The 288,358-nt window shown below is 37.1% G+C and overlaps 7 protein-coding genes and 3 long non-coding RNA genes across 37 annotated transcripts; 5 read left to right on the top strand and 5 right to left on the bottom strand.

Moving 5' to 3' along the window:
• Window positions 1-17,869: 17,869 nt before the first annotated feature.
• Window positions 17,870-48,336, top strand: MYOZ2 (myozenin 2). Of its 2 annotated transcripts, none has more exons than XM_007433929.4 (6): window positions 17,870-18,010; window positions 18,599-18,700; window positions 21,209-21,378; window positions 26,286-26,415; window positions 32,010-32,193; window positions 48,102-48,336. In XM_007433929.4, exons 2-6 carry the CDS (start codon window positions 18,625-18,627, stop codon window positions 48,334-48,336), a joined length of 795 nt encoding a protein of 264 aa, XP_007433991.1. In that variant the 5' UTR covers window positions 17,870-18,010; window positions 18,599-18,624. The 2 variants fall into 2 exon arrangements, with proteins under 2 accessions (XP_007433991.1, XP_087989027.1); XM_088132901.1 differs by lacking the exon at window positions 48,102-48,336 and adding an exon at window positions 33,560-33,723.
• On the bottom strand, window positions 21,227-43,694 carry LOC103065905 (uncharacterized). The gene is made up of 2 exons (XR_003085343.2): window positions 35,037-43,694; window positions 21,227-27,665 (listed from the first exon to the last, which is right to left on the bottom strand). It is a non-coding gene; the product is annotated as an uncharacterized LOC103065905 (long non-coding RNA).
• Window positions 48,337-55,501: 7,165 nt separating the features above from the next.
• Window positions 55,502-91,739, top strand: USP53 (ubiquitin specific peptidase 53). Its single transcript, XM_088132900.1, has 16 exons — window positions 55,502-55,588; window positions 63,451-64,086; window positions 67,452-67,544; window positions 68,989-69,123; window positions 69,749-69,862; window positions 69,942-70,024; window positions 71,593-71,698; window positions 72,623-72,769; window positions 74,636-74,785; window positions 75,172-75,343; window positions 76,380-76,526; window positions 77,375-77,521; window positions 77,690-78,416; window positions 79,159-79,235; window positions 82,403-82,484; window positions 87,363-91,739. Exons 2-16 carry the CDS (start codon window positions 63,943-63,945, stop codon window positions 88,357-88,359), a joined length of 3,321 nt encoding a protein of 1,106 aa, XP_087989026.1. The 5' UTR covers window positions 55,502-55,588; window positions 63,451-63,942; the 3' UTR covers window positions 88,360-91,739.
• Window positions 91,740-94,544: 2,805 nt separating this feature from the next.
• LOC107326122 (uncharacterized) lies at window positions 94,545-99,457 on the bottom strand. The gene is made up of 2 exons (XR_001559867.3): window positions 99,207-99,457; window positions 94,545-96,698 (listed from the first exon to the last, which is right to left on the bottom strand). It is a non-coding gene; the product is annotated as an uncharacterized LOC107326122 (long non-coding RNA).
• LOC148216870 (uncharacterized) lies at window positions 99,325-129,071 on the top strand. 23 transcript variants are annotated; one of them, XM_088132916.1, is made up of 16 exons: window positions 102,900-102,963; window positions 108,558-108,632; window positions 108,871-108,908; window positions 111,561-111,667; window positions 113,612-114,500; window positions 114,708-114,955; window positions 116,962-117,029; window positions 117,950-118,135; window positions 118,812-118,838; window positions 119,724-119,804; window positions 120,970-120,996; window positions 121,390-121,419; window positions 122,860-122,880; window positions 123,822-123,860; window positions 124,052-124,133; window positions 125,058-129,071. In XM_088132916.1, the coding sequence occupies exons 8-15, from the start codon at window positions 118,094-118,096 to the stop codon at window positions 124,130-124,132; spliced, it is 348 nt and encodes a 115-aa protein (XP_087989042.1). In that variant the 5' UTR covers window positions 102,900-102,963; window positions 108,558-108,632; window positions 108,871-108,908; window positions 111,561-111,667; window positions 113,612-114,500; window positions 114,708-114,955; window positions 116,962-117,029; window positions 117,950-118,093; the 3' UTR covers window position 124,133; window positions 125,058-129,071. The 23 variants fall into 23 exon arrangements, 17 of the variants coding, with proteins under 17 accessions (XP_087989042.1, XP_087989043.1, XP_087989029.1 ...); XR_015794587.1 differs by lacking the exon at window positions 102,900-102,963 and having other exon boundaries at window positions 108,551-108,632; window positions 126,181-126,233; window positions 128,872-129,071; XR_015794588.1 differs by lacking the exon at window positions 102,900-102,963 and having other exon boundaries at window positions 108,551-108,632; window positions 126,181-126,238; window positions 128,872-129,071.
• On the bottom strand, window positions 103,239-108,610 carry FABP2 (fatty acid binding protein 2). The gene is made up of 4 exons (XM_007428013.4): window positions 108,508-108,610; window positions 106,739-106,911; window positions 105,936-106,043; window positions 103,239-103,511 (listed from the first exon to the last, which is right to left on the bottom strand). The coding sequence occupies exons 1-4, from the start codon at window positions 108,572-108,574 to the stop codon at window positions 103,461-103,463; spliced, it is 399 nt and encodes a 132-aa protein (XP_007428075.1). The 5' UTR covers window positions 108,575-108,610; the 3' UTR covers window positions 103,239-103,460.
• Window positions 129,072-131,137: 2,066 nt separating the features above from the next.
• Window positions 131,138-233,625, bottom strand: PDE5A (phosphodiesterase 5A). 4 transcript variants are annotated; one of them, XM_025166525.2, is made up of 21 exons: window positions 233,363-233,625; window positions 193,836-194,424; window positions 189,375-189,464; window positions 175,802-175,873; window positions 173,637-173,726; window positions 165,732-165,869; window positions 164,731-164,798; window positions 162,525-162,633; window positions 158,343-158,427; window positions 152,197-152,372; window positions 150,191-150,250; window positions 145,512-145,658; window positions 143,898-144,023; window positions 140,908-141,002; window positions 138,278-138,365; window positions 136,999-137,099; window positions 136,782-136,859; window positions 135,043-135,106; window positions 134,110-134,184; window positions 132,857-132,940; window positions 131,138-132,539 (listed from the first exon to the last, which is right to left on the bottom strand). In XM_025166525.2, the coding sequence occupies exons 2-21, from the start codon at window positions 194,418-194,420 to the stop codon at window positions 132,402-132,404; spliced, it is 2,469 nt and encodes an 822-aa protein (XP_025022293.1). In that variant the 5' UTR covers window positions 194,421-194,424; window positions 233,363-233,625; the 3' UTR covers window positions 131,138-132,401. The 4 variants fall into 4 exon arrangements, with proteins under 4 accessions (XP_025022293.1, XP_007428071.1, XP_007428069.1 ...); XM_007428009.4 differs by lacking the exon at window positions 233,363-233,625 and adding an exon at window positions 208,518-209,714 and having other exon boundaries at window positions 150,200-150,250; XM_007428007.4 differs by lacking the exon at window positions 233,363-233,625 and adding an exon at window positions 208,518-209,713.
• LOC148216869 (uncharacterized) lies at window positions 207,833-247,004 on the top strand. 2 transcript variants are annotated; one of them, XR_015794593.1, is made up of 3 exons: window positions 207,833-207,968; window positions 216,926-217,256; window positions 246,929-247,004. It is a non-coding gene; the product is annotated as an uncharacterized LOC148216869 (long non-coding RNA). The 2 variants fall into 2 exon arrangements; XR_015794592.1 differs by lacking the exon at window positions 246,929-247,004 and adding an exon at window positions 217,431-218,023.
• Window positions 247,005-268,256: 21,252 nt separating this feature from the next.
• On the top strand, window positions 268,257-277,720 carry RPL7L1 (ribosomal protein L7 like 1). The gene is made up of 7 exons (XM_007428010.4): window positions 268,257-268,411; window positions 269,018-269,126; window positions 271,603-271,766; window positions 272,760-272,897; window positions 273,664-273,773; window positions 273,866-274,080; window positions 275,392-277,720. Exons 1-6 carry the CDS (start codon window positions 268,398-268,400, stop codon window positions 274,072-274,074), a joined length of 744 nt encoding a protein of 247 aa, XP_007428072.2. The 5' UTR covers window positions 268,257-268,397; the 3' UTR covers window positions 274,075-274,080; window positions 275,392-277,720.
• A 28-nt stretch (window positions 277,721-277,748) lies between these two features.
• MAD2L1 (mitotic arrest deficient 2 like 1) lies at window positions 277,749-286,230 on the bottom strand. Its single transcript, XM_007428011.4, has 5 exons — window positions 286,016-286,230; window positions 283,403-283,549; window positions 279,064-279,184; window positions 278,326-278,429; window positions 277,749-277,921 (listed from the first exon to the last, which is right to left on the bottom strand). The coding sequence occupies exons 1-5, from the start codon at window positions 286,086-286,088 to the stop codon at window positions 277,749-277,751; spliced, it is 618 nt and encodes a 205-aa protein (XP_007428073.1). The 5' UTR covers window positions 286,089-286,230.
• Between the last annotated feature and the right edge of the window lie 2,128 nt (window positions 286,231-288,358).

The following is a 288,358-nucleotide window of genomic DNA, read 5'->3' as shown; positions in this document are numbered from 1 at the left end:
GGAAAATCTGAGTGTTACTGAAAGAATTTTACCAGTTGTGACCACCACTGCCCCCCAAAATTGTGGAAACATTTTTTTTAGTGTTTAATGAAACTTCAGCTATTCCCAAGAATCTTACATCTACTCTTCCTTTTTCAAGAAATTAGGAAATGACACACAGTTGTAAACAATAAAGCATTTTTTTTTTTTACATTTGAGGAAAGGATCTACTATCAGAACATAAAGGATGTTTCAGCTGTTGTACTCTATGTAACTGTACCAATAGAAGCGAATAACTGTGTAACTGTGGTGTAGATATTGCATGAAAAGCCTACACTAAATGGATGAATGGATGGAACACTGTTTACAATATTAAAATTGAATAATCAGGGGACCATATTCGTTTGGCTAGAAAATGAAGGAGTTAAGCATTTTAAGGTCCTATTAATTTCAAAGAAAAAAAAAACCCAGTCAATGTTGCTTACTGTTTTTTTATGTCCAAAGGTATTTTTATCATGTAGTGAAGGACAGACACCAAGACTCAAGGAAGCCTTTCAAAAGATGATTTGGCAGGCATTTATTTGTGAAGGTAAACTGCAGATTTATTTAGTTGTAGCCTACTACTTGGTTTAGTTTGCATTCATTACTCTCTCCCCAAAGATTAACAGAGACTAGACAACCTGTGATCCATTGGGTCATCATTTCAGAGATATTTCCTTACCTAAGCAGAGAAACAGAATGACCAAGGGCAAAAAAGCAGTGGGGATGTAAGTGACCTGAGACATGCTTGTGGGAAGCTGGTAGGGAGCATCAGAAATCCATCCTCCCTCCCTCTCTTCCTCCCTCCCTACTTATAATATAGGCTTGCACCATTGGCCCTCCCTCAGGACCTCTAGAAGAGCCCCAGTGAAGCTTCCTCCTCCTCAGCTGACCAGCAGAACTGCCTGCCACTTTGCTGGGGGGAGGTAGAACAAAGGGAGCTATGGACAATGAGGAAAACTGCACCCCTGCTCCCCATTCTGGGGTGTCCCCAAGGGCCCCCTCTCTCATGGAAGGAAAAGGGCTCACCCATTGACTGCTGGCACCCCCCAGCCAGCCCTACCTCTCCAGCAGGCACTCAGGCTGCTCCCTCGTCCTTCCCTCAACACCGATAGCCATTAAGAGATTTCAAATTTCAGCCTCAGTTCCAAAGTAGCCAATTGCCACTTGCCCATCGGGCCTTGCCGCCAGCAGATTGGGCGCAAGGGACAGAGGGTGGTGGGAAAGAGGTCAGGGATATGCCCATGATGATCACGTGACCTGGGCTGACCACAGTGGGGCGGCAGCACAGCAGTGCTAAAGCAGCCACAAATGTCCCAAATTTCAATCCCACGGGAATCATGGGTCCCGGATTTTGGACACATTCTGTAAGTTAGCCCATTTGAGGTACCTTGATTCAAAAATTGTCGTCTTATGACACACCATGTCACCCAGTTGAAGGTTACAGGCACAAGAGTTTTAGATAGAATGTAGACCCTTCAGTGAGATATGAATTGGTTCTACACCTTTGCTAAATACTGAGAACTATTTATATATCAATCAGCATTTCCAGTCAAAATCCGTTTCAAGGCATTACTCAGAGCTACTGAGAAGTGAATACATATTTCAGTAAATTAGCCCTTCTGACAGCACTGCAGTCCAATGTGGCTCCATATCCCACAGAAACCCTGCCAGTCCATTCTATTCTTATTCTTCAACTTTTCCTTTCCTGTATTAACCATTATATTTATTTGTTTCCTTTTAAATCCCACTTGGAAAATATTGCAGAGTAAATTGTTCACCAGAGAAAGGGGAGATAGAAAGATCAGCATGATGAATGAGCAAGTCTTTCTAAAAACCATTCATACCCAGCAACAATGTGACAATTCTAAAAGGAGAAGGCATCTCTTGTTCACTTCTTGGTGGTACAATGGGTACACCCTTCACACAGTGGGGAAATTGAAACATATGATGTAAGATCTTTCTTTGTTAACTTAAAGGGAATAAACATTAACAATATACCGTATGTGTTTAAAAATAAGATTGTGTTTCAGCTACCTCATTGCCCTTCCACTGTAACCTTGTAACCTTGTCCAAGTGGTTTTGCCAAAGCAGCAGTGAGCATTCTGTCCAGGGACTGGCTATTCACTGAGGTCACAGCCCAACATAGAAAGGATTGAAGTTGCTCCCCAGTGCTTTGCATGTTCGGTTCTACAAGTAAAGGTATCTCCTGATTAGTGCTTGTTCCAAATTGGGATGAATAAAGTAAAACCACACCTATGTTGCTTCATCAATACTGAAGTCACTTATTGAGTAACCATTAAAATACATTCATTTATATGTATGTGTATGTATACACACACACACACACACACGTGTGTGTGTATGAATTATATCAAGCGTACGACACATGGAAGTAAAATAGTTGCAGAACTTAGTTTATGAATCACTTCATAGTATTGTGTAATACAGAAGTTTTATTGCATTCTGAAGAAGTTTTCCCATTTTATCCTAACCTTAGTATTGTTGCTACTAAAAATATTTTTAAAGTAAAGATAGGTAAAGAATTGGTATGGGAACCCCCAGGCATTGACCTCAAAGTTGAAACACAAAGAAGTCAGCAGATGTAGCCTAGATGCTAAACACGTCAACAGTGCAATATGGTAGATAAAAAGGCAATTCAAGATGCACTGAAAAAGCATCTAGATAGCAACAAAATAACAACATACCATTCTGCTTTGATCAGACTTAACCTGGAATACAGTTCTGGGCAATGTAGTTAACAGCAGTGGCAACAAATGGGAAAATGTCCAGAAAAGGATGTCAAAGACTCTGAAGGGACTGTAAGCAAGCCTATGAGGGGAAGGTTAAAGGTCTTGGGTATGTTTAGCCTGAGAAATAGGCAGTTAGTTAATAAGATCACTAACTTCAGGTCTCTGAAGTGCACGGGTACAATGTGTATCAATGTCTCCAAAATTAGACAGTTCCATATATGGAAACGTAAATTCCCAGAATTTTCAGAAGCTAGGGAAGACTGGCATACATGATACCACAAATTTAGTTTATGTTATTCCAGAGAATAAAAGAATAGGGATGTTGTAACAATAAATTTCCTTTGGAAACTTTTTCAACGACTCTAGTTTATAATTTCAAGATAGTTGACCTTGCTGTTTTGCTCTTACAACAGCTTCTGTAAAATAAATTAGATGTGAAATGATGACAGTTCATCTTTCCTATCTTATCTATATGATCTTATACAAATCCTTTAAGTATTTGGAGCTGCACAGCAGCACACCTTGACAGACTGAAGCTTTCTGGATCTATTTTTTATAATATTTTAAGTTATTTTTTATAACTTCTAGTTATGAAAAGCAAGTGACTAGATGGTTTTCTCTAAAGCCAAACTACCCTATTTTGGTTTGTTTTCTGAACACTGCACACCCTTGATCTTCTGAACTCAGTAACACACCCCATGCTCATCAAAAGCCCCACCCCATGCTTTGGCAGCCCAACAAAATATAAAACTGAGTTGCAGGCCACCAATGAAACCTTTGGAGAACTCTCAAATCTTAAACAAAATGTTTTAACATATGAAATCATTGATATCTATCAACAGGATCTGCATCTGCTGGGATTCCTGGAATATCATCCAGATCTCATCCTGCCTAGTTAAGAATGGCACTTCCCCCACCTTCCCTTGCTCTCAAAAATTAGTACCTCTTCTGTGGGATAATATAGTTGTTCTCTGGGGTGATGACTATTCAAATGCTAAGTTTGTTTCAAGGCATTTTGTAAACTTCTAAAAACCCATCTGTGGCCGACCCAGAAATTATGGGAAATAAATGTGCAAAATAAAACAAGAAGTAGGTCTGTTGGTAAACACTACGGAATGCAAGCTGGAGACTTCTGAAGCTGATCTGCTGAGCGGATAGCTGCATACCTTCTTCTGAAGCAGATTTGATGATGGGAATGAGATGGAGCTTGCCCTGTCTACAGAGGACTCACTGGAGAAGATAACTCTTTTTCTAGGCTAGAGAGGTTATTGTTTTAATGGCTACATTAATCCATCCAGCTAAATATTTCTTGGTTTTGGTTTAGTAAGATGCCTACCCGCTCATTACATGTGGCATTACGTGTGAGCCCAGCTGCTGTGAGTTATTCAAAAGCCACAGTTTAAAAACTGTGGCTTAACATAATGTGTCAAGGAACTGACTTACATACAGACTAAAACATTTCTGTAAAATACAGATAACATCAAATCACTAGCAACAATCTAAAACTCATTGTAGTCTACCACAGTAATGGTAGTTCAACAATCCAAAGAAACATAGACAAGAAAAGATTTCAGACGGTGTTTTTAATTCACAATAAAAATCCTTTCATGTTGTTTTTAAAAGCTCATAAAGAAACCTGTAGGATCCTTGATCATGAATTTTTATCATGTGTACTACATGCGCACTACACACAATGGGCAATATAAGAACTCATTAAGATAAAGGACAACACAGAGCCAGCTCACGTGGCTTGGTCCACCCTTCCATGTATTTTTTTTTTTTTAATATGTATCTGAAAGGGTAAAGCAATAATGATGCAAACATTTCTGTAGAAAATGTAAATGCCAGAAAAAAACACACAATGTAAGTTTATTTTCCATTCCAGTAGTTTTAATTACATTCTTCACAAAAATGATTCATCCTCTGTTCTTCAAAACAATCTCTCCAAGGGTCAGAAAACAACCTACAGTTAATAGTGCCCTTAAAAGCACATTTCAAACACAATCTCTTCCTGTGAAATTTTACCTCCACTGAAATCACAGACAGAGACTTTGCCAAGTTGAGTTATTTGGCTTTTCTTTCTGAAGAAAAGCACGAACACTTGGCAGAACATGCTGACTCTGAAAAACTTTCCTTTGAACTTCGACTTCCTTGGGGAATGAGAACTTGGAAAAACTAACATGAAACGGAAACAATTTTAAAAAACACCACAAAAAGATGGAATATCAAAAGCTGTTGCATATTAACCAGATATTTGATTCCTTCAAAACTGCATTCTTTTCTTTTTCTTTGGAACAGATTTAAAAGAGTCAGTGTTAAAGGCAAAACCAAAGAGGCATTTCAAAATGTAAAATTTCTTCCAGTGGTGGATTTCAACAGAGAGCTTTTTTGCAGAAGACAAGGCATCAGATTTTCATTTATTCCTTCTGCTTATTACAGTCCTGGAAGCAAAAGTGCTTCCCATTATCATTTGGCTTCTCTAAATTTTTAGTATATATAAGTCAAGGTATTCATAAAATCCACTTATTGCCAGCTTTTTCTCATACCAATGCATTACAGGCCTAAAATGTTTCATAAAATCTCAATTGAAATCAAAAGCAATTTAATTAATTAATTAATTCATTCATTCATTCAATTTAAATCCATGTATAACATATAACAAAAACTATTATTTCTGGGGTGTTCAGGTAATATCATCCAGCAATATGTGATATCAAAATATTACAATTACAGCAGGTTTGTTTTTAAGTGCACAACTGTTCTTAAGGGCCTGGTGATTCTAATTTTTTATTAGGATTGAATGTTCCTGAATATTTGTCAGAAAAGAATATTATTATTGTGAAGTTAATCCTTATATGCCCTGCTTCATTTAATCAGTAAAAAAGCAAATAAATGAAAATTTCCTCTGTCTGCATGTCAACAACCATTAAAGTATCATCATAATTCTAACATTTAAGAAAAAGGGAATATACAGCAATAGCAAAATTAACAGTATACATCCAGAACAGAAGGTTGTCTAAATTTAAGCAAGAATGGCTCCCCTATGTCTAATATATGTCACACAACAAGGCAAACTAAAACACTTAAGAGTATGTTTTTTAAAGGGGATAATAATTGATGCAAAGAGAGTACAGGTAGTCCTTATTGAATGACCACTTGTTTAGTGACTGTTTGAAGTTATAATGGTGATGAATGAGGGGGACTTACAACGGCTTCTCATAGTTGTGGCCATTGCAGCGCCCCTGCAGTCACATGATTGCCATTTGGGCACTTGGCAACGGCTCGCAATTCCTACGGTCGCAGCATCCTGTGGTCATGTGATTGCCATTTGCGACTTTAACTACCAGCTTCCGACAAGCAAAGTCAATGGGGAAGCTGGCAGGAGGTCACAAATGGCGATCACATGACTGTGGGGTGCTGCAACCATGCAGCCTAATGACTGAGATTGCTGCAACTGCCATTATAAGTTAGTGCAGTCATGTGATGTCACATTTACGACCACGTTGCTTAGTGACAGGGTTGCCAGCCCCAATTACCATAGTTAAGTGAGGACTATCTTTAATTAGAAGCAATTTTAGTGTTTCTAAATATTTTAATGCAATCACCAGCTGGGTACAACAGGAGGGAATTTAGAATTTAATATTGTTTTTACTTATTGTTCTACTTTTTAAATAATCATTTGTTTTATTTATTTTAATGTTTTTCTCATTTTTTCCTCTTTTTCCTTTACTTTCCCTTTACATGTTTATGAACATTTATTTTTGGACAATGATAAACAGCAGTGGTGTCAATATTAATATTAATGTTTAGAGTTTCATGGAGTTTTTAAGGTATCATTTAAAATGATATGATTAACCTAGTTCTATGCACTGAATTGATTTAATCAATGAAATCACAAATTTTAAATGTGATGATACTGTCAATCCTTTGTTTATTTACTAATATTTTATTCTTCATCACCATGTCCTTGTTAAAGACAATAACAATAACCTTGAGGAACAGGAGGAAAAGCCACAACCAAGACAAAAGTCAGACAAAAGAAATTTGAGTCTGAGGCAGAAATGTAGTTGGAGAAAGTGTCTCAGACTTGACCCTCCCTAGTTCTCTTGAAGATAAAGGGGGGGGGGGGAGGCGCACTCAGAGTCGCAAGATTCTGTTACTGTAACCTTATAATAAAAGTAGTATTAGCATGTATAACTTGAGTTTCCTAGTCTGGCCTACAGCCCTTTTCTATCTTTTTTTCCCTTTTATATAGCTATTTGTGCTGTTTTTTAAATGTTTTAAATAAATTATTATTTTTCAAAAAAGAAAGGAAAAAGTAAATCATTATTTCACCAGTGATGTTTATTCCCCAACTTCCTCTGAGAAATTCAAAACAAGTTACACATAGTTTCTCAGAAATTCCTATCCAAATTCTGGACTTCACCAGAACGATGTGTAGAATAGCATCTTGTACCAAATATTTGGGCACAGGGTTATCCCTTTTAAAACAAGGCTAGTCAAAAGGCCATTAATGGACACTGATTGCTTACAGGTGTTTCCTTTGGTACCTGCCAGGCTTCTTGCCCCGCTGGCCTTGCTTTTAACTTTTTTTTTTTTAATAAAAAAGTAAATGAATGGGATGCTGGGATGCTGCAAAGTCAACTGACCTGCATCTATCATTAACCTACATGCAGAAAAAAAGAGAAAAAAATTGAGAGCAACAGGGGGGTTTTTGGTATGTTGAAGACATAAGGTAGGCAGGAATGCCTGGGTAAAATTAAAAAGGGCAAAAATATCCTAATTACAAATGAATATATGACAACAATGACCAAATACCCAAACATTTCAAGACTTTGCTGATAAAAAGAAAAAACCTGGCTAGTAATTGCAGAATGGCTGTATGTGAAAGGCTGGTATACCCAGGGCACCACTGCACTGTTGCTGACTGAGTTGGGAAATCCTCTTAACCACAAAAATGACCATACAGTACGATATAGTGAACGGGAGAGAAGGGAAACCTATTTCCCTGGGGTTTTTACAAGTGAAATTACATAAACAAGGGAGCTATGGATTACTTCTCATGTACTTCTCTGTGTTATGTAGACCTATCATAGCACTATGGTTGATTAAATGTCTATCTCTGGAACCTGCACTTTATGAATAGAGAATTGAAGATGAAATACAATAATCTACCCTAAGCAAACATGTATATCCATGATTGTAATAGAGTTAGAATCTGGCCTCTAAAATCTACCCAGAATTATAGGACTATAATTTTAATAACCACATCTGATAAGTCAACAATCCCCAGAACTGCTAGGTATTAGTATCTCTACATATATATTTATTTGTGCCTGACAAGCTCTCTGCCCCCTTTACTTTCAAATATTTTAAATATTATTTTAACTTTATTCAAAATTTAAAAGAAAACTAGCATGATGCAAAGCAAGGCTCCGACTCCCAAAATTATCTCTCTTTTCCAGAATGGCTTTGAATTTTATATCTACTGTATTTATTTTATTTATTGATTCAATTTATATGGCCCTTTATACAACCGAGGCAATAAAAATGATATATGGCTGAGAACTAGATAATCCGCTTCATCCAGAGTCCTCCGAAGCTGCTGCATGACCACCTTCTCAAACACCTTCCCCAAAAACAGGAGGTTAGAGACTGGATGAAAATGGTCCAGTATGGTGCGGTCCAACGATGGTTTCTTGAGGAGGGGGAGAACCAAGGTCTCTTTAAGAAGCAAAGGAACAATCCCCTTCCTCAAGAAAGAATTCACCAATGCTAGAATCCACTCACATGACACCCCCCAGGCTGCTTTAACCAGCCAAGAGGGGCATGGGTCTAAACAGCAGGTGGCAAAGCCACAGCCATAAGGACCCTGTCCACTTCCTCAACTCCAACAGGTTCAAACTGTTCCCAGATAACAGGGCAAGGCTCCTCCCCAGGTATCTTCCTGCACCTGCAATAAGGTTGATGTCCAGCTGCAAGCAAATTCGAGTGGCTTTGTCTGAGAGATGCTGAGCTAATTCTTCTGCATGGCCCTTCAAAGGGATCTCTGGGCCCCTTCTACCCAAGAGGGCACATGTCACTCAAAACAGGGCTGCAGGACACCTATCCTCAGACACAATATGAGCGTAGAACTATTATCGCTTTGCTGTCCTTACCACCACAAGGTAGGCCTTGATAATGGCTCTAACCCATGTCCAGTCAAGTTCATCCTCAGCTGAATGCCAGTGACACTCTAGATGTCTCTTCTCCTATTTCATCTCTCTCAACTCCTCTGTAAACCATGGGGAATGATGGGATCCAGTAGAGGGGAGAGGTTGCATAGGTGTGATCTGATCCAAAGACTCAGCAGCTCTCTTATTCCAAGTGGCAACTAAGGTTCCAACTGGACTGTGTAGCAGACCAGCAGGAACAACCCCCAGCTTCCTCTGAAACACATCTGGGTCCATTAGTCACCAAGGGTGGACTGATCTAATAGGTCCTACCTCCCTGCAGTGGATGTTGATGCAAGAAAATCCCATGGTAATCAAGGCATGATCTGACCATGACAAAGGGGACACTGAAAGCTCCCCCAATTCCAGATCACATTGCCACTCCTCCAACAGGAAAACTAGATCAGGTATATGACCACTGTCCTGTGTCAGGGTCTTGATGACCTGGGGTAGGCCCATGGCTATCATGGTAGCCATGAACTCCTGAGCCACCTCAGAACCCACTCCCAGAGAAGGCAGATTGAAGTCCCCAAGACCATAAGCCTAGAGAACTCCACTACCAACCCAGCCACAGAGTCATGGAGCTCAGGCAGGAAGGTGCTATGCAGCAGGGAGGTTGGTACAGTAGCAACAATCCCAAATGATCCCTAGAATCCAACTTAATGTACAGGGTCTCACATCTGGCAACCTGTGGAGCAGTGCCCCTGAAAGCCTCAAGGGACTCCAGGATGACAATCACCACACCTCCATCCTTGTGTGATGGAATGTGAGGATGACCTTGGAAGATGTGGGAAAAGATGCCACCTAGGGAAATCAGATAAAAGAGAAAGGAGTCCACAGCAGAGTAACGGCCAGAGAAAGAAACTTAGGAAGGGCCTGCCGTAACTACTCTGGTGGAAAACAGGGAGGGTGGGAGATTTGCATTTCCAGATTTGCAAGATTCTGTTAATGTAGCCTTATAATAAATTAAAATTAGGTTGTCTAGTTGTGTTTCCTGTCTGGTTTACCCTGCCATGGAGTCTCAGCTGATTCCACACATGAAACCCCTCTGGGCACATTTCCAAAAGGGCTACCCCCTCTTCTGGACCCAGCCAGGTCTTAGTAATTCATGATTAAATCACAGATGAGGAAGGCCTTATTACAAGCCAACTTGGCATTTAATAGCAGCAGCCAAAAGCCAGGGCCTTTGAAGGTTTGCTGAATGGGTATAGGGGTTGAGATCAGGAAACTGGAACATGAAACCAGTATAACACATTGGGATCAAATTCCCTGAAAACGGCCTGCTCCCCGTCTCCCACCATGCCTTCTCATGCCTGTCATCACCATAATATTTTTGAAAATAACTAGACAGCCCGTGAGCCATTGGGTCATTGTTTCAGAGATATTTCCTTGCTTCAACAGAGAAACAGAATGACCAAGGGCAAAAAAAGGAGTGGGAGTGCGAGCAACTTACGATTTGCTGCTGGCTTCCCCATTGATTTTGCTGTGGGAAGCTGTCAGGGAATGTCAGAAATCTTCCTCCCTCCCTCTCTCCCTCCCTCCATTTCCACATATAATATAGGCTTGCACCATTTGCCCTCCCCTCACGAACCTCAGGAGAGCGCCGGTGAAGCCTCCTCCTCCTGCTCCTCCTCCTCCTCAGTTGACCCACAGAACTGTCACTTTGCTGGCGGGAGGTGAAACAGAGCTGTGGACCATGAGGAAAACTGTACCCACGCGCCCCATTCTGGCATGTCCCCAAGGGCCCCCTCCCTCAAGGAAGGAAGAGGGCTCATCCATCAACCACTGGTGTCCCCCAGCCAGCTCTACCTTGCCAGCAGGCATCCAAGTTGCTCCCTCATCTTTCCCTCAATGCCAACCACTGTTAAGAGATTTCAGATTTCTGCCTCATTTCCAAAGCAGCCAATAGCTGCTCACCCATCAGGCCTTGCCACCAGCTGATTGGGCACAGGGGACAGAGGGAGGAAGGAAAGAGGTTGGGGATACACCCAAGATGATCATGTGACCTGGGCTGACTGTGGTGGAATGGCAGCACAGTAGTGCTGAAGCAGTCACAAATTTCCCAAATTTCAATCTCAGGGAGTCATAGGTCCTGGATTTTGGACGCATTCTGTGCATTAGCCCATTTGAGGCACCTTGGTTCAAAAACTGTTGCCCTATGACGCACTGTTTTGCCCAGATGAAGATTACGGACATGAGAGTTTTAGTAGTATATACTGTAGATTTTCAAAGTATTTGAATTTAATAGTAGATAAGATTAGAGGTTTTGAGTGTTCATAGAAACCAAAAGGCAAATTATAAAATCACTTTTTTCTTGCTTTATTCTCATTGTTGATTCATTGATTTCATTTATAACCTGCCAGAATCAAAATCAAGTCTCTGCATTTTACATGGTATAAAGAAATAAAAAACATTCATGGTAAAAAACTAAAACAAAAATCAGAAACAATTAAAATGAAATCAATCCCCCTCCCCCATTCAAGTAATCAATAAGAAATAAAAAAAATTAAAGATGGCCAAGTTTAACTAGAATGCTGTGCAAGCCAGATTGATCTTCAGCATCTTCCTGAAGGCCATCAGGTAAGGGACTTAACTGCCTTAAGAGTTAGAATGTACATGCATTATTTTCCCTTTGAATCAACCCTGTGGTCTCCTGAATTGCAATCAACATGCAACTATTGTTGAAAAGTCAAATAAGCACTGAATCTGAAAGGTGTGGATCACAATAGCCCTTGCAATATAAAACCAAATAATGCCAAACAGATTTGCTTTAAGGCTGGCAGCTAGGATTAATGGCTATTGTAGTCTTACAGAAAGCGCAAGGTTAGGATAATTCTAGGAAGTTCCACATATGTTTGCAAAAAGGAATGTAGTGGAAAAACGCCAAAAGGAAACGCTTCATCTTGTTGATTGAAAGTCTGTAATATCAGCCTAATATTGTTGCATTTACTTAGATAGTGTCTAGTACTAAATGAATCAGTTTTTAAACTCTTGCCTTCAAGAGTTATTTCATGAAATATTGAGGTGGGGGTGGGGATTAAGGCTAAGCTTAAAGTCACATTGCACTCGTGTTTATTTTTATCCCTGTGTTAAATGTTTATTGTTTTACTAAAACAAGGATGAAGGGGGTGGGGGGAGAACAAAACAAGAAAAAAAACCTTGATTATTGTCCTTATGTTTGCCTCTCGCCACGCTTGTTTTTCCTTTCTGACTAATTCTGCAAACTGGGCAATGAAAATCATCCCTAAGAGCAGATGTGGAAAGTGTTGGCTCACTCAGGCCATAACTCTTCAGAGGAAGAACTGAGGTCAGTATTGCCCTGGCCTCCAGATAGACAGATGTCTGCCATCTAGAAAAGTATTTCCTTTCACAGCAATCCAATTCATTTATGGTTTTTCCTGCTGTGCCAAAAAAACAAAGCTTTCGTAGAGCATGTTAATATGCAACCAAGTCTTGTTAGCATGTGGAACAAATTGGCAACTTTTAAAAAGTCAGAATAAAGTTCGAAATTTGTTCAATTGGTTAAGTATTTAAACTGTCATTTTCGTTGCAACACACTAATGTGCACCCAGCCCGTAACTATTTTCTATTGTGATCAAAACAATAGCGTTTAGAGCAATTTGCTTTTAATAGATTATTGTAAGCATCTTTGACTGCTTTTTTTTTAAAAAAGGAAACATGAAATATATTTTCATTAAAGAAATGTTTGTTGTCAATAATTTATAATGGACACATCTCTCTGATTGTAATGGAAGCAAAAGAAGCCTTGATTATTCAGAAGATCAGAAGGTAGAATGGTGCGTGGAATATACAGAGCAGGTAGAAGATCTACATAGAGTTGCAAAAGATGTCCAAGAATGTCCAATTCCCTATACTTTTATATTAGCAAATAAGACTGTTAAGAAATCTCTGCCATAGCTGGTTTGCACTGACTACTCAGCTTTCAGTTTTAGTATCATTTGTCTGTATATCTTCTCTACACAGCAATTAATAAAAACTTGGATATTGGAGTTAAAATTTTTAAGTCCCTTCTCTGCTTCTTTTCTATTTGCAGAGTCAGTCTCGCTCTCTCTTTCTCCCCCCCGCCCCCAAGCTCCATTCTGAACTGGGATAGTCAATTCAGGCATCTCTTTCTGTGGCTTTTGAAGACTAGTGCAAAAATTGGTAGAGTTCGGCTCTTGGTGAACAGACATTTTGATTAGGTTTCATTGGATTCATGAGAGCTTTGGTAGAAAATACCTGGCTGAACTAATCTCATTCTTATTTAAATATGGCTATGTTCCCAAGGTAAAAAAAAAAAAAAAAAAAAAAAAAGTATGTTTCTAGAGGCAATTCACAAGAGATTGTTTAATGATTAACATTTATACTGTTAAGCCTATAGGTAAAAGTTCTCTGTGCCTACTGGATATCCCTTTCTTTTTTTGAATTAATGCATGCCAGCGTAGGTAAACAAGGTAGAAAAGGTATGCAGAACAGGGCTTCTGAAATTCTTTCCAATACCTTAGGGTCACATGCTTTGGAGGGGGAGGCTTAAGAGTAAAGCAGGTAGCAGCATTCTGCTCACATGCAAGGGGGGAATTTTTCTGGATTGTTTCCCCCCTGCACAGCTCAGTTGGATCCACCCCATCTTTGAACTTAGTGTTCCAGTTTCTTCTGTCACACCAAATTGGGCCCCATTCTCTTTTGTTTTTGGAATGTTATACTGCTGATGGACAGAAAGAATTCTGAGCCCCTGAACAAAATTTATTTCCAGCATTTTATTGAGTTGGAAGGAATAAAAAGAAAGTGAGATAAATAGGTTGAGATTTTGAAGAAGAAACCTATTTTCAAGAAGAGAGGTCAAGCCCTAGGCCCCTGCAATGTGGGGTGTCCCAGGGCTTGAGTCTTTTCTTTAACATCTACACGAAACCGCTGGGTGAGATCATCTGACAGCATGGAGTACAGTATTATCAGTACACTGATGATACCCAGCTATACATCTCCACCTCTAGCTAGACGGGTGATGCTGTTGCGGTGCTGACTGAGTGCCTGGAGGCTGTAAGGGTGTAGAATGGGAGGAACTGGTTTTGACTCAACTCTGACAACAGGCAGTGGCTTTGGGTTTTTGGCCCCCCAGGCTTGGGTGATATGTCATCTTTAAATCTAGATGGGGTGGTACTCCCCATGACTGAGCTAGTGTGCAATTTGGGGGTTCTCCTAGACTCATGGCTCGAGGAGTAGGTGGCAACTGTGGCAAGGGGGGCCTTTGCACAGATTCATTTTGTGCAGCAACTGCACCCATTCCTGGACCGGGAGGCCTTGCTGACAGTGCCTTGGTCACTGCTTGCTTGGATTACTGTGATGCACTCCACATGGGGCTGCCTTGAAGATTACCCAGAAATTACAACTGGTCCCCTAGGTTCGCCCACATTACACCCCTGTTGAGTGAGCTGCACTAGCTCCTAGCTTCCTTCCAGGTACAATTCAAAGTGCTAGTTATTATCTTTAAAGCCCTACATTGTATGGGACCAGGTTATTTCCAGGACCACCTCTCCCTGAGGACATCTGCCCACCCTACCAGAGTAGGTTAGCAAAATATGATTTAGAGTAGGCACACTCTGGGTCCCTTCCCTTAGATCCTGCCATCTTTTGGGACCAAGGAAGTGTGCCTGTTTGGCTGCAGCCCCTGCCCTATGGAACATACTTCCCACTGAGATCTGACAAGTCCCTACCCTCTTAACCTTCTGAAAAGCACTTAAGATCTAGCTTTTCCCCCAAGTGAGATTGGGATGGGAGGAGACTGTTGTAGATTGCACTGGAAAGTTTAGCTGTGGTGCCAGGTCTTTCGGTTTTACAGACAGTCCCCAGGTGAAGAAATTCCGACTTACGAACTCATACTTACGAACGGGCTGCCTATTACTAAAAACGTTTTCATGAACTGCTGAAGCTGCATGTTTCTAATATACAGCCTGTTTTCAGCACTTTTCAGCAGTTCATGAAAACATTGTGCGGTTCAGCAGTTCATTAGCTTGAGGAAGGAGAATGCCGTCTACCATTTTTAGTAATAGGTAGACCATTCATAAGTATGAGTTCCGACTTACATATACATTCGAATTAAAGACAGACTTGGGAACGGATCTCGTTCTTAACCTGAGGACTGCCTGTACTGCTTTTATTTCATTGTTGTATATACTGTTTTTATCCTTGGGTTGTGAGCCACCCAGAGATTGGTTTAAGATGGGTGGCCATATAAATGTTTTAAATAAATACATAAGTAAAATACATCATTAAACAATATACTTTTCAACTGTAATTTTTTATTTACTTTTATAGAACATGTTGACTGGCTATACAACAAATTACAACATTCTTCATATATAAGAATTCACTGACTTTAAAAGAATGTATGTGTGGATTGTAATACTGTAACACTGCAATTGATGGGCAGGCAATCTTTGAGTTGAGAGAATGGATTGAGATCAAAAAAGATTAAATGCATACAGCAATTAGGTTTTGTTTTTGTTTTGTTTTGCTACTGTTACTCCTTATGATCTTTTCAGATGACTGGCAAAGTCCAGAGCGCAGTAGGAAGTGCTCCGTAAACAAGCATGGTACCCTGATCTTACACAGTGAATTGAATGAAGCATTGCTGCCGGGTGGAATAAAGTGCTCTGATTGGATAGTTATGTTTCAGTTGGAGAATTAAGAACAAGAGGTATTTAATTTCCAGTGGAGAGGAACAAATGCATTACCCTTTTTTAAAGGGGGTAATAATAGGTCTTTGTTTTGAAAATGGTATAACCTTAAAGTGCTAAACAGATGCAACATAATTTCGTTTCCAGTTCAATTACTTAATTACATTTCTCTTTATCTTACCAAACAGTCTTCCTCCCGAAATAATGTTGTCCTTTGACCCTGCTGGCCTCCAGAGAGGCAGTCAAAATCTGGCTCTTTCTCTGGGCCTTTGGGTCAGGTTGATCTGGAGCACAATTAGCTGATGGTGTTATCGCTGTTTGGAAGCCATTTTATTGTATTGTTCTGTTATTGTCTATAAGTACACAGTATGTATTGTGGTTCTCTATTCTTTTTGTTAGGTCAAGAGTCACCTTGGTTGAACTGGATGGTCATATTAACATTTTAAATAAAGATAATACTAATACTAACAATATAAAAATATGTAATAATTTATTACATGTATAAGGCCACCAGACTCAGTATGGTAAACAGAATTCAAAACCTCATAAGTACACACAGCCAAATACAGAAACACACTGGGAGAATATATAAACAAGAAAATTCCAACCCTTCATCATCAGCCAAAAGAGATCACAAATTACCTTGGCCATCGAGCTGTTTGAAAAGACATTTTTAAAAAACATTCCTAAAGGACAGATGCGTCAGGCCAAATGGACCTTGGGGGATAAAGGGAATGGTATTCCAGAGGGCAGGAACAGAAATTATACGGTGATAGCATGTTGATCCCAGTATTTCATTATCTATAAACCCTAAACCAACTGGCTACATTTCATCTGTGCTGTTTCTGTATGAGCTTGAGCCAACACATTGTGACTGTTATCTTTAGCTGTAACATCATGTTCACTGTACCACTGAACATCTATGATTGTTAAGGATTATAGCATACTCAGGAGGAAAAAATGTAAGTGGCATATTGGAGAGTTCAGTCAACTATAATTAGCTTACTTTTTAAAATGGGACTGGCATGTCACAGGCAGAGAAGGAAAATGTTTATTTTAGGTTTCTATAGCTTTTCAAACAGTAAAATTCATCTGATTTGTTCTGGAACTACTAAGATCTTGGCAGCAATACATATGGCTAGCCCAAATAAAGTTATACAGCATAAGGCAAGAAGCAATCTCTAAATTATACATGGCTTCATAAGTTAATGCAGCAAGTTGGAATTATGTTTACAGGAAGAGGGAATACCAAGAATCTGTATAATGGTGCTGCAGTAGACATGACGATGAATGGTGGTTAGCTAAGCCTAAAGGTTTTGGGCAAATTTCCTGAAAGGTCAAGAAAAAAATTAACAGGTTATTGAATGAAGCTTAGTAGAGCTGTTTTAGAAAAATATGTAGCAATGTGCACTATTTATATACTAAATTACATACTGCCCCTCTCTGTAGGCAATGGTTATATAGCCATTGTAGCATTATTGTAATATTCTTTCAGCTATGAGCGTATCACTCTGGATCAGTTCATTGTTTACAGACCAGATGCTGATCTGTTAATTTTGAAAACCAGAACTGCATGATATCTGGACACTATTACATTTCCAGGATTAACTATTTCCCTTTTTCCACCTAAAATGAACATGAAAATATGCCAAATATAGTTCAATAACAAAGCTACGAAAGTAGAGCAACATGGAAAGTGTGGTAGAGCTAGCATTAAGAAAGGTCAAGGATGCTATGTCAAATGCTACCAACATTCCAGTGGCCTGTATTAAAAAGTGGGGTCTTCTTTTAGGTATGATTTTTTTTTTTCAATACAGGCAACACTGAGTAATTTTTAGCTAAGTTTTTGTCCAGGTGCTAACTTTAGCTATTAGTACAGAAGCATGTCTGTATCTGTCAATTAAGGAATACTCCATTCCATTTCATTTTGCTATACGTTTAGTTGACCTTATTTTTATGTGTCTTTCCCCCTAGTTACAACAGAGAATAGCATTCTCAAAGGTGATGACAGGATGAGCTGCCCAAGTATAAGTGCTCCATCAAATATTTCAATGAGCTGTGGAAGAGATGCATATGCTTTTGTGGTGCATGGAGTGAAATCATTTCTGTTCTCTTCTTTCGCCAGGAAGATATGAGTGGCTGGATGTTTGCATCTATAAATAGCTACTTTATGTCAGCTAGATGCCAATCTTTTTGAAGAGGGTCAGTCCCCAGTTTGTCTTGGTACTAGGCATCATGCAAACCCTAGAAGAAGCATAGAAACCTCCCAGGACTGGATAGGTCATCCCCATTCATAACAAATTCCATAAACCCTGCTCAAAGCATCAAGATCACTGTTTTCCCGAACAATAAGGTAAGTGAGTATATTGTTTCCTGAAATAAATGACATTGATTGTCCTATGAGTTTGAATGCTTCAGCTTGCAGCAATAAACAGGCAATTTACTGTAGAGAGGTACTGCAGCATTTCCAAGATGGTTCTCTATCTAGATTGTTGCTTAGTAGTAGGTGCTGATTCAAAGATTGATGTCTTCATTGATTTTTAGTGGCCCTGTAACAGAAACTGCAAATACTTTATTTTTTAAAGGTTGCAAACAGAAAAATAACATTGAAGTTAATTAAGGATATATTTATTGCATTGATGCAACAAATACAGACACTCACTCTTTTGTAACAACAACAACAAAGTTGCCCACATTACTCCGAAGATGAACATCTACAGAAGGAAGTTAAGAAGGCCAATCCTCACCTTGCACATAATTAGTTTAACAAAACCAAGCAACAGTTGATGCTCTGAGATGTATATGCAATGTGGTAGAATATGCCTCCTATATTGGTCAAGAAATGAGATTAAAATATAGCATTTGTAAACTGGATCCTTGATTAAAATGCAAGCTAAATGCACTTGACAATACTGAATTTGACTATCCTGTCTTTTCCTAGTAAGAAAATTTTTGCTGATCACGGCAATGCTCTCATATTCTGACTTGGTCAAAGAGAGAAAGCAGCAAGCATCAGCCATCATGAAGGAGATCCAGCAATATGGTACATAGTTAAATACCTACTATTATGGCTGGTGTCACATCTAATCTTTCTTTTTAATCTTACAGCAATATGTCTCCTATGGCTTGGCCTCTGTGTATGTTGCCATAAATAATCTCATGCAGCTTTTGAGCTGCCTATGGTAATGAATCCTTTTGTAGTGTCTTCTTTTCCTTTGAAAGCTATTTTCAGATGAACAACTGTTGTGGAGGAATGAAGTAACCCAACAGCTGATGCCTATTCTGCCTAGAATTGACTTTTGGAATATTTTTTGAGGAGAGGGCTAATGTCTGGACACTGTATAATAGAATTCCTGGAAAAAAAATGTTTCCATCTTTGACTTGAAGCTATCTTTAAGAGTGGATATATATGTAATTTCAAAAAGCAGGATATATGCAATGTAAATTATCTTTCAGTCTCTACCTCATCCACTCAAAGATAGGTATAGTCATATCCAACCTTTCAAGATATACTTCCCAGATAATTTCTTTTAAGAAATATTTTGCAACAGAATCTCATGTTTGCCATCACTAGGATGGAATTCTGAAAGCCTTTGTTTGGTTGATCAAGACCAGCCTTCTTTCCCCACAAAGCAAAGAATTATATAACCTTCCACTGAACCTCAAAGAAATAATTCAAACATTACTCCTTCCCTCTGAAATTAAAAACCAGCCCTGAGATCTGATTTTGGAACTTTTTCTAATACATATCCACATGTGTTCAAGTAGAAGTGAATAGTACCTATCCATTCAAACTTAGAAAATTCCTTACCTTTCTTCAAGACAGCCCAACTTACTTTAGTTGTTAAAAACAAAACAAAAACTCCCAACTGCACTGCAAGTAAACTGAATGTTACAATCTGAAATTGTATAATTTATAAGCTGAAAATAGTTTATCAATATTATACTAATTATTGTAGCTTCCCCTAAAGAATTGTACTGATTTGTCATCTGCAAGCTATGAATTTTATTCTAGGGCTGCCAGTATCAGTTCTAGCTGCTAAAAAGATCTAGGGTCCATTCTAGATGTGATATAGAAAATCTGGAATCAAATCCCTTGATTCAATATAGTAAGGTAAAATTATCCTGGGAGTGTGATTTTCCACCTTCCCAAATTCTATATAATTTTACATTACGGTATTTTAATCCAAGAATTCCATTTACGCTTGTAAGGTTTAAGACAGGTGGATGGATATATTATAAATATTTCCCCTGCATCAGATATAATACATTATATGTTCATTATAATTTGATTTTATAAACAACACTCTTGCCCTGTTCATTTCATCTCATAGGTGAGTTTTTTAAGTTGATGAGAAAAATTATGTTTCATCACATCCACATTTTAATGCAAACTTTTATTTATTTTTAATATTTCAATTAAAATTATTGGCCAAGTTCACCCTGCCAATCTATTCAGTACAGAGCAGAAACACTACAATAGGCCTAGAAGGCAGACAAATCCATATACTTCCTATTAATGCTCTCTGGATACAAAATTGTTTTTAAGCCTAATGTAAGAACAATAGTGGCCATTTAATAGATTTTGGCCAAATTTTTACCCAGGAAACCAGTTTACCCGGAGTGAAATCAAGATGTAGTCATTTTATACATTTTGAATCGTGAGGAAAACAAGAATGCAAGACATATTAGTATCACTTATTCTCTTAGTATCATCTCTTAGTTGGAGTTCGCATGCAAACCCTGGTTAGGTCTGAGTGCATATTCTGCAAACTGAGGCTCATCATGATTTCTTATTATAAATCCTGAACATTCCTAAAGGGTTTATATTGTGCAATATAGTACACTATATTGGAGAATAGGCCAATCCATCACAGTATAGAAACTGCACATTTTTGCCTTAGAATATTAGACATGATAGTGAAATGAAATGCTTTTAAAAATTCATTCATTTCAATATCCATAACTACCCTTGTAGGAATGGGTGGATATTCAAATAGTCCACTATCCTGCTCCCCACAGTGATGAAACAGATGTCTCTGGAAACACACAACTGTCCTCTTACACAGTTGGCCCTAGGAACTAGTTATATACGTTTGAATATGAAGTTCCACAGAACACATAATTTCTATAGCCAGTGATGGACCTTTCCACCATGAAATTCTTGTATTTCCTATCCCTCAATCCCTGTCAGCATGGACATATGTGACTATAATCTCCATGCATATTAACAACAAAAACTTTTGATGTCACCTGCAAAGAATGGATTTCATGACTGTAGGAAGCAGTGTTGTTATTATTTTCCTTTCTCAGATCACAGATGCTGAGCCTTGCCATAATTATACTCTGTACATTTAGCATGATATATAATCTCAGCAAGTCTTATTTTCTCATCTATGTAAAGATAGTCTTTTGCACTGGAATTCATGTGAAAGTGATAAATCACCTTTATTAGTGGCAAAAATACTCTGCCATTGAAATGGACATATTGCCATATTAGTCATAGCAATGATTTAGGAGAATTCTCTTAGAAATGTGTTTTATTTTGTAGAATCCCCTCAAATGGATCTTGGAAAAAAGGTTAGCATCCCCAGAGATATCATGCTGGAAGAACTGTCACTACTCAGTAATCGAGGAGCAAGGCTATTCAAAATGCGGCAAAGGAGATCTGACAAATATACATATGAAAATCTTCATTTTTTATCTAGCAAACCAAGAAATGTGAGTACTTTATTTTTTGGTTGTAATGCAGCATGAGAGACCTAGGGAAAGTCATGAGTTCCCAAACTCAGTAAAGCTGATCAATTATGTACTTAATTTGCAAGCTGCCCAAATACTACTGAGTACCTGGTAAATTTCCAGATTTGATTTGATTTAGCTCTGAGGGTCAAAATGTAGATATGCTTTGGCTTAAAGATATCACTTACTTTGAAAGGATTGCCTATAGTTTTAGGACAATTTAATTCTAAATAGTGGTCAGCGGCAAAAAAGAGTGTTCCAACCGCAGAGAAAGAAAGCACTTTGGATGTGATTGGGAATGGGAGATAGAAGTAGCACCTGCTAAGGATTCACCATCACCAGACCTGGGGTTGGGACTGGGGAGAGAACAAGAGTACAGTTACTTGCCAAGTAAACATCTAGTTTGGCCCTTTGATCCCACAGTGAGTCCTTGGAACCCTGTAGATGAATCACAAAAATGCTAGCACGTCTTTCTGTATGCATTTGTGCTCATATATCAGGGAAGATCAGCATGGCTGATCTTTCTGTCTGAAGAAAAAAAATACCATTTTTCCCCTGTTACAAAATATTATTCTTTGCATACTTAGAAATTCAATCCCACTAAGCAGAAGCAAACACTGAAGCAAAATAACCACAAATGAGAAACAGATGCACTTTGTTTTCATAATAAACTGTAGATAGGCATATATCTCTGAACTTCTTTTCAAGCCTGTTCTAGGACCCAATTCTGTATTTTCCTGGGATAATCCCTAGAATCTAGCGTTTCCTTTTTTAATAGTAAATTTATTAAAAATTACAATTACAAAGATAAAAACTAATACAAACTAAAAAGAGTAAAAGAATAAAAAGGAAAAATAGAAAGTGCAGAAAAGAAGGAAAAAACAGATACATAGAAAAGGAAGGAAAAATAAGAATATAGTAAAGAAAATATATAAAGAAGTGACTTCCCCCTTCATCACAACAAGTATAAACGATTTCAGTAACTTAGCACCTTCTCTTAGAATACAACAAATGATCTCTTCTTCCCATATCCCATCTCTTATCTATAAACACATCCTTAAAACATTGTCATTTCATCCTGATCAGCAAAAGTCCATTAAGGGTTACCAGAGATAACAACAGATCTATGTTAACCTTGATCAAAGAAACCAACTTTATATTCCTTTCTTTTACTTTTAACAATCTTGATCTTTAGTCCCTTCAAATAATATCCTAAAACTTGATTTCTTTTCATGTTTTCTTTGTCCTTTCGCACAAAATTCTTCAAAGTTTTAACAAGTCTCTTTTGTAAATCCAGTATAGGAAAATTATCCAGGACACTCTCTTAGTTTGTTATTTGCACATCCCTTTTAATTATTAAGATATCAGCCGCTTTCTTTTATATGTCCAGTGTAGCAGCTTTTCCATATCATTCTTGTAGCCTGTTATTTTTAAATTCACTTTCAGATCAGTCTGTCTTGTCTGATAAAACTTGTTCCTCTTCTATAACATCTTTTAAACACAATCTGTCTATAGAGGCAGACACTCTTAATATTAACTTCTGGGTCCATTGTTCAAAAATATCCTTCAGTGTGTCCAATGTTAAAATATTTTGCTCCATTCTGTATTAGTAAGTAAAATTTAAGTGTTTTTCTAATAGTAATCATTAGTTACTTCTTTTCCCTCTAGTGTCCAACCTTCAAAGTCTCATCTTATTATGTTTTTTTTTAAGGAGAATTCAAAACAAAAGTATTTTCTCATGGGAAGGATCCTTATAATTAATTCCAAAATCTTATTTCAAATCCATCTAGACCCTTAGCCCATTTTTAACTTTCCAAAATCAAAGTTATAATTATCCTTTTGCTGTTCATTCCAAAAGAAAAAAAAAGAAAAAGCAGTTAACGAGCAATTTCTGAAAGTGATTAAAAAAGGAAGTATGTGAACCCAGTGTCCTTTTTAAAGGTGTCAACATGGTTTGAGCAAGATGGCTATTCCCTCATCTCCCAGAGCTCTAAACCTGCTGGAAATTGCTGTCTTGCGAGGAGCAACTTCCTGGAGCATTTGTGGGCAATCTCAAGTTCTTTCTTTTTCCAGAGAGTAATTACGAAGAGATGGTCTACACCGGCTCTTCATTCCTCTACGGCTGACCCAGAATAGAGATTTACCTGCTATTTTAAACTAAAGTTATTCATATTGAGATAAACAAAGGAATCAGAACAGAATCTAGAATTCCATTTCCTAAATCTATCAAGTGTATTACTGAGATCAATGGCATCAAATTGGCTTTGAACCATATTAAAGAATAATCTGGGTGATGCTGGAGTCAGGCAGCATATTATTATTAATAATAATTAGACAGCATACTGGACTCTCATGTTAATAAAATCCAATCAGTAAAGAAAGTTTCTGACATCTATAAAACATATCATATGCATATAGCAGAATTCTATAATCCCTTTGCAATCTCTTTAATATTTTCAGAATGTCAGAAGCAAGAAATTCTAAAACTAAATTCAAAATAAAGGGGGCATCTTTGATGTATGCCACGACACAACTTAAAAGAAAAAAGAAACTATTAAAGGTCATACACAATCAAGGGACTGACTAGAACATATATTTCCAAAATTCAGAACTCAGATGACAATTTAAGGGAAAAACAAAACAAAACAAAACTGTAGCCCTGACCATCTAAAATCATCTGACCTTGGTACAGAAGGAATCAAGAGAATGGGGGAACAGGGGATCATTCTGCAGTTGATTTCAATTATCTCCTGAGTTTAATGATGCTTATTCCAAAGTAATGACACATATGATTGCAATAATGCTAATCCTAATACAGTGGTGGTTGTGTGGTTGCCGCTGCTGAGTGTGTGTGCTTTGTATATACACACTTTCCCAGTGAGCTGCTGAACTTCAACATCTGCAATCATACCACTGAAGAAGCAAGATTAAATCTTTCACTGAAAGTTGAAAAGCATTATCAGATTTATGAGGAACGATCATCTCTCATAAATGACAAAAAATCAAATTATTCAGGACCTTCATACATTCTACATTTTCCTTACTTTTTAAAAATCTGATACCCATATCATAATAATTTGTCCTAGACTAGTAATTCCAAAGAATGACATAGTGGAACCTGCTTCAGCCTTTTTCTAGAGGATTCTTGTTTTCAAACTCTCTGTTGTTTCATGTTTCAATTTTTCCTTTATCCATGGAAAATTGTACTTTAACAGAGCCTGTACTTAACAATCTTTTCATTTCAATGTCATAGCTAAAATTAGCTTCTGACGTTTTAGAGAGCTCTAATTCTATGTTAACAAAACAGTGATTAAGGCTTGGGATGCACTGTTGGAACTAATGAGCCAGTAGAACGGGTGGATAATCCCAGCCTGTCTTTAATCTTCATGCAGTAGCCAGAACTAAGGTTATTATTATGATTGCCAATTGAGATAATGTTGGGAAAATTCTTTATGGATAAGATATAGAAATTCAGCAAGCAAAATCAATAGAAGTTTAAGTGTACTGATTTTTAAAACCAGATGTAAATCTCCAAATGCATTGGAAGTATAATTCCTGAAGGCTATGCTGGCTGGGAATACTGGAAACCCAACACATCTGCCCAGCAGCACACTGGGAAAGCTGTTTTAATACTTATGGAAGAGAGGAAAATTCAGCTGCTTTGTGTTTGTAGGGAAACAGACATTTTTAACACTCAGATTCTAATCTGAAAGCCAGCCTCCATCTTGGTTCCTAAAGACAACACAGTGACATTACCCCCACTTTGTTTCAATCATTCACAAATACTTTTTGTTTTCTATAAGGCTCTTTGGAAGATAACTAACAAACTTTTTTCAGTTCCCATAACTGTTAGGCACTTCCTTGCTTAGACCTTCTCATAAATGTGATGTGTGAGATGTCAAAATGAAATTTCCCAGTATCTTTTTCTTGTGCCAGAAGCAAACTTTGGGGACTAATTTTAGATCAGGACCTAAAAATATGAAAGTGGGGCAGTACATGTATGTTTTTGCTTTTATAGGAAGAGTTAACTTCAGGAGATCGATTTAGATCAGGTCCGTGGTGTATAGAAAACAGAGCTCCCATTCCCAAATAACCTGGCTGCAAATTAAATCAGACCACTTATCTGATTTAAATCAGACAGCTTTTAGCAGAATAGTATTTTAAGAATCTATGTATCCTTTGCATTATACTTAGTCTAGCCTTCAACTGTTAGAAAATTAAAATTCCCTTCGGTATATAACAGCTAAAGACTTCTGATCAGACTAGCGTGAATTGTCTAGAATCCAAATACCATGCTGAAACCACTGTGTGGTTCTCCCACTTCTAGTAGTGATCTTGATCTCCAGGAACTCCTTCTCTCTTCCCAAAACCAACTCCTGGTAGTTCCGAGTTATGGGTAGCAGCAGTCAGATTTCTCAGCTCTTTCTTGGGTAACTTCAAAATCAAGGGCACTGCAGCAACCTTGTGGTTTTTCTCTCTCTACAAAGAAGCTACTAAAATAAAGGCTATTGATTAGGCTTTTATGATATTTTATAACAAACTTGTTTGCTTAGAGCAGTAGAACCCTATTATTCTCAGCATGCCAGATAGTTTCCATTGTAGTTTTGAAAGCCAATTAAATCCCTGTGGCATCCCCCCACCCCACCCCCAGCATCCCTTAAGCAAGAATAGTAATTATCCAGTTTATCCAGATGCTATGCAGCTTATGAGTATTTGATACCCAGGTACCAGAGAAAAAAGGCAAAAATGGCCAGAAAGCAATTAAACTGAGCAGCTATGCTGTCTTTTTCCCAGTTAGGGAAAGCTGAATAGCCAGGACACACTAAGGCACCTTTCTTAATTAATATTTTCAGTTAATAGATGTGATTTTTATTTCTATTCAACTGTAGCGTAATGAGATCATACAGTTTGTCCAGTTGGATGCTCATGGCATGGAACCTAGCCATCTAAATGCACCAATGACACCTCCTAATACACCTGATCCAAGGGGTCCACCCAACCCTGAAACTATTGCCCCAGGTAAGCCATTGCACAGCTTTTGTACTAAACAACTTTAAAAAACAGCAAAGAATTGATAAAGTCCTTAAGGTAACATAGAACTAATCTTAAGTACCATTCCAAAAAGATGATGAAACATCTCTGTTCACATCAAAATAATGTAGATGAATCACGGTAGCTACTGTGAGGAGAGTGGAACTTTCATATCCAATGTTTAAGGATTATTCCACAGTTGAGATAAATAAAGCTCCCAGATTTTGTTTATAGGGGTAGTCCCACTAGCCTTTTCAGTAGTGTAATAACCAATACAGCCATATAATAGACAGAATTGCTAACCTAAAATGTAACTGTGTAGAAACACTCCAGATAGGGCATTTTACAGGGGAAATATTGTAAGTAAAACATTTGCACTGGCATTTAAACAAGCAAGTACAGTGCTAGAAACTCTGGGAAGAATTATAATTCAGCATGGAATACAAATCTTACATTTAACTTCCAGTGAATAAGATCAGGTAGTAAGTTATACTAATTACTATTAGTAAGTTGAAGTTTCTAACTCAATAAAAGACAGCTTCATATTGATTGGGTATGTCGAAACAAAGAAAAAGAGAATTTTACAGAATTATGTAAGTTTCTTGGCATTAGATGGGGAAGAGGAGGCAAGTTTTGTTGTCATTACTTTAGTACAATGAACTTATAGCCAGGCATATGTATTGTGATTCATACATTGCAACACTCATAAAGAAATCAGAACTGTAGAAATCCAGTATTGTTAGAATACATTACCCACTGAATATGCTGCCAGATCCTCAGGTTGAAGATGAGCAAGCGTGAAACTGATCCAAACCTGGATAGAAATCATCATAAATGTACTAACTGAACATACGAGGAAATGTATTTCCAAAAATATACATACAGATGAAACGGGTTGTATTCCCAAAAGGAAGCTAATGGACATTAGATTCCCAATAAATGCATTAGAATATATTAACAACAAGAAAAAGAAGGCAGTTGTAGTAATTTTTTGGATGCAGAAAAAGCCTTTGACAATTTGGAGTGGACTTTCTTGTTAGAGGTCCTCAGCAAAATGAATCCAGGAGAAGAATTTAAATCTTTGGTGGAGAACATATATCAATGGTAAACAACAAAGATTACAGCAGATGCAATACTCTCTTCAAGTTTGTTAATAAGTAAAGAAACGAGGCAAGGGTGTCTGCTCTCCACTTTACTACAGTATTTGTAATTGCTTTAGAAGTCTTGGCAGATAAGATCTGAAAAGACAAACAAATAACTGGGATCAAAATTCAAGGATAGGAATATAAAATGAAATGCTATGCAGATGATGTCATACTAACAATTATGCAACCACAAGCTCTATAAGGCAGTTGATGAAAACAAAGAAAGACTTGGCTGATTCTCTGGATACAAAATTAATGAAAAGAAAACAAAGATAATAACAAGTATCTAACTTTTGAAGAGGAAGTTTTTGTAAAAAAAAAAAAAAATAGACTAGCTATGAGATAACAAAAGATCCTGTGAAATATTTAGGATTTTACTTGATAGGATGTAACAAAGACATGTTTCAAAACAATTATAATAAATTATAAAAAGAAAACAAGACCTTGAGATATGGAAAACTGAAAATTTTCTTGGCTGGGACGTATTATGACAACAAAAATGAATGCACGCCTAAAATGAACTTTCTATTTCAAAAGCACCAATTCCAATCTCAAACAAAAGCTTGCAGGACTGGCAAAGCACCATCAACAGATTCATATGGACTGGGAAAAAACTGAGAGTAACATTCAAAATTTTGCAAGACTTAAAAGAAATAGGTGGACTTGCATTTCTAAACTTTAAATTATATTATCAAGTAAGCTGTCTCATGGATAACAGTACAGAGACAATCTCCAAATGGCAGAATATAAATTATAGGAGATGGCTTGGCCAAAGGTATTAACCGTACAAAGAAACAAAAGAAGAAGAGAATTTGAAGGGATATATTAACATTAACATATAAGCATTAGCAGAGAAAGTTTGTTAAACATTTGGAATCTTCTAAAAATAGGGATAAATCTGGCAATTTCACCATTAGCATCATTGTCAAGTGCTTTTTTACTTCAAGGATAACTACAGTAATAAATATTTAATTACATATGCTACATCTAGATTCAGAAAACAGACTAAAGGCTTAGCAAGAATTGCTTAATGAAGAAAGAAATTTACCATAGTTAATGTATTTACAAATAACTAGAAGATAAAAAGGGACTTAAAGAAAGAAGGATGAACCTTGAGAAAGACAACAGAATTTGAAATGCAAGATCACACAGTCAAGATCATCTACTGGGAGGCATTTACAATTTGTTATTGAAACATAATACAGAGCTGGAACAAATTAAAAATTTCATGATAAGATAGATGTAAGATTTCAAAGAAGTAATTACAGTGGAATAATAAGAAGAGCTATAGAAAAAAATCAGTAAAATGGTTTACAGGTGGTATTTATTGTAGCATTTTATCATGTCATGCAAAAAACAAAAACAAAAAAACCAACCTCAAAAGTATTGGAAGGAAATGCATCGCAATATTCAGAAAATCTTAAAAATATATATATATTTTATTTTTAAGCATAAATGAAAAGTATGTATGATATAAGCTGACAATGGTAAAAAATAAACCTGGAACAACATTGGAAAAATGAAACTCTGCCGATGATACAGGATTGGTAGCCCAAAAGTGGTGAATGTGCAGCAGTGGCATATCTGACGGTATATATACATAACAGAAATACAGTATAACAACATTTAAGCAGGACTGGCTGCCTTATATATGATACAAAATACAGTAAGGCAGATTTAGATATTTGAAATACAGCTTCTAGGAAAGAGTCAAGAGACTAATTAAAAACAGCAGATGAAGTGACTTAACAAGATATAAGCAAAATTTTCCAATGTTTAATATTACATATTAAAGGCATAGCATAAATACTTAAATAGTAGTTAGTGGTTGGGGAAAAATAGTAGAAGGGAAGGGGAAAATATGCCACCAAATTCTCCTTTACAATATTTTTAATCTGTTATAGTTTGTATTCTGCCTTTTGTATTTTAATTCTTCACTCTTTTGGACTTTTTAAGTTTATGCAATATAATTTAAAAAAGAAATCAATGGAAATGCAGGATGTCAGTATAACAAAAGAGTAATTTGGCATTTCTATAGCACATAATGTTGATAATACTTATAACCATGCAGTTCTTACCAATAGGCATTGCTTATTTAAATTCATCTGGTAGATTTGTGACATGCTCTATGTCAGATTTAAATCCAAGATTCTAACTCCCCAGTTCATAATATAACTTTTTATACCTTATGCTACCTCAGCTCCTACCAGATAAAACGGAATGATAGCTCCGGAATTTCCAACCACTAGGAATACTGGCTAATAATTTTGGGAGATATGTTCCCAAAAATTTTAGATTTACAGAATACTTAGGACTTTATGTTTGCTTCTGAGGCTTCTAAAGCAAACATGACTTTGTTTTTTAAACATGTTTCTCAGTATTTTGTTGTGTAAGTCTTTCCCACATCTCTGATTCATAAATCTAGAATTAAATTATGCAAAACAAGCAGTGGATGCTCATTTGTTAACCCATAGAGTGAGCCTCACACTTACTGTATGCATTCATCTACTATGAAGTCTTCGCAGTAGCAATGGTTATTCTGTGTGGATAGGACACAATAATACTTTTGAATACAATATTATGCATATTATAAAGACAATACCTCCAAAACAGCAATGTGATTTCAGGAAAGAGTTCTGACTCTTCCCTTGTATATTTATTGTGGATTGTCTGGAAGGATTTAATTCAGATGGATATTTATTTTAAGCATGTTTGGATTAGAACTTGGTATTATGACACTTTATGCAACTTCCTTGCGTTGATAAATGTCAGACATTGTTATATTCAATTTTTTTAAAAAAAATTTAAGGTCACAGAGTCTTCTTTCATGAATAAGCAAGCTATATAAATCTATCATTTTGTTGTTCTTGCTGCTGTTACTGATAGAATCTAACATTTTCTAGACGGGCGCAACGTCAATTATATCATGTTTAGCTGGAATACACAGGTTTTGAGTCAAATAAAAATATTTGAAGGAAACCTTCATATGGGAGTTACTGAGAGGACAATTTGGTTTTCTGGCTGCAAGAACACTTTCTGCTGTTGTATAAACCCCTTGCTGTAAAAAGACTTGTTTTATTTATTTGGAGGCATCAGGATACAAAGAAGCTTTCTCTTACCTTGTTGAAAACATGAGCTGTCTAATTTGTAAGAAATAATTTATAAATTGATCATAGCCTTTTTCCTCTTATGAGTGCCACATAATGGATTTGACTCAACCTTTAAAAAGGAGATTTAATTAAAGCTGGAATTGTCATCACAATTTCCTGAAACTGAGCACTACTGAACACAGCATGACTTACTGCTGAATAAATATTGATAGTGTATGTATATGCTTTAAAGCATGGGACCAAGTGTATTCTCATGTCTGTTACAACTTATTGTTCTTAAATGGTAAAATTCCCATTAAATAGCCAGCATGCACTTGCTTTAAATAAATGGAAGCTACATAATACATGTTGCCTTGAATCATTGAAGCAAACCAGTTCAAGAGTGTCTTCTTGACCAAAAAAAAAAAAAAGAGTTGTGCCACTCCAAGATGAATCAATCCAGTCAGCTGTTTCATTCCACTTAGCCATCCTAATCCAACACTTGGAAGCACATTTTTGATCCATGGTATTGCTTCACTGAAGCAAAGTGCCCCCAAATATCTCTTCAGCCCTAGTTTTTACTATTGTGCACCAAATTTGTCTATCCTCATGGTTTTACTCTTCACACATATTTTATTAAAATAATCATCTAACAATGGTTTTCCTGATCTTCATTGCTTCAGGTGGATTATCTTTTATTAAATTTGCTTGTCACTTTATTATTTTTAAAATCCTGTCATTTCTTAACTACTTTAAAAATCATGGGGGAGAAGGTGACAGTGATGTTGCAAAGGCAGCTAATTAGTGCATGCCTGGCTTCTGCTGGAAATTAGCCAAGCTGGTTTCTCCTGATCTGGATTCTTCTGGGTAGGTTTGACTGACCTTGATCGCTCAAATTACATATGTCCATCCATATCTATATTACTGTAGATGTTTAGATCGTTTTATATTTTTATATTATAGGAAGGGCATGGCTAAATCTTGGCGGGGGGAGGTTCATGTATACAAATTTTGAATCTGACATCCTAATGTTAGTCTTTTCCCATCCATCCTTTCCAAATATGCTTTTTTTTCATAATACCGTCAACATGAAAATTCTGGTAAAACCAAGAATTTTGGTGTTGCTGTTTCCAGAGCAAACCCACTGTTATTCAATAGGAATACTTCAGAAGTACAGAACACAGAATATGACTTAAAACTACAAATTTTTTAATAATCATTAAAAGGTAATTATAATGTTTTATCTGATTCACAGGAGATGTAGTAAGAATGATTTGTCTAAATATATTGGAAGACTGCTATCATCAAATTCAAATGTGTCTCTATCCTCCTAACCCTAACCCTAAAGGTTACTCTGGACCTTTGAAGACAATTCCTCCTGAGAAGTTCAATACTACATCTGTGCCAAAATACTATCAATCACCTTGGATTGAAGCCATCCGTAATGACCCTGAGCTGCTGGAAGCTTTGTATCCTAAATTGTTTAAGCCAGAAGCAATACCAGAACTACCTAACTTTAAGAGCTTTAACAGGTAATTTTAAACAATCATCAGATTTTATCAAAAGTGGAAAAGAATAACATAAAGAAGATTATTGTGGGTTTTAAGACATGAATATAAGAAAATTTACAAAAGGATTGCAATTGTCTGTGTTCCTTTAGATAGATTCATCAGAAACTTTGAGCCATATGAACAGTGGTTTCTAGTGAACCTAAGAAGAGCCCTGCTGGATCACTAGGGGCTGTTCCATGCCATACCATGGCCAAGCAACTGCTTGTAGGGACCTGACAAGCATGGCTAGGAGGGCAACAGAGATGGGAAAAAAGGAATTTAACTCAACCACCCAGAGTCATTGGGAATTGGGCAGCATATAAATTTACTTACTTCTAATTCACATTTGAATGCAAACTGATCTAATTTTGTGTTTTCAACCCAGCACATGAACTGAAACTTAGTTTCCATTCAAAACTTTATTTCAAAGCTTGCAATATAGTTAACTGTATTTTTTAAAAAAAACATAAAGTACAGAAATGCTTCTCAAGTATTCATGAAAATAATTATAAAAGATATTAAGGAATTATTGCAAAAACTATTAATATAAGGTAAGATTGCGCCTGAAATATGTGTATTTGGAGAAATAGGCATCAAAGTACCGTATTTTTCTGACTATAAGACGATACTTTTTTCTAAAATCCTTACCCTAAAAATTGAAGGGCATCTTATTCAAGGAAGTCAGCCAAGGAGAGAACCGCGCGGTTGCAAAACTGCCCATACTTTGTGTCTGCAAACAGGCTTCCTCCTATTGCTAGCCTCCAATCACGAGTGAAATAGCTTGTCTCCCAAACAGACTTCCTCCAATCACAAGCCTTATGTAACTGATGTCAGCTGATGCTGAACAAACCAATTAGAGGAAGTCTGTTTGCAGAGACAAGCTATCGGCAGTTTCACTCATGATTGAATGTAATCAGTTTTGCAAAAGAGCCTGGAAATAGAGCTGCAGAGAGACGGTTTGGACCTCCTCCCACAGAGTGTATCAGGTAAATGTTAACTAATTACTAAATAAAAATGTGTTCTGCACTATCTTTAAAATATTGATTTCTTAATTTTGGGTTGGAAAAGTGGGGGTAGTCTTGTACATGGGGGCGTCTTATTGACGGAAAAATATGGTATATATAAGTTTCAATACAAGGAGAAATTGAGAGAACTCGAAACTGACATATATAGTACACCCTTTTTTAGGTATATAGGGAATCCTCACTAACTGACCACCTGTTCAAAGTTACAATAGTGCTGAAAAAGGAGGTTTGCAACCAATCCTCAAAGTTGCAGCTGTCGCAGCATCCCCACAGTCATATGATCATGATTCAGGCATTTGGCAACTGGTGTCCATTTACGACAGTTGCAGCATCCCACAGTCATGTGATCACCATTTGCGACCTTCACAACTGGCTTCCAACAAACAAGATCAATGGGGAAACTGGCAGGAAGTTGCAAGTCATGGTCACGTGACATCGCCCTTAACAACTGCAGGTGATTTGCTTCATGATGACAGCTGGAACTAATGTAAGTTGGCGTGGTCACGTGATGTTTCACTTTATTACCATGTTGCTTAGCGACAGAGTTGCTGGTCCCAACTGTGGTTGGTAAATGAGGATTACCTGTAATGCCTTATATACATATCTCAAGTGCCAAATGCTAGGGAGCAACAATGGAAAAGAGAAATAGACTTCTTCCACTATTTCTCCCTAGAAGTTATTATTTATGATGCTGCCTGTGATTTATGAGGTAGTTTACTGCTGTCAAGACTACTAACTAGTAAATGACCTCATCTTGCAGGATTTTTTTCAGTTTTTTAAAGCTGTCTAAATTGGTGATCTTCATCACATCTGATGTCAGTTAATTCTATACTTAAATTATTTCCTATTTATTGTGTAAAAAAATATTTCCTTTACAAACAACCCCAGGAAGAAACACAACATTTCAGTCTTGCCCATATGACATGATCCCCTTTTGACTTTATATCACTACCATGATTCCCACCGCAGCCTTCACCATCCACATGTTAATCTCCACACATTTCGTTTCAATGAATGATCCAAATTCTAATCATATCCCCATTTTCTGTACTTGGGTAATTTTATATACTTCTATCACATCATTGCTTATCCAATTCGCCTATGAACCAAATCCTTCAATTGCTGTAGTAATGAACTGCTGCTCATAACTATTTTGGTCACATCCTTTTTTCATATTTTCCCATTCTGTAGTGGGAATGTTTCTCCATGATATGAACAGAAATGTACACAGTGTTATAACTGAAGCCTCACTATATATTTATATAAAGGTATTCCTATATTCCACAGTTGGCCCTAACATAGGCTAAACATACCCTTTGCTTTTTTTAAAAAAAAAAAATCACCCCCCATCATTTTAATGGAATAGTTAATCCATTGATGGTGAACCTATGACACATGTGTCAAAGGTGACACGCTATGATGTTCTGGGTGAGTGTTCACCTATATCTGACAACAACTGTTCTCCCTGTTTGAGTTACCAAAGAAACTGAGTTTGTTTTACTCATATTTCATTTTTGTAATTATTTGATGTTTCTTTATATAATACATAGCACCACACATGATTGGACTGTATTTTTAAAAACTAAATGAAAATGTAAACAATTGTTTCTCTTTTGTTTGGGGAGGGAGGTGACATGCCAGCAGAATCAAGTTAAGACATTTTCCGAATTTTTGACACACCGAGCCCAAAAGATTCACCATCACTGGGTTAATCTGTTGGAATAGGAAGTGTTGAGACTCAGGTTCTAGTCCACCCTCGGCCATGGAAACTCCCTGGCTAGCTTTGAGCCAGTCACTCACCTCAAAATACTGCACAGGACTGATTTTGTGGGAAAATATAAGGGGAAGGCATGCATTGTACACCATCTTGAGCTCCTGGAGGGAAAAAATAATGCAGAGTTGTTGGTGCTCTCTGATGATGTTACCCAGTTAGGTAATAAAATGTACATTTCAAACAAACAACCAAGCTCAGAGAGCACTCAGATTCCCATAGTTCAACCCTTAGCTACAGATATTCTCTTCTATTTAAAAAATGAACTTCTCACAAACAAAACAAACAGCCCCTGGAAGAAACACAAAATCTGTCTTGCCCATGTGTATGACATGATCCCCTTCTGACTTTACATCACTACTGTGATTCCCATTGCTGCCTTCACCCATCCATATGTTAAATATTTGCTCAACCACCAAATGATTGCCCAGGCTCTTCCTTAATGTATATAGGTCACTATTTCCTCTCTCCCATTAGTTTTATAGATGTATAGGTTCCATATTAAGCCATTTTCAAGCTTAGGGATTGGTATCTGCAAAGGCCTGTAACATAATTAATTCCACACATTTTCATATGAACTGAAGATTCAGGATGTTGCAATCAGTCCTATTTAGCAGGAGACTGAACTTTGTGTGCTCTTTTGTAATTCTTTTAAGCAGATGATTAGGATTTTTAAACAATCAAAACAGATAAATGCATACAAAATAAAATGAAAGTATCATATAAAAGGAACACATATACTATGTTAAAGAGATTGACCAAGAAAAATACTATTCACCAGTGAAATTCTAATCTGTAGCTTTTAGCAGACGTTCTAAACATGTTGACATTGACTGGAAATATTTTGGGAGTGTTTTTTATGAAATATCCAGGTTGTGGCTCATGCTTATTCATACTCAATACAGTAATCTCATTTATTGAGACACTGTGTCTGTCTGTTTTTTAATAGCTTGTAGTTAATGCCAAGTGACTAATACATCACACACACAAATGCACACACATTTGTGCACAAAACTAACAAAAGGTAGCAGTTCACTGCTACAGAAAACAGGAAACAGATACTACATGCTTCTAGCAGCTGGTCAAGACCAGCGTTTCTGCTCTGCAAAATAAGGCAAAGCAAATATCTCTTAAGAAAACTAACCAACAATTGCAGTTGACTACTAAAGGCCTGATAATACATCATACTAGGGTTCGTGCATCACACTAGGATGTAGTTTGCTTAATAATGGTTTTCTTAATAAACCTCTTGCCTGGACTCATACAACATACTAAATCTTGTTTTAAAAGCACAGTGGCTAGGCTCATTCAACATATTAAACCTGAACTAAAAAACCCAATTATAGTCCAGGGTGCTGTATGTATGAATCTAGCTAGCATGGACACATTAAACATCTGTACTATCAATAGGGAATCTCTTACTGTTCCTTCAGTTGCCACCAGAAGCCATATATATATATATATATATATATATATATATTTATATATATATATATATAGTTTTAAGAACAATAAGAACTACAACACACTAGAACCAAAAAAGTGAAAAAGAAAGAACAGAAAAAACTAAAAGTGCAATAAGAAAAGAAAATAGAAGAAAATAGGAAAAAAAGAGCAGGGTATAAAGAAAGACATAAAGACGTAAAGAAGTGGCTTCCGATATTTTTCACAGCAGTTATAAGTACAATTATATTTTAACCCCTCTCTCTAAAGTTACATCATGACTCTCTTCTTTCTATAATCTATCCTGTCTAATCATCAAAACCATAAATCACAAATTCATTTTTTTTCATTTTTATGCAAAAAGTCCATAAGGGGTTTCCAGTCACCAATAAATGTAGATATTGTCCTTTCTCTAATCAAAGAAATCAGTTTGTCCAGCTCAGCAAGATTTGTCAGTTTTACCAACCATTCCTCCATAGTGAGTAGGGCCAAATCTTTCCAACTTTGTACAGATAATAATCTTACTGCAGTAATCATATACTGAAATAATCTCCCATGACTCTTTTCTAACTGTGTATCCATCAATTTTAAAAGGAAAAGTTCTGGCTTCAATTGAATATTAATCTTCAAAATCCTCTGTATCAATGCATGTACTTGAATCTAAAATTTTTAAACTTTTTTATATGTACACAAGTATGGCAGAATGTCCCTTCATATTGTTCACATTTCTAACTTACATTTGAAGTGCCTTTATACATTCTAGGTAATTTATCTGGCATCATGTACCAATGATATATCATTTTATAAAAATTCTCTTTAAGATCATAATATAATGTAAATTTCAACCCTTTTAGCCCTATATTTTCCCATTGCTCCATCTGTATGTTATAACCAAAATTCTTAGCCCACTTTATCATACATTCTTTAACCTGTTCTTCCTCTGTCTCAAATTTCGACAAAAGTTTGTACACTTTAGCAATTAAATGTTCATCATCAGTGCACAAATTCTGTCTTACTTTGCTTCATACCATAAGTCTTTTTGTCCATTTTGAATCTTTCTGATAACTGTAAGTGAGAAAGCCATTGACAATTATATCTTTCTGCTATTAGTTGCTCTCTTGATTTAATCTTATATTTCCCTTCATGATTTTCCAATAATTCCTGCTTTGTCAACCCGGTACATCTTTGCCTGCTGTTTCCCTTCTGTGGAATGCTTCTTGAGCTGAGATCCCCAATGGTATTTTCGGGCACAACCTGGGTTTATATTTATTCCATATCCTTACTATGGCACAACTAATAACATGATTTTAAAAATCCACATTCATTTTAACTTTATTGTACCGTAAGTATCCATGCCATCCAAACCTTAGGTCATGGATTTCTAACTCTAAAAGTCTCTTGTTTCTCAGCAACATCCATTCTTTCATCCAGACCAAACAACAAGCTGCAAAATACAACTACAAATCTGGTAAATCCAGTCCACCAGAAGTTATAAGGAGCCTCTTCTAGGTTAACCAGAATTGGCAGGATAGTCTGAGCAGATGTTCATACTGTACCTATTAGGTTTGGGCATGATCCTCCTCTCAAGGACTTGCCCATCTTCGGAAAATGCAAAATGAAATTGACTGATGTAATTTCATGATTATTATACATCATAAATTAAAAAAATCAAAGATTGTATTCAAATATTTAAAACATACAATTTCATGTGGAGAATCTTAGGTTCACACACTTCAGCTCTGTTTTTTTCTCACAAAACTAGAAAGGCAAGGAAGAAAATAAGATGACATAATTGATTGTTGTTGTGTCATTCTCTTAAGAACAAACCATTGTTTTACTACATCCATGCAGTCATAAATCTTCTTACATTTACAACTATGAGCATAATCCAGCTAATGGTAGGAACGTCAATATCCTATAGGCCCTAATAAAAATAACTAGGAATGAAAAGTACTTTTGGGAGGCTGTGTGCAAGATGGTATCTTAATTAAATTACAATAGTATGATGCGTTTTTGCTTTTAAATCATAGAAACAGAGGAAATAAAGAACCCAATCATGGCCTTCTGCTGGGATGGGTAGGTGCTAGTGAGTCATGAGTCATCACACATTTGATATCATCATGGCTCACTAGAACCCAATTCAGAACTTAAAGTTAACTTGGTGGGAAAAAAATACACAGTTCAGAAAACTCTGTATATGAGGTCATTGCAGGAACATCAAGGAAATGTAACTCTGAATTTAATACTGCAGTTGCATGCTTATTGCTATCAAGGAAACATGAAGGTTGACTCTCCTCCATGCTCCTCATTCAGATTTGGAAATTATCTAAACCCACAAAGCTTGGTGTTTTCTAATTCATTTTTGTTTGCAACTGTAACAGAACAAGCTCAGAAAAAAAGACTGAATACAGCTGCAACATCCGCTCAGTTATCAGGCATAACCACATTGGAATATTTTTATGTCTAGCTGTGACAATTCAAAAGGAGCTGGAATAGATTCAGAAGGCAGCTAAAAGGGTTTAAGGGGCATAAAAGAAAAGTGCTGTTTGTTTTTATTTCATTACATTATTTTTTTAATGTATGAGTCATTTGCTGCCAGAATAAGTCTCACAGCACATTACTAATAACAGTAAAATTCATTAAACTGACATACTACCCTGTAATTTTTTTAAAAAAATGTAGTGAAACAGTAGTTGATAAACAATATCTGCCATCTTAGATTTAGTCCAATCAGCAGCAGCAGCAAATTAAACTAAACTAAGTAATAAAAAAGACTGCAAACATTTTCCTACCATAATCCTGATGGTGGCCATGAAATCAGCAGCTACCCTGACAGGATACTGAATATACTGGATACTGAAATCATAGTGGGAGTCCTACGTACCAAATCCAAGACCATCTCCATTGCTTCTAATAATAAGGCAGCTAAGCACTGGGGTGAGTCCTAGTCCAAAGGATCCCTAATCTGTCCCAAATGAGTCACACAAGATGCCAACACTGAAGACTGGTACTGAAACAGGCAAGAAGCCTGAAATTCCTGTAGAGAGTCTCCTGCTCTCCCAAGTGACTTTCTTTTCCAAACTGCCTTTAACATTGTGTTTCCACCACCCCCTTTTTTTTTTTTCCTTCTTGACTCACTGAATTCTTTGATTTGGGGAGCGAGACTCTTCTGGTAAGAAAAAGATAGAGACCAGAAAAGCCTCTACCCACCCAGGATTTGGGAAAAAAATGGGGGGGGGGAATGGGGGGGAACAAAGCCAGCATTTATTTATATTTTATTTTATTTTTATTTTAACAAATCTGTATGGCCACTCTTCTTAAAACAACTCTGGGCAGCTCACAATAAAATTATAAAAACATAAAAACATATAAAAAGCTAAAAATACCTAAACATCCTTCCAGTTACTGTGTTGTCTGATCCTAGTGATACATTTTACCTTTACTAGTTATGACCCATAACATTTCTAAAACATACTGTATGACTCAACTTCCCAAAAGACAATGTAAGGGATACAGTATTTGGAACGACTAATACCTTCTGCAGAAAGCCACTCCCCAAGTCTTTAAGACAGTTGTGTTAATTGATCTCAGACTTTCTGTGTAGTTTGGGTATATGTGTAGTACTCTACTGTACCTTGGATTTTTTGCTAGATCTCAACAAAGCTGCTAGAGACCTTTAATTTTTAAATTAAGTCCACAGGTTAAAATTAAGTTCCGAAGACAGATCTCTTCATCCCATATCCCATCCCTTATCTATAAGCAAATCCATAAGACATCAACTTTTCAATCCTGGTCTCAGCAAAAAGCCCGTAAAGGGTTACCAGAATTTCATAAAAACATGTTTATTTTCATCTTGATCAAATAAACCAACTTTATATTCCTTCCTTTTACTTCTGAAAATCTTAATCTTTAATTCATTCAAATATTATCATGGGATTTGATCTCTTTTCAATTCTTCTTTGTCCCGTCGCGAACAAGGCTTTAAGAAACCTCTTTTGTAAATCCAATGAAAAGACATTATCCAAGTCATTCTCTTGGTTTATCATTTGCATTTCCCCTTTAATTTTGAAAATTTCAGCCAGCTTCTTTTGCATATCCCGTAAAGAGTCCTTATCTGGGTCATTCTCTTGGCCTGTTATTTGTATTTCCGCTTTGAATAACGTCTCTGTTTTGTAATCCACACTTTTTAAAAATCCAATATTTCTGATTCCATTATTTCTGCATCAAGCAAGATTTGTTTCACATCTGTCATTCCTTCTTTAACATCCTTTAAACATAGTCTATCTATAGAAGCAGACGTTACTGATATTGTTGATATTTCTGCCCCCATTCTTTGAAGATCTCCTTTAATATTTCAAATGTTATATTGTTTTGTGTCATTTTGTAAATCCCAATCCTAATCAAAACCAAAGACTTTTTTTTCTTTTTGCCTGGAATCTTTAGTCCCCTCTAGTGTCCAATTTAAATCATAAGGTCTCTAATCTCTGTTATGACTTACAGTAGACAAAATAATACTGGTTCCCATGAAAAGCTATTTATTTTATATAGCTAGTTCCAAAATCTTAAGTAAAAGTTTCAATATTCTGAATTTGTCTGGATCCTTAATTCATTTATAACTTTGTTTCAAGATCTTATTTAACTTTTTGCCATTTATCTCAAATTCTTTAAGATCTTAAATTTATAGTTAATTTTTATTTCGTTGAGACTCACCAGGAGATTTTTCAAAGATGTTGTTTCAAAGATCTCCAATAGCTTTAAGATGGTTACATAAGCAATTTCTGAAAGTGATTAGAAGTCAGGCTAGTGAACGTAGTGTCTTTTAAAAGGCTCTGCAATGATTGTGAGCTTGATGATTAATCCTTATATCTCCCGTCACTCAAACCTGCAGGAGACCCGCTGTCCTGCAGTCTCCTCATAAGGAGCAGCCATACAGAGCACATGTGGCATCTCCTGTCCTCTCGTCTTTTGCCACAGTTGTCATCTCTGCTCTCCACAGAGATGTCTTTAGCTCACCATGCTTCCACCAGAAGTCCCAGGAAAGATCCGTATATGTTGATGGGATCAGTCTATTGCCTTTTCTTAACTGGTTTGTTGGATAGAAAATCCAGTAAGGGTGCATGAAAGTATCAGGGGCATCCATAGGGGTGTCAAAAAAGTCAAGCTGGCAACTGCAATCACACAATTGAAATTTCAGCTCTTTTTTCTGTCCGTCATGACCTTCATCTTGACTCTTCTGATCTCCTCCCCAAAACATGATCCCAGATGAATCCAGCAAATGCTATCAAAAAGAATGAACAAACAAATGTGGCTCTGCAAATTATGGGTTTTCATTGAATATATGACTAAATGAAGATCATTTAGTCAAGAAATCTAGTTGAATTGAATTAAATGCCATGTAAATAGCATTCACACTGTAATTTGTAAATAAAAATCTTGACAACTTGAAAAACAGACATTTTTCTTCATGGAAAAGAATCATTTTAGTAACATTGTCCTTCCTTGAAAACTAATGCTTAATGTCCTTAGAAAGCAAGGGAAATATATCACAATAGGAGACCTCTGAGCTTTCTTTGACCAGTTTCGGACTGTAATTGTAAAATATCAGCTGCATGGTTTTTCACCTTTTAGAGATAGGAAAATAAATGAAAACTGTAAAATAAGCTTAATTTATTCAGGAAAAGGAAAAAAGGAAAGGAAAAACAACCCCAAATAAGGCTACAATGTGTTTTCATCGACTTTGCATCTTCAGTCTGACTACTGCACTCTCTCGCTTCCCCTTAAAAGGTAACTGTGTGCTCCTGGCCGTGGAAATGTCCTAGGATTTCATAATTCATCTGAGTCATCTTAGAAGAATATCATGATACACCTATGTAATTAAGATATCTCAGAACTAACCTATTTATTTAGGTGGTGATGATGAAATTAACTGCAAAACTATTTTCTCCGCCCTGTTTTTCCCCAGTGTTAAGCCATTTTTTTCCCTAGTTAAGGAAATATCCAAAATAGAACCCTAACTTAGTAGTAAAGCACTGCAGAATACCTAGATGTAACAATAAACTGGATTGACTGGTTATGCTTCCTACCTTGTTAAAGAAGCCAAATTCCCTTCCTGAAATGGATTGTTTTCAAAGCAGTAAAGGAATCCAGCCCATCTGGATATAGTTCTGTATTACTAATCTACATTTAGCAAGCCTAATCCTGTAACACATGAAGCATCTCTTGTTGACTGCCAGTACCACATTTGAACAATTATTAAATGACTGACAGTACAATAATTCCCTAACAGCCCAAAAATGTTAGCCAAAATCCCAGCTATTCAGCATCCATTTAAGCAGGGCAAGCTGCCTTTAGGGGCTGATGGGCACCTCTGGCATTCTGAGAACATACTACAGGCTCCCATAAAATGGCTACAATACTGTATTCATGAAACACTTTCTTTAAAAGGTAGCTTGTCCTTTAAGTTGAACTTGACACCTGGTGACTTCATGAACATGCCCATATAGCCTTGTCAATAGCAGTAAGAGATATGCCACTGCTTTCTTCTAGTATATCCATCTAGGCCTGATGCTGCTTAATTTCCAAATCCAGATGAGGTTCACCAGGTACTGCCTCTTTTTCTAAATGGAAAACTGAGTATGTTCTTCTGCTGTTCCTTTTAAACTCTCATTGCCCCAGGATGCTCTCTACCAGCTCAGCTCAGCTTGTTTGTTTTTCTGGGGAGGTGACATTTCTAAACAAAGCTCTGGACTGCAGCCATGGCCATTTATACATCCTAAGACTCCTATGGCGCCTCTGTGGGGTCTAGAGACATTCTTGGAAGTAAAGATAATAGTACAGGCTATCATGTTGCTTTGCAGCATGGCAATTTCACCACTATTTAATTTTAAACAATTAAAATATTGTATCTTTAGTTACTGTACCTTTTACCTTAAATACTTTCTATTAAGAGGATCTATGGGTACATATAGGTACCCAAAGCATTAGACTGGCTTTCTCCTTGAAAATTCTAGGACAACAAACTAAAGTAGATATAGAAAGTGTTTAAAAGGAATGAATATATATTTAATATGTAAACAAAGTAGTTTTCTTGCATGCAATTTCTTAATGAGAACAAGAGAACAAAAAAATAATAGGCCTTTATTCAGAAGATTATTTAATCCCACTTTCCCTGTACTTTAATGATTGAAGCACAATTCTTATTCCCCAAATATCTCTTCCTTCCAACAGAGTCATTTTTCCCATTGGCTATATCTGCATTTCCTGTTAAACCATGGTTTGTATAATGGTGATCACTGTTTCATACGAGGATCCCACTTATTCTTAAAGTGGCATGGGGGAGGCAATCCAAGAAGTGGGTAAGGCTTAAGAAAGAACAGGGCCAAAACTAAATTTATTTTAATTTAAATATTAATTAACATTAATTAAGTCATTGTAGCATATTTTCTATTTTTTTCCTTTCTTCCAAATTAAAAATTATGGTTTCTGATTTTAATTAACCACAATCTCTACATAATTCAGATCTGGAAATTATGGTGGGTTTCACATGGAAACAAACTTCAAAATCCATGATTTCAAGTGGTTTCTTTGATACTGGCCCACAGTTACTGTTTACCACAGCTGATTGTGCCAACCTGGCATAAGTTATCTTTAGCTAAGACTAAAAGATTTGTCAAATGCACAGAAGGAACAGAAGGGCAAACATCAGCTCAAGTTGCATTGGGGGTTGTTTCTATTCATTCACAGCTTATGCTAAACCATTTAGCATCATTTGCAAATAAAAAGTTTAGATCAGGGTTCCTCAACCTCAGTAACTTTAAGATGCTGGCTAGGGAATTCTGGGAGTTGAAGTCCATCCATCTTAAAGTTGCTGAGGTTGAGGAACCCTGGTTTAGATAGTCAATGTGCTTTCCAAATCAATTATGTACTGTAAGTGGGGAGAGAAGGTGGGGATATGTAAGCCTGCAATTAAAGTACATGTTGCCTCTGGGTTGTCAATATCATTAATATTTATAGTGGGGTCCTACTTACCCTAGACAGCATTGCCGACTTTCTTTAAATAACATAACCATTTTTCTGATGGATCCAGCTATTCTGAAGCTGATCTGGTAGTTTTTCAGAGACACTTGCTTCTGGAAAACTGCCAGACCACTCCTAGAACAACAAAATCAGCATGGTCTGGAAGAACGAAATGTTCCAGAATTACTCAGAATCGTCCAGCTCTAAAATGAATCTTTTTGCACATATGTACTGATTACCAATCCCTGAATACATTAATCCTCTGAACAGATAGTCCATCACTATCACAAGCCACAAAACTAGTAAAAAAATCAAGGCCTAGGATATGTTTATGCTGCATAAAATACCTGTACTTCCTTGAACTCAGTTAAGGAGATATTATTGTCATTGGGATTTGATTATACACAGTGAGTCAGACCTCAAATTACATGTTTAGGTTACATGAAATATAGAGCATTACAACTCCTTGACATCATCTGTATGTCACTTCAAGGCATTTACTCTTGTCCTATTGAACCATGTATTCGTTAATTACTCCTTTCTTTGGCTGATCTAGCATTCAAATATGTATTATTAATATATTCAATAATATTACTTTAATATATTAAAATACAATGTACTGACTTTTCATAAATCTGCCAAATCCATTTATTATATCAGAGATTGGAGATTTTGTTCATACTCAAATTATTGGGAGCCAGACAGCTCATATAGGTAGTCCTTGACCTACGACCATTCGTTCAGAGACTGTTCAAAGTTACAATGGCACTGAACGAATGGTGATTATGACTGGTTGTTAGAGTTCTGGTCGTCCCAGCACCCCTGCAGTCATGTGATTGCTATCTTGGTGCTTGGCAACCGGTTCATACTTAAGAGTGATTGCAGCACCCCATGATCACACGTCACCAATTGCTTTTTTTTAATAGTAATTTTATTAAAGATTATAATTACAACAGTAAAAACTAATATAAACTAAAAAAGTAGAATAAAAAGAAAGAAGGTGCAGAAAAGAAAGAAAAAATAGAAAGAAATAGAAAAGAAAGAAAAATAAGAATATAGTAAAGAAAAAGAAAATAAATATATAAATGATCACCATTTGCAACCTTCCCTGCTGGCTTCCCTAGAAAGTCAATGGGGAAACTAGCAGGGAAGGTCGCAAATGACTGGGGTAAGTGTCCCCCACCCATACACCCTTCCCCAGTCCCTCTACGCTCGCACTGTGCCAGCCAATTGCGCACTCCCATGCACCCTCCCTGACCTTCCCTCACACCTGTGCACCCTCCCCAACCTGCACCATGCCTCTCACACCCTTGCACACCCTCCCTGACCCGCGCCTCTTATATACCCCCTCACACCCTTACGCATCCTTCCTGATCCACACTTCTAGTGTACCCCACACACCCTTGCATACCCTCCCTGATGCACGCCTCTCACGTACACCCTCACACCCTTCCCAAGCCAGGGCTTTTGCGCACTCTTCCCGATCCATGCCACACCTCTCGTGCACCTCCATGCACCCTCCCCAACCCACCAGCAGCCACTTACCTGCCTGCCAGCCTGGGACTTGCAACTTCCTGACAGCTTCCTCATTGACTGTGGTTGTGGGAATGTGGCAGGAAGTTGCCTCACCTAACTGTGGGATTCAGTTAATTATGGCAACCAGGACTGCAAGGACTGCCGTCACTAAGCAATGCAGTTGCACTTTACGACCGCATTGCTTAGTGACAGAAATTCTGGTCCCAATTGCCGTCATAAGTTGAGGGCTACCTGTATGTCTATTTGCAGCAATGTCATTGACAAACTATGACTATTCTTTTATAGTAATTTTATTAAAGATTATAATTACAACAGTAAAAACTAATACAAACTAAAAAAACATGCAAAAAAGGAAGAAAAAATAGAAATAGAAATAGAAATGAAAAGTAAGAATATAGTAAAGAAAAAGAAAAGAAATATATAAAGTAATAACTTCCTGGCTTCATCACAAGTATAAACAATTTTAGTAACCTATCACCTCTTCTTAAAATATAACAGATGACCTCTTTTTCCCATATCCCATCTCTTATCTATAAACAAATCCACAATGCATCACCATAGTAGAAGGGTTCTAAAGTACTCTCTCCTATACACACGACATCCTGTACAGTGTATGGTGAATTTCAGTTAAATGCTTTATTGAAGCCAACTTAAATTATACATGTTTTTCTATAACTTTAGGTACCCTTTTGATTTCTGTTCAATTAACTATATGACTTAAGGAATGGAAAAGCAAACCCCAACCTAACATTTTATTTCCTGAAGTGATTTACAGCAGGATTTCAGTATCATTAGTTTTCATGAAAGATCACAATTGCTTTACCAAACCAATTGTATGTTAGGAATTATAATAATTTATCACAAATAATTGTTATGAAACCAGTCACCTCTCCCATACATATCTGTTAATGTACAGTTTGTGTGGTTTGTTATAGAAATTTTTAATGGATTATCCAGGCAACGTCACCATCCTTTAGTCAACAATTTTACTTCCATTCTGTTTCTCTTCTAACCCCTAGCCACTTTAACAAGGAAAACCTATTTAGACAGAATGCCTTGAAATGGAAATATAATAGCTTAATGTGTGGATATTTCATAGCATGTTGTTCTCACAGATTTGAATTAAGAAGGTTTGATGTCAGACATAGTTTTCATCCTTGTTCCTCTTACATCTCCCCCATGTATGCAAGTGCACTGTACACTAATGCAAGGATGTTTATTATATTTGTGCACTGGAATGACAAGCTACCAAATATCATTTTGTAATCGGCTCCATCATGCCTCACTGTTACCAACAAACAAGCTTCATGTGATCTACCAGCAAAAACAAACATTTTGATTTTTAAAAATTCTGCATGACAGCCTCATTTTAAATAAAGTGATAGCAAAGCTTCTAGCAGGTAACAACAAATAATTGCTTGTAGGAAAAATTCTTACTCTCCCACAATTATCTTACTGGTTCTTGGTATAAAAAGCTAGCTCACGATGATGATGATGATGATGATGATGATGATGATGATGATGATGATGATGATAATTTAATAAGAGCTTCCTTTATTGGTCAAAAACCTTGGAACAACAGTATTCTGATATTCATGTAGGTAGACAATGTTACAAAATAAATGAATATGGATATAGAAGGCAAGAAGGCAGCAACCAGTATTAACTATAGAATTTGGCTGTTAAAAAATTAAAGCTATATGTACAGAATCCAGAATACATGGTCCCCATTATCACAGGAGCTGAAGTTGGCAATCAGGAAGTCTGTACAGTGTGTCTCAGATATGATGAGCTTCTTTGTTATATGGTGGATGGGATGTTACAGTTTCACAAACTACAAAAAATGAAAAAAAATCACAAAGTAGATTATTTCTGTCTAGATACAGTAAGAGAGACTAAGCCTGCATACTAAGGTTGCAGTTCTATACCACTTACCTAGTACAGGTAGATGTATTTCAAACTGCACTGAAGTCATTCTAAATAGGATGACAAAGGTTTTACAACACAAGGAAAATATTTTGAAAATACTTATTTCAGCTGTAAATTGTAAGGAAGAATAAGCATTTGTCTTATTTGTGTTTTGTCCCCATCATTTACAGAGTTGCCACTCCTTTTGGTGGTTTTGAAAGAGCATCAAAACTTATCAAGTACAAAGTCCCAGATTTTAATTTTCTGCTGCTAAATGATCCACGATTTATGCTCCTTGCCAATCCACTTTCCACCAGGAGGTCATTCAACAGGACTCCTAAAGGTTGGACCAGTGATAATATTCCCATAACGATAACTATACAGGCTACAGAAGTCAATGGTGTTCCAGAAACAGATGATTTGTGAAAAGTACATCACACATCAGATTCAGCCTGGTAGTGTTTTATTCTTTTAATATGCTCTACATCTGTTCCAACATCCAATTTTATGTTGAAATGCAATATGATCTGATGATGTAGTTGTATTCTGGGAGTAACTAATATTGTTATTCAGATCTAATACCAATAAAACAATGTGGCTAATATGTTTAAAAAAAACCCCTACATTTGACTCATTCATCCTTTACATTTTACATATTAAATATAGTCTGGATTGAGTTCACACTGGTCAATTTTTATATTAAGAGGTGAGATGATGATCAAAATTACAATATCCTGGTTACCTATCAATCCTGGTTTGATTAGACTTGCATACAGAAATATAGCAGCAAAAGTTTAGGCACTCTTAGTTAAACTATACATTTCAATGAACCCATAATTGACCCAACCTGGTGTACATGGTTGTACCTGGTGTACCTGGGTGTACATGGTATACAATTAAACATGACACCATTTTGTGAATCTGAATGCATGCTTACTATTTATGTGCAGATGTGAACTGACCAAAGTAAGGAGACAGTGTCTATACTTTTATATGTAAGTATACTACCAGGAACCTGAAAAAAATCCTCTCTGGAAACAATAAAATGTTTGCATGTTGTATTTTCTAGGACAGCATAAGGAATGTGCAATTTAACATAAGCTTTATTAAACTGATGTTAAGTAGTTCTGATAATGTTATGCATCTAATTTCAGTTCTGAAAGTGTACATAAGGCACAATGTCATGTATTTTTTAAAACGAAATGCTTTCAAGTGTTACGGTCACATGTTGCATAACTACCTATGAATCTATGCATAGAACTTTATTTGCAGTTGTCCAAGGTGAGGATCCATTATGTCTTCCATGGCTGCACAGTTACACAAGAAATATCCATGTAGCCACATGAATGTATCAAATGTAAGATAGCAGTAATTAAGGACATTTTTCACAGCCAGCTTTGCTCTGGTTAATGCACATTCATTTATCCACAAGAATCAATCACTGAGGATTTGATGTGATGGAGATAACGTATTATGTTGCATATATTGTTTCATCAAATGTATTTCTGACATGAGCTCTCACTGTTTCACTGATTCATAAACTGCTTATAAACTGCCCTTTCCCTGCAAACATGCCCTGGGAACCCCTTTTTAATGTCATGTCTCTAGGACAGCACCTTCATCTCATCCACAGCCCATGAAACAAGCTTGAATTCTCCTTAGCTGTACTGGTGTTAAAATATTGTTTTCTCCCTTATTCTGATACTGTCAAAGGCCTCAACCTGTTAACTTTGTCCTGTTAACTTTGTCATCCATTATCCTGCAGTGACTTGCAACAGGAGTAAGATAGAGGTCAACAACCTGAACACAGAATGTCATGCTGCTTTAGTTTTCTCCCAAATGACGGATGGGTGGATAGTACTCAACAGCAGTAGGATGTTGTGTGATGCTCATGTGTAAAACAGAATGTGAAATGAGAACACCTTTGAAAGGGAAAGAATGCAAAACAGATTGCATATATCGTAAGGCCTACTTTTTCACTAAGTTCATTTCAACTGCTGGTACTGGCCATATTTTAATAACTATGCTGCAAGGCATGGGAATCAACATCATAAAGAATTAAACCTAATGTATTTGTGCAAGAACTAAAACTACTTTGATTAGTCCTAAGGAACGCAACAGACTATACTTTAAAAGGTTTTCATTTGGGGAATGAAAGCAAGTCATACACCAGGAAGAGAGGAACAGAGCACTCAAGTTAAGACAACTTACCCAAGGCCTTTGTACTCCATGAGAAGCTGTCATGTGGCTGCCTGCTTTTGGCAAAGCTTGTTATCATCTCGTAACTACACCTGATTGCCAGGGAATCAACAGAGCTGCTCTACTGGTTTCCATCAATTCTTTTGATCCCTTCTCTAGGGAACAAGTCACTCTGTTCCTTGTAGACCAAGCTACACAAGGCCTTTCCTGCTACCTTCCAAATTTGTGTTTGCTTCTTGCTATTATTTCATATAAATAACTTTTCGTCTAACACTTGGCCTGATATTCAGCCCTAAAGAAATATTTCTGACATTTTGAAGATGACTGTTCACATTTTTTTGTCTAATCCACAAACACTGCATTTTTCTGGTTTGTTATACTGTCAGTTTTATGTTATATGTTCACCAGGTTATTATGGCTTTTTCAACATACCACTGTGACTCTAGCAACTGATTTATAGAATAAGCCATAGCTGACTGGGGTGATACAGAACACTAAGCTACAAATCATAGATTACAAATCAATATGACAAAAATGATACATTACACTAAGCTAAAATTAAGTTTAATGTTATTGGTTTAGTGCAATGTATGAATCCAGCTGCTAAGTTACAGGACAGGGTGGGTGGGGAAGGGTGATTTCCAAGCAGCATTTAAATGAGACTCACTTTCTAAAATAATAAAGATACAATTATGTGCATATTTGTTAGACAGCAAATCTAATGCTGTAAGTCCTAGAAAACTTGTCTAAGATTTGGTTATAAAGGATGCACTTAAATATGTTTATCATTTTTGCAAATGATAGATATTATAGAAAATTTTGAATACAGAACTTGACGTTAAATTTAGTAAACTTGTTTTATGAGAAAAAGGCAGATCTGTTGATGAAGCCAAATGATGAAACAGCTAAGACTTTTAAAAATGTGATAAAATGACTAAAATACCATCTTTAAAATTATTTTAAATCTTGCATACCTAATGTAACTTATATAGATAATCCAAATACTTACCTGAGAATGAAACCTATTGATCTCAATGAGTGTATTGCTTGAGTAGGAACCTCACTATTAAACTTCACATGTATTTTTTTTCAAACAAAAAGTTCTGAAAATGGAAATACGTGTAATGAAAGGGGACTTTAGTTTAATGAAAACTAGAGTCTCCTATATGTCTGCAAAACAAAATTGGTGACATGCTTTCTTTTAACAAAATAATATCTTTTCTGCATAATGATAGCTAGTAATACTTTCCAAAGCATCTCAGTACAATCTTCAATAGTTGGATAAAGAGGGTAGCTTCATTATTTTGCAGTCTCTACATTCTTCAATAAGATTACCTGCAGTGTTGTACACTGGGTAAATTTTCCACTCTATTATTTATAATTTCAATAACCGCATGCACATTGTGCTTATGTCCCAGTTATTTCTGTATAACTATTTCTTCTAATCATCCTTGGTGTTTGGTTACGAAAATAAATTAAGATTTTTCCCATTCTGTACACATGCTTATTTCATTCAAATTTGCTAAAACTAAACTCAGATATTGAAACAGGAAGAAAAAAAACCCTGAGTATCCCTCCAAAATAAGAGGTATTCCAAACGGATGACATAGATACTTCCAGTCTTTTCTTTGTCAAAAAATGCTTTTAAAATCTTAAATGTTATAGAAACAGAAAGTTAATCTGATTGAATGGGAGCCCCTCTTTGTAGAAGATATTTTGGGACTCATCCATAAGATAACAGTGATCAACAGAATCTCCATTGTGACACACTTATTTTAAGTAAGAATTTTGGGTTGCTTCTTCTACATTAGACAACTGACTGAAATTGCCATGATTTGTTCATTCACTATAATGCAATATAAAATACAATACAAATACATATACACTATTCTTCTGTCTTTTTCAACACAGAGGGTATATAGTGAAAAGTAACTAACACAATTCAGTACTCACCTATTATAATTTGTAGTGGTTATCATTTATGACCCAATGTAATACAGTTTAAAATGTTTTTAGTATGATATATATACAGAGAGAGAATGCTATAGAACTGTAACACAATGCTATGTAATTTTTCATATGACTTAAAAATTGCTTTCTGATTGCCATTCATCTTGTTGCTAAAATCTTTGCTATAGGATTATGTAGTCTAGAGCAGTATATCATCATACAATAATTTATAGCATAATGGTATTAAATTACTTTTCCTGTTTCCTGTTTAAATAAAATTATAGCTGGAAAAATCATTGTTGTTCTAATTTTAAAAGTATTTAAAAGTCCATTGTTGCCCACTGTAAAGGTTATGCCAAACATGTGCCAAACTGAAATTGGTCTCACTCACATAAGTGCATAACTACTGATGTTAATGAAACAGAGCAAGGTGAACATAAAGAAAGAGTAATATTCCCAATAAAGAAGAAAATCAAACACACTTCTACTTAAAGTTTGCAGCAAAATAAATAAATAAACAATTATTTTATTATAGTTGTTAAGTTGCCACTGAACTATAAACTTTAAAGTTCAATATGTGAAAATACTAAATATTTTCCTCATAATACAATTTTAAAGTTTACAGTTATTAATGTATTTACAGATATTAAATACATAAGGAGTAATCACAGTAACTATTGTGATTGTGTTTACATTTGATCTAAACATAGTCATAGCATATGCCCACTTGCATCTTTTTTTTGTCTTGCCCATTTTTTGGAATGCAGCCTATTGGCATGCCAAGTCATAGGTCAAGTGTAGCCCTCAGCATTATGAGCTTCCTGTATTTCCCTTTCTCAGATATCTCTCCTTTAAATACCTTATTAATTTATCTGCCTCATTCTAATGGCTGCTATCTTCTACACATGCCTTTCCTCAGGTTTCTGATTCACAACTACATGGATACTGTTCCCTCTCCTATAACAAACACACTGTATCTGAGTTCTCTGTGCCTTGATTTTTTTATCTCCTTGGACTTTTTCCAACTCAGCATTCTTTCCACAGGTCTAGAATTTTTGGCTAAGTCAATCTTTTGTTTTCTTCACAGTAGCTTAATTTTTTTTAACTCTGTTTCATTTACACAGCCATTGGAATGTTCATCAAATTTCCATGACGAAATCTGTATTTACTTCACAGTGAGTACACACATCTAGACTTGAACCAGTATTTACAAATGAGAAAAGCAAGTTTCCTGAGTTGACTTGTTCCATGTTTTGTAAGAGAAGGAAAAGATATGCAATTAGAAGGCACTGAGACACATAGGAAAATGAGTGAAGGAGTAGGGAGGATATGGTTATCCTATCTGATCTGCAAAAATCCAGATGACCACTATATAGCGCCAGATGCATAAATCTATCTCTTTCCTTCAAACTAATAGTCATCTGTACTTTTGCAACCTTGATATACTAGCTCTAGAGGAGATGGGGAAAGCTGAAGTTATTAGGTGAAATAAATAGAGGAAACTACAGACAGTACAGTTTTAGGATGGATAAGCTGTTACTGAAGTCTCATACTCATTTTCCATGAGGATCAAATTCTGTCCACGCTATCCAGAAGGAAAGGAAGGATCATCAACTGCCTCCAGGACTTACTCACCTAACAGGCAATGGATAATGTAACACCAGGAGGAGCAGTCTCTATCTCAGCATTTTGGATGGCATAACAGTGAGTCCCCTTCTGTCTGTTGTATCTTTCAAAGAGAGAGCTACTTTCTAATGATGCTGCAGGTATGTATTCATATCACCTAATGGTGGAGGTAAGGGGGCAGAACTAAATCCTCCATACTTCCCAGAAAACAATAGTGAAGTAAAGGCCATGTCTGCTATCTGACACCATAACGTACCTGTCCACTTCTGGAAACAATGCTGGGCCAATCCTGTCCCCATCTGAAACAGGTGACAGGGCCACCATGACTACAATTCGAAATTGGCACTTGCTCCTCTGAACTCCCACCATGCATTCAGCTGGATCTGTATGTGCTGTTGTTCACTGTCATGACACATGGACTCATATCCTCTTACCAGTGAAGACAGCTGCTGCTCCTTTGTAGCAGCTTGTCAGGGATTGCTGTCTATTATGGTTTGGCTTTTCCGAATGGAATGGTCTACACTGCTGAAGCTTGACAAGTTCGTAAGTACAAGCAGCAGTAAAGATATTAGAACGAAATACTGTTGGGGCACAAGAAAAAGCTTTATCTACATACTCAGTTTTGGCTGGATTGCAAAACATGAATGAGATGGTGTCTGGTGGACAGTTTTTCCTCACACCCCCTCCCCTCCAAAAAGCAGTTTTGATGTATTCAAACAACACACTGAGGCCAAACTAGCTAACCTCATTGTGTGAATCCAGACCATACAGATAAATTTTGGTACAATGTGTCAAAACTCAGAAAATTGGTTTGAATAAACCATAATTAGCCATAGGTCAATAACAGGTCCATGCAAAGCATGTTAGCTGAAGCAAAACACCTCAAAACATTACAGCAGTTACATGCTTTGGAAGATTCACGAAATTGTTTCAAAAGCTGCTTCTAGCTGCACAACTGTTTCACTAGATTCCAGTGGAAGTTTTGTCTGCATGCCCCTGCGATCAATCAGGAGCTGCCTATTTTAATGCTTCACTGATGCTAACTTATTTTGTGAGGCGCCTCTTTCCAATGTTTTGCAACCATAAGCAAATCGTGCAAACACAGCCTGTAAGCATACATCTAAATCAGGGAAGGAAGGAAGGAACAGATAGTTTAGGCTAAGTTTATGCAGCACTCAGAGCTAACCAGAGGATAGCTTGTTCCTGGCTTTGCATGTGTTTCTTATGTTATAAGCGAGTGTCTTGCTTATAACCATGATGTTTAGGCCCACTGTGGGAAGCCAATCCGTTGTGATTCATTTCGGTAAACCATTCTTAAGCAGAGCAACCACATTCATATGTGAACACAATCCTAATCTGATTCTCCCTATCTTGCACGTTCTCCTTCAAACACGCCACGCGCCAGCAGCCGCGCGCACCAACCTGTCAGCCCAGCCTCAACTTCCGCACGTCCCCGCCGGGCCAGACGCCGCATTCACAAGGCAGAAGCCGGAGGCAGGAGCCAGAGCTTCGAATTGGCTCTTCCGGCAGTGTCCTCCCAGCTCCGCACTGCCAATCACTTCCCGCGTACCTTCCTTGTGGTTTCCCTCTCCCTCCAATCGGAAGCCGCCCTCTCTCTGGCGTCTGAAGGAGGCCTGACCCCTCCCGCGAGAGTCAGCTGCTTCTCCGGCCCGCGCGCGCCTCCAGAGCGCTCCGGGACGGTTGTTCCTCCGCCCCGCCCCCTCCAGCCGTGGGCGCGCGTGCTTCGCTGGAAGCAGGAGGAAGAAAGTTACTGAGGCAGGAGGGGGGCGGGGGCAGGGGCAGGGGCAGGGCGATGGGGGCGGGGGAAGGAGCCTGCCCGCTTCAGGCGCAGCCGGATCGCCCGCTGGAGTCGCGGTCGGGATGGGGAAGAGAGGCCGCCGAGGTGAGTCCCCGCGGGAGAGCAGGGATTGGAGTTTATCTCGAGGCGGGTGCCGGGTACTTCCCCGCGGGACGCGGGCGCCTGCTTCTGAAGCGAGGAGGAAGAGCGAGGGCGTAGAGCCCGGCCAGGAAAGAGGGCCCCGGTGCCGCTTCGGCCGGCCGCTACGTCGAGAACTGGGGGCGAGGGAGGCGAAGGGGCCTCAGTGCCCTGCTGCCTGCGTCCGCACGCACACCTTCCCACCAGAAAGTTCCCGGCGCCAAAAGGTTTCCCTTGGGGCGGCAGGTGCGAAAACCTCGGGGGTGGGGAGAGTCCAGGGTGCTTGCTGTAAGGGCGGCTTTTCCCTTCCTTTCCTTCTCTCTCGGTTGGACGCAGCTTGGTGGAAGGGTCCGCGGGGCGAGTGGGCTGAGTGTGAGAATGACGAGGGTCGAGCCAAGAGTGGGCTTTCGATCTTCATGCCGCCCCTTGACATTGCTTGATGGAAGTCCCTTGATCACTGTGATGTGAAAAGATGAATGGCAACGAAGAAGCTTTTTTTTTTTTATAATCCCCCCCCCCTTCCCCGTTTCTCCGTTGTGGTTGCTGCGCCTTACAGCTGCCTTCATAACTCTACTCCTTCTTGTTTACCTACCTACGCATCTTCTCCCATGCGGTTCAACAATTAGTGTGTTGACTGTTAGCAACATGGAAAATGACCTCCATTCTGCCTCTTGCGCTTTAACCTGGAGCCCCTTGTAAGTGTGGACTGTGGGATACCACAGGATTATCCCCCCTCATGCCCCTCTCCAAACATTGGTGGTTAACTGGCTATCGCAGTAGGGTAAAGAGTAGGGAAAGCATGCGACACCAGTGCCAGAAACTGCAGTGTTTGTTTACAGTAAGGAATTGAGGTCTGTCAAAGCTGAGGATTGTTAAAATGATCTGGTGCTCCATTATTTGTGATACCCTCATATTTGCAGTGCTTAAGCCAATGCAGAGATCCTGTAGAATATTCAGGCACTTAACTGTATGAAAGTTTTCAAGTAGATACTTACCACTTTTTTAGTTTTATGTCTTAGTGGATTATTAAATGTACTCAAAGAGGTGCACTGAAAAATAAGAATAAATACAATTTGTATAAAGAATATTTAGGATATTGTATCTATTAGTATTCACATTAAAGGTTTATAATGTTCAGTTCCAAAATTAATTAAATTGTAAGCAATTCAGTTACATTTTAACCATGAATGTCTACATTCAGGTTCATGGGAAGTATATGAAATCTGTTCTAGATATTTCTTGAAAACTGTACATATTAGTACAGGTAGGTATAGATGTGTCAGATATCCACTCCTTAAAATGTTATTGCTTATAACATAGGATGCAGGAACAGATTTTGGTGCAGTTTAAAAATGTTTTGGTAATTTAAGAACTACAAATGTATTTTTAAGGTTAGAAGCTAATACAGATTTAATTAAAGTTGGTATTTTAATTTAATTATCATTATATGATAGAAATACCTTAGCAAAAGTATATCTTTCTCTTAAGAATACTTAACTGAGATTGTTAGTTGCATTATATTGATGCCTTGTAAAATTTACATTAGATGTATGATTGCCACCTTTGCATTTAAATTTGACACATAGGTTATCGGTGCTTGTTTCTATTTTTATAACCCCCACCCCTCCAATTATTAAAGAAATTTTACAAATTACTAAATAAGACTATTCATCTGCTTCTCAGTTATGGATCAGTTTCCCCTAGAAACCTGCGAGAGTTGAAATTGGAGGGGGGGTTGTTAAATTAACTTAAATAATAATTATCATTATTATTTGAAAGATAGATGCACAATCCCTTATTGAATACAGACATTCACTGTATAGCATACAGATACAAATTATTTTAGCCATAACTCCTGCTCATTTTCATTCTCTATATATGGATAAGGTTAAGATTTATATGCAGAATCTTAACATATATATATATATATATATATATATATATATATATATACATGTTAAGATTCTGCATATAAATCTTAACCTTATCTGTGTGTGTGTGTGTGTGTGTGTTCAGGGTATCAGTGTGTTGTGCCCATGTAAAAAAACTAATTTTACAAATAAAAAAAGCACTTTCAAGATGTTAGTAAAATAACGAAGATTTTTCTTAAAATATTAAGAAACATAATAATGTATGGTTTTAGATATTCTACTATAGTATAGTAATTAAAATAGTGGCTGAAGATAGCCAAATGGCAGTACCTAAAATTAAAAAGCAGATTACAATAATAAATATGAATATGATTTTAATTAATATGATTTGAATATGATTTTATTTCAATTGTTATTTCAGTGGAAATTGCTAAGATGGTACCTGATACATTTCATACTAGGCAAGATGATTACTCACAATATGGACTGCTTTTATTATTGATAATGGAATGATGACTGACACAACAGAGAATACGTCAGGGATAGCTTACTCAGACGGCTTGTTAATACTATCTAAGAACATAAGTTACATTAATCACAAAAAGGGTTCTATGTAGACATGCTGTTTTCCAACATAATTACCAGCTTTTTCCTGGAAGTTTATACAGTAAAAGGGTATATATGCAGTAGCTCTTCCACATTGTTCTGCTCCTATTTACAGCTATGCTATTATACTCCACTCGTTTTCTGAAGGCTAAGCATACCCACCTCTTCAGTCTCTCTTAATAAGTTTTATTTGGTAGTCCCCGAACATTCTCTTTTTTTCCTTCTCTGAACCAGTTACAGTTTCTCTGAATCCTTCTTAAAAGGTGATGCCCAGAACTGGACTCAAGACTTAATATAGTGTCTGACCAAAAAAAATGTCTGATTTGAAATTATACTCCTGCTATGTAGCTTCAAACTCATTTGCTTTTTTTCTAAACGTCATTCTGCTAACTCATAGTCACGCAATAGTTTGACACTCAACTATTATTCCAATATTTTTTTCACAAGTACTGTTACCAAGTTAAGTATTCTACATCTTGAATTTTGTTTTCTAAACTTTTGCATTTGTCTCTATCAGATGCCACTGTTATTTTCAGCCATCTTGCTCATCAAGATAGTTTTGAATTTTATTTCTATCTTCTAGGGTGTTAGCTGTCCCATTCAATTTTGCATCATTTCCAAATTTCATAAGCATACACTTTTGCTCATAATCAACTAAGTACTGACTAGTATCAAGTTAAGGCTAGCTGATTACCTTGTGCCTTCCTCCCTCTAAAGGAGAAAGTTATCAGAAACACAGTTCCTAAATTCCTAGAAGGATCGTGCTTGACACTTTGTCTTCCAACAGATGATAGCTTCCTGTAACTACAACTTTATTAATTTTTTTATTGTATCTATATAGATGCTTTATGCTTCTTTGAAAGATCCACAGTTTGCTTTTTGAAGGTTTCAGCCATATCGAGTAATAGTAGATACCAACAGTATTTCTTTTATTTCATTCAGATGATTTATACAGTATTGCCAAGTTCATTAATTTGGACTCCTGAGAAGCAATGGATATATTTAACATATAGTGCAATTCCTTCTCTATTTCTATTCTTTCTGTCCTCCTGAATAAGTTGTGTCTTTTAGTTGTTATAATCCAGTCATGGGAAACATTCCACCAGGTCTCCATTATTATATTTACTGTTCTGTAATAAAACTTAAACTCATCATATTTCTCATATTATAAACATTAGTGTATGGACAATAAAGGCTATGTATTTTATGTATCAGTATTCATACCACATGTGTATTTTTCACTGAGTAGTTTAAGAACCTCCATTTCAATATACTCTCTTTCTACAGTAAACTCTTCTTTATCTGAGATCCTCATTTGAGGAATTCTGTTTCTGACTTTTCAAGCCTCTAATGAAGATTACCATGCTCTGACAAAACATATTCCTTCCAGTCTTTGTGAGTTGCAGTCTGTTTCATACCAATAATCTATCTGAATAATTCCAACCATAATCCTAGGACCCAGATCTCTCCCGTTGACACCATTTGTGTAACCAGTTCTTTCATTTTTTTTTTACTTGAAATATTCTTTCCCTTTCCAGTCCTCCATGGAATAAAAGGATGGATGAAAACACCACCAAAAACTCAAAGATCTTGAGCTTCTTTCCAAAACCATAATGATGCAGTTGTAGCTGTTCTTTGCAATCTAAAATCATTCTTTGCAGTTTATATTAGCTCAGGTTAGAAACCTTTATACCTCACAGTTTAGAAAGAGTTAAATGTAGCAAAACCAAATAGTGCCTGGTAAGGATTTAGTTTTTTGTTTTTGTTTTAATATTGCATGTAAAAAACACTGGCCTGACTGTAGTTCAGCCATAATCATATCATATTTAGAAGATTACCATAGGAATTATCACTGAATCCTGAAATAACGTGAAATATGAATATTTAGGAATAAGCTTTTTGCATAAACATACAGAACAAGTGACAATATGAATAGATTTCTGTATGACTTTGTTCTGGGAGTTAATTCAGAGTATTTTAAAAATTGAAATGCATCGTTTATAAACTGAAGAATACATTCTCTCTAAATAAGGACTTCATGACTAGAATGTCTGAAAAGTTTTTATTAGTTCTGTAATAAATTACATGCAGTAAACACACACAAACCTTCCTTCCCTTTACCTCTCATTAGCTCTTACACTTGAATTAAGTGTGGCATACCCAACTGTCAGCCTTTTGAAATAGATCATGGTAGATGATGTGAACTACTGGAACTCTGTTGTTATAGGATATTAAAAATATATATCTTGAAAGCTTGATAGAGATTCTCCACCCCCTTTATACTAATCAAGGTGGTGGGACAATCTTGAGTTTTTTCCTTACCCCCTTCTGCCTATCTGGGCTAAGCTGATGTTTACTTAACAGTCATTGGAATCTTTCTCTAAGGCCATCTCCGCAATCCTCTACACTGACCAGACTGCCCATCCCTTTCTCTTTCTAGTGTCTTCCTTTACCTTAGCTACTGTACTTGACTTGAAGCACTATACCTGACCAACTCCCAATTTAGTCTCTTTAAATAGGTTACAAATGGCTTTAAATTGATTTTCTGTAAACTACAAGCCTCTCTGAATATGAAAAATTCACACATTCAGTTCTAAAAGTTGACCAGCATTTTTAGTTAACTTATCATTGTTGCTCTTATTTAAAAGGAAATAGAAAGCAATTATTTATATTTTGAATAGTTTTGCTGATTGTAAAAAAAAATTCTTAGTATACTACTCCATTCATGAACTGTCATGCAGCAATAAGAAACACAAATGTTTTAAAGATTTCTTAAATACTAAGAGATTGTGCCAGAAATATCTATGGAGTACATGTTATCCAGAGGATAGTCAAAGTTGCGCTGGTTCTTTGAATAATTTCATCATTTTGTAGACAGTAAACAAAACTATGAATAAATATTGGCATACCTGTGTATAGGTAAAAAACATATATAGTTTAAATACTTCTCTGAATTTTAAATTATACCAAATGTTAAAACTATTTTCAAAAAAGTTAATTTTTTTTCATTAGCTTTTCTTCTCCATATCGTCATATCTTAAGGAACAAAAATATGCAGGTCATATAGAAGACTTCATTTGGAAGCTACAAGTGTATTTACATATTCTGTGTCTTCTATATTCATCTTTTCACATTTGCTTTATATTAGGGTTACCATATTTTAACTTTTTAAACCCAAGGATGGGATTATTATATAATAAGCCACACTATTTATTTTATTTATTTAGAAAATTTATACAGCCACCCATCTTAAATACATAACTATGGGTGATGAACAATAAATACAAAGACAATATAAAAACTCACAATCCATTAAAATAATACAGTCTACTTTCCTGAATGTATTTAGTTTTGTTCCTTTAAAATGTGAACTGCAGATACCTCAATAAATCTTTTACAGTTTTTTTTAGTTACTACCAATAGGGCTAACTGGAACTGAAGAAGTTTCAAATCAATACCCTTTGCCCTTTACAGACCACTGTCTGTTATAATTCAGATGTTTCTCCTTTTTAGAAGCATTACTTCTTACAAGCATTACTTGTAAGAAAATCAAAAGTCTCTGCCACTTGTCAACCAGTATTTATGGATACAAAGTTTCCTACCATTTGGAAACAGTTGTTTGTCACACAGCTCAAAGAACACTCAGTATTACTGACACTGAAAATTCTTTTAATTGATTGCAGATTAGTAGCATCATTTCTTAAGTATCTGGTCCTGCCTTAATCTCAAGAATTAAAATAGTGATGTCACACTGATTTTGCATATCGCTCATTAATTGATTAGAAGTCCATATAGCAAGCATGCAGCTTCCTATTTTTCTCAACCTCATCAACTTAGGTTTGTCGTCATCTTAATAGAATAAAATTCAAATATTAAATTCGTCAGATAATGAAAGCTGACTTCCTGAAGTTTCAAATGTTTTCTGAAAGAAAACGTTATTAGGGAAATTTCTTCCCCTTATAAGTTATCTCTGCCTTGATACAGTTATGAAATTGTAAGCCCATGATCTAGTACACCAATGTTTGTTAAATAATCTCTTTCACATACACTTTTTCTCTTTCTTTGCAACAGATCCTCAGAAATTGAAATCACAATGTTCTGACCTGATATACTACTGTTTGTGGCACAAAAGTATGAGATTCTAGTCCAATAATACCATAATGTTTTTCGTATGGTATGAAATTATAAGGCTATGCCTTGGTAAAATAGTATTTCTAGCTGAATTACCCCACCCCAATAAACCAGTATTAAGTGATCTGTCTCTAACAAATTTCCCTGAAGAAAAATAAAGATTATATCAAATGACAAACAAGGACTTTTCCAAAACTGCAAACCTCTCCCAATAAACCAGTATTTGTTAAATGATCCACCTATATGGAAAAAGGGAGAGGAAGCCACACATCTTTGGCAAATAAATCAGTGTATGTGATATGAAATCATATGTCTCTGGCAATTCAGTTAGTGTTTCTTGTCTCTTGTTAAGTCTCTGGTACTTAAGTCATGAAAACACAAGGCTCTGCCTGATAAAACTATATTTGTTAAAAGCTGACAGCTTTCTTCTCTGAAGCACAAAAAAAAAAAAAGTATAAAATCAAACTCTTGCCCCAGTGATGCTTTTGAAAAATAGTGGCTTCCTATGCCTATTAAACTAGCATTTAAGTAATCTCTCTCTCTGAAACAAAAATAAGTATGAAATCACCACTCTGTTGCTAAAACCAATATTCGCTATTATATCAGAAGTTTTTCCGAGCTAAGCCAAGTGTGGTATGAAATCACGGTGACACTTAAATCAAATGTTTGTGATATTAAATTAGAAGTCTCTATCCCAATAAACCAGCATTCCTAATAAATCACAAGTCTCTGAGTAAACAAGGAGGTCTGAAATCAAAAGACTCCCCAAGGTAAAATTGTGTGTGTGGGTGGTGTGAAACCATAAGTTTCTATAACTAAGCCATAATTTGTGATAGGAAATCTTAAGTATGAGAAGTAAACCAGTGTTGGATTCAAAAAAAATCTACTTGTGTTTACGTGATATCCTGTCCTCCCTGAAACGAACAGCAACACAAAGCCTGAAGCATGCTTTTGGACATCTCATTACCGGCAGTACCTTTATTTATATGCTTACCGGCCACTCCCTTTCTTCTTTTGCTCACTAAGTAGGAGGTATCAAGCAAAGTGTCAGTCCCAGAGGCTATAACTGGGAAGCACTGTTCGTGTGCTTTTTTACTTTGACAGAGGCCTCCTTATGCCGTTTCAGTCTTGGATATTTTTATTCTCTGCCTTATAGATCGTGACTGGTGAAGAAAGTATGTGTATACAATCGTAACTCCCTCTCTCCTTTTCTTTTTTCAGACTTTGAAAAATAATATGAAGTATATATAGAATTATTTCTGCAAACCAAAAGAAGAAATGTGATATATTTTGCTGATATTGAGAAAGAAGAATCAGCATAAAATCCCTGCATACAATACTAGCTAAGAACTCCTGGGTTTTGATAGTTGCTATTATATTTTAAAAACCTTTCCCCAAATGATATTGCATTCAAAGTTAAAAGGGAGATGAATATTACAAAGATGATCAATCAGTATTTTCACAGTTCTTCAGATTACATTAACTTTATTCACTGGAGTTTCTGATATTTTTATGCTCTATTTTGACTTCAGATTTTAAAAAACTATTTTCATAAACCAAATAGAGCATAACAACGTTATCTAAGTGCAAGCTCAAGACTTGGAAGCATGATCACAGTGCCATACTTTTTTTAAAGTCGATTGTCTGAATCTGCCTTGTTCTGCTCAGCTTCCTTACATTTTACTTTATAAATCTGTATTTATTTCCTAAATAATGGCATGGGCAAAATTCTTGAGAAAACCTGGAGGAAATCTTGGAAAAGTATATCAGCCTGGAAGTGTGATGTCCCTGGCTCCCACGAAAGGCTTATTAAATGAACCAGGACAAAACAGTTGTTTTCTTAACAGTGCTGTACAGGTAAGGAAGAGCTACATCAATCCTTGTACTGAATGTTGAAAGCATTATATTGAACATATGTTTTATTGCAGATATGTTAATCTAAATTCCTGTTATTGTGTGTCAAGGGTTTTCCATTTCATAATTTTGATTAGTTCTATATCCGTTGTAAGAGAAAAGTCTTACAAAAGTGGCAACAGAGAGTAAATGATTACTCTGATTATTCATAAACTACAGTGTAATTTTTATTTGGTTGTTTATATAAGATGAGATGATAAACAAGAAAAAAATATTGTAGACCAAAGAAACCAAAACAGGAAGTACCAGAATGAAAGGATAAATTCCATAGGATGCTAAAAAGATACTTATTTTGAAAAAAAATATATAGTACAATGGATTTCAGAGTTCTTCATCGGGGCAATGCTTAATATATATATAGAGAGAGAGATTATATAAAACTCAAAATGCTATTTAAAACAAAATATAAATGCATATATAAAAGCTGCTAAAATTATATTAGAGTAATTGAAATCAGGCTTTATTCTATACTTTTATTAGTTAAAACTAAATTTACAATATAAAATACTCTGTACCACCTGCACAACCCTCAGGCAAGCAGCATTGTGCAGCCTGTTGGCGTTTTTAAAAAAGTAATAAATTTGCCACTTCCCTGAAAGTGCACTGTCAAACACTTCCATGCCTTGCTGCCACTGCCAGCTCCAGCACTGCTGCTGCTCCGCTATCTGGTGAACAGCTGATTGGCACACCAGGTATTCCTTTGTGGTGTGCAGTGATTTTTAATTTATCAATGTAGCCCTTTCCCCTCTATAACTGTGCAAGCCTGCTCTATATCATAATAATATTCCCATATTCTACAAACATAGAGTTTGCGAAGTATTTCATAACATAAACATTCAAAGATAAACTTTGACTTCTGTGAAAGGTTTCTGTGACTTCATAGTGACTGATTGAGGAAGCAGCCAGATTTTTTTAAAGCTATATGTTTAAATTCTTCCAACAAAAGAATCCACGTTTGGGCATTTTACTGTTTCTTCAAACACAATTTTTGCCATACGTGTGACATTTTATTTCTCTTTTAATAAAGGCTACAAACTGATCAACTAGAAGCTCACAAGGAGGACCTAGATAAGACATTCGGTATAAAAATACTGAAAACAGATGCAACATTTATGCATGTCTTGACACATGGAATTAACAAATGCCTATTGATTACATAGTGCAAAGGCCGGCTAACAAAATAGGCATTTCACATAATTGTAGTTGAAGTAAATATTGCTTATGTATGGTAATGAGCTCCTTCTTTCAGAAATCTTAGTCCAGAATAAGATTGTAGAATATTGTTAATTCAGTACAGAATTCCAAAGATAAATTGTAATAAGAACAATTTAGCCAAGTTACTAATACTTCACAAAAACTAATAATTTTTACAATATAAATAGTAGAAACCTAAGAGTGTTAAAACTTCCCAAATGTGAAACTTAGATGTACTATACATAATGTCATTAAAGTGCCAGAAGATTTCTCCCAAATTCACGTTTATATAGTTTATGTGGCCCTTATACTGTAAAACTGAATTTATATGTCAGTTTATGTTGGTTATCTTTGAATCTTGGAGAATATATAAAGTTGAATGGAATTTTAATTATTGTTGATAGGAGATGTTATAATTTTAAAATTATGCTTTGATATGCATATATTATAGATATTTTTCATATAACATTTTTATTGCAAGGCCTGTATGGTTGTCATAACATCCCGTAATATACAGTATCCTTTCCAGGGAAATATTTGTACTTAGAATAATAATATTTTGAATTACAGCCAACATCACAAGGACTTCAGTTACTGCATTTGGAATTTCTTGTACTTTACTACTACCCACATGTTTTCCAGATCTCTTCTTGGAAAGTTCCAAAGCTTTTGGAGCAGATTAGATTCTCTCTCTGTCCCTTCCTCTTCAATTCCCCCTCCATTTTGCTAGTTAGTGGGGAACAAAGTTGGTTACAATGATTGATCCAGTAATGGTGCTTATCTTTCTTAACAGAATACTGTTATTTTACAACAATCTAACTATAGTTGCAATCTTAATTAGTCAAATAGTAATAAGAATTGTGTGGATCAGAATTTCATAAACTTTACTAGTAGGGATTATTTATTTATTTATCTGTCTATAGTTAATATTTTTAAAGCTGTCAAACTTCTCTTTCTTCGTTAAAGCCTTTTAATATTATGGATGCTGAATATTCTTTAGAGTTTTTTGCTGTTCTGTCCAAACTTAAATGTTAAGTTGAGAATATTATAGTTCATAAATCCAAAGTGGAATTTCACTGAATATATGTAAATGAAGTACATGGGTACATATTGCTCTAAAAGCTTTTGTATCTAACTAAGCTGACAAGAGTTTCCTTAACTGTTTTAAATGTGTTTCTTCTTTCACGTACCTTTCTTCTGCACTGGATTAAAAAAAAAATAAGGAAAATTTGAGATTTGTACATGGGAAGAGTTACATGGTCTGGCAGACCCTTATGCTTAATAATTGGAATTGGTTGTGAAACAATCCACAGTTAAAATTAAACTGCATCTTCTCTTAAAAATTGAAATGACTGTGTATATGGTTCTTTGATGTGCATTATAATTTAGTGTTAGCATTCCCTCATGTACTTCATATTTGTTCCTAGCAGGAAGTAACACCAAGTTTTGTTAAATGGAATCTCTGGCTTGTTTTTGTCCTAAAATCTGTAATGTGTTCTTAGTTTAAAAGCCTGCTTAACTGCTGTTTCTACTTCACAAACAATATAAAATACGGTATAGAACTATTGGTTTAATCATTTGGAGATATATGGAGTGATCAAGTAAAGTCCATTCTTCTTTAAATCACAGTTTGGAAGAATGTTGGTCCAATGTGACATATGAATGTGACAACATCTATTGTAATGTTTGTATTCATTATATTTTATGTTCAATGAAATGATTACAGTTAACTAAATTTATGGGTACTATTATATGTGAAATTACATATACACACACATACATATAATAGATATATCTAACTATGTCCTGTATGAATAAATATAACTACCCAAGAAAATTATTAAGTAAAATATTGTGTAAACTTATATGTTGATTTAAACAGTGAGTGAAAAAAGGTTGAATAAGAAAAATTGATTATCGCTTAATGTTTGTTAAGAATTATTGCAGATTTCACTAAAGTAAAGCAAGACCTCAAAAGCAATGTAATTGTAGCATTTCATGTTGTCATGGAGTATTTGGAGTAAAAAATAGCAGTTAATTGTAGACATTGACCTTTTAGAATGAAAACAAATCTTTGTTGGCAAAAATGAAGGGTAGTTTTCTCTTCTTTTTAGGTTTTATGGCAACTTGATATATTCCGTCGAAGTTTAAGAGGTCTCACAGGACATGTTTGTCAAGGTGATGCCTGCATATTTTGTGCTTTGAAGGTAACTCAGAATTTTCTTATCTGCCTTGTATAAATGAGGACTAATTTTGGCAGTGTAATTTTCATGAATTCTTTGATATAACACATATCTAATAAATTTTAAAATTGTAAATAACTTCTAAAAGTAGCATTTATTAATAGTTTCAATTGCTTTTAATCAAATATTCTGTATATAAGTCCTGAAGCAGAGAGAGGCATTTTTTTTCTTTCAAAGGATATGTTTCTTCTGGTGTAATTTGTTGATTACCATATAATAATGGTAGCATTGTAACATTCATCAGAAAACCTTTTTTTCTGATACCCTTTATTTCCCAAAAACTGGTGGCTCCAGCTAAAAGATAAATAATCCATGGCAGATACCTGGACTCATTACTTGTACAGGTGTTTTGAAAATAGGTTGAGAGGTGCATGAATCATCTTAAGGGATACAGATTGTCTACCTTTTGTCTAAAACAGATGTAGATTAGTAAAGGAAAAGAACTGGAAAAGAAAAACAAGTAAGTGCCATTGCTGGATATCAGTTCGTACTTCGTTCATGACTAGGAATATTATGTTGACTCATTTTTTTGCTGTTCTTGCTTGACTGCATATAGAACCCATGCTCAGAGTGAGTATACCAGTTGCTTAAGGAGAGAGTGAAGATACAGCTTTCATGCCATGGTTATAAGAAAATATAGTTAGCCACTGTGGGAATTGAGTTGCTGCAGTATACTGAGTGTTGATCAGTTGGCCTTTTATGATTTCCTCACACTGCAACAGGAGCAAACTCTGTTGCCACTGTGGCTCAACCTCTCTGATCTCTTGTTGAAAGTTCTATTTTCAGTGAGCTCAAGATGTCAAAAAAATCTTTGATGGAGAAAAAAATAATTAAATTTTATATATTTCTAGTGATGATAAAAAACGTAATAGGCTATTTCACGTATAATTCTTTCTTATTGGAAGGAGTAAGCACAAATATGTTTGAGTATGCCACACAAATTGCCCCAGATTTGTTCTTGGCTTATTAATGTGATTTGATAGCAGAGGAAGCAGCAGGATTCCTATTCAAACATATTGTAAACAGCCATGGATGCAGATTTTGGGCTCGTTAACCTCTCAACTTGCAGGAGGAACAAAACAGAAGTAGATTATGGCTTATAATGAGTGAACATGTTCAGTATTATGTGTTGGATACATGTGCTATGTTCAAAATAGCCATCATTGCAGAACTTTGGTCTGTATTAGATAGGGAACAAGTTGCCTTTTAGCTGTTGAATGTGAACTTCCAGAAGCCATAGTCAGCTAATAGTAAAGGATTTTAGTTCTAGTTCAGCAGCATCTGGAGAATCACAGGTTCCCAATACCACCTCTAGGTGCTGGAGCCTCTGTTATGACGTATTCAGATATACTGTACTGTTCCCAATCAGTTAATAGATAAAAGTATAAATATTGCTGTTGAATTCCAGACAATATTTTCCCAATTCCAACACAGTCGAGAAAAAGCTCTCCCATCAAATAACATGAGACATGCCTTGGCTGAAAGTTTTAAAGAAGAACAGCGATTTCAGCTTGGTTTAATGGATGATGCAGCAGAATGTTTTGTAAGTATCATAATATTAAAGTATTTTTAGATACAGTTTTGATTGTTGAAATGGCTGTAGAAGAGCCATATTTGATATTTCAGTGAAAAGTCTAATAAACTTTAGGAAAGAATGAGTCAGTTTAGGCCCATACGCTGTTAGACTCTAAAAAGTGCTGTATCAACAATGATAATCCTTTTTTGAAAGATTATAAATAAAGGTAATTTGCAATATGAAAAAAAATACTTGTTTGAGCTATTGTATACACCCAGTTAGATAGAATTGGGTCATTATTTCACTTGACACAAAGATTATAATTCTGGATGCAATAGGGGATCCTTTAGTTTGTTTCCAATGGCTACTGTTCCTTCATCCTAAGCGTAGGAGCCTAGAGCAAAGGAGTGTGGTTTATTTTAGAGTGAAACAAAGGTTGTTCTTGCTGAGATAAAAATGGCTATATTCAAACATATATGCAAGCCATCTGAAGGCTTAATTGGTGAAATGTTTGACAACCTGAAGGGCCAGGTTGGGGACAGATAACATTTGCATATGTCTCCCTATGAGGCCTCTTAGAGTCAACACCAACTTGATGGCATGTCGTCATCATCATCATCATCAAAATAAATCAAAACATTTACTTGTTTAGGAGAATATCCTTGAGAGGATTCACTATCACATAGTACCAAGCAATGGAACAGATATGTGTACTTCTAAATCCTGCATAACACATCAAAAGTTTGCTATGACATTATATGAACAGGTAAGATTTTTGTTCATATTTATTTAATTCCTTTGACATTTTAAAATCTCTAAAAATTAAGACTTTCTTTTATTTACAGTGTGTATGTTGTACTTGTGGGGCATCTTCAGACCCTTTGCCTTTTACAGAATTTGTGCGTTACATTTCAACAACAGCATTATGGTAAGAAAATGTCTTTGTGCTTTGTCTTTTTCTCTCCATTGTTCTCATAAGTTGACAATTTTAAATTCTAGTGAGAAGTAGAGCTTAGAGCAAAGATACTAGCTTTGATGAATGACCCAATTACCTCTTTATCATGTTAAAGCTGAGGAACATTCACATCCAAATGTGTCATCAGTTAGTAGGGGAGGGATATATTTATGTTCCAAAATTGCCATAATATTTGTTGTCAAATGAGAATGAAATATCTACTAAAAGTAAACTTGGATGATGTTGATTGGTAAAGTCACTAATGCATTGAGCACAATAGCATGTATCACATGCTCAACGTCTGGTGATTTGATGGACAAGTCTACATAAATTTCTTCACAACTGTGCAGAACTGGTTTGCGCTTGTTTTCTTAGATGTTTTTCCAACTGTCTAGCTTTACAGCATTAGGATTTTCTGGTGCTCCCTCACTGAAGTAGTAACAAATTCTGCTTACCTTTTTAAGGTTCAGTAGTTGTGTATGGTGGCAGCTTCTTCTGACCTTGTCTGGGCATGATCAAATCTTGTTTAAGGTTACTAGATCAGCCTTTATTTCCATTCTTCAGGAACGAAGATAACAGCTTGAACTAATAGGAAGTTGCTTCCTCCCAGATGATGGAAATCAGAATTTAACTAAACTATATCACAAGGCACAGCAAAGAAAATTTTGGAATAAGCTATCCTATTGTCGTACATGGAGTGACTTCCCATCAGTCCAAGCTGTCATCCTGTTTCTAATAGAATGGACATTTAGAGGTAAGCTAAATGTATCCTTTCAACCAGTATAATCTTATCATTTTGATGGAATGGGCTAGTAAACATAGTTTTTAGACATCATCACATTTGCCAAATGTTAAGCCCATAAATAATGCTTTCTTCAAATGAAATGTCTAGGGAATGTTGAAGTATAGCATTTAAATGTTTTACTTTGTCAATGTAATCCAGCCATTTTTAAGCATAATGGGGATGTTTACTTTGCAGTACATTTGCATCATAATGATCAGAATTGTTCAAACCATATTTTGATTTCCAGAAGCATTTTTTAAAAAATTACAGTCATAATAATAATAGCAAACTGTTGCAGTTTTGAACAGAGCTCAGTTCATAGGCTGCTAAAGTGCTCTGTGTGGTTTTAAGCTCCAAGCACCTGATTTGCTTGAAAATATATACATTCATATTTACATAATACATTTTCTTTTCTTGTACCTTTCTGTATTTGTAATATCCTGTAAGATTTGCAGAGCTCTAAATAGATGTAAATTTGTAAAAGAAATACACTTTTTTCTAATGTTGCTCACCTTCTTTAATGTAAACAGTAAAATGTCCACCCTCAACCATGGAGGTTCACTGAGCAAATTCCAGTCATGATCTCATCCCAACCAACCACACAGGGTTGTTGTGTGAAAGAATAGGAGGAACAAGTGCTGCATATGCTACCTTGAGCTCCTTCGTGAAAATCAGAATATAAATCTAACAAATATAAATATAACATTTTGTTTACTGCAGTAACAGTATGGGTTAAATCAAAATATTTCATTTACAGCAATGAAATTGATAGAATGGTGGAAAGGAATGAACGATTCAAACCAGAAATGTTTGCTGAACTGCTTCAGACTGCAAATACTACAGATGACTTCAGGAATTGTCCTGTAAGTTTACCAAAGAAATATTGTTTTTCTATTTTGATGTGAGGTTTTTTTTTTTCCCCCTGATAGTGATAAATCCAAACTTTTCATGTTAAGTACAAAAGTTTTTTGTTTTTTTTTTAAATTTGGCTTGATAGATCAATGTAGCATACTATAATCTGCCTTTAAACACATAAACTGTAAATCAAATTAGTACATTTGTTGACATATAAAATTAGGACAAAATCCTGGGAAAAATAACTCCTTGAAACAATATATGAGGACCATTAATTATTTGTTCTTGGCTCTCAGAAAAAATAGTTGTTTGAAAAAGGTAGGATATAATTGTTTTTTAAACTAATGATTATCTCAAAATTCATTGTGCAGATAGTCTTTATATTACTGAGTATAAAAACGATCATTTTGGAGAATTTGACATTAAAATAACAATTGTCATTTATACATTTCTGGTAAAAATCTTATAGCTTATTGATATACATAACAATTAATTGAAATTAAATAATTTAGTTTTATAAAACACAGTGGTATACCTTAATAGTTATTAAATTAGATTATCTTACAATTTGTTTTTATAATAGTTTTTTTCTTGAGTAGTTTTTCCATTATGCCTATTTGAGAGTTGCAGAAATATCTGTCGCTGTGCCATAGCAGTGATCAAAAACCAAATTACAGTAATTTATTTTAGTCTCTACAGAAACTTACTTTAGAGAAAAGCAGCAGGAAGCTCAGATGAATTGCTGCATAATTGCCAACATATTTAAGTTTAGTAACTGACCATTTAGATTAGAAATAATGGAACATGATGTGGATAAGCTGGAGATCTTGTCTATAATAAAACATACTCTAAATGAATTTTATGTGGTTTATAAAGATCTTGATATTCAAAAGCATCAAACCTTACTATTTATCTCCTCTTCTCTTTTGTAGAGCAACTGTGGCCAAAAAATTAAAATCCGTCGTGTTCTAATGAATTGTCCAGAAATTGTTACAATTGGATTAGTCTGGGATTCTGAACATTCTGATCTGCCAGAAGATGTCATCCGGAATCTGGCCACACAACTTTATCTTCCAGGGGTATTGAACATAATAATCAATACAATAATTTCTTTGCCCTCTCATATGTATTAAAAGAACTTTGAAATTTCTGAGAACAGGGTTCTCTGTCTTGTCTAATAGTACAGTCCTATACTCAGAAGAAACCCAATCAAATGAAGTTGGGATTTCTCCCAGAAAACCATGCATAGGATTGCAACTTGAAATAAAAAGGATTTTTAAAAAACTTTATAAATAGCTTGCACTTGAAATGGCCTCTGTTCATTCATTTACCACAATTTTTAATAGGGCTACAGTTTTTTTTAATTTAAAATATGTTTCATCTTGTGTTGGATGTTTAAAAAAAGTCAGAATACAACTTTTAAAATATGTGCTGCAGCTAATAAGAACAAAATAATAAAAATGTATAAATGAATACATAAGAATGTGTATGTCTACTTATTATAGAATGTATAAAACACTTCAATAATAAAATAGCAGAAACAGAGATTTAAAAAACTTAAAATTCAAGTTTTAAGTAAAATTCAACTTAAAACCACAAAATGGTTAACACATAATCAAAAGGTACATTCTGAAAAGTCCAGCCAAATAGTAGCATGTTTCCCTAGCTTATCATCAACAGTATCATCAACTCAAAGTATGAATCTTTGAGAAGGACATTCCAGAAATAAGATTCTTCCAGGTAAAGTTAATAGACTAGATAAGTATAGTCCTTTTTACAATCTGCTTTTAGGGACTGATTTTCAGTGCAATACTGAAAAATATTGCTCCAGTTTTTATAATTAGAAATCTGTAGAGATTTTTGAATAAATGGGATTATATTTACTCTATAAGCTTTACAAAGAGAATACAGTATTCCTTTTACCTTACTTGATGTCTAAAAAATGTGACACCGCAGCCTCAAGCTCTCTGAAGAGTTATATGGCCATTCTAGGTGCTCTAACATAAAGATCTGTATTTTTCAAACGGCCAGATGCTATTATATATGCATGGTAGCTCTTTAAATATTAAAAAGAGAGAGAAATGGGCTCTCAACACCAGCTGTTTATGACGGAGTTGGAGAGGTCAGCATCCTAGCCAAAATTATTCTGACTACTTTCTATCTTGCCTAGGATCTACTGGAAGATAAATACATAATATAGACCTATCAGGATTCCAGGCAGAATTTGTTTTAACTTCTAGAAGCTATTCATTGGTCATTCCTGCTTATAGGCTGGAAGACTCAGACCATCAATCTAAGTGATGAGAGCTGAATCAAACAGAACATAACATTTCTAATGAATAAATCAGTTTAAAACCATCTTTTTAAAGGAATCAAGTTTGAACCTGGGAAAATAACCTGCTCAACTAGAACCAGAGGGGTAATGCAGAGTGCCAAATGACATGTCCTGGGAAAATACTTGGCAGTGAGTGCTGCCTGATTAATTGTTTAGTTTATTAATTAACCCGCTAATTGTTTAATTACTAATGGATTTTAAAATAATTTTATTTAAAATACTTCCAATTAAGTGGAAAACTTTGGCAAACTGTATATTGGTTTGTTTACAGATAAAATTCCTATATGTATATTAAAAGTTAATAATTTAGAATATAAAAAGTACAACATTTGATAAATATTATAGCGTATTGTCACCAGTTAAGATTAAAAGTACAATTCTATAGCCAATTACACAGAAATAAGTTCACTGAAAATAACAGGATTTATTCTAAATAGGCATCTCTAAGATTACAGTATGCTGATGTCAAAGAATAATTGAAATGCTTTAGTTTCTATGCTTTGCTAAATGCAGTTATAAACTGGATAAAATCTTTCAATTTGGTTATGTAAATTTGTTATTTATCCTCAGCTCTACTTCTTATTAGCTTACCTATCTATCATTTTTACAGTTGTTTTATAGGGTTACTGATGAACATGCCAAAAACAGTGAGCTTTTTCTTGTGGGGATGATATGCTATGCAAGCAGACACTATTGTGCCTTTGCCTTTCATACCAAGAGTTGTAAATGGGTGTTATTTGATGATGCTAATGTTAAAGAGGTAAGTTAGTTATGATATTGTATTTTATATGGAGGCATTCAGATATTTCCTAAAGATAATAAGAGATAAAAATTTAATATAACATTCTGACAGTCTTAATTTTGATATGAAGATAATACTTCACGTTTCTAAGCATGTACATTTTCTGACCTGAAATGAAAGATTTAGTTTTTGTTCTAAGTCATGCAGGGAATTTGCTGCCTCACTGACATGCATTACAAAAAAGGACCATTATAGTTCTTATTTTTCACATGTCTAAACTATTTAAGGAAATTTTAATTTGTTTGAATGTATACATTCACGTCCAGTTTATTTTTAATTGTATTATGACTTTTTCTTACCTGAATTAAGTGATTACTTCTGCATTTGGGGGAAATCTTTTTTAGGTTGGAACAAAATGGAAAGATGTGGTGTCCAAGTGCATTCGGTGTCACTTTCAGCCATTACTACTATTTTATGCAAACCCAGATGGTACACCAGTATCAACAGAAGATGCACTTCGGCATATAATTCACTGGTCACATTATAAAGCCTCTACAGGCAATGGAGAAGAACTTGGTAATAGAAACTTGAATCTTTACAAATTCATACTTATTTAGTAATATGAGGAGGTGCTTAATGTAGTGGTGTTGATATATGGAAAGGTGGCCTACCAACATTATATTCCCACTCATTGGGTTGTACCTAGAAGTCTTCCCTGGTTTTATCCTCAGACTGACTATGTGGCAGGTGGGGCTAGAGACAGTCAGTGGCCCAGAATTTTCCAGCGAACCACATGATTTGTTTTATTTTACTTTATTTTTGTAATTTAGCAAATTTATATACCCACCCATCTCACAAACATGACTTTTGGCAGCATGCAATAAACAAACACTTAAAAACAAGTATAAACAACCATTAAAAATAATTAAGCATCAATATAACTAAGACCGCAGAGAATGGACCAACATCCTAAACACAGTATAAGCACTTTGCAGCTGCCTGTTCCATTGGATCCTCAAGGCTACTGGAAAAAACATGTTTTAAGAGCTTTCCAAAAGGCTAATAGGATCGGGGCTATTGGTTGAATGAGTGCTTGAACCTTGGTGATGTTACATTAATGTATTAATGCACAATTTCTTGAGGTCGTGCTAGGGATAGATAAGTTGCAGGACCTTTAGTTATCAGGAAATTAATAAGCTGGGTCTGAGGGCTATTTAATTTTTCAAATGGAATGGAGTTCAGATATTAAATGGCAAAATGAATACATGATTTTTCAAAATGCATTTTTAATTTCAATCAAATGTAGTTTTTAAAAAAGACTAGATTTCTCAAATAATAACTAAATTAATATTTTTGAAATCTAGATTTTGTTAGTCTGAAATGGAATCCTACTTTAGATTTATTTGTAAAGGATGAGCCTTGATCATTCTTCAAATATTTTTCCTATTGTATTTAAACTATGTAGTGTGCCCAGTATAACTTTTATTCAGGCATTTATTTTTAATTTGTTAGGCAAAGTATTCATTAGAAAATCAATTTTAGAGCTAAAATACTGTAAGTAAACTTTTTCTTCTTAAAAGTAGTTATCTTTTTTAACATTCATTTTTCCTAGGGTTTGAGAAATCTACTTTTTTTAAATCAGATTGTGTAAAGGAGAATGGATTTGAAGAAACTGTTAACCAGAAGAGTAAAAAAAGTCAGCTAGAAAACTCTGCCTTTGCTCGGAACTCTACTCAACCTACTGGTGTCAGAGGGTCAGGTACATATACACATTTTTTAAAATTACTAGGTTGAATTATAGTTGGGTTAATTACAAGGTTGATCATACATAATTTTTGGTTGGGTCTTAAAAATGTATCTACTACAAGTCATTATACATTATATAAACTAGTCTACATAAAAAGTCCAGCTAACTACCATCTACAGTGATGCTTAAAAGTTTATAAACCCTTTTGAATTTTCAATATTTCTGCATAAATATGACCTAAAGCATGATCTGTTCTCCACACAAGTCTTAAATCTAGATAAAGAGTATCCAATGAAACAAATGAATCAAAAACAATATTTGGAATTAGTTTCTAGTGGTCTGACTATTCCAAATCTGGTTGAGTGTGGAGAGTATAATATTTAAAAACCTAGATTGTTTTGGGAATTAATGGGTTCTTACCACAGAATTTAGAATATAGTTTCCACTTTCTCCTGGTAATAGTCTTGTTCCTTCATCCCTGGTCTGATTAAGCTTTTGAAAGTGGGAAGATATGAGAATGAACCCATATATGCTGCTGCTTAGGTTTATCGTTTTCACTAGGTTCTTTGGGAAAAAAAAGAAACCTCAGAAATCTTCTCCAAAGTCTCTGAAGAAAAATGAGAAAACTCCCGCCCCCCCCCCCAAAAAATACAGGCTACTCACCCACTGCTATTTTTTTAATAATATGATTGGAATCTGCTAAACATTTTATCTTGCAGGAAGTAAACTTCTATATATTTGCTGAAGTTCTTTCCTTTTGTTGGACTATCAAAAAAGTTTAGAGAAGTCTGAATTAGGTTGCCTTTTTCTCTGTTCCAGTACTGTAAATGTATAAAGCATAGTAGCATTTATTGCTGCAGGTAAATTGGGACATAATGAGCATAGGGAAAAAGCAAAAGACATTTCCAGAGAGTGTGCTCAGAAGGCAGCTGAGATGAAAAGCTATCCATCATCATTGAGAAAGGATCCTGACAGAGGATCAAGGAGAGAATCTGGAAAACAAAAAGGTAACAGAAATTTCCTGTGGCTAATTCCTCCCGTATACCCTAACCCTATCTAAGTTTGCTTTGAAATTCTAAGGAACGTGAAAGAATTTTTTAAAAATGAATAAACTTTAAATTTGAATATGTTAATACTGTAAATAATTTGTACTCTGTTCTGGTAATTTGTTTAAGATCTATCTGGAGAAACACACACTAATTTTAAGCCAGGATCACCACCTTCTGGAACTGGATTTAGGCATCATTCTAATGAACGTCTATATGGTAGTCATGGGAGAGGACATTATAGACATGAAAAGATGCACAATCAAATTAGACCTACTGTACAGATGTTCAGCTCAAATAAAACAGAAAGTGTTTCTGATGGAGAGAAGATGAACCGCATAAAAACTGACAGCACGGCTGGTTATGAAACAGATAGTAGCCAAGATTCCAAAGACAAAGGAAGTGTCAGTAGCAGCAGAAGTCGAAGCAGAGGTTGGAAACCCATGCGAGAAACACTGAATGTAGATAGCATCTTTATTGAGTCTGAGAAAAAAGAGTATAGCTCAAAATCCAAGCTAAATGCAAGCAATAAACCCAAACATGAAAAGGAGCAGAGTTCAGTCAACTGCCCCAAAGAAAATCAGAGTCAGAAAGGTCTGATGACTATCTATGAAGATGAAGCAAAACAAGCAGGAAGCCAGAATTCATTGGATTTGGAAAGGAAAGGAAATAGAGAAAAAACCACAGGATTTATAGAGAGAAAGGTTCATAGTGATAATTGGCAAGTACAAAGGACTGAATCTGGCTATGAAAGCAGCGATCATATTAGCAATGCATCTGCTAACTTGGATTCACCAGTTACTGAAGGAACCAGCCCTGTTGATACCAACACTCTGAAAGAAAATATTTCCTGCAGGTAATGATATCAAAAGTATATATGTGTTTATATAAAATATATGTATACTGTAGTGTAACAATACCAAAACTCTCTACCAGAAATCTTAACTTTTAAAATGAAATTCAGTATTTCCTTTCATCATAATAGACTTTGTAGTATTCCAATTCCACTGGTAATTGAAAGCTTGGGAGAAGAGAAATACAAAACTGATTGACTAATAAGTAGAGTTGCTTGCATTGATTTTCTATTTATATTTGATTATCAAAATATAAATTATCAAATAGAAAATATTTGCTTATTAAGTTATCTATGTAGATTTCCTGTACTAAAGGGAAAAGAAACTTTTAACACTTTTTATTAAGATCCAGGTTTAATATTATTTTTATTTAAATGGCAGTATTTGAGGATATTCCAAATAGAATCAGGAGGCTGAGTTTTGTAAAAATACTAAGACTATAATCATGTAAATCTTGTTGCTTCCCTTTTTTCTATTTAACTTTCCAGGGTTGTATGTGTTCTCTTGATGCTTCTGCTTTATATTGCCAGTTGTAATACTGGGAGGAGTGAGAGAAAAGAGGAACAGGTTTTTTGGAGTTATTTTGTTCTATTTTTTAAATATGCTTCTTTGTTGAATTTGTAGATTCCTGTGTAACAAACATTTAGGTGTTTTGTAAAAATTTCAGTGGAATGTTTCAGGGTTAGTGAACTCTGTTACACTATTTGTACAGTCTGCTGATAATTACTGTATCATGTTTCATAGTGATCAAAACTTATCAGTCAGATATTCTGGAAATATCTTGCAGTCTTCCTCCCACCAGAACAAAAACTCTTTGGAAGGTAAGGTTGCTATCTGTGTTACATAAGTATATTGAACTGTTAAATGATATTTGACTTCTAAGACATTAATGCTTCATTAATAGTGGCAATAAAGGTGCAGTCCTAATGTCAGACATATTTAGTTTGACTAGAACATAGAGTTAGAATTCCTGCTGAGCTGTGTCTGATTTTAACCATGCATGGATCTTCATGTCAGCAGAAGAGAAAAATAACACATCTATTTTTATATTAGTTGGAATTCTGAAGGCACAGCAGTGAGCTGCTCTCATTGAATGTTTGCCACAATGATACTATATTGGGAGTGTTCAATCACAAGCTTGCACTGCCACCTCCTGTTCAGTATATATAATACCTTAGTAACAAATTAATAGTACTTTCATGGAGTTTCAAGATATTTTGTTAGAGAACCTAGACTGTTACACTTTTATCTGATTTAAATTAGTTCCATACTGTCAAAAATGTATTTATGTTGGCTTGAAAATTTAGAAAATGTTTTCAAAACAATATCTTGCAGAATGACTTAATTATATTTGGCACTTTAATTTTAAACATTTACTCATGTGTGTCTACTTTAATTACCATTATGCTTGGCTGGGAACACAAATAGCAGAATTACCCTTTCAGATCACATATCTGTAAATGTAGCAGATTTTAGGATTAGGCTGTCATATGGCTTTTTCTCTTAATGTTAATTTTACATGTTGTTTGTTCATAATATGTTCATGTTGATGCTTATGCAAGTAGTCCTCATTTAGCAACCACAACTGGGACTGGCAACTTGGCTGTTAAGTGAAGCGGTCACTAAATGAAACCATGACTGTGCTTACAATCTTACTTCAGCTTTCCTTTGCTTTACAGACCTCCAAAGTTCATAAATGTGAGGATTGATCATAAAGTTATTTTTTCATCACTGTTGTAACTATGAACAGTCAGTAAATGAGGCAGTTGCTAAATGAGGACTATCTGTAGCTAGAGTTGGAAGAGGCCATTAACCTCTGCAGTATAATTCCTGCTTAGTTCAGGAAATCAAATTAAAGCATCCTAATAGATAAGTGTCTGGTCTCCACTTGAGCATATCAAGTAAAGATGATTTATTTAGATGCTGTTATATCCCCTTTTCTCAAAATTAAACATTCCCAATGTCTTCATATCTCTTTCAAGGATTTAGTTTCCAGTTTTTTGAACATTCTTGTAGTCATTCTCTGATCTGTTCCAGTTTCTCTGAAACCTTCTTAAAATGTGCACTGAACTGAACACACTGTTGATGTAGCCTAAAATTGCATGTGGCTTTTTTTTTTTTTTGGCAATCACATTACAACTGCTAATTTATATGCAGTCTATAATCATCTTCACTATTCCAATATCCTTTTCACAAGTACTATTATTATGCCAAGTATGCCAAATATCCCCTATCATTTACCTGTGCATTTGTATTTTGTATTCTATGGGAACAACTTTGAATTCATTCTATTATTTTCAGTCTGTTTCTCTAAACTATCAAACTTCTTAAGAATTTTATTTCTATCTTCTTAAATTCCTTCCATCTTAAATTTGATAAGCACTCTGTTCACCTCTTCATCTAAGTCATTAATAAAAGTGTTGAAGAGCAGAGGGCCCAGGACTGATTTGCATGGTGCACCCTTGATAACTTCAGTCCAGTTAACTCAATAGCGATTGATGAGCACTCTGAGCACATTTTTCACACTAGCTCAGTATCCGTTTAAAGATCATGCAATTGAACCCACAGTTAACTTGCTTGCTAAACGATAGTGTCATGGGAAACTTAATCAGATGTTTTGCTGAAATTTACAAAATTCCCACAATCTACTAAGGAAGTTAACCAATTAAACAGGTTAGTTGGCTAAGACTTGTTCTTTTAGTAATTACCACATTGCTCCAAAGGGGCTTACGGCTCATTTTTTTTCTGATCTGCTATAGAATCTTTCCAGGTATTGATGCCAGACTTATTGGCCTATACAGGTAGCCCTCACTTAACAACCATTCGTTTAACGACAATTCAAAGTTATGACTGCCTTGGAAAAAGTGCTTTACAACCTGTACTCATACTTACAACCATTGCAAACTGTTTCACCCCCCCAGTGGTCATGTGATCATGATTTGCAACCTTTTTATGATGGTCATTAACCAAATCACCATGACTGTTAAGCAAATCGTGGTCATTAAGTGAATCATGTGGTCATTAAGTGAATTCTGGCAAAAAGGTCCATTGAGGAAATTGGATTCACTTAATGACCAGTGATTCACTTAATGACTATTTTAAAATGGTCATAAAATTGGGTCTGGCCACATGGTGACTCACTTAACAACCAATTTTCAGGTCTCTATTGTGGTCATTAAGCCAGGACTACCTTTAGTTCCTTTTGCTTTTCCTTGGAGATTAGGCAATATCAGCTCTATTTCAGTTGTCTAGTACTTCTTATTGGTAAAGATTGAGCCAAAATAGAAGTTTAGTAACTATGTCTTTTCTTTAAGTCTAAGTTACACATTGCAGTATACATTTGAAATCAAGAACTCCAGCTTTTCATTGTCTTTCTTCTAGTATTCCAGTTTCTCTGCTTCCTTCAAATCTTGCTCTGTGTTTACAGTAATAATCTAAGAATGTTGAATTCATAGCCTTGCAGGTGTTGGTGACCTAAACTCTTAGCAGTTCCAGCCAACATTGCTAAATAATAAGGAATGCTAATATTGTAGTTTGGCAGGATCTTTTTGTGAGGATTCTCCACTTCAGTTGTAATTCACCAGCAGAAAAACCAGTGACCAGTGGCAAAAAAACCTGTTTATTCTGAAGAGTTTCATAAAACATGGAATTGAAAATGTTCAGTGAGCTAAATACTATTGTTGGCCTACATCTGTATCAAATGCATATATATTTTTTCCTGTTGAAATCACTGGGTTTAAAAGAGTTTATGTTGATTTTCCTGGGATCTGAAAAGATCTGTTGAATATCTTGTACCTTATTCACTATTAATCAAGGAATTTCAAAGGATAATTTTAGAAAACAAATGTGAAAAAGTGTTGATACTTTCTCCTTGAATTTCAAAAATATGAGTGTTAAACTGAAAGGTTCTGTCTGTACCAATCTTAACTTAAATAAATCTTTAAAAGTATAAAGAAATGTTTTGAAATAACAAAATACTATTTTTCAGCACTGAAGAAAGGTCAGGTTAACACACATATTAACTACAAGCCACATAACTTATCATCAACTTCTCATCTGCAGATAAACAGGTAATTTTTAACTATGCACCATTTGATGTGTAGCAGGGATATGTAACTTTTGGGAAGTTATTACATTAAAAAAGGTAAACTCATTAATATATTTAAAATGTTTGTATATTTAATGGAGCATCTTTGCTGCTGCATTTTATACTCACCATCTTCACTTCTACTCATTAAGTGTAATAATTGTAAGTATTCAGACAGAATATTAAAATTCTTTAAATGCTTTTTCATGTTTGGAAATTTTAATATAAACTTGCACAGGTTAGATTACAAGTTTTGGATGGTGGATATTTGACAAACATGACAATTTATTCGACAAAGTTTTTAATTGGCATTCAGAACTCTGAACACCTTAATCTAGTGTATTAATGTATATCTGTATAGGTGCCTAGATACACTTTGAAGTTCTGAAATTACCCTCCATAATTCTAAATAGCACCTCCTCTCCTCTCCTCTCCTCTCCTCTCCTCTCCTCTCCTCTCCTCTCCTCTCCTCTCCTCTCCTCTCCTCTCCTCTCCTCTCCTCTCCTCTCCTCCATATGCTATGATGCCTTGCTTTCAATTTAGATTGGTAGCAAGCTTTCACATTGGTGATGCTTATGTTTGGAAATGACTTCTATAAAAGTATTATGTGGAGTCCTCTATCTTTCCAATGCCAGATAAAATCAGTATTACATATCTGAATATTTGAACAAAAGAAGAAAATGACATACTGTAACTTACCATTTTAGAGATGTTAAATACATAGCCAGAAAGAGAGGAATGCTTTTACCTACATCATCTTTTCAGGAACCATGAAAAAAATCAAAGTAAGTTATTGTGGTCATGTAGGTAAAAGTGTTAAGTAATGCTCACATGTTGCACTCCTCTGTTGCTGTCCAGGCCATTCAGTATCACAGATACAGGGCAGCCTGTGTTCATAAGTGTTCTTAGATCGGTTACATTCTATTGCTTTCCTCCATAAATACATTTTTTTATTTGTTCAGAAAAAAAGAGGATTATACTAAAGCACTATATTAGGATGGGATTTATATCTATATAAGAACAGCCCCTTTGGATTAGACTTTTATTAGTCCAGCATTTTGTTTTTCATAGTGGCCAAACTGTGTCCATGCTCAGAAGCAGACAATGGAGATATATCCTTCTTCTGCTGTTGTTCTTCTGCAATTAGTATTTAGAAACATGCTACCCCCATTCTGGAAGTAACATTGATTCTTTAAGACCACTTGATAGATCTCCATGAATTTATCTAATCCCTTTTAGGAATCATCAAAATTAGTGCCCATCTTCATGTCTTGTGGTAATGAATTCCACAAGTTAATTATGTTCTAGGGGAAGACTTGCTTCCGTTTCTATATTTTAAATCTCCTTCCAGTTAGTTTGATTGGATAACCCCTGGTTGTAGTATTTTGAGAGAGGAAGACAAATACCTGTCCACTTTTTCCATGTCATGCATGATTTTATAGACCTCTATCATGTCCCCTCTCTTTTTTCCAAGCTAAAGAGTAGCCTTACATCACAGGAAAGATGTTTGAACTCCTGATTATTTTGGTTCTCCACTTCTGCAGCTTTTCCTGCTCTATCATATCCTTTTTCAAGAGGTGCAACCAGAACTGTACATAGAACTTCAAATACAGGAATACATAGATTTGTACAGGGGAATTACAATGTTGGCATTTTTACTTTTAGTCCTTAATGATTTGTAGTGTCAATTTTGTGCTGTTCATAGCCACCACACATGAAGTTGAAATCTTCATTGTATTATCCACTATAACCTCAAGATGTTTTTCCTGGTTTGTTACAGACTGGTCAGATCCATTGATGTGTTAATGAAGTTAGGTTTTTTTGCCTGAGGGTCCATCACTTCGCACTTCTTAAATATGAATTGTGTTCAGTCAGTTTAAAATCAATCCTTCCAATGGCTTTTGATTTTGTCCACTCTCAGTTGATTAATATAATCTGCAAACTTTGTCAGCTCACGGCTTACCCCTAAGTCAAATTCATATAACATAAAACCACTGGTTCTAATAGAAATCCTTAAGGGACTTCCTTTCTTGCCTCCCTTCATTTAAAAATTGCCTATTAACTCTTACTTTGCTTTCTGTTTTTTAGCCAGTTAGCTATTTGCAAAAGCACAGGTCCTCACATCCCTTGGCTGCAACATTTACTCAAAAGCATTTGTTTAGAGCTTAAATCTTTAAAAAGGCTTTCTAAAGACTTGTTGGCATTATCAGAAAACTCTAAAAGTGGGTGAGGCAAGATTTATCTGCAAATTTTTCTTCAGCAAGTCTTCCTCTTTGTTTTTAGTTCCTTTTTCTTTGATTACTCCTTCAACCAATTTGCCTGAAACAGGTGTTAAGATGACTGACTTATAATTCCTTTTTGAAAATGTCTACCTTCTACTCCTTTGTGACTGAGTTTGACTTGAGTATTGGTAAGCTAATGAAGCTATTATGAAAGAATTACAGCAACAGCTGTTTATCAAATACAGTGGGGCAAAAAAGTATTTAGTCAGCCACCAATTGTGCAAGTTCTCCCACTTAAAAAGATGAGAGAGGCCTGTAATTTTCATCATAGGTATACCTCAACTATGAGAGACAAAATGGGGGGGAAAATCCAGAAAATCACATTGTCTGATTTTTAAAGAATTTATTTGCAAATCATGGTGGAAAATAAGTATTTGGTCACCTACAAACAAGCAAGATGTCTGGCTCTCACAGACCTGTAACTACTTCTTTAAGAGGCTCCTCTGTCCTCCACTCGTTACCTGTAGTAATGGCACCTGTTTGACCTTGTTATCAGTATAAAAGACACCTGTCCACAACCTCAAACAGTCACACTCCAAACTGCACTATGGCCAAGACCAAAGAGCTGTTGAAGGACACCAGAAACAAAATTGTAGACCTGCACCAGGCTGGGAAGACTGAATCTGCAATAGGCAAGCAGCTTGGTGTGAAGAAATCAACTGTGGGAGCAATAATTAGAAAATGGAAGACATACAAGACCACTGATAATCTCCCTTGATCTAGGGCTCCATGCAAGATCTCACCCCGTTGGGTCAAAATGATCACAAGAACGGTGAGCAAAAATCCCAGAACCACACGGGGGGACCTAGTGAATGACCTGCAGAGAGCTGGGACCAAAGTAACAAAGGCTACCATCAGTAACACACTACGCCGCCAGGGACTCAAATCTTGCAGTGCCAGACGTGTCCCCCTGCTTAAGCCAGTACATGTCCGGGCCCGTCTGAAGTTTGCTAGAGAGCATTTGGATGATCCAGAAGAGGATTGGGAGAATGTCATATGGTCAGATGAAACCAAAGTAGAACATTTTGGTCTAAACTCAACTCGTTGTGTTTGGAGGAGAGAGAATGCTGAGTTGCATCCAAAGAACACCATACCTACTGTGAAGTACGGGGGTGGAAACATCATGCTTTGGGGCTGTTTTTCTGCAAAGGGACCAGGATGACTGATCCGTGTAAAGGAAAGAATGAATGGGGCCATGTATCGTGAGATTTTGAGTGAACACCTCCTTCCATCAGCAAGGGCATTGAAGATGAAACGTGGCTGGGTCTTTCAGCATGACAATGATCCCAAACACACCGCCCAGGCAATGAAGGAGTGGCTTCATAAGAAGCATTTCAAGGTCCTGGAGTGGCCTAGCCAGTCTCCAGATCTCAACCCCATGGAAAACCTTTGGAGGGAGTTGAAAGTCCGTGTTGCCCAGCGACAGCCCCAAAATATCACTGCTCTAGAGGAGATCTGCATGGAGGAATGGGCCAAAATACCAGCAACAGTGTGTGAAGACTTACAGAAAACGTTTGACCTCTGTCATTGCCAACAAAGGATATATAACAAAGTATTGAGATGAACTTTTGATATTGACCAAATACTTATTTTCCACCATGATTTGCAAATAAATTCTTTAAAAATCAGACAATGTGATTTTCTGGATTTTTTCCCCCATTTTGTCTCTCATAGTTGAGGTATACCTATGATGAAAATTACAGGTCTCTCTCATCTTTTTAAGTGGGAGAACTTGCACAATTGGTGGCTGACTAAATACTTTTTTGCCCCACTGTATAATCCCTGCTTATAATAAAAACAATGTTCACATTCTTGCATTTTCTTCTGTCTGTGCATGTAATGGGCCTGAAGCCACTCTTTTTGGGGCATAACAGACAGTTTCCACCTATCTTTTGTTTTTGAAACCAGGCTAGTCTGGTTTCAGACTGTTTGCCTCTGGCTTTCTCAGAAGGGCTGTCTCATTATCACCCTTCACACTTTCAGAAATAACACAAGTGACAGATTGCTGGTAGTGGGCACCTATCAACAACAACCTTTCATTCAGGCAACTTTAAAAAAGGCAAAATCCTCTGACTCAGTTACTCACCCAAGGTTACCCAAGCCCATCCCACTTCACAATAAGTAGAACAACTGTTGATGTTTGTCCTGCTTAGCTGGTGACCCTGGATGGAAGGGAATATGAACACAGGAAAATCCACCAATCACTGTCCTTATATTGTCCCACAGTTAAATCTGTACGGGTAGGATCACTCTCAAACCTTGTTATTTAAGCAGATTAGAGCTTGGCTGTCGGGACAGTGCAGATTATATCCGTTGGCTAAAGACATACAATAAACATGAGGCATGAAAAAGAGACCAGCAAAGAATCTGTTATTTTGGGAGTAGGAATAAGCTATATTTGACACTACAATAAACTGGAAAGCACTCCATCTTCTGATGACTTTCTGTTTTTAGGCTACCGCTCCCCCATGAAATAACAAAAATTATTTTATTTTAGTGATTTTAATTAGAACTGGATTGCAGTTACTATTTTCCAGTAGTTATTTAATACTTACATCCTTAAATACTTTGCTTTCTAGGACTGATGTACCAGATTGCAATAAGAAGTCTTTACCTTCATTAACAGTGCAAACAGCTTTAAAAGATCACATTGAAAAAGAAATGAAAAACAGTACAATAAGTGAGCAATGCTCTATGCCAGGGTCCAGTGAAGATGTACCTACTGAGACAAACATCTGTAGTGCTGACAGTTCAGTTTCTTCTTATATTGGAGAGAATGGAACCACGTCTGAAAGAGTTCAAAATAACTGTGAATCTTTATCTACCCATTTGCAAGTCCTCTGTCCAGTATCTCATACAAGGACAGTTAGATCCATGCCTACTCTTGCATTTTTTTTACAACAGAATAAACCGAAGCCTTGCTATTCTGAATCTCCTCCATCCACTGGACATAAAGTTAGCACATACAGTAACAAGTATGATGATGCAACAGAAGCAATTTACCAAAATCTACCACCACCTTTACCACCAAAGAAATATGCTCTGGCTCATTTGCATGGTATAGAACAAGAATCCACTGTGGATTTAAACTCAACAGAAGTAATGTGCACAAATCCTCCAAAAATTGAAAGGCATGTTGCAGGTACTACTTCAAAAAGTATACCAGAAGCAAGTTCATTTGCGGATGAAGAAAGACTTAAAGCATTTCATTTGAATGAGTCCTCTAAGACAAGCTTTTCACCAAGTTTATTAGGAAGTGATTTATGGGCTGTATCCAGTAATCCTTCAAACAAAAGGACTTGTCTTATAGAACCAAATGCTAGTTCCCTGGATGCCAATGCAAATGATGTTGTATCGCTTACTACTTATTTCTCAGTTGATAACTGTATGACCGATACTTATAGGATTAAATACCACCAGAGACCAAAACTGTATTTTGCAGATACTTGTGGGTTAAACAAAGAGAGATCTTTGTCACCCACTGGAATGCAGTTGGACACTGTATACCACCACACTTCTGAATCAAAGCATCCCATAGGACAGCAGAAACATAAATCTAGTACTGGAAATGTGTAATGTAATAGGAAAAATGAGTGATTTGGGAATGAATATAAATCCTTAGAACTCCAACCCAATGTGTTGTTTACATATCTCAGAGATACTTCATTTGGAAATTACACATTACTGAACTGTGTTTTGCATGTGCATGCATGATCAAGAAATATCAAAGAGGGTCTTATGCGTGTGGAAATGCCAATTTTGCATAAGTTAATGCATTATTCAACCAAAGTGGTTATTCTTTTAAATGGTGATTTATAAAATATTTGAACTTGCTTTCATATGATAAATAGGCACAGCTTTTTAAATAGAAAAATTAATATCATTCCTTTTTAACATGACTTGATCTGAAACATTTCAAAACACCACACATTGATTTGAAAGTAGTTTTTGGATCTGATCTCACAGTTGGTTAAATTTATTACAAACTGTAGCACTTTTATAGATTACAAAAACCTAAATCATGTATCCTTCCACTTTCAACTCCCATATTGTTTATACAATAGAACATTTTTAAGCATCATTGCTGAAATTTATTTTGAATGTTGAAGAACTCTCACGAGGAAAATCTTTCACAGATTTGAAATGGGGAGGATTTATTTTATTACAATATATACTTGCAGATAAGCCCATTCATATATAAGATGACCCTTGCGAGTGTATACGAGTACAGTAATTTATACTGCTTTGGATTAAAGAAACATGATTGAAATATAAGGATTATTCTTATGCACCAAAGGATACATGCAATAACAAGGTAGTATAATCTTTGTAATAGCCTTGGGAATTTTTGCGCCCTTATGAAAACTGTGTTCTGTAAAGTTTGTCACAAGAAGAAATTTTCAGTGACATGAATTGTTTACATGCACTATTTTTTTTTCCATATAAAGGCACTTTCAAGCTTGCTATGTAAAAATTGAATATAGTCTACATACACTGTACTACCTCAGTATGGCAATGTATGGATTTTTTTTTCTTAGTGTATATATCAGAGGTGTAACAAACACTTCAATTTTGAAATGTCCCCTTTCAAGAGAAAGATATATATAGCAGTTTATGGGTTGACATAGATGGGCTACATGTTGTAGCTCTTTTCCAGGCTTTTATGTCTGATGTCATTCTGTAGTTATGACTTCCCTGTGAACTGATTAGCTCCAGGGCAGAACCTTTCACAGTGTGAAATACTGCATTTTCTACACAGTTGTGAGTGTATAAAATTGGCTCTCTAGGGAGAGTGGTTCTTGCTAAGGAACTGTGAGCAGCCAGAGAGTAACAAGAAAAGTATTTTTAAGGTACTTGAAAATTCTGGCTCTGAATTATCTAGAACCTTTGCAAGATAGTGAAAAAGTGCATTTAGTGGGTATTCACTTCCCCTTCTATTCAGGTACTCTTAATTAGAAGTTTAATAATCACACAACTGTTTTGCCATGTTAAACTGGCAAGATAGGAAATTTTATGACAGACTTATTTTAAAACTCATGTGTTAGACTAATCTAGAATCTATTAAATGCTGGAAGCATATGCTGACATTAGAACTATGCACAGAATGATATATATAATCATTAAAAACATACATTTTGTAGTAGACAAAAAATAATCATTTTTCTGTTTTTCTTGAATCAGTTATCCAGGATCTCATTATCATCTTTTAAATATTTGAAATAATGCCTTAATAAAGTCTTAGATTTTATTGTAATATATATTACAGTAGCTAGAGTTTTAAATAGCAAGTTTCTTGCATCATACAGTACTTTAAATACAAAAATTATGCATAGCAGTTGTTTGTAATAAAAATTATTTAAGTATATTGTTGGGCTGCAAAAAATTGTCATAGATGAATTGTATAAATATATTTTTATATTAAAGTTGCTGTGGAGAATAATATTTAAATCATTGCATGTATAGAAAGTACTCTGATTTTCCTAAAGTCTTATTTGATACTACCAGCAGAGGCACAAACATGGATTCAGATCAATTGGGCCCTGAAGATTTTCCTTTTTAAAGATTTAAATAGAATTCACATGCAGTTGTTAGGTAAAAATGCATTGTATGGCACAGTAGTTTTTAAAATTCTTTGGACAAGCATTTTATATTAAAATAATGGTTACAAAGATGGTCCAGAAAAAAAATGTAAATGTCTTTTAGTTTTCAGTATGATAGCTGTTATATTTTGAAACACTCCATCATAAGTTAGCACTGCAGTTCGATTAAATACAAATGCAAATTTGTGACTTTAATCAAATGGGGGAAATCCTATTACAGTTGATGGTTTTGTAAAGACTTGGGCCTATTTAGAACATTATTAGTTGTGTAGTACCTAGTGTAAAATAGGGATGCTTGCATGCTTCCCTACAATAAGGAATATGACTGCATTGAACTTCCACATTTATGTTAATGAGAGAGTCTTTCTACCCTTCTGATTATACCCTCTAAACTTTCAGAGAACAGATAATGTCTGAATGAAAGCCAGATAGGTCTAGTGATTAAGATGCAGGAGCAGGAAGACCTGAGTTCTAGCCCTGCCTTTGACACAAAAGCCAACTGATTGACTTTGAGCCAATTATTTCCTCAGCCCTAGAAAGAAGGCACTGGTAAACCATTTCAGAAACTATTCCCTAGAAAATTGCAGTCAAGACTAAGTTGAAGGGGGCACGGGGGAGGATGAAATACCTTTTGTTTACACTTATGGTATCTTATTTTTTTCTCCATGTCTTCAAATTAGTCTTGACTCCTGGCAACTGCCTGGATAAATCCTTGCTGATTTCTTGACATTTTTTAAAATAGTTTGCCATTACCTTCTTCCTAGGGCTGAGAGAGAGTAAGCTGGCCGAAGGTCACCCAGCTGGCTTCGTGCCTAAGGTGGTAGAAGAACTCAAGAGTCTCCTGCTTTCTAGTCTGGTGCTTTAACCACCACACCAAACTGACTCTCAGTCTTAACTATGAATGTAACCTCTACATTGAGGATTTCTTGTTATGCAGCTGACTTAGCTTTTGATCTTGTTGGTATCTATCATGCTACAGAGTGCTTTTTCAGAAGATACTGCTTTATTTAAAACATGTATATTTAATACATTCATGATTACAAGTGACACTGAAAGAAAACTTCATCTCAAAGTAAGTGTAAAATTACTGATTTCTGATAACTTTTTTAAATTGAAAAAATTCTCATTTCATTCCTGATATGCAGGTTAATATGTAATAATGTAACACCTTCATAGGTAAAAATGGAGCTACATAAGTACTGGAATCAAAGTGTACAGTTGAAAGCTGTTACTGAAATTATTTGAATTTGGAATATTTATGTAAACACAAATGTGAATTACCTCTGTTAAGAGCATTACTATATTTTAAAAATGTAAAGCTAATGTTAATTTCCTGTATAAATGAGAAATGTTGGATTTGTGAGTACATGTCTTTTTTTTTTCTTTTTAATCTGTTCAATTGTGTCTGATTCTTGGAGACTGCCTGGACAAATCCCTGCAGTTTTCTTGGCAAGGTTTTTCAGAAGTGGTTTGCCATTGATTGCCTCCTTCCTAGGGCTGAGAGAAAGTGACTGGCCCATGGTCATCCAGCTGGCTTTGTGCCTAGTCAGGACTAGAACTCATGGTCTCCCAATTTTTCTAGCCTGATGCCTTAACCACTATGCCAAACATGTCTTTTAAAGCAATATATAAGTCTTAATAGACATTATTTTGCAAAAATGTATTGCTGTCAAATAATGGCACCTTTGTCATAGCTTCTCATTTTTTATAACTGACTGTACTCTTGATATTTGCTTGCAGTATTTGATTTTTTTTTAACTTCTTTGGGGTGTCTATTTTTATAATAGTTCCCTTTAGACTATAGATTTGTATGGCTTTTGTAATGTTAAATGCATTTAACATTTCTTATAGAGGAATATATTTTTAACACTTTAATCCAATTGCATTTTTCTGCTGGTACCTGCTGATAAAATGAAAATACACTATACAATATCTTTCTGCTTAGTTTACAGATATGTATTTTTCCCTGAAACAGGAGCAACCTAATTGGTATTTGTTAGTTTTATGTTTAAGAATGCAGTACTCCTTGGTTTGAGATTGTAAATATTTGCTATCAAATAACAGTGACCAAACATCTGGTAAAGACTCAATACTTGCATTCTGCTCCATATCATATTCATTATCACCTCTGAACTGCAGTTGATTTGTATTTCTGTAAAAGCCAATGAAATGTCCAATTCTATCATATGAATACTTGTTGAATACTATGTCTTGTTTAATCAGATTGGTAAGATTTAAGAGGTAACACTGTCCTTGGTTGCATCTTTAAGCACTTAAATAAGCCAGTTTTCATTTGACTATGCTAAGTTTACCAAGAATCCAAATTTAAAATAGGTAGGGGTGGACATACTGCCACTATAACGCAGAATTGAAAATATAGGTCAACATACATAACACATTCTTCAGTACTGTGCAAAAGTTTTAGGCAGGTATGAAAAAATGCTGTAAGAATGCTTTCAAAAATATATATTGTAATTGTTTATGTTGATCAATTTACAAAATGCAAAGTGAGCAAACAGAAGAAAAATCTAAATCAAATCAATATTTGGTGTGACTACCCTTTGCCTTCAAACTAACACCAATTCTTACACTTGCAGTGTTTGTACACTTGCACAAAGTCAGGGATTTTGTAGGATTAGAGTCAGGTGTATGATTTAACCAATTATACCAAGCAGGTGCTAATGATCAATTTCATATGTAGGCTGAAACACAGTCATTAACTGAAACAGAAGCAGCTGTGTAGGAGGCTTAAAACTGGGCGAGGAACATCCAAACTGCTACTAAGGTGGGGTTGTGGAAGACAGTTTCATGTCACAGGTCATACACCATGGCAAGACTGAGCACAGCAACAAGACACAAGGTAGTTATACTGCATCAGCAAGGTCTCTCCCAGGCAAAAATTTCAAAGCAGACTGGGGTTTCAAGATGTGCTGTTCAAGCTCTTTTGAAGCAGCACAACGAAATGGGCAACATTGAGGACTGTAGATGCAGTGGTTGGCCAAGGAAACTTAATGCAGCAGATGAAAGACACATCATGCTTACTTCCCTTTGACATTGGAAGATGTCCAGCAGTGCCATCAGCACAGAACTGGTGGAAACCAGTGGGACCCAGGTACACCCATCTACTGTCTGGAGATGTCTGGCCAGAAGTGGTCTTCATGGAAGAATTGCAGCCAAAAAGCCATACCTCCGATGTGAAAACAAGGCTAAGTGACTCAACTATGCACCAAAACATAGGAGCTGGGGTGCAGAAAAATGGCAGCAGGTGCTCTGGACTGATGAGTCAAAATTTGAAATATTTGGCTGTAGCAGGAGGCAGTTTGTTCACCGAAGGGCTGGAGAGCAGCACAATAATGAGTGTCTGCAGGCAACAGTGAAGCATGGTGGAGGTTCCTTGCAAGTTTGGGGCTGCATTTCTGCAAATGGAGTTGGAGATTTGGTCAGGATCAATGGTGACCTCAATGCTGAGAAATACAGGCAGATACTTATCCATCATGCCATACCATCAGGGAGGTGTGTGATTGGACCCAAATTTATTCTGCAGCAGGACACTGACCCCAAGCATACAGCCAATGTCATTAAGAACTATCTTCAGTGTAAAGAAGAACAAGGAGTCTTGGAAGTGATGGTTTTGCCCCCACAGAGCCCTGATCTCAACATCGTAGAGTCTGTTTGGGATTACATAAAGAGACAGGAGGATTTGAGGCAGCCTACATCCACGGGAGATCTGTGGTTAGTTCTCCAAGATGTTTGGAACAACCTACCTGCTGAGTTCCTTCAAAAACTGTGTGCAAGTGTACCTAGAAGAATTGATGCTGTTTTGAAAGCAAAGGGTGATCACACCAAATATTGATTTGATTTAGGTTTTTCTTCTGTTTGCTCACTTTGCATTTTGTAAATTGATAAACAATTACAATATATATTTTTGAAAGCATTCTTACTTTACAGCATTTTTTCCACACCTGCCTAAAACCTTTGCACAGTACTGTATGTTACAAGATATATTCAATAAAGATGGAAAGATAGGTAAATCATAATGGGGCACAGATTGTTTTACCTGTATTCACATGTGATAGCCTTTTCGTTCAGAGCACGGATATGAACCTACAATCCTGTAAATGCTGTTTCTTTACAATTCTGATGAATCGTGTTGGACCCAAATAAAGTAAGTGAAAGTGAATTTAATTCTCTTCATAGTACTTACAACTTTCATATATATTGCATTACAATAAGTTGGCTTTCTCAACTAAGACAATTAAGAGAACCTTGTATTTTAGGGCATACTCCCATTCTTTGCTTATTGAGACTTTAGAAAATTTTTTTCCCCTTCTCAAATATTCAGCTTCTCAGAGAAAAAAATGTATTGATACCATCATTGTATTTTGTAAATGCAGACCAGGTTTCACATTTACATAATTGAAGATTTGCTTATTTCATTATTAGCTGAGGGAAGAACAATTTTAGAGCATTAATTTAGGATTAAGGACACAAATTATTAAATTTATTAATACATTTGATTCAATCACTCCAGCCCTTTTTACTGCTTGGCTACATAGTAAATTATTTGGGAGTGGGAGACACATCTACTTACCATATTTTTCCGACTACAAGACGATACTTTTTTCTAAAATCCTTACCCTAAAAATTGAAGGGCATCTTATTCAAGGAAGTCAGCTGAGAATCGCACAGTTGCAAAACTGCCCATACTTTGTTTCTGCAGAGAGGCTTCCTCCTATTGCTAGCCTCCAATCACGAGTGAAATAGCTTGTCTCCCAAACAGACTTCCTCCAATCACGAGCCTGATGTAACTGATGTCAGCTGATGCTGAACAAACCAATTGGAGGAAGGCTGTTTGCAGAGACAAGCAGTTTCACTCGTGCTTGAATGTAATCAGTTATGCAAAAGAGCCTGGAAATAGAGCTGCAGAGAGACGGTTTGGACCCCCTCCCACCGAGTGTATCAGGTAAATGTTAACTAATTACTAAATAAAAATGTGTTCTGCCCTATCTTTAAAATATTGATTTCTTAATTTTGGGTTGGAAAAGTGGGGGTCGTCTTGTACATGGGGGCGTCTTATTGTCGGAAAAATACGGTATACTGGTTGAATAGCACAGTAATACTGAATTTACTTTAAATATAGGGCCACCCAAATTTCTGACAATTTTAGTTCAAGCACACACACAAAAAGGGTTCTGGAGGAAAAGGTGGGGTTTTCTTTCCCCAGTTCAATACCACATGAACCAGTGGCAGAACTCTAATTAGAGTAGAACCTCTCCCCCCAAACCCCCACCAATGTTTCAGATCTTGTGCTCAACACAACATGCAAATATATACAGCCCAAATAGAATGTAATAAATTTAACACATAAATGCCCTTTGTCCCAGTCTGACAAAATGGGGAGAGTCCATTTACTCTATGATCTAAATGTAATAAATTGTTCAGTTGATACACAGAAAGTAGGGCACAGAACTGATACATGGAAAGAAAAACACCTATATTTAAATTAGGAAAATTAACATGAATGTCTATAGGCTTACTCCTCAATCTACTTTTATAACATGAAAATCCTTAAAGATCTATTTTCTTGTCTAGCTGCAGATACTTTCAACAGAAGGGCAAATCCGAAGTACAGTGTGGATTAGGACCAGATTAGACACAGTGAAAACTGTTCAGGTATTTGGTCTCTTTACATTTACATACTATAAAAAGGATCATAAAAACACCACCTACATAGTCCAAGTCCATCCTGCTTCTGAGAGGCCAAGGCTCAGCACAAAGTTCTTTAAAACTCCAGACAGGACAAATGATATTCCTTGCATATGAAAAGAACATATATAAATTCTTTACATAAAAGCAACTAAAACACAGCCCTTAGAATTGATCAGTTTACATTCTCTATTATTTCATGCTAGAAGCTCATCCATACCTATAAATTATTGTTACAAAGATACTTGTCTTCAGTCCACCTGAATGGTGACACCCACAGTTAATTGCTGAAAATAAACAACTTCAAACTTAATTGAAATTGTTCTGTCACTTCAATAACAGATTTATATTTAATATAAGGCACAATCTGCACTTCATGTTGAAAATAATGTGAAACATCATAGTTCATCATAGTTCAAGTTCATTAAACAAAATATCACATCCAATAGGTCAGCAAAAATATGTCAATAGTTCAAATACAGTAAGAGGAGTTGGTATTTCTTGAGCTGTTGTTATATTAGTTTTGCAGTGTCCTTTTATTTTGGTTCTGAAGCGAAAGCAGCTGAAGGAGTAACATTGGCTGGTTATTCTTGATGGCAATCTGGTTGTCTGTTGGATAAAGAAAACAGAAATTAGACCCATCAGTGAAAAAAACTGTATCCAATATAATCCTGTAGGATCAGACTTAGGGCGTACCTAGTATAGCATCATCAGTTGCCTGACAAACCTAAAAGTAGGACATACCTTATTCTGTAGTTCCTTGGCAATTGATTATTCATAGATATTGTGCTTCTGCAACTGGCACTAGTATATAGCTGTTCCAGTTTTTAGCCACTGAAAACTCTCCATACCATGAATGTCGGTCCCCTTTTAAAGCTATTTAAGTAGCTACTGACACTTCTGGTTGTACCATATTATAAACTACAGTATAACTCATCCTTTTGTCTTTGATTTTTCCAGCACTGTATAATGCTAAGGAGCCATAATCTGAGCAGTTCAACTGCTTTTAACATTTAATAAGTGACACTGCCTCTAGAGTCACTTATAAAGCCCAAAACAGACGCCAATATTATTTCCTCTGTGGCATAAAGTGATTTACATTTTTGTTTAGCCTGTCTTGATTGCAGCATGTAAAAAGCAATCATATCCATTCACATATAAATGGTATTCATTTTTTTTTAATTGCAAAGAGTTTTATCATCTTGTTTTCTGAATTAGTCCAACATTCTCAACCACTACTCCAAAATGGAATTTTGAGTGAGACCATATAAGTTGATTAGCATGGTTACAATATCTTGCTCCAAAAGAATTGCTCCAAAAGAATTACAAGCTGTAATTCTGAAGTAAACTATTTTAGTCATTAATCCAGTGATAGATAAGTAAGTAGCATAAACAAACTTTCAAACAATTCAAAACTATGAATTTTCACAAGAAATAGTTTTGAAAACCTGCTACCTTATAAATACAATTGTCCAAAAGTTTTAATCATACAGTATCACTTCCTCAGAATTAGACAGGATTAGTAAAATATTTATCTCCCACATATTCTCACAATGTTTACTATTGCTTGTTGTTATATTACTTCCCGAAATGCACAGCAATAACATTTGGAGATCATACCTTTATACTAAATCTTTGTCTCAGCATTTTTAGGTGCCATCTAAGACTTCCTAGTAGATGCAACTTCAGATAGCTGCAATCCTAAATTCTTGCCTTTCTTACAATTTAAAAGTGGAGTTCTCTGACCTTGGTTGTTTGTAGACATTCCACTACTCAATCAGGCAACATTATCAATGTAACTAAGTGTGAAGTTTGCTGCCTGTGTGTGGGTGTGGTGATAGAAACACCTTAATTTCACAACACATGGACAAACCACAGATTCAACTGAGAAACTATTAGGATCTTAGACCAAGCCAAATCCAAAAATGCTAGGGAATTCCTGGAAACGTGGCATTCTTACAAATCAGCAATCAATAGACACATGGAGATAAACCACATTCATGCACCATTCAAAAGAGACAAAACTAGGAAGGAAACAACAACAACAACAAAACCACATCTGCTCCAGCAGCCAACATTCAGATAAGCAGGGATTAACACTAGGGAAACAATCAGGCAAAAAACAATCAAGAAACCACCAAGGAAACCCCACACTCACTCCCACCAGTAAAGTTACCTAGTCTGGTAATGAAACATCTGCAAGCAAACAACCAAGCTCAGAGAGCACCAAGGACTCCACAGTTCAATCTTGAGCTACACATATTCTCTCCCACTTAACTTAAAGGACTAGCTATTTAGTAGCAAAATGCTACTTAAGAATTAAATTGCTCCTTGGCAAGAAGAGAAAGCAAACGAAGGTTCCAAAGACAAGCAACTGGGTCCTGGGTTGAAGGAGCAGAGAAAGCACATCAAAGGAAAGGGAATTTACCTGCTCCAGCTGAGAAAAGGGGAATACCTGGACTTAGGTAGATGTATTAGTTGTATTTCTTTGGTTAAGGTTACACAATGTGTTCCTCAAATTCACAGTTTCTTGTTTGGTCTTTTTCCTAATAAAACTATCTGGCGAATTCCTTTTCTTTTTTTCTTTTTTTCTGGCCCCCTTGCATTAAACTGTTTTGACAATTGAAGGCCTATTAGGCTTTTTCGTCTTAATACCTATCCTTTAATTACAGAACCAGGTGGGATTTCTGCTTTGCTCGATCATCTCCCAAAAACCGAGCAAGAAACTGCTGCTTTTATTTCAAGATACCTAAGGTGTCGCCCGTCATGGAAAACTGACTAGGTTTGGATTATTGCGTAGCAAAGGGAAAGGCCTGATGTGACTAAGGGAGGACAGGATTCACCCCGTCCCGCTGCAGTTCAGTGATCGTGTACTCACAACCGAAGAGATACACCGCATTCACAAAGCCCCAACCGTCGGCTTCACACTAACTGCGAAGCTCAAAGCGATCAGTATCCTGATTTTTCCTCCCAATCTTGAATTCGTGCTCGGGGCCCGGTGTCACTCTGGCTGGGCATAATAAAGGCCCTGCCAGCCTTGGGGATGTTCCCATTCGTTTCCCCGGTCTCAGGAAGAGCCCCTTCGTCCCCCTGCGTCGCTCAGCCCCCTTGACTCACCCTCTGACGCTCCCGTCATGGCAACATATAAATGAAGACGAAGAGCGCGAGGTCAAAGAGGATCATCAGCCAGACGTCCAGCCAGTAGGATGTCCCGGTCAGAGTGGGCCCGCGGGCGATGTTTCCCGCCGACCCCGCCGCTTCGGCGGCGAGCCGGTCCGTCTTTCGGCGGCCCCGTACCTCAGCGCCCTCCGGAGCCTCCATCATCCGTCGCAAAGGATTCACTCCGATGCGAAGGGCGCCCGAGGGACGTAAGGCAGTTCTGACGATAGAGACGAAAAGGACAGGCCCGGGAGCGGCGTTTCCGGTAACGACTCACTTGGGCGCGGTCTGTTTAACAAAGAAAGAGATCTGTGGTTGCTTGACCGTGAAGGTAAATAGGGGGTAGAAACTCTGTAATTGACATAAAAAGCTGGGGTGGGTGCCCGTGGCTGTGCACAGAGATAAAAAAAGAAACGGAGCAAAAGAAAGGCATTTAAGGTGTTTACATTGCAATTCCCTGCAATGTTGTGTTATTTTCACTAAGGCTAAAACAAGCAATCGTTTCTTGTCGCGGTAGAGGTTAATTTATAGCAGTGCTTTTCAAATTTGGCAACTGTAAGATGCATGGACTTCAACTCCCAGAATTCCCCAGCCAGCATTCCCAATTCTGGGAGTTGAAGTCCATACATCTTACAGTTGCCAAGTTTGAAAAGCACTGACTTATAGGAAAAACTGTTGAGTCAGCAAGCAAGAGACCAACAGCCTATCTCTAAGAAATATAATAAAGTTGCTTATCCTTAAGATATCAAAAAGGTATTGTAGCTTCTTAAGAATACAGTTTTATTATGCAAGACTCTTCGTGCTGATTAAGAGATAGAGACTTCATTTCAGTTAATTATTTTGCTATCTTTCTTAGGGCAGTTGTTGAAACTCTTCGTACCCTAAAGACCATGCAGCACAGTAAAAAGCTGTGGTAGTTTCGTAACATGCATTGTTGGCTAACCACCTGGATCAAAGGTGCAACATTTTTCACAATCACTTTGTCAACCTTTAACCATTGCTTCACTACCAATGGATAACATCTTCTAGCACCACCCAGCCATTGTTGTGGCAGAATAAAGCCTGCCTTCACAAGTAATGTCTGGATGTCACTAAGGGTGCTATAAATCATGAAGGGAGAAATGGTCTTAGCTTTGTCTCTCAATTAGCAAAATAGGTTTAATACCACCGGACTACCTGAATTTTCCATTTTGAAGTTTATTACATTCCACTTCTCATCAGTTTTTAAAAATAATTAATTTTAGTGGATTTGGAAGATTACCCAACTCCCAAATTACTCTGGTATAATTAAAAAGATAAAAAATAAAAATCATTTGTACACCCAGACAAAATCACCCATCTAAAAAAAACAAACAAACTGCCAGGTGCTCAGCAAACATCTTAACCCCAGACTGGGAACAAAGCCACGTTTTCTTAGATAACCCTTTTAGAGTGGAGAAGTATGAATCTCTAAGGGGCTGCTGTTCCAGAGGACATGCCTGCTTTCAGAGCCCCACCAGATGACATTGTTTAATTGAGGGGACTTGGAGTACCCCCACTCTGCTCAACCTTACTGGACAGGTAGAAACCACTGAAAACAGGCAGTACCTCAAATAACCAGGCCTTATGCCATGAAGGACTTTACAGGTGACAACCAGCAGCTTGAATTGCACCAGGAAGCCAACTGACAACCAGTGCAGCCCGTGAAGCAGTGATGACATATAGGTGTATTGAGATGTGCCTATTACTGCCCAGGCCACTGCATTTTGGACCAGCTGTATATTCCAGGTGTTCAGGGGCAGTCCCATGTAGAGCACATTGTAATACTTCAGTTGTGAGATGATTAGGGCATGAATGACTGACTAAAGAGCCACCCTTTCTAGGAATAGGCACAACTAGTGCACAAAATAGACTTGTGCAACGGGGCTCCTGCATAGCTGTAGTTGCGAATCCAGGAGAACCCCCAAGTAGCTCATGAGACTCAAATGGGGAAGTGCACTTCCACAGGAAAAATTCCTAGATCCAGAGGGCCTGAACAGCCACAGCCAGTTGGTCTTGGCAGTATTGAGCCTGAATCTATTCCTCCCCATCCAGACTGGACAGCTTTCAAACACTGGCTCAGGACATTGACAGCATCACCTGGACAGCCTTGGGTTGAGGTGTACAATTAGGTATCATCTGCTTACCAATAATAGTGAGGAATGACCTCATCTAGTGGTTTCATATAGATGTCAAAGTAGGGGAAGTGAAAGCATTGAGCCCTGAACCACCTGACAAGTGAAGGACTGTGGATACGATCTCCCTGCCCTCTGTCAACACCAACTGAAACTGGCCACAGAGAAGGGCCACCAGAGAAACTGGCCACTATAGTACAGTGCCTCCTTCTCTCAAACTCTGTAGTTGGTTCAGAAGGATAACCTGTTTGATGGTATCAAAAACCAGTGAGAGATCCAGGAGGATAAGAATGGATATACTACTTCCATCCCAGCTCTAGCAAAGGTCATCAACAAGTACAACCAATGCTGTTTCCATACTGTACCCTGGCCTGAAACCTGACTGAAACTTTTTTAAAGTCCAAACAAAAATATATATTTTAGTACAGTTTTCAAATATACATACTTGGTGCATAATTTTCACTAAGATGGCTTCATAAAATCAGTTTTCCTTAATAAGATCTGTTTTCTTTTTTATTGATATGAGCAGTTTTGTATGTATTTCTCTGTTTGGAGAAGAGCACTGACAATATTGTATAAAGTATGGAATCTGAAAGACAGTAGTATTCTAGTACACATATTTAAGGAAAAATAATAATAAATGTTTGAGATTCTTTGAGAAGTCCTTAATGCTGAGAAAAGTGGAAGAAAAGAGCAGAGGATGGCCAGCAGCAAGGTGGATAGACTCAATTATAGCAGCAGTAGGTGTACTGTGGGAAGAACTGAAGGGCCACGTTGAGCACAGATCATCCTATAGAAGGTCTATCTATGTAATCATTAAGAGTTGACACTAACATAACAACAAAATTAATCAAGAGTTCTTGAAAAAGTGTGCCCCAAGCAAAATTCTCCATCCTCTCTAATCTGCATCTGTATTGTGATCTGCCCTGGCAAATATCGAAAATCACACATGAAACGAAATTTCTATTGCGGTCTAAATTGGATATGATTTGTTAAATGATATGGGGAGAATAAGCATTGGTGTATTCGATCTGTGTATTAATAGATGCACAATTTTAAACTATCAATAAAGCTGTAGTAACTTACTTTCAAAAGAAGGGAAACTTGGCCTACTGTTGGAATTCAGGAATTTCTCATTGCTCAGAGACATATGGTGGGTATGATTTTTAAAAGCACTTCACAGACAGATTAACTGAAATGAACTGATTGGATATACTTTCTTATTAAATGAGGCCATTAATGTGAATATTGCCTTTTTTTGAACAATGAGTAGTTAGACCAAGATTGACTGACTTATCACAATTGAAACTGAAAAAGTTGTCTGGGTTTGCTTTTCATTTTAAAGCCAGATTAATTTGAATACAGATGAGGCAGAATTTCCTGTAGTTTTATTTAATGTGTAATTTCCAAATTTGTACTTCTTGAACCTGGAATTGATTCTTATGTGGAAATCTGTATTTTTCTTAGTTTGGCAATACCAACTCAAGGGGAAAGAAGAGTACAAGACAGAAATTAGAATACATTATATTACGTGACATGCTAGCAAACATGTCCATGTAAAGGTATGTACAAAAATTGTTCTATTAAAATGTACATGAAAGTAACATTTGTGTTAACATTTTTAAGAAATCACAAAATGAAAACTGATGGGGAAATGTGCCAAACTGGAAAATCTTAGAAATAGGTGAACTTGAACCAAGCTAATATATTTGCATGGTACTTGGATCAGACTAGCTAGTCCTTATAAGTGATTTATTGTATAAAGGAGCAATTATTTATTTTAAGTTTATCCACACTTAGTCACAACAGCAACGAAAGACAACAGCATCTTCTAGAATAGGAGTAGAAATCGTGTTTATTTTTTCCCATTTATAAAAAGCAAATTTTATATTTAGACTCAGCAACACCATTTAGTTAAACATTCATGGAGCATAAAAGATAAATACATCTTAACTGAATATTAGAACTTAGTTACTTTGCATTCAGTTAAGAAAACGTTGTTGCTGTAAACAAAGTACAAGTGCTCTTCTATTGGATTTCAGTCTCCAGTAGTAGCTGTTTATGCTTTCTTGAAGATCCTTTTGGCTGTTACTCCTTCGTAGGTGTAAGTCTGAAATGATTTAATTATTAAAAAGCAGGTCAGAATATCAGCAATATTTTCAGGGTTTACAGTGCTGAATTTCCCAGGTATAATTTCAGTCTATATTCCAGAAATAAGCCCTTTTCAAGGGGGCATAAATAGATCAAAATCAAATGTTTATTTTTAAATAATACCTCATCAATAGAGGACACAGTACTGCTTGAACAGTTTTGATTAATCCTAGTATTTACTCAATAGTACAGAGGCTGCTCTCAGATAGACAAGGGCTCCTGGAATTATTAACTAAATAGTGTTAGAAGTTTAGTTCATTCCCAAGCCAGGCTACAATAAAAGGCAGGAAGACACTTGTGGAGGGATCCAGAAATTGTGTATTGCAATAAAGCCGAAATCAGTAAGCAGGAAGAGATGAGCTGGGGACACCCCAGGCCATTCCTCACCACCTCTCTTATAGATTGCTAATTCAAACGTTTAAGCCAATCATTAACCCTGAGAGTCTAAGGCATTGACCAATCATATGCTTTCTCCACTTATTTATGCTTTTCCCTTCCCTCTCATCTATGGTTAGCCACAACGGCTACAGAGGCAGTGCCTGCAGTAAACTACAATGCCTAAGTCCTTCATCTTTCTTTCACACAACTTTTGCAACATGCTCATTCACCCATGACAGATCTAGCTCTCCCCTGCAAAATGGCCTCACTGCTGCTCATTATAACCTTTTAGCTTCTTACCAATTCTTATGCTAGTTTAGATATTATTGTAAGAAAATATTCCAACACTAGTATTATCGAACAGTCTCACTGGTTCCTTAATTGATTTGTTACATAAAAGGTACAACATGTGAGACAGGATATAATTTAAGTTTCCAAGTGGAGGAAAGCCTCATCTGTCTTTCTCGTGTAATTCTGTTTTTGAAGTAAAATAAAACCTTCACCTGTAAGTCTTCCAGTTGTCACTTCCTCTTGCAAAACCCAAGCCCATGCTATTAGGGTTTGATCTTATACAATGATAGGCATTACTTGGGACTGAGTTCAATGCTTACTTTTGTCAGTCATACTGTACCACAAGATTCTTGGGATAGCTTATCTTTGAGGTGTCAGCTTTCCGAGGATAGCACAATATTAGGAGATGGCAAGAAGGAGAAACTTTGCCATGTAAATTGTATGAATTCCTTTTCACTCATATTTGCCATGTAAATTGTATGAATTCCTTTTCACTCATATTTGCCCATCCTTAACTTAACATTGATTTGATACCACATGTGTTTTATACCAGCCAACTTTAATTCCTTCACTAGATCTTAAGAAGAAATTTCATTACCCACAATTTCAGACATTATTCATTATATTAAACCACACATTTCATTCCTAAGTCTTCAGCTGGGAAACGTGATCACACACATAATTTCCAAAGCATGAACAGGGTGCATGCTTTCTAGGAATAGCTAGTTCAGAATAGCTAGATGATATAGATAGCCCTTGCCAAAGAAACTTTATATTCCTGAATGCAATATCTGTATTAGGCCATTTAAGTTGTACAAATATCACTGCAACTTTTTGAGTTTCAAGAACTTTAATCAAATAGACTGTTTAGAGGGACAAAATGGAAGTGATGGATTTAAAAAGGGCTGATCAAATTTCTGCACACACTTTTATGGCTAGATGTGGGAGGAGCCTTCAGACATGCAAACTGGCTATTAAGTGCAGAGTGACATTAGATCGCGATAGGAGATGATCCAAAGTTTGCTAAGAAGAAAAAGGAACTAAATATTTTCATTTCAGAAAAAATACACATTTCAGCTGATAAGTTTAAGTTTGATAGCTTCCTCCTATCAAAACACAAATATCCTGGGGAGTAGAAATGGCTATCAACGATTGCTTTTTATATTCATAGAGTGTCACTGAGCATTACAGCCTAACTCTCTCTACTAGTAGCAATCCCCTGCTATTGTTCATTAAATAATTAAAAAACAAAACACATATAAATGGGGGCAGAGAAAGATCAGAGGCAATTGGGAAAGGCAAAAATAGGCAAAAATAGATCATGGAATGGAATTCTGCAAGGAGCACTGCATGTGGCCAGGGTTCTTGAGAAGGCTTCACTTATGGTTCATACATTTTCAAACATTTTAAAGTTGGTTTTTCATGTTTTGAATTGGTAGAAGAGATTGCTTTCTCAGGTTGTAATCTGAATTTTTTTCGCTTCACCCCAGAACTGGCTTTTCAGCTATTTCTTTTCTTTTAATTGCAAGTAAATGTTTAAAAATAGTTTTAATAAAGTTCTTGTTCGTCCTCCCTCCCTCCCTCCCTCCCTCTCTCTCTCTCTCTCTCTCGTTAAATCTCCTCAGTTCCTTGTTAAAAAGCTAACATGATTTCCTATTGTTGTTGCTAATAAACCTATATAAATAATTAAAAATAATATCCATGATACACTTACCTGAATCATTTCTTCTCCTACAATTTCCCGCAATGCTTCAAGTTTCTTCCCATTATCCTTCCGGTTGAATGTGCCTGTCAGTTGGGTGCCTTGCAGCTCCCAGGCACCCTACAGTACACAGAATGCATGCATGAAAGAGAGAGAAAGAGAGGAGGAGGGAGGAAGGAGGAAAGGAAGGAGGGAGGGAGGGAGGGAAGGAAGGAAGGAAGGAAGGAAGGAAGGAAGGAAGGAAGGAAGGAAGGAAGGAAGGAAGGAAGGAAGGAAGGAAGGAAGGAAGGAAGGAAGGAAGGAAACAACTGTTGATGTGGTTGAACATATTTGTAATTGACCATAACTAACATGGATGTGTATTGGAATACTTTGCTATATAGCCTCTCAACAATCTTGCCAGCTAACACAGGCGATCAGAAACTAACTCCTGTGAGAAAAGACTGAGGAAACTGGGAGTGCTTAGCCTTGAAAACAGTAATTGATGTGAGTTATAGTAGCACCCATCAAAAGCCTGAAAAGATAGCATACCAAATAATGCTATGATAGATTTCCTCTCATTCCAGAGTTCAGACATAGAACAAATTACAGGAAAGCAGATTTTAGACTAATGTTGGGAAAAAATAATAGAGTATTTCAGTTATAGATATAATGTTTCAGAGAGGCAATGACATATTCAAACAGAAGCTGAGCAGATGTCTGTTGGAAATGTTCTAAATTAGACTCCTGTACAGAATATGTGAGTCAGGAGAGTTTGTGTACTCAGTGACACCTTCTAACTCTATGATTCTTTTTTTTAAAAAAAGTTTTCTTACATTGAGTTCAGTTCCATCAGCTAAGCTGTAGTCAAACTTCTCTCCCAAAATGAACACTATATCTATGGTGCGGAAATTGCTGGATTCATGGATGGTGAACTTGTTTCCTTCTTGTTTGATTGTGAGCTTCAGGTTGTCATGGGCTCCAAGCTTCCTCTTCACTAAATTAATACCTATGAAGGTTAAGATGATTAAGAGTCAATTACACAGCAGGATTCTTTCTCTCCCAACTTATTTTTAAACAAATTGTCTAAATAGGTTGGCTAGAGCTGGACAATTTGGAGCCAGTCCTCTGTAATTCTTGTTTGTTTAGGTTTTGGTTTTCAGGGTTAATGCAGCCAGTTTACAAGGATCGGTTTATAGTTTCTTAGGAATCTTTAATCAATGTCCAAATTATACATGATGTATGTCTCAGACTACTAATGTGATATCTCTTCTCTTTTCTATATCTCCCAGTGGTTGAGTTCACAAACCAAACCAAATACATTATATCTTAGTGTGATGTGTAAGCACAGTCTTTGACCAAATACTCTCTAGCCCCCCCCACCTAACAATTGTCAAATGCTTTTTTTATGCAATCTGAAGAGAATCCAGAACATTGTCAAAGGTTTAAATTGCTTAGATCAGCTAAATATTTGTGATCTAATTCTTCTGAACTAGAAAACCATGTTATTACAAAAAAAGGAAGCTCTGGGTGCAAAATTAATTAAAACTGCATAGCGTTATAAAGTATTTAGACTAGTTTTGTAATGAAAAGCCTAAGGAAAGAACCAAAGGAAAACTGGGCATCAGTACAAGCACGGAGATGACAAGTACTGCTTAGTAAGAACCGAAAACAATCATTCTAGGGTCAGCAACTTATGGGAAAATACATAAGCATAAATTCCATTGAAAAAGGAAGTATGTACTTAGAGGCGAACCTCTGAAACAGTGTATGTCAATGTTTGAGACAACAGTAATGTGAATGTTACAAATGGAGGATGGAATCAAAAATCTTGCTGGAAGACTTCTGACCCTGATGTCCGTCTGCTGCATACCACCTTCCCCAGACTCCAGAACAGAGTCTGTCCAGACTGGTTGTGAGATGGTATGTGACAGGAATTAATTATTGAAACTAGTTAAAAAAAACTAAATACTTTCACTGTTCGATATTTGTGTCCATGGTCTACTGTTGCCCAGGATCCTAAATCTTTTAGCATTGATCCCTGAGTGTAACTGATCTTACATCTGGATGTAGAAAGGTTAGATCCCTGAGAGTCTCTGACAGTTTCAGGAAGCCAGTTTTCAAGAAAGTAGGAATCTATTAAGAAAGTCAGCAATGACTTCCTACCTATAACAGCAGGATGACAATATAAATTAGGGAGAAAAAGGAAGAAAGAAAATTCTTACAGAGTAGATCTGTACAAGAAAGTAAAGAACGGGGATGGATATATTTGGAAGCAAGAAAATCAAGTCCCTAAGAATTGCAGAGGCAACATGCAAAAAACAGCTTTGGAGACTTTAGTTTAAGCCCTTCTTCAGTCATGAAGAAAAAGTCATTTGTCAAACTTGTACATTTCTGTTTCTGACAAGAAGGAATATACGATCCTAAAATCATGCAGGTTTATCAGCAAGTCTTTGAAGGAAGGAGAATAAGAAAAAGTTGGAATGAAAGACCAATGGTTAATAGTGAACAATAAAGAAGTATACCAGGGATTAGCAACAAGCTTTTTGAATTGCATCAGTAAAGTTTTTTTTTTTCACAAGAAGCAAGGAAATGCATCTCTTACCCATTACTTCCATGAATTTTTCATAATTTTCACTCTTCTCTACTTTCCAGGTGCCATCAAATGCCATGGCTGTTAGCTGTTACAAGGAAGCTTAGAACTAAAGAGGCTTTTCTATCCAAACTAAAGTAAGGCTTTCTGAAGGGGTAATTTATATCATTACTTATCTTGAAAGCAATTCATACACTGATGTGGCTGACTAAAGTGCAATTAGTCACGTGACCCTATAAGATCCAACTACTAGAATGTATTCTAATCCTTCATAATTAGAATAAATCTATTATATATAATTCTAAATGTTGAAAGTATTGCCTGTATTCTTTGCTAGAGTTGTGGTTACTAAGTACTCTTTTTCTCTCTGAATAGGATGAACAACTCAGAAAAATAAGCTAAGAAGACTGCTGGTAAGGAGAAAGAATAAAAATCAAGATGCTGCTTTCTTTAAACAAAGCAAATCTACTGTACTGTTGCATTTTGTCATGTTTTTATTCCTGATATATACTCGAGCAAAGAGAACAACTCTGCACTCCCTTTCAAATATGTGTTCACTTTGGAAACTGTTCCACTGAGTAAGACAAAGATACAAACAACGGGAGACAGATGATTTACCCTGGGAATCATTGATTATGGCTTTCCTGCACCCTAATCATGTAATGAAACTGCTTTTTCTGTTCTGAAATGTAGGAGATAGAGCTAAGGCAGAAAGTGATTTTAATGTAGAAAGCCAATCAAACCAAATCACACTGAGCTGAGTAATGATGTGCTATTTGCACGTACATGTGTGTTCATAACTCCCCCAGCCCCTCTCCCATTTTAATACAAGACTGATTTCACAGTAACTGCATAATAATCCTATTTCCTAAATGTTCTATCTGACCTTTTAATCTAAACAGCAATGTAATATTCATCATGTTTGAGGAAGTAACGTATTTCAAGAATTTTAGGAGTTAGAGCTAGACACAAAATAAGAAGCATAAGAAATGCAAACCACCATATCCATGTACAATATAGACTGTTGGGGAAGAGTGGGAACAGAGGCTCTAATTCCTCTTAATTCCCTGTCACTGCTGCAAGATGAATATTGCTCCACAAATCTGAGATGAACGCTGGCCTATATTTACTTGGCTAGATAAATTTTGGCCCTGGTCTGTTTAGATGTCTGTTCAGATTGCCTGACTGGACTTTGGCACCTTTCAGCTACAATTCTCAACCTATATTCTCACAGATAAGATAAGGACTTCACTACGTTGCAATCAACTAAGTGAGATAAGAAGTTTGGGGACCATGATACAAATGATGGACAATCATTCTTTCTGCAAAGTCTCTTGATGGACCTGTTGTTATGGCCAGAACTGTCAATGCCACCCTTGAGAGAATATCAATAATCTGTAATGATTTTGCAATTGTGCATTATATCAGCAGGTAATTTTATGATTAGTTCAAGCAAAAAAAAAAAAAACACCCTTCCATTCACTTCAACTGTTTCAGAGCAGTAAGAGAAAGTTTCCTGGAGAATAAAATGCAAAGTGACTGATGATTTCTGGATAAAAAGGAAGTAATGCCTTAGATATTTTTGAATGACCAGGTATAAAGTCCCTCAGAAAATCCAAAAGTGAGTTTGCCAGATGACTGTGAAGTGCTCCGATTTTGTTTCCACTGTTGAGGTTTGCTCCAGGATTTTAATAAGTACTCTGAATATAGAGGGAATTCAAATTTAGTAGGGTGCACTTATACACAAGGATAGGCTTTGTTTTAACACATCTCTTACAGATTCTTTAAACACTTTAAAATGTTAAAATTGATAGCCAGTATTAGACCAGGTCCTGTAGTATAGGTGGTCCTCGTTTAGCGACCACAATTGGGACCAGCAACTTGGTCGTTAAGCAAAGTGGTCGCTAAGTGAAACTGCAGCTGTGCTTGCTTCAGTTTTCCTTTGCTATATAGACCTGCAAAGGTTGTAAATGCGAGGATTGGTCATAAAGTTACTTTTTCATCACTGTCATAACTGCAAAGAGTTATGCAAAGAGAAACTGCAAAGGGAAAACTCCAGAGTTAGATTTATTTAAAGCTATGTAAGGAAATAGAGGAAATGCAAAGCTGCAATGAATTAAATTACAACTTGTATTAACTAAATGAGAGAGATATAAGGCAGATTTAACAACTTGCAAAAGAACTTCTGGTGATGTGAAAAAAAACCCCTAAAGGTCATATAAATGTTTATAGAAATCATCCCTGAGACAGATAAAACCATGATTATTTTTTTTATAATATATGGAGAAATGTGAGCAGATAATTGATGCTTAGTACACAGATTAGCTCAAATTTCTTTAAGCTTTTTAAAGTGTTGGTCACATTTGGAATTTGTGAAATGACACGGATACCAGCACAAAATGCCTTTCTTGGATGAATCCTTTATTAAATGGCTGCCATCACAAAATACCTATTTATAGGAATACATATATTCTAAGAATGTTTATAGGAATCAGAACATATGTTTCACTGTCAAATCCAAACCTTTGAACTTACTAATTCAGGATCACATTCCTTCCATCTTTCTTCTCTAACTCCCAGTGCATAAGATTCACTGACCATACATTCCCAGCACAGATGACATGCCACAAAGCAAAATGCAACATGCTGCGAACTCTTTCTCAATTTGTGTTCTTTTATTTTCAGGATTTTCTTAAATTATTAACTTCTCTCTGGATCACCACTAAATGTTGTCTTGCATATTAACATTGCAACACATCCACACAAACACATGATTTGGTGTAGTGGTTAAGGTGCTGGCCTAGAAACCAGGAGACTGTGAGTTCTAGGCCTGCCTTAGGTATGAAAGCCAGCTGGGTGACTTTGGGACAGTGGCTCTCTCTCAGCGCAACCCACCTCACAGGGTGCTTGTTGTGGGAAAAATAGGAGGAGGAGGGAGTATTAGGTATGTTCACCACTGAGAGAGAGAGAGAGAGAGAATATACATTCACAGGCAAAATGTTAGCCTGTTCTAAAGCTGTCTGCCATCTTTCTTTTCTAAGACTGTTTTCTCTTTCTCAATCCAGGCTCAGAGGAATTCTCCAGAACTAAAGATAGCACCTAGAGCTTTGCTTTGAAGTCATTCCAATTGCCAGAAAAGAGAAAAAGTTAATTCAAATAAGCACCTCAACAGGTACCAAGAAAGATTGGGTTGTAATCCCAAGTTTAGTACATGGACATGGCTTAGAGATCAGTGAACAGGAACCACCCATTTCTTGTTTTTGTATCATAAAGGTGGAGGAACTTCCTCTGTAGATTTAAGGATAATTCTTAGAGACTTACTCTCTCTAAAATAATATTACAGAGAGTTTTAAGGTTCAAACAAGTTATGTTAAGAGACAGAAAGAAAGGACCTGCAACTTTTACATTCTTAGGCTATAGCAATTCAATCCAGCAAGAATTGCATAATCATATTCTTTTGGAATCTGTGTTACTGTCACTGTGTCCATTCAGATAATGTTTTGTTTAAGGTCCACATATTCATTGAGATAATGATCGCATGTCCTTGATTGCCCAGTAATAATTTGCAGATGAAATGTTTCATGTAGCGCAGTTACTACCTTCTTAAGGCACTAGGAAATAAAATATTAACCAACAGAGACATCTAATCAGCTAATCACTGATAGTTAAATGTATAAAACATAAAAGTTGCACCACAAAAATGAAATGATATTCCAAAGATCAGAGATCAGATTCCCTTTCAGGGCCTGAAGTATACATAATTTGTTGCAGAAAAAAGGCTTGACATAACTAAAGTGAATGGGATCAAACCCAGAATTTGGTTTAGAATTTTAAATAATGCATCCTTCTTCTAATCATATACCAGTGTATATATAATACTAGCCTTTGTCTCCGTAAAGAAACAGTGAAGTGTGGAATACAGATGTTATTATCAAAAGAATCTACTTTTTGATGATGAATAATTTAGCTATCAGAGGAATAGCCATGTTAGTCTACTGCAGCACAATCAACATTATCAAGAACTTTTCTAAGAGAAGTAGAAATCTTCAATTTGATGCAAGTCCCCACTTCTAACCCATCTGCCTTTTTCTTGGGTATACCTGGCTGGATTACTGGGTGTTTTGGCCTTAGGCTCCTGTTGCTAAATGCCAGGAGACTCCTGGGACTAACATAGGATTGAAAAACAAAGCAAGATAGATAATGAATATTAAATCACAACAGCATAATATAAAACCTCACAAACTGATGCCAAAAGCACAGTCCTGCGAGTAACTGAGCCCTGTGCCATGAAGGGCTTTATCTTCAGCATTTTAAATTGCATCCAGAATCCAACAGGAAAGCAACACAGCTGACAAAGTACCATCACCCATCTATAACTACCTGTGCCACCATAATCTGGGCCAGTTATAGCTTTTGTGCTCCACGTAGAATACATTTCAACAGTCCAGTTGGGAGGTCACCAAGGCATGAGTTATCGTGAGCAGCGCCTTCTGATCCAGGGACAGCTGCAGTTAGCATGCAAAACGGAGTTATGCAAAAAGCCCTCTTCACCTTGAGTACCATCTGATGTTCAAGCAGGAGATGAGAGTGCAAGAGGACTCCAAATTACATACCAGTTCTGTCTGGGGGAATGAAACCCATAATCTCCAGAAACACCCAGTCTCCAGAACTGGGGTCCCCTAAAACCCACAATCACTTAGTCTTGGTTGGGTTCAGCTGAAGCCTGTTCTTTCCTATTCAGGCCCCCACAGCCTCCAAACACAGGGAAAGAACCTTGACATATCACTTGGTTGGCTTGAGGTAGAAATGTAAAGCTGTATTTCATCAGTGTATTAATGATACTTAGCCCCATGTTGACAGCTGACATTGTCCAGCAGCTTCATGTAGATGTTAAATAGGAGTGGAGAGAGGGTGTAGCCCAGAGGAGTCTGTGAGCCTTGTGAGGTAGACCAGACAGGAAACATGGCCAAATGAGCTAATTCTACTTAACTGTAAGGTAACATTAACAGAATCTTGCAAGTCTGAAAGTATATCTCTCCCCCCATCCACTTTACAGCCCAATAAACTAGAGAGGGTTTCTTCTGAGCCTCTTGTCCCACCCACATTCCTTTTGCAGGCTAAGTTGCCTTTTATCTGATCGTTCCCTTGGCTGCATCTCTTCACCCTGTCTCCCAAGGTCATTCCCACATACCATCACAGAATTCCACAATGCAAAAATCTAAGGCAAGATCTCATCCCAGATCTGGAGATGGATTCTTTAGGAGGAGGCAGATCGCTGGATTTTTAAGAACTGTGGGAACCATCTCCTCCCTCAAGGTTGCATGCATCACTACCTGGACCCAACCACCATCATCTACCATGAGGCCTTACCCAGCCAAAATGGACATAGATATAATGTACAGGTGGCTGCACTTACAGCCACAAGGATCTTGTCCACTTCCTCAGTGGGACCAACGGGATCAAACTCTTCCAGATAAGCATGCTAGACCATGCCTCAGCCAATTCAAAAGGACCTGCACAATTGGAGTCCAACTTAGTGGATCCAAGTGACTTTATTTGACAGAAGCTTCAAATAATCTTTACAGTGGCTTTGCAGATGTTTCTCAGGCCCATCTCTATAAGAGACTGTCATCCTGAAGAAGGCTGCTGGACAACTATCTGCAGACATGATAACATGATAATAGATATGATAATGGCCATAAGGTAATCCTTAATAAAGGCTCTTTTTTTTTTTGTCTGCGCTCAGTCATTACTGACCCTGCAGTGACTGCTTTGGATGAGTCCTTTGCAGTTTTCAAGGCAATTGTTTTCGGAAGTGGTTTGCCAGAGCCTCCTTCCTAGAGCAGAGCCCAGCTGGCGAGCGCAGGAGGCGGGGTTTCCGTTGCTTCGCGCCCTTTTCGGGCGAGCGCGGTTTCGCGCTTACCGGCAGCTGCTCCCGACTCCCGTGCAAGCGCCGCCAGCATTTTTCGTCCCACCGGAGTGAGAGTACCCATTTATCTACTCACGTGAGTTTTCAGACTGTTGGGTTGACAGGAGCTGGGGAGGAAACAGGAGCTCACCCGGTTTAGCGCGAAGGCTGGACTCGAACCGCCGGAGCGTCAGCCATTTCTGGTCGGCAACTTTCAGCGTCATTAAGCCGCTGCACCACTGCGTCCCCAATAAAGGCTCTTACCCATCCTTGATTGAATTCTCTCTTTGTTTTCTTCCAGCAGCACTCTAGGTGCCTTTTCTGCCATTTCATTTCCTGGAGCTCCTCTGAAAAGCAGGGAACGTTTTGGGATGCATAAACAGAGAGATAGTCTGCATAGGCATGATCCAATCCAAGACTGTTGCCACTCCTTCATTCCAGGCAGCAACCAAGGCCTCAGTCAAACCATGCATTAAAGCCTCAGGAACAACCCCATGTTTCTTCTGGGCCCCACTGGATTCATCAGGTGCCTAGCACAAGCTGCTTTAACAGGTCTTTCCTCTCTTTTTTACACATCCACAAAACATGATAAAATGACCCCTTCTGGTTGTTCACATTTCCAACATAAATTGGAAGTGCCTTTATACATTCTAGACAATTTCTCTGGTGACATATACCAACGGTGAAACCAAGGGGACCCAGTATTATTCAGATAATTGAGACATATTGTATATATTGTCTTTAGCAAAACTAATAAATATGATACTTCCTGCATATTTTGTACCTTCTAAAAGCCTGAATATCAATGAACAGAATATTATCTTAAGTGGGAAAAACGATTTATGTACCAATAATGCAGTACAAATAAAAAATATCTTTTCAGATCTTCCATTCTTTTCTGGCTCTCATTTTTTTTAAGTTGAATGTTTCCTTTTTAATATATTATTGGTATATATATACGTACACACACACACACAAAACAGATGCTTTAGCCATAAATATGGCAGGATGACAATCCAGTAAATAGATCAAGATTTTAAAAGAATTTATTGAAAGACGATGTAGATGCTATCTTTAAACCCCATGTTGGAACCAAGAAAAACAAAAAGTTATTTACAATTCTGGAAAATTGCTTCCCTGTATAGGAGACGCAGTCACTGACCTTATATTGTCCAGAAGATTTCCAAATCCTGGAAATCTTGGGGAAAGTATTTTTCCTTCCATGAACTTCCTTGAAGCCCATCTCTCTAAAGCAAAGTCATAAAGTTAGCTTTTGAATATACATTTATGATAACATTCAGAACATTCTTTCTTGTATTGTAAACCCTCTCCTAGCCCATTTAGATGCCTCTTAAAAGGTAATTGTTTTTCTTTGATGGATCTCTCTCTCTCTCTCTCTCTCTCTCTCTCTCGTCCCAAGCTTCTGTAGTATAAAATTCATTGATGCTTATTCCCAAATAAGTATCTATAGTGTTGTTGTGCCTTCAAGTCAATGTTGACTTCTGGCAATTGCCTTGAGAAGTCCCTGCAGTTTCCTTGGCAATTTTTTTCGGAAGTGGTTTGCCATTGCCTGCTTCCTAGGGCTGAGAGAGAGTGACTGGCCCAAGGTCACCCAGCTGGTGTTGTGCCTAAGGTGGGACTAGAAATCACAGTCTCCCAGTTTCTAGCCTGGTGTCTTAACCACTACAACAAACTGGCTCTCTAGTACATACAATATCAGATCCTTAATATACCTGTTAAACTTATCCAAGATCTTATCTTCTAAATTATGTGAGTTTTCTCCTGTTTGGTCTGACTGTAAACAATGTAATTTGGTGTTGCTTGTCAGCTTTTCTAAATTGATCTTGGTTTCCAGTTGTTTCCAATAAGTGTATGTTCGAAATGCTCACATACAGTCTAATTACATTATTATCTGAACTGCCCTTATTATCGATAGCAATAATACAGTGGTACCTCGTTACGAACGCCTCTGTTAACGAACTTTTCGGGTTACGACCAGCTCCGGCCGCAAAAATTTACCTCGGTTTGCGAACTCCGCCTCGGGGTACAAACAGGATACGCAGCCATTTTCCCTCCCATGACACGGTCCGCGGCCATTTTTCCGCCCCTGACACGTGGACCGCGGCCATTTTTCTGCCCCTGACAGGTGGTCATAGGGAGGGGGACTCTCCCTCCAAGCAATAGCCGCCTCCCTGTCCTCCACGCCAGAACGGATTAACGGTAATTACATTGAACCTTATGGGGAAATTTCCTTCGGGTTGCGACCAATTCGGGGTGCGACCAGAGTCACGGAACAAATTAAGTTCGTAAACTGAGGTTCCACTGTATATTGAACTTTGACTGTGGCCCCAAAAGCAGCGTTAGCAATTTTTTAAAAAGATCATTGGGAATTATATAATACATAGCAATATATCAATAGTTTAACTGAAACAACCTTCTTAATATCTTTTCCCACTCATTGTCACTGATAGGCCTTGCAATCCAAAGGCCAAACTTCTGTCCTACATGAGTGGGAATCAAGCAACAATTTCTCTGCTTCTTTCTATTTCTCTCTGCAGTGATCTTTGTGCTTCATGAAAAAGAGAGATTGGTGAATAGAAGAGAAGCAGGAGATGCACATCAAAAGGTGTATACTGTATGTGTGTGTGTGTATGTATATGCACAGTATCAGTCCAAGGATCTTAACAGATGCAGTGGGGGAGAAACATGTTGATAAGTAGCAAGGACAATCATTGGTTGTTGGCTTGATCAGCAGCCCTTCCGATGTTCCCTACTACTGAAATAAATGGAACATAAATAAAAAATTGCTAAGGTGCCTGCTATCACTAATGGCAAAATAGCAGTGAGAACGTTCAAAGTTTAGGTAACAAATGAACTGGTAATCTAGATGTTCTAAGCATATGATGAGGTTTTATATAGAATTCACCCCAAGTCTCATCTTCCAAATCTTGCAAGAGTGGGAAATTCTGTTTGTCAAGAAATTTCCTGATTCCTGCTTTAATCACATGATGACTCATGAAGTCATTTAAATGACTTTCTGGAGCCTTAACACCTGGCTAACTTCCCAGATCCTTCATATTTTGGCCATTCTTCAAGGGTCAAGTGAATGACATTTTCTCCTGGCTCCACAGTCCTTTTCCTTGTCATAGATACTATTACAAATTGGAGGACCACATTTCACTGAGAAATAGGGTCACCTCAATGCCTTCTATGACCTTGCCCTTGTAGTATATTCTTCCTTGTCTGGCTTTTATCTCTTTCTATCTCTGGTGCAAAGCTTGTTTTCCTAATGCATTTTTTAGTATTAGTCATTATTTTAGAATTTGTTATTTCTAAGTATTAGATGTGTAGAAACATTGGGACTCCAGAAGGACTTCAAGCTTTTCTCTGGGGGGCGGTCCTATGGAGTGAGGTGCTTTGTCTAGGGAGTCTTTCTGATTCTTTCTGGGAACATTTTGTATGTTATATGGGGCAAAGAGGCTGGAGTAGATTCCATAATATCATCATAATACTTCTGCTATTTCTGTGTTTCTGTTGGACTTTCAGTGATGATAATATGAAGGAGTCAGAAACCCTCATGATTAGCAACTTGCAGCAAAATTACCAGATGGCAAGAGGAGTGGCTGTTGGTGAAATGCAAAAGCTTTCCCTCCAACCTGACATTCTACACTTGAACAGTCCTTAGTACTCATGCAGCCTATTTCAAGGCTTCTGGACTTGCTACTTTTACAGGTGAATTCAGTGATCTTAGATAAACCTGTAGACAACAAGCCACACAAAATTCTTCTTCTGAAAGATATTGCTTAAGATGCTATGTATGCCAAGACAAGACTGATAAGGAAAAGAATGTAGACAAAGATATTCACAAGCAATGAGGTATAAGTAAGGGGGCTCAACAGAAAAGAGAAGGTAACAGAAAGCCCTTTCATCTCTGTGGTGGGTATAAGTAGGAGATTCAGAACTGGGTGATCTTACAGGACGGTCTTGATCACCAAAACCTGCTGTAGAAATATTAAAATCTGGACAGAATGAATGTTCACTTTCTGGCCAGTGTTCTCTTATTTTGCCTTCTGGCTCTGGAGGATTCTGAAGCAGCTCCATTAAAAAAAGAGGCAAGTGACTTAAAATGGCAATGTGGAGGAATATTGTTATACCTTTCAACTTTTCGGGGGGGGGGGTATTTATTTTTTTGGAAAGGGTTATTCAGAGTGGTCCACTTTAGATTATTTGAGCATGGTCTGGCAACAAAATAGGAAGCAATTCTGGAAAGGTGTTTATTCTGACAGCACATTTATTATTTTCCATCAGCGACTTGTGCCCTTTCTTGCTGAGCTTAAAATTCTGCAGTCTTCTTTACTATTTTTTAATTCTAAAGCAATCATTTCTCTCTCTTATTTTATTCTTTTAGAAAGAACAGGATAAACTAAGAAGAACGGTAAGAAAATGTTTTGCAATCTTTGTGCATGTGTGTGTGTATCATACTGCCCATTTCAATCATGCACATTAAAGATACGTAGATCACAAGCAACTACCTTAATGGGGTGCTTTGCCTTGCAAAGGCTGGTTTCTTTGTTTTGGTGCGGTGAAGTGCTGTGCAGAGGTGCATGATTCTGTCTTAATGAAAAGCTGAGGCAGGACTGATCTACCTCGATCAGCTGCTGTACCTCACTGGCAGTAGTGTCTGCACCATGGCAGGAGCTGCTGGTAAGATGCTGCTTCCCTTTGTGATGTTGCTTTGAAGGGAGCTATACTTTAACCACTAAGGTGGAATGTGGTTCATTTGGTTTTAGCTTGGCATGTTGTGTGATGCCAAGCCATTGTGTTTATTCAATAAACCATCGTTTATGTAATAAAATAATGACTCCCTTGAGTGAGTTTGAGTCCTGGTGACTTCATGGATATGTTCTTACTGCTCTCCTGTAACCTTCTTCTGGGATGTTCAATAAACCATGGTTAAATAAACTCTAGTATAGTGCAATTTGTAAACATTTTTATTTAGTGTTTATAAAAATAAATATATATCTTAGAAAATGCATATAAACAGTACATTATTTTAGGTGCATGAACATATCAAAAAGTCATGCAGCCAATAATTAACTTTCATCTTTATTTCAAATTTGGTAGGCTCAAAGCAACCTGTTCAGTTACAGCTATGGTGGTATGAATTGTTAGCTTTGAGCACTTCAACTGGCATCTCATTAAACCTAGAAGGCCTTCATTCCTGTTAAGATGCACTCATGTGTGTAGTAACCAAGTTCAAAATGAAATTTGAAATGTACAGTATTTTTATTCATTTTGGGGTTTTTTTTCTCCACCATAGGTTTTAAAAGTAGGTCGAGATTGCAAAACTTCAGGTTTTCAACCAAAAGACGGCAGCATTTGCTTGAAACTTACAGTTGTGGTGAGCTTCTTGTTTGTGGATGATCCATAACTTTCTGATAAACATGATTAATGCATAAAATATCTCAGGTACAGTCTTTGGCAATTCCAGTAGAAGAATCTCAGATCTCAAATCTAAAAAGTTTTTGTCTGATATCCTGAAGAACAGCTGCCAGGCAGATGGAATCATGAGCCTTATGGCGGCTTTGTTTATCTCTCCAGGGTCAACATCTGTATATATGCATGCTTTTTTGAATGACCAAGGGTCACCTTGTTTGGGTAAGGGCAAATGCACATGAAGATTAAGCAATTCCATGTGGATTCATCTTTGAACCTTCTTTACTGTGTAGACATTTTCAAAGGAAACTTCATTTCAAAGGATAATATACTTCAGTCTGCTGGTTTGCTCAGGAATGAACAGACAAGAAGAACTGAACTGAAATGAAGACTTTTCTTTATGAACTGTTTGCAGAGAGATCTGCAGCACATGGATAAGTATCATCATGCTTGCCTGTGCAGGCATCCACCTGGGAGGAACAACTAGAAGTCATTTCTTTTTGGGTATCAGCATCCCAGTCAGACAATTCATCCCATTTCCAAGACCAGGAGCAATTGTTACCATTGTTTCCATCTCTTCATTGTCAGATGTCTACAGATGTACTGCAGGGAAGAGTCTTGATCCTAATCCCTCAGAGCCTGGAAGCACTGAATGGCTGTTCTTCCTTCTCTGATGGATGTTATAATGTTTGTTCCACCCTAATTATCTACCCTGAATCTGCCAGCTATTACGAGATATAACATACTCTGATTATTCACATTACTCTGTTAGTTTGAGATACTAAATGAAAGCTATTTAAAAACTTGTATTCTTTATTATAGCTGGCTAATCTTCCAGTTTAACGAAGGAAGCATGGATGAGAATCAAGCTGCTTCCAACTGAGACTGGGGAGAAGAATAAAACCTCTTGATTACCTTATTGACCAGGCTAGAGAAGTATAGTTCTGGTAGCTCTATTTTCATATGTATCATTATATGAGAATTCCCCAAATGAAAGGAAGACAATAGCCACTGTTTTACACTGGATAATAAGTCACTGAGCTTGTTGTGAATATTTCTATTCATTTTGGTTTTTTCCATGCAGTTCTGTTAATAAAGAAGATAGAATAACCACATTTTTCTTCTTCCAGGCAGGTGTCAATGTGAACTTTGGTGTGGTAAGTCTCCATGGCTTTCTTTGCTTTCAAATGTTTATGCCACAACATTGTCTTTAATATTACTTAACAAAAGAGTGAATTTGAAATATTATTCAGTCATCTAGATACTCTCAATATGCCTAAAATGACCCAATTTTTAACTAAAAAAATACAAATAATCATTTTCATTTAATCCAGTTTCATAGTGGGTTGGAGCAAGTGGGACAGATTTATATTGATTTTGGCTACGGAGAGAATAAGAAAGTTTCAAGATAACATTAAATAACTTGGCATGCAATATAGTGGAATTTGATAAGATCATAAGCATTCTGATTGATATTGATCCTTTAAACTTTTATACTGTGTTATACTGTTCTCAGAAATTAAGACATTCAGAATATTCCTCTTCTACAGGGCTATGAAAAAAAAGATGAAAAGAAAAATGTGAGTTTCTGTATAAAAATAATCCTGCTACTGAAAAAGGCTCCTATCTGTGGAATATTTAATCCTGTAGATTAGCAGGATGAGTCCTTCAATCAGCAACTCAAATCAAGCCACATCTTTATTACGGTCAAAGACCAGCATGAGATCAGCAGCTCCTTATTCATTCCAGGACTGTCTTCTTTAGGACTGGAGAATTCACTGGGACAGAACACAATGAGAGAGAAAATAGTCTACAGTGAAAAGCTGTGGAAAGTCACTTCCCTATTCTTGCCAGTGAACAGTATCTTGAGGAGCATATATTCCTTCTGGATGGGCATTGCAACACCTCCTTCCATATATGTTTACCTGAGTACTTCCCTAAACTTCATATCCCTTCCTCTCAATGCTCCTGCCAATTGGAAGAGGGCCTTCATGACTGGGTAGCCTTGCATACAGGACATTCTGGGGAGAAAGCACCCCTACTTGTCCACCTTGATATTTCAAAACTTATAAGATCCAAACCCAAAAGACCTAAGAAGAAACACTAGGTGGCCACTTTTCACCAGGAAAGAGGCTTATATATAACTTATTTTATGTACTATTCTTCCTGTGGTATTTCTTGCTGGATTCTATTATTTTGAGTGTTGCATTGTTTCATTCTTTTTAGTCTTTGAAGATTTACAGTTTGCTTAGATAACTTCAGTTATTGGACAGATTACAGATCAGATCTACTAAACACAGTGGAGTTGGGTTAGTGAAAAGCAGGTTTTACTGTAAAATTCAAGGATCTCAGCAAAGATCTTCCTTTTCATATCAAACAGAGTCATTCAGTTCTTTGTCCATTTGCATCTCAGTTAAATTGCTAGGCCACAAACAGTACTGTATTTGTCTGAGAATTACTTTTTCATATATTTGTCTTTTTTTATTTCCAGAGGAAATATGGCAAAGATAAACATGTCCTGGCTATTATTGCCCATTTTTCTTAGTTCTGTATTTGAGATTGGTTCTGCCCCATTAGACAATTTAGACAGATATGCATTTCTTAGACCAATCAATCTTATTATGCCAATAATCTGAATTATGGAAACATATAGAAGCAAACACCTTGCCTCTTGCTTTGCCAATTGTACATAAACTTAGCTTTAATATGGGTTATGACCATTCTTTCCTTTTATACAGCCAAGCTTCCTATCAGAACTTAAAATTTTCCCCCACAATAAACTTGCCTACTGCTGATAGAGATCCAAATGGTGCCGCATCTAAGTATATGCACAGATGGTTGTAGCTTTTATAGGTTTACACAAAACAGTTTATTTATCATTTAAATACCAGTTCATCCTTTAAATATAATTGGTTTTTACTGTTGTGATCCTCAAGTATTTCACTTTCACTCTAGATTTCCTTTTAGAAGAAAGTGCTGAATGAGAAAGTAAACTAATCTTTCCTTCCTTCTTTTTTCAGAGTGAAAAGGAAAGCAAATTTGTAAGTAGTAATAGTAGTACCTGCTGTTATTGTGCTATTTCTTTTTTTCTATCCTTCCAAGCCAATAATAGGCTTAGCAGAGAGCTTCAAAAGATCTTCTTTTCCTTCCACATCTGACTGAATTAAAAAAGCAGTAATCAAAAGCCTGACATTGAGGTGCATATCTTCTGTTGATTCAAGGGCCACACATGCTATTCTGTGGCCACACAAGGCCACACTCCAAAAGTGGGTTGGACTAGGAACCAGAGTGGGTGGGGACATTTCCCTGTTTTAAATTTCTCCAGTTTATTCTTTAGATTTATTTTTTTACCCAATATAAAAGTACTTAGGCCCTTCTCCATATTTACCTCTGTAGCAAAATTCCAAAATAATATGTAAATTAAAATGCTGTAGGTTATTTTGCCACTAGTAGAGGGAGGGATGTTGGAAGAAAAATAGAGTGAGAAGAAAGGCAGAGAGAGAAAAAGAGATGCAGGTTGGGGACACTGAAAGAGGAAGCTGAGAGTAGAACCAGATGGAGAGAAATGTAGAGTTCAGAGTAGCAGAAATGTACAAAAACCATGCAGGAAGGTGGAGAAAGGGAAATGCGCTGTAGAGTAGGCACAAGGGTAGAGAATATCAGGGACCAACAGGGCATCAGAGGTGTCTCTCAATCCTTCTCCAGCCCCACTCTCTCTAGCCACATGCCTAGTCTAAAGCACATATCCTTTACAAACTTAATTTAGGATTGAAAATGTTTTCAATAACATAGGTTCCCTTAAAGTTAGAGGAAGGCAGTAACATAGCCATAGCAGGGATGATGGGAGTACTTCAGCAAGATCTGTCAGGCTACAGATTTCCTACCCCTAGTAAGCAGGTTTGTGTTGACTTTTTTCTGAGAATTTTTTTCTGAGAAATAAAGAGGGGACACAAATGCATTTTATTTCTATGTTTTTTTAAAGAATAAAAATGAAGATGGTAAGCAAAACCGAGGACAACAGGTGAGGCATCATGTACAAGTCATTACTTTGATTGTCATCCACCAATGATTATCACATACTCCCCAAGAAAACTCAAAACAGATTTTTTTAAAAAAATCATTACCTGCATGAATTAGGGAGTGGACGGGGGTGAATTATCTGAAGTTCTTGCATGGCCTCTTTAAAAAATTAAGTAAATATTTAACTTTCAGAAAATACTGACTAAATATCAGGGAGAGAAACAGCAGCAGGAACAACAGAAAAAGAAGCTGAAAGACTTGAGAAAAACATAAGGTATGAAGAGAAATGGAAGTACTAAGTGTATGTAGATAGCCAGGCAATTTGTATATTTAAATTTGTTCATTAGAGAAATGTATAGTGCCATGTGATAAACTGCTGTTAAAGCTACTGATGATCTGAACTATCCATTCAACTGGTATACAGTAGTCATTCCTGACTACAAATGAACCTCCTCTGAGCCACCAGCACTGCATGCCAATTGAACATGTTTAATTCAGTTAGTTACTTAAGGGATTTTTCCATCCTACAGGGGATTTCTTTTATCTTCTCATGCTTCCACCAGCTTCTGGATTATGTCATTTTGACCACAAACGGTCTACTTTCAAAGAACCGAGTTCACAATTGGCATGTAGTCATATAGTGATGACCCCCAGTACTTGAGCCCAGCACTGGCCTAATCCAAATTGCTGGAGTACTTTAGAGAATCGTATCTGTCTCCATCTCATATAGAACTAATCATACCTTTAGACAGATTTCTTCATTTAAGCAGAATGAAGTAATCACCTCAGGAAAAAGGTGCTGAAGAATAATGAGGGAAGCTTCTTAGTTGTTCTTCTGAACTAAAACTGTTCCCTTCTGTTAAAGGACAAATGTCTGTTTCTATGTGATATGCAACCTCTCCAAGACTCTACAAATTAGTCTGCTGGTTCAAGTGTGGTGGGAGAAATGGTTTCATCCACAGTTACTGAAGGATCACTAAATTCAGTTGAGCAACTAGTAAGGCATCTTGGGTTGTTAATGTTATATGAATTGCCTCTATGTAGTTGTGTTTCAAATGATGGCGCAACTGTATTTTAGCAGATTTATTGGATGTAACCATTCTAGGCTGGTATGAAATTGATAGGTATTTGCAATGTATCTAACAATTACTGCTATATAAAAGAGGCATTAATATCTACCTATTTTTATCCTCTATAGAGTGAACTTTGAGAGACAGCTTCAAAATCACTACTGAGCAATGCTTGGTAATCTGCAGTTAATAATAAAGAAAACACCAATGGATCAAGATATTAAATGAATCTTTGGGCTAGTCTATGAACTTCTATTGCAGTGTGATTTAGCCAATTAAAAATATACCCTTATGACTGAATCAAAACCTGTTGCAGCTCTTTCAAAATTCTAAATAAATCTAATACTTCTAATACTTTTCTTCTTGTTTTTTACAAGAATGAAATATTTTTTGTGCAGGCTGGACCTAGAAAGTTTTTCCCTATCTGAAAGAAAGTGGATTACTAGTTGCATGTTGGAGGTGATCTAATAAGCATACATGGCCCACTGTAAACATGTTGGCTAAGAAGGAAATTCAGTAAGGGGATCCCCTGCTGAAAACCTAATATTCTACCTAGGACTCCCCAAAACAGTCTTATTATAAGGCTGATCCCATCACAGAACTTTTAGAGAAGCTTAAGGCTGATGGGATCTTTTGATCACATAAAAGCTTAAGACTTTTATGTGATCAAAAGTCCAAAGAGAAGGAGAGTTCTGAGGCAGTGAGAAACATCTATGCTATGGACAATGAACATGGAGACTCTGGAAATCTATATTTCCAATTTTCTGAACACATTATTTTCCCAAGAGGATACATAAGCTATAGTGCCATATTTACCCAGTAGGAAGAAGAGCCTTTTTTCCACCAAAATAATTACAAGTGAATTGAGGAAATCTTATATTTACTGAGTAGAATAGAAGCTGTTGAAAACAAGGGAATGGACATTGGAATACACTAGAATTTCATTAATATATGAGCTTGATATTCTCTTAGGTTTTCTATAAATTGAAATACATTAGATAGGGTATTATTGGATCATAGCCATAATCTAAAATTCACCAAGCAAGCAGCATCTCAATATTAATGTATTCCAGTTTATAGAAAAAAACTAAGAAGATATCAAGCTCATGTATTAATGAAATTCTGTAGATTTGGAATGGAAGTGGCCAGTCTACCTATAAACCTACCAGGCTCTCTGCAAATGGTGGAAGCTCATAATGTGTTCCCCTCTTGAGTGTCCAGTTCTACAGGCCCTCCCATCTTTCCTTTCAGGTGCTCCAGGCAACATGCATGGCTGCTTGCTATTTTATCTTCACAAAAACCTGGTGAGGTAATTTATAGTGTTAGGCACTAGCCCCAAGATGCTCAGGGATATGAGAGAAACCTGGCACAAAAGGAACCAAGAGGGTCATTCTTTTCCAACCTGGCATCCTCCAGATGTGCTGAAATTGCAACTTCCCAAATCCTCATTCCTCATAACGAGGCACCAGAAAGGGGAATGGTGCCCAGACATAGCCCACTTGACTTTATCTCATAGTACTTTTAGCAATGTTGGCTTGCTAAATGAAATGCATGGACCTTGGATTTGCCTAGAATTTTCCACAAATCTTGTAGCAAAAATGGTTGTTTCAGGTCTGGTAGGAAAATCATGAAAGTTGCTCAGAGGCCTACTAGCCTGTATATGTTGCATGAGCAGAACAACAACAATCCTGCCCCTCCAAAAGATACAATTACCAAGGAGTGATGCCAGTTCATTCCTGATGTATGAGACTTGGTTTTAATTTATATATTTCATTCTTCTCCTTCTCTTGAATGTGATAATGGTATGGTTAGAATGGCTCAAAATACATTGAGATCTCATAGCATAGAAATACCTGACAAAATATTGCTCAGATTTGCCAAGAAATTGAACGCAAGGGTTACCAAGCAAAATTAAAAGGATATTTTGTACATTTAGGCACTGAAATATACACTTATTCGTATTTTTAAACCAGAAATTGAGAAATTATTTTTCAAGAATATGGGATTTCAGAAGTACTACAATCATGCAATATGCTTTCTTTAGAGCTTGAGAGTTATGTATCAGCACAAAACCCAGGAATTTTTAAGATGCTTTATGTATACATATGTTTTATCCCTGGATAATTTCAACTTGTTTTGTTATAGTATTTTAAGTAGGGAAAATGAAACAATAATTAACAAAAATAAAGAACTCAACTGAATATCCATTTAAGAGAAAATTATTTAATAGCATATTTAATTTCCCAGGTCTCTTAGCTACCTTAAATAAAAAGTGTTTGTGACCCAAGAAAGTGAGAAATCTAAACTTTGAGGAATCCTTCAAAGATAAATATGCCTTTAAAAGATAACATCAAATATATAACTAATAGAAAACAGTGTGTTCAGAAACACAAGCACACACACACACATACTGTATTTGTTCAAATGTTTCAGAAGAGCAGAAGCTTATTAGTACAGCAAGTGATGTATAAAGGATTTCTATAAAAGAAATGCATCTCAAAATCATGAGTGTCCTTACTGCATTGCAAGGAGACATACGCCCTCTTCAGTCATTATAATGTTGAGCAAATTTTGCATGCAGGGAGAGGAGATTAGGGCAAACATATCAATACTGCCTCCTCTATTTTCTTTGCCTTTTGCTCATGCTGGGTGTCTATCCATGGAGACTCTCCCAGTGATTTATAGAAACATGAAAAATCAAGATTCTAAATCACAGGAAAAAGCTACATGATTTTATCTCTATCTCCTGCTCTTATTCCCATTCCACATGTAAAAGGCAACGAGAGTAGAAGTAGAGGAATGGAGGCTACAAGTTCATCTGCCTCTTTACATAATACAGCTTATAGAAAACTGCAGTGACTGCAAAGATAGCATCCATGTCTGTCTCCCAAGTTTTTACAGAAAAAGGTTAAATATAATTTTAATCTGATTGGAGTAAACAAGGCTCAATGACTCCACCAAATATTTGGGCAAGTTTTATGAAAGTCAAGAATATTGTCCAGAGTTCATATCAAACATGCCTGATGATAATGTTGTATCCTAATTCTCTAGGGAGCTTTGCTGTTTAACTGTGTGATTTAAAAGTATAAACATTGGAATGTAGCAAAAACTATATATATACAAATACACATGCAAACATACATACGTATTTTCAAGTTGTGGGCATATGTATAGATTATACAAAAGAAATCCCTTTTATGGAAAATACATTTCATATCAACATTCTGTCTCAGAAGTTCCCATTGTAATAACACACTAATTCTGGTGACCCCCTTCAGTGTTATAAAGTTAACATAGAGCATACCCCTTGGAAAGCATACATTTTGGAAATGTTGGAAAGCATGTTTTGGAAATGTTAGCTAAGTCATAACTCTTATTTTCAGATTCATTCTACATACACGTTAGCCTCATTGTACAACTGCAATATCAAATGGCTAGTTAAATTTATGGAAAGGACAGCACAAATTCAGTATTATAGATTTAGATTTCTTTTCACTGCAATTTTTCAAGGGGGAAGGAACATACATTTAGTCACGCATTAAGGTTATCAATGCTGAATAATCAACCACTGAGAAATAAAATTATATGTCTGTCTGAAATGAGCATCATCGGCCCCATAAATGCTACTGTGAAACAAGTTGATGGTCACTGTTTTGGGAAGTTAACAACTAAAAGCCCAATTGTCTTAAGCTGAAAGCTTGGGCTTTTTTTTAAGGTTCTTTGGAAACTTCTACATACATATTCCACATTTCATTGATAAGCTTTACATATGCTATATACTTAAATTGTACAAATCCAATGAAATGTTATCAATCACAGATCTAATTTTCCTTCAACATTCAACAGAAATTAGCTTGGTTTTGAGTTTAATCCTTTTAAAATATACGTTTTAATTGATGTACATATTACAATTTTCAAATGTATTGTTTTTGGTTTTTACAGATGTGTGAAGCTGAAGTCTCCAACAGTACATACGGTAGACTCTATAAAATAGCGAGGCTGACAACTAACTAAAATAATTTGATCTGTCTTTATAAGTGGGTAGAACTAAGTTCCTGTGACGAAATTCTTCCTGAATCCTTAATAACTTTTTTTAAAACCTTCATTAAATTTATGATGTCATATAATAAAGGAAAGACATACCCGAATGCTATTCATCTTTATTTCAGAATGACTATTTAAGTGGTATTTATTTCAAGCAAAACATGAGCACTGCTTGACTTCAGTTTTTCAAAAATTAATTCTGCAAGGCCACTGCTTACATATAATCTGTCTTCCTTAACCTGACTTTTAATAAAATTACTACAAAACGTCAGTAATGAGTTTTACTACCAATCATGCAAATTAAAGCACAGTTAAGGAGATTCTACTATTCCTAAGAACTATGTTTAAATAGTGGTGTGCTACCTGTACCATGTTAGTGATTGTAAGAATATAAGCAAATTGATGAAATTTTATATTAATATTTCCCCAGATAGCAGGCCTGAAAAATTCACTTGCTAGATTTTAGCCATCTGATTATATAAATTAATATAATAGTTTTAACTAATCAGTTGGTTTTTGCCCTTAAATATGGAAGCAGGATTTTAACCTATGCTGGTATTTTTACAAGGGGCACCATGGATTTCAGATCAATTATCCCTGAAGAGGAAAGCTTTCCCTCAAATAGGTCTCATTTAAATTGCCACATCAAAGAGAGGCCTCAGTTGGTGTGAAACTATTCAACTCTGAAGAAGTGTGTGTTAGCATTTCACTGATCTGAAAACAGCTTAGAATAGCCTGCTTCGCTTCAGAATACTGCAGGGTGCCAGGGACTAATGAAATTATATTGATTTGTCATCAACGGCACAAATAAGCTTTTATAGAAAGGTCAGTCAAGTGGCTGCTAATATATTTTATCAGATGTATGAACAGGAGTGGAAAATATAGGGAAAATACATGGTTCAGTGGTTAAGGAAGCAAAGTAGAGTATTTTCGTTTGACTAACTCATGACTTTAAAATGTTGCAATCAATAAAGGCTGCAATAACCTCACCATTAGGCAGAAAAGCTAGTCTTGAGTCCCAGAATGGAAATCAATATTTCATAATGCTTTTTATTGCACACAATAAAAATATACTCATGCTAACTGAACTTATTTGTACTACCTTCCAAAAGTTAATTCAGGTCCAGAGGCTTGTAAGTAAGCTCTTAGCATGATAGCCAATAAGAGAATCTTCCCATAGAAGCCCCTACTAAATAAAGCTCCTGGTTCTTTAAGATGAGCTCCTTTTGCTTCTTTAAAGATATAAGGACACAATGTAGTTGAGAGGAACCAGATGAAAGCTTTTACCTCATTAATAAATTAAGCTGCTGCCCTAACTGTAAGCCTGACTGTGGTCTGAGGATAATACTAAAACAAAAACAAAACAGTGCAAGAGTTTTTTATATTTACCAAAAACTAAAGAAAGATATTTGGCAGGGGTTTTTTAACTTCTAGTAGTACTGCCCCAAAAAGTATTATATGTGAACAATTTATATTCACAAATAATTCTGCCAATCCAGATGTTGTTTCTGACATGGTTAGGGTTACCAGAAATCTGAATAGGCCAAGGAGGACACAGACAACTGGAAAGGAGGACAAATGGGGGAGAAAGGAGGACACACTGTTTAACTTTCTTCATATCCACAACAAAAATTACAGTGAAAAACTGCCCCCCCCCCCAAAAAAGCACTTAGGCCTACATGTATATGAAATTATTTTTTCCAGCATCAGAAAGACTGTTTTTTTTTCATTCACAGGAATGCTGTAGACTCGGCTAGGAAGCAAAGCCTTCAGCATGTAACTGATTAAGGTGTTGTCAATTTAAGGCAGTAGCACAAGCTGATGAGAGGGTGCTAATAAGGTCACAGAACTGAGCTTGTTAACTTGCATTCAACACTCATTAGGAAAGTGCTATGCCAGGGAGAAAAACCACTCAGGAAGAGTTAGTTTGTTAGATACTCAAAAATCAAATATTTGATTTTAAGGCTGTGCCTGCTGGATGGAGGACATGAGGACAAAAAGGAGAACATGTCCTCCTTTGCCAGACATCTGGTAACCCTGGACATGGTCATTCTTGAATGCCAGCAGGATTTGTTTCATCTAGGCCAGTGTTGTCTAAACTTGGCCACTTTAAGATGAGTGGACTTCAACTCCCAGAATTCCCCAGCCAGCCATGCTGGCTGGGGAATTCTGGGAGTTGAAGTCCACTCATCTTAAAGTGGCCAAGTTTGGACAACACTGATCTAGGCCTTTCCCTGAAGTTACATTCTTTAACTTACTTTAAAGACAGAGTTCCCTGAACGCTTTTGGACATTTCCATTTCTGTATACTATTTTAAAAACTTTGTGATTGGGCTTCTTCAGATTCAAACAGTCTTATGAAACTCTAGAACATTCTTCATTTGACAAGTCACTCATTTAAAAAAAATATAAACAGTTGTTTTTAAGTAGCACCAGCTATGACTCCTCTCTGATCTTTTTAATTTGATACTGTTTAACAATGTCCAGAATAATTATTACATTTTAAAATAAGCCTGGCTTTTTTTACTAGTGTACATCATTGATTTCATAGGCTTTTCTGTTCTACTGTTCTGCTAGGCAGGACAATAAGAAACATGGGAACTGAATTAGGCTTCCAATACACTGAAGATTTCCTGTTTCCATCTTCATAACTTAAGTATTCTTCCTTGCAGTTTTAAGTAGTTCAGTTTTAATTAGGTTTTTCTTAAACGTTTCATTTTGATTAAGGAGCTCTGGACAACTTCATTTGCAGATCCTCCTCAGCGGCTGTAGCATAATTAGTAAAATTCAAGCATTCTCATGACAGGAAAAGGCAGAGGTGCAGCACGTTCCCTTGAGACTTGTACTTTAGCCCTTCAGGCTCAGCTTGCCTCACCCGGGAAACTACGGCTTTCTTGGTACAAGCAATATTCAATTCAGTGCCCTGTTCCTCCCCTGTCCCAAGCAAATGCTGGCCAACGTGCTTCTCTGGTAACTTCTAGCTTTCAAATGCAACACTGCTTTTTCATTATTTACATTTACAGAAACAGACAATATAAAAAAACCAAAAGGTGCCACATACAGTAATCTTTAAATTACTGGCCATTGACCAAAACTAAACTATATACAACTCTGTACCAAGAGTTTTCTGAAGCAGTCCTAAAAATTCTCCCCTTCCATACCACCCTATCAAACTGAGCAGGGCTAACTGGACCTGCTTTTTGTAGATCTATTGGAAATATACAATTATGATACATCAAACTGCATAAAAATAATTCATATTGTGTTTTTGAATGCTGTGCAAAAATAGATGTTTCTTATTATTTAAAATACAGCAGTGGCAAATTATGCATCTATTTCTTACAGTGTCTAGCAAAACATTAGGTATCTCCAAATTATTATATATAAATATCTTCTTTGTAAACCAATATAGCCTAATGAATGTCTATTTCAGTTCCGTTTGGGCTGATTGCTTTCTCCAATGATCAAGTTATTTTCCTGCTCTTCGGCTAAAGCTTGCCATTTCTGCCTGTTCTTCCTGCAGCCCTCAAGCAAAGGGTAACAGGCCTCCGATATGTAGGTTAATGCCTGCAAAACAGAAACATGAATTAGATTAAATCTAAATCTAAGGGGAATCGGAGCTAGGGAGAGACCCTCTCTCTCATCCTGCTTAAAAGGAATACATTAGGCCCTGAAACCAATGTTGTTTGGCTGTTCACTCTGAAATAAACTACTTCTTTGAAATATGCTTTTAAGGTTTTTGAAGCCTTTGTCTTCAACAGGTAATTAACATCATCTGCTGATACCTAAATCCTTCTGAACAGAGAATGTAGTTTTCAATTCAGCACTTACATATAACCCAGATACAAATGATTACACCATTTCGACAGTTTCATGTAAACTACCTCATAGAGCTGTAAGCAGATAGCGTCAATAAATCCAACTTGCATGCTGGGAATTTTGTTTTTCTTTTCTCGGTTCATTAAATCCTGAAAAAAAATCATACAAAGATTGAAACAAGATTAGTTATAGAGCATCCAAAATGTGACCATGTCCAGTACTTTGCGCTTTTCAGTCAGGAGAAGTTGGTCCGCATTCAAATCACAGTTCAGTCTTAATAACCTACACAGCCTTGGTAAGCCAGTTTTGTTCAACCCTAATTCATTTAATTGTGAAGTAGGAATTTTGTTGAGGAGGTTCAACCCATCCATGTTACCATAACATTGTTAAATGAGCCAGGTCAAAATCCCATGAAAAAAAAAATCTTGGGAAACAGGAAAAAAAGGGATGTAAATGGAAATATGCACTTATATGTGGCTTCATCATGCCTTTGGTCTCAACAGATCATTTTTCATATGGTTTAAAGTTAATGCTGAGTGGTTTGTAATAAAGAAAACACATACATGCAAACATACATACGTATTTTCAAGTCGTAGGGCATATATACAGATTGTCCAAAAGAAATCCCTTTTATAGAAAATACATTTCATATCAACATTCTGTCTCAGAAGTTTCCATTGTAATAACACACTAATTCTGGTGACCTCCTTCAGTGTTATAAAGTTAACATAGAGCATAATCCTTGGAAAGCATAAATCTTGGAAATGCTGGCTAAGCCATAATGCTTATTTTCAGGTTCATTTTATATATATGTTATCCTCATTGTACAACTGCAGTATCAAATGGCTAGTTAAATCTATGGAAAGACAGCACAAATTCAATACCACAGATTCATATTTCTTTTCACTGCAATTTACAAAGGAGAAGGAACACACATTTAATTACAGGTTATCAATGCCGAATAATCAACTACTGAGAAATCAGATGAAGTTTATTGTGTATCTGAAATGAACACCATTGGCCCCATAAATGTTACTTTGAAACATACTGATGGTCACTGTACTGAGGAGTTAACAGCCCCCAAAAACACACAATTAAGTTGAAAACTTGGGCTTTTGTTGTTGTTAAGGTACTTTGGAAACTTCTACATATTCCACATTTCACTGATAAGCTGATTGGTTTGTAATAATAAAGGAAACAGAGTTAGTTCTAGCTATATTCGACAGAAATGTTTGACTGTATGAAATGATAAAAATGCTATCTATGTAAAATGAATTTCTAGGACAAAATGTGCTTAAAAAGTTGTGCTTCTACTTACTGTGGGCTCAATGTTAAGTTCTTTTCTCTCCTTATCTCCTTGGTCAAAGAATTCTGCAGCTACAAGTTCTGCAATCTACATGATTTTTTTTTTAAAAAAGAAGAAATAAATGCTTGCTATCTTTTTCAGTAAATATAATCAACAGATAATAATCTTTGTATCTTGTGTAGCATAGTAGTTAAGACGGCATGAGAACCAGGTTCAAATCTCTGTATGATCACGGAGCTCCCTGAATTTTGCTAGCTTCTTTCCCTGAACCCCAATGGCACACTAGGGCACGGTGGTATAAAATTAGGGAAGAAACCTACTAAGTCATCTTAAGCTCTCAGAAAAAAAGGCAGATTATAAATGAAATGCAATAAAATAATGTTTTCAAATACTTCTTGCTTCCAACCATTGGCAAAGATCCAGATTTAAAATAAATTTCACTCAACAGTGCAAATGGAATTTACTGTATATAACAATTAATGAAAATGAGAGCCAGTTTGATGTAGTGGTTAAGACAACAGACTAGAAACTGGGAGACCATGAGTTCTAGTCCTGCCTTAGTCACAAAACCAGCAAGGTGACCTTGAACTAGTAACTCTCTTTCAGCCCTAGGAAGGCGGCAATGATAAACCACTTCTGAAATCTTGCCAAGAAAATTGCAGTCACCAGGAGTCAAGACTGACTTAAAGGTAAAACAGAAAAAAGAAATGAAATGAAATGAAATGAAATGTACGCCATACTATGCACTATTTTAAAGGCTGTCCTAAGGATTTTTACCCTGATTTCAATGTGTCATATTTTATTGCAATGTCAGTTTGTACAATAATCTACTAGGCAGCAATTAATATCTTTGCCAAATGCACAGTGGGTTCAGATGGGAGGAACAGCAGGAACAACATGTTCAGGGAAATGAGGAATCTGATCAGGCTCTTGGTAGACACTTACCCGTTGCTGAACTGGCCATGGTTTTGTTATTGCTGATAAGTCACATGCAGTCATCAGCATTGCCCTGTAGAAACCATATGGTCATACTTTTATACATTTCAAAAAGCATTTCACTTCTGCAACAAAATAAAGATATCTCTGATATCCCAAATTTCATTTAAAAAACAAAACAAAACTTTGGAAACATGACAAATTCATCATAACATGAATGGCTGCAAATGACAATATTCATTATAGTGGGACTTAACATATTGCAGAAAGGAGTGTTCCAGCTCATTACTCTAGTCAGCCATGGCCCCTTTCCAGATTGCTAGCTCCATGTTCTCTACTATTCATTTTTTCTTTTCTCTCTTCTAATCAGTCACAGATTTCTGTTTTTGGTGGCCATTCTTGATCCTCATTAGAAAAAAAGTATAGTTCAGTGTTTCTCAACTTTAGCAACTCTAAAATGTGTAGACTTCAACTCGCAGCATGCTGGCTGGGGAATTTGGGGAGTTGAAGTCCTCATGTCTTAGAGTTGTCAAGTTTGAGAAACACTGGTATAGCTGAAGTTTTGTTTTAACCTCTTACTTTTTTCCTCAAAGATTTTCTCTACTTTTGCAAACTTATGGCATTCCCCAGTGCATTCTTGCTTCTCTTAAAATGCAACCTAGTACCTGGGTTTGCATGTAGAAACCCAGGTCTATAATTGCCACTGGAAAAGGCTAACAGTAGCCTTTTGGCATTCCTGCTGTGCCTCTGGCACCCAATGGGTTGCTGTGCCAAAAGGTAGGCTGGGATTCAGCAGCTAGAGATGACTGGATCTGTGGAGGAATGTTCTAGGAGCCTAGCTGGAAACATCTCCCTAACGTAGTCCATGCTTAAAACATACGTGAATGTCCTACAAGTAGCCTTGACCATTGCACTCACTGATTTACATAATTATATATCACTGTATATCACATATTTCTTTGCTTCTCTCTCTGATCTAATTAATTAATTTAAAGGCAAAATTGCTTCCTTTTTGATGACTTATACATTTAATAACAACTGCTGCTGCCAATGCTGGAATGCTATAAAAATGTGTACCACTAAACAAGGAAAGACTTGAGGAACTGCTGAGGTTCAGTGTTCTGAAACCAGATCTGTGCAATTTACAGTCTCTGCCTGTGGCCAGATCTTTATCCTCAATGTCTATTTGTGACAGCTCAGTCATTCATTTATCATGAGCATTAACAAGCAAGATAATATGTTGCAACAGATCATGGTATGTTGATCGGTCAGTATTGAAAAAGTCAAAGCTCCCATCAGGCCACATGCATAAGATCATAGAAACTATTCTCGTTTTTTATATACAGCATGCTATGAAGCAAAGGTGTCCTACATCCATAATGAATCTCTGATTCTTGCTGCAGGACTAACTTCTGTTGCAAATGTAAACTAACCATTCTCATGCAAAATAAAATAAATATTTTCTCTGAAAGCTAAGAATGCCAATTTTAACAGATCAGTGCTTTTAAACAATCGACTTTCATCCAAAGAACAATATGGTATTTTGTCAAGTCATGCTGGGAAATAACCTTGTTTGGCAAATAATATGAGGCCTTACCAAATCATTAGAAGCAAGTTATTCACCCACATTTGTGCTATTTTTGTTCCCTTACAGCCCAGCCTGATCACCCAATGAAAACAAAGCATCTCATTGCTAATTCTAGAAAAAACCAGCTAGACTAGAATAATGTCCTTTAAAAAAAACTTACAAAAATAGTTCCTTTTGATAAGGGTCTTGTAGGCTAAACTGATTATTCCTCAGAAGGTCAAAAAACTCTCCTCTTCTTCTGAAAAGCATACAAACATTCATTATTTATTAAATGCCTGAAAATGAAAATTAGAACACTTTTACATTCTTAAAAAACAAAGAAAAAAATCACACGTCCAAGCATAAAGTCTGATTACAATATCATAATGGCAACTTACTTTATGTACAGTGCTAAGTCTGTGGCAAGAATAGCTTGTTTGATGATTTTCAGTGTTGCCTTGTATTCTTCAACAGAAAGAGCGCTGAGAATCTGGTTGCCCTTTGTATAAAAGAAAACAGTGGAACATTCATGACAAGACTGCATTGACTATAATGATACAGTAACTGTGACAGGCTCTTGTTAAATTCTACACAGTACACACAAATTGTTGCAAATTTCTTGAAAAAAAAAGGAATAGAATTTGCCTGATATTAATTCTCTCTTTGTGCTCTATCAAATCCTTATGCTGTTCTAACTTCATGCAGGCCCTGGGAGAGCTTCATCAACAAAGATGTATTATTTAAATATGTTCTGCTAATATACTTTCACTGACACTTTGCAGTGAGAATAACATTGTAGCTCATGGCAAAGTATAAAAATCTTGTTCCAGATATCTGTATTTAAGCCTGTAACGAAAAGGAAATAAGAGAACTTCCAACTGAGAAAAACATGGAAACAAAAGTAATTGAAGGAATAGGATTTTCATCTTGAGCTGAAAATATTTTTAACTTTTTGTTTGGTTATTATCAAAGTTCACTAAAGGGAATAAAAATTGATGCACAAGTCTTGTCCTTAGGAATTATACCTGTACAAGTCTTTACTTCATAGTATCTTGCCTCCTTAATTACATTTTATACTGTTTTAATTTTTAAAAATGGGAAGCTAACTTGCTGTAGAACCACCTCAAGGACTACTTTTATTTACATGTTGAGCTTTAGTTAACACTAGACCCTCAGGCATTCTTAGAAAATAAGAATTGTAGGAGTCACAAGACAGTGCTTTTTTTTCCTGAAATAATAAAGATGAACTGAGAAGGTGGAAAGTAGTCAGCTAGAGGGGTTGCAAGGAACAACCTCATTACTTTGCTTCAGACAAATGAGTATTTTATGATTCCCCATGTTAACTATTTTGTTAGAACACCCATAATATGTTCTTAAATTTTTAAATTAGCTCACTGCTTCCACGAGGTTGGAAATCTTGCTAATACTACGAGTGCTTATGGCTCCTTAGAAATATTAAGCAGAGTTCTTAAGTGTAAAAATATTCTTTTTTCTCTGGGGTCGAGCTAGTATGTGTTAGCGGGATATTAGCAAGGTCTCCTGAGCTTATCAGGCAGCACTGGAAAAGCTCAGTAGTTCCTAGAAAAGCTTAGAATAGGGTTAAAATATACTACTGGAGATTGTTCAAAAACTAAATTAGGCATGCTGTCCCTGTAAATACAACCACGAAACATTTACCGGTGTGTTCAGGATCATCAGGCACTGATCAAAATGGTGATGTTCCATTATTGAGTGGCAATACAGCTGTGCAAGGGGGTGCTCACTTCTGGAAAAAAAACAGGTCACAGAATTGTCAGGAGTAATTAATTACAGATGCACAATAGCTTTTCAAAGTTGTTTTGAACATATACATATACATACACATACACCAAATACTGAGGTGAGTGATAATCCATCTCAGTTGAACAGCATTCAGGCCTAGGAATATGGGAAATAACATTCCCCTGTTCCCATCTGTAATAATTAATTACTGACTATGGCTAAAAGAACACAAAATCTTATTTATCCTGAGATCTATACAAATGTAAAATGGCAATTGTGCAACTAGACAGAGATGACTAAGAAAATGAAGTATAAAATATATTAATTTTTGAAATACAGAATCCTCCAAGTTTCAGTCTCCAATTAACTTTGAACGTCACCCAGTGATCTATAGCAAGTATTATGTGTTAATCTAACACAAGGGAAGGGAAGGGAAGGGAAGGGAAGGGAAGGGAAGGGAAGGGAAGGGAAGGGAAGGGAAGGGAAGGGAAGGGAAGGGAAGGGAAGGGAAGGGAAGGGAAGGGAAGCATTTACCGGTGTGTTCAGGATCACCAGGCACTGATCAAAATGGTGATGCTCCATTATTGAGTGACAATACAGTGGTGCAAGGGAAGGGAAGGGGAGCGGAGGGGAGGGAGGGGGAGGGAGATTGTGTCTTGCATAAATGAGAAAGGAAACTTGAATGGGATCCAAGTATAAAAAGCTGGACAAGTAGTAAGACATACTAGGATATTACTTTTCTCCCATATGACCTGGCTAGGGAGAAAAATGTATCCTGTTTTCTAAGTTGCCTAGCAAAGCTGATAAATTCCCCATTTCTATGAACAGAAAGAGGAATATATAAGGTATGTCTGTATAAATAATAGTCTAAATAATAGTATCATATTTATAGCCACACTGTTGTTATTGTTATTAGAAAAGTTTCATGTTTAGAAAATGTTCACAGCTCTTTCCATCAGTCTTTCTTGCAATCTTATCAGGAATATCTGACTGATCTCTGTAGACTTCTTGGCTAGAAGAACATTGGGATATGATCCAATAAACCAGCCTACAATGCTCTCTAAATGCACTAAGACAACAACTCCCACGAATTCCTAGCGATGATGGATGAAATTCTGGGAGATGCCCCAATCCATCTGGAGGGAGTCAGGCAGAAAAGACAGTGGTAAATTCATTTTTATCTACTCTATTTTCTTAGAGATGAGATTGGAAGAAAAGGGGAAACTTATGTCTGCAAACAGATTTTTCAAATAAAATCCATTCCATGTTTTTTTTATTATGAATTAGCTTTCTATTTTGCTTTATTTTGCTTTTTTTTTAATTACAAATTTATTTCTAATTTTGAGGCAGATATTCTCAGTTTTCTAGTTCTCACAAAACCATTGATCTTTATTTTGATTTATTTGTACTAGCTCAAGGGCTTTAAAAATATTCCTGGAAACATTTTTGTAGCATTTTAATTGAATTTTTGAAAATAAAATGCCATGAAAATGTAATGTGTCTTGCACTTTTCTAGATACTTTCCTGAAAAGGATCTATTCCCTAACAAATACAATAAAAATCCAACTGGTTCCAATCAGATCTTCAGACCGATAGCTATCCATGAAAGTGGAGCAGAGAGATAAGACAGAACTCTTCTTTTTATACGATGACAAGTGTTCTTTCTACCCTTATACTTCGTTTTTACAGAAAGTTCCAAAAGGTACATATCATGCTTTAAATACTGGCCATTGGATATTGCATGAGAAGGAGGACACCTTTTTATAATAACTTGTAAAGCTATAATGTTTCGGAAAATATTACTTTTTTGACCTAAACAATGGCAACTGTAAATGTTTGGACTTCACCAATAATTATCTTCCCTCCCCCATCTGATAGCAATTGCCACCAATTGCCTGTTGAACAGGAGGAAGGGAGGCAGAAGACCTCCAGAAGCCTATAGGTCCGGTTTCTCTCCTTTCCCTTGCCCCAGGATCATTATAACCAATTGTCCTGTGGGAAGGATTTCTGGAGGGAGGAATTGAGCTAGAGATCATTGAGAAACCTACTTAGTCGGACTCTCCTTTCTCTTTATGCCACCAGGATATTGCTACCAACTGACTTGTGAGAAAGATCCTGATGTTTGTTATTAGGTAATATTTTTGTATTTGCATTTAAGATAGTTTAGATGACTTGTTTTTTAAAAAATAAAGTATAACCCACTCATCCAAACAATAAAACCCTGAAAACTCCAGTTCCACCTATAGGAAACCCTCCTACTTTACATGATCTATCATCTCATCTACTTTGCATAAGTGTTCTGCCACTGCAGTTCTCATCATCCAAAATAATTTAAATCTGGTCCCTGGACACCAAAACATTTCCTGCTTTTGCTTTAAAACATCCTTGACAAATACCTACTCAGCATCCCTGAAAACCTTCAGAGAAGATTCCACAATCTCTCTAGTTAAAACGTGTCTAAAAGTTATGACTGAAATGTTAATTTGAAATGAAAAACAGAAATATCAAACCGCAATGTGCTTTCCTTTTAACTCCCATATACTCACCTCTGTATGTAAGAATTATTCACTCCCCTGTGATCTAAATCATGGCTCAGAGCTGCAATCAGCAAAGAGAGTACTTCAACATCAGTAAGCTTGTTCTGTACAATATGAAAGAGAGAGAGAGATAAATGATTATATTTGCAAAACTGCTTGACCTGGTACCAATGTGTTACACATTATTTGCTTTCTTACTTACTTTGGCTGTTTTGAATGCCTATACAGTTTGACATGCTCACTTAGAAAGTAAATAGATTTATAAATATGACTATTTTTGTTGAGTAAAAATAATACTTTTAATCTTAACACATGTATTACAAATTTTAGTGTGTTCTGTATTTTAGCACAGAGTCTGGAAAGTAGCCCCCAAAATAATCAACATCCAATTTTGTATTGTATAAAATTTTACATTTGAATGGTCTTTTTCTCATTGGTTACAAATCCAACCAAAATTTAAAATAGCTTACCTTATTCCAATCATACTAAGTTTTCTACTCTTAGTTATGCAACCCTGCCTCTGTTATGATCCAAATTCACTTGGGCCAAATTTGGAAGACCCAATTAAACATATGCAAACAGCAAAGGCTCCAGAGCTTGGTAGATGGAGAACTTTGATTTGCTTTTGGCTCTCCTGAGCTGTACCTGTTTCACAGGCTTCTAATTCCACGTAGAGTTGAACTATAGTTTCTGTATAAGGATTTCTACTTGTTTGCTTAATCACAAGCTGAACAGCATTCCATATACAGTGTAAATATCTAATACTCTTAGAATAGGGCAACTGACATCAGAATAGCCATCTGAAACCGAAACACTGATTTACATAGACTTTTAAGCAGGCAACCTGAAGCCTCCAGGGTACACGAGGTGACAGAGACTTCTTTTTGCCTGGATTCCATGGCAACTATTGCAAGTCAGCAGCACAGCTACCTCCCATTTTGAGGCAGTTTTTGCAAGTCCTAAAATATGCTTACAGTATTTGAAAACAAATAATGAAAACTAATCTCATCCTCACAAATGCTTTGAACTGTAGTGCTGGAGGAAACTGTTGAGAGTTCCTTGGATAGTGAGAACGAATAATTCAGCACTAGTTACAGTAAAAGCAACTGCACACTGGAAGCATTAATAAGTTAAAGTTTAGCGATTTTGGAAACATAATATAAAGGCAAGAGAAGGCCCTGATGCTTGGAAAAATCAAAGCCAATTGACAAAGAGTCTGACAAAAGACAAGGTGGGTAGATATTATCACTGATGTCTCAAGCATGAGTTTATATAAGAACTAAAGAAACCAGAAAATGGAAGCAATGGAACAAGAACTATTTCACTCCTCAAAAAAAATCAGGAAAAAAAAAATCTGGGGTTTGTCTATATGTATGACACTAGACTGACCATCTTAGCAGTTTTAGAACCTGGTCACCAAAAAGTTCCAGTAGTAATGTATGGCTGTGAGAGCTGGACCATAAAGAAGGCTGAGCGCCTAAGAATTGATGCCTTTGAACTGTGGTGCTGGAGAAGACTCTTGAGAGTCCCCTGGACTGCTAGGAGGTCAAACCAGTCAATCTTAAAGGAAATCAACCCTGATTGCTCATTGGAAGGACTGATAATGAAGCTCAAGCTCAGATACTTTGGTCACCTAATGCGAAGAGAGGAGTCTTTGGAAAAGACCCTGATCCTGGGAAAGATTGAAGGCAAAAGGAGAAGAGGACGGCAGAGGATGAGATGGTTAGATAGCATCACTGAAGCAAGGAGCATGAAACTGAGCAAACTCAGGGAGGCAGTGAAGGACAGGAAGGCCTGGCGCAATATGGTTCATGGGGTCACGAAGAGTCGGACACGACTTAACGACTGAACAACAACAACAACACCAAAAAGTTGCCAACATATGACCTAGAGAGTACTGCCTCCACAGATGTACCTAGAATTATATAAAAGATATAATAGGCAGATTGACAACTTTGCAGTGGAGTAACTGCAGTCAAAGTGGCAGAGCTGTAAAAAACCACAGTCACATATATCACTATCACTGCTTTCAGGGACTGACTGATTAGGTGCCATCAAGTCAATCTTGACCACACATACAGATTCTCTCCAGGATGACCTGTCCCCAACTGGGTTCTTTGGGTCTTCCAGCAGTGTAGCTATCAGTACTCTATCCTTCTTGCTGCTGGTCATCCTCTTTGTCTCTTTCCTTCCCCCTTTCCCAGTATTATAGACTTCTCTAGAGAACTAGATTTTTGCATGATGTGTCCAATGTGTATGATAATTTGTCCTTCAAGTGAGAACTCTAGGTTGATTTGTTTGATGATCCATTTGTTTGTTTTCTTGGCTGTCCACAATATTCTCAGGAGTCTTCTCCAACACCAGAGTTCAGAAGCGTCAATACTTTTCGTATCCTTCTTCACTGTCCAGCTTTCACTTCCATAGAGTGTCACAGGCAATACCACAGCTTGCACAGTTCTGAACTTTGTATGCACAGACACATCACAGCATCTGAATATTTTTTCCAAGGTCTTCATTCCAAGGTCATTCTTCTCTACTAAGTGATAATCTGAGGCATATTTTTTTTTTTGACTGCTGGTTCCTTTACTATTGATGGTTGATCCTAAAAGGCAGAACCTAACCACCACTTCAATATCTTCATTATAATTTCTAAGGCTGGTTGCTATACCTGTTGTCAAATGTTTGGTCTTCTTTATATTTAATTTTGGTTCCATTTTTTCACTGTGCTCTTTGACTTTCGTTACTGGAGCTTGCAGATCATTCATTACTGGAGCAGTTTTCAGCTACCAGAATAATGTCATCAGCACAGCACAGGTTATAGATGTTTTTTTCCTCTTATGAAATATGTTCATCTTTTAGTGATGTAGTCAGGATCTATTGCACGGAGATACTTAAAATCTATGAACTAGCTCTTGGTAAAATTTCAACATGATGTATTGCAATATCTAGTTAAGGTTTTTAAAAACAGCCTTAGTATAAATAAGGATGTCCAAACATACCTGAATTTTTCCTGACTTTAAAGCAGCAAACATGCACTGGGCTGTGTTAAAAGCATGTCTCCAGTTGTGATAAGCGACATTTTTCCGATAATTTTTCCTCACACTTAAAATCCATCTGCAAAGGACCTTTCAAAAACATCATTATTCAGTTAAAAGTATGATACAGAATAAACACCATTGTTTTTAGATAAGAAACCCAAAGCCAATTTATTAACAAATCAAGCAATTTCACATCTGGCTTTTTTATACATTTTGTGGAACTGAGCTGTTAAAGTAGATTTTAACTTAGAAAGATGAAATTAAGAAAATGAAAGGTGCTTTGGAGCACATGGAGTCATGAATATAATACTGTGTGCAACTCCATAAACCAAACACGTTCTTTCTCAGGTTTGCACGGGAGCTGCACAATCCTAAGAAAAGGCTGCTATAAGGAGTTGTGAGTAGATGGTATGTTTGCACCTCCAACAATCTAAAGTAACTTTTTACCTTTGAATTTAAAGTGTTGAACAACCCTATCAATCAAGTCTACTGATTCTACAAGGTTCTTGGTTTATTTGAAGAAATCTCTATTGCACTGTTTGAAAGTGATAAGAAATTCTTCCTTTATGTACATATTTGTCCAAAGGTAAAAAAGGGAATGCCTAGGAAGGAGTAGGCTGATTAAAGCTGATATTTCCTTACATGGGCCTAATTGCAGGGAGGCTCGTTCTGACAAAGTGCTTGCATATCAAGTGCTAATTTGTTTTTCCACCATATGTTAAAGATTTGACTTTTTTTTTAAAATAGAAAAATGGAAATCCCTCACTGCAATCTGTTCACTAGGCATTTAGAATGATTACATTTAAAATTCCTGAATTTATAAAATGAGTTTTGGAACCATGTTTTCAGGCATTGCTTTATATTTGAAGCCTTGTCAGACTTTGTGCCAGGCATGGCAATATATTTTGACTTAACTCTATATTCAGGTACCCACTTAAAGCAGGAATTCATAGGCATGACATAGCTAAGCAGGCTGCTTTGCTGCAAACAAGATAGTGGCTCTATATACACAGAAGAACTGCCTACTGCAGAAGACCAAAAACAATCTCTCTCCTCATATGTAAGGTTTGCATACTAGCTCTGGGCAACTGTTAGTAGAAGACAACTCAGATTTCCCCAGATTTTAGAAATGTGGAAAGTCAGAATTCTAAAATCTCAGGGAGAATGTATAGATAGAGGAAATTCTCCTCTGTAGATAGCAACAAGGATGTGACAAGGATGTTAAGAATGGTGAGCAAGCACATAGCAAACACATATGTCCCCACTTCCTCTGGAGCTTATATGCATGGAAAATGACTGAAAACATTTTTCACAGATAACGATGCATTTTTCCCATGACCTCATAGATGATTTAAAGTGTACTATTCATTTTATATCCAGTCATATATCATATCATATCATATCATATCATATCATATCATATCATATCATATCATATCATATCATATCAGTCATGTCATGTCATGTCATGTCATATCATATCTTTATATATGCACATATACACACACACACACATTAAAGAACATTGTATTGCAGAATATTTGGCTACATATATGGTCATGCCTGCGATCTTACCTCATGTTTTATTTGGAAATTTTGTACAAGGTTAAGGTCAGTAAACATCCGGATTGTGCACAGAGAAGTCTCCATATCTGACAGCTCAAAGTCACTGAAGTAAAAGTCAGTGAGCCTGAGAGATTGTGCAGATGGCACAACAGCAGCCTTGAAACAAACAAGAGCAATAGTGAAAAATGATGCTTTCAAGACACTAAATAAATAGATAAACTAAAGCACCACATGACCCGGATGTAATCTTCCAAACGCAATTCATCTAGATTTATTGAAAGCATTTCTAAACAACAGCAGGAGTAAAATCTGGTTTTTTACCATTATTCAAGTTACCATACATAAATATTCTACCACAAAAGGCCATTTTGGCTTTAGAACAATTTTAGCAGAAGACAAACCGTGATCTCCAACCCAGAGAGCAAGATATATGTTGCGGGGGGGGGGGGAATCAACCTAGCTTCTCTAGTTAAAAGTTAGGAATTACTTCTGAACAACCACAGGGGAGAGCTGTTCTTCACACAACAGTTAATACTGAAATAATATAGTCTGATTTTATGAAAGACAGACTTTTACTCCATATGCATGATGTATGTAATTTTTATACACACACACACACACACACACACTTTAAACCAATTTCTTTGTTCCACACTCAATTTGCCCTATAGATAAAAAGTAAACAGTTGATCATGGATCACATTTTTACTTATGCATTTTTGTGACCATTTTTCTGCTGATCTCTTCTGAAGGGGCTTTTTTTTCCTCCTGGGAGGTAGAGTATGTTCTACCTTTTTAGGTGTGCTAAGCCAGTTAAGGTGTCATTCTTTCCCTCCTTTTCTTCCCCCAAATTTAGAAGTTCAACAGCACAGTGGGGAAGAGGGAATCTAAACGTAGCAACAACATAATTCAAGAACCACAAAGGTTGCTCGTGCCTGCTATAGATTTAAGAACTTTCTTTTACACTCTGACTTATTTCTGAATTCTGCATGAACACTTTTCAAATCCTACTTTAGAATTCAATTAATTTACGATTTCTACTGTAAATCTTGACACAAAATCTTTTCCCACACGTTCTGCCCATTTCTGTTCCTGCACTGCCCAAATAGACCGAGAAGGAGTGTAGAAGATACTAGTGATGGTAGATTTCCTTGCTTGATTTTTAGTACTATTGTAGCTGCCTAGACTACATCCCATAGAGTTGTGTATGGGATGCAACTTCCAAAATGGCTATTGGGGTGGGGAAGCAAAGGCTACAGCTAAGAAGGAGTGATACCACAGACTTGTCTGGCCTCCCATATGCACAACTCTGGAAACATCCTAGCATAGGGAAAAGGTTGGTTAACATTTCAGATCACTGGAAGAACAGCTGAGCTGGAGCTTTAATGAGCTTCCTAATTCCTTCATCTTCCTAGTATATTTAAGTAAAAATATGGATTTATATGCAAATACTTGTAATTTGAACAGACTACCAGCTACCCCCAATATATGTGTAATTTTAACTATATACTTGTAATGTAGGAAAGTGCATGTTTCAAAAGGGGGCACATTATCTGGTTAACATATATGAAACTCTTGGTTAAAAAAAGCAAACACAGAGAGGTTCTTTGTATAAACTAGATGACTAATGTTTCTTACGAAATCTGAACTCAAGTTATATATTTAAAACATGCTGGTTAAAAATCAGCAATCTCAGGCAAAATTTTATGTACCTGAAAAGTAAATATTTGTTACCAAATTTAAATAAGCACTAGCATTAGAAAAACTAATGCCAGAATCTTTTGCTGTTAGCCAAATGAACACAGTCATGATCTTGATAACTACCTAACTCCCAAAGGTCTAGCCCAGTGTTGTCCAAACTTGGCCACTTTAAGATGAGTGGAAGTCCACTCATCTTAAAGTGGCCAAGTTTGGACAACACTGGGCTAGCCTGTCTATTGGTACATAGACATTTTAGTTGCTTTTGCAAGAAGAAGAAGAAAAAACCCCTATAAACATGAATTGAATGCAGTGGCATGGGTAGTTATGGGTGCCTTCCAGTATGCCCATGTAACACCACTACTTCAAAAGCTGCAGTGGCTCTTTATTGGCTTCCGGGTGTGATTCAAAATGCTGATTATCCCTATAAAGCTGTGATGGAATGGAATTATGAAGGCCAGACTCAGAGAGAAAAACATTTTCTTTCATCTCCTGAGGTGCGAGGGAAAGATAAGAGGATGAGACTGGCACCTCCCTGAGGAATTCACAATGTTGTGGCTGGCATTACTTGGGAGCTGGGGTTTCAGTCTGGGAAGATTCTTGCTAGAGGTTGTAGCTAATAAACATAGCTGGACTGAATTTACATGGTCTCTTGGAGTTCCTTGGGCTAGGCCTGACATCAATCTTCCCAATTTCTCACGGAGGTGCCAGTCTCATCCTCTTATCTTTCCCTCGTGCCTCAGGAGATGAAAGAAAATGTTTTTCTCCCTGAGTCTGGCCTTCATAATTCCATTCCAGCACAAAAACCCTGGCAAAAGCCTGAATTATTTGTGGGACTGCCTGTCTCCAATTGCCTCTGCTTATCCCACAAGATCCAGCATGCTTCGAATCCCCTCAGTGAAACAATGTCAGCTAATGGGACATGGGAAACACACCTTCTCTGTTGCAGCACCTGCCACTGAGATCCAGATGGCTTTTTACCTCACCCTGTTGACTTTTTGAGGCCCTGAAAGTCTGTTTTTCCCCCTGGGCATTGGGCTAGAGTACTGAATGAACCCATCCAGAAATGAAGTGATGTAATGGGAATATGCTGTGGTGGGCCTCAGTTATTTGGTCTTGGGTGTTTGTATGTTTTGCATTTAGTTCTTTTATTTGTTGTGCTTTTAACCATAGGTAAGCCACCCAGAGTCTCTATTGCGAGATGGGCAGCCATAAAAATCACCTAAATAAATAAATAAATAAATATAAGTACATTGCGGCTTTATGTCGAATACATTTATGCCAGTGTTGTCCAAACTTGGCCACTTTAAGATGAGTGGACTTCAACTCCCAGAATTCCCCAGCCACCCATGCTGACTGGGGAATTCTGGGAGTTGAAGTCCACTCAACTTAAAGTGGCCAAGTTTGGACAACACTGATTTATGCACACCATGCATACCTATCATTCTATTCTCTTTGGAGGTAAGTAATATTATTCAAAGTGCAGAGAAGGGGTAAGAAATAGCAAGCAAAAGAAATTAAAGAGGTAAGAAATGTAAAATAGCTGAATTTAGTTTATACCCACTACCACTCACTATATCCCTTCACACTGTTCTAACTTTGCTTCATATTTGACTCATATTTGTCCTTTAGCAGAGGAGCAAATATACCTAATCCTTCCTGCCACCAAAATTATCCACTGCAGCCTGAAGACAGCTCGTGACCTGGCTGGACAAATGCTGAGACTCAAACAATTTGGCAAGACCTATTGCTAGGCAGGTCTGTCAGTGGGCTGGGTGGGCCATTTTAGCCCACTGTAGAACTTTTAAAATAAAAGAAAAATATAACAGATATTCCTTAGTAATGTTTACATAGGAAGTATACTCAACATGCTGTTTTATTTAATTGAAGATATTGTATGTAACTATTTTTTAAAATACAGTTCTGGCTCCCACATGCTGTTGTTATCCAGTGAAAATAGTAAATTTTGAGTCCAAGTTAATGTCAAATAAATTTGAATGGAAATTTGAGGCAGACTCTTCTCATGCAATGGTTTCCTAGAGAACAAAGCTATAAAGTGGGAATAAACAGATCAGCATCTGCATCTGCCCTGGTTATAAATTTAGAGTGTCCCTCTGGAAATATCACATTTCTGCTAGAGAATGTTTATCTTCGAAACCTCACAATATGTTCCTAGATCAGGAAACCTAAGAAAAAAGAAAAAAGAAAGAAAGAGATTCTTTTCCCCCCCCCCTACATTTACAGAAGACTACTAACTCATGAAAAAAAAATCTGCCTTTTAACCCCTGAGCTGGTGCTGACCGGAGGGAGAACAGGATCTGAGCACTAATCCTGCTTCATTCAAAATTTAGTCACTGTTACACCTAGAAAAAGAGAAAGGGGTAAGTGTTGGTTTACCTGGGGCCAATCAGAGCTGGAGTGTGCTCCCGATTTTCCCTCTTGTTTTCTGTTCAAAATTGTAAAGCTGGGTAGGGATTTTTGCATCAGAACAGATCTAAAGCAGTTTGCTTACAAGGAAAAAGGGGCTTAGGCTCATCTACTGAAGCTAAATTTTGTGAAAATATAGGAATAATAACTGAATATATTTCTTTCTATTCTATAGTTGAACTAGTGAATTCACTGTCATGCAATGTAATGACAGTTATTAATTTAGTTGTTTTTTAAAAGGAGATAGCTACCTTCATAGGAAGAAGGACAGAGCAATCAATGAGTTGATGGCTGGATACAGCTTCTGGAATCAAAGAAGCATGCACAAAGGGGAGTGCTAGCTTGTCTTGAACCTTGAAGACTACCTCAAATTAATTTTAAACAAAGCCACTACTTTAGGACATCTTCATCTTGAATCTTTAAGTCAAGGACAAGAATAACCTATAGCAAGTGACTGAATATATGGCATATGTTTTAAAAAGACATGCACCCTGTTCCATTGCATCCTCAGCCAGTCATGGACCATCATTACATGTATTGGAGAAAAAAGAAAATGGCATTACCGCTGTTACCTGAAGTTCCCTTGTTTCATCTTCAGCGGCTGATGCATGGTAAGAAAGCACCTACAGGAAAAGGAAAAAAAGGCCCTAATCTTTCAGCAATACTTAAATCAGTAATAATAAACCACTCTCTCAGTAATGATTCAGTGTAACCCAAAGTAAGGAAGTAGGGTAAACTGTCTGCCGATGTTTGCAAGCTATGATTCATAGACATGAAGTATAGACGCCTTCACTCCCAAGCACAACTTTTGCAAGAGTAACTAGCCCAAAGTCATTCAGATGGCTTTGTACCTAACGCAGGAACAGTGTCTCCCTGTTTCTGACCTGATGTCTTTCACCACTTCACCAAACTGGCTCTCCTGCTATCCGTGGTTAATGTTAATTAATATATTTCTTAAAAAATGATTTGAAAACAGCATTTAATGTGGTTTTGCAAATTAATAATTTTAAAAATTTGATTCAGAACCAATTCTAAATCATGGTTTAGCAAGTTAGAGAAGGATAACTCATGCTGGGTGAGGATTTCATGTTCCTAATGATGGTTCTTAAACCATTTTTTGTTAATTACTAGCATTACCTTGGAAGTAATGGCAGTGCTTTGGATGATTCATTAGTAGCAAGAATTGGGAAATTTAATCATTCTTGTATCTTCAATGTTCACTGATACGCAACAGTAAAATTAATTTTAAATGCATAGCACTGAAACAACAAATACTTAACTATTTCTTTAATAAATCAAAATACATGTTTCTGCTTGTTCTTTTCATATATTAATTCAAGACAGAACATTATGATCATATTACTAGTCACTGCTAGCACAGAGGACTCCTGAGGTCAGCCATAGGGAAAAAAGTAACATAATTGGTTTAAATGAGCAAAGAACTATTTGTCTTTTATGAAAAACAGCTGAAAATCTTCCATGCACCTATATGAATGACAAACAGCTTGCAACTTTGCTATAATTATAATCCTAACAAAATTGTCATAATAAATTTTCTTTTTCCAAAGGTTTGTAAGACAAGCATACAAGAAATTCTGTCTTAGGAAAATCTTGGCAGAAGTTTTGTCTGTGTAAGAGAAAATATTTTTAATTTACTGAACAAAATGAGAATTATTTAGAGGTGTGAGTGAAGGAGAGAAGAACAGAGGAACTGTTCAGGTTGGATTTGTGTTTAACTGCCATTGCATGCAGCTGAAATTATAACCTCAATCTATAGCACTTTTTTTCATAAGGATATATTTTTCCACTAAACTGTTAAACTACTTGAATTAGTGGAGTGCAATACACTCAAGACTTCGTCAACTAATTTTCACATACTTTAATGAGAGGATGCTATAATTCAGTGCAGTCAGTACACCTAAATACAGTTGTACATGAAAGCTTTCCCTTCAGGGCCAGTGGTAGAATCTGAATTTTAGAATTATTGTACTTTATTTATAATGTTGATGCAAAGGCAGCCAACATCTACATTATCTAATTTCTTAGGTTACTTTGGAAGATGGTAAGAGCACATCAGGATCCCCTACTGGCATCTCACTCATACCACGTTCATTAAAATTAATGGTAACCAATTCAAAAGCTAGGCAAGATGACATCCCTCCTTGATATGGTTTGATGAAGTTAGAACCCTACAGTAATCTTGCTGTTGCTTTAGGTATGGCCTTGTTTGAAGGGCTAAGCCAAAATCAACACGGGAAACCACAGACAGGAAAGAGATGTCCCAGTGCCACAACCATGTCTTTTTTAATGCAAGAAGACAAACCACCTATATTGGTCACTCTTGCCAATATGTTTAGGGAAGGCAGTATTTGTGTTCACTGCTGAACCCCAGGACAGCAATAATCCACCAGTGCTGTGCAAGCACATGGAGATACAGAAGCAAACAGTCAATAAAGGAGATCCTCAGTTGGAAGCTGAGCAACATTGGGCTTGCTTTAAAGTCAGCAAGAGAACTCCAATAAAAAAACAGCTGTGAAAGTACATAAAGGCTGCCTCGATTTATTCTTACCTCCAAGGTCACCATTTGCTTTGCCATGGCTCTTTCCACAGCTTCATACATCTGGGTGTTCTGGATCCCTAAGCCACAGAAGATAACAAAAGCTTCCAAAAACTGCTCATCGTTTCTATTGAAAGCTTTTATTTTGCCTGAGTTTTCTTCCATCTTGTTTGCAAGTTGACAAACTCCTGGGTCATAATAAAAATAAAATAAAACAAAAAGGTACCTTTGAAAAAAGTGGGACATTGGTTAGCATTAATCACACATTTATATTAAAAGTGTAACCTTTCTTCATAGAAAGAAGTAATTAGAAATTTATCATTTAAACCTTTAACTGGTCCAAGATCTCAGACAGAAATTACATATTCTGCCAGTCAGCCACAACATTTTTTAGAACATTCATTTAGGCTGTGCAGAAGCAGCAGTTTGGTTTTGAATCTTCATGTATTCTTTTACATACTTTAATTCAAAAAATTTAGCAAGCTTCATTTGAGTCAATGGTGCTTACTTCTCCTTAAATAGGCATGGGAGCTTGCTGTAAACAAAGCATCAAATTGAACCTTATAATATCATCTTCTACTCATACCAAGTCTTCATATCCATTTTCTTCTTGGCTTTTACTATTAATAGGCCTTTAGTTTGATGAAATCCCTAAAGACAATTTGTCCTTTACAAACTCATTAAACTTCTGTAAGCATGCCAAAATACTGTAATGAATAACAGGTTAGCACACCCAGGGCTTGTACATTCTTATTTGAATATTGCAAATTATCTGCATATTAATCTGCATATTAACTACAAATATCACTAGTTTATGAACGGACTGGTTATCTGCTGTATCCAAGTAGGTCTCTGGGTATCATTCACTGTAAGTGCTTAATGTAGCACTTTTCTTTGATTAGGAATATAATTTGGAAACGCTATTATCTGGAAGTACAACAGATCCATGAAATTGTAGCTCAACCAAGAATTTATCCATATAAGAACTCATCACAGGTCATCCATCACCTTTCAGTTTAAGAATATTTGGTTAAAGAAGCAAGCGTGGCTGAAATTATCCATGTTAATGGATAATTAGAAGACACTGCTAATATAAGTATATATACACGCTCACAAAAGTCATAATTATAAGCATCCCACAGAAACAAAGCAAATGGAAAAATACAGATAGGATTGAAAATAATATGTAAGAACTCCTGAATGCCATCTAAAGAATATTTAAACAAATACAGTATCTTTATCATATAAATATACACAGGAAGAGTGCACGAGAGCCTTATATTTTATTCAAAAGTGTAGATAAACCAGGTGAACGGTTCAAGTGGCACTGGACTGCAAGTAGGATGAAGTTTAGTGTACATTACAGATCTAAAACACTTATTGCTAAAAGTTTACCATCAGAATATAATCATGAATTTCACAAATTCATCCTGTTTGTGACATCCAACTTCATTTGTCATTACATTTGTGTAAATATACCTGATTACTTAACTGACCTGGCAGCAATCTCCAAATCCTACAGCATAAATAACCAGGCATTTCTTATCTATGTTATACAACCTTCTCTGTCCAATCACACTGATGTAATTCTAACTGGCCATAGGTGAATGACCATTTTGATACTCAAACTAGATTGCACAATGTTTTCCTCATTCTGACACAGGGACAGGGAGGAAAGAATAGGCATTTTTTTTAAAAAAACACAGTCATTTTCCAACTTCTTTTCAAGAAAAGAATAACTTGGATTAAAAAAAAAAACCTACTGAAATCAGGAGAAGTTTCAGTAATTAAAATTGCTTGCTTGCTTGCTTGTTTATTTTATACTGTGCTTATCCTTCAAGAGCTCCAAGTTGCTTACGTGAGATCTCCCTTCATTTTATCCCCACAACAAACTGATGAGACCAGTTGGGCTGAAAAAGAATAACTGGCCCAAAGTCAGTTTTTTGATGAGTGACACTGGAACTGAACCGGGGTATCCTCAGTCCTAGTCCAACACTTTAATCACTACACTGGCATTTGGCATGGCTTAAAGATGCTGAGAATAAGGTGGTATGATTACCAAGTGACCACGCATGCTAATTTTATTTTATATGCGTGCTAATTTTATATGCATGCTAATTTTTACATTTTCAAAAATTATTACTTATTTATTTAGAATATTTATATGGTGTCCAACTCAAACCATGTGACTGGGCAGTGTATAAGATCATGAAACAAAAATACAAAAGAAGAATTATACATGCCACTAAAAGAAAACAAGATAACTAAATGGTGATCAGAACTAAAATTTGTTGTATTCTACCAAAAGGGAGCTCTGCTCACCCTAACCCAAGCAGCCAGGTCTTAACTACCTTCTAAAGGGTTAAGGGTGGGAGATTGTTCTAAAGGGCAGACTCACCTCCTGGATCCCACAAGGTGACCATGTTTCAGAGAGGGACCCGGAGTTTGTCCTCCCTGTTAAAGCATGTGGGATGGGCAGATATCCTAGGGAGAACGTGGCACTACAAATAACCTGGTCTTATACCATGCAAACTGGTAACTATTCTTTTTTTATGAGATTTATATCCTGCTTTATTTTGAACAGTTTAAGGTGGCATACATAATGCTCCCGACTCTTGTTTTCCCCACAACAACCACTTAGGTGAATTGGGCTGAGAATGACTGGCCTAAAGTCACCTAGCTGGTGTTCATGCCTAAGGCAGGACTAGAACTTATAATCTCCAAGTTTCTAGTCCAGAACCTCAACCTCTACACCAAACTGGCTCTTTCTTTTCTTATTACAGTATAAGCTATCTCAATCTTTTGAAGGATTTTATTAAAATCTTTATAGTAAGTAACAAATTAGTAAATGAGCTATTCAGTTAAAATGATTTATGTCATCCAGGAAAGCTGAAGCAACTGATTCATATACTGCCTGATTCATTTATACATCGCATGCAAAATGATTATTTGTTTGCCAAATTTGTAGAAATCATCTAATTGCATGTCTTCTTTGGACAGAGTTAAATGTTGGAGACAGAATTAAATATCAATAGAAGAGAATATATGTAACTCAGGGTTGAACTGTGGAGTCCTTGGGGTTCTCTGAACTCGGTTTTTTTCTTGCAGATGTTTCATTACCCGACTCATTCCATGCTAGAAGGGAGTGGGGTTTGCTTTCTGTTTATATACAGTAGCTTGCCCTGTCAGTGTTGGTGGGGGTGTTGCAAAGACAGAACTGAGAAGACAGCAACAGATAGCAAATGCCACCTCTGCAAAGAAGCCGAAGAAACAGTGGACCACCTAGTTAGCTGCTACAAGAAGATCACACAGACTGACTACAAACATCGGCATGACAAAGTAACAACAATGGTGCATTGGAATATATGCAAGAAATACTATTTACTTCCAAGCAAGAACTGCTGGGACCACAAAACAGGCAATGTAATAGAAAATGAAGACGCTAAAGTAAAAGGCAGCTTAACTTGGAACAGTTTACATCCTGCGACGATACGTTTAACACCATCAAACAAAAACATCTGTCTATCCAAGGTCCTTGGGAAGGACTCAATAGGTACATAAAAATGCCAAATCCAGTCTAAATATCTGGCTGACTATACGACCAACAACAACAACAACAACAATACTGAACAGTCAGGCCACAGCTATCAAGCATCAAAAACATCTGCCAGGCTATCCCACCTCCTTTACATGGACAATCTGAAGCTGTATGGAAAAACACCATCTGAAATGTAATCACTGCTCAACACTGTCCAAATATACAGCCAAGATATTGCAATGGAGTTTGGACTGGACAAATGGGCCACCCTTACAGGGGAAAAATAGTGAAAACTGAAGGAATCAAGATTCCCAATGGAATAACATCAAGAGTCTGGATGAAGAAGATCACTACAAATACCTGGGCATCCTTCAAGCTGACAACATCAAGGGCATTGAAATCAAAAAGAAGGTTAGTAGTGAATACATCATGAGAGGGAAGAAGACCTTCAGTTGATACTCAGTGGAGGAAATACCATCAAGTCAATTAACACCTGGGCAATTCCAGTCATTAGATACACAGTTGGAATAGTGAACTGGACTCAAGCAGAACTAGAAGCCCTGGATAGGAAGACCAGAAAAACAATGACAATGAATCATGCCCTTCATCCATGCAGTGATGCTGACAGACTTACCAAGGAGCATATGTGGGGATGGAATGTTGCAAGTACACCAGACAGTTGAAAAAGAAAAAAGGGCATTAGAAGAATATCTGAAGGACAGTGAAGAAGATGCAGTGAAGCTAGTATACCATGAAGGCTTACTGAATACTGAAGAGACCAAATTGGTCTACGAGAAAGACCATATGAAGAATAGAAAAGAGACATGACAAGGCAAAGTATTACATGGCCAGTACAAAAAAACTAGCAGGCAAAGCAGATAACTACAAGACCTGGCAACGGCTAAGAGCAGGCAAGTTGAAGAAAGAGACAGAGGGGCTAATTCTGGCCACACAAGACCAAGCCTTAAGAACAAATGCATATAAAGCTAGAATTGGAGACAGCAGAATACAAGAGAAAGAACTGGAGAAAATCACAAAATACAAAGACCTGCAAATAGAAGTAGAACAACTATAGCAAAAGAAAGCAAAGATAGTACCAATAGTAATAGGTGCCTTGTTTGCAATCCCAAAACATCTTGACTACCACTTGAAGACCATCAACATTGACAAAATCACCATCAATCAATTGTAAAAGGCAGCTTTACTTGGAACAGAGTACATCCTGCAATGATACCTTTATCAAAAACATCAAAAACAACATCTGCCTAGGTCCTTGGGAAGGATTTGATAGGTGGATAAAAATGCCAAATCCAGTCTAAACATCCAGCTGACTGTGCGACCAACAATAATAATAATATGATGGAGAAGGAGGAGCAGGAGGACAAGGAGGAATTGAAAAGCTAAGAACAGAAATACCTGTAGATGAATTTGGACAGTGTGCTGGAACGGACTTATGTAGGCCATGCTCAGGGAGATAAGCATGTTCTTAGCCCCCAACAGGAGCGTGAGAGGATGAGGCTGGCACTTCCCTAAGGAATTCACGGTTTGTGGCTGGCTGGCTTGGGAACTTGGGTTCAGTCTGGTGAGATTCTGTCTTGAGGTGGAAGCTAATAAACGCAACAGAACTGTATTTGCATTGTCTCTTGGAGTTCTTTGGGCTGAACCTGACAGACAGGCAGTAAAGGACATTTATCTAGTACTATTTGAGTGCTTCTCAGGAGCAGCTGGGTAGAGCTTGCTGGTATAAGTCTGTAGTTTAATAGGAGTAAGGCAGCAGAGGGTAAATGAGAACGGTGCAAATTTTGCTTAAAAAAGGGCAATACTTCACTAAAACAACACTGATTAAGTTGTGCCTTGTGACAAAGGTAAAAGATACAGATTTGATCCAAAGATGCCTTTCATTTTCATAAGAAGACTTCTTAAACAAGAGCTGTTTGGCATTTTATGCCAGCACATAATGTGGGACAAATAAAAAAAAAAGTTCAAAGATGTTGTTTCCTTGCCAAAGAATAAAACTTGCTAATGATAGACTGTATCTATAATAGTACTCCATGAACTCTTAAGGAGTTCTAGAATAGCATTAGTGACTATTTTCCCTCTGCTGAGGATTCTGTGAACCCAACCTTATTGTTGGCTTGGAGGGAAGTGCTCCATGCCACAGCCCACACAATGCTAAATTCTAGAAACCACTCCTCAGGTAGTACTGGGTCAAGATCATCAACTAACATTAGATGCTCCACTTTGCAGAAACTGAAGTGTTTTTGTATGGTAAAACCACTTTTGTTGGTTTGTTTCATAATTTTACATAAACCAAGGAAATTCTTCTGTAGCCACAAATTCTCTGACCCAAAGGATCTTATTGGGAAGGGTGCATTTATATTTATCCACTTTTTTCCAAAAATATTTATTTTAGGTCAGTGTACAAAATATGCTCTCATTATACCTTAATGTTGTATTCATTTGTTTTTATGACATATGGCTGTCTATACAGATGAGTTGTTAGTGAAGAATAATCTTAGGAACTTCATACATTACATTTTTTAAAAAATTTCCAATGGAAATAAAACATCACCTGCAATGCATAAACTGAAGCATAATTGAAAATTTCAAAATGTTATACCTATCACTTTATTCTTCTTTCCATTTTTTATAGGTGTGCAGAGCAAGCTTTCAATGTGCTGGTTTGTACAGTCTGAATGTTCATTCTGTTAGGGAAAAAACAAAACATATTATTTTATTAACCTATATAAGAGAGCCAATTTGGTGTAGCGGTTAAAGTGCTGGCCTTGAAACCTGGGGACTGTGAGTTCTAGGCCTGCCTTAGGTATGAAAGCCAGCTGGGTGACTTTGGGCCAGTCACTCTCTCTCAGCCCAACCCACCTCACAGGGTGCTTGTGGGGAAAATAGGAGGCAGGAGTATTAGGTATGTTCTCCACCTTGACTTATATATAAAAATGTGGGGTAAAATAATAATAATAACAACAACAACAACCCCCAGAGAGGTACTACCCTGATGTGGTTGTGGGGCTTGAGAGCTCCAAGCAGGATGAGAGCTATGCCAGAGGTTCAATCATACTGAACAGGTCTCATCAGAGGAGCCAGACAAAGAGTGTCTCTCCCATAAACAATATGGTGAGACGAAATTTACAGAAACCTATGCTGGATCGGTCATTGCCCAGGTCAACAAGGACCGTGCTAAGTATTCTAGTTCCTGGACGTCTGGTGACAAGTGGGCTACAGGACTCAGGACTGTTGGCTGAGCAACCAGAGCCAGCAACTGCAGAATTACTGAAAGAAAAGTTGTCTACCCGTCGCAAATATACGAAGACAGAAAACAAAGAAATAATGATCTACTATTACAAATCATGACCATCGAGAAGAGGATATCTGAAAAGAATGCACCACTTCTGGAAAGAACAACATCCAGAATCAGAAATAACAGAACAGAGGCTAGAAGATCAACGTCAATTTATAATACGAAATAAAGTATTCACAGAAGTAGAATTGGAAGAACTACAAAGGTTTCCCCAGGGCAAAGAAACCGAAGCCTTGCCAGAAGTAGCTCAGACTGTAGAGGCAAACCAGGGGGAATCGGCAGTAGAGGAAGCCAGCATAACTATTGAACCGTTTTCATTCCCAAACCAGGCACCCTCTCCTCTGCCTTTTCCTCAGAAAGAACAAAGTCCTCTAACTAAAAAACAAGAGGAACTGAAACAATAACTGAGCATCAAGAACAGCAGAAAAAGGACAGAATAAGGTTGCCTGCATTGGAGCTTGTTACAAAGAAAGAGCTAGCACAAGTATTAAAAGATGCCAATACTGTAACATCAAATATAAGCACCAGCTCACTGCAAGAAACAAACCAACTAATTTACAGCATGGCTGCAGTCATAACTGAATACTTTGGATGCAAATTCAGCAAACAAGAAAAAAAGCCAAACAATGTACCACCAAAATGAAAATAAGATCAGCATGCTAAAATCAGATGCAAGCAAGTTAGAACAGATGAAAGAAAAGAAGCTGAAGAACAAGAAGACCAAAGAATATCTGATCAAGAAATATCATTTAAAAACAAGGAAGATCAAAGAAGCACTGGAAATAATAAAGCAGCAAATAACAGCCATAGCCAAGAAGATCAGCAGATAAGAAGCTTGAATTGCACAATATAGGCAGAATCTACAATTTCAGTCGAATCAGAAACTTTTCTACCAATCCATCAATGGAGAGACTGCAATGAGCCAGTCAACCCCTGACAAAGAAGAAACAGTGCAGTACTGGGGGCAGCTATGGGACAACCCAAAGAAATACAATGAGAATACAGCTTGGATAAAGGAGGTGGGTAAGAATAAAAAAGAAGCTGAAATGAAAGAAATCATAACAAGAGCAGAAATGGTGGAGAAAAGGGCAAGGAAGATCAAGAATTTGTCAGCACCAGATAAAGATGAACTGCATGGTTTTTGGTTGAAACTTCTGACTTGTCTGCACCCACTCATTGCCAAGAGAGGCTAATTCTGTCTGCACAAGGCCAAGGCTTAAGAACAAATGCATACAAAGCCAGAACTGAGAAGACAGAAACAGACAGCAATGGCATGTCTGCAAAGAAGCTGAAAAAACACTGGACCTCCTAGTCAGCGATGCAAGAAGATTGCACAGACTGACTACAGACAATGACATGACAAAGTAGCAACAATGGTGCATTGGAATATCTGCAAGAAATACCATTTGCCTGCAAGCAAGAACCAGTGGGACCACAAAACAGGCAAAGTAAAAGTGCTGAATGAAGGAGCTGAAGTGCTCTGGGACTTTAGAATTCAAACAGGCAAACACCTGCCACACAACACCCCAGACTTAACAATTGTTGATAAGAAAGACAAAAAAGTCTGGATAGGGGACAATGCAATACCTGGAGACAGCAGAATACAAGAGAAAGAACTGGAGAAAATCACAAAATATAAAGATCTGCAAATAGAAGTAGAATGACTGTGGCAAAAGAAAGGAAAGATAGTACCAATAGTTATAGGTGCCTTGTACAATCCCAAAACATCTGGAGCACCACCTGAACACCACTGGCATTGACAAAATCACCATCAGTCAATTGCAAAAGGCAGCTTTACTTGGAACAGCTTATATCCTGCAGTGATACTTGTAACCCCATCAAACATCTACCTATCCCAGGTCCTTGGGAAGGACTTGATAGGTAGATAAAAATGCCAAATCCAGTCTAAACATCGGGCTGACTGTGTGACCAATAATAATACTAACTAAACCTAAGTGTATTTGTGCGCCTTCAAGTGACTCTTGACTTATGTCACTTGTCTGGACAAACCTATGGAGTTTTCTTGGCAACATTTTCAGAAGTGGTTTGCCATGGCCTCCTTCCTAGGGCTGAGAGAAAGTTACTGACCCAAAGTCACCCAGCTGGCTTTGTGCTTAAAGCAGGACTAGAACTTGGAGTTTCCCAGTTTCTAGCCTGGTGCCTTTAGACCCTATACAAAACTGGCTCTCAAATATAAATATATATAAAATACTACAAATTTTGAAATGTTTTTGATCTTTTAGGGTTTTAACACTCTGAATTATAAGTTGTACTTCTAAGTTACCACATATCATTTGTATAAAATAATCCTAACAGATTGGATACAGATTTGATCATATATAGAATACGGATCAATGGAAATCACACAAATTTCAATGGTCTTGCTCAGAAATGAGTAAGTCTGGATGCAACCAATATTTCAACTGAATATTCACTTGTAATTTTTTCTAGGATTCTCTTTACAATTTGTTATTCTTCCAACAAGCTCATGACAGTTGATTAATAAACATTTCTATGTCCATAAAGTTACATAATTTTCCATGCTGCATTGCTTATCAAAAGTGCAATATGGAAAATAATTGGATACAACTGTGCAAGATGTAATACTGTAGCTGTCCTTCAAACAATCTTGATAGTCTCTGTATCTCTCCCTCTCTCTCACGCAAACACACAAATGATCTAGATATGTATTTTCTAGCACTTATAATAATAAATATATTTGTAATAATAATACATAAAAATAAATGCACATACAGATTTTTGAAACAGTTTACAGCCCCAGCTGAACCTTATTAAATGGGAAACACACTCAGCCATAATCTCTTTCCTTATTGGGTGACTGACTAACAAATGGTGGGAATAATGCTAAGAAGTCATGATCCAAGCAGGGTGAAAGGAAGGCTTCCAAGAAAGCAGCCACAGCTAGGCACTAGATGTCCATGTTACATACTGTTATATCCATAAAATATACTCCATACAGTTTATGTCAAAATGCACTTGCAACAACAAAAGCAATAACGAGCAAAACCAATTAACCCGCACAACATATAAGATGTAATAAGACATTGCTGCTGAATGATACTAAGATTGGAAACAGTTCATTCAATTATAGCTCTATTCTTGCGTGCCAGCTTGTTCTAAGCTCACTAGTCAGTATCAGCTTTGTTAGTAAAGTCAACCAGCTCATCCCTCTTCAGCTAGGGTGGAAATAGTTCAAAGAAAGAGCAGGATCCTTGTTAAGAAGTAGGGAAAGAGGAAATAGCAAGGCCCTCCACTGATACAATGACAGATGGAAAAGCAGGCCCAGGTAGGCAGTGCAGTTCCATGAAACTAAATGGGGATCGAAGCAGATGCTACAGCACAGCATGAGTACATCTGTTTACATTTTCTAAGCTCTTTAATGGCAAAAATTCCTGGAAAAGGCTGTTACATAAATGATATACCATACACCTAGCCAATTTCTGTACATAGGCTCATGTTACTTACTGTCCAAGGAAATCTTTTGTCTTGGTGCACATGTGGAATATTAAGAGGCTCCATAGTATTCTTGACATACTGGGCATACATATAATTAATTTGGTTTGTATCATTGTCTCTGTTGAGATTTAAAAAAGAAATGGATTCAGTTCACTGCCTTTATTACCTACTATTATTAGCGACTATTGGAAGCAAATGTTAATGGTCAGCTAAGCAAATGAAAAACACATTGTATTAATGGTTGATGTTCCAAACATGTGCTAGATAGGTCTTATGAAAGCTCTGGATACAGTTACTGTGCTTGAAATCAGGGATTTTAGTGGCTATGATGCTTGATCCAGAAACTCTCCATTCAGTAGCTTAAGGAACATGTCTTTGGGAAGCAGCCATGATAACTTTCAACATAATCTTTGTTTTCAAGAAATGCCTCTGCATCCTATGGGGATGTATATACACCTCCCTTCCTAATCAATCTTTGGCCTATTGCCAAGCCCTCTCAGAGATTCAGGAAGACTTGTGCTATTTCTAACGTTTGAGGTCCCTAGCCATAACAACATTAAAAATGACATCATTTAACATTTTAAAAAGGTCAGCCCAGAAATGTATTACATATTAGGAAAAGTTATTAATATTCTGCATCAGTGTTTCGAGGCATTATTGGGCTGGCTGAGGGTGAATACAGAGCTTAGATATCTAATTCCTCAACTATGTCTTCTCCAATATTTTGGGAATGAAATAAAGGGTTTTGCAGTGCCCCCACCAAAAATATAAAACGTGATTTCCGAATAACTATCTTGGTATTCTTTTTAATAGCCTTGTTGATTGATAAAAATATTTTATTCAAAAAAGACATTTGCTCCATAGAAAATATCAAATTCATTTTTAACCTCACATTTTAGCCTTTTCATATACTGTTTTGTTATTACATTTATTTTTCTTTTATTACGTTTTACTATTTTTTTTGTTATTGTATTTATTGATTATAACTGTTTTAACTGCACTTCATAGTGTTTTCACACTAGTTAGCAAGATATAAATTCTCAAATAAATGAAAGAAACTTAGCTTGAGGTACAGCTGAGTTAAAAACATTAAATGCAAACAAGGAATGTAGTCTACTGGAATGACAGGCATGCAAAAAAAGTGTAGGACAGGTATTTTTAAAATCAGAATTAATGATATGCATTTCGAATTCTGACATGTTTGTAAAGCTATAATAGATTTGCTTTGTGAACAACAGAGAACAGATGGAGTCCTTGTAAATGTTCCCAACACTTTATGCTTTCATATCTCAATGCATATTTATTGTGCTAAGATGGCTATATATATATATATATATATATATATATATATATATATATATGCTTCTGCAAATCAAAATTTAAAATAAATCTGTCCTCATTAGGATATTATATATTATGCTAAATATGGTCATATGTTTTCTTCCCTCCATTGTTATAAATGACTTTTTTCTTAAGACTCAGTCTCTGCAGTTTATCCCTTTATTATACTTTTAGAAACACTCACAGAAAATATGAACCTAATAAAAACATGAATAACCACAGATCAGATACCAGCAGCCCTAGCAAGGGGGTCAGCAACATAGCACCCATAGATGCCAGGGTACCTCTAATGCCACTAGATGGCAGCCACTGAACTCCAGCTTTAAGGAAAAAAGAAAACAAAAACAAAATTGAGAAGTTCCCTCTAAGCCCAGCCTCATTAGATTCAGGATCTATCAGAGCATTCCAATAACAGAAGAAGATTCACTGGCAAAAGAATGTCCTCTGCAGGACCAATGGCAAGTTTCTCTGTATCTCCCGCATTCCTTTCCCACATTTCTAAGTGTGAATTTTATCCTGGAGGACTTAATTAGCACACATAAGAACTAGCTATAGGTTGGGGCCACCCACAAATTCTTGGTGTAAAGTGACACATTGTTCCAAAAAGGAAGCAAAAGATGTATATGCCACATCTCCAACTCTCCCATCTGTTAATGCTGAATTCCAGACCAAAATGAACACAGCCTCCTGGGAATGTTTCCTTTGCAAGCCTCACTCAAACTAATGCAAGATAGCTATTTTGCTGCATCTTCATATCCTTTTAAATGGGGTTATGCCGGTCATGTTACTGAGTGCTGAACTCTGATGGCTGAACTGTAAGAAAAAGCATTATTTTTGTGAAGCAATGAAAATCTCTCAGATCTAGTCGTTTTACCTTTTGTGAGTCTCACTGGAATCTTCTATTTCCTCATATCCCATGTGAAAGACACTGGAAAATGAATCCTAAAAATGAGAACAGAGTTTGGGCTTAGTTAAAATGTATAGTAAAATTGATTGTATTTCAAAAGCACATAATTCATTTATTTCCTGCCCAGTGAAAAATGACTTCAAGAAACTATCAATTGTTTACTGTATTTCATAAAGTATTTTAAGACCCAGGATAAACAAAACTAATATAGTACAATGTTTATACAATATTTTCTAATTTATACAGTATATTAGGCTCCATTTAATCCCCCTACTTCATAATGAGCTTCAACCTATATGTTGAAGATGATGATGATTCAAGTACTATCTTTCTTCAGATAGGGTATTTAATATTACTAATAATTTAAAAAGTTCTTTAAAATCTGATAAAAAATAGTAAAAATCACCATTAATTAATTCAAACTGAAAAGTTTTAACTTCTTTTTTCCTAAAAAAATAAGCCAGGGGACTGTGTGCAATTCCAAAAAGTGTGCTTTCCATAGCTTGGGAGCAACACAAGAGAAGGTCCTCTCCCATTAATCAGACCAACAGACCTTGGGAAACAACAGCATCTTCAAGAGGGCCTCTCTGATTGACCTTGGCTGAGTAGGTTCATATTAACATTAGCAGTCTCTAATAGCCAAGCCCAAGTCTGTTATTGTGTGAAAGGTCAGTACAACACCTTAAATTGTGCCCATAAGCAATCCACAATTAGTGCAGACCTTTCAACATGGCATCATATGCTTCTAATATTATATTGTGATTGGCAACCTAATTACTTATCAGGCTTCCGAATACTATCCAAGGGTAGTCACCATGTAGTAGTCAAATCAGGATGCAACTAAGGCGTAAATAACTGTTGGCCAATCCAATTGGCTGAGGCACTATCTGTAATTGTGCACATACACACTTTGCCATTGGCACAACTGGCAATTTGCCAGTTGGAATAAAGTGAGAGTCCATACTTACTGAACAGTCTTCATCCACTATGAAAATAGTGCACTTCTGCACCTGCATGAAGGAAATTATGGTGGCCGCTATCTTCTTCAGAATGACTTCTAAGGATTGCTGTTCCTCAAATATTAAACTGGCGAGATCAAGAAGCACCTGCAACAGAAGAAAAAAGAAATTAATATAAGTCAAGTTCATCACATTTTAATCATCTTGAAGGCAGGTTTTTTTCCAATAGCTCCAGGGCTTTTTAAAGAAAGCCATATGATTGCATTAAGGCTTTTTTATTTTTATTTTTTAATGTTTGGTTTTATAACTTTTAACTGTATTCATGTTTTTTCGTATGTTGTAAGCCGCCCAGAGTCCCCTATTGTGGGGAGATGGGCGGGGACAAATTAAATAAATAAATAAATAAATTTACTAAATGTTTAGTAAATATTCTATCAAGGTACACAAATTCATCTACTCCTTTAGTTTTTTCACCATTTATGTACTTATGCATAACTTGCAATTTTTTACTCCATCGTTCCTATTCAACACAACTGCCTTGGTGATTTATACATTAATTTTACAATCCATATCCTTTTTCACCATAAACAATGAATCAGTCATACTTTTTTATTAATTGTTTCTCCAGGTGTACATATGAATAGACTTATACTTAAATCATGTAATCAAAAGAAACAGATCTTTTTCTATGCTGATGTACACTATGCTTATTATTTTTATTCATACCTTGATTTCCAAATACCACAATCCCTTTTTCTATATACTCTTCTTTTTAAATTTTCAAAATTATTATTTTATTACATATATAACAAAGAAACAAACATGACTATACATATACTGAACCTTACACCTTCTAGTGAGGTACACCATAATACTGTACAACAAATTAAAGAGTTTGATAGAAAAAGTGAGACAAAACAAGCAAGCTTCAAAAGTACAAAATGGAATCTGGCCATAATTAGCTATAGGATGTGCTCAATGGCTTCTAACAGTAAGAGCAATAACTAGAAATTTCACAACCTTCCTAGGAATTTCAATAAATCAATCCTGCAATATAATTTTTGCTTGAAATTGGTCTCAACCAAATAATCCAGCAATAATTTTTGGTTTGGATTAGTCTCAAAATGTTAGCCTAATTTTAGGTGTAAGATACAGGATAATTTAATAGTATGGATCATGAATTCAGCTTCAATATCTGAACAAATGCATTGGTGGTCTTGTTAAGGAATGTAACTGTAAATTCCCTTTTTCACCATTCAGGGCAAGGCTTTGATTCATGCTAATGTAAATACCCTTTTATGTGGATCATGAAGGATATTATAAACATATCTAGATATTTACAATAGATGACAAACATTGTTAAGCTTGCTATCATACCTAGCAAACATATGAAGTTTTGAGATCTCTGTGTTAGGTAAGGCATTATAGCAGACAGAAAAAGGAACAGGGAAAAATGGGAATTGATGTTAAAGTCATAACAGTCATTAGATTCCAAAATGGTATGTGTGGACTGAGATTGTAAAGACCAAAGTTAGATTATATGGTAGTTTCTACTCTGGTGGTTTAAAGTTTTTCATTTAAACAGTCTTAGGATAGTCCCTGAGTGTAATCTAATATAATTGTTGCATAATAATTATCTTGTTTCATTTTTTATATATTCTCATGTTGCTCCTGCCCACATATTCATGTCACCTAACTTTTTTTTTTTCCACTGGACATTATTAGTTCATAATGTTGTGCTGTTTCCCCCAAACTCATTCCTGGTTCTTCTAATATCACCATTCATGGAAACATGCTACTATCAGCAACTACAGATTCATGTTTTTGTTTTTTTTTAATGCACCACAGCAACCTAGATGACATGAATTCATGGTTTCTAAGATATGCTTTAACCTTTTCATTCATTAATAAATCTAAAGCATCACTTCCCTGTTAGTATTCACTAGCTCCACTGCATATCAGGCCACTTTTGTTCAGGTTTATTATATCTTCCCCCTTTTTATAGTTCAACTAACTCTCTGTTTTTCATTTCATTAATTAATTCATTTACATTCCAAGTTGCAATTTTCATATGCCATGGTCATCGTCAGATGTGGCCACAGCTTTGGTCAGTCAATGCTTTCAGTTCATGCTTTTTAGTAAGAGAGAAAAGATAGATATAGAAGATGTAGACTAAGTGATCAGCCTTGGTAATAAGCTACATGCCGCATCCTTGCTTACAGTTGAGAAAACAATACCAGTCAGTTTGGGTTTGGGGAGAACCTCATCTGTAATCTTTACACTATAAATATAACGTTTCTACACTTCAGGAACAGTTTGTAAAGAGACATTTAAACATTTTTATGAATTCATACTTTTATTTTTAAGATTCTGTATAACTAGAAATATTTACCAGATATGAGGAGGAGGAGGAGGAGGAGGAGGAGGAGGAGGAAGAAACTGATGACATTAGGTTGACATTAGATTTATATTCTGACTTTCTACCAAAGAAAAATAGCGCTCAGTTCATAATGTCAAATAGAACAGAATGTCTTCGTTATACAACAGAATTTACAGAGCTCAAATGGAAATTTATTAAAAATTTTAATTAACATAGGAAGAAACATAAAAATATAATGTAGCAATAAAAGACCAATTGTAAAGGGCTACAAGATTAAATACTTATAACTAATTGCTACATTATCAGATATATGCAAAGGTATAAAAAGAAAAACACAGTTATAAAATAGAGTAATATAAAGTGACAAAGTTTTAGATAATAATTCCCCATAATAATTACCAAATACTTTCTTTATTTCTAGTCACGGTGAAAAGTAATTGTTTTGTTTCATTATTTGTTCCCATGATGCAATCTCTGAAACAGAATTTGGCAATTCAAAGCAACTGAGAAGAAATGAAATACAGAATTTGTCTCATCTTCCAGGGAACTTATTTGAAATGAGTTAAATACAGATGGTGAATTTCACAATAAAATCAGCAGCATAACAACCCATGACCCACAGTTTTAACAGGGACAAAGCCTCTCTGCAAGGAGAATAAATTGTGATCTTCATTCCAGTAAAGCTGAAGGCAGTGTATTACAGCATGCTCTGGTAAAGGTTCTATGATATTTTATAGTAGCAGGATAATATAGATATTTATTTGCCTCAAAAGGTTTACTTAAACTCCCCTTAAGGGAAAATCCCAGAATTATATCTCTACAAATCAATATATATTATTTGCTGTTTGACCATTTCTTTAGCTTTGGTAAAAACCAAAGAATGCAAGCCTGTTATAGGTAGGGCAATATTTTGTAATTTCACCTCCAAGTTCTGCTTCCAACTTGAGTAAACACAGTCTAAAAATGTCAGTGGGACTAAACCCTCATGGAAAATTTTAAGTCAGTAGATGATCTTTCTTAACCAAAATAATTCTTCTCTGGAACTATATAAATAACAGTGTCCCTCCAACCAAAGGGACACTGAGAGATTCCAAAAATAGCCTTCAAGAATATTTTTATAGTAATTTTATTAAAAATTACAATTATAACAATAAAAAGTAATACAAAATAAAAAAGAATAAAAAGAAAATATAGAAGGTGCAGAAATGAAAAAAGAAAGTAGAAAGAAAAATAGAAAAGAAATAAAAAATAAGAATATAATAAATAAAAAGAAGAAATGACTGCCCTCTTCATCACAAGTATAACCAATTTTAGTAACTTGTCACCTTCTCTTAAAATACAGCAAATGATCTCTTCTTCCCATATCCCACCTCTTATCTATAAACAAATCCATAAAGCTTCGTCATTTCAGTCTTAATGTCAACAAAAGTCCATTAAGGGTTACTAGAGTAAACAACCTATCTATTTTAACCTTGATCAAATAAACCAACTTTATATTCCTTCCTTTTACTCCTAACAATCTTGATCTTTAGTCCTTTCAAATAATGCCCTAGAACTTGATTATTATTATTTTTTTAGTTTTTCTTTGTCTCTCCTCACAAAATTCTTCAAAGCTTTAACAAGCCTCTTTTGTAAATACAATATAGGAAAATTATCCAGGTCACTCTCTTGGTTTGTTATTTGTATATCCCTTTTAATTATTTAGACATCAGGCAATTTCTTTTGTATGTCCAGTATAACATCTTATCCAGGTCACTCTCTTGGTTTGTTATTTGTATATCCCTTTTAATTATTTAGACATCAGGCAATTTCTTTTGTATGTCCAGTATAACATCTTTTTCCATGTCATTCTTGTAACCTGTCATTTTTAAATCCATTTTCAAATCAGTCTCAACCTTGTCAGGTAAAAATTGTTCCTTTTCCATAATATCTTTTAAATGCAGTCTATCTATAAAGGCAGACACTCTTAAAATTAACTTCTGGGGCCACTGTTCAAAAATATCCTTCCATATGTCTAATGTTAAAATATTTTTGCTTCATTCTGTATTTGTAAGTTGAGTTTGAATGTTCTTCTCCTTTCATTGTAATCTTTAGTTCCTTCTAATTCCCTCTAGTGTCCAATTTTTAAAGTCTTATCTTATTATGTTTTTTTTTTAAGAATTCAAAACAAAAGCATTTTCCCACGGGAAGGATTCAAAAATCATATTTCAAATTTATCTGGACACTTAGTCCATTTGTAACCTTCTAAAATCAATGTTTTAATCACCTTTTTGCTGTTTATTAAAAAAATATTTTTAAGTCCTTAAACTTGTATTTAAAACTTCTTTCATTAAGGATTGAAGGAAACTCACCCAGTGCTGTAAAACTTGTTGATCCAAAGGTTGTTAACAGCTGAAAAGCAGTTAACAAGCAATTTCTGAAAGTGATTATTAGAAAAGGAAGCATGTGAACCCAGTATCCTTTCAAAGGTGGCGACCAGGGTTTGAGCAAGATGGCTATTCCCTCATCTCCCAGAACTCTAAACTTGCCGGACACTGCTGCCTTGCAAGGAGCAACTCCCTGGAGCACTTGTGGGCAATCTCAAGTCCTCTCCATGTCTAGCAAGGAATTACTTAAAAAGCCAGTCTACTTGCCAGCTCTTCATTCTGCCACGGTCATCTACGTTTTTTTGGAACCAAACCACCGTCTGCCATTTCTTCCCTGGAAGTCAGATAGGCTTCAAAAATATAGACTGAACTGTCTCCAGAACAGAAAAGCTCTTGCAGATGCAGGCCTGTGCACCAGATAACATTGTGGCAGCTGCCTTACCCCTAAAACCGTAATTTCAAAGGGGATAAATAAATCCCATTTGGAAGACAAACCTGAGAACCACCTTTGAGTGGACTCCATAACATGAATCATCTGTGCCCTCCAGGAACATAAAGCCTGGAAGAAACCTAGGTATCTAAACATTTAGCTTGCTCTATTTTATGTCCATTGATCTGCAGACATATGTTGTTAAACACTTGGAGAAGCCCATAAGTTTGGTCCTTTCTTCAGGACAACAGGAAGTAAAGAATGAAAGAATGGTGCATCAACTGGACTCAGCAGGGCAGGTACCTGTCTATTAGCTTTCATGGTGGGTAGATGCTAGGATCAGAAGTATCTTTGACCCATGAGTTGATGTAGAAGTTAAACAAAAAGAGGGTTAATATATAGCCCTACTTCATCCCTTTGCTTGAAAATATTGGGCACGTAAGATACCCCTGAGCAGTGCAATGAAACCTCAAGCAGGTCAATTGTATACTGAATTGCCCTAAAGTCAATCTGCTGTTCCACTAGGATGTTCTCACTATCCAGGCAATCCCTGAACATCCAGCAAAAATGCCTTGCATAAATTTTACTAATTATACTAAGTAGAAAATATGGGAAGTCATCATTTCTATTGCTATAAAAACAACTTAAATCTTTTTGTTTTTGAAGTTAAAATTCTGCTTTTTTCAAGGGACTTTTTTCCTAATGGTGATAATCCTAACTTACAGAGAATCCTGATTTTGATGCTGTAAGAAAAATAATAAAGCATAATTTCATGGATATTTATATTTGTTATGAGAAGGTTGCTACAGTACTTATTTATAATCATTATATTGCTGTAGACCACCAATGATTTTCTATGGAAAGGTCAACTCAAGCCTTAATAGAAAGACTGAATATAATGGAGAAGACGTGAGAGAAATCACTCCTGTTCAGTGTGTACCACCACCATCACCACCACCACCACTTTTTTCTTTGTCACACCGGTAAATATAATGCTTAACATAAAGTCATTTAAATTCATAAGTACAAAATACTGGCAATCAAAAAGCATCATTTTTCTATCTTCTGCAACAGAATATTTGATTTTTTTTAACCAAAGATATTCTTTACCAAATATATTCTTAACCTACTGGGGACTAAGGAGTCAAAAATCCTATCTAAGGATTTTTGACTCCTTAAGTTAATGTGCATTTAATTTATTCCATAATGCTTGAACTGTAGCTTGAGTGGATGAAACTATTTTTGTAGGGAAATTCTCACTTTGTTAATGAGAAACAGGAGATGCTGTTGAGAAAATAGGGTAACACAGAATTATGGATCTAGTTGTGATCTTAGTCTGGTATGTTGAAAGCTTTTGCAAGCAACTTCAAAATCCTGTCCCACTGGAAAGCCTGGGAGCCCTATCTACCCATTTGATTCCTACCAATGTTTTTGCATACTGGTATGGGTGAGCCAAGATATTTCCCTCTGTAAACAGTGGTAGAATATAAATAATGCTTTAACAAAGTGCATAGGTAAATGTCCAAAGCATGCTTTAACAAAGTGCATAGGTACCCTCCAAAGCATGCTGAAAGACCTGTTCTGACCTACCAACTATAGAAAACACCCTCTTAATATATGTTGGGGGAGCCTCAGAGTCTGAACAAATTTATAGAATAGGCAGGAACTGGGTTTATTCCATCTCTATATCACTCCAGAATATAGAATATATGACTATGGGGAAAGAGTTGTTCTGACTATCTTCCTTTTTGTTTCCCTTTAAGCATTTGACCTATCCCCAGAAGAATACACACTAGAAGCAATACACTTTATTCCAAATTTCTTCCCACTTTTAGTTTTGCACACTGAATTATATGGAACAAAAATACATGTTCTACATGGTGTAGAAGCCCCAGCCTATGAGCCAGACGCAGGCAGCAGAACATCTCTTTTCAGTCAGTGGTTCTTTGCCTCACCACAGCAACTACATTTTGGAAAAAGATATTTCCATTGAGGTCCAGCCTAAATGTGGTCTGTGTTGGTATTCTGGTGGGGACTGCAACCAACAAGGGAAGAATTAACCTTCCCTTCTCAATGCCATCCTCTGCCATACTGCAAGTTTTATTGATACACTGACATCATATATTGTTGCCAGGAATCATTAGGCTTATGTATGTATCCCTTGATAGAAAGTGGGATGAAATCATGTCATCTTCTTCTGGGAATAATGATGTTTGTAATTCAGCCTTGGCAGCTGATAATATAAAGGTTTAGTCAGAGTCTACAGCATATCTCAAATGTACTTTTGCCTATTACACCATCTTCCTTCCTGATGGTGAGGGCAACACTATTGTGAGTTGCTCAGAGCTAACATCAGATTCTAAAGAATTCATCCTCAATACTTGGAAACTCCTAGGATTTTAGGTATTGTTTGTAAATATCTCATAGAAATGCTTAAAGAGCCCAGTAGAGCTCTAGGATCCTTACCTACCCTTAGTTGCTAATGAGGCTTCTGTAGTTTCTGTCACCTCCTTCTCTAACATAGCCAACCGCTTCTTCCTCATCTCCAGTCCTTTTTCAAGGTTAGATCTCAGTGCAGGAGGCTGGCTGCCAAGATACCCCTGCGCCTTTAAGCCCAGCTGCCAATTATGGCACCAAGTAAGCCCAAAACAACACACAGTACACACTGGCTGTATCTGACACACATACTAAAACCCATTATACATACCACATCCATAGATATGACTTCTTTACCTCACCTGATTGCGTCTGTTTTCAAGAAGGGAAGTCTCATAGAGCTGAGCATTGTGAAGAACAATTCCACAAAATGCCAGGTAAGCAGCAAAATCCTATAAATTGGACATTAAAAGTTAAAAGTTATATAACTAGAGATCCTTAGATTAGGAGACCCAAACTTCTAAGAGTTTGATTTGTATCTTGAAATAATCAGGTGTTTTGCTGATACTAATAGCACCTCTATTATTTGATTACGCTTGAGGAGTTAGAAGTTTGTTATTTCCGATTCCTAAGCACCTTACTTTATTAGCAAAGAGTGCTGTTTATATCTGTCTTAAAATATCCAGTATTACGTGTAACTAGATTCCTAATGGTAAAGAGTTGTGGTGAATTTTGCAAACACAAAAACAGATGCAGACAATGGCCTGTCTTGTGTGAAATATTAAGTGTAGGCTTACATTTTTAAAAGCCAGAACTGAATCTTGTTGAGGTAGCAGAGCATGAACAGTTTTTGTTCATGTTTTAATTCTGATGTCCCATAGATGCTCATCACAAATTCTATTTAGAAAGGATGAATGAATTCTTATTTTGTCCCTGCCAGAATTGTCAGCTACTCTGTTCCAGGTTCAGCTCTATTTAGTGAACTAGATATTTCTTGTAAAATAACATAGCTTAAAAATGGCTAAATAACAAATTCAGGTCACTCTGCCTTAAGCACTTTTAAATTAATTCCATATCTTTCAAAATATGGTTTTATCAAGTTATCCAGTTTATTTCTTCTCTTATGAGCTGAACAGCAATTACAACAGCAAAACACAGTTTAATAATGATTTGATGTGTTAGATTTCTATACTAAGTACTCATTCTCAGAATTACTTGAGAAGTATATTTTAATATAATTAAGCTGAAAAATAAAGGTAATTTAATTTCTGAAGTTAAAGGAATGTTTATTGAAGAAAGTGGTAAGAAAAGAGAAAAAGTTCAGGCGGTTGCAGAGAATTAGCAGGAACAGGTAGTCAGCCATAAGACTTGTGCTGGTGAGTGTTGGCAATGACTGAAGAACTTAAGATTTTTTTTCCTATTCTTTTGTTTTTTCTTCTGTGCTGGTTACTTCTGTTTTCCATAGCTTTCCTACAGAAGTTTACAAGACATGAAGGCAATAATACTATTTCACTAATGTCTCCTAATGATTGGTATTCAAAAGCATGTTATTTTTGGTCTTGAACCCTTGTGACTTTATTAGAATGAATAAGGTTATTTTCCACAAATTTGTCTAAAACTCTGCTTAAAGATAAGTTAGTAATCACATTGTGAAAAGCAACACTTCCTACATTCTGTCCAGCTACATCATTCAGCTACATTAGATGCCCCAGTTGTTCTAGTGTGATATTCAAGCAAACTAAACAATTCAGGATAAAATCAGTATAAACGAAAGAGAAATTAAACTAACTTCTTATACTAACAACTTCTATGTAGCTACATTTTAGTGAAATTTTAAATTTCTGCATATCATATAGGAATATGGAATGATAATATAGAGCATGTTTTTTTTAAAGTTTTAGATATTTACATACAACAGTAATCTATTTCCACATTGCAAACATTAGCAAAGTATTTGAGATCTAAATAGTTTACATTCTCTTGTTCCTCTATTATAGATTTGATTTTTATTTTGGGACTTCAATGGTACTTCAATGGGTTTGTGTTTGGTATTACTAAACAAATAGACAATAAATAAATACATAAAACAAATGCCCTTATAGATACGTTTGTCTTGCTGTAATTGCATTTTCTCTCTCTTTTTAATTTTTTACAGGTTTTCTCTTATTTTTTAAAATCTCTTTTCTATTAAATAAATAAAGCAAAATAAATAAATACATAAATACATAAAAGAAGGACTTTAAAACACTAGTGTAAAAAATTATTATAAAAGCTGCCTATGGAATTAAAAACAAATGCCAAGCCACACAAAAAACCAATACAAAGATAATTTTAAAAGCTGGGGAAAACATCAAAAGCTTGTTCTCTTTCTAAAATTATATTAAGGTAGGTACCAGATAAATGTTTCTGTAGAGCACAGAAGGGCATGAGGCTACCAAGATAAAGTATGCACTTTCATTGTGACCATGTCCTGCACTTCAGATGGCATGGGAACATTTGTTAATAAAAATAAACTTGTAAAATATACCTTCTCATCTTGCTCAGTGAATGTTCCTCCACAACCAGATTTTTTGTTGATTGCTTGTGCCACACCAACCACCTGATTAAAAGTCAATATAGGAATATTAGTTTACTCAATAGGGCTTCAGCTGAAGGGCATAAGAAAATCAATAGTCACCTGAGATGTCCATGACTTCTTGTAAAGTTTACTATTATTTTTGAGAAGTAGTATGAAGTGAAAAACAATGCAATAGCAGTATCCTTATTTTTAAAACTTATAGCTGCTCTCTTATGCACATATATTTAAGAGTAAGCATTACTGAACTCACTATGGCTTACATTTCAGAAGACACAAAGTACTGTGTTGTGAATCTATGAGGTCCATCTAGCCTTACTTCAGGGTAATTCTCATTGTCTTATTTTGCTAAAAGTTGCTTCCATGTAAAAAAAAGCATTGGGTCAGGTACTTACTTTGTCTTACTGTGGTTTGTATAGATTGGATCCAAATGAAACAACCTAAATGAAGTAAGGGTATTTATATACACTAATACAAATGTTGAGGCACTTAGAGAAATATGAGCCACTCAAAATATAGACCTATGATCAATCTTCTTTGGCTTCAGAGTAACACACATAATTCATTGCTTTTCAAATTTTAGATCCTAAGACTTCCCTATCGAATTCTAAGCAATATTTTTCTTGCAGTGAGATGAGTTCATGATAGTATTATAATAAATCTGTGAGAGCTATACTTCAAAATGTGAATATAAATCCTTATTGAAAGTTGGGCTTAATTTGTGGCCATAATATGGACAAATTGCTACTGCTCAAACTTCAGGTAAATGTACTTCACTTTAGAAATATTATGCTTTAGAGTAGCCTAAATTGACAAACTGAAGAAAGAAATACTACATTTTTATTTATTTGTTTGTTTGTTTGTTTGTTTTTGTTTATTTTATTTCCCCATTTTATTTAGATATATAAAATTTGACCTTCCCCTTCTGTCTTCTGACTACTTCTCACAGAACAGCATCAACTTGATGTTATTTCACAGATTTTGTATTCCTACATCACTCATAGATCTTATGTGGAGAATCAACACCAGATTATAGGAACTGCCAGATTATAACTCTAAGCAACTTCAGCCAATGTGGCCCATCATGGGGGTAGCTGAGAAAGGAAAAGGAAATCAAGGCTTGTAGTTTTCAACAACTGTCCTACATCTTCTAAGTCTTTCCTAAACTGGTGCCCACCAGATTGGTTGGACTTCATATACCATTGTGGAAATCAAACACATATGGAAGGCATCAGAGTTTATAACTATCAGCCAAACAAACACAATGTTATGATGTGCATATTTGCATTTAACGTGCATTTTTAAAAAGGCAAATAGAAATTATTTGGGGATGGGGGAGGGGAGCAGGAAATGGAAGTTTAACCATTCTTTCCCTGCTCTGGTCCTGATAAAAAAAATCTTATTTTAGAAATTGTATTTGTATTAGATGAAAGTCCATGTTGAAGGACTGATTTTTGTCATCAGAGCAGAAAATGATTCAACTCTTTTTGTCCTGTTGTAAGCCTAATAATTATCCTGCTTCTTCCACTACTATCTGCACTGCTTAAAATGTGCACATAAGTAGAGTTTAATTAAATTACATCTCATTTATTCCTGTGATTGTTCCCAAAGACAGATCCCAACAAAAGCTATTTCAGATAGATTCTAAAACTTCATTTACTTCCCCCAGGCCAGGCTAGGCCATTAGTCAGTTCTTCTTCTTGGGACATAATATGGCTTTTGATGTTACAAAAGCCATCTGTATAAATAAGAAAAAAGTTTCTAAATGTTCTCATTGTACCACAAAGCTTTATATGACTGTACAACAGTGCTCAAAAAATAACTCTATTAATACTCTCATGAAGTGAAGAAAAAACTTGTTGAAGAGTTGAGAGTTACTTTTCTGAAGCTGTACTATGTTGACAAAATTACCTTACTTTGCAAACAACAAAGTAAGCAATAATTAATCACCTACTGCACACACACCTGTCTGACACATAGCCATCTTTATTTCCCACAGCACGCATTACCCAGATTGTGGCTAGCAGTCAGTTGTGTTACCTGGACATCTTTCAGTATAATTATTAGTATGATTTGTTAAGTATATTCCATCATTCAAAAAAAAATACTCAGAAAACACACAGAATATTATGCAATAAAAATATTACTCTCATCATATAATCTGCCCAACAGTTGTTGGAATTAGGCAATCACTTCATGTTACATCTGTATTATATCAACTGTCCTCCTTGCTAGTGTTCTTCCAAACTTAATTTAAAGGATGGTTCCAACTTTTGAACAAGTGGGGATCATGTTACTTAAAGAATGGCCTTTATCTGCTTGCATGAACGATATAATACATACATAGCGAATTTTTAAAAAGCCTTTTTCTGCAACCTGCCAGTGATATTCATGATATCTCCCTGGTTTACTTATTAAAAAGGAAATTATGCTCAAAATTCTCTGATTTCCTTGGGAGATGTATGCTTGCCTTTTTTTAAAAAAAAATGTTTCTAGGCAACTGTATAATTTCAAATTATTTGGAATGTTTAGCTATATTTTTGGGTACATATAACAACTCTGCCAGGTTTTAAGTTTATTAAAATAAAATTACCTATCTTGTGAGCATAAATTGGAAGTCTTACAATACATTTATACAAGTATTTCCTATATTGTTGCTACTATTGGGCCAAATGAGTTTTCCCAACGGAAATAGGTCTGTACCTGTCATCAGCCCAGCCCCATTTATTCCCAGCCTCCCTCTTTCCTTTGCAGAAAAAGAAACCACCTTTCAAAGAAGATCAAGGGGGGAAGGAGAGGCACATTTTTCATTCAGTCATAAAGTCACCGAAGATGAGCAGTTATTGCAACATAATCCAGCCTTTCTTCTGTTCACATTTATTTGCCATTGTAATGCTCTTTTAACCGACCTTCCAGGACAAAGAACTGCCATTACATTTTCTGTAGCCCTTACCTACAGAGAACTACTCCCAAGAATAATACAAAGCCTATACAGTATTGAAAGCTTGGAAGCTTTCTTTGAAAGCAAATTTGCCAACAAGTAAGCACCTTAACCGGTTGATTCAAGGGGGAGAAATGTGATTACTCACATGTGATGCTTCTAACATTCTAGGTTTTCCCAAAGAGATTTATAGATCCAAAACAAGCATATGCTTCAGCTGTAATGCTCCATCATTATCTTCTCTCCCAAACCCTGGCACATCTGTCCTCTCTTCTGATAAACCAAAGCAGGCAGACAGTATCTAGAGAGAATTTCTTCTACAATGTGCAGCAATGTGTGACTCTTGACAGTGCAGCCTTCCCCAAGCAGGTACCTCCTAGATGCGTTTTGAGATTTAATTCCCATAATTCACAGCAGGCATGGAAAACTGAAACTTTTGAATTCTAACTTAACTGGAGGGCAAAATAATAAATTTATCATTCTTGCAGTACTTGCCATGGGACCAAATACTGATCTGCTTGAAGTGATATCTAGGAGTGTTTTGACAAAAAGCGGGCAAATTACTTCTCAGCTGCAGATATACAGTAGAGTCCAGCTCAGTAAAAAACTGTCAAGAAAATACCATCACCATGTAAGTAGAAGACTAAAAGATATGGCAAACCAAAAGTTGACAGAATCAGGAAGTATAGGATCAGTGTATAAAGTGGGTCTTTATTATACTTTAATTAAACCAATATTTGAAACTGAGATTCAATTAAACATGTCACTTTTGCATTTAAAAATGGAGGAATAAATATATATATGTGAACTGGTCATTTTATAGCAAAATTCCATATTACTACAGGTAGTCCTCGCTTAACAGCCACAACAGGGACCGGAAAATTGGTTGCTAAGCAGGGCAGTCATTAAACAATCACCACACATAACTGGACTTGATTTTATGACCATTTTTATGGCAGCCGTTAAACGAATCACTGCAGTTGTTAAGCAAATCATGTGGTCATTAAGCAAATCCAGCTTCCCCAATGGATTTTTTTGCCAGAATTCGCTTAATGACCACATGATTTGCTTAACGACCACATGGTTCACTTAATGACCATTGCAAAAAAAGTTGCAAACCGTGATTGTGATGTACTAGGTTTTTTAAAAGATTGTCAACTAGATGGTAATCTAGAGAAGTTAGATCAACAGATATTTGCAACAACACTTTTTCTGTAATAGCACACTTCTAAGAAGCATAAGCATTTGTTCCTGATTATGATGATGCCCAATGATGAACTGTATATCATGATGTCATATATGTAGATATGAAATGGATAGTTTGCATCACAATGTACATTTTGTCACTTGCACTTCCTTGCCCCCCCCCTTGCACATACCTGCAAATCCCTCCCAATGGAAGCAAACTGATTCCTACCTTGCTATTAAGACTATTTTTTACTATTGGATTTTAAATCCAATGATATGATATTTTGTTTCCATCTACTTTTAAAGCTGTTGCCAAATTTTATTGATAAGTTTTTTGTTTTCCTTCTGACTACCTTGCTTTTATGATAAATTTTAATTTATATTTTTGGTGTGTGTGTGTGTGTGTGTATCCTTTGTTGGCTGCTGAGGATACAATTTAAAAATGTAATTTTAAAAATACATATATAGAAATTTGAAGATATGAGCAACTTTCCATGTTCCTCATATAGAGTCTTAATGGCTGGAACCCCAGTCCCAATACCAAAGTTGTCTAACCACAATCTGGTAGGAGGGGGGAAAAGTTTGTTTGTTTATTGTTGCTCATGAGCTTTGCACTCTTAGGAAGCCACAAAAATATATACAATAAATAAGGCTGTAATTCAGTCTAGTGACTTTAGCACATTAGCAGCAAGTTCTTGCCCAAAATTCACCTAAAATAGAATTATTTGTGACCACTAAAGTTTGGAAGGGATATGAAACAGGAAACGAGACCTTCTACTATTAATGTAGATCTCAATAGAAGATCTTTTGCTAGGCACACATATGGAAAAGTGCGCTCACCCATTAAGCACCAAAGTTCCAATAGCCAAGTTGTAAAAGTGGAAAAACATTTTCAATATCTCAGTGGTTAAATGATGATTTATAGCTCACACCAGCCTTCCAAGGTACTGGCAGCACAAATGTGTTCATTGTTCTGTGGAGTTAGTATTGGAAGCATTTTAAATAAAACTTTTATTCTCATATCTATTGCATAAAGCCCAGCTCTAGTCTTTCCAGGTTAATGGTAAACTCCTCTGGGCTTCAAAAAAGTCATGCTGTTTGAAGAATGTATTCAAACCAAACACAACCAACAACTGGGCAATGATTCTGCTAATACCCACACACACACACATATATCTACCATCACAACCTTGCACATTGCAGAGTTGCTCCTTAACTCCCTAAACAGGATTTGCCTAAAGCATTTTAATAGAAACAAAGTTTCTTTATGTTATATCATAACTCAAAGAACATACAGTTCAGATCACTATGTGTCATATACTTTTTATCTCCACAAAACAGGCACCACATAGAACAGATAGCCCTGCATTTCACAAAAGAAACCACTCCTTAGCCTTCCATCAAACTCCTGTTATTATACATTTACACCCTGCTAAATGCCTCACATGCTGCAATTTCTTCCATTTTCTCCAAAGCAAATCAATATCCCAAGCGAGCAAATCTTCAGCTCTTGCATATGCTGCAACCACAGCTGTTATAAATAGGCTAGCTTTTAGACAGCTCAACGAATTTTCCAAATATATTCATACATTCAGTTTTTTTCACATGACGAGGTGATACCTGGGCAGTTTACATATAGCAAAGATTACTCCAGAAACAGAAACCAGTTCTTGTTAAGTGCAATGTATAAGGAGTTGGCTGTTTCAGCAACTTCACCGAGAATATCTTGAATGTGTACCTGTCAGTAGAAACTGCAATGACATGGAAATGATGAAACGTGCAATGTGCAATGTGATGTCACAGCGTCAACCCTGTCTTTTTGGATTCGCATCCTAACATCAGGCACAAGTAGATAGGTTTACAGGCTTGCACTGTAGCATCACAATGTATGTTTCATTGCTTCCCCATCCCCAGCAGATTGCCTTGCCAGGAATTAGAAAAACTAAGAGTTAAGACTAGAGATTCAATTGAGTTGAACAATACAGGTAACTACAACTGAAGCAATTTTCTAACTTCCCCAGTGTGTTCAATAGCAGTCCACCAGAGCTCAGCTGACATGCAGATGTTGGCTCACAACACTGTACTTTTAATTCTTATTAGCTCTGAACCACAGAAAACTGAAGCCTTTCAATGGTATCACAGGCACTCTAAAGAATCCAAAAGGAGAACACTCTCACTCTGTGTAAACAGTTTCCTACCATGAAAGGGAAACTTGCGGTTATTAAAGAGCTGTGAGGAAACAGTAAAAAAAAAGGGTGGTGGTGGTGGTGGTATGTTAACACAACCTAAAACGTCCATTCAGCTGGAGGAAGAGGAGGAGGATTACTATGCAGGTTCATTTATTGTTTGGGTTCAAGTGCAGACACTTGGATCTGTTATAGGATGGATTGTGACAAAATGAAGGTGACCTTGAGAACTCTCTTGCATGATTGTTCTTGGCATTATTCTAGCTTAAAGGATTTCTCGATGGGCTGAGTTACACTGTTGGGAAAATAACCCATGTTATTTGTCAAGATATAATCAAAGTGTCCAAATTCATGGCAAACTTTAAATATTGTTAGTGTTACTCTAAAAAGGCTTGCAGATTCCCTTCAGATTCCAGTATAATGCTCATTTCACATTAGTTTGATTATTTTGGATTTTTTCAGAAAATCAGGATTTTATGAGGTTAGGGCATATTTACATTCAGGGATTTGATGGCTAAACAGCACTAGCTCCTTTTTTGACCAACACCACTGTACAGAAAATGGCAGCCAGTTAATGATAACCTTGATTCACTGAGTGATTAACTGATCAACTTGTATGCCACCTCAATTCTAGAGTAAGTCTAGGCAACTAGACCTGTCTCGTCTCCTTCAAAATTGCACATGGTGACATGCCATGTTTACCGCATTTGAGTTCCTTTACGCAATCCATCCAGGAATTCAGTGTGGCAAGAAAAGAAGGGCTTAGAGGCAACTCAAATGTGAATCCCATGCAATGAGAACACAGCTTGGTCTTCAAGTGCAAAAAGAGAAAACTAGACATTTGGAGAAGAACATTCACTGCCATACTTGATGCCTCCAACTGACAGAAAACTGAGGAGGACTGAAATATGTTGCCTTCTAAATTTCCAGCCAAAGGAACTTTCGATTGAGTGGAGTTATCATGATCTCTTAGTGGATCAACAACCCTGTCTAAAAGGCACATAACTTAGAGAGTAAGGAAGACGATTTTGATGGAAATATGCAAAAACCATTACCTAGGCAAAAAGGGGCTGAGATGTTTTTTAAGTTCAGAGCAATGATAACATTCTGAAGTGACTCAAGCAGAGGCCACCCTGATTCACTGGAGTATAAGAAGGAGGAGGGGATACAGTATAATCAGACTTGCAAGATTCTGTTATAATAGCCAATCTCAATAAAAGTAGTTTTAGCCTTCCTATTGATTTCCTGATCTGGTCTACCTAGTGATACTGACACATAAGTTACAAAAAAGGGTAGAGGAAAAACACTTACAGAAAAGAAGCAGGACTTTAATGGAGCAAACAGGATAGTGTGGAGGATTGCCATAGCTATGGCAGCCAAATTGCAACCACAGAGTCTACTGCACGATCAAAATTGCTCAAGGTGCCTGTTACCATCATATCATATTGACCAGAACTGTTAGTACCTTTTTAGTGACTATTTATTTGTTATATATTTAATCCATTCAATACCAAGAGTTTCCTAAACTGACTATAAAGCAGAATAGTGGGCAAGAGGCAAAGTTGCTAATGGCAAAATGCAATTTTGCAATCTTTTTATTCTGCCCATTTTATTTTTTCTTTTACTGTTTAATGGTAAGCTACCATTCTGTTACCAGGGTAGTATCATTGTGTGACCTGTGTAATTATAGAAGCCTGCTTTAATTCTGTTCTTATATGGGATCTCTCCCTCATTGCTCCCGACTGCGGTACAAGTGGAGTCGGGGACAAAGCCTAGCTTTGTGTTAGGGTAGGACTAAATAGTGTTCCTGATTCTTCATCCTCACCCCTATAATGGTCATCATTTCTGTTTATATCCCACATTTTTACCCAGTAAGCACTGTTAAGAGAACACAAGCTGTTCTTCTGAAAATGGTTTTAATTTGGTCTTTACTTAATATTAAATGTAGTTAGGGGGTCAGGAAATTTCTTCATCTGCTCTGCTCTTCTTTGAAATAGTTCTTTTCTAGATTCCTGATGGAAATGACCACCAAGCTGTCTATAACTGCTTCCTTTCTCTTTCTCCTGAGCGCAGTGTCTATCACTGCTCTTTTCCAGAAGTTTCATTTGCTTCAAAAAGGAAGCTTTTCATTGTGTATCATCTGCCACAAAGTAATGCCACTTGTTATTTTTTGCTTAGAATAGACAAGCTGACTTTTTACCCCCCTCCCCAAAAAAATTGCCTTTCCCTATTCCCCAAAAGCCTTTCTCCACAGACCGCAGACATTTCTTTAGCATTGCTAGATGCATTCAAAGTTTTATTTTATCTGGATGTTTCTTGTTGCATTCTTGTACAGACGGATCTCAGATTTCATTCTGTGAAAGCTACTTCTAATTCCAAAGGGAGCATGTGTCATTTTTTCCCAATGTTATTACTGACCTAAACATGTCTGTTTTTTATTTTGTTACTTCCTGAGATGAATTCAATAAAGACAACCCAGGGAAAAGCTCTGCTAAATCAAAGAATGTTTCCAGGGGACAGAAATACATCTTTGTCTCTTTTAAAATAGAATTTACATTCACTTGTAGAATACACTATTTTTTAAAGCTATACTGCTACTGTAGTCCTGCCGGAGATTAAACTTGAAGACATTGTTCAAGCCAATTAGCTGTTTATTAACGTTGACCTTTCAAAGAACTTTCTTTCCTCATCAGGTCACTCTAGAGGGCATTCTAGAGGGTTTTCCCTCTTTTTTATATCCTACAGAATATAAGAATACATAAAGATATGTATTCAGAGCTTCATTTTGTCTGCTTTCTGATTAAAAAGCACATTCTAACCTATAATTCACTCACCCCTTTTTCTGTTTCATACTAACAAACACTCTCCTCCCAGTGGTCAGACTTTAAAAATAATAAAATAACTGCCCTGTCTTTAAATGCAAAAATCACTATTATTTTCATGGTTGTTTATATTTTAAATCTCCATTGTATCAATGTCAGCTTTAAGTATGACTCAACATAGAAAAATAAACAAGAAATGCTTTTCGATTTTTTGTGAAAAAGCAGCCAGTTCTGAATGAAGAGCTGTAAGGACATATATAGAGGATGGAGAGACATGTTTCAACATTGATTCAGCAGAATGGGCAAATGGTACAGCCACTGTCACTCACAGACACCTCTCCACTGTTCTTAATATGTTTTAAACAACAAGTTCTTAGAAGACTGAGCTAAGAACCACTGTCTGTTCCAGTGAATGGCTCACTCCATCCAACTCTCTAATTCTTGCTAAGTTTCTGAGTACCCCCATGCCAAAGTTTTTCAAAGCTATTGCCAATATTGGTTCAGGCCTTAAATAAAACTGCATGTTCTGCAGATGTTCAAAAGAAAAACAGCTGGGCTCCAAATATAAAATTATGTTTACCTTGCTCTTTAGCCCCAAATAAGGCCATGAAAGATTCTCAAAATAAAACAGTGAGGAAAAAAAAGCACAATAAAATGGCTGGCACAATAAAATTTGCCAGAACACAATTGGCAAGATAAAACAATTAACTTAAAACAGGTTAAAAGCTATATGAGGTTAAATGGGTGAACTGAACAGTTTTTTCAGCTTGTTAATTAAGAAAGAACCATCTGAATATCTTTATGGAGGGCATTCCAGACCATGGGTACTACAGTCAAGAAGGTGCCATCTTTCCATTTTTATTGCATATAATAAGTACATCTCTACTTTATTAAAGAGAAATAGAGAAAGAGGCAGTAAACTATGCTAATATGAGTTCCAAGCCAGTTCAGTTTGAGAGTTCCAATATGGAGAATAACAGAATGACTTAATTATCACTTTGTAAAAATAAAAGAAGAAACTCCCTCACCAGAATTCCATAAGTCAGGCACCAGGACAAAAAAAAAGAGTAAAAATATGGATGGGTTATTCATCTGACATTAAGAATAGACAGGCCTGCCTGGGTAAAGAAAAATTCAATCAATAAAAACCCATACCAGCCTAACAGAATTTGAACTTCAAAAATAATATTTTTTGAAGTGATTCTTTAATATTAAATATTTGGATTTTCCAACTGTTTTGTTAATAGCCCCAAAAATCCAATTAACCACTGAAAGGCAGGATATAGAAACTGTAATTTTTTTTAATCCATTCAATTATTTCTGATTCTCAGAGACTGCCTGGACAAGCCCCTGCAGTTTTTTTGGCAAGGTTTTTCAGAAGTGGTTTGCCATTGCCTCCTTTCCAGGGCTGAGAGAAAATAACTGGCCCAAGGTCACTCAGCTGGCTTTGTGCCTAGGCAGGACTAGAACTCATAGTCTCCTGGTTTCTAGCCTGATGCCTTAACCACTACACCAAACTGGCTCTAGAAATTTTAATAATATCTATCAAAATCCAATACTGGACTTAGGTTTGTTTAATGCATTATGATGATGATCATGAGGAGAAAAGCATGATACAGATAGAACCAGATTTATCATATATTCCATTTTTTCCTTTGTTCCTTTAAATCAGAACTGTGTATTATTCCTCCTGTTTTGTCTCTTCCACCAAAGAACAAATATAGCCATGTGTTTATTTGTTTTTAAAAAGGCACATAGTTCTCCATACACAGCAAGGCTATTGTCTTCAGCACTTGTTATGCCCAAATGCACAGCACATGGAGTTGTTGGCACTACATGTGCCCAGATGGCCACACCACTGAAGCATCACTTGTGGGAGTTAGGTGTGACAGTGAAAATATGCTTGTGGCTTGATTAGCAACTGCTGAAAGGCATAATATCTTTGGACGCACTGGTGTCAACCCGCACAGAAGCAACTTCCTTTCACTCTTCATGATAATGGGCATTTTCTAGGCTTTTTGTTTTGGTGGCAAGGAGACAAAGAATGAGAGTTTTCTTATTTGATAATGGCTTTAAGTAATAGAAAAGATAGCTAAAGTAGATTATAATTTAGGGGCTGATTCAGGAACCATGCCTCATTCCAGAAACATGTCCATTATTATGGTCAGTATGATGAAAACCTTCTGGTAAGAGAGTTGAAAGGCCAGAGGGAGAGAAGAAGCTTTTTGTATGAAACTTTCCAAAATGTTACCCTTCCCTTTAAAAATACACAGAAGGGAATGGAGCCCATTATTTCCCTCTTCCCTCTTTTTTTTTTTTATAGCTTATCAACATGTTCGCCTATCATTTTGTTCCATACTTTTAAATGAAAAGGGGGTTCTAATTTGCTTCAGCTAGTACTCTTCTTATGCTTCAGAAGGCAAATGTCAGGACTATATCAAACTGAGTAGTTAATTTAAACACTTACACTAGCTCATGAATACTTCAGTCTAAGAATGTCGTCAGTTTTCCAACCAATTTAAAAGATGACCGACTATAAAGCTGCTACTAGCCAGATTCCCCAATGTGGTATGGCTCTGGCACATTGGGATTTGAGCACTTTGGGACTATTGGAGAAGAAAGAAAAAGCTGCCATAGACCAATGACTCCTTATGGTCTGTCACAAACATAGGTTTGCAAGCTGAAGGCCTGACACATTCTTGTTTTGCTTCAGCCGCTTATCTGAAGAAAGGATAGACTGAACAAAATATGGACCTCCTGCCCTAGATTTTTGAAACCAGACTCCCAACTCTGGTCAACTCAGTTGTTTTAGTTGATTGGGGGCCAGTTTTAATGGTTGCCAAGATATTTTTGGGTTTGTGCTTTCCTTTTTTAAAATTTGGGCATACAGGCACTTTTCCAAACAAAGTGATGGGCACAACCAACCCCATGTTTTATTTATTGGAATCTCTAACGGTCTGGGAAGGTCCCAAAGACATGCTTGGAATAAAAATGATGGAAGAAGTTGGAGCTTTATTTTGCGGCAAGCATGTTTCTTATTTTTAAAAGACTAGCATAATCTAAGTAAATAAATAAAATCAGCCTGGCAGGCATCATGAGAGTTGTCCACAGATACCCCCTACCTATTTTGCTCTAGGATAATGAATGTAATACAATTTACTTCCATCCTGAATTGTCCTGGTCTGCTTCCTTGCAATTTTAGAGAACAATTGCTGAAATGCAACAGGCCTGTATGAAGCAACAAAGATTCATCTTGATGAAACAATTTGCCTGAACAACATTGCTTTGGGCCGGGTCCTGGGAGAAGGCTGCTCTTAGCCTTCCAGAATGGCTGGCTAATGGAGCAGCCACAGGCCTCACCACAACTGCCCAACTGGAGGAATTGCAAAGTGCATCAAGAAAGCTCCAGATGATTATATTATTATTTTAGAGCATCTTTCCCTAATGCTTACCAGGAATTCTCACTGCTGCATTCCCACCTCTGAAGGAACAAGGGAGGAGAATGCTATTTGTGTGCCAGTGCCATCAAACCATCTTTGTTACAGGCCAGTTTCAGCAAGTAAAGTTTAACGAATAATAATTCTACAGCAAGGGCTTTGCCGCTGTGATAATATTTTTGAAACAGTACTTAGTTTATTAGCTTTTATTAGAAATATTAACATAATGATTTAGATAAACGAATATATTACAAATGGACCAAAACCTGCCTAGATGTTACCTTTGTGCATTCAATCCAACAGGTGAGACGTGAGCAGCTTTCCACTTACCTAGTAATGCTGGTCAAGTAGGTGATGAGATAATCTCTGTGCTTACAATGCAAACCTAGCTCTCACTGGGGCTGATTCCATGTGAGATGGAAACCTGGTGGAGGAAGATTCTAGTTCATGGGGAAGTGTTTGTGTGAATGTGAAACCCCCCTGCTGAAGACAATCACACTATAAGTTTATTTATCTCACCAGTCTGACTAGAGAATGTTAGTTTCTACTGAACATTGAAAACAAAAGAGTCTAAAATAGTCCTCCTTTTTAATTGTACCACTTTTATATTCTATTGATTTCTCAATAACCTACATAAAACTTCCTTGGAATACCAAATTTGTTGAACTAAAAGCAAGATGAATTAAACAAACTTGGGTATTTACAGAAGGAAAATACAGATCCACTGACATTGCCAAAAATGGCTAATGCTATTTGGAAAATGATAGCACTGAGAGGAAAAACTGGCTGTATACCAATTCTTCATACTTTATGGAGCAGATCAAAACTTACTCTGTGGAATGTATGCAGATAAACTTTTTTTTTTTACTAAGCAAGCAAAAGAACAAACAGTTTAAAGAATCAAAAGGTAGAAATGTTACAATGGAATAAAAGGAAGATGCTCAAATTTACCTCTTCTCTATGGTTCTTTATTGGCATACAAAGAATGCTTTGTGTTTTATAGCCTGTGATTTGGTCCACTTCAGCATTGAATCGGGGATCCTGCCAAAGGAAGAAAATATGTAACTGTGCACACCATTTTTTCAAAAATTGTTCCCATTTACTCCATTCAAAGAACCATAGGATATCTAATTAACTATTCCCCTTGAAAATGATATTTCCATTCTCAGACAGTGGATAAGAAGATTCAGTAATAAAGTTATTATTTAGGGATTTCTGTCCTTTATTTCAGAAAACAAATTTCCAAGGTCTGTGCAGAGTCTATTTAAAATAAATCAATTGTACAGTAATATATTGTTTTTTATCCTAGGTAATGTTGTTATGACCTGTTGTCGCAACGGTAAATGTATTGTTTGATTGATACAATAACTTAATTTAAAAAAGGAAAGGATCTACTGTATATATTTTATTTTTATTTAAATATTAAAAATAACCATATGGATGGTTTAAATGCAGGGTTCAGGTAAAGACCAGGTGGGGACTTCTGCAAGACTGGAGTTACAACCAAACAGCCCAAGTTCTTTCAAACTACGTTTCTTAACATTTACATTCCATAAAATAATGACTCCCACAACGACTGAGATGCTACAACAAAAAAGAACAAAAGAATTAGCCTAAACTCTGATCTATTTCCTTTTACTAGGACAAAAGCATACTATAATACTTATGAAAGGCATAGGCTTTTTCAAACATTTTCTGTTTTTAGACAAACACAGTAAGGTGTATTGGATATAGTACTCTTGTGGCCAGTGGACTAAAATAATGAAAAAGAAGTTGTTCCTTTTCAGGAAAGAATGAACAAATTAAATTATGCCATTTTTATTTATCCTAGACTGAGTTTATTTATAACATGTATATAGCCGCCCATCTTAAAAACTCCTGGGAGTATTCTATACATATTTCAGCATACTGACATGTATTTTTAAATCAATTTCATCCAGGAGAAACATTTATCTTAAAAGCCTCCAGACAACAGAACCCCATTTACTATTTTTGACTATCCCTAATTGTTGAAGGAAAGCAAAATTCAGTGTTAAAAATATATCCACAGTCCAGAGTTTCACTTCCAGTGAGGCTCCACGTGTAACAACTGCATGTATTTTCTCCTCATAAAAATCCTAGCTTCTTGATGTAATGGGGAAAGAATTGATAACTAGAGAGCTTCTAGTTGTTGCTTTCTTTCAGCAATTAGGGATAGTCAACAAATAGGGGAAAGAAGCTCTCTAGTTATCAAGAATCTCTGCTTTGTACTCTTGATAAATGGAAACCAAACTTCAGATGATGTTTTCAATGGTAGGTTTCCCAACTGAGATCCAGAGACCAACATGTCCATCAGCGCCTCACACAATCTATTCAAGTGATCGGTAAAAGAGCTGCAGAATAAGCAAGAATATCAGGGTGTTACTTGTGTAATACACTGCTCATGCACTTTATTAATGTCCCATTCTCAGTTAAAGGAGCTGAGTTTTTTTTTCAGCCTGGTCTTAGACTCTCTATTTTCTTAGTTGGGCAGTATTAAAGAGAAAAATTGAATAAAATATGAGCTATAGATGTACTTAATAGTCTTTAACTTAATTTTAAATTAAGGTAAAAAAATATTAAATTTAACAAAAATATACTGACAGCCCCAGAAATGTTCAAACAATCCACTGAGGGAAAATTGTTTAAAAACCCTTGCTTTAAATTGATTCTAGAACTCATAATGTGACACTTGGGGAAAGTATCTGTTAGGTTTATCAAACTCAACCCATGTAGCGTCTTAAACTCTGCTAAAGCAGAATTAAGATGATACAGTTTAAACACACACACAGTGAAGGCACGTGTGCTTTCTTTGGCTCTTCAAAACCTGGAGAATTAATGGATTCTTTTATTAATTTCTAACTTCTATTTTCATTAACAAAACAATTCCAGAATCTACCATGTTTTGCACCTTATATCACTTTGTAGATCCAAATTCAACGTTTATTCCGATTAATAGCTAATGTTCAAAAGCTTCCAATTTGTAGGCTTATGGACATTCAAACTTTGTTTTCTATAGAATAGGAACATATTTAACCTATTTAGCCACTTTCCTTCTCAATGCTTGCTAAACCAAATGTCCTGAATGGATATTTGGCTTCAAGTACTTTATTGCTTCTTTTGGAAGGCTTCATTTAGTATTATAAAAGATCCTTAGGTCAATGTTTCATATACTGCCAAGCTACCGAATAAAATATTTGGGTCTCATCAAAGCAAATGTCCTGAACCAAATCTCCCAGCAAGTCACCCTGAACAGTTATTTAATGTGGGTTGTTTAATTAAAATAAAAGCCATTAAAATGTTGCTCAGGAGAACACTTGTGATATGTTGGCATGTAGTAATATCCTATATTTTAATCTGGAGAAAAACATAACATTAACATTTGTAGAGACTGTGGTTTAATAGCAGATGTCATATTTGCATCTATCTACTGTAAGGCTCTCTATCCTTTTTAGTTTGGGGCATAATGTGGAATATAAGCCATACAGAGGAGGAAGAGATCATTTTGAATAGAGGAATTAAACTGAAGTTTGTGCTTGTACTATCCTAGAGACCCATTACTTCCAAATGGACGCAGTATTCAACTAGAGTGGCTAATATTTGGTGATACGCTGTCCTGCGAGATCATTAGAAGAGAAAGGGCCAGCACAAAGCATATGATATAAATGTTGTTCAACATAAACAGTGACAGGGTGAATTTCATATATATGCTTACAGGATTTGGGGTCTCTAGTAAATCAGTTCACTGACAATGCCTTGGTCAAAAACACTAAATTCATGCTGGAGACCATCAGGGAAGGAACTGAGCAACAGTGTGGATATAATTCTATGGGCAGCCACATAGAAATACTGTATACAGTTCAGGTCACTGTCTTTAAATTGGATATTTTAGAATTGGAAAACATACAAAAAGGACATAACCAGAGGTCTGGAACAAATTATCAGTGAAAAAAAGTTATGAAAATTAGAGCTTTATGGATTAGAAAAGGATTAACTGAGGAGATAAATTATAGAAGTATTTAAAATGATTTATAGTGTGAAGAAAGCAGATTAAGAGTTTTCTTCCAATAAATCTCAATTGAAGGAGACTGAGGACAGATAAAAAGTAGAGGAAAGGGCAGCCAAAATGATTGGATAAAAACTACAGAGATCTTAGCTTAAAAGTGAAGCTAAAAAGGACAACAGGAAACATTATAGGGTAAATACAATAACAGAGGGTATGAAAAAACACAGCTCAAGAGATGCTTTTCTTCATCTCTAACCATGTTAGAACTTGGGGTTTCTCACTGAAACTTAATGCAGGGAGATTCAGAAGCAGTAAAATTAACTTGAATTGGTTAAACCACCCATTTAGATGGTTTTAAAAGGGGGTTAGACAAATTATTGGATGATCAATTTATCAGTTATAAAGTTAATCAATTGTTAATCTTAATTCCTGTACCTTCTGAATAAACCATATGCTGGGGAACATCATTAATTGAATAAACAAACAAACAAACAATGAAAGAGAATTAACTCCTTCCTTCTACTGCTTGTGGGTTCCCTGAATACATTTACCTGCCTAATTCTTACATTCTTAAGGATATACACCAAAATAAAAGAGAAGAACTGTTATTTGATTGCCTTTGATGAGAGGCCATCTGCATTTAGTTCTTCTGAACTGTTAGCTGGCTAGCAGCCATTCTTAGAGCTTTTGATGTTAAGAAAAATAATATAAGTAATTGGTGCCTAAGCTTGTGGTTTTTTCTCTCCTTTTTCTTCTTTTCATTCCATTCTCCTTGTGTGCTCTTTCTTTTAGATTATAAACCTGAGGGATAAGTCTTTAGTCATTTCCTCACCTTGATTTATAGCACCTTCTAGCGTCACCCAACCACTGTTGCACTGATATAGTAATGAGGACAGGCTATATATCACTTCAACAGTGGCTGGTTGATGATAGCAGATGTTATAAAGCATTTGAGAGGAAATGGTCTATGTTACGAATGACATTTGTAATCCACTTTAGGGATAATTTGTGCTAAAGAGTGTTCCAAAATATTTTAAATGTATATAATACAAGATAAAATTACTACAAATGTCACAATTTTAAAAGGGAGCTATTCATATGCAAGATGGATAAGCTTTCAGTAGCTTCTAGAAGGAAGGATCCTTCTGATGTTGGTGAAAATGTGCCTGTGAATACCAGTTGCTGGGGAACACAATTGAGAGAGTGCTATTGTTCCCCTCTTTTCCCATTCACAACTATAAAAACAGGATGCTGCCTTTGGTCCAATTCAGCATAGCTTTCCTTGTGTCAGGGTTCCCCCCCCCCCCCGCTCTAATCTGTTTAAAAAGCAGCCTCTCTAGATAAAAAGGTTCACAAACATGCAGCACATACAAGCATCCTTTATTTACCTCATAGGCATTCTTGATATTCAAAGGCTGGCCAAAAGCTGCCACATGGCCTACAATTCCTTTATTCCATTCCAAGCGGATGCAGTTGTTTGAAGCTTCTTCTAAGGTGGAACCTTCTGCAACATCGAAGAGTCGGCTGATAAGAAACTTCTCATTGGAACTGTCCTCACAGACCAGAAAGAGGGAATAGCGATCAGCAGCTATGAGTTCATGGATGTGCAAGAAAATTTTGTGACAAAGGGCTGTGACATCCAAGTGACTAGAAATATCCTTCACCAGTTCTAAGAGCCTTGAGCATTGATCCCCTGCATTGGATCCAAGCGTCCGAGATTGGAGAGGCATCTGTTCCTTCTTTTCGGTATCTGACAAGAAACTCACTGTTCCAACAGAATCTTTGATAACAATGGGCCTAAGAGGTCTGTCAAATTCAGAAGCAGATATCTTCCTAGTTGGTGGGGTGGAATTAGTGCTTTCAGCCCGTGTGGTTTGGTAAGTGGAACAAGAACAAGCTTCACTGTGATGTTTGGTCCCTTCCTTGCACACTGGAATAGTATGAACTCTCTCAGAAAACCATGCATTGACCATCTCTCTGCATAAGAGAAGAATACAATAAATAAGAAGACAATCTGCAGAAGTAGTGTCGATGCTATGAGAAAAGAAGTACATTTGTACAGCCATATGCTTTTCCTCAGGATGTTCTTTATTTAAAACTAAAGGCTGAGGCTGCCTGGAATCTTCAGCAAGGGGCTGGCAATGTCTCTGAAGCCCTCAATGATATCTTGCAATGGCCTGGGTGAAAAAAACAGTCATCAAAAAATTGCAAGATTTTAGCATCCCATGAGATGTTGCAGAAGACCACTGAAAACTTGAAATCTCAAGATATTTCATGTTTTTAAAAATTATTTTAGTTTATAGAGGAACTGGTGGGCACCACTTTATCAACCCCTGATTTAGAAATTTGTGCTTCATAAACAAGATGCTCTTTCACATCAGATTGAATGATTAAAGGTTTTTCATATTTAATCTCAGATGCTCCTGTATACTTTTCCTTCCTATTCCTAATGAATTCAGAAGGGTAATAGATTTGAGACAGAAACTAACAGCCAACATATAAAGTAGACCTACCTACATTTGGTGCTTTAAAAAAACCCCTCACTAAAGTTATGATGCAAACCATCCAAATGTTATACTATTTTTCCTGTCAGTGTCAATTATTCACATTCTGGTTATTTACATTAATTTATTTTGCATACAACTATTTATGCAAGTTGCATGGAAGAGTACTGAAATCCTATTTCTTGAGCTCTAGATTTTTTGTTCAGTATCACCTTCCTTTCAATCAGCCTTCGATCATACTTAAGTTATACTCGTACAGCATTTTCAGTGTTCATGAAGCAATACATATATTGTGTTGCTCATTGATTAGATATCTTTTCATTCCAAAAACTTCCAGTTCTATTCCTGATGACTCTATGTAGGATAGGGAAATATTTCTTTCAGAAAAGTTGCAGAAACATTGTCAGTCATTGCAGACAATAATAATCTAGATAGAATAGTCCTTTCATCTTCAGGACAAGGCAGTGTTGCTGTTCCAGTCTACCACTTTGCAAGGACCATGTAAGGGAAAAAAGAAGAAATCAATCCTGAAAGCATAGGAACATCAACACAGCTAAATTGGGACTGGGAAGTGGACATAGAATACAAAATGGTATGACAATGCAAAGTTTTGAAGCACTAAAAGCAGAATGGCCATATTGCTTCACTTCTCATGCCCCTCCCAGACTTCTACTGCAGTGCTCACTAAGGGAACTTCCAAGCTAGGAAGGTCCAGTCAAGGCCATGGTAAATCCTCTCCAGACTGCTTGTTTGGTTGAGGGAAGCCAATTTCATGGAAGAGTTCTTTTTATGCCTCTGGGTTCCCCCAACCTGTCTCAGTTGATGAGCCAGTAGAGAGAAAGGAGAAGTCTTTTCATGCTGCTGGCTACCTGGGAAAAGACCTTGAGACCTTCTTCAAGAAACGCTATGGAAGAAGACTGAAAGGAGCCTTCTCCCACAGCACTATGAGAAGTATTTTCAGGCTGGGTTGCACTGAAGGCCCAGCCTCTAACTCTTGGCAGGCACTAAACATGTTCAAGCTGAGCAGCTTCAGTGAGAGCTGGGTATACTCCCAAAGCAACCCAGCCTGAAAGCACTTTGTTCAGACAACATTGGGCAAGAAGGCAGAGAACAGCCTTCTCATGCAGCAATGGCCCAAATTAATTAAGGTGAATTGGGTAGCTTCTTTACTATGGCAAAGTGAATCAGGACACCAGCATGGCTTGAATCATGTTGTCAAGCGAATCTTTATCACTTTGCACAGGCTTACTGAATTTCACTTGGACAAGAGTGAAAACAAGGAGGAGAGGTGAAATGGTGTTATTACAGTTGATAGAAAGTTTGGCTGAACAGTTATTCTGTACACACGTCAACATTTTGCTAAAAGTTCTATTTATAAGAATGAATTCAGAAGATTCACAGCACTGAATTATGCAAGGAAAAACCCTCAGTGATGGCTCTGTGGAAAAGCATAGTACAAGCCCTGGGTGTGAATTCAGAATGAAGAGATGATACTTTATATACAGATGTATGCCTTTCTGCTGTAATATGTATACCAGGCATGCCGTTATTAAAGCTATTTCAGGCATTTGTCATATTTACAGAATAAAGTACAAAGGATTGCTGTTATGCTATTCAATTTTTCTTCTTCTCAAAGTACAGCACTTGGAATTCAGTAATGTTACAAGGCCTGATTTGTACAGAACTTTATTCTTTACAAATGGTGGGGCAATGACTGACAACTTTGCAGATTGTAGTTAGATATAAGCTTCCATGGAAACTAAAAGATTGTGGTTTGTTGGGGGGAGAGAATAGTACTGCTTTCTGGACCTGAGTTCTAGTTCATTTGTGCCAGATTTTGGTGGTAAATGTGCATAGGAACATGATGCTCACCAGAGATGGTTTGTTTCCTTCCTATAGGACAATAAATCATCCTCTGCTTTTCTCTATCATAATGATACCTTCTATCATAAAATGCTGTAACCAAACAGGATTCTTGCCTTCCATAAGTCTGAAAATGTTCACCTGATGACCATTTAGAGAGAAAACTAGAAGAGAATTCTAATATTTTGAGAAGGAAACCATATAGTACCCAGTAATTATGGTAGAAGAAACACTAGTCAGCTGTTACAACAAAAATAATGTGTGTGTGTGTGTATGTATAGTCCTCTGACACTAGGAGAATAAAATCAAGTGGGGATGGAGAGACCCATAGTACTCTCTCCCAATTTGAAATGGGCCCAACTAAACCAGATTAATATGGATTTTTGCCTGTTTTCCTCCCACATAACTAAACTAATTTTAAAATTCTGCCAAGTACTAATCAATTTGGTACTCTCAAGTTTCTCTGCTTGGTTCTCTCCAGCTATGGTTAATTTACAGCAAGAAAAATCTGTCTGACTTGAACATAACCTATACATAATAAAAAGTATACAAAAACAGAAGAATTATAATAAAGAAAATGTGTTCTAACTTGTCCTTTCACTATGCAATCCTATACATGTCTGCTCACAGACATGTATAGTCTTGCTGAGTTCAGTGGAGTTTATTCCATTATATCAATATGGAGAACTGAAGTTTTAACCAGATGTTTTCCAGTGGGGAAAGCTGACATATTCCCCTCCCAAGAGTTTTAACATTTATATAAATGCCATTAGATAGCTCTCACTTTTAAATAAACTGATTTTAGGAGTAAAAACAGATGCTTTTTTCTCAGTGTGATATTCCTTTCTCATGATAGATCAGCTTTCTAGCAACAATGCTTATAAGTATGCAGTACCTATTAACAATTAGTAATAAGGAAATGTGGGAGCTTGAACACAAAAATCAAACTGGACTTTGGGAGATCTGCTTAGTATGTAGCAAATGTAACATTGGATTTTTCTTCCAATATACAGCCTCATTCTTAATCCAACAATACCAAAACATTAAAGGTTAAGAGTAAAACATACTAAAGGTATACTGGATAGTACTGGTCACATTATGTTGTGCTCATTTCACAATCAAATAAGGATCTTTTTATTCACTACCACATAAAGCCTTTTTTTTGTCCCTCTGGTTTAAAGTGCTTTTTACTGCCTTCCCTTACCGATGGTTTACATTTAGTTTTATTTGTCTGGCTTTTGATATCTTTCAGACTTTATGCTATCATCTTTTTGTTCTTTTTATTATTTATCTTGCATGGTTTATAGCCCGCTCAACATAAATGCCTTGAAGCAGGTTATAGCAGATTACAATTACAAACTCAACAATAGAAAAAAATCAACATTCTAAAAATACAAGAAGAATAACAAATAAAAATTTCTCCAACGATGGACACCAATAAACCTTAGCTAGGGTTGAAGGTTCAGTGAAATAAAACTCTCTTGAAAAATCTTCTACAAATGACAAAGGGGAGAACTTTACATTCCATTACATGGAGATAAAGAGTTCCAAAGTGTGGCGACCACTGTAGAGAAGGCTTATTGTCCTGTTTATGTCCTGCTCACTTCATAGCAAAGAGAGACTCTTGGAGCTTCCTGAGATGTTCTCACCAGACAGGCAGATTCAATTCTGGCAAGGCAATGCTTGAGGTTACCAAGTACCCCCCTGTATAGTCTTCATAGGTCATTACCAACCTATTAATAAACAGCGCAGTGACTTAATAAAAGAGTTAATCCTGCCATGGCAGAATTGACCCATCAGCAGTTTCACTGCCACATTCTGGACCAGCTGTAACTTGCAAATCATTGCAAAGGTGGATGTCCTACGTAGAGCACTTTACAGTAGGCCAGTCAGGTGGTGACCAAAGCATGAGTTACTGACACCAGAGCGTCCTGGTTTAAAAAGGATTATCAGTGGCCACAGCTTCCATCTGCTGTTTAAACATTAGCCATGAGTCCAGGGGATTCCTCAAGCCATGCATCAACCTCTTCAGGAGGAGCACAACCTGGCATAGAGGAAATACTGGAACCAATGTTCCTGGGTATTTACTGATGTATGGCAACTCAGTATTTACTGATGTATGGCAACTCAGATTTAATCTGAGATTATTTTTCCCTGTCCATTATTTTGCCCAGATTTTATAGCTATATTTCACAGACTACCCAGAGTCTTATGGATACTAAGTGGTATAGAAATGTAGTAAGTAACTATAAGTAAAACATAAAATAACTACACACATCATAGGACCAGCTGTACTAGTATTGCAACCAGATACATCTTTGCAGATACTTAGCATTCAGATATAACAGCCTAAGAACCTCCATATACAATTTCTTCACCCAAAAAGAGTGCTGATTTTGTGCGTGTGTTTTCTTCCTATCTTCAGCAGATGAAACAGGAAGAAGTCAAAAGCATGACATGGGGAAAGGCACCAGCTGTACTTTGTGTTTGACAATATACACAAAACCATTCAAACAACTAAAGGTTGCAACTAAAGCTTTTACTTAATTTAAGACAACATTAAAAATTGACAATTGCCCCAATAGACATCGAATTAACCAGAGTCAAGCTACAGTCAGTGCAAAATATCTTTTTGTATAGAATTATGAAACTTAATTCTTGCTTCTTGCCAACCTTTATTTTTACTTAAGGCAAACAGAGTGATCTGTTTGTTAAAGTAAGAATACCAAAAAAGTACCCTTGTGTTAAACTGTTATTCTTGGCCACCTAGCAAGTTAACTTATGCAGCTTAAGATCTAATTATCAAGAGTGCAAGAATAGTAGTTTAGCTCTATTAAGGATTTCTCATTGTCAGTATAAAGACAAACGTAGTGAAACCACAGGAACATAAAGGTCAAGATTGCAAACAAAATAAATAGATTTATTTACTCTTCTATTTTTATTGCCTTCTGATCCCATGCTCAAAATATCAGAAAAGCAAAACAAAGCTTAAGAGTTACCAAGTGGAAGTCATTCTGAGAGGGAATGATGGATCATGAAGCTGGAAAACATTTTTTTTTCTCATTTTAACTGGTTTATTTCAACACTGTTCATCAGGAATGGGCAAACCATGGCCTATGGGTTGAATACAAGTCCAACTCTATTCTGGCTTTCAGGATCCCCCTCTCTGAGGCTGCTGTTGAATTTCAGTGATTAGCGCCATCAAATTACTACTGTGTGACTTTTCACTCAGTAAAATAACTAAATAAGCAGTAAAACTGTTCATAGAGCCTCTGAAAGGCTTAATGCACCTAATTTACTTCCAAAATTGTGAAAAGGGGCAGAAAATTGTGGTCCTGCTGCCTCCTGCAATGTCACCAGTTTATTGGGGTACCCACTGTCATTCTTCAGGGCCAAAATCAAAAGAAAGGGCAGCTTTTGCTGTGGGTTTTCATCTAGCTCTGCAAGATGATAAAGGGGAGAACAGAACTGAAGGAGGTGATGTCCAGAATATCTAGAGAGCACCAGGCTGGGAAAGACGGATCTAGCCTAGCATGAGCTAATCTCAAGAGCAGTGTTTCTCAACCTTGGCAACTTTAAGATGTGTGGACTTCACCGCCCAGAATTCCCCAGCCAGCATTGCTGGCTGGGGAATTCTGGGAGCTGAGGTCCACACATCTTAAAGTTGCCAAGGTTGAGAAATACTTCTCAAGAGACATATTAATAGAAGCAAACTAACCATTAAGTACAGTGGTACCTCGGTTCACGAACTTAATTCATTCCAGAATTCTGGTCACGAGCCAAACGGTCGCAAACCGAATCAAATTTCCCCATAAGGTTCAATGTAAATAAGGTTAATCTGTTCTGACCCCTATGAACGTGGTCGCCAACCAAATTGGTCGCCAACCGAATCAAATTTTCCCATAAGATTCAATGTAAATAAGGTTAATCCGTTCTGAACCATATGTATTTTTTTTTAACCACAAAAATATGAAACAAAGTACAGTACAGTACAGTACAGTACAGTATGAAGAGAGAGAACACTAATCTTGCTTGAGGCGACACCAAACAGCTTCACAGCAAGTGTCTGTCTGCAACCGCGATCTTGCCTAGAGGAAGCCATGACCATGTGTCAGAGCAGGGAAGATGGCTGCAGGTTGTGTTCGTCCCCCGATGTGGAGTTCGCGAACAGAAGCAAAAGTTTGCGAATGCTGCTGTTCGCAAACCGAATTGTTCGTGAACAGAAGCATTCATGAACCGAGGTATTACTGTACATGGTTTTATGAAACTAACTTTCAGCCCCAGCCTTAATTTTCTGGAATTAAAAATTCACTTCATTATGGCTTATTAGAAGTCACGAAACATTCTGCCAACTGTCAAAGCAGAAGCAAGAACTTCTTGTGAAACTTATGTGAAGCAGGATCACATGTGCTTCTCTTGTACAATCAGAAGCCCCTCTTAGCATAAATGCTAGATCTGCTCCTTTAGATCTTCTGATGGTTTAATCTCTCTCTCTCTCTCTCTCTCTCATCATATGGATTTATTTTGGATTCAAGGTTTATAGCAGGAACAGGGACATTTATTATGTTACAGAGCAATTCTGCTGTAATTATGGGTTCCTTGCTTGTTAGAGAACTTGAAACAGATTAATGAGAGCTTTGGGGATGGAAGACGGTAGAATAAAGCCAAATCAAATTGTATTGCAAACTCTGAAATAAAAATGGTCATTTTTTTAACCCAATAGATTCAGCCTCTTGCTTAATTTAGAAACTGCTGTGGACAAACTTATACATATGGTGCAGGAATAGGATTCAAATACCTATCTGCTGTTACCCTGGGCAAGTCACAATCTTTCAGCCTAATCTACTTTACAAGGTTATTTAAATGCCACATCTCACCCGCTCAGTTTTTTAGAAACAAACAATGGAGTGAACATGCACAATACCCAAACAGAAGTAATTCCACAGAGGAAATTGCATGAATTTCCCCACCTGTTTGTCACATGTGAAAAAAGCACATGAACATAGAAACCACTGTCAAATATTATCTGCAAGGCATATAAAATTGATAGAGATGTTTTTCATATAGACAACCCACATACTAGACATGAGCTGCAGAGATGACACTTTTGGCTGGGAAATTTCTCTTCCGTCATGAAACTGTTCCCACTGAATGTTAAAAATTACATCTTAATATATATATAAAAAACCAATAAGCATAATATAAAAGCAACACATGGGTTATAACAAAATTCTTCATGTTGCAAATTTCTCTTTCTCCTGGTACTAACACCCCCCCCACCTCACTCTTTGAAAACATTCTAGCACAGTTATAAAAGACTTAAACTTTAAATAACCCTATAAAATATCGTTGTCATCCACTGACAGACTGGTTCTTTGCCCAACTACTGGGTCCTCTCAGAACCCTGAATCATAGTGCATATCTATGCTGTTTTTTAAAATCTATTTTTACTAACATATTATTACGGAAATGGTAAAATTAGGATGCTGCATAATTAGTTATTAACACTACAGCTTCTAAGTTTATATGTTCAGTACTAAGATGTGCTCAATCTTTAGAACTTAGTACTAAGACGTAGAATACCTCACTTTCGTATTCAAAAGTGACTGAATTCTGAATCAAATATTCTTTCTTTCAAAATGTTTAAAAAGAAAAATGAGATTTCAGGCATATTTGCCTTTAAAGATTTCATGATACAAACTTTTATCAAAGTACACTGAATACTTTTGAAAAAGTGGGGCACAATTCTTTCTAAATTTTAAGTGCATTAACACTCAACATTGTCACCCCTACATTTCTTTCTTTCTTTGAAAGCCTAAATCCCAAGAATCATCTGATTATACCTTTTTATCTTTACAATGTTGCACATATACAATCTCTTCTGCATATACACCTCTGAGAAGCAACATGTGCAGTATATTTATATAATCTGAACTTCAGTACAACTCTAATATCAAAGCAACACATAAACTTTCCCTTTATGAAAACTAAGTTAAATGTATGATGATATAGATTATTGTAACCACCACGAACAACACCTTAAAAGCTGTAACAGAATAAGGCAGCATTGAACTGCAGTCCTTTCTCCCCTCTGTTACTTCAGACACAAAATGTATTTTAGCATTCCTAAAATTTGCAGTCCTATCTATCTGGAGAAACCTCTAAATAATACAGTTAAATCTATTTATAAGTGAACTTGTATTGAACTAGTCTAATGATTCTTCCCAACTAAGTATGCATATGTTTGGAAGCTCCAGCTGCAATCCTATGCACATTTATGAGGAAATACACCAGGAGTTATTTATAAAGAAACCTGCACAGGATTGGACTTGACAGTGTGAGCCAGGAATAATGACTAGGTTCTAGTATTATTTCATGATTGCTAACTACATTATTTTAAGTAAGTCTTTGTTACTCCTCCCCTGATCAATGTCTGCAGGAAGCCAAAAGAGGGAAAGTGGTAAAAAAACTCAGCTTGTGTAGAAAGTCATCCGTAAACTTCTGTGTTAATAGAAAGGGAAGGATGAAACTCCTTTCTGTACACAAAATAGGAAAGAATAACCTATACCGAGTCAACATCCAAACTACTCAACAAAGCACAATCTGTATGCCCAAGGAGAACAACTGAAATAGCCCTTTTGATTTTCCATTTCCTATACCAGCCTTAATTGACCTGATGACTTCCAAATGAGTCAAGACTGCAATTCCTAGAATTCCTAGGAATATAGCCAATGGAGAGAATGGGAAAGCTGCCCTAAAATGCTTTTTTTTTTTTTCCAGATTTGCCTTCCCATTTGTTTAACCCTTTACCTGTACCTGCAGTATACATAACTGTTTCTTGTAAGTAGAGAAGCAGATAAATAGATAAAATTATGTCCCTAACAGAGTTGGGCAACTTGATGTTCTCCAGTAATTTGGGGATTTGGTTCCTATTGGTCCCAGTCAATGTTTCAAGGGATTATGGGATTGGTAGTTAAAAATAAGTGATACGTACCAAGGTTGCCTACCTCTGCTTTAAGGTGAAATTGGCTGCATTGTTTCTTAGAGCAGGGCTTTCAAACTGGGTTCTACAGAATCCAAGGGCTCAGTGAGGATGTGAATGGGTTCTGTGGGGCTAAGGGGGAGGGAGTTTCCACAAGGGACTAAGAGGGGAAAAATCCCTCAATGCAAAGAAACGTATGGGGAAAAAACACCTCTCTACAAGGAGCTAACCTTTCATAGAGTTTTTTTTTCCCTTAGTCCCTTCCAGAGAGGGGTCTTTTTTCCTTAGTCACTTAGGTACAGTGAAACAGGTGAGGCTTGTCAGCTGATATTCAGAAGCCCCCATGCCTCTTGATCAGGGGTTCTTGGATTTTTTTTTTTTTTAATGAACAGGTTCCACAGCCTGAACATTTCAAAACCCCTGCCTTGGAGCACAGTCCTATAGATGTTGATTGAACTCAAGAGACCTTATTCTGAGGTAGGCAAGGTACTTTCCCAGCATCCCATCTAAAGAAGATGTGTAATCAAGCTGTTCTCATTAATAAGCCAGCTTACTGCAGTGAGAATAGGAGGACAAACTTTGTTGCACGTAGGCCATCAGTCCTGCTAATTAGAATGACACTTGGAGCTGTACAAATCTAGCATGATTATACAAGCTGCTGAATACCCCCAGGGTACTTTTCTCCAAGAACCTTGCCAGAACTTTGATCTAGTAGTAGATCAGATGCACTGACTCTAGAAGTTATATAATATACTGACCCCACACACTTTTCAATCTGTTGTAGTATCATGGCTTCAACTTCAATAATGCAATAATGTTATTGCAATTTTTAAAAACAACAACTAAACACAGCTTTGAACTCTTAAGCAGATTATGATACTTTTTCCATTTTTCACAGGTATAAGCTTGCAAAATGAGCTTTGAAAGCTTGATTTCCATCAAATTTACTCTCCTCTTAAAAACAAACAAACATCAAGATCTTGCTGAATGCACAACATAGAGTTTCAGGCTAGTTTCAAACAGTCCAGAAAGTAAAAAGTGAGGCCCATCACATATATGGTATTGTGTTTTATATAACCTTCACCATTATAAATCTTTCTTACAAACATAAAATGATTCATGGCATTAAAAAAAGATGATTTATTTATGACCATGACTTAAAAAATAAAAGAAATCCAGCTTTATTCCAACTATCCATAGGAGTATATATTTGTATTTGTTCAGACTGCTTTTGGATTCTTAGACTGCAAACCAATATGGAACACAATAAAATCACATCCATAGGATTGTGATCCCACACACTTTTACATAAGAGTAAACCCCATTAATGGATTTCTATTCAACGGAGAATGAATATAACTGATATATGAAGTTATTTGTCTGAAAAAGTGATATTTCTCAAAACCAGTATAAATGGAACATCCCTGATTGTCATCAATAAATACATTTTAAAAAGAATGACATATATACATAGCTATTTGTACCTGTTTTAAAAAAATACAAGCACAAATACAAAATTCTACACTGTTGATTCATATGTACAACAGTATAAGCAGTATACCAAAGTGGTATAATTGCAGCTATTAATAAAGATTTTTCAATTCATTAATCATGTTATCTTTTAGCCAATTCATGAACTAGATGAATTTATTACATTATCTTATTGCCGTTATTGCAAATACTGGAAGAACTGCAAGAAAATGTACTTATATTTAGAAGGAAAAGCCATCTATAGTAATTAATTTGCATTCCATACAACTGTAACAGCCTAATTAAATATGACAAGTGTGTCCATGAAATTCAGTGATTAAAAGACTGTTCCTCACCCATTAATCAGCTAACATTCCATCAATTAATATACCAATTAAAAGTTGCTACCCTAGCTATTATGCATACACTAATAATAGCCATTGCTACATAAATAAATAGATTACATAATATTTTCATTTTCACTTTCTTCATTTTAATGGTTATAGATTGCAAATATCATAATTTATATTATGTACTAATGTGCATGAAACCTAGGCTCTGGAACGTACAGCAGCAATATGCAGAGGATTGAAAAATGCATACCCATATTCTAAAGCTTGTGACAAATTATTAATTTTTAGATAGCATGCTACTGGATTTTGTTTAATGTTTGTATTTATAGAAGCATATGCATGACATTCTTACCATAAAACACCAGTGTTTTGCAAGGCTCGTTTCAAATACTTTCATTCCTTCCTCTTGCATAGTTTAATTATCCTTTCTCCCTAGTCCCAAATCCTATGGGATAGTAACTTCCAGTGTATAGTATCTATTGCCCTTCCATATATTTTAAATGCTCTGGACCGAGAATGGGGTTTAAGAAACCCAAATTATGTACAAGAATGCAGGTTCCTAAATAAGTGCTGCAGGACGGGTGCAATGCCTGTGTCAGGTTTTATGACTATAATTCCACTCTGGTTTTTGTTTTACATTCCTCTTGGAGAGAGGGGGGCAGCCTACCTGCTTCAACTTTTTCTCCTTTTTGAAGGACGGGGAGGGGAAGCACGGGGAAGCGGAAAAGCCTTCTTTAGCCGCAGATGGGCTTCGGGAAGGCAGTGACCCGCGCAACCTGCGAGTCAATAATTAATGGGAACCTCTCGTCTTACCACACCATCGTAGATGGAGAGGCACACTGGCGTCAAACTCATTCAAACACCATCCATCCCCATTAAGCGGTCGAGAAAGCCAAGGGGGCAGGAGCAGATGGTGGCAGCCGCCGGGGCGGGGCGGGGCGGGCCGGGGCGGGGTGGGGGGCAAGAGTCGAGTCCGGAGGCGCCCAGAAGGTGGACTTCGCCAGGCCGGAAGACTTGGGTTTGGTTTGCCGCGCTAACCTCTCCCCGCCAAGCCACCCGGGAGCTCTGCTCTGTTTGCACCGCCTTAACCCGCTTTCTTTCTAACGAAAACTATTCCGAACTGAAACCTGACTCCCTTTCTAAAAATAGTTGAAGTGGCGCGGGCGAAACCCTCAGCACGAAAGAGTACCTCGTTTTGTCTCCAAAGGGCAGCATGTCCAACTTGAGATAAGGAAATCTAGGCGAGCTCCTTTGATCTCCGCTTTAGATCTCTGCGAAACTGCCTCCGAGCCTCTTCCCCGTCCCCCAAACCCCACCCTCGACTGATAACTTCTTGCCCTGGCCTACTTCGAGCCGCTACAGCGCAGCGCTGCCTCCTGGCGGAGGAGGGCGGGCGCGCCGCCGCCGCCGCCAACAGCTCCCTCCCCGGCCGAGCCCTCGGAGCTGAGCTCCCGAACGCACGCCTAGGAAGCGAGGGTCGCCCCCGCCCCCGCCGCGACCCTGCTGTCGCGTCGCAGCTTCTTAGCCAGAGCACCGCTCTTACTGCCCCGGCTCCCGAGTTACCCCAAACGTCATCCCGGTTACTGCTGCCAGCAATGCGATGCATCCCCCTTGTCCTTCTTTAAGAACACGTGTATCCCGCTTCCATGTACCCAGCCAGCAGTGATGCTTCCGAGGAAAGGGTAAAGGTCCTAGTACTGTATTTGGGTTTCATGGTATACTGCCTCGGCACATGGAAGCTCTGTCGTGACGTTAATGCGTTGGCTCTCCGTGGCTTTGCCTCGTCCTTCTGCGCAAGATAGCTGCCCCCAATACTGAAAAGCTTTAGTCCCTCTCCTTTGCTGTAGAGAGAGGCCAGTTACCTTCGAGGTCGCTTGTTCTATCCATCTAAATGCTAGTGAGCGGGCCGCAAAGCAGAAATCTTCTGTATACTAACAAAAGTGTTTTTTATTTTTCTAACTCCTCCTTTCCTTTCTTTTTTTGGGGGGAGGGTATTTTTCTTGCGATTTATCCACTAGGTAAAATAGAAGCGTGATAATCCTCCATTAACGATTCCATGAAATTGGGATAGCCTAAAATAAAATTTGATTTTTATTTTATATTAGGTAGCAACTAAGAAGGAATTCATATGGATTACAATCCAGCCAACTACTTCAGGGCTCGAAATAAACTCTTCGTGGGTTTGGAGGCTAAATGGAAACTCGTACTGCTTATAAAATCCGACGGAACGGTCACGTGCTTGCTCGGGTTGTCAGCCTTACGAATCTAGAAAATACAGTTATTGGCTTCCACAGGACTTGGAGTCGGGTCTTCAGCGCATCCCCTTATCCCCAGCCACCAGGGCCTCAGGTAGGAGCTGCCGTCCAACACATCCGGAGAATCTCGACTTGGGGAAAGCTAGCTTTTCAGGTTTTGAGGGGATTGCTATGAACAGGCTCCCGGTTATGCTGAGCGCGCGAGAGCGTTGGCACGTCGAGGCTGAGCTGATAACTTTTTCGCGTGCGAATATAGCTTGTGAATGTCTCCGTTGCTGCGAAGCGAAGTCCCTAACAAGGCGCTGAAGGGGAAAGGGAGAGGTCATGCGCCCTTCTCCCATTCAAAGATCTCAACTAGAGCTGGGCACAGAGTAAAGCCTGCCAAGCGGCCAGCCTGGGTTACACCGCAGCGAAACCCCAGAGAACTATTTGCACGGGGAACTCCGAGCCTCGACACAGAGCGCCTGTTTGTTTGCTGCTTTCAGCTTCGTGGAAAATCCTCGCCGCTGCTTCTCCTTTTCCAAGGAAGGGGAGGGAGGAGAAATTGTTCTCCACCTCCCTCCATCTCCCAGCCCCCCGCCCCCCCCGTCCGCACCGCACCGCACCGCACCGCCGGAGCGAAGGAAGGTGCTCCTGCGCTTACCTGGTGGCTTTTCGAACAAAGTAAGAGCGGGTGAAGTCTCCGTGATCATCCAGCCAGGCTTCCACCGCCTCCTGCTGCTGGGGGTGGCAGCCGCCTTCCATGATCGTTGGGTCTCCGCGTGCTCCCTCTTTGCCCCACGAGGCAGCTGCAAGGCCCGTCTGGCCACCTCTGCTGCCGGGGCGCCTCCTCCCCGCCTCTGTATCTGTTGTCGCTTTCACTCTCTGGTCCCACGCCCGTCCCTCCCCCGTCACTCCTGGGGTGCCCTTCGCCTCTCGCGCCGGCGGGCCAAACGGGTCTCTGCCCTGGCCTGTCGCCCCCACCCCCAAAGCTCGCTCGTGTCCGGCTGCTGGGCTCCCAGGTGCCTGGCCACGGTAGCCGGCAAACGGCCAACTCCACGCCTCCTCCTCGGAGAGCTGGGATCCAGCCAGCCCCTGATGTGCAATCCGGCCGGCTCCACCCCTCTCACTCGGTGCCCGCTGCAGCGCGCGCCGGGAGGGACTCTGGCAGCTGCTCCCTCCCGGAGCTTCCGCGGCGCTGCCGGCAAGCAGGCGAGCCTCTCCCGGCCCTTCCGTCGCGCCCCTTGCCTTTCTCCCCGTCCCATCCCTCTTACGAGCTTAGAGGGAAACTGCCTTGGAGAAAAATCGGGTTAGATTTCTCTCCACCCAGGATCTAGTAGAAACATGGGGAACACAAACCTGGACTTTTAGTTTCGCTGAATAAAATACTAGTGAACTATTAAAATCATCAAATGAGTAAAGACCTCAATAACTACCCAATCGAATCCTTTGACAGTTCAAAAAATCATTTAAAATGTTTTTTAAAAACTCTTAAAAGTCTGTAATAATATTGTAAAAAAGTGCCCCACTGAGCAGTCTTGTTCTATTGCCAAAGAACTCTTCTCATTACCTTCATTTTTTCCTTATAAGACCTGGGGAAAGGCTGTTATTCAGAATTAGAACATAACAAGATTCTTGCTGGATTAAACCCATCTAATGCAGCATTCCATTTCCAAGAGGGCACCAGCAGGACATTAATATATTAGGTGTGCCCTACGCTTAGCTGTGTTTCTCGGTAGCACTGGCAAAGACTCCTGTCTGCCTGCCTGTCAGCCAGGAGAGAGCCCACTAAGCTAAACAGGCACAGAAGGCACCTTCCTCTGTCCTTGGAATTCAGCGCATTATCCCATCCTCCCATCCGGTAGCATAGTTTTAAAACTAGAGGAAGAAATATCAGTAACCTGTGCTATGCTGATGACGCTACCTTGATAGCCAAAAATGCAAAGCATCTGCAAGCTCTAGTAATAAAAGTCAAAGAGCACAGTGAAAATAATGAGACTAAAATTAAATATAAAAAGACCAAGCTAATAACCGTAGGAGATAATTCAGTAAGAGAAGTTGTCTACAAGGTTGAGTCCTGGAATCTGGGGGAATCTCAGTGCTTGATGGTCTCACTGGTTCTGTTTAACAACTGTATGAGGCCACTGGGTGAGGTATTCCATCAGTTCAAAGTCTGGCATTGTTGGTTTGCTGATGATACTCAGTTGTATATCTTGACCCAGATCTGTCCAGTGATGCTGTCAAAGTCTTGTCCCAGTGTTTGGAGCCTTGAAGGTCTGGATGGGGAGGAACAGATTCAGGTTCAAACCAAAAAGACTAAGTGGCCGTACAGGTTTTTGGGCCTCCCAATCCCAGAGAATCTCCATCTTTAGTCCTGGATGAGCTAGCACTTCTCCATTTGGGTCTGGTGTGCAATCTGGGAGTCTTCCTAGACTCTCAGCTCAAGGAGCTTGGCCAAGAAGACCTTTACACAGATCCACTTTGTGCAGTAATTGCATCCATTCCTGGATCCAGATTCCCTTCAGTCATTCATGTCCTTGTCACCTCATGTACAGACTATTACAATGTGTCGTACATGAGGTTGCCCTTGAAGACTACGGGGAAACTACAGCTGGTCCAGAATGCAGCATTATAAGCAATACTGGGTGTGCTACACAATATGCCCATGTAACACCACAGTTCCGTGAGCTACACTGGTTGCCAGTCGATGCAATTCAAAGTGCTGGTTGCTACCTATAAAGCCATTTATGGCATGGGGCCTCTCTATCTAAGCAGCCACCTATTACCAATAGTTTCTTTCCATCCTGTATGATCAAATAGAGTAGGTGTGCTCTGGGTCCTGTCCTTTCAATTTCCTTTCAGGTATCATCAGGCCACATTGCTGAAGACCTTGTGTTGTTGACTTAGCCAGGGAAGTCTGAATGACCGTATTCAGCAGCCACAGGGTGATGAGTGGTTTCCTCCACAGTGGCTCTAACCTTTGGCTCCTTTGCTTCTGCCCAAACAGAGAAGCTGCAGCAGGGAAGCAGGAGTGTAAAATGGCATCTTTACATAGTTAAAACCAATCCTATATGTTGTAATTATGCCGAGTAACTAAACCCCCAAAACAAGATTTGGCAAAATGTGTGATCAAGTGATTGAATGTCAAGTAACAAGTTTGGGAGAAAGTTCTTCCAGAGAAAATGATGGCTTTTTTCAGAAGGACAATTCATCTGGAGTCCTAGATCAGCTTGAGCTTTGTTACCTGTGTTTAGAGAATGAAGTAACAAAGTGCAGGTATCTCTTTTCTCTCAGGAACATAGGAAGATGCTTCATCAAATTCAGAAGTTAGCAGTCTGAAGACTGGGAATGGCTCAGAATGACTGACTGACTGAATCTCAATCTCTCTCTCTCTCTCTCTGGATAGGATTGATTGATTATGTGCCATCAAGTTGCTGTCAATGCTTAGCATCTATATAGATAGATTTTCTCCATGATAATCTGTCCCTACCTGGTCTTTCAGTGCTTCCAACAGTGCACTCATCACCACTGTAACTAAGTCTGTCCTTCTTGCTGCTGATTGTCCTCTCCCTCTCTTTGCTTCCACCTTTCCCAGCGTTAAAGCCTTCTCTAGGGAGCTAGGTCTTCACATAATGTTTCCAAAGTAGGATACTTTGAGTCTGGTCACTTGCCCCTTGAGTGAGAACTCTGCTTTGTTCAATGCTTTGTTTGATGATCCATTGGTTTGTTTTCTTGACTGTCCACAGTATTCCCAGGAGTCTTCTCAAACACCAAAGTTCAAAGGTGTCAATACTCTTCCTATCCTGCTTCTTTAAAGTCCAACTTTCACTCCCATAGAGTGTCACAGGAAATACCATGGCTTGCATAATTCTGATCTTTGTAGGTATAGACGCATCACGGCATTTGAATATCTTTTCCGTAGCCTTTATGGCTGCTCTACCAAGTGCTAGTCTGCAGCATATTTTTGACTGCTTGTCCCTTTACTGTTGATGGCTGATCCTAAAAGACAGAAGGTATCTGTCACTTTGATATCTTCATTTTAATTCTAAGGCTGATTGTTCTACCTGTTGTCATTAGTTTGGTCTTCTTTATATTTAATTTTAGTCCCGTTTTTTCACTGTGCTCCTTGACTTTTATTACTAGAGCTTGCAGATCCTCTGCATTTTTGGCCATCAAGGTAACAGTGTCATCAGCATAGCACAGGTTATTGATGTTTCTTCTTCCAGTTTTAAAACAATGCTACTGGATGGAATAATGATGCAAAATAAGCAAGGCTGAGTCATGCATGAAGGTAAGGCTGTGCTCCCCTTTGAGGGGGAGTCTGGATTATTATTTTTAAAATATACATTTTAAATTTACAGCCTTTCTGAATTTCCAACTTCAAATACTGCCAGTTTTCAAGAGTTGTGATTTGAAGCAGAGGCATAAGTGGGAGGACAGGGGTAGAAGTAAAAAATATCAAGATGCATGGTGGCCATGACACTTAAAAAGGGGTAGGGCTTAGACTGTGGAGTCACCCCTATTTGGAGGGGTCTTACAGGGGTAAGAAAAGGGACCAAGAGGCCATTGTGGCCTTGAGCCACAACAGTCCACACTAATCTAGCTCAGTATTAGGGCTACCATATTGGCCTTCAAAAGTACTGATGCCCACTAGAAGGTGTTAAGAGTTGAGTTTTCTGTATCTCTCCAAGTCACACTGGGGCCCAGATCTGGCAGCCTTATAAATTCTGCCTGCTGCAGCTGTCCAGCATTTTAGGCAGAACTATTTCCAGTCCCATATAGACTGGAAACTTTGGTAAGTCAGGAATATAAACAAATAAGGATATTTTCAACTTGTTTAGGTATGGCTAGTTCTCATTAATTATGTTTAATTGTCTGCAATACAAATATTGTAACAAAGCTTTAACAGGTTAGATTTGGCATGTATGTTCTCAACTGTGGTTTCTATTTTTATACAAACATACTAAATGGAACATAATTAATAGAATTTGTCATATTCTATACTTATATACTCTGTATACATATACAGAGCTCTGACTAGTGGGGTCCAGAAGGCAGGCCTTCTCTGCTGTAGCCCCCGCCCTTTGGAACATCTTGCCCCCGGAGGTGAGATTGGCCCCCTCACTCTTGGCCTTCCGGAGGGATTTGAAGACCTGGCTCTGCCATCTGGCCTGGGGTGCAGAGGGAAGACATCAGGTGTGGGGATGGCTAGCCCCTTAGAGGCCTAGTGTTTGCTGCTCTGAACTATCGGCCTCCTGGGCTCTTTCTTTTTTAGTAATTGTTTCTACAGGTTTTAGGTTTTATGTAATTGTATTTTTATTTATTGTTTTAATGAGTTGTGAGCCACCCAGAGTCCCCCATTAGGGGGAGATGGGCAGGGAGAAATTTAATAAATAAATAAATAAATAAATAAATATTAAAAAGGCCATAATTAATAAGATGTGGGGACCTCACATAGCTTCACAAGCAGGTCCAGTGCAGTGTACATGCAAGGCTTTTTGATGTAAAGGTACTTCCACACAAAGACTTTGAATCGGCTTGAAACTCAGCACTAGACCTCTAATGAATCCACAAGGCTGGCAGAGATCAAGAGCTAAGCAGATTTATTTCTGGCTGGGCTTCAGTGTATTTGAAATCACACTACAAATAACTTTCCTTTTGCTACTCTGAAGCTTTGAAAAACTTGTGGGAAGACTACTTTCTTGCTGGACCCATTTGGGGTCAAAGCAGCTTCTTCCCCTTCCCCATTGCCAAGATGTCTTGTCAAGGTGCCATTTTTTTACATATTTTTAAAGTGCATCAAAGGGAGGTGCCTTTACAGATTCACAGTTCCCCTCCACCCATAGCTACTGCTCTGATTTTAACTTTTTTGAAAAATCACTGGATAAATGCACCCAACATAAATTAAACATTCAAACTGCAATGGGGCACTGACTGAATGCCCATTTTGCATTTTCGTAGTTTGTGTTGGTGGTTGGATGAAAGAGAATAAATGCTTTGCTTGTGGTTTCCTTAACAGTTTGACAGTTGGCAGCAGTGAAATTAACCACAAGCCAGCAATGTTTAGGACCTGGGGAGTGAAAATGGTGGCAGAATAAAAATGACCCTTGTATGCCTTTAGGCAAGTGCCCTCACATCTCCAATCGATGCCAGCTATGACTACTGGGTACCACCATTTAACTGTCTATAATTCCCCAAGCAACCTAATATTTTAGCACCATGAGAAATTTGAAAAAAGATTTCCATAAAAGCACTATTGCTGCCTTACTCTTAAGGGACACCACTGGACAAGAAAATTGAGTGTCACCAACAGGCCCCTTACAGTGGCTTCCTCAACCCATTCGGGAATTGGCTATAAATTCCCAATGTATTTTGTTTAGTTTCAGCTTATATTGTGAATTTAACAATGTTTATTCAACAAACTGTGGTTAAAGCAAATCATGACTTAGAATGTAAGAACTCTGAAGGTTTCAAACCCATAGGATACAACTTTCAGTACGCCAGCTACAATGGTCTGACCATGACAAATTAATTACATTGGGTTTATACACTGCATTGAGCTAAGATTTGTTCGGCAAGGTATCTTGGCCATAATCATAGTGCCAAGTAAGTCATGGTACTGAAGCATAACCAGAAATGCACAACCTAAGATCCCAGGGACATAGATTGTTCTCAGAAGCCTTGGTTGTGTTTCTCAGTCTCTTCAGAAGTTGCCACCAAAATGTAATTTTTAATTTGATAGAAAGGAACATTATTACATTTCCATTGTACTGAATTGTCTTAATATAACCTATATTAAATTTAAATTAAATCAAATTTATCTTTTTTGCCTGACTTCACCTTTTTTGGCCTAATCCAGACTCTGCCTACATTTGGTTCTTAACACCAAGTATGGCTCTTGGTGCAAAAGATGTTGCACAACTCTGACACAAATCATGGTGATTGGAATTCTTAAAGAAAGTTGTTGAGGAGCAGTTATTAGGACAGTACAGATCACATAAGAAGCCTGAAAACAAATAGTTTCCAATGCAGATGGTACCCAAATGGAAGGAAAACAACACTGATACTGTTATTCATTTCCCATTTATCTTACTGTATCTTGTGCTTAACATTCTAAACCACTATGAAATGTTTGAAACAATATGCCCTAAGACTTGCCAGTAAGAAACGTAATAAGGATGCCCAAAGTGAGAGCTCTGAAGCATCTTTTCTAGATCGTTGTGGCTGAAAATGAATTAATGGGCGGTTACATTATTTGAATCAGGAAATGGTCAATAATATTATTTATGATAAGCACATCTCATACACATAAACAAAGCTCAAAGGGGCAGAGTCTGTACAGAGAACAAAGTGAAAGGGAAGTTGCTCAGCAGCTGTGTTTGCAGTTCAAAGATATCAACCATCACAGGCTTAACATGAAACAAATGACTGTCAACTTCAGCCTGCAGTTTGCTGTGTATTCCTGATAACTCTGTGCCTGTGGAGCTCATACTGAATATTATGGATTTAAGCAATTGCATTCCTAAAAAGGAATTTTTATCTTTATTTGTTTCACTAAAACTGATGAGCAATGATAGGAAGCAGCTGGGGAACAGACACGCTGATCCTCTGAATTAGAAAGTTATGATGAAGGTTGACAGCCATATCAAGATTTTCTTCATCTATTGGCCTCTATTTCAAAGCATGTTTTTACTCCCTCTAACGTATACCAAATATAAAGAAGTCCAGAAGTCAGCACTAAATAATGCCCACTGAACTCTACATCCTTGTGAAGCCTATAGAAATCTATGGGTTACTTGGAAAACATTTGCTCCCTGTATTTTTTTGCCAGTCCTACATAGAGAAGCCAGCCAGACTTAATCTTCAACCATGGCAATAGGATGGTGTCCTCCATTCCACCTAAGGTCACAATCTAGTTTAAGGAGCACAAAGCCAACTAGATAATATAAAAAAATCTGTCTTTCACTGTTGTCTTTCCATTCCTCCTGATGCCTGACCCCCCCCCCCCCCCCCATGCAGCAGCAGCAAAAATCACATGAGCAGAAACCATGCACACACACACAGACACACACACACACAAAATGCATCCTGGTATGTGTGATCTAAGATGGTTGCCCCTCTGTCTGCTTTCCTGTGACAGAACCATTGGAAGAAGACATCTAAGTGGGGCAGCCACCTAAGTCTAGCAATTAGTAAACAGCACTCTAGCTGTAGCAATTAACCTTCCTTGCTCTTTCTACATTCTGGTATCAGCACCAGAATCACTTCTTTTTTATTTATATTCTTCTATCTCTCACGTGAAAATGCTAGATTGATAAGACTGCTATTCTTAACCTTTAACCCTTCCTGGGGATTGCCACCTTGATGTAGCAGAAACTTTTCTAGATGGAAAATGTTTTATTTATTTATTTAAATTTATTGGCCACCCAATTCCAGTGGACTCTTTAAGAAGTGATTCTACTAGAAAATGAGGTAGTAGAACAGCTATCAAATAAGAAAGCACAAGGCACAGATTAAATATACAACTACTAGAACAATGTGGGTTTTTTGGATTTTTGGTCCTGAAAGTCCAGTTCTAATGATGTTACTTATATCACTGGTATAGTATTGCCAGCACTAAGAAGTCTATGGGCAAGATACTTTCCAAGGGCATTCATATGTGCCCATATACTCCCCATTTCTCCCCTCCCTAAGGAGAAGAGCAATAGCAAGGAGACGGAATGGGCCAGACAACTAGTGAGCCAGTAAGAACTGGATGATGTCAGGACCTTGTTTGAAATTCTCAAATAAAAAGTGTAGGTGAGCTTGGAGGGCTCCAACTTATAGGGCCTGAGCCTGGTGGTCTTCCACTTGCAGCACCACTCTTGGTCTGAAAGTCATTTCTGGTGGTCACTCTGAGTTCTTCCAGATCCCACAACAGTGGCCCCAAAGAAGAGAACCCACTCAATCTGAGTTTTGAAATAAGGGTGGGTGTACTTCCACAATAATTTCAGCTATTCTGGGTAGGACTCACAATTAATGGGAAAAGTGAAATAAATCAGGTAACCTTTCCCCTCTTTTTTTTTTTTAAAGGAAAAAGATTAGCCAGCCATATGTTTTTCACATAAATCAAACCAAGACACTACTGGTGGAAGCTTGAGAGTTATGGAGAAAGTTTTGGAATGTACCCTGGAAGGAGATGTTTAATAAAAGCAGACTGCTACATGCCAAGCTCAGAGGACCCTGTGGCATTTCGTTTGCCCTGAGGCTAGCAATGCCTTGATGTGTTGTTCCTACCCCACCACCCATTCTAGACATGAAGCTCTTAATTCAACGGTCTCTGCAAGAAAACTTGGAGCCCATGGCTGTCTCTCCTGTAGAAAACTGACCTCACCAAGATTATTTGGAACTTCGCTCTGGTCAGGTAAGGGGAGGGAAAACAATGGCAAAGAAGCAAAAGTAGTAAGAATAAAAATAAGTGACGCACTATTTAATATATGTAGTCTAACACTATCAGAGTATCAAATATGTTGTTTTTGCTGACTTTTCTTCCAGCATCTATTTCAATAATTAATAAACATTTCCTTCCTCCATTCAGGCTTATGACTCTCATTGCCTGTGGGAATAATTTTAGCCAGTTTCCCACTTCTACAATAACAAGAATGTTTTTTCAGTGACTCAAGAAAGGAGGACACCACATCCAATTTCCAATAGTATGTCCAAATTATTTCCACTGTTGGTAGTGCGTTTGCTAAAACTATTTTGTTACAGTAAATAAGTCACCTATTGTATTCAACAATATTGTCAGTAAATCAAGGGGTTGACATAGCCAAAACCCAAGTGAAATATTTTCAAAATCACCTTCCTATGTTTGTGCATTTGTCCATAAATGAGGAAAAATCACCTCCAACAGGCTAATATTTCCAGCAATTAAAATGTTCTTAAGAAATAGTTGACAGAGTTTTTACAAGATTAGCCTTCAAATATGCTTTGTACTATATTTAGTATATTCTTTCACAGTAAACTGCAGTAAATAGTATGATGTAGAGTTAAGGTGTTCGACTAGGACCGAGGAAACCCATGCTCAGGCATGAAAGCTCACTGGGTGACTTTGCACAAGCCACTATCTTTGAAACCCACTATCTAGCATGATAGTTATTGATGGGAAGAATTGGAGGAGCAAGTGGTTCGTATGCCACCTTCAGATCTTGGAGTAAAGACAGGATATCAATCAATTGATCAACCAGTCAGTAATAAATAAATGCTTCATTAAGAATTTTTTTTTAAGTATTATAGATTTTTAAAAACAAACCTTTGTTGCTATCTTGATTTATTTTTTTCAGAAGAAGTCTGTTAAACATTTTGTTTTTTGTTTGGTAGCCCACACTAACTCCATTTAGTAGACACATGAGTTACTTCCACTGGCCTAGTGTCATCAGTTTTTCTTTTAGAAGATTACTGAATTCATCTGCCTTCTCTTGCTCTTTTGTGATACTATCCTTATTCTTGCCTATGGAGAATTAAGTCATCCTGCATTCAGGGAGAGATATTTCTAGACACTCTCAAGTTCTAGTAGTCTCTAGCACTGATCCTACAGTATGTTAAAGAATAATTAAGGTAGGCATTTTGGTAGCAAAGTTGGAGTTTTTTGTTTGTTGTTATTACTTTTCTTTTTAGTGCCAGGTAAACTGATTCCTGATTTTAAGGGGGAGAGAAAAGGCATTCTGAGCCAAACCTCAAAGCAAATAGTATCAATTGCACTTTATGAATTCCCTAAAAAAAAAAAAATCACTTGGTTTGTTCATCCCTATGTGGAATGGTTGTAGTTTCCAAAGTCAGTTTGTATTTGTTTGTATCTAAACAAATAAAACAAGACAAAGCATAAATTCTTCAGCTTCATCACTGAAAGCAAAAGACTGCCCATTTCTGACATTTACTATTAAAACTGGAATGAGTTTTAAGACCTATGCATTCCATTGTAAATTAGTATTTTGATGTGTTTATTACATTATCTTCTTGCAAATAAATGCAAAATATTTATTTTTGCCCTTCCTCAAAGGTCTTCCACAGATATGCCTTTTGTTATTGAGTGATGATAGCAATGAAGTGTCTGACTAGCAGAAACATTTGTCATGATGCAAGTAAGAGGTGACAATGATGGCAGGTGAATATCTTGGGCAATACAGTAAAAATCTGTAGTTGCTGGCTGGCTATCTTCCCACACTGACCAGCCCATATCTGTGCCCTGGAATGGCTACCCAATCAGCAATCATGCAATCCTAGTGTGGTTTGAAACAATTCAGGATGCTGCTATAGTTAAATGAGTTGAATCAGATACCGTAAGGGAATGCTACTAATAAATGAAGACAATCACAGCTTCATTATTGAATTTATCTATTTGCTAATGTTTCACCTTTTCCCCAATGAATAGGATACAATTAATCAACTGATTTCCTATGGTCATCTCCTTTCCCAACCATCTAGTGAGCTAACCATGTAGCTTGGAACAGCATCAGCAGGGTTGACTCTAAGATGTCCAATAATTTGGAACTGACTGAAGTGAAAGCCTTTTAAATACAGCTCCTCAAACTTAAGGAGACAATATGTATGCTGCCTGAGAGTACTTCTATTTGTCAAGGTATGTTAGGAATTAGTAGCCCAACATAATCAGCTCCCTCAGGCCATCATCTATGTATGGGCAGATTTGAACTCAAGAGCCTGTAGAAGAGCAGAGGAGAAACACGTTATGCAGTCCCAACTGGTTAGAGAGCTAAAATTAACATTGGAACCTGGCCTCAGTGGCCTTTATACTTCAAAGCCATATTCTCCACATACAGAACACACCACCTCAGATGAAAGCATGCCTCTGGGTAATGAAATGCAAAGATCTAGGACTCTAGGCTAGTTTGTTGAGCAATGTTTTAAGGATTCTCACTTTTCTTGAGAATGATGGCTTTTCTAAACAGTGAAGAAATGTATCCCACCTTTAAAAAACATGCTGGATTATTTTACATAAACACTGAGAGAACCAGACACCTTGTCTGGGGCAAAATGCAATATGCACAGCGCATTTGATTTATTTTAAAGCAACAAAAATAAGTTGAAAAAGCACAGAGGTTTATACAAGTTGAGATATGATATAAAGCAGAGTATTATTTGTGCTCAAAGAAGAAAATATAGACCATTTTATAATTACAAACAGGTCTAGGCTTCAACTTTGAGCAAAACCTTATGTGTACTGTGTTAAACAATAGAAAAAAAATTCTTGCTGACTTTTTTTGTGGCAAGAGTATATTAAGTTATATTATAAAGGGAAGTTTGAACTCTGAAATGTTATTGAGCATGAAAATAAGCTTTATTCAAGAGATTCTTGTTCCTATAATTGGTTAGTGCCATTTAGACACCAGTAAGATGCCAGTATTAGTATGCCAACAGTCTTGTATTTACCAAACCACTTTAAATATGAAATTAAAACTTTTCCCAATAAATTATAAAGCTTCTTCTCCCATTTAAAATACCCCTCCCTCTGAAAATACCTCCAATGACATCAAATTTGGATTTTCGAAAGCATTTTAGTTCCCTAATTTCACAGTACAAAATACCTGGAAATAGGAACAAAAGCAAGATGGTTAAGAGTTGTATTACTACTACAACTTACTACACCTCAAGCTTACTACACCTCAAATAAGTTGAAATAGCAGAAAACATTGCCTAACAAGTTTCTAGACCCTGTGTGCAGGTTTCTGGGTACTTAAAAACAGATCTAATCATGACAATTATTTCTGGATCTTATACCAGTGTAAAAATTCAGTTGCACTGTGTTCCACATTTCTTCATAGCTTAAAATACCAAAATTCAGTGCTTCCTGTTTCCTTTTTCATTATAACAGTCTGGAGGAACTGTCTTAGATAAGCTACAGTCAACAATGCCCCATTCATGTGCAAAAGTTGAAAAAGTACATTCATTTATGGAGTATAAAATAAAGTACCCTTGATTGCTCTTGGCAATGAAACCAGAAGGTACAGCTGGAGGGTGCCCAGCAATGCTGAAGTTCCAGGCTTTTGGCCAGGCTTTTGCCATTTTAAATTCTAGCTGAAGTTGCCATTAGGGCAAAGTTTAACATTCATAATTTGACTGCTTCAGTATTCTGGTATAATTAGACCCTCTGTGGCCAAAGGAACTTTCATGGTTTCTTGAAATTTGCACTGGGAGCTGTCCCAGGTACTGCCCTGAATGACCCACGGCCCACAGGAATTATGATGCAAGGGCTTCCCTTTTCACTTTAAGGTAGGAATAGGCAACTTAGTGCTTTCTATATGTTTTGGATTGCAGCCCCCACAAACCATTGCCATCGTCAGTGTTGGCAGGGACTAATGGGAGATGAAGCTCAAAGACTCTGGAGGGCCCTGGTTTTCCTATCTTTTCTTTCATGGTATGTGTATCTGTGTACACACAGTCATGTTTTGCACAAGACATTTCAGCTGGGGTGGCGGAGTTACTTTTTCATCACTGTCGTAACTGCAAACAGTCACTGTGCGAGGCAGTCACTAAATGAGGACTACCTATTGATTCATTTATTTGATAAATTTATATAGCTGCCCATCTCACATATGTGACTCTGAGTGGCATACAAAGTTAAAAACACAAAACAATACAACAAAATAACCACAAGAATAATTTAAAAACATTTAAAACAATATAAAACTATTAAAACTATTAAAAAAAACATAATCAGCAGGAGAGACTTGAAAAAGCCTTTAGGGTTATTAAATATTCATTTGGGAGGGCAAACTAAAGCTGCTCATTACAAAAGACTATGGCAATCTTTGATTTCCTTTCATACCGAATGATGAAAGTTCTTTCTCATTTGCGGCTATTTAAGGAGATGAATAAAACAAAGTAAAACTCCATCCTATCTGCCAGCATCAGGAACATGCCATCTGGTAAACACAGGAAAACCACACTGCCCACTTGTTTATTCAATCTGTTGTGATTTAAATTATTAACTGATTTTTTTTCACACATTTTTCTAACTGAAACCCAGAGTGCTTGGGACTATGTCAAGAACTGCAGAATGTTGCTGGCTTTGCTTTTCTTTTTTAACAAGCAGCAGATACGAATCAACATGATCTTTTCCCTTTCCCTGTTTTCTGATTCCAATGTCCAAATTGGATTTAATCCATAGAATGCACAAGCAAATCCAGTGGAAGAGGTATGACTTCTCTTAAGTTCACCATTTTGCAATTTCCCCCCTCTCAAATATTCTCCTTACACCGTTGGCTTTCATATGCCATATCCTGATAGGAAATCCTAGAACAATAATATAAGGGAGAGCAGGCATAAAGAAGAAAAGGTATTTTTTGAAGCAGACAATTTAATTGGAACAAATGCGCAACTGAAATACCGTTGCTTTTAGTGGCAGAAAATAGAATTGCAATCTATTTCTTTCATTATTCAGAATTTAAATAATTATGTGCTTTTTCAAAGCTGATGGAGATTTATTCTGCACCAAGTTTGCAACAGTTAAGGGATAGGTAGCATGTGCAAGTGAAGGATCATGCAGAAATGTGTCTACCCTCCAAGACTATTTTAGAAGCCCCGTTAGAGGCCCTGTTTAGGACAATGGGGCCTTCACAGTTGTAGCATCTGACTCTGGAATTTGCTTTCTAGCATCAACCCTGATTGCTCATTGGAAGGACTGATAATGAAGCTCAAGCTCAGATACCTTGGTCACCTAATGCGAAGAGAGGACTCTTTGGAAAAGACCCTGATGCTGGGAAAGATTGAAGGCAAAAGGAGAAGGGGACGGCAGAGGATAAGATGGTTAGATAGCATCACTGAAGCAATAAGCACGAAACTGAGCAAACTCAGGGAGGCAGTGAAGGACAGGAAGGCCTGGCGCAATATGGTTCACAGGGTCACGAAGAGTCGGACACGACTTAACGACTGAACAACAACAACAGACAAACATCCCAAAGGATGGTCAGGCTTTAGCTTATGCCCTAGTTTTGAAATAGTTTTGAATTGTGATGGATCAAACATGCAGTGTATTAGTTCTTAAGAGAACATTTATCGTCCTTCAACTATCTCATTTGATTTATTGTGAATGTTAAATAATGCATTAAAAAAATGTAACAGTCCAAATACAAGGCTAACAAGCAAATCTAATTCTGAATCATGAACACCAGAGAGTCGATGAAAAAAAGCAGAACTCTTGCTGCCAAAACGACAATCCTGAGGATGTGGAGTAAAAGCAGAACAATGATCAATGATTGGTTTCAGAAAATATATTACAAAGTAGCACATCCACCAGAAGATTATTATACTCCTCTTGTTTTCATACTTTTGAATATGGAATATGGTCATATGGATAAAGATAAAGTAGCAGTATTTTAAGTTCCAATAGCATTACTTTAAGTAATGAACTAGCTGCAAAGCAATAATGGCAAATAGGCTTTTAAATTATACTATTTATCCATTCCAAAGGGTGCAAGGCCAGTTCTACAAGGAACCTCTGTTCTGTTCATCTATTATCACCAAAACTGCTGTTACTTGGACTCTTCTCTGCAACATGTTTTAGTGCTTTCTAGCAGTTATACATATAATCACTACTGGCACAGAATTGCAATAGACCACTAAACTTCCATTTCCCCCCTTCCCACTCCTGCAGGATCTGTCTGTTGCCCAGATCATCTATTGTACAAGTACATATTAGCACTAATGTGTGTGTGTGGGGGGGCTCTTTCCCTGTGCAATTTCTATCTATATATTTTATTGCTAATGGCAAACGAACGGTCACTCATGCCCTTGTTATCTCCCAGATAGACTACTACAATGCGCTCTACATGGGGCTATCCTTGAAGAGTATCTGGAAGCTTCAGCTGGTCCAGAATGCAGCCGCACGAGCTATTTTTGGGGTCCGAAGAAGGACCCATATAACACCTTTGCTCCGTGAGCTGCATTGGGTACCAGTTTGCTTCCGGGTCCAATTCAAGGTGTTGGTTATCACCTTTAAGGCCCTACATGGCATGGGGCCAGGCTACCTGAGGGACCGCCTCGTCCCCACGATTTCAACCCATCCCACCCGATCTCACAGAGAGGGCATGCTCCAGACCCCCTTGGCAAAAGAACTCTGACTAGTGGGGTCTAGAAGGCGGGCCTTCTCTGCTGTAGCCCCCGCCCTTTGGAGCATCTTGCCCCCGGAGGTGAGACAGGCCCCCTCACTCCCAGCCTTTCGGAGGGATTTGAAGACCTGGCTCTGCCATCTGGCCTGGGATAGGGAGGGAGGTTGTCAGAAATGGGGTTGGCTAGCCCCCTAGAGGCCTAGTGTGGCTTCCATCGGCCTCTTGGATTATTTTTTTCTCTTCTTTCCATTTGTGTAGGTGTGTCTGTCTTTTATAAATTTTAATTATGTATTTATTGTTTTAAATTGATGTAAACCGCCCAGAGTCCCCCATTGCAGGGAGATGGGTGGGGATAAGTCTATGTATAAATAAATAAAAATAATGATTTTACACTATAATACAATATATCTGTTAGCTTAAAGAAAATCTAAGTTTACTTGTATTTATTTTTTCACTTGATTTGGCACATGGAGGGTGACAGGATGTCTGCAGCCTTGATACTACTATATCGTCAATCCTACCTGTATTAATTGGAGAAAGTTTTATGTTTAGGATTACAGTTTTATTTCTTTGTTAATCTACTAATTGGGTTAATAAATGCACTGTGAAACACACTTGCTAGCAAGATATCCCTTTGGATCCAATGGCAAGGACTTACTCCTAAGTAAAAAAAATATGCACACATCTTCTTAACAATGGATGACAGCCTGTGTACATTTGAACCAAACTGCTCCACATTCTTTACAGATTCTTGCCTGAAGTATGAAATGTGTAAGTCTTTTTCCTCTCAGAGAAAGTCTGTGGAAAGCCATCCATTATCTAGAAGTTTGTCGTTCTGCTTATTATAACGCAAAAAAGAAGAAAATGCAGATGGATGGCTGTTTACATTTTCCCATAATCTGGAGAGCACGTAGCAGACTTTCACAGCAAATACATTTCCAAAGGCTATAACTATATATAGTTCAAAGTGCTTGGAACTTCGTTTTAAGAAATACTGAAAATACAAAGGACAATAGTTTGGCCCAGACTATCTTGGATCTGCACTGTTCTGTAACAAAACACATTAGCCTTCTCTAACTTTGGCCTCTTGCTTTTCCAGATATGTTGTGACCACAGCTCTGACAATTAGTGGCTCTGAATTTTTGGAGCACTGCTCTTAAATTATCTGGAGATGCCAGGCTGAAGAGGATTGATTTATATGGCTGTAGGTCAGATGACCTTTTCTTTGCATATTCCCTAAAATACAGAAACAATAGAATATAATAAATAAACCTGAACCCCCCAGAAAAAGTACTACCTCCTTATAATTGTCATGATATAAAAATGCATGCCTCAGGCTTGCAGCTCCCGCTGGGTAGGTTTTATACCAATGGGAAGAAAAACAAAGTAAAAAACCAAAACCATTGAGCAAAACTGAACTCTATCACATTGCTTCTTCAAGTTGTGGAAGCCAGCGGTGATTTTGAAGAGGTGGATTGTCTGCCATGGACCATCTCTTTCTAGTTAAGGTTGTGCGTTTCACTCATTACGTCACCATAAACCTCCTCCTCATCCATATCTTCCTCAACATTTAGTTAATTGTTATTATTAACTAGCTATTCCCTATTTATTTGGGTTTTTTTTAATGTGGGGATCTGGGTTTGTTTATTTTAGCAAGAGAGGAAAAGAGCATAAATGAATCATTCTTTTCTGCTTCCTTGACATTCTCAGGAATCTTCCTGCCATTTGGCAAAGGTGACATAAAACATCTTATCTTGCTCACAGAGCTTAGAGTCACATTGGGGAGTATAGTATTCTTGCACTTACTTACTTAAAAGGTGACCAAGGGGTGTATGTCTTTCATTGGACAATTTTTTCCAGAAATTTGCAGCCTCCCTGACTTTCTATGCTTCAGTTCAATCCCAAGGGAAGATATCATGAGAAAGATTCTCCCATTGGACATTTTCACACTGGCAAGGTGGGCAGCCAGTGAGATTTCAGAATTATAGAAATATGTATAACAGAAAGAGCCTAACATCTTGGTAGCAGCCTTAAGAACCTCCAGCAATGAAATCATCCCAAAAACACCACCAAGAGAAATTTGACATAAATTCTGAAGCACTCTGACCATATGGAAGAGAATAGCAGGCGCTTTATAAGGGAAGAAATTTTTTTGAGGAATTGCAAACAGATTATAACACAGCAACCAAAGTGGTATATAAATGTGTCGTCTCCAATGATACTTCATTTGCTCATAGATACTAGTCTCCTAACTTCATAGTATTTACAGGAGGGTTGAGATGATGAGGAAGGGAAAGTGTAAAATCAAATGACATTGAGCAAGTGCAGGTTTATCCATATGCCATTTCACATAGACAGACCACAGACAAAGAACCTGTGATCTAGATATCTCTGACTTGTAATCATGGTATTCCTCACCATTAGCTATGCTAGCTGGGGCTGCTAGGAACTGTACTGTACTATACTCAGCAATATCCAAAGGACCACAGGTACTCCACTCATGATACAGAGGCACTATTCTTCACATGGCTACCGACCAATACTATCCATGTAGTCAATGTTTCCAAGCTACTGTCAATGCTAGAATGGCCTAAACACTTGTACTGTCAGAGGGGAAGACAGCTGCAAAAGTGGGTTTTCAGCAATGGAAACTGAACTCCCTGTGAGAACTTGAGTACTCCAAGTATTTAATAAAGGAGTATTTAAGAGAGGATCCATTTGATGGTATCTTGCTGAGATAGTCATGATAGAGATAAATGCAGATAATCAATACCCAGTCACAGATCCTGCACACCTTCTTTCAGAAGCTAATTCCTTTGCATTCAGTGAAACTTATTTCTACATAAATATGCTACTTGTATCTTTGTAAACTAAAGATATCACAAACTGTCTCTTCACAAGCCAGATTCTTTCTTACTGGTGATTCCATGCCATACACTAGGATGATGGAAGGATGGATGTTCCCGTCCTTCTGAAAGCAGGTACCCATCGAAGGAAGCCCAAGGCCAATCAGCTGTGTTGGCTAACTTCTGATATGTGCGATCAGGCTACAGTTCTCTCTATAATAAGCTCTAGTTTTTGATGTTTTACCAAGTGTTAGAGCATTTGTCATTGAAATGAGGGTCTTTTCATTTATAGAGACTTCAGGTGGGCTCTTTGAGAAACAGTATGGATAAGATGCTTGCTAAAGATTACCAAGAGAATTTCTGGTTCATTCCAAATGCAAGCAGTTCCATGGATTTATATAATAAATGGAGGTTCCCATCATCACCATGACATTGCTCATGTCAGACCATGTTCTTTTTTCCTAGCCAGAAGCTATTAAACCACCAAATGCTGCCCTTTTTTACCTAGAGCAGAATAGTTCTGGTACATGCTGCTTTTATCGAAACAACAGCCCAAGTTTTCTTTTCAAAATGAACTCAAGTTTACTCCAGCACAAAGCCTCTTTGTTCCTTTGATTGGTGATGCAGTGAATATAATCTAAAAGGTATTAATCAATCTGCAAGCTATCACTATCTCCTCAAACTATGGCACAAATTCAAACAGTCAAGGTTAGTTCATATATACAGCAAATCTAAGGATTGGGTTTCACTTTCATACAAGTAAAAGAAAATGTACAGTTGATTCACTTTCTGCAATGCTGGCAGTGAAAGCCACAAAACTCCTCTATAGTGATCCTGAAAACCACACGGTCCACATATCTTAGCAGATGACAACCTCAAATTCTACTTCACTTGTTGGAACCAAATGTTTACCAGCTGTACTTCTAGACTATCCAATAATAGTATTTTTCCAATAACTGTGCAGACCCTAAGATCATTTCCTATTATATTTATCATTTATTTGGATATTTATCCACTTAATTCCAGAATCTTTAAACTAGTTACAGTATTTAAAACACACAAATAAAACTAACATAAAATTAGCAAACTGTTAAAATCTTCACTTTCCCATTGTTTCTCAGCTATTCCTTCATTCATTAGCTTCCATGTTCCCAGTTAAAGAATTTTGTCACTTAAAGACCCAAAATACAGAAAAACAGATTTAAACTATTTGTTTAAAGACCTTAATAAAAATGTTAAGGATTAAAATTTTATTATATTGCCTACACAATTCCTTGAATGAACAATTTTAAGTATGTTAAGAAACATAATAAGATGAGGACAAGCATGTCTGATTTTGGTGTTCAGTTACGTAGATTCTGTACTTGGTATAACACAGACAATTCTCACAGGTGTACTTTTGAATGCCAGTAGTAGAGGCAACCATATGAATTTGCTCACTGAATGTATGAGAGATTCTACCTATTGGATACTCCAACATCTTTATCCCTGCTATTCATGTTCCCAAAATGTCACCCAAATCCTCATTCTATGATTATTAATTCTAAGATGCAAAAATGCTGACCACTCAAAAGACTGATGAACGTTAAAATTGGAAAATAACAGCCATTATGGAGGACCATGAGGAATGGAAATTTGGAAGCTTAAGTCTCAAGTTAAGATGGCACCAGATAGCAGAAGATTGTTCTATTGATTCTCTGATTTGTGCACTCTGACCATAGATGATAATAGAAATTTTGTTGCACGTGGTCTTTTCAGCCCCCCAAATATTAGGATTTAATTTAACTTAATTTAATTTTTAAATTTTAATTTAATTTAATTTAATTTTTAAAAAATATTTAATTAATTCAGTTTAGGCACTGCCTGACTTCCAACTGACTCTACAATAAAATTAATCAGAACAGAAACTAGAATATCATAATTATAAAAGGAATTAGAAAGGAATAAAGAACTAGAACCAATGGTAAGTCCAGTTAACCCACCCATATCCTCAAACAAATCCAATCCTAACCCAAGGCCTGGGAGAACCTTTCCAGGGTGGGAGCCATGTGAATATCAGGAACAACCTCATTCCAAAGGGCAGGCACTACGACAGAGAAGATATGCTTCCTGGATCCCAATAGATGATGTTGTTTAACTGAAGGGACCTGGAGCATGCCAATCCTTTCAGCTTATACTGGCTGGGCAGACACCTTGGAAGATAGGTGGTCCCTCAGATAACTAGGTCCTATGCTATGTAGGACTTTATAGGTCACAACCAGTACCTTGAATCGGACCCAGAAGCATACTGGTAATCAGTGCAACTTATGAAACAGAGGTGTCACATGGGCATACTGAGGCATGCCCATCACTGCTCATGTTGCTGCATACTGGACAATTGACGTGTTTAAGTGGTCTTCAAGGGCAACTCCATGTACACTGCATTGTGATAGTTAAGCTGTGAGGTGACTAGGGCACGAGTGACTGTCTGAAAGTTTTCCCAACCTAAGAAAGCATGAAACTGGCACACTAGATGAAGCTGTGCAAAGGCGTTTCAAGAATAAAGCTTGGTTATACTTTATCAGATATCATAATTTTATAGGAATATTATGGTAATGTGTTCCACTAAATACTGCATGTACTATCTCACCCTTAAGCATGAGAATGAAACTGATATTTCTAATTTATATTAACTGGAAGAACAGTTCAGTTAAAAGTTTGTTTTGATAGAAGCAATGCATAGCAGCTCTTACATTTTCTGTACAATATTGAAACATGAACTATGATGGGTTCCTTTTTAATTATATACCCATTACTGGTATACAAGAGTGTGTATGCAGTCAGTCATCGCTTTGGAAAATCAACATTTCTTGTTTGATAAGGAGTTTAAGTTCTACATTGTAATTGTTATACAAATGTGGTTTGAGACATTTCATTTTGATAAGAATGACAGGATTCTTTTGCAGTCTAAAAAATTCCAAAAGATTAATTTTCGTATAATTTATAGTGATGCCTGTTTCAACTAGTCTAGGACTATTACAGATATTATGAATTTGGAATGGGCTCTATAGGAAGTTCTGACACACTCCAAAAATCCAGTGAATGAAGTTAAATATTTTAAGGGTTTGTGAAGGTTTATTCATTTTTTAAACTGAAAGAAACACATTGTTTATGACTTTTGCTCTCATAATGAAACTTCAGTCTGATTGAACAGGTTCAGAGAAAGATTTCTATTTCTTTTCAGATCATATAAATGTAATACAGTATACATCAGAATTTATAGTTTCTACATGGCATTTAAATCATGGCTTATGCTACAATGATTTCCTATTCTATCTTGTCAACTTTATGCAGAATAAAGCTGATCATTTTCTGTGCGCTCCACATATTTGAAAGATCTAGGCATTCTGCTGAGGCAGTAAACAGACATTTCCAATCGTAATCTATTTACAGTAGAATAAAAAAAAAAACTTGTGGCCGAATAAACTAAGAACATCAAGTTGTATCTATGTGCACTTCTATCAGATTCTATGTGGATTTAAACTTGCATTTCCTCCAACCCTAATCCAATATGCCAGCCATGACACAACCACCTGAAGTCCCAGGGCTGCATGAAGCCCTTGAAAGCCTCGCCTTCATCCCTGAGGCCGCTACAAAGACTCACACCTGCCTGAAATTTCTAATATCATTGAAAGGGAAAAATAATTAAATACATAGAGTCGACACCAACTTGATGGCACATAATCAAGCAACTGTATTAACTGCATATAATTATTTGAATTGTAATTAAATATACAGGACATTTAAATCAAATTTAGTTTTTACCTAGGGCCTGCCTACTCTTTAGAGGAAGGCCCCTGGCAAACCACTCAAAAGCCAAATGATGCCGTTCCCCCCACCTCCAGGTTGCATACTTTTATACAATGCCATGTGGCTTTTGCAAATTGTATCTTGAGTGTAATCCAACAGCTTGAAATAGGACCTTAACAGAGAACTGCACTGCAGGCTTGTTTTCTATTATTGTCTCTTCTCAATATAAAGAAAAAGAAATGGATAACAAGGCAGGATTGTGGCAAGGGACAATTCTAGCTTTACACCCATCTACAAAAGGTGCTCAACACCTTTGTATAACTAAATTTAGTAAGCTGACCTTCAGTAAGAAGCACAAACTCATTTTACAAGACCATCATAATTATTCTTCCCCGGCTATAGTTCCTTTCAAGCTACAGTAGAATATAGCGACCATTTTCTCATTTACTCTGTAATTTCTATCACAAAGTCTTTGTGTTTGGTTTTGTTTTTGCTCTCATGAGAGGCATTTTAAAAAGCATCCCAGAATAACTGTTTCATTCAGTGTATCAAAGGTCCTTACAGTTTTTCATGAAAGGAAAGGAAACATGAAATGTCTTGCAACCAAAAGATCTTGTCATGCTTACCAAATAGTACAATTAAACATTTCACCACACTGAAACTAGCTATTATCATCTGTGCTGCTACCCAGATTTTAAACTGAGAGTGTATCCAATGTTTGGAAAATATTGCATCATTATGAAATATCACACATATTATGCAAGAGGAAATTCTTTCAAAATGTTGATCATAATTACTTATGCTGCTTCCTTAACAATGCTACTGCTTCATTCATTCTTCCCCATTCTGAGCTCTGTATCCCACAGAAAGTCACTCAAATGTCTACTTGTTAAAATTATAGCATTTACAGGAAATATCTTTCTAAAGTGTTTTCCAGAATTTAATCTTTCATGAGGACAGAGGATATTTAAAATGAGACATCATGATCAACATCTTGTGTGTGACTTATTCCTCAGACCCTTTATAAGAAAGACCCAGAAGTTAACTTTACATGCATTTGAGAACTGCTGAACAATTAACAAGAAAAGCAATAAGAAATCTGTAATAAAAAGTTGAAGATGACTCACCAGAGTGTGCTTTTTAACTTGGAAACGTCTAGCTCTGTCAGATATTATTTTAATAATGGTCATCCTGGGCTTCAGCATGAACATATGCTGAGCATTAGTATTTAGCAATATTTATATTAGACTGTGTTATGGAATTATTGCTAGAACCATCTTTCTAATGATCAGGTTTTGCTAACAAGCAAAATGAGCAGGCTGGCACAGAGGAAGTTTGATGTGGTATTTTCCTAATGTGTTAGAACTATATTTAAAGCTCCACCTGAGACCAGCAATTTTAATAGGCTATGTTCCTTGGAACTCCTTTGTGCTAAGTAAGATTTTATTCCCAAGCCTTGTTGAGAGGCGACTATTTTAAGAGGAATAAGAATGTCAGCCTCTACATAACTGCAGATTCTGCAAGAAATAGAGACATAAAATTTGTGCTTTGAGGATTGTAAGGACTATGAAGGCACAATGAAATAAAACAGAAATTTAATAGAACTGGCTTTACAGGTTCTCCCCCAATATAAATTTAGTGCGTTCATACAAAATTCAAGTAGTGGGATTTCCTTTTTCTTTCACTACCCTTTTATTGTCAATTAATACATGGCATTTTGCAACTTTAATAAAAATTAGAAAGCTCACCATTTGTGAGCAATGCAGTATTGAACTTACAGAGACAGAAGATCCACACAGTCAGCCTAACCCAAATAAGATAAAGATAAAGCCTCAGTCTAACCCTGGTGACCCCTGTTCACAGGATCTTCTTCTTCAAGGCTTTTGATGTAACCCAGTTCAGATTCCCTTATCTCTCTCTTCACTAATACAAAGCAAACCTAAACGGTTCCATGCTGTAGTAAACAGTGAACAGGAAGAAATGGAGTTGGAAAGGCATCAGGACCAAGAGCCATGACTACTACTTTTCCTATCATCTGGAATATTTAAAAATATTTAAAATATCATGCTTACTTAAAAGCTCTATTGTACTCACTCAACATACTGAAGTAATTTTAAGTAAACTTGTAGAGGATTTTATTATATTATCAACAGGAAAATGTAAAAAGTATTGTTTCTGAATGTTTATATGTAAGACTCTAAGCTGAAGTACAGTACTAATGATCACTTTTGCAAGAAACACATTGTGCTCCAAATACACAATTAATAGCAATGACCCAAAGACAAAGATCAATGTAAGTACTTATTTTTACTCATCTTTTTATACAATATTAAATCAACAGGCAGTTGTATGGAGACTATTCTTGTAATTCTGCTTCTTCTGCTTCATTTTAACAGAAGCAGTGCCATTATTACTATACTGCTCAGCATGTAACAATGTGCTGCCAACATACTTTAGAAGCCCCACTTATGTTAACGCTGACAAACCTGATTTTCTCCTTTCTAAAAAATAAAAAGTTTTTTTTCTGTGAATCAATTTAATTAATTGACCATATATTGTATCGATCTATCGATCTATCAATCTATCTAATTTATTGACCTTTTCAACATTAGTCCATGGCTTCAAGTTTTAATTCCTTGCACAAAGCACATGACTTTACAAACATAATATTGTTTGCCAAATGCAATACTCATTCTAATATCACCCTTCTTCATTTATTCTTACTTACTAGTTCTATTTATTCTTCCAAATCTACACATACTCATTCTTACCTCTTAGTTCAAAGCAACTTGCTGGGATTCCATACATAACTCCTTCTCTTGTATACTTGGAGATTTTTAATGGTTGGCATCAACATCCTTACTTTGTCAAACATCCAGTTGGGGTATGCTCAGTATCAGTTCTATGTTTCTGCACTGTAGAAGGTTTCTTTTTCATCAGCGTAGGGTCTATAATATACAGGCTACTTTGAATATGATGTCATGGGAAAAAGTGTTAGCTGGGTCAATGTGGATATTTACCCAAAGATTTTAAAGTCATTTCTTCCTTATGTATAATGTCATCTGCTTGAGTCCTTCCTGTTGTACTGCACTGGCTCTTTCTCCCCATCCAGCTTTACTTTCCAGTCCAAATATAGCACTAGTGAAGCGAACAATCACCAAAAATGACTGTTTGTAGAAAGTACTTGGCAGTCCAAACTCAAACTCTTTCCAAATCCAAACCAAATGTGTCAGCGAAGATGAGACTGTTCTGTAGAATGTTTGCAACTGCCCCACTCTCGCTCTCACTCTTGATAGTGGGATGATTTGCTCACTGGTTGTTAAAAATTGTTGAAATGTTGTAGTTCTACTGTCAAGAACTTGAATCGTAAATGGATATCCACTTTCAAGTCTAAGTTCAGATAGAAATCAACAAACTGGCCCATAGGAAATCGTAGTTGTTTCAGACTGTAGTTCATAATATGGGGATTATTATTAAGTTTCAGGATGGTAAAGTACAATATCCTTAAATGATCTGAGTGGTGAAGCAAAGGGTTCCTGACTAACAAGTAAGTAAGTAAGTAATGCATACTTTCCCTTTTAGAAGAAACAAGTGGGATTTGCAATGATTTGGAATCTGAATACTTTAATAATTGCCTAAACATGCAGCTAAGATCCAGTGAATAATTGGTCCTTTATGCCATTCACACACAAAGAAAGCAAAGAGTCAACATCACAGCCCCAGAATAACCCACCCATTGCAATATATACATCACTTCTACTCCACATTAAAAGCATCAACTTTTCCTTTGCTCCAGGCAACAAAATGTCTTGAGCTGGTCCTGGGCATACAGGAAAGCTGAAAGGAATGAAAACTCTAACTGCCCAATGCTTTATTTTGCATTATCTAAGGCTAGCAAGAGAAATGTCTGGCAGGATGTCTAAAGCCAGCTTCTACTGACTTCTTTTTCATGATGTTTCTGAACCCTGTCCCCAGTGTTCCATCATTTATAACATTATATGGAGATCCACAAACATTATGAGCTAATTAAGCTGTAAAAATAGTTTTGCACTGATAACTTGCCATGGGGGGGGGGGGGGAGGAAAGGGGAGTTTTTTTCAACTTCCTGTTAAGCTGCAGCACTATTTCAGAATATGATCCTTTTAGCAAAAGAAAAGCACATTCAGAGATGTGCTCACACATAGTAATTGAATGCAATTGCATTTTGGCCCTCAGAATTATGTGTTCTTTTCCCCTATATATAGAAACTATTATTCATATGTTCTTAGCAAAACTGTCCCTTTCATAAAGCTTCACCTCCCAAATCAGAAGAATACTTCTGCATTGTTCTGTGGTACTCCTTAAATGTCTTCCATCTTTCTTTTCTAGTCACAGCTCCCTCCAGCTGGTCAATAGGTGAGTGCTAAAAATCAGGTCATTGAAACTTTGCCCTCTTTCATTCTCCTCTTGATGTGTTTGCTTTTATATTCTGGAAAAAGAAGCAAAAATATTCACTATGTAGGGTCACTGCAAAGTTGCCCCTCAGAATAGCCAGGAAGGAATGGGGAAATGGTGGCAAGGCAAATGATGTTTTCATTTCAGAAAAGGATGAAAAATCTCTGGAACCAAGACAGGAGTTCTACTAATGGGCAGCAATCTGCTCAGCTGAAGGCTGTATTTCCTCTAGAGCAGCAGCAAAGCTTACTATCTTCCAGTTGAGCAAGAGATGATCTTCAACATATGAAGATCATCTGAGACCCCATGGAGGATACACTTGAGGTTACAAGAACAGTACTAATCTAATCTAATAATGCTACTTTTGTGTGTAGCAAGGCCTTGAATTGGGTCTATGAATGTGATGGAACAAAGTATAGCCTAAGGCAAAATTAATCAGTCTGTAATGCCAACCTGGTGAAAGCACCTTTTTGAAAACATTTATTATTTGATGCAGGAAAAAATGGTTATAAGAAGGATTAAAAGGTTATAAGAAAGTACATAGGGGAGTCCTAACATTTAGCACACCTATCACCCAACTTTGGTTTATTTTGTCAGCCTAAAACCAACTGTCAATAATATAACTAGAACAGGAACTGATATTCCAGTGTGCTCAGCATCCACAAAATTATATCACTTACTGTATCTTTATTATATAATAACCACAAAATTCTTTTTAGGATCCAACATATCACATTGTTATTGTTGGCAAAATTTGCTTAGAAATATTATACCAAAATACTGCTTGATGTTCCCTAACTTGTGCAAATGTTTGAAACAGGAGGAAAAGTGGACAATTCCACTTTTGATTTAAAATGTTTCATTACAGGGTCCAGAATGGGTTTTCTGTCTCCATTTTGAGACCAGAAATCAATGAAGTGAATTGTGAACAGAGGGGACAAGCTGACATGCAATCAGTTCCACCGACTCTTTTCACTGTAACACAGAGCGTAAGGACTAGTCCCACCTCCTGTTCACTGAAGCAACCCACAACATCCCTGACAGATGCCCGTCTAGTCTCTGTTGAAATAGTTCCAATGAGGGAAAATCTCCACCTTCCAAGGAAGTCTGTTCCATTGCTGAACTGTTTTTGCCATTAACAAATTTGTCCTGAAGTCTAGCTGAAATCTACTTTCTTGTCATTCAAACACATTGCTTCTTGCTATCAGAGATAAGGCTGTTCCATAGCAGATAACAGTTAATGCCAGCTTGAAACCTTAGAGAGACCGTAATTTGCATGGCTTGTAGGCAACCTCTCCAAAGAGGTCTGTTGTTGGAAATGCTGTCATGATTAAAAAAAACAACAACCCTAAACAATTGTAACCAGTATTAGAATAATTGGATGTCTTCCCTTAGTATTTCACATTTATTACTGTTGAAGTATAGGTGTGTGGAGAACTAATTTTTTAAAATGTTTTGCTTGCATACATATATTTTTTTGAGAACAAGATTGGTTCTGGAGTGCTGAATCCCTTCTCTCTAACTTCTGCACATTGATTTGAACAAATCTTGCAGAGCAATTCCTTATGCCTAGTGTTTCTCACCTGGATGTCTTCCAGATATGACTACAGTTCTTGGAATTGCCAATTGCTAACTTGTTAGGGAATTCTGGAAACTACACCTTCAAAAATTGGAACAGCAGGACATTGCAAAAGACTAATTCAAATCTTTCTAGATTTGTCATTCACTTCTGAAGTATTTTTTTTTTCATTATGTTGCTCTCACCTTCAAAACAAACTTAAAATCAATAACCATGAGAGATACAAACTGTGCATATCTTGACAGTGGAAAATTGCACATCTGTAGCTGTATCTATTTCTTTTCTCATTACCAGTCTTGAACTGTTGATGACGTATAACAGCATATCAGTTTAACAGCTTCTTTTGCTAAACAGATGGCCTATATTTTTCAGTTTGATTTTTCCAGTGCCTGGAAAGATTGGTGGCTTTGAGAGCAGTTGATAAATAGATGGGATGAAAAGATACTTTTTTAAAAACACTTGTCACAAAATGGGTATATATGTCAAATAGATATCTCTATAAATCAAAGAAAATTTTGATAAATATAAATGTTTTATCTTTCTCATTTATCAGCTGCTTCAAACTATGTATCTGTTCTGCCCATTATCAGAAGGTATGTGTGAGATTGCATGCTTTAAAATAAATCAAATTCCTGCAAGGACTAGGTAGTATTTCTTAGGAAAACAGGTTGTGAACCCTTCAGAAACTTGGCATACAAAATAATAATAAAAATTTCTACTTCAAAAAAGCCATCTAAAGAAGGCCGTCATGAGAAAAGATTTAATAAAGTCTAGCAGTGTCCTCATGGGCGTCAACATACTGTATGAAGATGGGGATTCAATGTTGCAATTCAAGTCCCTCCCATTTTATATGGGTGTGGTCTTTTATAGAAGAGGTTTTATAGAAGAGGCTTGCCTCATGACATTCTGCCCTCCATTTTGCAGATGTTGAGCCTTCCCCTTGTATACTGTACTGTTCAAGTCCATTAAGAAACTTATTCTTTTCTTTTAAAAATGGTCATAACAGATGCCACAGAAGTGGGCTGTGCCTGCAATTATAATACTTTTCTTCAAGAAGGCTAAAGTATATACTTTTACTACATAAAATCAAATCAAGTGTTCTAACTGCACAATGTTGAACTACAAAAATCTGTGGTTTAGAATTTGAAACGTGTTATTTTTTAAAAATTTATTTTATAAGTGTAGAATAGAAAATAATTGCAAACTATTCTTAAGAGCAACTTTAAGGTTCAGGTTTCTACTGAAATTTACTTCTGATTCATGAATGTAAAAACTTATCTTCTAAATTATGTTTGTGCTTGGAACTCTGGAAGTTTCTAAAATGTTCTTCAGCTGATAAGATTTCTGCATATAATAATGTTTTTAATCTGAGACTAAGATGGATATACATAATAAATCTCTTTGGGGTTTGATTTTTTTTCCTGCAGCTCTAGGAGCAAACAGAAAAAAAGAAAAGATCATTGTTCACTGGCTTCATGATCTTGAATGGTTGACAATCCAGAAGCTAACTCTAAAAAAATGAGCATAAATAAGAGATGCTGACTTGTTTCAAGAAAGTTGTCCCATTATGGAAGTGATTTGTTTATACATGATAAGGAAGATGAAGGTTTATATATACTTTAGCCTTCTTAAAGAAAAGTGTTATAAAAATCTAACAAATAAATACAATTTTAATTGGTCAAATTGACAATACTCAGTCTCAGATGTCTGACATGTAGCTCATACTGTGATAGCATTGGATGAGATATCAGCTTAAGACAAAATGAACAACCCTTGCCATTCAGGACACATGCAGCTATTGGACCCCACAGAGATAGGGCCAAAATTTGGTGGCAACCCCCTGAATGACACTGACACAACTTGCCATGGCTTTTCTTCAAAATTAGAAATAAAATATGGGTATTAAGAAAAGCTTAACTTAAGAAAAAAGCCTAAACACTGACTAAGTAGCCAAAGTGGCTACTTAGTCATGGTTCTGTCACCAACCTCCCTACAACATCAGCCACTGAAAAAATAGGAAGGAAGGGTACAGCCTATTCCAAGGGCAGAATGACATTTCTACATCATGCCTAGCCTTAGAAGAATCTACATGGTTAAGTTTACTTTACCATTTCTTTGAAATTCAGCAAACATTTTATGAAAGTTCTCTAGTTTGTCATCTGTAATTTAAAAGAAGAAAAAGGAGAACAAACCCACTTGACACTTTTGGAATAGTTAGAAAATGTTTTGAGAATAAAGACCACAAGTTTTATTTCTGGATAATCAGTGTCTTTTCAGCTGAAATTTCCCAGCAGCACCTGAACAAAGATAGTAGCCCCAAGTTCTAAAATTTATCAGTTTGTTCTGAATGCTTCAATAGTGTTTTCAGTACAACAGCTCATAGAATTGAGAATTTGAAAATTGCCAAAAATAAAATAAAAACAAACAAAAGTGGATATGTAAATCACAATCAATAAGAGTATGCACAAACCATGGGCACCTACAATGAGTGACAAATACCAGCATGTGGGATATGCATGCTGTTTTCTGAATGCATGGTTTAAATTAGATTTAATCGTGCACTGGCACAAGCAATATTTCAATTAATGTAAACCATAATTTAGAAAACAGCATGCTTCACCTCAGACTGATTTGCTGAATTTGCAATTGCACTCAAGGATCTGAATCCACAGCCCAGATGGAATAACCAGTTCTCTGTCTTGCATTAACTATAACTGAAAATTTTATATTATATATTTCCTGCTTTTAGAAAGACTATGAGCAGTATTAAATAATGACAAAGCATTGGGAACAAAGAATCCTGGTAAAACCATTTACCATGTTTAGAAACCACAGCTTTTTTCACAAAATCACCCACTGCTTTTTCTCCCTATCCTGGAATGTATACGTATATATGTACATCTTGAGATAAATATATTGTGTCTTAATCCGAACAAAGCTTTAGGAATGTTCTTATTCAGATTCAGTCCGCTTTACCAAAGTCATGTATCTCTTGGATCTGACTAGATTTGGCTATAAACATTCTACAGTAAATATACAAATGTGGCTAATTTAAAAAATGTTCATTGAACATCCCCTTGTATTTGTGTGATGGGCAATCTGAAAAGGTTTCAATAAATAAAATAAACAATAAAATTGTCTATGTTTTTTCTTGTCCTGATTTTGCTTTAATGCATAAACTAAGATTTTGTGAATCTCGTATGCTGTGAGAGCCATCAGATTCACAAGGTATGTCAAGCAAATCGCTCTCAACACAGGGGGCATACTTCCAGTTTCAACTATAGAAAAACTGGGGAAAATAAAACAAAAATCATATATTCTTCTTTCAAATAGTTATATTATTTGTTTATCCTGGTTTAGCAATATGAGCCTTGATATGCAATTTAGAATCAGAAAAAGTGTACCTTAACCCTATGTCAGTCTGTAAATTTCCTGAAGATATAGATATAGATATAGACATAAAATCAAAGAGGCAGAAGTTTGTATGTCTATATATTCCACTATCTTTTCCAGTTAGCACATACAGTATATTTTCACTCCAAGGAACATAAGTTCCTTTTTAAAGGCTTGATTATTTTGGACCACAGTGAAAAAAGGAAAATGGAAGATCAAGGATAAATTTGGCCCACATATATAAACAAACCATGTCAACAATAAGTAACCAAGGCATTAGTTATACAACAATTCCAATGCATTACTAATCTACGGATGCTTACATAAATGGTTGAAAGTTAACATGATATCTTAAATTAAATTAATTTCGTTTTGAATGACTGCAAACTTTAAGGTCTGAAAAACCATAAAGTATGGACAAAAATAAATTCAGTCTGCAGCTGAGTAGCCCTTATTTTCAAAATACAATCTCAGTAATCAGGATAATTAGAAAGAGGAAGGAGGCTATACATGACTAGTACAATTCAGTTCTTCCTCAGGTATAACTCATCAAAAGACACAAGTAGGCCAGAATATTATATAGATTGAATAGGTATCTTACTTCTTTCCTGAGAATATTGATGATTCTTAATTTGCAGTATTAGCTAATGTGTGTTTACTTGAAAATAAACCATTTTGTGTTTAATTACATTTCTTCCCAGGATTACTTCCATCATTACTCGTATAATTCATATGATGAATATATATTGTATCTCTATCTGTATATCACATTGGCTTAACTATTAATTTTAATTTTTGTTTAATTAAGTGTTCAGATAAACTCTCTTTGCTGAAGAGAATATTCCTTAACCCATGCCTTCCTACTTGGTTTGATTCTTTTCTTATCTTGAGATTCCACATGATCAACAAATCTTAGAATTTCATTGCCTTGTCCCCACAACTCATAAAGCCATTAGGTTGCTTAAACAATTTATTGCATAAGTGATAGCTGGCTGGGTTCTTGCAACATTCAGCTATGGAAACTATCATCTCTAAAACACAGTAGCCAGGTTTATATGATATATTAAAAAAAAATCATATTAGTCTAATATGTGAAATCAGTCTGTATATCCTGACATCTGTTGGCAGGTTTAGAATCATGCCACATTTCAATACCTGCACCCCTCCGCTGCATTCCATTCTCCTTATGAGTATAACAAAAGGCCAAAACTAGAATAACCATCTCTATGCTGCAAACATTTGGGCAACCATCACTTGACCTAAAAGACATACAGAAAAACTCTGATCCCTTGTTTCTAACTAGTGACCACCCATATTTTTCCAGCTCAACTGGCCAAAATTCAATTGTAGAGCCATATTTTGCATGTCAAATATTCCAGATTCAGTTCCTAATTAGTCCTCAGGAAAGTGTCAGGGAGCCAGTGATTGGGGGAGGAGGGGAAATGTTGAAAAACCACTGGAGAGTAAGAAGGATTGAAATAGATGTATGCTCAGTATAAACATGGTTCATACATTAAAGAGGAAAGAACTCCCTACCACCCCCCTTTTTTTAGTTGGAAGGTAATTGTTATAAACTAGGGATGCAAGTGGAGTGCAAATGGTTTGTGGTAGTCAAGAAGCAGATAGTTGCACAGAAGAATATAGATATATTTCTCTGAAAATATCTAGGTCCTAGGCTTTCTATTGTTGTCCATAAATTAACTCTGTCTGCTTGTGCTCTTGTAACCTCAAGGCTCACAAATTAGCACAGTTCCATCAAAAAAAAGAAAAGAAAAGAAAAAGAAAGAACGCACCTGGTAACTAGCAAAGCTAGGTGAATATTGACATTCCTGCAAGCACTGATCCAAATAGAAGCATGCTCTATAATTATATATTTATAATTTATGAGGTTCATCTAAAGCCCACAGTCTAGAAGCACGTGATATATGGAAATTCTTGGCATTTAACTTTTCCATGAACAGAAAGCTGTGATAAGATCAGCACGCCAGCTTCTTTTTCACTTCGGTTCGACCTACAGTATAACAATATACTTTGCACTCAAATATTTGGTGATTATTACAGTATTATTATATTCCTTTTTATAGGAAAAATGGGATATAAACATTAGACAAAATGGTAAATATCACTAGAATGCAAATTCAAACAGTGCTAAGAGCACACCATAAATAATCCTAATGTGCTCCCATCTTCAGCCAAAATCCACTTGTAAGTCAAACATGTCTAAATAAATATATCTTTGTGAGCTAGTGGAAAAAAATGCCCCAAACTATTTGCCGCTTTATGTTGTATGGAAGTTCCAGAGATTAGAAACTGACACAGAGAAGACTGTCCCTTATACTGCCAGGAGACATCTCTATCATGGGGGCAAGGCTGAAACAAGGTGGGAAAAGCATGTCAAACATGGCTTCCAAAATTTCTTCCAATCTTTGTTCCATGGTTAGCATGGCAAGTATTTTTATTTTCTTACATGTAATGAAATAATGTGTTGCATATCTGAAGGTGCGTGTGTCTACTTTTCATTCATACTGCACCTGTATGTTTTTGTGTATGTTGTGCATTGGGAAGCACAGGTAGCCAGGATATATTCTGTTTTCTCAATAGCCTCCATCTGGATTCAGCTTTTTTTAAAACATGATCTTTCTTTTGTTGGTTTCTCCCCCCACTTCAAATCTGGTGGCATTCTGTTCAGTTTTTTGGACAGTTATATTCTGATGAACAGATGGACCAACAGAGTCCCCAGGCCTCTTACATCATTCCTTATGGAAACCCATTCCATTGGGTTAGAAACAATAAAAAGTCTTCCCCTAATTGTTTTTATGCTCAGGCAGGCTCCAAAGATAGATACCATCTTTCAAATAGTCTGATCCCAATCAGCAATTTGAATTGTGCCTGGAAACAGACCGCTGCCAGCTGTTACTTTAACTAATCCCATTTAATGGTTGGCCACAATTTCTGGACTAGTTGAACTTTCCAAAACTTTTCAATGGTTAATCCAGATACAGTGCACTACAGAAGTCTAAATAGTTTGTCACAAAAACAAGGGTCGCTGTGGCAAAATCCGGCAACTCCAAAAATGGGCAAAGCTATTCCAACAATATAGCTGAGGTTATTACTCAACAGATAGAATTCCACAAGTACTTTCCACTTTTAGTGGTGTCCAAAATTCAATATGTTTCTTCTGAGGTTAGCTCTTCCTGCAAAGTAATTCCCATTTGTTATGAGAAGTAAAGATTTGTATTATAACTTGTAATGACATGCAGTTGTGATGTGATGTTGGTTGGATGATGGCATTGTGGCTACCAACCCAGCATGGATTAGTTGGCTAAGGAACACATATTTAACACAATTAAACTGATGACTCATATTAGGCCATTCAAATTGCTGATACAAGGTTAACCCATGTTGAATTACCTGTTTATCTTTTTGTTGTCAGCCTTGACATGTCCCTTTATTTCAGCCTGATCATAAGGAGTACAAATGAATATAGGAAATCAATACATCAGGATTGTGGAATTGAGCAGACAAATAGAACACTGTGATCCAAAAAATTAGTCCAGTGTAATGGTTACAGATTAAAATTGGGGAGACCAAAATCCAGGTTGCCACTTGCCCATGAAACTCTTTGGGTAATCTTAACCTGAATTATCTACCAATCTAACTTTCAAGACAATAACAAAGTGGAGAGCAGGGAAGTCGTGTATTTTGCTCCTTGGAGGAAATGCAGGATATAAATGTAACTAATTCTAATCACTTCTGGAAGCCCTGTATGATAATCTTGTTCTTGTAATTCTTGCTTTTTCCAACTATCATTTCTGTGTTCCATTTTCATTTGGATATATTCATGATATAAATCTGTACTTCTTAATCACACACAAACACATACATATGCATACACACATAGTCTTCGCCAAGATCTAAATGTTCCTGGTATGATGCCAGATAATCACTGTAGCTGGCTTCTCCACACTTGGCAGTTCTTGTTTTTGCCCCGGGTTTCTTCTCTCACCAGGAACTTCCTGCATTTTGCCTACTTCTCTCTGTTCTAGTTTCCAGCAAAAAAAAGAGGGGGGGGATCAGAGAGCAAGCTACTGCATGAGATTACAGGCAAAAATTAGTAATGAAAGGTCAGCATGAACATATTTGGGTACTCTGAGAAATTCATTGAGGAGAATAGGAAACCAGTTGCACAATCTTTATTTCCTTATTATTTAATAGTTCTTAAGATGTAGAGTTAAGTTGTAGAGCTGCTAGGCTGGATCAGAGAGCACATCCCTCCAAGAACCTGCAGACCAGAAGGTATCCAGAAGCACACATACCTTTTAAAAATATTAGAAGAGGCTCTGATCTGTCTCTTCCTTTTCCTTCTCTAAAGATCTTCAGTGAAAGGAAGAAGGTGGGCATAACTGCAGCTTTTATGCACATAAATTATTTTTAAAAGGTGAAATGGATGGGAAGGAAAAAGAAATAGTGCATCCTTTAGAGTGAGGAAGAGAAGGAGAGTGATATGGATGAAGGGGAGAGCAGAGGAGGAGCATCAGAAGAGTGAAACTGAGAAAGAACTGGGGGTAGAGTGGCCAAGAGTCGTGATTCCTGGAAAAGCATTGCCCTTCCATAAAGACATATGCTACCAAATCAGTCTCAGATCTCTCCTTGCCAGCAGTCAATACAAAAGCTAGAGGTTGCCTTGGGAAATAGCTGGCACCCAGTTTCTATATGGTCCTCCCTCTGTCTGGAAAAATTTCATATAATCTCATTTCTCTCTCAATATTTTCTCTCCAACAGCCACAAACACTTTTCACCACCAGCCTACCCTTTCCTGCAGCTATTGGAAACATATGCAATATTTTTGAAATTGCCACACCGTGTTGAAATAGTGTGCCAGAGGTTGATACAGCAGTAGTGTACAGACTTAGAGCATAGCTACATCTTCGCAGAAGTCATTATAATGTTTGTTTTATTTTTAATCCCTTCTCTAATAGTCCCTAACATCAATTCACATTTATTACCTTTGTTGTGTACTTAGTTGATCTTTTCACTCATGATCTCATTTCTTGTTAATCTCTAGAAGTAAAGGGATTTAATTCCCATATTTTACTCTTTATATATCAGTTATATAAAACTATGTAAACATGTAAATAAACAATTGATTAGGATCCACAATCTATTATTTTTACTTAAGTAGATAATATGATTTTATTTTCTTGTACTAAAATTATTGCATTTAAAAATCATTAGCATATGGAGAAAAAACATCTCTGAATTATATTAAGATTATAATATATTCTTTGTAACAAGTTACAAATCTTAATATTATAATTTTCATGTCGACGGTTCTGTTTCAATGATAAAAAAATCATAGTGTAAGCCAAAGTAGCTCGTAGATGACAAGAATCATATTTTTGTAATAAAAATTGAATTTATCTTTTATGTTGCTGAATTAAAATTCTGTCTTATAGGCTGAAAGGCATAATTTAATAGTCCTGTGCATATGTTATGTTTAGAGTGTATTATAACTATTGATTAATTCATGAATATTGTATATCTATGCCAATACATTTGTAAATGCAACAGTGTTGTTTTGTACATTGATGATGGCGGAAAAATTGGCAGATCAATAGATAAATAAGCAATAGGAATGCAGTTTTAATTCTGTGTTTACTTTAGAGCAGAGGTTCAAATGAAAGTGAAGTGTTTCGTGAATGACTTCACTGTGTATTTATCTGCTAATCCACTAGGGTCAAATAAAAATAAAACAAAACAAAGTCTTGCAGGATCCTCTAATAAATTGTAACAGACTGTGTATCATTGAGTCCTTTTCAAGATTGAATTCCAACATTCTGCATGTTAGGGTAATGGACTAGCCACAAAATGTTAACACAGTGAACCTACAGTGTAATAGATGGCAGTCTGGTCCATTCAGCTAACATAATGAATGTTCAAACTTAATAGGAATTCAGAAACTTAGCAATAATGGGTGTATATTTTCTTTCAAATTGGGATTAAAATATAGTACTGCAGTTTGCAAAAGTTGTAGACTCATGCATAATTTTTAAAAAATGTTATTGAAGCACAAAGCCAATCAAACATAGAACATTTAAAAAAATAATAATAAAGTAAAAGCAAAGAAAAAACAGTAGCTATACAAAAGCAGAAAAACATATGGTTTCAGAGTATAAACATATCTTGTAGAAATATTAATATTTTTGTTAATATTCTTATACAAGAAGACACTTCTGTACATAGAGATAGTGTATTCACACTCCTAGAAGCCCCAAAGCCCTAAAAATGGACCACAATTGCACCAAAATTCACATTGTGTGAGATGGGCAGCTATATAAATATGAATAAATAAATAAATCAGCCACGTTATTGATTAATTTCAGCAATAAAATCCCAGACACGTGCTGCAAACCCTGGACTTTTATAACCTCTCTGTTCATCAATCAACTAAGCACGTTTAGAGTTTACTAAGTTATTAGTGATCTCAGTATTATATTGGATTTTAGATAAAGATTCTGGAAAATGTTCTGCATATATTTTGCTTAGTTAATGGGATCTAATTTGTATCAATTATGTTAATAATGTTTCTTTTTAAAATTTTATAACAGAAGTTAATAAATCTGAAGAATGATTTGTATATTACTCATACATAGCATGAACATACCATGCTTATTTGTTGATGAACAGTTTTCATGTTGTATTTTATTTCCCATCTTGGAGATCCAATATTATTATTTGTTGCTGATTTTTCAATATTTAATTCTTCTAAACAGGAGGACTTTTCTATTACTGTGCTCTGAAAATGATCCGTTACTATATCATTCAACAAAATTTTCCCTTCTTTTAAAGGTTCTGGAAATATGTTTGCTAATTGTTGATATTTGCAAGGATATGCACAATTGCTAACAATGTATTTATTCTTAATTTTTAGAACTGCTAAAAGATGCTACTGCAAAACCACACAGCAAAAGCTAAGGAAAGGAGACTCAAATAGCGGTTATAAAAAGGTACAACTCACATTTTGGCAGTTATTGAGATAAACTCTTTGTCCAGAATTAAATTTGTTTAAAGTGTGACCATTAACCTTCAAAAAATGATGACATGGCAAATTTGAATTCAATTAAAAGATTTCTGTTGGCTCAAGAATTATAAACATTATTTTTTAATACATTTAAACATGTTTTAACATATTGGGTTATGAGAAAATATCTATAGTTGAGCAAGATAATTGCAAGGGAAGAATAAAATCAGCCATCCTTTATGAAATAACACTGATTAAAAACTTGGGATGGCAATTTTGTACATGTGAACTTTTGGAGCATTTGTATTAATTAACCATGACATCTCCAAGGGAAGGGCTTCACAGACTCATGCACAGGCACACCTGACAAGGTAGACAAAACATAGTTCAAGAAGAAACTGAAATGAGAAATAGGGAATTATAGCAGGAAAGTAAAATAAAAAGGAGCTCCAATTTCCAATTGGATAGAATGATTGGATTAATATGATCCTTTTATTTATGCTAAATACAGTTTCAGAGTGTTTCATAACTATGAAAAATTTCCCAGCGAAATCTAAAATCCTGCATCCTCTATCCAAGTGATAAATTTAATTTAATTTGAATCATTCCTCCATGATATAAAGATTGCAAGACATTTATACGAACTTTTGAATATGATGAATTATTTTAAAATGCAAATGTTTATAGATGGAAAAACACCTAAGTTTACATGATAAATTATTTCCTATTATCAGGAAAATTGAGGAAGAATATCTCAGTAGTAATTCTGGATGGCACATTCATTCTGAAAAAGACAGATAAAATGACCTGAAAATACATGCAGACAGGAAAGCAGTTTGATTAATAGAATATTGGTTCTGTTGTAAATGGGTACTGGGCATATATAGGAAGAGGTATAGGTATAGATATAGGTATATGTATATAGGTATAGGTACGCATGCACTGAGACCTAATTTTTGTCAGCCTGCTGCACAGCCAGATGTGCTGCACTGTAACTTTCATCATACCCCTTCATCATGCTGCTATCACTTTGGATAGTCCTTTATCAGAAATGTGAATATGCACTACTTTTGTACCAATAAATTATACCACATAACAAGAAGATTCTAACTAATTTGCGTACTTTTTATTTGCTCCAGATTAATATTAATTTGAAAGAAGCCACAGAAAGTATTCATAAGCATCATTCAGATGATAAAATAGATGCTTTTTAAAGTATGATGCTCTCTATAGGGTAAACTTTTACGAATGTTCGTACAGGAAGAAGTTTATTCTGCATTTGGAGAATATGCTTGGTATGATGTTATTAATGCAAGAATGAATAAAATGCGCACACCTATGTGTTGTGGAAAGACACATGTGTTGAAGGGAGACACAACAAGATACCACGTTGAATCTCAGAGGAAAGCTTGGATAGAAATCTAATGTAATACTATTACTAATGTAATAAGTATGCTAACCCATAATGTGATCACAGATGCCTGATAGAAGCCATGGGGACATCATATATGTCATATCATTGTACAAATCATACATTTGATATTCTTTCCCCGCTTGGATCCCCCAAAACACCTATTAATGTGGTTTGCTTGGTTTTGATTCACAGTGATGTATGAGACATTGTACCGTGTAAACTATAAACGGGAGCAGCAACAGTACCGAACCCTGTGGTACACAACAACAGAGGGGCCGTGGGCTGGACCTCTAACTCCCAGTCAACACCGACTGGTACTGACCTTGGAGGAAGGAAATGAACCAGCATAAAACTGTGCTGCCCATGCCCAACTCCCTAAGTTGGCCCAAAAGGATACCATGGTCGATGGTATCGAAAGCTGCTGAAAGGTCAAGAAGAGCGAGGATAGATGCACTACCCCCATCCCGCTCCTGCCAGAGATCATCCATGAGTGCGACAAATGCTGTTTAACGTCTACATGAAACCACTGAGTGAGATCATCTGGCACCATGGGATGAGATATCATGAGTATGCAGATGATACCCAATTATACATCTTCATCCTGGATGATTTGAGTGATGCTGTGGCCACCCTTTTGCAGTGACTGAAGGCTGTAGGGGTCTGGATGGGGAACAACAGGCTTCAGCTAAACCCTGGTAAGACGGAGTGGCTGTGGATCGGAGGCCCCTCTATCTGGGGGTTTACCATCTTTGGTTCTTGACGGGGTTGCACTGCCCCAGACAGACCTGGTGTGTAATCTGGGGGTCCACATGGACTCATGACCCCTGCTCAAGGAGCAGGTGGCAGTCGTGGCAAGGAGGGCCTTTGCACAACTTCATGTTGTGCACCAGTTATGCCCCTTCCTAGATCAAGAGTCTCTCCAATCTGTCACTCATGTCCTGGTCATCTCTCGTTTAGACTATTGCAATGCACTCTATGTGGGGCTACCCTTGAAGAGTATCCGGAAGTTACAGCCAATTCAAAATGCGGCCACATGGGTAATGATGGGTGCCACAAGGAGGGCACATGTAACATCTTTGCTGAGGGAGCTGCATTGGGTTCCAGTTTGTTTCTGGGTCCAATTCAAGGTGTTGGTTATCACCTTTAAAGCCCTACATGGCATGAGTCCAGGTTACCTGAGGGACCATCTCACCCCCATTACATCAACCCATCCCATGCAGTCCAGGCCTGAAACCTGACTGGAAAGGGTCCAGATAATTTGTTTCATCCAGTATCCTCTGGAGCTGCAATGCCACCACCTTCTTAACCACCTTCCCTAAAAAGGGGAGGTGGCACACTGGATGAAAATTGTCCAGTACGGTGGGATCCAGGGATGGTTTCTCTTTAAAGATGACCAGGAACACCCCCTCCCTCAAGGATGAATTCACCATCACCTGGACCTACCTACATGTCACCTCCCGAACGGCCTTGACCAGCCAGGAGGGGCATGGGTCTAGTTGATAAGTGGTGGCATTAACAGTCTGGAGGACCCTGTCCACTTCCTCATGTCTAACAGGATCAAACTGTTCCCAGATAACAGGGTAAGTCTGTGCCCTAGGCATCTCCGTAGGCCATGCCCCATGCTTGGAATCCAACTGGGAATGGATCTGAGCGATTTTATCCTCCAGATGCCCAGAAAACTCCTCTGTGAGACCCTGTAAATAGGCCACCAGGCCCTCCTTTCCCAAAAGGGATCAGGTGATCTTAAACAGGGCCACTGGGCAGCATTCTGTGGATGCAATAAGAGCGGAGAAATATTGGCATTTCGCTGCTCTTACCGCCACAAGGTAGCCTGTGTTTGGTCAGATTCGGTCCTTGTTTTCCTCCAGTGGCACTCTAAATGTCTCTTAATCCTTTTCAAGACCCTCAACTCCTCCGTAAACCATGGAGAGTGTTGGGTTCAATGGAACAAGAGAGGTTGCACAGCATGATCTTGTCCAAGGCCTCAGCCGCCTTCCTATTCCAGGCAGCAACCAAGGCCTCTGCTGGACCGTGCAGTAGTTCCTCGGGTATAACCCCCAGCTCCCTTTGGAACCCAATTGGGTCCATCAGTCGCCAGGGGTGGACCAGTTGAATAGGTCCTTCCTCCCTGCGGAGGGGGAATAAGAGAATCTAGCTTGGCATTCATAAGAGAATCTCAAGGTCACCAGGGCATGATCTGACCATGACAATGGGGACTGATATAACTCCCCCTTCAGATCATTTTGCCACTGATCTGACAAGAAAACCAAGTCCGGTGTGAGACCACTGTCCTGAATCGGGTCACAAATAATCTGGGACAGGCCCATGGCTGCCATGGTGGCCATGAACCCCCAGGTTGCCTCCGAGGCACATCCCAGGAACAGCTAATTGAAGTCCCCCAGAACCATTAGTCTGGAGAACTCCACTGCCAGCCTGAGACAGCTTCCAGCAGCTCAGGCAGGGAGGTTGCTAGGCAGCAGGGAGGCTGGTACAGCAGCAACAATCCCAACTGCTCTCACGAACTAAGATTCAGGAACAGGGTCTCACAACCAGCCACTTGTAGAGCAGCGCCCCTGAAGGCCAACAGAGATTCCTGGATGACAATAGCTACCCCTCCTCCCCTGCCCTGGGGTCTTGGCTGATGCCAAACCGTAAACCCAGCTGGGCACATTTCCAAAAGGGGCACCCCCTCTTCAGGACCCAGCCAGGTCTCAGTGATACATGCCAGGTCGGCTTGCTCCTCAGTGATCAATTCACATATAAGGGGTACCTTGTTGTTAACCGACCTGGTGTTAAGAAGCAGCAGCCGAAAGCCAGGGCCTTCACAGGTCTGCTGTCCAGGGCCTGGGTCTAAGTCCAGAGGGCCGGAACATGCCACCGGTAGTAAACACCGGGGGTGTCTTCCCCGAGAGCAACCTGCCCTCTGACTCTCATCAAAACACCCCCTCCCTGTCACCACCTGAATAGTATGACCCAACCTAAACCCCCCCAGGGACTCCAATTCTCCCCAATTCCGGGCCTCTGGCTTCCCTAGTTAGGGGACCCTCCATCCAAACATACAATATGGGTGTGCTCCCCGGCACTCCAGCTCCTGCTCTCGGCGCCATGGAAGCCTTACCTCTCAACCCCTTTACACACCATGCCCCCCCACACCAACTTCTCTCACTGGTCAGTAGGGGACAACACTCACACACTCACCCACACATTCCCACATCCACCTGAGGACTCCTTCCCTGTCTCTCACCCTAGGGAGGGAGACCCAACTAACATCTACTGGAGAGACCCCAACACACAGTCTGGAATCGAACCCGCTGGCTTCCAAGTCCTTCAGGTCCCCCCAGGGGGCCAGAGCCACTGTTCAGGTGCCAGATGCCAAGCTAGTTGTTAAGCCGATGTCCAGGCCTCAGTCCTCCTGCCACTCATGCAGTCTCGTGCACTCTCCCTGAGCCTCACTGTACTTGTGCCATGCCTTTCTGGCCATTGCACACTCTCCCTGGCCACTCGCGCACCCTCCCTGGCCACCCACACACCCCCTCGCTCCTTCTCCCACCTGGCAGCAGCCACTTATCCACCTGCAGGCCTGCTTGTAAGCTGCCTGGAATTTGCAACTTCCTGCCAGCTTCCCCACTAACTTTGGTTGTGGGAAGCTGGCAGGAAGTTGTGAAGAGGTGCTTGCTTAACAACTCACGACTGCAACAACTCGCTTAATGATGGCAACAGGGACTGCAGGGACTGTTGTCCCTAAGCAATGTGGTCACGTGATGTTGTGCTTTGCAACTTGATCACTTAGTGATGGAAATTCCAGTCCCAATTGCTGTTGTAACTCAAGGATTACCTGTATATCAATGAAAATAGTGGGTGAATAAAATTATTCTATAATTCATAAAAGATATGTACTTTTAATAATAATATATTTTAATTCTGGACTTCAGGCCTGGTTAGTTCCAATGGCAATTAATGATATTTCCAATTAAAACAAAGCTGATTTTGCATGAGTGCTTGTTCACACTGATAGTTTTGTTAGAAATGAAAATTAATCTTAGTTTTTTAAAAAACCATTTATACAGATACTTGAGTATTCTTGGAAGAAAAATATGGTATGTTTGGCTGCTGGCCAATGCATACTTCTGTTTGCTTAAGTTTCATGCTCACATAGCTATGCAATGAATCAAAGCTTTCTTTAATTATAAATGAAGCCATTTCCTTTTCTAATAGTATTAGCCAAGGGAAAATTGGCTAATTTTTGTCAGTTAAAGCACAAAAATCCATTTCTAATTATATAAGATAGGAACAGTCTTCTAATATTGAGGCCCATGTGTCAGATGAAAATCAGACCTCATGGTATATAAGAAGTTGTTTTTACAACCAAATAACATGTTATTTCAGTTCCATTGTGAAATGCTGTATGCATTACTTTATTTCTTTCTACATATGTAGGGATTAACAGGCAACTGACCACCACAAATACATCTTTAAAAAGCAGGACTTTTTTGTCATCAGTAGGAGAATTCACTGCATGAACCGGCACCATCTTAATGTGAATAGATTCAGATAATCATTCCTCCCTCCTTGACCCATGATGGCTGTGGAAACAGGCAAGTTAAACACACCTCATTCCAACATATTGCAAGGCCACATCTCGGCATTCAAATGTTTGATTAACATAAAAGGGGAACGGTCACTTACTCTGTGTGTCTTTTCTTGCTGTAAATTGGACACTCCCCACAAAATACAGAATCTAACCCATAAGTCCATTCCATAAAGGCCACAGGAAAGGCCCAACTCACAACCAGAGTTGTCCCTCTTATTTTTCCATAACATTAATTATTTTTACCTAGATTGGTTCCTGCACCCTTGCATCCCCTATAAGAGATAGTTAATTTCAGAAGGCCTATCCCAGCTGCTGTGCAATGAATATTATGACTGTGCTACGTACACTGGTTTTTTGTTGCTAATGTATCCCTGGAAGGAATCCTTTCTTAACCTCAAAAAGGTACCCTATGTTGAATATAGGGTTCAAACCTGCATTAAAATGGGCTTCTTTAGGATACTTTTTCACCAAGTTGAGTGTTCCTCCTGCAGCCACTGAATTATTGGTAACTACAACTGAGTGTTGATGGAGAGGAAACCTCATAATATAAAATATTTCTTGCTTACTTCTGTGGCTATATGGTTTGAGAACAGACTGCCGACAAATCTCATGGAAAGCCTCAGAAGTTATGTTTGACACAGCGTTTTCACTGCAAAAAAAATAAAATCATGCTTCTTTAAAGGAATATTTTGTTGACCAGCAGAACTTTCTACTGCAAGAAATGAAACAGAGATGAATTGCAATAGTTTATGAGATAAATTACAACATGTAACATAGCAATATAACTAAGTTTCACAGCTAGTTATTGTACTGAATGTTTTTTGAAAAACACCAAATTTTATATGTGATTTATATGTGGACTAATATACTGTAAATGATTCTTTTCTTATGTCATGTGATATTGTGCATGTTTTCTTATGCACAGTCAATTAAAATATCAAATTACAGTATGCTATAACACAATGTGAGTCATTATAATTAATATATGATAGAAGATTATATGAACCCATATGTTTTTTTCTGTTTTTATAATGATTAAAGTAACCTATTCTGCTGAAAACATGGGACCCATGTAATAATGGCAAGAAATAAGTCAAGCAACATGCATTATCTGTGCTGTTCTAGACTGCTGTATTCTATGTTCTGGTGGAATATGTGGTGGTGGTATTTGCATGCGTATATACACAAAAATTTTGCTTAGAATAAAAACCAATATTTTAAAAATATTTATATTTGTTTAGCAACCTACAAAAAGAAGTAAAAGGTTTAGTACTGAACCCCCAAAATAATAGTGCATCTGTCTGTCTGTGGCCCATAGGCAGAATCTGCAGATCCTAATGTCTGATACATGCCCTGTTCCATCCTTTGGATAGGAATGATTAGTTTACACTTAACTGAGATCTAAGATAAGTTTGTATATGTATTAGTTATTTATGTATTTATGTATTCGTTATGTATTCGTTATTTATTAGTTATTATAAGCAGACTATAGATTATAAATGATGGACTAGAAGAAACAGAAATTAGAATTAAAATTGCTGGGAGAAACACCAGCAACTTCAGATATGTTGATAATATTATTTTGGTGGCTGGAAGACTTAAGGAATCTCTTGCTGAAGATAAAAGAAGACACTGCCAAAATCTGTGTGCTGCTTAATATTAAAAGAAAAACAAACCAAGATTGTGTCAACAGAGAGCCAACTCAGGGAAACAAGGGAAGAAGTTGATTTTATCAGCCCAAACTCAAATATTCACAGGGATGTGATTATAGCCATGAAACAAGGAGATGTCTGCCACTGGAGGGTGGGAGGGGAACAATGACAAAATATTGAAACACAAAGCTATTACCCTGATGGCAAAGATATGTATGGGGAAGATTGTATCCTATGGCTGTGAAAATTGGATCATCAGAAACCCTAACCCTAAACAGAGAAAAAAATGATGACTTGAGTGGTGGTGTTACAGAAAATTTTTGAGAACTATTTGGTGCAAGATGGATAAATAATTTTTTGAAGAAAAATCTTGAAAAAATTGAAGGCAATAGAAGAAGATACCAAAAAGATAGGTAGCCAGATGGTATCACCAGTGACACAAGCATGAGCTTACAGGAATTCATAAAACAGTAAGATAATTCTGATCAGATGATGTATCCTGGGTTGTGAGAAGTTGGGAAAAAGAAATTATTACAGATATTCAGTGACTTTTTTGTTATTTCTCATGAATAGTAAAATAACTAATAGAGGTACAGTGAATTTTGTCATGTTGAACAAAACTGTCTATGTTCCAAAGTTCTGTATTAGTCTATGGGACATTTATTCAGTTACAACATTCTATTTTTTATAACTATCATTTTTCTAAGGGAGATGTCATTCAATCTTCAACTCTGCTTATAATATGCTATTTTTTATTATCAGTTTGCTTGTACATGAATACTTACTGTATGTATTATAATGGTCTGTAAAAAGTAATACTTTGTAATAAGATTTCAAGTTTCCAAAGACTTGAAAAAAGGTTATGATTTTTAGTATGTGAAGATATTTTCTGCCTAATATTTATTACATACAAATTTGGAACATTGAAACTTTTACTATAAGATTTTGGAATTATCTATGTAACATAAACAGCTATTCATGGGAACCAAAATTATTTTGTCTACTGTAAATTATAACAGAGATTAGAGATTTTATGATTTAAATTGGACACTAGAGAGGACTAAAGATTCCAGGCAAAAAGAAAAAAAAATGTATAAATCTACTTTTGGTTTGGATCAGTATTGGGATTTACAAACTGACACAAAATGCTATAACATTTGAAATACTAAAGGAGATATTCCAAGAAAGGGCCACAATACCAACAATATCAGTAATGAAGTCTGGTTCTATGGATAGACTATGTTTAAAAGATGTTAATGAAGGAATGACAGATGTGGAATAAATCTTGTTTAATACAGAAATAGAATCAGAAATATTGGATTTTTTAAAAAAATGTGGATTAGAAGACAGAGAAAGCATTTAAAGTGGAAATACAAGTGTCAGGCCAAGAGAATGACCCAGATGAGGACTCTTTACTGGATGTATAAAAGAAGCTGGCTGAAGTTTTAAAAATTAAAGGGGAAATGCAAATGATAAACCAAGAGAATGACCTGGATAATGTCTTTTTATTGGATTTACAAAAGAGGTTTCTTAAAGCCTTGTTCGTTATGGGACAAAGAAGAATTTCAGAGGGATCAAATCCTACAACAATATTTGAATGAATTAAAGATTAAGATTTTCAGAAGTAAAAGGAAAGAATATAAAGTTGATTTATTTGATCAAGATTAAAATAAGACATGTTTTCATAAAGTTCTGGCAACCCTTTATGGACTTTTTGCTGATGCCAGGATTGAACAGTTGATGTCTTATGGATTTGCTTATAGATAAAGGATGGGTTATGGGAAGAAGAGATATCTGTTTGTAATATTATAGGAAGTGAAGAGCTACCTCTGATGAAGGTAGCTGATGAAGATTTATACCTCTGATGAAGAGTGGAAGTCATGATTTCTGTAGAAAGATATATAGCTCTAGCCAGGATTTGATCACTTTCTCTCCTTTTTCTGTGTATTGCTAGGTAAAGCTCTTTTTTTCCTAATACAAACTAGTGAATTTTGTGTAATTTCAGCCTTTGCCCATTCTTCAGGCAGAACAAGAGGATTTTTATTTTTTTTTAGTATTTATAATCTTCTGAGCTATAATAAGTTGAATCTTTTTTGAGATTTTGCCAGGGAAATTCCTCTTTGTAGCAGATCAGAGCCATCTTATGGTCTGTCTGGACATTTCTTTTGCATTTTCTTGTGTATTTTCTCTTTAGCTGCTGATCTTGATCAAGATAACTTTGTAACACTTTTTCTATAACAATAAACATATACATTTTAAGGCTTAAAGAGAGGGTATGTTTTATCTCTTCTTTTTTGTAATAAAAGTTAATGCTGTTTATCTCTTCTGAGTTTTGTCCATCTCCAAGGAAATCCTTTAGCCATCTGGGTCTAAGTTACACAGCCAAGAGGTTGCATTATAGAAATAAGTCCATTCTTTCACATTTACCTTTTAATCACCAGAAAGGCAGAACAGAGTACAAGAGCTCTCTGTCATACACATCAGGATTGGGAAAGGGTGCTAGGTGAAGTGCCGGTTGGAAGATAGGTGGTGGATCCCTTTACAGCCCAAGAAACTAGGGAAAGTCCCTTCTGAGCCACTTGCCCAACCCACATTCCTGCTGTAGGCTAGGATGTGAAGACCCAAACGACTTCTGGGAGAGAAGATATGGGACATTCAGCAGTCCATCCTCAGCTTTTTTGCCAAGCTACAGAGAGAATTTCCACCTTAAACTATGTTTTAGTTTGCAGCATGCTCAGAAGATGTGCTAATGTGGTAATGTCTCTTTTTGCAGAATCACTATATAGATGATATTTCTATACTGTATTTCTAACGCCATGTTGAATCTGGTAGCTATTCTGATGGCATAGTGGTGGCATATCTCAAGTAAGTGAAAGCATGGAGATAGGTTTCTGTAATGGTATGTGGGAATGACCTTAGAAGACAGGGTAAAGAGACACAGCCAAAGGAATGGCCAGATAAAAGGCTATTTAGCCCACAGCATGAATGTGGGTGAGGCAAGCAGCTTAGAAAGGACCCTCCTTAGTTTCTTGGGCTGTAAAGGGGATGGGGGGAGAAATGTACTTTCAGACTTGCAAGATTCTGTTAATGTAACTTTACAGTAAAGAAGAATTAGCTCATCTGGCTGTGTTTCCTGTCTGGTCTATCTTGCAAGGCTAACAGTTTCTGAATGTATATGCTATTATGGTGGACAACATACAGTATACTGATGGATGACTTGAATATGTATCATAAAGTTTCTGTGTTATACAGTATAAGTCTATACTGCAGTCAAAGCTTGATAGATAGTCTTCCTTTTAAAATGTGGACTTACTTTATTTTATATTTGGGTATCAACTTTTTAACTTTTTATTTGTACCATGATCTTACTAGCATGTAATTACCTTATGTCAGACTGTGATCCCATAATAGGTCCTTACCTAAAATTTGAAGATCAAGAAACTAAATTTTTATAGGAAAAGAGATACAAAATAGAATAACATTATTTTCTATACTAAGTTTAGCCTGGAGTAAAAGAAATTATCCATATATTACCCTTTCATATAATATAGTCTTTGAATTTGTAAAGCACAGCAGAATCTCAAACTCTTAGTTACTACAGCTGAGAGGTACACAAAGCACTTGTAATTAATTCTATATCCCAAAATGGCAAGTATCAGCATGTTCTCCCTACTTGTTTCCTTCGCTAATTGGCACCAAACTGCTAACGATTATTTATTTCACACAGCATAAAAGTCACACTTAAATAAGGAGCACATTTTGTATCCTCACCCACCTAATTCGGAATAATAATATTTTCTAGAACAGCTATTTTTTCCCTATGTCTTTGTGTTATTCTATTTAATCATAATTAAACTAGTGCGTGTGAGAGAGAGAGAGAGAGAGAGAGAGAGAGAGAGAGAGACTAGACTGGTTTAAACTGGGTATTCTGCTTGGACTATGAAGCTGTTGCAAAAATGGGAGGATCATAACATCTTCTGCTTCAGTATATAAACACTTAGAACAAATGTTTGTCATGACAACTGAGAATAAATACTACTATGTCTATCTCTGGTTTTTTACAACAAACAGTATCTTGTCCTTACAGATATTTCAAAATGCTATTAGTATTTATACCATAACTGATTTGATAATCTGAGTGCTAAGTTAGAGAACAGATAAGAAAGGGTCATCAACATGGCACCTATGAGCACAAGGCACTCTCAAAATTACAGGTAGCCCTCGACTTATAAGGATTGGGCCAGAATTTCTGTCGCTAAGTGATGCAGTTGTAAAGCGCTACCACATTGCTTAGAGACAGCAATCCCTGCAGTTCCTGTTGCCATCATTAACTGAATCCTACCATCATTAAGTGAGACAACTTCCTGCTAACTTCCCACAACCAAAGTCAGTGGGGAAGCTGGTAGGAAATTGTAAATCCCAGGCTGGCAGGCAAGTAAGTGGCTGCTGCAGGATAGGGAAGTGAGTAAGGGGGTGCATGAGGGTGTGGGGGAGGGTTGTGGAGGGTGCACAGGGATGCGCTAGTGGCTGGCATAGTGCAAGTGCAGAAGGGCTGCAGAAGGTGCACAGGTGGGGGAGACTTACCCTAGTGACTTGTGACCTTCCCTGTTGGCTTCCCCATTGACTTTCTGGGAAAATCAGCAGGGATGATTGTAAATGGCAGTCACATAATCGTGAAGTGCTTGGCAACTGGTCGTAAGTGCGAACGGGTTGCCAAGCACTCAGATTGCAATCACGTGACCACGGGGGTGCTGGGACGGACATAACTCTGAGGCCAGTTGTATCACCATTCATTCAGCACCATTGTAACTTTGAACAGTTACTGAACAAATGGTCATAAATTGAGGACTACCTGTAAATCACATTTTAATATGCAAAAAAAGAAAGAAAGAAAGAAAAGTCAAAATCTTGCATGATTGCATATGTGATGACAAGTAAGTATACTTGCATAAGAGAGTTAATTTTATTTTTTGACATCTGTGCTATTTTCTTACATTGTGCAATATCAGGTTACCTGAAAAAGTTTATGACTTCTGAGGAAGATTACTTATGTCCTAAGCTACAGTGTTTAAGTTATATAAATAAGAGTTTCCCATCTTTTGCCAGTATCTAATTTCTTGCTTACAATCTGCAACTCCCGCCCTTTTAAATCTTCCCTTCCAGTCTCTAATCTGTAATTGACTCACATACCATTTTTCCTTACATACTAAGCTTCCAGTAATAATAAATTCACACACTTATGTTCTGTACTTAAATTAAGAGAACTGTAGCAGCATGATACATTCATAACCAAAATGTGGATCAAAGTGACTTTTGATTTCTGTAGATCAGGTTGTTATGGAAATAAGTTCATCTTTTTTTCTACTTAAATGGTTGCAAGATGATCTGTCACAATGTAAATCAGGAAGGAAACCAGCTTTTCATTTAATAGTGCATGGCTCATTAATAGACATCAGTTAATTACTTTCCCATAAGCCTAGATGCAGTACACTTCAACTTCTATAAAAATCCTAATGTCTCAGATGCAGAGACATCACAATTCCTTTTTAGATGATATGACAGAGTAATGCAGAAAAATGTTTTTCCTTGTTATGCTTATATTAGGTAAGATTTGCAGGGACCCTAATACTGTTCTTCTGGGAAGCTCAAATGCCAATGAGAATATGTGGTAACTTTAAGGATGGACAGCAAGAATTAGCCACCATTTTAATTTCCACAATACAGGGCAGGAGAATATTGGCAGATAGACACAAGTCTCTAGTACTCTAAGACTAGCCTAGTTAGGTGCTAGGCTAGAAAAAAAAGTAAGGGGGAGCAGGGCAAGGTTCAGTAATAGATCTTGCTAGGATCCCAGCAACTGCCAAAAAATGCTAGGTAATATTTAGGGTGTCCACAGTATAGACTTTCCCTATTTTATGATATGGCACCACGTTCTAATATTAACATTAATGATTACACTATTTATTGCACAGCTACATCAAATCCTGAAGTCAAATCATAATTTTAAAGATATTTGGTGTTTCCCAATTATGAGTAGAAAATATTTAAAACAATATATGGTATAAATTGTTACATTTAAGGGATATCTAAATACTTTGCCACAAGATGATGGAGATGCAATTATTTTAAGAGCATGGGATCGAATTATAATTTAAGTTTAACGCCATAGAGATTGAAAGTATTATATGTATTTTTAATATGGCACAGAGATTTCCTAGAGAACTTTTTCATTTGCATAATTCAGCTACATTGGAAAGAGTACAAATATATACTCAGCTGTTTACATTTAAAAGATATGATTCATGCATACATCATAATTTCAATATTTATATTATATGATGTGTTCTTTAGAATAAGAGCAATTTATGATAGGTCTCTCAAATGAGCAATGTTTATACGAAGTGATATTAACTGAAGACATTTATGTAATCAAGTAGACACTGCATCTATCTATCTATCTATCTATCTATCTATCTATCTATCTATCTATCTATCCATCCATCCATCCATCCATCCATCCATCCATCCATCCATCCATCCTTCCTATCAGAAATGGACAACCTACAAAAGCTTCCACTGATGTCCAGATGAAAAGCTCTGCTATATCTGAATTATACAAAGATGAGAGGGAATAACTGCTCTAGACAAAATTAACCATGACATTAGCTACTAAAATTATACTCCTACTCAGAATTAGAGGCAAAATACTCCATTTACTTAATGGATCTAAGCCTCCTTAATTCTGTATTTGATTATAGCCTATGATTCTTAAAATTACTTGACAGGAACAGTTAATCCCACAGTATGGAACAAATATGGTCATAGTTATGAAGCTCCAAATTTTACGTCATTATAATAGCACTGGGGGCATTACAAGAATAATTTAAGAATAGAAATCAGTTCTAAATTATGGTTTGCAAAGTGAGATACTGAACTTCATGAATACTGTGGAAAACAAATGCTTATTTAACACGCTCTTATGTGTTAAGAAAATAAAGGTGGGAAAAACACCCTCCTCCTGATCGTTTCTTGTTATTAACTGTCTCTCAGCCCCATCTAATTTAAAAGGTGTGGCCATGATTAAAATAAATGCCTCAGCAAAAGCTGACTGCTTAAATAAAATAAATATGAACATGCAATATGCTGTGATTGGTTGCCTGTAGAATTAGCGAATGACACTTCACGTCCAGCAACCATCATAATGGCAAGAAATACACAATTTAATTTGTGAAGATGCTGTGAAGAATTATAGTTTTGTAGTTGTGGCAGTTTGAATAAGTTCACTTGCCTACTTGTATATACATATCCTATATTGTTCTTCAGCAGAATTTAAGGCCTCAACAGTATGGTAATACATGTAATTCTGTTTAGAGTTACATTGTGCTATAGATTTTGCGGTTTTAAAATTTGTACAGATGCTGTCATACATGTATATTTTCAACAGTGTTGCTCTGCATGGTAAGGTTTCTATCCTAGAGGGAAAGTTGAACCAGCATTGAGTAAAAATCACGTATTGTAAAATGTAACTGTGCAAAAAGAGATATGATGATGCTTAATACAATTACAGTCTGCAGTTAAGAAACATTGAACATACTATAAGCAGGCTAAGCAATACCTTAAGCATGAATGGGTTCCATCATGCAGTACATTAATAAACTGTCCCAGTCATTCAAATGGGAACAGCGCATTCAAATCTGGCAATATCATACAATTTTATACACAAAAGATTATTTGGATAGCAATCCCTGCATAGTAAGATAAGGAAGGTGTGCTTGCTTACCTTATTGGACAGATTGATCCTTTTAGCTATTGTCCAAAGCATCCTCAAAATGTATTTTATTTGGAATGAATATGTCAAAGTATCACATCCAAGATGTAACATCAGAAGAATACTTAGTCTGATATGTTACACCAGTCAAGACTTTCTGTTTCTCAGTGAACATATGATATATTTTGCCAAAGCTGACAGATTTGGGCATGTACTCGTATGAAGCTTAATCATAGGTATGACCTCAGAATAGTTCTATTACATTTCTCCGATGTAAATGATCTATAATATTTAATCCATATATTTATGTCTGGACAAGTCTACAGAATATTAGCGATGCATTTACTACTTATGTAGCATCAATATTTATATTAGAGCTGCAACTACATAGTGCTTGAGAATGAGAAAGAATAAATACTTCCTTAGAACTTATCCCACCCAAGAACTCAAAGAAATAAATGTTCTTAGCTGTGTCTAACTCTGGTAAATGGTTAGGAGTGGCCATATTTAATTATAATAAAAGTGAATCCTACTTCAAGTCAAGTTTGAGTACTAGCAAACTCATATAGATACCATAGTTTTCTTTGCAACAATATGGAACTGGTCTGCCATTGCCTTCTTCCAGGCTCTCCCATCAAATACTAACCAGATACGATCCTGGTTAGCTTTTCAAAATCAGCCAAGGTTGGCGAGGTGCTGTCACTTAGTTAGGTTTAAGTTCAGTACCCCCATTGCACCTTGGAGATAAAAACACAGCATGGGACAATTGCAGGTAGTAGAGAGACAATGCATGTAATCAATACTTTGCATTTGGTAAGCATTTACTGTATTATTATTAGCTAGCTTACTCATATTCACCTACTCTTTCTCCATAGGGTTTGGAGAAGGGATACCTACCACATTCAGCAATCTATTCCACTATGTTAGAATTCAAATCCCAATTTAAATCCATGAGAACAGTCACTGAGTTTATATATTATATTAAGCATAACAGATTTGTTTTCGGCTTAGTTTGATATGTGAACTCATTCATTATGGCTTAATGTTATGTGTAGATCAGACCACTCTGGATCTGAATCCAACTAGTTTCTCAGGTCCTGTCCCCTCACAGGTCCTGTCCCCATTTGCAGTTTACCACAAGATTATCATGCTGTGACGACTCCAAAGTCTCTCCTTGTTTGCAAGATATTGTCCTTTTCTTGCCTCCAGCCTACAAGTAAAATACAGTTTTGAAATCAACTTCTCACCTGACTTCCAACCAGGAAGAGGGGAGGAAAAGTCTTCCACTATTTTATTTGGAGGAGAAGAGAGGAAATATTTGCAAAACTGTGTATTAACACTGTTCTGAAAATGAAGATCTTATCCTTTAGATGAAACGTACCTATTTTTCCTCACTGCAGTGTTCTGAAAATAACATGTGACATTACAGGTAGTCCTTGACTTACGAGGGTAATTGGGACCAGCATTTCTGTCACTAAGCAATGCAGTCGTAAAGCGTGACATCACATGATCGCATCACTTAGGGATGGCAATCCTGGCACTCCTCGTTGCCGTTGTTAACTGAATTCCACCAGTTGTTAGCCAAGGACTCACCCCAATCCAAGCCAATCTGGGCTTGGTCCCTCCCAGCTCTGAGCCACGGTAAGATAAGGAACTGCCTCCTCTTCAGCTCCCCCATCCACCTATCTCCCCCCATTTCTGCCCTTTTGGCTGCCCTGCATCCTGCGTTGTGGGGCAGCAAGCAGGCCCAGCACTGCACAGCTCTGGGGCTGCTTGCCACGCTGTGGCTCGGGCTTCTTGGTGCACTGTGGCTCTGGGGTTGCAAGAAGCCTGAGCTGCAGTACAGCATGAAGCTGCAGCTGTCCCTGGAAATGTCAGCCACTCCAGCCCACTCCAGCCAGCCCCAGCAGCACGGTGCAAAGCTACAGTTTCCCAGGAAGCCCTAAAAGGACGGCATGAAGCTGGAGAGCCCCAGAAGGCCTCTGCCACTCGGCCAGGTAAACCAGACAGGAAACACAACTAGATGAGCTAGTTCTACTTTATTGTAAGGCTGCATTAACAGAATCTTGCAAGTCTGAAAGTACAAATCTCCTGCCCTCCCTAGTAGTTAGGGCGGGCCCTTCCCAAGTTTCTTTTTCTGGTAGTTACTCTGTTGCAGACTCCTTTCTCTTTTATCTGATCGTTCCCTAGGCGGCATCTCTTCCCCGTCTTCCAAGGTCACCCTCACATTCCATCACATCGACCTTGGGAAGAAAGCCAGCAGCTGCTTCGCGAAGGGCCAGGCTGGACATGCTTGGTCAGCAGTGGGAGCAAAAAGACAGCAAAGGTGACAGGGGCTGTGGAGTACAGGAAGGCAAAAGGGCATAGATGCGGGGGGGGAGATGGGCTGGTGGGGGTAATTGAAGCGCCCCTGCGGTTGACTGCAGGGGCACTGCAATGGCTGTAACTTTGGTGACTGGTTGTAAGTCCCTTCGTTCAGTGCCATCGTAACTTTGAATGGTGGCTTAGCGAATGGTCATAAGTTGAGGACTACCTGTAAAGTAGTTTTTTGTTACTTGTTAGTTTCCCTGTATTTGTCAGTTTCAGCTACTACCCACTCCCCCTTGAAGTAAGAGTTTCTCCGAAGGTCATCCGTTTCAGTTAACCCATTCTACAGAACCTAGCTAGTTTCAAGCCATGGCAGGGTATGGTGCTGTCTCTGCCCTATCTATCTATCTATCTATCTATCTATCTATCTATCTATCTATCTATCTATCTATCTATCTATCTATCTATCACACTATCACATTTTAACTTGGAAGATGGGAAAAGGGGTGCGGGAAAAACAGCAAACTAGACAAAAGAATCCTAGGAAGATCTCAATATGTGCATTTTCTGCACGTTTCCACCTGTGCCCGTTAATCTTCCCATTTTTTTCTGGCCTATTCTCTTCAAATAAGCAACACTGTTCAATCCTTGCCTTCTACAAATGAGTTTCACCCCACCAGGTTTCATAATAGCGTTCTTGCATTAAGATTTCCAGGTTTTCCAGTTTGTTCCCCACACTCTGTATGTTTTTTTTTTAATTTATTGCAGATGTTTTAACTCTGAAATGCAACTATTTAGGAACACTGAATGGAGACAATTGTTGTACAAGATTTATGAAACTGAAAAAGAAGCACCTGGAGCTTCTGTACAGCTTGTAAGGCAATTATGCTTTTCATTCTTTGCTCCACCTCCACTGACAACGTGGGATGTGTGTGCACGTGCATGTGTTAATCTGTTCTTAGAGCTCCAATGAATAATTTAACAATCATTACACAGATTACATCAAGCCTAAACTCACTGGTTCTCAGTTATTATTAAGCTGTCTGGAAATGCTCCTGGAATAATTAAAAAAGACAAAGATCATTAAAAGTTATATGCGTTGACAACAACAGCATAGCTGAATAATGACTTGTTTAATTTTTATTCCTTTACAAAGGACAATTTTAACTGTACTGTACAATTTTAGAGTGGCTATTGTCTGTGGAACTGAAGATTTGGTGTGCAAGCCTATGTATGCTTACTCAAAAGTAAGTCCCATTCTATGGAGGCATTATGCTGTCACTAAGCAAAACATCATGTGACCACAACAGGCATATAACCTCACTTCCACTATGGTTGTTAAGCAAATCATCGTGGGTCGTTAAGCAAGGTATCATGTGACTGTGACTTGAGATTTTATCGCTGGCTTCTCCATTGACTCTACTTGTTGGAAGCCAGTCATGAAGCTTGCAAATGGCAATCACATGACTGCAGGATGGTGTGATGGTTATAAATACGAGGACTGGTCATAAAGTTACTTCTTCAGCACCGTTGTAACTTCGAATGGTTTCTAAACAGGGCAGTCCTTAAGTGAGGTCTACCTGTAATTGTTTAGGATTGTTACACTTATGTAACAGTAGATCAGTCTTAGGATGATTTCCACTACCAAGTTGTTCCAGTTTGACTTATAGTCACTAACCATTTCTTGAGGGCAGAAACACACAATGTTGTCCTCTATACTATCCAGCTCACTAGGAAAGCAACCTCTATTTTTACTATATTTTTGCACATCAAAAGTAGCTTTTTCCAACTTGTACCAACACAAGTAGTGCTATCTGAGTTGGCTATAGCACATTTCACTGTACAGTAGTAGACATATGTTTCTACTCTACCTGGCTACTGTGCCAAGGGCAGAATGCCCCTCTCCTCTGCTCACTAGTCCATGGCCATTTGTCCTGGGCTGTGGGGCTGCCTGCTATCTTCTGAAAGGACCTTGAATGGTTAACCTGTTTTGTTTTGGGTTTTTTGGTTCCTCCTCATTTCACCAGTAGATTGATGAAAACTGTGGTTGTTTAAAAGTTCACTGGTAGGATGGCGAAAGGTACTTTGCTTTTTACTATAAGTTCATGAAACAGAAACATGAAAAAGTAAAAGTTTTTTCTTTTTCTTTTTAAAGCAGGTGAAATTGACAAGAGTGCTGCCACTTTCCCCTTCTAGCCCAAGTGACATTAAATAATGATAAAAATGTGGTGTTTTCTTTTATTTCCTTAGAAATACAAGTTTACCAGTGGACACTCCAGACAGGAAGATGTCAAGTATCAGGGGAAAGGCCATACAAAAGGCCATCAGTGGACACCCGTGTTTCCTCAAAGACCAACCCGTGGAAAGGAAAGGGATTGATCCTTGCTTTCCTGGCAAGGGTGGGAAGAGTAAAGAAGCAGGGGAATCCATCAATCAGGTTTGGATAAGCAGTTGGGACAAAGTGCCAGGCTATCACCTTGCCCAAAGTGGGCAAAGAGGCTGAAATCTGGAAAGGGTTTTCTTAAGCCAGCTTCATTTTCAGATAATTTACTTATAGGAATCAAGCAACTTAAGGCTGCTGTGGGGAAAAACCCTTTTGACTTAAAAAAGACAAGAAATAACAAAAGATCTCCACTCACAAGTGTATGTTTGTGTTACATATTTTATCAGAGAGACCTATCCTTTGGATTTTAGAAGTCTTCCCCCCCCCCATGCCCTTCTCTGAAAACACTGCTAAATAGAAAAAACTAGAAACTAGAAAAAAAAACTCTAGAATTTTAAGCAGTTGTGAATGTCCTGTCTCTGCAGAAAAAGAATAAGTTATTGTTTCTTATACTGTATCTTCATTCATTTTTCATATTAAAAGAAAACATATTTGGCTCCTTTAAGAAATGAAACACAGGATTTGCAATGAAACAAATGGTGTAGGAGGCAACTAAGCACATGCCTTATCTGAGCAGGCAATTTAAGTTTCGAGTGAGCCATTTGTTTGTAAATAAGTTGCCATCTCCTTGTGATGTACAGTACTAATATTGCAGGGCAGGCATAAATCACTCCTACTCAGTCATGGCTATCTCGGCACTGATATCTCATTTTCTAAGTGCTGGAAACCTTAAAAACAAAACAAAAAAAGTGAAATAAGACCTGCACTAGAAATTCTAGATGGTCTTACATTTTCTCCATCTCTTAATTCTGAGTGGACCTTGTTGCTTGATTCCAGGATAAAACTCTGGAATTTCTCGGCTTATCTAATCTGACACCTCCCTAGATCTTCCGGATCGTCGAAGGGGATCACCGAGATTTGTGTAACCCAGATCTGGTAGGCTTACGACTTCTCAGCGGGTTTCAGTGGGAAACCCAATTTCTTTCTGTTTCCTCCTCCGAGCTTTCAAAGCTATTCAGAAAAGTTCCTCTCCGTTCTTGCCAGCCAACGATACAAGTTCTTTAAAAAAACAACAACTATGGACTGGATTACATCTTTTAAGGGGAAGCAAAAACCATAAAAGGACCGACCTAACGTTCCTTACGAAGCAGACGTTTCATAAAAGAGACGCTTTACGGCTCAAACGCGAATCATTTCCTTCAATTTTGCGGCCGCCAGTTTGCGCCTGCGCGGTGCCGTTAGCGAGGGTGCTGCGGAAGAAACCATGGCGGAGCTTGAGTGAGTTTTGATACGTAGCATAATCTGTTTCCATCTCTCGGTAGGGCGGTGTTCCGATAAATTTGTGGGATTGTATATTCGTAATTAGACACTTACGAGAACGGTGGGTGAGTTTTCGCTGGATCGGTGGAGGAAGGTCGTTGTGGGAAAGTCTTGATTTCTTGGAGGCTGTGCGTGGATTCTGATGGAATAGGAATGTTTAGTGGATTGAGAACGGGTGGCTTAATTGCGTGGCGGGCCGGAAGGAGAAGGAGCAGCAGAATAAAGTTGTTTGACATAAAATGCTGGCTTCTTCGGAGAAAAAAGCAGTAGGTAAAATCCCTGTGGAAAATCGTGTCAAAGAAGTAATTCCTGATGCGTTTAACTATAATTTCGACAGACAGAGGTGTCTATTTTTGCCTTCCCTCCCAAATGAGAGTTTAGATCTTGAGGTTTATCATACTTTGTATCACCCAATGAGCATCAGTGGGATTTAAACTAACTCCCAGGGATCCTTGCTAAGTATGAAGGTCTGTAAATAATAGATTGTGTGCAGGGAGTGTAAAATAGCTTCTTTCTTTAAATGCAAATACACTGAATTACACTAAATACATGCTGTTTCTTTAGGCCCCCAAAGAAGATTCCTTTGGTGCCAGAAAACATCCTAAAAAAAAGGAAGGTCTATCAGGCGATCAAGGCCACCCAGGCAAAGCAAGCTCTACTTGACAAGAGAAAGGTAGGGGTCACCTAATGTGGGGCAGGCCATGCTACAGTGGGGCAAAAAAGTATTTAGTCAGCCACCAGTTGTGCAAGTTCTCCCACTTAAAAAGATGAGAGAGACCTGTAATTTTCATCACAGGTATACCTCAACTACGAGAGACAAAATGGGGGAAAAAATCCAGAAAATCACATTGTCTGATTTTTAAAGAATTTATTTGCAAATCATGGTGGAAAATAAGTATTTGGTCAATATCAAAAGTTCATCTCAATACTTTGTTATATATCCTTTGTTGGCAATGACAGAGGTCAAACGTTTTCTGTAAGTCTTCACAAGGTTTTCACACACTGTTGCTGGTATTTTGGCCCATTCCTCCATGCAGATCTCCTCTAGAGCAGTGATGTTTTGGGGCTGTTGCGCGGACACGGACTTTCAACTCCCTCCAAAGGTTTTCCATGGGGTTGAGATCTGGAGACTGGCTAGGCCACTCCAGGACCTTGAAATGCTTCTTACAAAGCCACTCCTTCGTTGCCCGGGCGGTGTGTTTGGGATCATTGTCATGCTGAAAGACCCAGCCACGTTTCATCTTCAATGCCCTTGCTGATGGAAGGAGGTGTTCACTCAAAATCTCACGATACATGGCCCCATTTATTCTTTCCTTTACACGGATCAGCCGCCCTGGTCCCTTTGCAGAAAAACAGCCCCAAAGCATGATGTTTCCACCCCCATGCTTCACAGTAGGTATGGTGTTCTTTGGATGCAACCCAGCATTCTCTCTCCTCCAAACACGACGAGTTGAGACCAAAACGTTCTACTTTGGTTTCATCTGACCATATGACATTCTCCCAATCCTCTTCTGGATCATCCAAATGCTCTCTAGCAAACTTCAGACAGGCCCAGACATGTACTGGCTTAAGCAGGGGGACACATCTGACACTGCAGGATTTGAGTCCCTGGCAGCATAGTGTGTTACTGATGGTAGCCTTTGTTACTTTGGTCCCAGCTCTCTGCAGGTCATTCACTAGGTCCCCCCGTGTGGTTCTGGGATTTTTGCTCACCGTTCTTGTGATCATTTTGACCCCACAGGGTGAGATCTTGCATGGAGCCCCAGATCGAGGGAGATTATCAATGGTCTTGTATGTCTTCCACTTTCTAATTATTGCTCCCACAGTTGATTTCTTCACACCAAGCTGCTTGCCTATTGCAGATCCAGTGTTCCCAGCCTGGTGCAGGTCTACAATTTTGTTTCTGGTGTCCTTCGACAGCTCTTTGGTCTTGGCCATAGTGGAGTTTGGAGTGTGACTGTTTGAGGTTGTGGACAGGTCTCTTTTATACTGATAACAAGGTTAAACAGGTGCCATTACTACAGGTAACGGGTGGAGGACAGAGGAGCCTCTTAAAGAAGTAGTTACAGGTCTGTGAGAGCCAGACATCTTGCTTGTTTGTAGGTGACCAAATACTTATTTTCCACCATGATTTGCAAATAAATTCTTTAAAAATCAGACAATGTGATTTTCTGGATTTTTTCCCCCATTTTGTCTCTCATAGTTGAGGTATACCTATGATGAAAATTACAGGCCTCTCTCTCATCTTTTTAAGTGGGAGAACTTGCACAATTGGTGGCTGACTAAATACTTTTTTGCCCCACTGTATAAGACGTGGTAAAATGAAGACCCTGGATTGCTTTTGGCAGAAATATTCTCAGACAGGCCAGCTGTGACTATGAGATTAAGCAGAAGCAAATACCGAGGATTTTTTTTAAAAAAAGAACCCCAAATCTAAAATAATTTGAAAATCAGGTTGGCAAACAAGGTTTGAGTTGACTGGAAAAATAGATGCAGTATAAATGGGACCTAAGCCGTATCATCCTCTCTTTCTCTGTGGGTTTAAGGAATTGATGCCATATTTGGTGAGTTCTGTGGTTTATCTTTGCATTTTATGCCTCCCTCCTCCAAGAATAGGTGCTGTCTCCTGTCATTCTCTCTCGCAGATTGATGCTTACATTTGACAGAACTTTAACCCTTCCACTTTTCATGTTCCTTATTTATAAAAGCCTAGCTAGAATAATCTTCATATGGTGATATGAATCATGATGGCCTATTGAGATTCAGTTTGGTATAGTGACTAGGATCCTGGACTAGAACTGGGAGGGTATGGATTTAGTCCTCCAGTAGGAACGAAAGCTGAGTGCTATGCCTAAGTGATGTATTTTCATAAAGATATGGAACACTTTTAACCATGTTAATTTTTGCTATAACAAAACTGGGTTTTTTGTTTCATCAAAACCCAGACATTGTATTTTATTTTTCACTGTAGCTGTCTGGCCCCATTTGTAGTTACCCCTTTATCCCTTTTCTCTCTTATCTAATTGACTGTAACAATTAACCCTTAGACCACTATCACTGGAAACTTTTTAAAACACTTGGATCTTATTAAAACTGCAGCATATAAATATCAATGCAGTGATTTAAGTATAAGTATTTCCTTTTTTTAGCATCGGAGTGGAAAACAGATCACATTCAAACGCCTTGAAGTTTTTTTGGGAGACTCTCGGCGGAAACACAGAGATGATGTCCGTCTGCGGCGCATGGAACATAAGCCTGGGCAGCTGATAATGCCTGATGGACACAAGCTGGCATTTGCTGTACGAATTGCAGTGTAAGGAACACTTCATTCTCTGTATAATTATTTTAACAGCAGTTTGCTTCTACTGCTTTTAAATGTACAAAACTAATAGTGTGTGAAGTAAGTATGGTATGTTCTCACCAATAAGGGAGTTGGAGATTGTAAAAGAATTATCTAAGTGGCTCATTCCCCTTGAATTGACATACTTTTGAGAAGAAAGCTCTTTCACTGACAGTTGGAATTGTTAAGGACTAGCAGGGAATTTATTTAGAAAATTAAAATTGCAGATGGCTATAATCTATTCTGTATGTAACACTTCTACCATTATATATTTTACTGCATCTGGCCTTATGGCTATAATAAACTGATTTGATTTGATTGTTCTGCTAGAACGCAGACCCACATGCTCAGATAAAAGGCTACTTTTTATAGGACTAGTGAGCTTGGGAAAGCGGAGACCACTCTGTGGTGGTAGAAAAGGTGACAAATGAATGATTTGCCATGCTTAGCATAGGCAAGCATTCCCCCTGACCCCCAAATTGAGCATCTTCTAAATCCTAGTGCAGCAGTACACATTACAGTGATACTGATAAATCTCATGGTAGCACTAAAGATTATTAACTGAGTACTTGGTTAAAACTGAGTCCTCAATTCTAAGATTTACACCAGTATTTAAATATAATTTTCTGGTTTTCAGCTTCTAACATGTCAAACCTTTAAGTCGGGCCACTTTATACTCAAGCTGGTGCTTTCTATATGGTTTAACTATAATTTCTAGAATTCCAGATGACATGGACTTTCTTTGAGCTAGAGTCTCAAATCATTTGGAGAGTATATAGTTGGGGAAGGACTTGAAACCTGTAATTAATAATTGCATGTGGCCTTTCAAGAGATCTAGCTCTGAGAATAGCTATTGAACTAAAAGGATTTTAGTTTTGTGCACCATTGGCAGATACCTGTTTTTTTACTTTGATGGAAAATTCATTCCAAGATGCAGATTTATCTAATTTGTTTCTTTTGATTTAGAATTAAAGGAGTAAGTCATCGAGTGCGACATGTGATACAGAGGCTGAGATTAAGAAAGATTTACAGTGGCACATTTGTTAAATTGTCACCAGCTTCACTAAAAATGCTGCAAACAGTGGAGCCTTATGTGGCATGGGGGTTAGTATATCTTGTTCTTTATTATGTAGAAGTCTGATAGATGGTGAAGCCTAAGAATGATAACTTAGTTCACAATTGTTCTTCAATTTTTCTCTATATATTTGTCTTTTAAAAATTAAACTTTTGGATCATGCTATACCTATGTTACCTTTGGAAAAATTATGGTCTTCCGGAGGCTAAAAACCTGGACTTAAGTTAGCCAAAATAGTAAGTGAAGTATAATTAGAAACAGATGTGAATGTTTAGTGATTATTACCAGGCAATAAACTGGGATATTCTGTGCATAGTTTGAATGGAGTTGTTTTTGTTATCTGAGGAATTAATGTCTTAATAATATACAGTTTATCTTGGTATTAAACTACATACTAATAGATTACATTCACTATTTTTATTGTGTATGAATTATTTGGGATATTGCACATCTTCAATTACACTCATGGTAATAAATTGATGGAACAATCCAAATTTTAGGCTATACGTCTGACATTGGAACGTTGATGTATTCAGCTGGCAGAAAGAAAATAAGAATGGAAATGATGTATTATCTTTCTGAAAGGGCAGTTTAAGAAGAAATCCTCACAATTGTTCATGTTCTTTGTAATATATAAAAATGTAATGTCTTAACAAAAGTTAGGTTGCAAGAATATATAGTATAGTACTTTCCATTTTGGATCAATTGTTTGGACAAATCATTCCATTAAGAATAGGTTGCAGGTTGTGTAAGTTTTTGTTATTTCTGAAATTATTGTTAGATTTATATTTACAGGTATCCCAATCTTAAATCTATTCGAGAGTTGATATTGAAACGAGGCCATGCAAAGATCCAAAATAAAAAAGTTGCTTTGACAGATAACATTCTGATAGAGGAACATTTGGGTAAGGTATCAAATGGAATGGGATGATGGTGAAGATTGCCCAAAACCTTTGAGTGGTATTTCATTTCTAAAACTGCTTTTTTCTCTCCATAGGAGAACATGGCATTATTTGTCTGGAAGATGTTATTCATGAAATTTATTCTGCTGGAAAATACTTCAACGAAATCAATAAATTTTTGTGGCCCTTCCATCTGTCTGTGGCTCGGCATGCAGCCCGTAATAAAATGGGGTTCCAGAAAGAGATTGGTAATCCTGGATTTCGAGGCAATGAGATTAATCAGCTCATACGTCATTTGAACTAGATCTGGGTAGGTACTGCAGTGTCTTGCCAACTTTTTTGGCACTGAACTTGGCAGGTGGCAGCACACTAGACTGATATGTCAAAACAAATCTTCCCAGAAACAGCACTGGTAAACCATGTCTGCCAAGAAAACAATACAGATGTCTTCATGAAGTCACCAGATGTCAAATTCAGATTAAAAGAGATGTCTTTTTTTTCAGTCTTGGCAGTGGATTCTTTCTAAAAGTGCAATTGTTCAGAAAGGTAGATTACTCTTAAGAAATACTTACTGTGTCTCAAGATTGTAACATTTTAAAATGGTCTTATCTATGACTACAGGTAACAGTAAGGATCTCTATTTCTCATGCTTTCATTGAGCTAAAGCTTTTTCTTTGGTGTGTTGTATTAGCCTTCCCCATCCTTGCTTCTTCTGTATTTTGAATTAGAGTTCCAATAATACTGACTATTGGTTTTGTTTGCCAAGTTCGGGGAAGAGCACATAATAAATGGCCAAATGGATCAATACCGTGGCCAGTTATAAAAGAGAACCCTAGAATTGTTCATACAGGTAGTCCTTGGTTAACAACAGTAATTGGGACCAGAATTTCTGTTGCTAAGTGGTGCAGTTATAAAGCATAATGCCACATTACCGTGCCACTTAGCAACAGAAATTCCAGCACTTTGGGTTGCCATCGTTAAGCAAATCACCATGGGTCATTAAGCAAGACATCATAGGATCACTATTTTGATCTGTTGCTGGCTTCCCCATCGACTTTGCTTGTAGGAAGCCAGCAAAAAAAGTTGCAAATGGCAATCATGTGACTGGGATACTGCAGTGTTGTAATTGTGAGCTGGGTGCCAAGCACTCAGATTGCAATCATGTGACTTTGGGGACACTGTGACCGATGTAAGTACGAGGACCAGCCATAATTGCTACTTGTTCAGCACCATCGTAAGTTTTGTTGCTAAATAAGTGGTTGTTAAACAAGGACCACCTGTATTGTGTTATCCTCACATCAAGATCCTAATAAGCCATGTGCAGAAATGGCAGAGGATTCAAGCCAAGGTTTAATCTATTGAATGTTATATTCTATATAAATCCAGCTGTATTTTAAATATGTAAGTTCCATTTATGTGAAATGTACCCAGTTTTAACCAGTTAGCTCTTCAGAATTTGCAGTATTGTCATAAAGTTACATCTTGCCTACAACTTCCTTTCAGACTTGCTTTCAGTTCATTTTTAACATATTTTAAAGCAGTAGCTTTCTTAGAATTCTTTGTCAGGAAATAAATGTCGTTTAGATGCTTTAAAAAGTAATCTGTATGTTCTGTTTTTCAGAAAAGTGTTTTCAGAGGAAGTTCTGGAAGATACTTATTTGTACTCCATGATGTACATTCATTTTCCAGCAGCTTCTGAGATAATATGGCATAGTATTTTCATAATTTCAGGAGGAAAACCAAGGTAATGGAGCAACTAGGCTTCAAGTGAATTGATATCACTTAAAAGCAGCAAAGTATAATTCTGTGTATTGAACATGGAAAAACAGAAGAATTTGTAAAATCTCAGACATGTGAAGCATTTATGATCCTTGATCTCCAAATTAATATATATTAAAGGACAATGGAGAAAAGATTTAAACCATAGTTCTGCTTCTTGCTTGGAGCTGAACTATATGTACCTTTAGTAATAAAGTGGAAATATTTCTTGTAATATATTTTCTTCCAGTCCAAGCACACTACTGTGTTAACATATTAAGACATAACAAATCAAATATAACTAAACCTGGTGAAATGTTTGGACTTGTATAATATCTAGTACAACTCTGGTTCAGTGTTTGATCAGACTTGATGGCTAGTCCCCTTTTCTAAAATAGACAGTTTTAATCTGTCTATTTAAACAGTTTTAAACAGTCCTTGAACTGTTTGTATGAGTACACAATGAAATACATTTTCTTAAAACTGCTTGTTGAATGGTTTGTTAGTATATGTTGTAACAAATGCAACTTGGAAATTCTTACCAGGACTGATTGAAACGATGTTACTTAATAAGTTTTAACTACTCTGAAAAAGAGATTGTTGTTCCTATTAGTCTTGCTTCTAAGAGACCACAATTAAATTTTAGATTAATTAAACTTAAATAGAAAAACTGAGGGACAATAAGCAATGCAACCTGATGTAAACACTTTCCTACATGTTTCCTACTTGACATTCATGTAAAACTATTTTATAAAAAATTGTAAAATATCCTTTTGAGAGTTCAATTTTTGTGCTTAGAAAAGATAAATAATGCAGTAAAATATAGCTAAGTACTCACATTCCTTTGGCTTAGTTTATATATGATGGGTTGAATCAGGGATGAGCACAAAATAGAAAACTTTATTTTGAATCCAGAGCAAGCCATTATGTTTCAGAAGTTCTGCAGAACTACTTTTGACTCTGTTTGGCAAAACCAAAATACAGTGTTTTGGTGGTTCTGGAGTCCAGTGAAACAAAATCCAGAAAAGGCAAGGCTGGTCTATCAATCCTGCATATTGAAAATTGCTTTTGGTGACTTGGACCTTCCGCTACCAAGGAGGTAGAGTTGATAAAAACTTCAACCTTTTTCAAAGTAATGCTTCATGTTCATCAGGTTTGCTAAAATTGTATTTGATGTAAAACCGGAATTCAAAATATATGTGTAATTTCTGATAGTTTATACTGCTTATCAACAGCCATATTACCCTTAGCTGTATAGGAGTGGCATCTGGTGGAAAGTTCAAGAACTGTTAAAGCACCAGTAAACATAACTACAGTAGCCTTAGAAAAAGTTATTAACACTTGATTATAATAGACAACACTGGGTAGCAACCAGTGTGGCAAATTTAAAAAGTTGCATTTTAGATGTAAAATTTTACATACTGCCTTCGATTTCATAACTCTACAAATGGCAAATCTGACCCTACACTTCATGGACAAAAAATGATCTGGGAGGCAGATTCTTGGGGGCTTTGAAGGTAGTAGTAGTGCTGTGCAATACTCAGATTTAAAGGGAAAAGGAAGCTGGGTCCATGGATACCACACATGTTCCACAACATCTTTTTCCCTTTGAATCTAAAGGAAGGTACAGTAAGGGTTACCAAAAATTGCATTCAGAATCTTTCGATTCCTGAAAAGTGCAGTTTTTGTCACTTTTCATATAGAATCTATCCATCAGATAGATTTATTCCATTCCAGTTGAAACAAATTACTTTATCACCTTGAGTCTCCATTTTGTTCACTTGTGCTAAAATTGTCCTGTTTGCCCTAGAGCAGCAGTCACCACTGCTATATTTATTCATAACATCTTCAAAAGATACATTCCTAACTTGCGGGATGTGTTTGTATCCAATATGCAAATCAGATAGTTTATTTGCAATACACCTCCTTTCACAAGCAAATAGATACTTCACTAATTAGAATGACAAGACCAAATGAAAACTACATGCACATTATTTTTTTTAATAAAACATGACATTTACATTATAAATTCTATTACGTAGAAACCACTGACAGAATTCAGTTGTATATTGAAAGGACAGGATTCTAGTCATAATACTGTATATTTACAAGATGATCTTTCAATTCAGATAACCCAGCTGATACTTTAAAAAAGCAAACTTAATTACTATTGGGTAAGGAATCTTACAAAAGGACACATATACAATGCTATTTACTAAATCACAGCAAGGTGTCCTTTTTGTAGGCCACCATACTGTTAACTTTGTGTATTGTAGTTGTGAAAGAACGAAGGCGGACTTCTTCAGAATTAGTAATAAATTGTGGTCCTGATTCCTCCCATTTTTCTGGAACGGCCAAGTCTTTGTCTGTGAAAATGAGCAAATCAAATGCACCTGGAAGAAGCACAGATGAATTCTTATTTTGCTATATTTGCACGAGTCTGAAATAAACATCAAAACTCAATTGTTTGATTCTGAGTGCAATTTATGAACTTACGGCTTAGAGTAACAAAAGAACCAGTCAACTATACTCTAATTAAAAATCCTGGCTTAGCATGTGTGTCCCAGTTACAAAAATCATGGGAAACCCCCAAATTGTAACTCCTGGATTCTTCCATTGTGCTTTACCCATATTGCAACTTTAACCAGCTTCATATTAGCTCAGCTGGTTTCCAGCCATTTGGTCATGGGACTCATTTATGCCATACAGGATTCTTGTGAGAATTGCAATTAGATAATGCAAGTGAAGTGTTCCAAATACTGAAACTTATATTCTGTCATTAAGCAATATTACTTACAGGTAGTTTCTAACAAAGGAAGGAATGTCACTGTGGCTGTTATTTGTCTGATAACAGATTTGATTTCATCCTGTATAGCTTTCTGAGATTTCTGTCTTGGTGCACTAAAATAATAAAAGTTGTCAGTGCAAAAGAACATCAAACATAAATTAGAAACACTATTTACTACTATATTACCTGATTTCAGGCATGATAGACTAACTTCATAAATGATTAATCTGTCCCAGATGTTTACTCATACAACCATTAAAATCTGCTCTTTCTGTATTTTTTCTAAATTGTCTGATACATCCTCAGCAAGTATAAGCCTTATAGCCAAACCTAATAACTGCATATTTTGGCCATACCATTAATTATGAAGTCAACCTGCTATTTCTCTTCCTTTGAACACTCTTTCAGTGCTACTGATCACTCAAGTGAGACAAAAAACAGTTAATACAACTATCAGTGATAACAAATGTCAATATTTGTGAAACAGCTTCAAAACTCTTATTATGCCTGTATAAGATTTCCACAGCCACCCCCAATTAATGAACAAGAATGCTCTTGGTTCACCAACCTAGATAACATGTTGAGTGGGGATCCTATGTAAGAGCTGAATAATGTTAGAAACATTAGTAAAGCAAAATCCATGAAATGTGGGCAGGCTATACACCTTTGAGGTAGGGAGGAAATAACTTTGAATAAGACAAATAAAAACCTATATTTTCCATTGTTGGAAATAAATATTACACTTACTTCTCATTTTTTGCAGTTTTATCACATTCAATGTCAAATTGCCATCTTTCAAGAACTTCAGTGGTTTCCTTACTAGAGATCACTACCACCAGCCGCTGAACTAGGCATTCAGACAGCCATTCTAAGAAAAGCAAGAAGGAAGTTTTGTGAATTCTACAAATACAGAAACTATCAAATACATGTTACATATAAAATTCATTTAACTGAGTCAGTATTCCCATCAATTTCACATAAATTGTCAACCACATAAGCTATCTACAGTTCATATTAGATAAATGGTGCACCTGACCTGTACTGTTCCTATGCCTGAGAAATATTATAAGGCTGTAATATTCAAGAAATATCAAAGCTCTAAGCCATGGATACCTTATCTGTGACTCTTGTATCAACCCACAAACCATGGTCTATTCAGACTGTGGCTTAATATGCTGAGTAACAGAGAAATTCAAATACAACACAAGACATTCTTATCCATGTATTGTCGAAGGCTTTCACGGCCGTCATACGATGGCTGGTGTGGGTCTTCCGGGCTGTGTGGCCGTGTTCTGGAAGTTTTGTTTCCTAACGTTTCACCAGCACCTGTGACTGGCATCTTCAGAGTGCAGGAGCACAGACAGGAGCAGTTCTCTCTGTGCCCAGGGTGATGTGACCCTTTTGTGGGTATTTATAGAGATCTGGGGGGGTGGGTTGGGTTACTGAGTGGCTGCTTGTTTTGGTGTCAGAATCTGTGTGTATCTTCCTGGGGATTAGGCAGGATTTTTTCTTCTATTGAATTGTTAAAGAGGGGCTGCTTGGGGTGATTAGCAAGTTCATTGTGTGAACTGTTCACATGTCCTGGTGGTTGAGCTGAGTTCGTTGACCTAAAATATATAAATATAAATATTAAAAATATATAAATATCTCTATAAATACCCACAAAAGGGTCACATCACCCTGGGCACAGAGAGAACTGCTCCTGTCTGTGCTCCTGCACTCTGAAGATGCCGGTCACAGGAGCTGGTGAAACGTTAGGAAACAAAACTTCCAGAACATGGCCACACAGCCCGGAAGACCCACACCAGCCATTCTTATCTATCCTCTGCCATAGTTGGATTCTCCTGTATACAGTCGTGTGAAAAAGAAAGTATATCCTCTGAGTTCTATGGTTTTACATATCATGACGTAATAAAAATCATCTGGTCCTTAGCAGTTCTCAAAAGTAGGTAAATACAACCTCAGATAAACAACAACACATGACATATTACACCATGTCATCATTTATTTTACAAAAAGCCAAAATGGAGAAGCCATGTGTGAAAAACTAAGTACACCCTTACTGCTTCCATAGGTATGAAGAGGCTAAGTAGCAGCCAGGTGCTGCTAATCAAATGCCCTTGATCAATTGATCATCAGCAAGTGTGACTATCTCTATAAAAGCTGAAGTTTTAGGAGTTTGCTGGTTTTGAGTGTTGAGGTGTGTGTTAACGCAATGCCAAAGAGTAAAGACATCAGCGATGATCTTAGAGAAGCAATTGTTGCTGCCCATCAATCTGGGAAGGGTTATAAGGTCATTTCCAAACAATTTAAAGTCCATCATTCTACAGTGAGGAACATGATTCACAAGTGGAAAACATTCAAGACAGTTGCCAATCTTCCCAGGAGTGGATGTCCCAGGAAATTCACCCCAAGGTCAGACTGTGCAATGCTCAGAAGAAATTGCAAAAAATCCGAGTTACATCTCAGACACTCCAGGCCTCAGTTAGCATGGTAAATGTTAAAGTTCATGACAGTACAATTAGAAAAAGACTGGACAAGTATGGTTTGTTTGGAAGGGTTGCCAGGAGAAAGCCTCTTCTCTCTAACAAGAACATGGCAGCATGGCTTAGGTTTGCAAAGTTGCATCTGAACAAATCACAAGACTTCTGGAACACTGTCCTTTGGATAGATGAGACCAAAGTGCAGATGTTTGGCCATAATGCACAGTGCCACATTTGGAGAAAACCAAACGCATATCAGCACAATCATCTCATACCAACCGTCAAGCACGGTAGTGGAGGGGTGATGATTTGGGCTTGTTTTGCAGCCACAGGTACCTACACCTTGTAGTCATTGAGTTGACCATGAACTTCTCTGTATACTAAAGTATTCTAGAGTCAAATGTGAGGCCATCTGTCCGATAGCTAAAGTTTGGCTGACACTGGGTCATGCAACAGGACAACGATCCCAAGCGCACCAGCAAATCTATAACAGAATGGCTGAAAAACAAAAGAAGGTGTTGCAATGGCCCAGTCAAAGTCCAGACTTCAACCTGATTGAAATGCTGTGTGGGACCTCAAGAGAGCTGTGCATAAACAAATGCCTGCAAACCTCAATGAACTGAATCAATGTTGTAAAGAAGAGTGGGCCAAAATTCCTCCACAACGATGTGAGAGTCCGACAGTCATACAGAAAACGATTACTTCAAGTTATTGCTGCTAAAGGTGGTTCTACAAGCTATTGAATCATAAGGTGTACTTAGTTTTTCACACATGGCTTCTCCATTTTGGCTTTCTTTTTGTAAAATAAATGATGACATGGTATAATATGTCATGTGGTGTTGTTCATCTGAGGTTGTATCTACCTACTTTTGAGAACTGCTAAGGACCAGATGATTTTTATTACGTCATGATACATAAAACCATAGAACTCAAAGAGGATGTACTTTCTTTTTCACACGACTGTACATACATAATATTGCATTGTTTGACTTCTGTGAGGTGATGGGTTGGGTCCATCCCAAATATCTGAGGACACCTGAAGAATTTTACAGCTATAAGGCAGGTAATCCTGCTGTGTACCTGGTCGCACTCTGGAATTCAGAGGCAACTAGATCATTAGATGAGATTCCCCTGAGCAGCCTCTTCTTGGTCTCAGAACCTGGGGGACTGCTTGAATCTCAAGGAGCTCTAGTAAATGAAAAGGCTGAGCAGATGCCTAGAAAAATGCGGGTGGAAAACAAAGAGCAAATGCAACCAAACATGGCTATATACCCACATTTAGCTGTACTCTTCAATGATATGTCTGCTCTACGGAGTCTACAGATCCAGTGGCCTTGTTTTTGAATACCTGAATCCTACTGGGCAAAGAAGCATTACCTTTTTAGTTTGTAGATTTGTAGTCAAAAACCAAAAGAAAAAAAATAGAAATAAATGATACAAACCAAAAACCAAAGTAATACACAGGAAAAAAAAAAGCAACATAATGTAGAAAGATTGAAGAAAATGATTAAGATGATCCACACATATCTCTAGGTAAAAGCTAAGCCCAAGACTTTCCAATGGCAATAGCAATTGATTAGAACTTGATTATATATCCAGAAATTTTCAGTGAAAACTGTAAGTGGGTATTTCAATTTCTAGCTAACCAGTGCAGCTGGTAAAAAAAGAGTATATGTAAGGGCTGCATGCAATTTATAATTTCAGTGTACAGATACTTCTCTACTTATGAACAGATTATGTTCCAAGAGGCTGTTCATAAGCCTGTTTTGTTTGTAAGTCCAACCAAATAAAAAGTTTAAAAAAAAAAAAAAGGCAGGACAGCAGTGTAGGCAGAGGAGCCCTGTCTTCACCTGCCAATGTGAGTAGTGATAGCCTGCAAACTGTGTGGAGTGCAGTGGGACAAGCCAATAGGGCACGGCACGCTCCATTGTCAGGTGAACCAGCGGTGGCTCCCAGGGCAAAGGTGGCAGCTGCGCGGGAGGCACTGTTCAGGGTGGTGGTGGAACTGAAAGAAGCAGAGGGACAAGCATTTCCTGAAGGCAGAGTGTGCTGCTCTGCAGCTCACAATGGAAACTGCTGGCCCTTTGCAAGGCCTTGCAGGAGGAAGAGTGAAGATCACAGCGTCCCAGTGCATAACAGGTGCTGCCTAACCCTAACCATTGCACTTTGGGAGGCTGCAATCTTTAGTACCCTGAACAGTGCTTCCTGCACAGCCACCACTTTCGCCCTGGGAGCCACTGCTGCCTCTCCTGCCTTGCTCGGCGATGGAGTGTGCCATGCCCCACCGGTTCATGTTGTCGCTAAGAGTCGACAACAACTTGATGGCACATATTCAGTGGAGTAAAATGTGGGCAAATGACTTGATAGCCAACTTTGAGCAAATACAAAAGTGCTCCAAAACAAACAGATACTCTATCATTCGACATCTCAATGACAACTTGGATTATATTATATGGAAAATGCAGTAGACAACCAAGTTAAATGAACAATTAAAAAGAATCAGCATCTAAATGTACTCAATTGCTTGTTATTCCTTTTGTATTGTGTCTATCAGTAGAGCATCTGAAAACTGTAGACGCTTGATTTTTTTTAAAAAAGCATACCTTTCAGTTGTCCTACAACATTGTTCAGATAATTTTTAAGCTCAGAGTCCGCAGTAACAAGCATGGTAAGCCCATATTTTTGAACACGTGTAAATGTTTCAGCAGGATATATCCCACGTTGATATAAGATACTGTTGATACCATAGGCTGAAAGAGTAAAACATACATACTGTATCTTATTATCTCAAAAGCAATATTATGCCCTCTAATTCTAATCAAGAATTATGCCAAGTAATAGCAAACACAAAGATGTCAAATTTAATACAATTAGTGCTTGCTAATAAAAAAAAGTTACTTATCTTGGCATTGGAAACCTCATGACAGCCCACTATTCATGGCCACTCAGTTATGTTGTTTTATTTTAATATTTATTTTATCTATGTTTCATACTATTTTAAATTGTACAAAAAACATTTTTATGTTTAAATAAAAATACAGTAATTTTCTGATGGCCACTAATCCATGGTATAAACAACATGGCATTCTACTGCTTAAAAGGTTAGGACGTTGCAATGAAGATTTAAATGCTAAGCCTTGCCCAATCTGGCAACTCCAGGTCATTTTATACTGTGTTTATTATGTATGGCATAGGGCCTGAATATCCAAGATACTGCTTATCTCCAACTGTTTCTGCCCACCCAGTACAATCCAGAACAGTGGGTGCACTCCAGGTCCCCTCCATTAAACATAGCCATCTTGCTTTCTCTGTTGCAGCCCCCAACCTGTGGAACAGCATGCCCCCAGAGTTAAGGATGGGACCGTCTCTCCTGGTGTTCTGGAAAGCTTTGAAAACCTGGCTTTGGTCCCAGGCCTGGGGTTCATGTTTATTATTTGTTCAATGGGTCCTGTTTTGTATTGTTGTTTTTGCCATCTATTAGATTATTTAGCCTGGGCTGACGGTGTGATTCAATGTTTTTAGTTGTTTTTATGTTTTCCCTAGTTTTGTATGCCATCTGGAGTCCACTGGAGTTGAGTGGCCAATAAATTTAAATAAATAAATAATGCATATTTTGTTTTTGTTAGCCACTCAGAGTTGTATAGTTAGGATGGGTGGCTTAGTAAAAATAAATATTCTCTGAAGCCACAGCTCCCAGAATTCTTATCTAGTACAAGTAATTTTGGGAATTATAGTCTCAGTGTTTGGAAATGCACTACCTTAGGAAGACTAATATAACTTCCTTTATTGTAAAACATAGGGATTTATATATAAAAGCAATCCCTGCTAAAATTCTGTATTCTACTTTACTATTCCCTTCAAAACACAGCTTAATACTTTCATTTTAATACTTTGATCCAATTAGTTGTGATTACATTCAAACTCTGTAATTAACTATCCTGATAAAATAGAATTATCTACTTAGTTAACCTTAATGCAAAATGCTAATCTTCCCTTTCTCGATAATGGGAGTTGATATACCCAAACTTTCTAAATTATAGATACAATAGGAATGCACAAAATACTTTTTTGAATCAGTACCAAGATCTATTTTGTTAATAATTGTTCTTCTCTTCACCCCACCCTTGCTGTGCATTCACTACTTAAATGTCTCTAGAAAAACTCAAGGGGCAACTATTGTACATTATTTTGTTGGGGGGGGTGCCTTCAAGTCAGTCTTGGCTCCTGGCAACAACCCCTACAAGTCCCTGTGGCTTTCCTGGCAAGGTTTTTCAGAAGTGGCTTGCCATTGATTCCTTTCCAGGGCTGAGAGAGAATGACTAGCCCAAGGTCACACAGCTGGCCTTGTGCCCAAGGTGGGACTAGAACTCACCATCTCCTGGTTTGTAGCCTGGTGCCTAAACCACTACACCAAACTGGCTCTCAATGTATATGATTACTTCGCATGTAATAATCAAGGTGTACTTATTCATAACATTTCAAATTCTGTATAATGCTCCAAACTGTAGGACTTTCTTTTTTATCATGCTCCTCAGCTAAAAACAATAGCATATTGGGAAGAAACCTTTAAGAAACCTTAAATCCATGTAAAAAAATGACAGACGCAGCCAAGATAGCAGACTCAGAACTAAGTCTTTCAGATCTCCGTTAGACCTGCTCTTCACATTTTTATTAAGCATTTCTTCCTCACCTGAGGCTGCAGTTACTGCTTCTATTGTAGTCCACCAAATTTATTTGGGAGTAAACGTACCCAGGGCCACTCAGTTAACTTTCTTCCAAACTACTTTACACCCTCTCGGGGCTCATTTTCTTGCGTTATACTGCAAATTAAGTTCCTGCCTCCTTGTGCTTATTCTAAAAAGTTAAGTCGGACGCAGCTACTAAAAAGGCTAACTTGGCGGGGGAAGGAACACGTAGGAAAAGATGGAGAGGAAAAAGAAGGGGCGAGCGCAGCTCCCCTCGCCACAGCCCCCGCCCCGTTCCCCCAAAGGCAAAGCCAGTGATTCGGACTCCATTTTCCTCGGTTCCCATTAGAAAAATCCGTCGCCCTTCGAGCTCATCTAACTCGGAAGCAAACTCCGCCGGGCGCAAAGGGACTTGTTCCCAAGTACCATCCCTGGGAATAAGCTCACTAAGCAGAAGGGGAGCAGGAGGGATGCGGGTCACTGTCTTCTGACCGAGCCAACTCCCACCTCCCTACTTGCCCGGCCACTCACAGAAAAACTCCGCCACGATCTCGGCGCTGCCCCGCAAGGTGATGCCCTGCTCCCGGCTTTGCTGTTTCGCCATCGGCGTCGGAGAAAGTGAGATGGAGCCGGCCTGCAATTCAAGCAGGAAACAAGCCGTCCAGCCTTTCTTTGCCCTACAGGCCCAGATAGGAAATTAGAGGCCTTCCCGCCATCTGTTCAAAATCTAGCTCCGCCTCTCTCACTTCTCGCGGGAGTAAAAGAGGATTGACGCTACTGGGACCCAGCGGCCCGCCGGGGCGCAGGCGCTCTTTTTTGACGAATCCAGAAGAGGTTTCCACGCCTGGTCACTTTTAGGAATTAGTGCGCAAGCGCGAAAATTGGTAGTATGAGTTTGCGCTCGCTTGGGAGATATTTTTTCGTGGGGGAGCGGATTGTTTGCTCGCCTTATGTTTGGTTTAATGTTAACGTTTTCTCGTTAATTAAAGTGATTTGAGAGATTACTTGAGAAAAGGACCTGCGTCTTTGCCGACTGGTGTTTTTGTTTACTTCAGTCACTGAATTCTCACAGGATCTATTTGTAGCCCCCAATTAATAGTTTTAAATAGTAATGTTTACTAATTAGTTTAGGTTTGCTTTTTAATGTAGTTAGCACTTCAAATGCTAATTTGTCCATAATTTTAAAGAAATAAACTGCTTCTTACAATAACTTGATTTATTTGGATTACACTTATTTTAAGGAAGGTAGGGATTTTTTTAGTGGACGTTCCTAAAGTTTTCCATAAGAATAGTGGAAGTTTATTCAACTCAGAATTGTTTACAGAGAATGGCAATGACTCTCCAGAGTTTTAGGTAGGTGCCATTCTCATGCCTATTTTGAAAGGGCAGGAATTGGAGATACAATAGTGTATGTTCTTCCTATAAAGTAGGTGTCATTCTGCCAAACTATACTTTGCTAGCAAGAAGTTATAGTCTACAGAAATGCTTTTAGGTCTGATACTGTCTTGAAATAAAATAAGCAGATGTAATTGACCATCTAATTCTTTGTTTCTCAAATTTAACTTGTTAGCCACCAAAAGTGCTCATGTCATTAATAAAAAATGTTGAGTTGCCTTGGTTATATATGCACTTATAGTTATGTTTACTTATTTCTTCAGTACAGTACTTTAGAGTTTCAGTGAAGTTTTTGTTGTTGTCATCTTTTGAATCCCTCCAGTAACTGAAATAGGCTGAATCAGTGAAACTCTATAGTTTGGACAGATTTAGCATAGACGTAGTGGTTACTGTAATTTGGGTATTGTAGTTCTAATAAATCCGAAGAGAAACGAGTTGGGGGAGGACAGTAAAGAGGTCTTAATTATAGCAGCTACTTCCTAGTATAATTATAATGAATAAATTTAGGTTTTTGTTCTCTTCACAAAATCCAGACATACAACTTCAGAATGCAAAAGCAGATGTGTTGCTTAGCAAGACGTTTTTTTTTGGGGGGGGGGTTGCTTTTCACATGGATTACCACAAGATGGCAGTGCTTACCTAGGAAATGTTTCTGAGATTTCATTATGTCAAACTTTGTAGAAAAACTAAGGAAAAACTCTTGAACTTAAAAGTTTCAAAATAGACCTCAAGGATATGAACTTCCTGAAATGTTGATACAGGCTGAAAAATTAATATTTCAAGAAAAAGTGTTACTATATTTTTCTGGAAAGAAAATAGCTTGTCCATTTGACTTCATTCCTGAAATAAGTCTTTGGCAGCAATATTGTTAGCTGAAATGATTGCAATCAGAAACTAAATTTGAACAGCATCATATTATTTTATATGAATTTTTTTCTGTAACCCCAATCCTCTATTTTAAGAGCACTGATAAAAAACATTAGGATTTGCTTGGTTTTTAAATGAGAAAAATTCCACAAACTCTTGAAATATCTGGGGACAAAGGGATCTGAATGTTCCTCTGATCTTTGAATTTCATACTATTGAAAGTGTTGTAGAGTGTTCAGCTGTTACCTACATATCATATGATGTGCTGAAAACAATCTTAACAAAAAAGCATAAAAGTACAAATTACCTAGTCGGTTTCATTATCTTCTTTGATAACTCCTGGCTATCAATTATTCTGATAGTGGCCTGGTTGTCATACTAGATGTATCTGTTTGTACTGAATTTTCACCTTCTGTAGCCAAACTTCGGTGAATGTGGGAAAGAACTCTTAATAGGTCAATTTGCAAATGATGAACAGTTCTGCCTAATGTCAAAGGGGTTGGCTCAAGTTTGTACTGTAACAAATACTCAAGGTAGCTGAGAGAAATGTAGGAAACTAAACAAAATCTAAACATTTTGTTTCAAAGACTACCTCAAGCCTTAGTGACTATA

Source organism: Python bivittatus, unplaced genomic scaffold, assembly GCF_059951505.1.
Source record: "Python bivittatus isolate LINGU-HERP-01145 unplaced genomic scaffold, Pbiv_v1 ctg000070_np1212, whole genome shotgun sequence".
Lineage (NCBI taxonomy): Eukaryota > Metazoa > Chordata > Lepidosauria > Squamata > Pythonidae > Python > Python bivittatus.
This window is presented reverse-complemented; position numbering and strand designations above follow the sequence as displayed.

What these genes read in the sequence shown, in the direction of transcription:
- MYOZ2 (XM_007433929.4), top strand. Translation starts at nt 18,625, where the DNA reads ATGCTCTCATATTCTGACTTGGTCAAAGAGAGAAAGCAGCAAGCATCA. An exon ending in TATCTAGCAAACCAAGAAAT is followed by an intron (nt 21,379 to 26,285) that starts GTGAGTACTTTA and finishes ATTCAACTGTAG; the next exon opens with CGTAATGAGATCATACAGTT. An exon ending in CCCTGAAACTATTGCCCCAG is followed by an intron (nt 26,416 to 32,009) that starts GTAAGCCATTGC and finishes CTAACCCTAAAG; the next exon opens with GTTACTCTGGACCTTTGAAG.
- LOC148216870 (XM_088132917.1), top strand. Translation starts at nt 118,094, where the DNA reads ATGCAGCCTATTTCAAGGCTTCTGGACTTGCTACTTTTACAG. An exon ending in TGGACTTGCTACTTTTACAG is followed by an intron (nt 118,136 to 118,811) that starts GTGAATTCAGTG and finishes TTATTCTTTTAG; the next exon opens with AAAGAACAGGATAAACTAAG. An exon ending in TCAATGTGAACTTTGGTGTG is followed by an intron (nt 120,997 to 121,389) that starts GTAAGTCTCCAT and finishes CCTCTTCTACAG; the next exon opens with GGCTATGAAAAAAAAGATGA.
- USP53 (XM_088132900.1), top strand. Translation starts at nt 63,943, where the DNA reads ATGGCATGGGCAAAATTCTTGAGAAAACCTGGAGGAAATCTTGGAAAA. An exon ending in GCATATTTTGTGCTTTGAAG is followed by an intron (nt 67,545 to 68,988) that starts GTAACTCAGAAT and finishes GTTGAATTCCAG; the next exon opens with ACAATATTTTCCCAATTCCA. An exon ending in TCTCATCTGCAGATAAACAG is followed by an intron (nt 82,485 to 87,362) that starts GTAATTTTTAAC and finishes TTTGCTTTCTAG; the next exon opens with GACTGATGTACCAGATTGCA.
- PDE5A (XM_007428007.4), bottom strand. Translation starts at nt 208,618, where the DNA reads ATGGAAGGCGGCTGCCACCCCCAGCAGCAGGAGGCGGTGGAAGCCTGG. An exon ending in TAAAGAACCATAGAGAAGAG is followed by an intron (nt 175,874 to 189,374) that starts GTAAATTTGAGC and finishes ACTTTTAATCAG; the next exon opens with GTGGTTGGTGTGGCACAAGC. An exon ending in ACAAAAGATTTCCTTGGACA is followed by an intron (nt 158,428 to 162,524) that starts GTAAGTAACATG and finishes TTTCCCTAACAG; the next exon opens with AATGAACATTCAGACTGTAC.
- FABP2 (XM_007428013.4), bottom strand. Translation starts at nt 108,574, where the DNA reads ATGGCATTTGATGGCACCTGGAAAGTAGAGAAGAGTGAAAATTATGAA. An exon ending in CTGATGGAACTGAACTCAAT is followed by an intron (nt 106,044 to 106,738) that starts GTAAGAAAACTT and finishes TGTGTACTGTAG; the next exon opens with GGTGCCTGGGAGCTGCAAGG. An exon ending in TAGGAGAAGAAATGATTCAG is followed by an intron (nt 103,512 to 105,935) that starts GTAAGTGTATCA and finishes AAATCATTTCAG; the next exon opens with ACTTACACCTACGAAGGAGT.
- RPL7L1 (XM_007428010.4), top strand. An exon ending in TTTGCTGTACGAATTGCAGT is followed by an intron (nt 271,767 to 272,759) that starts GTAAGGAACACT and finishes CTTTTGATTTAG; the next exon opens with AATTAAAGGAGTAAGTCATC. An exon ending in TCTGATAGAGGAACATTTGG is followed by an intron (nt 273,774 to 273,865) that starts GTAAGGTATCAA and finishes TTCTCTCCATAG; the next exon opens with GAGAACATGGCATTATTTGT.
- MAD2L1 (XM_007428011.4), bottom strand. Translation starts at nt 286,088, where the DNA reads ATGGCGAAACAGCAAAGCCGGGAGCAGGGCATCACCTTGCGGGGCAGC. An exon ending in GATCGTGGCGGAGTTTTTCT is followed by an intron (nt 283,550 to 286,015) that starts GTGAGTGGCCGG and finishes TTACTCTTTCAG; the next exon opens with CCTATGGTATCAACAGTATC. An exon ending in TGTTGTAGGACAACTGAAAG is followed by an intron (nt 279,185 to 283,402) that starts GTATGCTTTTTT and finishes TGCTTTTCTTAG; the next exon opens with AATGGCTGTCTGAATGCCTA.